General features: G+C 35.9%; 7 protein-coding genes and 4 long non-coding RNA genes across 20 annotated transcripts; 2 read left to right on the forward strand and 9 right to left on the reverse strand.

Annotated features, from left to right (window-relative positions):
• Positions 1–29044: 29044 nt before the first annotated feature.
• Positions 29045–176065, reverse strand: LOC116169644. Of its 2 annotated transcripts, XR_004145022.1 has the most exons (5): positions 175817–176065; positions 171068–171148; positions 132292–132327; positions 53341–53360; positions 29045–29087 (listed from the first exon to the last, which is right to left on the reverse strand). It is a non-coding gene; the product is annotated as an uncharacterized LOC116169644 (long non-coding RNA). The 2 variants fall into 2 exon arrangements; XR_004145021.1 differs by lacking the exon at positions 53341–53360.
• A 6136-nt stretch (positions 176066–182201) lies between these two features.
• Positions 182202–184931, forward strand: LOC116168937 (transmembrane glycoprotein NMB-like). Its single transcript, XM_031484949.1, has 7 exons — positions 182202–182380; positions 182428–182585; positions 182633–182789; positions 182839–183360; positions 183405–183701; positions 184357–184465; positions 184521–184931. Exons 1-7 carry the CDS (start codon positions 182329–182331, stop codon positions 184696–184698), a joined length of 1473 nt encoding a protein of 490 aa, XP_031340809.1. The 5' UTR covers positions 182202–182328; the 3' UTR covers positions 184699–184931.
• A 4010-nt stretch (positions 184932–188941) lies between these two features.
• LOC116168029 lies at positions 188942–193172 on the reverse strand. Of its 4 annotated transcripts, XM_031483674.1 has the most exons (6): positions 192814–192930; positions 192698–192740; positions 192233–192279; positions 192020–192180; positions 191815–191971; positions 188942–191769 (listed from the first exon to the last, which is right to left on the reverse strand). In XM_031483674.1, exons 3-6 carry the CDS (start codon positions 192276–192278, stop codon positions 189080–189082), a joined length of 3054 nt encoding a protein of 1017 aa, XP_031339534.1. In that variant the 5' UTR covers position 192279; positions 192698–192740; positions 192814–192930; the 3' UTR covers positions 188942–189079. The 4 variants fall into 4 exon arrangements, with proteins under 4 accessions (XP_031339534.1, XP_031339536.1, XP_031339535.1 ...); XM_031483676.1 differs by lacking the exons at positions 192698–192740; positions 192814–192930 and adding an exon at positions 193067–193172; XM_031483675.1 differs by lacking the exon at positions 192698–192740 and having other exon boundaries at positions 192814–192926.
• A 965-nt stretch (positions 193173–194137) lies between these two features.
• LOC116167649 lies at positions 194138–194725 on the forward strand. The gene is made up of 3 exons (XR_004144593.1): positions 194138–194420; positions 194464–194593; positions 194647–194725. It is a non-coding gene; the product is annotated as an uncharacterized LOC116167649 (long non-coding RNA).
• An 8937-nt stretch (positions 194726–203662) lies between these two features.
• On the reverse strand, positions 203663–204047 carry LOC116168139. Its single transcript, XR_004144715.1, has 3 exons — positions 203975–204047; positions 203792–203921; positions 203663–203731 (listed from the first exon to the last, which is right to left on the reverse strand). It is a non-coding gene; the product is annotated as an uncharacterized LOC116168139 (long non-coding RNA).
• A 3421-nt stretch (positions 204048–207468) lies between these two features.
• Positions 207469–207764, reverse strand: LOC116167742. The gene is made up of 2 exons (XR_004144630.1): positions 207727–207764; positions 207469–207680 (listed from the first exon to the last, which is right to left on the reverse strand). It is a non-coding gene; the product is annotated as an uncharacterized LOC116167742 (long non-coding RNA).
• A 1104-nt stretch (positions 207765–208868) lies between these two features.
• Positions 208869–214795, reverse strand: LOC116167539 (protein APCDD1-like). The gene is made up of 4 exons (XM_031482922.1): positions 214410–214795; positions 214105–214228; positions 210202–210476; positions 208869–210152 (listed from the first exon to the last, which is right to left on the reverse strand). Exons 1-4 carry the CDS (start codon positions 214609–214611, stop codon positions 209053–209055), a joined length of 1701 nt encoding a protein of 566 aa, XP_031338782.1. The 5' UTR covers positions 214612–214795; the 3' UTR covers positions 208869–209052.
• Positions 214796–220703: 5908 nt separating this feature from the next.
• On the reverse strand, positions 220704–222765 carry LOC116168605 (sodium-coupled monocarboxylate transporter 2-like). The gene is made up of 8 exons (XM_031484532.1): positions 222601–222765; positions 222279–222556; positions 222014–222233; positions 221829–221969; positions 221560–221778; positions 221245–221515; positions 221049–221200; positions 220704–220999 (listed from the first exon to the last, which is right to left on the reverse strand). Exons 1-8 carry the CDS (start codon positions 222762–222764, stop codon positions 220738–220740), a joined length of 1707 nt encoding a protein of 568 aa, XP_031340392.1. The 5' UTR covers position 222765; the 3' UTR covers positions 220704–220737.
• Positions 222766–226594: 3829 nt separating this feature from the next.
• LOC116169505 (sodium-coupled monocarboxylate transporter 2-like) lies at positions 226595–229036 on the reverse strand. 4 transcript variants are annotated; one of them, XM_031485616.1, is made up of 10 exons: positions 228975–229036; positions 228858–228918; positions 228620–228809; positions 228301–228578; positions 228035–228257; positions 227846–227986; positions 227580–227798; positions 227260–227530; positions 227056–227213; positions 226595–227005 (listed from the first exon to the last, which is right to left on the reverse strand). In XM_031485616.1, the coding sequence occupies exons 3-10, from the start codon at positions 228793–228795 to the stop codon at positions 226789–226791; spliced, it is 1683 nt and encodes a 560-aa protein (XP_031341476.1). In that variant the 5' UTR covers positions 228796–228809; positions 228858–228918; positions 228975–229036; the 3' UTR covers positions 226595–226788. The 4 variants fall into 4 exon arrangements, with proteins under 4 accessions (XP_031341476.1, XP_031341477.1, XP_031341475.1 ...); XM_031485617.1 differs by having other exon boundaries at positions 228623–228809; positions 228858–229012; XM_031485615.1 differs by having other exon boundaries at positions 228858–229012.
• Positions 229037–234697: 5661 nt separating this feature from the next.
• LOC116169872 (sodium-coupled monocarboxylate transporter 2-like) lies at positions 234698–235688 on the reverse strand. Of its 2 annotated transcripts, none has more exons than XM_031486054.1 (3): positions 235501–235688; positions 235279–235454; positions 234698–235227 (listed from the first exon to the last, which is right to left on the reverse strand). In XM_031486054.1, the coding sequence occupies exons 1-3, from the start codon at positions 235666–235668 to the stop codon at positions 234975–234977; spliced, it is 597 nt and encodes a 198-aa protein (XP_031341914.1). In that variant the 5' UTR covers positions 235669–235688; the 3' UTR covers positions 234698–234974. The 2 variants fall into 2 exon arrangements, with proteins under 2 accessions (XP_031341914.1, XP_031341915.1); XM_031486055.1 differs by having other exon boundaries at positions 234698–235216; positions 235274–235454.
• A 6332-nt stretch (positions 235689–242020) lies between these two features.
• On the reverse strand, positions 242021–244037 carry LOC116169871 (sodium-coupled monocarboxylate transporter 1-like). 2 transcript variants are annotated; one of them, XM_031486053.1, is made up of 8 exons: positions 243950–244037; positions 243627–243904; positions 243358–243580; positions 243168–243305; positions 242899–243117; positions 242579–242849; positions 242357–242532; positions 242021–242306 (listed from the first exon to the last, which is right to left on the reverse strand). In XM_031486053.1, the coding sequence occupies exons 1-8, from the start codon at positions 243985–243987 to the stop codon at positions 242069–242071; spliced, it is 1581 nt and encodes a 526-aa protein (XP_031341913.1). In that variant the 5' UTR covers positions 243988–244037; the 3' UTR covers positions 242021–242068. The 2 variants fall into 2 exon arrangements, with proteins under 2 accessions (XP_031341913.1, XP_031341911.1); XM_031486051.1 differs by having other exon boundaries at positions 243627–244031.
• Between the last annotated feature and the right edge of the window lie 3154 nt (positions 244038–247191).

A 247191-nucleotide genomic window follows, 5' to 3' on the forward strand; every position in this document is an offset into this window, starting at 1 on the left:
AAATAGAAAGACGGCCAGTTTTCATTTTACCATGGAAATGAGATAAACAATGAATAATTTTTCGTGAAAGAAAAGTCAAAATGTGTGCCTCCGAAAGTGATTCTTCGATATCCGGAACCTTGTCTGAAAATGTACTATTAGCTTACCTTATGGAAAAATCGAAGACCTTAAAAAGTTCAAGCTTATGGAGTGTGTATTCGATGCTAAAGTGCATGCTTAATATAAACGAGTGTATAAAAAAGTGTACCTGTCAGTTTGAGTTCTAATGAAAATCAAAATGTTACAGTTTCAAAGTATAACGCTTCTAACACTTTAGACTTTCTTTCAGGAGTAAGTATAAGTAACAATACGAACTGTACGATTAATATTAACATTTATCCAAAAGATTTGTAATTACCTACATGCTGATTGTCAAAATATATGTGACATTGTTTTACTTTAACGGCCGTCGCTATGACAGCGGCCGCGAAAGTGAATTTCGCGGCCGCCATGGCGAACGCGAAGTTGTTGTTTCGCGTCCAATTGCACAAAAAAATTATTGTTTTGTACCCACTATCTCCCAGTTCTTTTACACATTTAAATATTTGTATGTACACTTTACGCGTACCAAGTAGCATTTCGACATTGCCTGATATTGACTGGAAGCAACTGTATTGTGTATTTCTACTTTATGTTATTGTATAATGTATAGCACTTTATTTATTAGTGAATAGAGTTCCAGTTCCAGGGGAGGCCTACTCCTACCATCTCATTCTACTATATGCTAAAGTCATAACCGAGAATCCCATTTTATGAAATTTTCTAAAAAATTATGTATACATACACTCTTTTCTTTGGGAACAATCTTGATAGAGCGAGAAGTAAATATTACAGCAACGGATTCAGCTTCGACCTAACTAAACTAAACAACCCTTTTGGTTGACTCTGTGATCTTGACCCATTTTCAATTCAACAAAACAACGAATATATGGATTACAATAAATGTTCCAATTAAAGGGGCAAGGTCTTACTTCACGAGCTAGTTACACATCACTCAAATGCTGAAAGTTCATACTCCATATCCATATTTAAGTACCCTTACGTTTTCTCTCCTCCGCTGTGCGTTGAGTATCATCATTGAAATTTTAAACGACGGGTGCTTGACAACATTTCTTGCGAGAGTGACAACGGATACATTGAGGGAAGCTAAATGAAAGTAGATAAATCAAAGACAAATGCTAATTTAGGTTAGGAAGTAATTTATAAGTTTATGCATGTAAATAATCCAACGTGTCGTATACTTGCTATATATTATAGGATACGAGTTTCTGCTAGTTGTAGCTTTACCAAAACTTGAGTTTCTGTGTGTACTTACACGCCAAGCTCTAAGGCTGCGACCATAAATCTGCCACTCTAGGTCTCGTATAAGTTTTAGCTTTTGACTGCTTCCCGCAATCGCGATCGAGCTTTGTGCGATTCGTCTTTAGAAGTTGTCCTACCCCGAGCTTGCCTTCGCACCACAAACAACTCGTGTTTTTTAGGTGCAAAGTTATACAGACTAGGAATGGGGTAAACTAAAACGCTTTGTTTGATTCCCACCAGCACCTGTAGAGTCTATTGTAAATTCACCGTTTTCCACAAATATTGCATTTTCCCCTAGTCTAGTCGTGTATACCTAATCGAGGTAATAATATGAGGCATTTTCGAATAGACCTGATGACAATGAAGTGGTATGATTGATGTTCAATATACTTAAGTAAATTGGTACAAGCTGGATCCAAGGAGCTTATAGTATAAACTGGACACTTACATCACGTCAATATGATGTATAATGATGAATTGCACGGAAAATCTCTTAAAATTAATTTCCTTGGACATCCCAGTGATAAATAACTTCACAAGTAGGAGCAACGAAAAACGATTTCACATGCTTATTAATACGTCGAGCGCTTCAGGGTTTATATTTGATTAGAGGATGGTTACTTTATTCACTATACATTTTAGATGCAATAAGACGCGAGCATCTTCTAATCTGAACCCAGCGGATACACGAGTAGTAAATCTGGACCGTTAATCCGCCATAAACAAGCAAGCGATCAACAAGGACCGGAATAAACAACCCCGGACCTCCATTACCCTACATTATCTGTTTACGTAATAAATCCACAAAATCAGGTTTATATCTTAATCTAATTTATGTATCCACATTAGATAATGAGACTATCGGGAACGTATGTGACCCATTTTTTGTCGTATTTGCGTATTGGAAATGTCAGTTTCAGTTTAGCAGTTTGGAACGCCTTTTATTTGCAATAAAATTTAATTGCTCAAGTGCAGCATTCTTCACGTGACATTTCGTCTAATTGCATTTTTACGGCTTAACTTTTTCAGTTTATGTCATCTTATCTTCGGTATAAAGGTTCCACTATTTCGTTTTATGTCTTCGGGACTCGGGCATTGAGAATCGACAAGGAATCGAGTATGGGCGCCGTACGATGAATGGAATATCCTCGCAACATTTTACTTCGTTTCTCTGGATGTAACGCTCTGGTGTCGGTATTACAAAATAAGCCGCTTGTAACACTTTCCGGGTAAAAAGTAAGAGTGTAACTAACGCCTGTAGACATTAGCCGAATCCTTGAGACATAAATTTAAGCACAGTTTACGAAATTGCACTTGCCGTGGATAACGCGTAAGCCCAACGTATTTCTGCGTACACGCTACTGCTTTAACGCTGAACTGGTTTCCTTAACAAAGGGTAAACATTTAATGAGAGAACATCGTATAGAAAATGAAGTTTGAATTCTAATCCATTAAGATTTCCCTAAATGCGCGCACTTTGTTAATTAGATATACTTCAAGGTAGTGGTTTGCACTTTTGTACCCCTTTAAAATTTGTCTAATATAATAAAAACCAATTCCGTTTTGTGATACTTATGTCATCAAAATAATGACCACCGTGGAAGAGTGACCATTTTTTTGTTTTACAGACAGGAAACATAGACTCTATTTCAATAAACTGATGTAAATTTTGAACATTCACGGAAACAAATGAGAACCATTATGATTTCTTATAAAAAAAGGTATAGCTGCTGAAAACCGGACTCAAGTTATCAATGGGAGCTTGTATACTGCACTGAACCAAAAGGTTTTTTCCTGGAAAAATGTGTAGTAATTGACGTCCAGAAACCAATTAACGCAAAATAAATGACGAAAATAAAAAAAACTTTCCTTTAAACTTCAGGTCGCAACCTTTAGAGCTTAAGCACAAAATATTGCGGTATAGCACTGGTCAACATCTGACACTCGGGCATATTGTGTACTAAAACCGCAATTAACATTCAAAAACCATCAATAATTCAATTTACATTAACAAACCAAAAGCAAAATTTTCACTCAACCACGGATCGTCAGTACATCTCGGTGATATACAATACACTACAATACCGTTACTCAAATGTATTCAGACCATTAAAAATTTAAATCTGAAAATTTGCATACCAACATTTTTTCAAGATCCTTCGAAAGAAAATATGATCGTTTTACTTCCGATTGTAGATACCGGATGTGGATAACGACTTTGAAATAGAACACCCCTGTATTTTATTGCATTTTCGAAATCTATATGAAAATCTACGTCGTTTGATACCACATTTCGCGATACCCAGCATCAAAGGTTTTCAAGTTATTCAAGATTTTTCTTAATTTTTGACGTTCGACTGCTATTCTTTAGGACCCTGTACCTATGACTCTGTTAACGTGAATTTCAAAAACTCTTCAAAAATCAACAACAGTAACTTGATCCTACATGAAATTATTTAAATTTTGATCGCCTTTCTACAGGGTGTTGAAAACTAATGGTCAATTTTAATAACAAAAAGTTGATTTTTTCAAAAGAATCCTGCTTTATTTTTTGCAATTTCAAATGTCGAAAAATTCTAATCCATCAATATTAGATAATCTTAAACGAAAAGCATAACATATAGGTGCAATAATAATTATTACATTCCCTACACCTATCTGTTATGCTTTTCGTTTTATTTAAGATTTTCTAAAATTGTGACCGTTATGCATAATTTTCCTAGGAGGCCTTGAAGTAAACGCCTTAGCAGATCTGGTAAAAAAACCATAAGTCCTTTTTCAGTTAGACAAAAAGTGGAGTAACAAAGTAATGGCGTATCAAAGAATATCTACTAGGAATAACTTACATCGTAACTAAACGGTATATTTCGAAGAGTTACTTATACGGAATTTCAATTCTTGGTGCTTTATAATTCATTGAAAGAGAATCTTTTACAAAAATTTCGGAAAACCTCACGTAATTCAAAAATCGTTATTCTTAGTCATCATTGAATTTGAATTTATAAATAGTTGATAATGTAATGGTTTGCCGTTTGTAAAAAGTTAAATTTTTGATTTAAAAGCGGTTGGGCTACGTGAATTAAAAAGGTGAGTGTATTTAAAGGAGTGTAGTAGAAAAGTTTGTTCTTGGCGAAAACTAACAAGGAATGAACAAATTTTCCAGACGTACAATAAGCTACATCGACGAAAATATAACACCTGGGGATATGAAATAAGCTAGCGTTGTTTTTTGAAAGCCAGGGGTTATGTTTCACCTGCCAATTTTGGAGTATTTACCAATGACACTTTGTTATTTGTTTCAAAAAGAGTCAATTTTGTACGTACATGGAAGAACAACGTTTTGTGCGCTGAATGTAGTCCCTTTGCCTGAGTTTAGCTCTTTAGCTTTTTTATATTTCCTTTGTTTATATAACAAAAAAACCTAATACGAATAAAAGCGTATTAATTCTTGACAATTAATAAGAAGTAAAGGTACAAAAAGATAAGCTCCAAAAGTACTACCTATAACAGCACACAGGACGAAGAAATAGCTAGAAGAATTTACACCACGAGCTTGCGATCTTCACTCCTTTGTAACATTCACCCCTACTCGGGTCAGAATGACCGAACCACCCTTTTATTTGTAACCATCCGTTACAATAAGTGTTTTATTATGAGTTGGTAAAAACAGGGTACTAAATGAAGCAGTCACATTGACTAAAGTATGGGCACTGAATGGATTTATAACGAAACTTTAGTCAAAGAGTATATAACGTATACTCTTTGCTTTAGTTTAGTTAGGATAACAGAAATACAAAAATATCATGACGATCATCGTCATACCCAACCTCCGAGCAGAATACCATATAACAGGCGAATTGCACTTATATTTATAGGAAGAACCTATCATGAGATTACAGAGTTCTTAGGAAAAAGTTGCGTATTCCTCATCCTCAAGATCATAGCAATAGAAAGGTAAAGGGGAGTAACAAAATGTCCAGTCACTACCCACTTGATTTCCGTAGTTATAGTCCACCGATCCTATGCCAAAAAAGGCAAATATAAAAAAATAATTCTCCTTTTCATCTTCTACAAGGATTGGTGGAGAGTTAAAACAGCTCCCTTGGCAGTTGGCACAGGTAAAGGCGCAAAAAATGCCGGCTATCCCGCAGTTGGTAGTAGAACAACGGCAAAAAAATGGCTTGCAAAATTCCCTCTGGGGGCTGGCGGACTTGTGTACTTTATTGGGTGCAGGTGTTCATCTTCATCTCTTTTCCGACCCCATTTTTCTGGAGGGAGTGATTTCTCCAGCCACTGCTGAACTTGAAAATTTTACATGCTATTTTTTGCCGTTGTCCTATACTACCTACTAAGGGACTAGCTGAGGGTGCAATACAGCCGGAATATTTTGAACCATTGCCTGTGACAACTGCAAAGGGAGCTGTTGCAAAATTAAATAAAGATCAGCCATCGGTCTGAACGGATATCTCTTGATTTAAATTTGAAAACGGTCACGTAAAAGCAGTTATTTAAGAAACATTGAAAATGACCTAGCAAATGTATCAACGATTAGCACTGGCATTCCAATTAACTCCAAAACCTTTGATAAAATTATCCATGTACCTTTACATAAAAATTACTTATGTGCAAAATACAGGAGTCACTCACTATATTAGAAGGTGATCGAAAAAGTCAACCACTAACCAGTTTTCCTTAAAGAATCTTCTGGAACAAAACGTTAGTTCAAAAAAGTCCGGCTACGGGATAGGAAGGCTATTATAGGTACATGTAACCCTATTCACTTTTTACCAGCTAACAATAACAAAACGCAAAATAGTTATAGAAGATGATTACCTTTGAGAAGAAAGCAGATCGTTGAGAAATGGGAAATCACGCACCTGCACTAACGTTTCAATTAAAACTGGACACACTTCAAACTTAAATCAAGTCTTTGCAAAGCGTGACGTTCTTATCTACATTCCACATTGCGATAAATGGACAAGTTTCTAAATTCTTATTTATTGTCATTCATGCTTCATCATTTAAATTAAATTTAATAACGAAAAATAGACCGTTATGTATGCCAGAGAGAGAAACCCAGAAATACAAGGTGGTGCATCGAAAAGTTACCCCCACGTTTATTCTCTTGCAAATAAATAAATCGAAATCCGCCCGCAGAAATCTGTCGTTCCTTTTATTCTTTTCTAATTCAATTTTAAGACATGTGATATCTCCTTCAGACTTCCCCAAAACTTACAGCATTTTATGTAAATCATATTCACTCAACGCATTTACGCTATCCCTATCGTAGCCGCATTTAGTAAATGAGCCTAATCGCATAAAATTTATTACTCGAGAACAAACTCTTGCTGTGAGAAAGTTTTAATGAAATTTTTTTACTATCGCAACTCACCTTCCTTGTTTGCGTGCCGTATAAAAATTTAACTTACAAACGTGTATAACGAGATACGCCAAAATGAAAGGGTATGACTAGGTTTCCGACGAAGCCGGAAACACAACCCTGGAAAGTTTAGAAGTGGCGGCATCTGTTTAATCAGTAAACAATGCAATTTTTAATCCGGGTCGAGTATGAAGATGAAAATTATAGTTTCGCCGCAATACGGAATTACTAATACGCGCCGACCCCTTTGAGAAGTAATCAAGTATTCTAAAATACACTTTCCGAACAAGGTAGGTGCCATTGTATATGATCCACAATAGCCTCGAATTCTATTGTTCTCCACTCAACAGCATTAACTAACTCAAAGTTTGTCTTGGGTTCTTGTTTACAGCCGTCTCAGCCTGTAATTCTCATGTGCAGTGTTAATTATCCATAATTTAGTAATTCTATCCAGACGTTCTTCCCAATGGAAACCTTAAACGTTCTACCCTCTAAAGTTGGAAATTTATTAGATCTAAGTCTCGCTTGCTTTTACATTTGTATGATAACTAATTAGATTTGTGTTGTGATTTTGTTCGTTTTTGGCACGCTACACGAATCTAGAAACCGTATGTGTTGAAAATCTAAACAGATGTTCTTCTACGGAACAATTTCAATTACGTCGTTTACTATTTCTCAACAAAGAACATGAAACCACTGTTAAATTACGTAGTTTTAGCTGCAGTGAGACGTTAGCGTTACTTCAGTGTACCTAAATCACTTCTAATTCCTTTTTGTAGAGTAGGTCATACAACTACAAACAAGGTTGGTCATTTTTTCGTATTTTGTATACGATTTCTTGTGCAAAGTTGGGATAAAAGCTATTTTATTAGACAATATTTTTGTGGTTTTTCACACCACGTGCCTTGTTAACAAGTGGATTTGGCATATCATATGATTGGGCTGCCGGCAGGAAAGCAGTTAGGTTTGAAATGAACATATTGCGCCGCCAACAGGAAAACAAGTCGTTTTTTGGATGATACGGGTGCCGATATTTCTGTTTCCTACTCGATTCCCGATTCTTTTGGTGTGTGTGTGTGTGTGTGTGTGTGTGTGTGTGTGTGTAGTAAGGGTTGGCATTGGATGTTATCCGTTTGCCACAGACTTTTGTTATGTTCCCTGGTTTTATAATTAACGCGAACTAATTTTAAATGTCCATTTGAATGCTATTCATGAAATTGACCAGAGCATCAAATATGTTTTTGTTATGAGTATCAAGTAATGTCGTTATGTTTACCGGTAGAGGAATTGAATTTGTTATCAGAATTTCTTGCAGTTGTTTAATGGCGTGGATAAAATTTTTGCATGAGAAGAAGATGTGGTTTAAATCACCTATTGACAAGTTATCGCATGAACAGTAGGGCGACTCGGCTAGGCCAATTTTATTAAGGTGAGCGGGGAATTTCCCGTGGTTAAGTTTTAATCTAGTGATTGAGACCGCGTATTTTCTGGTGACATTGAAATTTGAAATATGTGGTGTCTTGCATGGTACCTTGGGGTGTATCAAGGTATAATGGTTCTTGGACTTTGTCGTAAAATCTTGCCAATGAAGATCCCAGCTTAATCTCATGTTCTTCCTTGCCGAATTCACTAGGTCGTAAAAAGGCGAAATTTTGAATAATTTAGTTCCCGATGCAGCTTCTTTGGCAAGTTCGTCTGCCTTTTCATTTCCTGCAATTCCCGAATGCCCCTTAACCCAAACCAAATACAATATTACGTTTTGAGGTTTCTAATGTAAATATGCGTTGCTTTAGTTGACACATGATCTCTGAATTACCCATTTTAAAGAAATTTAGATTATTTAGTGCAGTAAGAACGGATTTAGAGTCAGACAGAATAACCGCGTTTTGTGATATATTGACTTCTATAAGCCATTTTAACGCCCTGTCTATGGCCAACGTTTCAGCAGTGAATATGGAACATGATTCCGGAATTTTACATTTATAATGAAGATTGGTATTTGGAACGAGAAACGCCAGTCCAGCCCCGCTTGAGGATTTCGATCCATCTGTATAAATGTTCATATAGTTATTGTATCGACCCAGTATGGATCGCAGAAGTGCTTTATTGTACGCGCTACTTTCGTTGTATTTTGGGAATATAACAGTCGGTCTGAACATGATAGCGTCGAAGTCAAGATCGTAAATTGGAAGTTTGCTATATTTACTTTCTACATCTACTTCAGTATTTGTGAACGCTTCTGCCAACATAGGTCCTTTTTTGAACTTCCAGTAGTCTGAAGTTAGGTTATTAATTGCGAGTTGATATACACTTTTCATGATTGTACTGTTGAAAGAAAAGGTTTTAAGTTTAATGACTTCCTTGGAAGCTAGATAGTTGCGTCTTATATACAGTGGCGGGGCCTGAGCCTCCACTAAAATCGCTTGAACCGGCGAAGATTTCATAGCTCCAATACAGATTCTTAATGCATTATATTGAATTCTGTCGACAGCACGCAGATGACATACTGCCGCCACCCCGTACAAAGGACTACCATAATCCAATATGGAGCGAATGTATGCTCTGTAGAATTGCAGAGCAATTACAGGAGCTGCACCCCACTTGGTTTTTATGACACATTTAAGCATGTTAGTACCATAGTCACATTTGCTCTTTATATGTTCGATGTGCTTATTCCATATAAGCTTGCTATCTAGGACCATTCCTAAATATTTATAATCTTTTTTTATTGGAATGTCCAACCCGCACATCTTGACGCTAGTGCTTGTGTGTAGTCTGTGTCGGGTGAAGAGAACAAGAGCTGACTTTTCAGGTGACATGCTAAGATTGTGTTCCCCTAACCAGTTTTTAATATTTTAGCTCTTTGATGCAAACGCCATAAGAGTCCTGCACGGTATAGAAGCAGAAGTCATCAGCGTATTGTATACATTTGATCTTGGGGTCTAGTAACCTGTGAATGTCGTAAGTATAAACATTAAAAAGTATGGGGCTCAGAACCGCCCCTTGAGGTAGCCCAAGATTGACCCATCTAGGTCCATGTAAATTATTGTTTTGGTCTTTAATGTAAATTTTCCGATTTCTGAAAAGATCTCCTACATTAGCAGTCGCTCTGGAGCCGATTTTTAAACCTATCATTTTCTCTTCTAACCTGTTCAGATCAACAGAGTCATATGCCCCTTTTAGGTCAAGAAACAAGCACGCTGCGTAGTAGTTCTTTGAAAATGCACATTGAATATCAGCCACTAAATGGGCGACAGCTTCCATTGTGCCCATGCCCCTTCTGAATCCGTACTGGGTCGATGGTAATTTAGTATAATGTTCTAGATACCAATCTAGCCTCGACTTTATTATGCGTTCATATGTTTTTGATATGGATGACGTTAATGAGATGGGTCTGTATGAAGACAGTAAGTTGGGATTTTTATTAGGCTTTTGTATGAAGGTAATTACCACATCCTTAAGTTGATCTTGTATTACGCCCTTCATCCACCAATCATTATATAAGTCTAACAGCTTCTCTTTTGCAATTTGAGGGAGATTTTTTAAGATACTGTAGGTAATCATACCTTTACCGGGAGCAGTTTTTCGCGTTATGTTTAGCGCCGATTCTAGTTCCGCAAGGTTAAATTTTTTTCCATGAACTCATTTTTTTGTAGCGGGAAATTAGTCTGAACATAAACCACAGTATCAGGGGCAAAATATTTTAATAAACTGTCTATGATTTCTAATGGTATGTTTGATTTAGCACTGGCGTATTTTTTGTTAAACACTTTTTTGATGAAGGACCATATTTTAGACGAGGGGGTATTTTTGTTTAAACTGTTCAAGAAGTTTCTCCATTTTGTTTCGTTTTTTCTTTTAAATAAAAGTTTAGTTTGAGCTTCAATTTTTTTAACATTGATATAGTTTTCCCAGTTAGACGTATGGTTATATGTTTTGTATGCTGTTCTCCGTTCCGCGACTATTTGAGAGCACTCCTCGTCCCACCAATAAGGCCGTGGAGTAGTAGGTACAAATGGGGTTTTAATTTTCATGGATTTGCTGGCAGCTATTTCGATTAATGATATGAAATCCGACAAAGAAGTCGATTCGGAAGGGATTAATTGGAGTAGTAGATTGCTTAAGGTATGTTGAAATATGGACCAATCTGCGGAATTTTCGTTCCATTTGCTATACGGATTTATTAACTGAGGGATATAGTCACAATTATAGTTCATCATGATAGGGAAATGGTCAGATCCCATTCTATCCGCTAGAACGGACCACTTCACTTTACCGATAAGATTGGGAGATGCGATTGACAGATCTACAGCAGATGGGCCTTCATTTGGTCTGCTAGTTCGGGTGGGTGTACCATCATTAAGCACAATTAGATTACTATTATCCAGGGCTCGAATAAGGCTAACTCCGTTGTTTAAATCTTGGGAGGAACCCCACAGTGTGTGGTGACAATTGAAGTCTCCGCAAATTAGTACGTCCCCTGAAAATTGTGAAAATACGTTTTCCCAGTCATCAATGCCTACGTTCTGTTTTGGAGTTTTATAGATTGACGCTATAGATATTTTTGGTTGTTCTAGTGTTACAGCGCACACTTCTATATTCTGGTTAAAGTTTTTTTTAATGCTTATTTGTTTGTAAAGCAAATTGTTTGCTATAAGAATCGCTACTCCTCCCCTGCCATCAGTTCTGTTTGCCTGTGCGGAGGAAAAGCCACGCACTTTTATTATTGACGTTTTTTGCCATATTTCGGATAGAATTATTATATCAACTGGATTTTGAGAAATGTAATTTATTAAATTGGGCTTGTGTTTGTTGAATGACAGAATATTCCACTGAAGAATCCTAAGTGATCTGGTCGTTGGATTCATTATCATCTGATACTAATTGTGTCTGACATTTTATCTTTGTCTACTTCTATTATATTGGCTACGAATTCTTTAATATCGCAAACACCTGAAAGACCAGTGTTCTTGGTTCTGAAATTTTGTTGTACAAACATTGTAATTTTTTCTATAATCGACTCTTTATATTGGATAAATTCTTCTCTGTATGGATTAGGGGGAATAGGTTTTTTTTCTTTTGTTGGAAAAATTTTTTTGTATGAAACTGAAGGAGTAGGGGAGGGAGATCGTTGTTTGCGTTTCTTAACTACAGGATTATTTTGGTGGGGACGGTTTGTTTGACCGGTGGCAGATTTCCTATTAACTGTTACGCCGCCGGCGTGCTGTGGTTGAATCGCAGACAGCGTATACAGCTTCTGCGTTCCCTTAGCTTCCTTTGTAAGGGTTTCCATCTTGTACGTGTTGTAGTTTGTTTGATTACTGTTAACAGCTTGGTCGCCAGTATTGATTCACAGAGCTTCAACCGTGATAGGGATTTCTTCAACTTCATTTGGGACACCTTGGATTTTGTCGTTAACCTCGAGGTTTTTAATTGCCCATTTCCACAAAAATATCCGAGATCTTCATACTCTCACAAGAAAACCTTGAACCTGGATTCTGTCTGTAGAAGGCGGTCGGTTGCCTTTTCCAATTCCTCTGCTTCTCCTTTCAGCGGCAGGGTTACGGTATAAGTGTAGTCTATATTCCGTGTCGTTGTTTCTTGATACCTTTCCTCGCATTGGCCATTTTCCTGAGATAGGACTGCGTCCTAGGTTTGGACTTTTTCAATGTCCCAGAATTCTGTCAGCAAGCACTCATCTGCGATGGATACGGGGCTTTGCATAGGCTTCCCTGGGGACCTCTGTTTGCTCTGAACAGTGATTACAGTTTAAGGCGTCCAAATCTTGTGTTTCTTTGCAAATGGTTAGTAGAGAGACAACAAGTAGGAACAGAGGATCTATAATAATAAAATTTACATCTTCCCTTTGAGGCGCCGAACTTATTCCATATCTAAAACTAGGAACGTAGTACATCTCAGGAAAAATTCCTCAACAGACGATAACCTGAGTGGATCTTGACCCTTTGCTGCAGCCATTTCGACGCCACGATAATTCGGAATTCCATTATAACGTCAAGATGTTTGAAAAGTGACTTTCTTTTTTTTATTTTCGTCTGTGAGGTTGATCGAAGATGGGCATTGCATTTGTTGTGGTTAGATTTAATGTAAGTAGTCGTTTTTAAGATTTTTTTCTCGTATGTTTTTACGAATCTAATAAATTTAGAGTCTCATATAATTTGGGCAAGTGTGTGTGAAAACAGACGCAATTAAATTTTGTTTGGAAATGTAGTTTTTGTAGCATCTTAAAGTCGATGAAGCGAATAGTGAGGTAACTCATTTATTCGTTTCTGAGTTTTAACACAGAAGTTCTGCGTAACACATCAGTTTTGTATTTTGGTGTGGCGAACTGGTGGTTCACACAGTAACATTATGCCTGTTTTCTTCACGATTCTACTTATGGTTACGTATTTTTTTGAGATATTTTCTCCACCAACAAACAATGTCAAAAGCATTGCATCCCTACTCACTTCCTCCCAGAAAAAATAAGTTAAGTGTAGGTATTTCTTTTCGTCTAACTCTAATTGTACACCAATCACTTTCAGTTCTTTTAGAGGATTAAGCCGGTTCTTTTACAGCGGCGATTTTATATAAATCCAGATTTGATCAATCCCGCATATATTAGAATAAATTATTTTTCCATCTTACGGAGAAGGTTTCTGGGAGGAAAAAATGCGAACTATCAAGAAATGTACCCTCGAAGGATTGTGGGTGAAAGGATGGCTGTCGAAAATGTATAGGCGAAAAATGTTCCGCAACGGAATAGAACAACACAACACAACACAAGATCTAGGGAACCGCTAGCATTAACAAGTGTACACGATCGGTCTAAAAACCGCAAGTAACAAGTGGCACTTAAGCTCACAGAAAAACTATACATGAAGTAATTTACCAAACAATGTGAAACATAATCTCCAATACATAAGTCAATTAGCTAATGTAATGGTAAATGGTATTGGCCTACAGTTAAACTGTTAAGATAATTGAACATTTAGATCGTTAGCCTAAATGTATTACACCACTTTCCAAGCAAGTCCTCAAAGCGACGGGTAAACGTTTGATAATTAACACTTTAATGCATAATTCAAAGAGTTTTCCTATCACGCGTTCAGGTACCACGTGATCATTCGGTTCTCTATTAAAAGTATGACGAGTATGTTGGCACCTGTTGCCCATGATTTATGTTAGGCGGAAATAGTTTTTCATTTCTGACTGTTAAAACGTTTTCATGGCAACTAATACAACTTCTTCATGCAAACATAGCCTTTGTACCCCACAAGCAAATCGTTTCGCTGAATAATTATATGCTTATAATATACGTTTTAATTAATTTTCGAAGTTAATCTGCGCTTCAAGTTTAGTTATCATATACTAAAAGGTGTTAGCACCTAAAGGAACTCATATATGAAGTTTCAGTTATTAAGGCTTATAGTGATGTGTGAGCGTGTTTGCTGGTGCGTTGTTAATTTTGGAAGAGTCGAAGAGAGGCAGCTTGAATTGGGCTTTGTTAATGCGCCTCCAGGTATCACGCAACAGTAAACATGATCGTGTTGTAATACCGAAGCATGGAATTGCTCTCGAGCCTTTCATTTCCAATAGAACATGCATTTTAAATAATGCTTTTTGTTCGTATCAAGCGAGTTATCCCTAAAACCCTGGAATTGATGAGACCATCAACTTGATCTAGTGCACTATTGGTTCCGACGCATTTGACAACGACATTACTTTTATTACTGTACATTAGAATCGAATTTGTGGATTGAATTAACGCGATGATTCAACAAAATGTTTTAATGCGAAATTGGCAGGAGCTCTCAGTAAAAAACTAATGTTGACCGTATTTTGGCAACCTGCTCCAAAGTAAATTATGTTAATGTGGATGTGCGACGAAAATTTCCTACTATTAGTACGTTTTTGTCTAATTAATTATAATTTAAGCCGTTTAATGAAATTAAATCATAATTCCCACAACATTCAAAAGTTTAAAATATTCTGGAACTTTTCAAGTCGTTTAATCTCCGGAGTCGTTAACAGTGGGATAATAAAAACACAAAAGTTTCCACCTAAATAATGGCCATAATACGTAGTTTATCTAAAAAAGAACCTTTCCACACACTCCCGGAAACACTTAACTTCCTAACTTCCATCAGGCTCCGAGATGAAAGATCGACAAACAACGTATACAGAAAGAATAATTAATGCCGCAGGCTGAAAACATGCCCTAATTTTATCTTGTTCGTTGAAAAGTAACATGGAAAATTATAAAACCATACTCAACAAGCTTTGTATTTTTACTTAAAATTCGCAAAGGGTGTGGGTGCGATTTGTGCTTTGCATAAATATCACTGCTTTTGCTTTGACTTTTTAATTAACTTTTTAAAAGAAATTGTAAGGTTGCCAAATTCTAGCAACTTTTCAAATTTGCGAAAGTGTCGTACTTTTAAATTAATAATTTTATACAAGATACCATGTAAATGCATAAAATATAATTAAAAATTATCATATCAAAGGTGAAATAATGCTCTTTTCGACCTTTTTTTCATGTCTCGTCCACTCGTCTCTGTAGAAAATTTTATTATTCTGTCCTCGACTCGAACATTCAACGTTCTCGCTTAATTGACAGCCTAAAAATGATCCGTTGACATTTTTTATGTCAATTGGCCGATGCTCTTCTACGATCCTTTGTGTGGTGCACTTTTTTGTCTGTCAGCTGTAAAAAATGTCACAACCTCATCTAGAGAACTGTGTAGTGTTGTCATTTCACATTTTAGACCTCTACCAATATCTTTTTGAGAGCACCTTTAACAGTAGTTCGTGTTTGTCATGAGTAAAGTGATATCGATTTGAATAGATGTACTTATAACAAATTTATTTTTTCGAACCTAAGTAAACTTACGCCATGGATATGTTACGGTCAACGTAATTATTAATGGAGCGATTATTAATAATAACCGACCAATGTGAGTAATTGGGGCAATCAGGCAATAAGCATTTTTTGAACAACACCCGGAATAATTTTTTTACAAATTCATTTACTTCTCAGTTTCATAAATGAGTGTAGTTTTCCATCCCCTAAAGTTTTAAAAAGAAATGCAACCCAAATTTATCGCATTGCCGCAGTAATTAATTTTAACATAACATATGCGTAAGAATAGCTATATGCTATCTACAGGGCCCCTATTAAAGATGGAACCAAAACTCTCACACTCAAACCGCTTCCGATATTTGACACATATCGGCCTAATGCCGTTAATAACTACAATCGCCTCTTTTTGCACGCTCAGGCTTATTTTAAGCAGTGATGCTGATGCAGGTATATAATAAAATAGTCCAGTCAAATTACGGTTTGGGCTGGATGTTGTCACTTCAGTCAACGAAACCAAACGTAACATTTGTAAAAAAAACCGCTTAATCCGAAAATCATAGTCCCCCTGGCCGGAAACGGCCGGAACATATTGTTATTAACAAAAAACGAAGAAAAAACGAGAAAATGTCGTTTTTTTTCGCATTTGACTAATATCTAGTTAACTATTGCGCTGGGGGAAAGAATGAATAGAAATGAACTTGTTTAGAATAAAATTTTCCATAAGATACAGTTGATCCGGAACGCTCATTTTCAACTGTTATTGTTGTTTATGACAAAATGTAAAAAAATAATCTCAAAAATTAACAATTATATTTCGGTGTCCAGTCCGAAGATATAATTATTATTTACTATGTAGTACGCTCTCTAGATGCCAATGTCACAAGGTTTAAAGAAGAAATTCCCACTCTCCCCAGTTCCTGCTGTGCGCATACCTCTCCTATCATTATTCGTTTTCTTGTGCTAAGCAAACAAGGTTGGGTTCGCTTACTTCCTGTAAGCGACGTAAGTATTGATATCTAATTCAATTTTTTGTAGTATGGGGAAACATAAACAAAAAAGGGATCGCTCCAGCGATTCGGAGGACGACCTTTCCAAAAGGCAACTTCTAAAGCGCCTTAAGAGATTGGAACGAACGTTAGAAAGGAGGAAGCGAGATCGCCGTGGTCGATCGCGCTCTCCAGGTCCACGTTCAAGCGAAGCGGGCAGTTCTGCCGATGGTCGTCATCGACAACTATCTGTCCGCCGAGGCTCGTGTAGCTCAGGTTCAGATTTAGCTGTCCCGGAACGGGGTGTACGCCGAGATCTGCGGGATACGGGTACTCTTTGTGTAAGCGAAAGCCGGCGTCCATGGGGCCCGGTAGACGCTATTTGCGACGAAGGTCGCGACAGTTTCGGCTCCCCTTCGCCCTTGCCGTCAACGGCTCCATTGTCGCCGGAAATTTCGCCGAATGTGCGAGGAGGGGCGGGGGACAATGGTGACGTGCTAGTCATAAGTGAAGACGTTAAATTATCGGACGAGGTCCTATGATCCGGAGCGAGGCGAACTAAACACGTTTAACTTCCACCCCGCTCTTTCTTCACGATGGAATCATATTCTAAGGCACGGCCTTTCAGAACAGGAGAAATCCAAGCTCTTGGATAATTACTTGTTTACGACAAATTGTGAAGGTCTTACTCCTCCTTCGGTTAACCCCGAAATTTTGGCAGTCATGTCGCAAGCTTACATAAATAGAGACAAGTCTCGCTTGGAGCATCAAACGCATTTAAGCAGAGGGTTATCGGCCGTAGGAAAAGGACTGACGTCACTTTTAAATGAGCCGGATTCTGTTTCGCTTGAATTGAAAAGCAAGCTGTTGTCAGCGTTTTCGGATGCGGGTCGTATTCTTGCGGATCTTTTTTATAGAGAATCGCTTCGTCGTAGATTCTTAATTAATCCGATACTTAATAAACCCATTAAGGAGTTAGTTGAGCATTCAGATTTTGACACCTTCCTCTTTGGGGAGGATTTGCCAGATAAGATAAAAGCGGCAAAAGTCATTAAGAACACGGCTAGCGAATTAAAGGTTAGACCGATACAACGGTCTGTCCCCAAACAAAGGGGTGGTAAATGGATTAGAAGACCCACGAACGAAACGCATCAGCCAGCGGAAAACAGACAACGCCCTGTCCGTCGCTCGGGGGAGACGGATGCTTACAAGGGGCGCCCCAAGAGACATTTCCCGGTCAGGCGCGACCGTTATGTGATGAAACGTAGTCGAGGTGAGTCCTCCTTTTGCCGGTCGGATTGCTTTTCATTATTTACCCTGGTCACAATTAACCTCCAACCCAGTGATTTTGAGTTGGGTCAAGGGTCTTAAGTTACCTTTATTAAGGAAGCCGGTACAGCCGCATCTTCCCGAAAGACACCTTCCGCAGGTCTCTCTTAGAGAGGATAGCGATCTTCGGGAGGCTGTTAATGAGTTAATAAGACTGGGGGCCGTACAGAAATGTTACAATTCACAGGATGAATTTATTTCAAGGGTGTTCTTGGTTGCGAAACCGAACGGAAAGAAACGGTTAATTTTAAATCTGAAAGGGTTTAATTCTTTCATTGACAAACCTCATTTTAAATTAGAGGATTTTCGTACAGCCGCGAAGCTAGTTAGTGAAACCACAATAGATCTGGAAAGCGCTTATTTCGCGGTTCCGATTCACGGGGAACACAGGAAATTTTTAAGATTTTATTATAATAACTCGCTTTACGAGTTTACGTGTTTGCCATTTGGTTTGGCTTGTGCTCCGTATGTTTTTACGAAATTGATGAAACCCATCTTAGCTTTTCTACGAGGCAAGAGGGTGACAGTAGTCAACTACTTAGATGATTTTTTGATTATTGGCGAGTCCTTCGACCTTTGTAGGCGACATACGAACCTTTGTATCGATCTTTTAGAATCCCTCGGGTTCGTAATAAACTATGCGAAAAGTTGCTTGACGCCTAAAACGGCGTGTAAATTTTTAGGCTTTATTTTCGATACCTCGAAACTTCGCTTATCGCTTCCCAAGGACAAGCGTTTACATATTTATAAGTTATTGCAGATTGCAGTCCGTCCGTAGGCGCAATACTTGCAAAATTAGAATCTTTGCTCAGTTGATAGGTGTTCTAGTAGCTGCTTGCCCAGCGGTTAAATACGGCTGGAGGCAGGCATACAAAGGCGCTGGAACGGGCGAAAGTAGATGAGAGTTTTAACGCGGTGATGCGCATTCCACAGAAGTCAATTAGCTCAGACAATCTGGTGGATTTCGCACATTTTTACCGCACACAACGATTTTAAGAAAGAGGCGTTTAGAATGGAGATTTTTACGGACGCGTCGTTAACGGGCTGGGGAGCCTGTACCACGATAGATAAAGTGAGGGGGTGGTGGAATTTAACGGAACGGAAGTATCACATCAACGCGTTAGAATTATTAGCCATTTTCAATGGGATAAAAAATTTCGCCCAAGACCTCAGAGACTGTAATATTCTAGTCAGATCAGATAATACAACAGCGATAGCATGTGTAAATCGCATGGGTAGCGTGCGGTATTCAGGACTGAACAGATTGGCTCAAGAAATCTGGAGCTGGTGCGAGCAAAGAAATTTATGGGTTAGTGTGGCATATATATCGTCTAAAGACAATTGGCAAGCAGATTCTGAGTCTAGAGTTCTCCCTCCTGACACGGAGTGGAGCTTGTCTCAATTTGCTTTTGAGCATATAGTGAAAGTTTTTGGGAAACCGGAGGTTGATTTGTTTGCCTCTAAAAATAATAAGAAATGTGCGCGATATTTTTCGTGGCAACGAGATACCAAAGCGGAAGCGATTGACGCCTTTATAGTAAGTTGGCGTAAGGTTTTTTTCTACGCTTTTCCTCCATTTAGTCTTATTCTGAGATCCTTAAATAAGATTCTGGAAGATGAGGCTACCGGTATTTTTGTTGTCCCTGATTGGAGATCACAACCTTGGTATCCCCTATTCCGGAAATTGGCCATAAATGAGATAGCGTACTTGGGACCGGATAGTTCTTTACTGATTTCTCCTTTCAGCAACAGCCCCCATCCATTATCTCGGAGCCTTACCCTGGCAGTCACCGTTTTATCAGGGAAGCCTTCAAACACAGACAAGTGCCCGAAAGTTCTATCAACACGATTTTGAAGTCAGTGGCTACATCAACCGTCGCACAATATGACATCACATACAAGCTTTGGTGGGAATTTTGTCAGAGAACTCACACACATCAGTTCTCCGCAAACCAACTAAGCGTATTACAATTCCTCCAAGAATTGTTGGATTCAAAGAATTCGGGCTACGCTTCGTTCAACTGTCATAGATCAGCATTGTCCTTTATTTTAACTACAAATTTAGATCAGTGTCGTCTAGTTAAAAGATTTTTGAAAGGGGTTCTCAACTTGCGGCCACCTAGAGCAAGATACTCCCATACCTGGGACCCTCAGATTGTTTTGGATTACTTCCTGGGTGAGTCAACTATAACTTTGGAATCAGTCTCCAAGAAGCTAGTTACCCTACTAGCGCTGGTATCTGGTCAACGGATACAGACCATATCTCTAATTAAATTATCAAACATATTAGAGAATACGGATAGAATTAGGATTCCTATTCCCGACAGGATTAAGACTACGGGCGTAGGTCGTGTGCAACCTGTGTTAGAATTACCCTTTTTTGTGGACAATCCCAAGATTTGCGTCGCAACAACCTTAAAAGAATATATTTCGCTAACCAAGGGTCTCCGCCCGCCAGACGGGGATACCTTATTTGTGACTTTTAAAAAGCCACATAACGTAGCTAATAAGCAAACACTAAGTCGCTGGGTTAAGGTGAGTCTGGCAGCAGCCGGAGTTGATACGGAGATTTTTAAAGCACACTCTACCAGACATGCGTCAACCTCGGCGGCTTTTCGCCGGGGCCTTTCCTTAGAGACCATCAGAAGAACGGCAGGATGGACGGAGAAGTCTTCGGCGTTCGCCAGGTTCTACAATAGGCAGATTGATCAGCCAGACGCTTTCGCGAGGACAGTTTTAATGAATCAAAAGTGATTGCTTTTTGGTATTTGATATTTTTGTTTATTTCCCATTATGTGGAATAGAATTTCAGTTGTATTTTTCTTGGAAATTACATTGTTTTGCTTTTGCGGGTTTTGGATTGATAACACGGTGGTTTTATGGACATTCAGCTTGACCACCCGCATTAGTGTATTTGCCTTAGAGCTCTAAACATCTACATAGTAAATAATAATTATATCTTCGGACTGGACACCTCATATAATTACGATCAAACTTCACAGGTAAGTTCGATTGATCGTTGAATTTGTTATTACCAAGTAAAATACATCCGATCCTTTTGAAAATCCGTATTTAGTAACTTCTTTAGATAACAAAACAATATGACAAACTCGATCACCGTAGGTTCCATAGTAATCGATTAATTAAATGAACAAGTAAAGAAAGGAATGCCTTGTCGTTCAAACTGGGGGACTATAAGAGCGTTCCCAATTTTTAAATACATAGTTTAACCCTAAAACAATCTTTTCCAATAATTGTCCCGGTAATTTTTGAAAATCAACGGAGTGTAGAATTTTTTTAGTGGAGTAGCTTCCGACATATAACAAGAAAGTTAACTATATAATCGGCCCCTGGCTCTCGAATTAATAAAAACCATTCATGTTGGTGAAATAGAAGCATAAAAAAGTCCAGGCTTTAACCCTAGTTTACTGGCCACTAAAACTTTCAAGTTTCCGGGCGTGGGGTGGAACGAACCCCATTCTAACTGTCGCCACCTGCGCGCCGTATTTCCATGCATAACCTCAGAAAAAAAACTTATGGACATTGAAAGTGGCTGTGAGGTGCGATTCACCCCAGACCTGTAAATTAGGGTTAATAAGAAAAAGTGTTTTCACGAGAAATTTTGGTGTAGTCGATTTTTGGTAAAAAAGGAAGGTTATACACTGCCTTTTTTTGAGCCCCGAAAAAAAAATTGTCTCAGATTGACCCGGAAAAAAATTTTTCTTATAGAATGTGGCCTGTAGAATCCATAATTTCAAACAGTTCCAAGATTGGGCTACCAGTTCAAAAGTTACAGCCCTTTGAATTTTTTTTCGAAATTGGTTTCTAGTCTATAACTTTTGATTGAGAAGTCTGATCGAAAAAGTACGAATGGATTTGGATTCTACGCACCCAAATTAATAAGAAAAAGTGTTTTCCCGAGAAATTTTGGTGTAGTCGATTTTTGGTAAAAAAGGAAGGTTATACACTGCCTTTTTTTTGAGCCCCGAAAAAAAAATTGTCTCAGATCGACCCGGAAAAAAAATTTTCTTATAGAATGTGGCCTGTAGAATCCATAATTTCAAAAAGTTCCAAGATTGGGCTACTAGTTCAAAAGTTACAGCCCTTTGAATTTTTTTTCGAAATTGGTTTCTAGTCTATAACTTTTGATTGAGAAGTCTGATCGAAAAAGTACGAATTGATTTGAATTCTACGCACCCAAATTAATAAGAAAAAGTGTTTTCCCGAGAAATTTTGGTGTAGTCGATTTTTGGTAAAAAAGGAAGGTTATACACTGCCTTTTTTTAAAGCTCGAGAAAAAAATTGTCTCAGATCGACCCGGAAAAAAAAATTTCTTATAGAATGTGGCCTGTAGAATCCATAATTTCAAACAGTTCCAAGATTGGGCTACTAGTTCAAAAGTTACAGCCCTTTGAATTTTTTTTCGAAATTGGTTTCTAGTCTATAACTTTTGATTGAGAAGTCTGATCGAAAAAGTACGAATTGATTTGGATTCTACGCACCCAAATTAACCCTAGTTTACTGGCCACTAAAACTTTCAAGTTTACGGGCGTGGGGTGGAACGAACTCCACTCTAACTGTCGCCACCTGCGCGCCGTGTTTCCATGCATAATCTCAGAAAAAAAACTTATGGACATTGAAAGTGGCTGTGGGGTGCGATCCACCCCAGACCTGTAAACTTGAAAGTTTTTCTAAAAGTAGTGATAAAATAAAAACTCAAATCCTAAGAACACCAAAAACGCCAAAAACGATAGAAAAGACTAAACTTGGAAGGTACGCGAGCTCCCAGGCCAAAATATTGAAAGAAAAAAAACTTATGGACATTGAAACTGGCTGTGGGGTGCGATCCACCCCAGACCTGTAAATTAGGGTTAAAAAATCGATCGGTGCGTCCCGATTTGCAAAATCATTTTTGTTTGTTTCCAAAACTGGCTTCAAAGTCAAAAGCTGATTTCTCGTGAATCGGATTTGGACGTATTTTTTTTAATGTACGTCTTTCCGAGAGCATTCCATGCGCTTATTATTTTTTGTTATGTTGCGGGAGTTATTCCATTTGTTAACTAAGAAAATTCTTCGAATTCCGCAAAAAAATTCTCCAGTCCGTCGATTTGCAAGATCATCGGGAAATTTATTGAAAAAGATTGTTTTAGGGTTAAAATATGTATAGAAAAATTGGGAACGCTCTTGTACTCCCCCAGTTTGAAAGACAAAGCATCTCTTTTTTTACTTGTTTATTTAATTAATTAACCCGCAACATAACAAAAAATAATTACTATGAAACCTACGGTGATCGGGTTTGTCATATTGTTTTGTTATCAAAAGAAGTTACTAAATACGGATTTTCAAAAAGATCGGATGAAATTTACTTGATAATAAAAAACTGTTAATTTTAGAGATTAATTTTTCACATTTTTCCGTAAATAACAAAACAATTAAAAATGAGCATTCCGGGCCAACTGCACCTATCTTATAGAAAATTTTATTCTAAACAAGTGCATTTCTATTCATTCTTTCCCTCAGAGCAATAGTTAACGAGATATTCAAAGTGAAATGCGAAAAAACACGACATTTTCTCATTTTTCTTTGTTTTTTGTTAATAACAATATTGCTATGTGGCCCCACGTTGGGCGCCAATTAAAAATGCTGTGTGCACCGGTCCGTAGGCCAAAAAGACCGTACACAAAACACCTAAACAAACGTAGCTAGCTCAAACCTTTATCTTCCCCGGAACAGCATAGAGGAGGAATTCGACTCTTTTCTCAGTTAAAACATTAACTTCTACCAGATAGTGGGTTAGACCAAATACCTTAAATTCCAAATCGATCTTAAGAATTTTGATTAAATAAAATAGACCTTAGGCAAATATCCAAAGAAAACAGTAAATTAAAGGAAATGAAATCGTTCGAATGATATACACAGAAATTATTGTGAAATTTACAATATTCAAATTTAATTGTCACACACACAATGAAAATTATACAAGAGACACAAACAATTATTACAAAGAAATAAAAAAACTAAAATTAAAACTTAATTTTACTTACATTCGGTACATGTCCAAAACTGCTAATCCAATACGTTACACAAAAAAAAACAACAAATTTCAAACTACACAAAAAAAAACACTTAAGTCGGCGCCGGCCACCCCTTAGTGACGCACTTTACTGAAGGTCCAAACTTCCAAAACTGCCGCAACACAAACCTGCCGCAACTCGGCTTGCCACTCCGTAAAACGGAAACTCCACAAACTTCCAAAACTGGCTGGCCTCTACACAATCCAAACTGCTGCGGTAACTCGCCGAAGCGAAATAAACAATCTTCACTCAATTCAAAAACTGCCCTGACTGGCAACAAAACTGACGATTAAAACTTCACAACTCCAAAACAAACTTCAAACTACTGCAGACGTGGATCTGCTCTCAACTTGGCAAAAGGCGATTTAAATTTTCAAACAAACGTAGTTCTGCGTTGACAGTGGCAAAAAGCGATTTAAATTTTCAAACAATGAAACGTAGTTCTGCGTTGACTCTGGCAAAAAAACGATTTAAATTTCAAACAAACGTAGTTCGCTGCGTTGACAGTGGCAAAAAGCCCTTCCTCTTCTCCTTCCATTCTATTTAAGGTGGAAACCCTTCTTCCAAATTACAAATTAAAACAGCCAATGATAAGCAGTTGACAACAGAAAATTTCCCCCCTAACGTAAGTTAAACCAGAGGTAGAAATTATTTTTATAATCAATTTTTAATCGACATTAAGAGATAACACAAAATTAAAATACTAGGAAAAATAGAATTTTCTATCTTTTAAATACTATGAAAAGGCGATAAATAACATCCACCTGTCAATTAAATTAAGCGTTTACAATGATAACAGAATAAAAGCGATATAAAATTCTCAGAAATCTACGTTAAATAAAATCAAAGATGAGATTAAAATGTAAACAATACAAACCTTGACCTCTTTTTCGTAACAATAATTTCTGTTGAAGTACTTAACGAACGACACAAAACAAAAATTTAGAATTAGAAAATTAATTACATAAAAAATAGGAAACCGCCCTTGTCCATTCTACTTACGATTCCCAAAATTTCGTCCTGCTAGACAAAATATTACAGCATTTAGTTCCGACCGTTTCCGGCCAGGGGGGCTATGGTTTTCCGATTCACCGGATTTTTTACATAGGATACTCTTGGTTTCGTTGAGTGAAATTACAACATCCACTTTAAACTACTTTTAAAGCTAATTTGACTGGACTAAAATAATACAGTACGAGAACACAAGTAATTTGAAATGAATATAATTTTAAAGATATACTGCTCTCGTTCAAAACAAAAAGGATAGCAAGATCCGAGATAGACATTGAGAAATGTAAAATTGGTTCACCCTCGCTTCTTATTTGCCACCAACCTATTATCAAAAAATATGAAATACAGCGGCAAACTGATAATTAAAGAAATATATTGATTTAGCTGTACGTAATTATTTGCAGCTTTAACTTCGTTAAATGAACGTATTTACTTTGGCCGTTTTAATTATAAACCCACTTAAATTTGTAAAATAAGCGCGGATTTTAAATTCAAAGGACGTTTTTTTTTACAAATTGGATAAATCAATTACCGCTTGCAAAGCAAGACAAACACGGCATTCATCGATCGGCTTATATTTTTTGTTAATTAGTGCGATTGCCATATCACGTCAAATTTATGCATTTATCTATTTGATCATCATAGTCTCTGTTGGATTAATGTCGATAGTTGCGGATTAACGCTGTCTCACGCAAACAGAAAGCGGTAAAATACCAATTTTGTAAACGAGTCTGGATCTACTGAAAAATTAATATGGCAAACTTTACTCGTGGCACGTAAAAATAAATAATGTAACGTGGGTTAGTTTTTATTGTTATTGCTGATCGTGTACGCTTGGGTCGGTTACGGTGAAGATTTTTACTTGTCTGTTGTATGAAAACAGACTATTGCAAGATCCCAAAACATCTTCAACATTACATGTTATAAATTAGTTTCAAGTCACATAAAATAATTTGTTCGAATTGGATTCAGTGTAGTGTGTAATTAATTACAACAAATTGATATTAGACATTATTATATTATTATTATACCAGAAAAACTAACTGAATTTGACTCTTGCGCAAACCCAATTCTTTCACAAAAATAAAATGTGCTCTTGTTCTACTTTGTCCGTTCGTCTGTCTTTATCTTAAGAGAGACTATCTGATAAAGTGCATTTAGTTACCTCTCCATCGGGACGAACAAAATAGTATATTAAGTATGGAGAACGGTAAGGGATTTTTACCGTTCGAAGACAATTGTTTGGAGGAGGAGCGAAGCGACGACTCCAATTATTGTCTGAGAACGGTACCCTTAACGTTCGACGTGCTTATAACATTTTTTGCGCGATCGAAATTAAAATTATGCAACCAATATAAATATGCACTAAGAAATTAACGAGCAGAATAAATCGAAGGGATAGAAGTGATATGGTGTACATCACTAGGTAACCAGTTTATTTGTCAAAATTGAAATTAATAATTTCATAAAATTGTGCATGTGTCTGATGTAGTTTGCTACTGCACTTCCTTTATGACTTTATGAGCGAGGTATTCGCCGGTGGCCGAATGGTATGTCGAAGATTCTTTACAGAACAAGATTGTAATTGGAATGTGTTAAGAAAAACGAAAGCACATCTTCAAACACATTGATCTCTATTGCTTCAGGTTTAAATGAAGAACGTGTTCTTTCTATAGGAAACAGCACAAATTGTACGTATAATGTAACAATAATTAAAGATTAAATGTAATGTAAGACTGTTGATTTTGAACCGATTGTTTTTAAAAAGGCGTCGGTAAGTATTCTTGCTGTTCTGTTTTTAGATCGGTAAGTAATTTTGGCGTCGTCGTAGTCATAGCAACTGGTAAATTCTACGTACTGTCATGGTAAATAGTCAGAAATGACCGATCGCGCAAAAAAATTATTTTAAATCTCACTACTAAATCGTAAACCAACACGCAAATATTTTTTAATTACATGGGACCACCAAACTTGAGAATTTTCTTAGAATCTCTCCAAACTAATTCCCACTCAATCTTTGATAATTAAACACGGATTGCGGATTGATAATGAGGGCGGAAATTAATTAATTTCCATTGGTTACATTTTTTAGTTATACCAATCCCTACTAGTTTTAGGTTCGTTAATTATTTCAAAAAACTTTACTCGGTCAGCGGTTTTTACGGTAGCTTTGTCCTGAATGCTGCAGAAGAGACGGACTTCATTTCCAACAAGGACTCAAATTTTATTAGTGAAATTCCACCACAAGATTCTCGGATCGGACAAACTAACTACCTAAATTTATTTTGAGACCTGACAATTTTTAATAATATTGAAAGCTCAAGCAGAACAACCATTAACCTATCTATCACTTTTACAACAAAAATGCGAGAAACATTTACAAAAATTTAAATCCGTTTTTGGTGGTGGATATTGAAACATAGCCGTTTGTTTTGGTGTTTGGCGTACTGCCCTATTTGAGCGTTTTTGAAAATACTGGCTGTCTTGTTATGTTGAAGAAAGCTGGATAGTTTTTTACAGAATTTTCTTTACATCGTGATAAAAGTGAAGCGTGATTTCCCGTTTACGAAGAAGTTTAGTCGGAGTGCTGTGGTTATCCAGCATTTGTCGCTGAAGAGAAGCCTTTCTGTAAGGTTTTCAAGTTATCAGTTTGTTGTAACTAAGCACCTGATTTCATACTCGAAGCTTTGACCGCACCGTATATTTGTGAATTGGGGAATCGACCAGCTTTGCTGAACACCCAGTATCTCGAAGCGTCATAAATTAGGCGCTTCAATACTAAGGAGTTTCTAAATTTACTCTTTTGCCTTACCGCCGATAAGGTAAATCGATCCTTTTTTTAACCTTTCCTGTAGGAATATTTAAATTGTTTCTACAGCCGCCTAAAGATCTCTTGCTAAAGAAGAAGGGGGCACATTAACATTTGAGAATTTCCGACATGATAAGCCGTTCTAGCAGGTTTTATATTCTATGGTAAATTTAAAACGAGCATTAAAAGCCGCAAGATCAGGCACTTTGCTTTGTTATCGCTCTGCGATTGACTCGAAATTCCAGGTAACTATGGGCAGTACTGGAAATTTCAAAAAGTGAGGCTAAATACCGGTAGCTAGTTTTTATCTGTTGCAGCAAACTTCGTCCGATTAGATTGGGCCGGGTGTCATTGGAAGTGCGCTTAATTAGATTCAATTTTGATATCAATTCCAGATTTCTAGGACAGCAGCAGACCGCACAATTAATTAAAGAAGTTTTTATTTTCGAGCTTTTCGCAACGACATGCCGATCGATTTGGGATTTCCAACATTTCCCTCTCTGCAAAAGCCGAATTTTTACAAGGTAAAGCCGATGTTTAGGGGGGATCTTTTTGCTTTTGGCGTTTCACCGAATAGTAAGTAAATGTTATTTTTCGTAATCATATTTAAATCTTTTGCCTTCTGCACTTCCACCAATTACATTTCTTTGCATCCGTACCGTTTCATGTTACTTTGCAGTTACCGCACCGTATTCATTGGAATTGGCTTTTAGCGAACTTTTGCTACCGCTCTGTTCATTTGAAGGTGATCTTTTTGTTATTCATGGATATTGTTCGCTTTCCCGCATTTGTTTTTCCGCCAATTTGTGTTTTGTTGCTTTCAAGCCCACTAGAGAATTTGCCGTTATTTTGTTTTTAGTAAAATTAACAAAAGTTAGTCGCGTAGTCATTCTTGCTTGCTGGAAACCTATCATTTCAAATATTGCGAAAAACCGCATATTTAGATGCGATGACACAAAAGATACATAAAAGATCTCACCAGTTAGATGTTTTGCATTTTCGCATATGATATAACAATGTCTGGGTATAACCATCAACAATATTACTGGGAGGAGTCGCGTCTACGTTCAACTCATACAGTCATACCTCGCCTCGTACTCATCCAATATGCAAGGTCGATGCTAATTATTGTAACATTCAATTAAATGCACATGCAGATATTTAAGCGTACGCACCAAAGATTGCATATACCTAGTCAGATTTGTGCGACACTCTTACGGAATATTATGATTAAATGCGAAGAAATGGCTTACCTTTTAGGAGCGTGTAAGTTAACGAGGTTACTCCGAGTCTTCTGTAAAAAAAGAGAATGCATTAAATTTTCAAATGCTGTGTACATAAAACAGGTCTATATAAAAGACACTCAAAGCCTATCTCGAAAAGAAGGTTTTATATCCAAAAAGTGAGATCTTTTATAATGTCGAGAGAGGAGGCTTTGGCTAATAGCCTTTTTGTTTCGTCTAAAACTTCATCGTTGGTAAAATAAATAACAGGATCTCTCGTAAGTAAGTTTACGTCAATTTGTCATTTGCCGTACGAAAACATTTATCCAACGTCGCATGTATAATGCGGGCACGGAAACCGTGTCGAGCCAAAAAAGTGTAACTATAAGATCGATAAAGGAAGGGGAAATATCATGTCCTCAACTCGAGTGATAAACTACAAGAAGTTACACTCATGTTCTTCCTCACGACTCGTTAATTCCAATTTATGTAGGATGCCTGCTCTTAAAGTGAATATAGGTGATAGAATTTTTTGCATTTTTATGAGGGTAAAAACGCGAAAAAGTTTTAAGAATATAATCCAACATTTTCAAGACATTCGTAAATTCCCAGCCCACAATTGCCGGAAAATTCGGTGAATATTAATTCACGACTTTCGTGATGGTTGAACAATAGCACATGCTATCGTCCATTTTTTCGCTTCTTTTGCGTAATTCAAAGGTCGCGACATGCGACATCGAAGAGACTCCACCAGAAGAGTTTCGCGTTATCCCTTAAGTAAGCAAAGATAAAGGGCAGGATACACCCTACAACAAATAACTGACTCTAAATGATTGGGCGTTTCCGAAATACATATCCGATAGCACTTTTGTGCGACATCCCCTTCATCGTATTTCATTGTAATTACGTTAGTTCAAAATGGGGAATCTGTTGTATTTTATTATAAAAGATTCATCGAGACAATGGGCAGACTGTGGGAGGACAAAACTTTCAATGGAAGGGTAAATTATATTAGTTGCTGAGAGATTAATAGCGAGAGAAAGCAGAGTTCATATATAAATTAAATCATCGTCGTAAAAAACGGACTGAATATACGTCCCCATACAAACAAAGGGTTAAATTGACCTTCGGAGAAATTCAATTACGTTTCTCGTGAACACGACTAACCACGTAAAATAAGGGGATTACTTTATCTTTCCTTAGAGAAAAAGTTATGAAATGTGTCGTTTATATTTTAATTAAATACTAACTAGTAAGGGTAGAATGTTCGGTGTGGCATGGACACGCATTGGTTGGTTGAGGGATGGGACTTTATTTGTATACCTGTAAACTGGGTCAATTAGAGTAGAACGTTTTTCAGCATAACTGGCCCGTGGCTTACTCAATCATTCCATTGAACATTAACCGTCTATTACACGTTACTACAAAGGAACTTCCGACGGTTTAACTTCATAAACCGCACAGAATCCTCAAAGCAACATACATAACACCAATCAAAGAATTAGAAATGCCAGTAGTAGGTAAATTAAAGGCCTGGGGCTTTATTTCCCACATCACATCCCGATTACCCCAGCTTTGATAAGCATTCAATGCGCATATGTGTAAATGTAGGTACGCGTCCAGTGGCGATAGTTGATCAATTCTTATATTTGTAGGGCGGTCATTGGTGGCCTACGAAGCCGAAATCCCCGTAAGTGCATGCAATGATGGGTGCCTAAGGATCACTCACGGGATTGCCTAACCAATTTGCGGTGGTTGAGGTAGAGGAGTACGAGTATGTAAATCTATTAAATCATTCAATTCGTTTTACGGAAAATGATATATGTATGCTGCAATAAAAGTCCGGAATGAATACTAAATACGCCAGGCTTGGAAACAACTTTCTTAGTGGTGAGAAAAGATTCACTTGAGAAGATTTCTATTGAAGACAAGGCAAGAATACTCGGAAACTCAGTTTTTGAACAGGATTGAAGTTTGAAAATGCGTAAAGGTCTCGAAGTCCTAGCTAGATTTTAAGAATATTCTAAAACTCCCTTCTCTCACAGAAAAGGGGCGACGGTAATCATTTTGTTTGTAACAACTGCGGAGGACCACATGCACGTAGCCAATGTTTCTTTCTCGACAAAAATCCTAAAACTTGTAAAAAAAGGGCATATCAGCCGATGGAGATTTTCTGGATTAATTCGGAAAGGTAGGCATCATTGAAGATAGCAAGCCAGCAGATCGTCGCATGATTTAAGTTCTCACCGACGGGCCCAAATTGAAGATGGAGCTCGACACTGGCGCACCATGTGCCATAATCAGTGAGAAAACTCTCCGCACTATCAAACCTCGATTTGCATTGGAGAATTACGATGGGCAGTTTTCTAGTTATACGTGGCATAGAATCAATTACCTTGGCGACTCCCTGTACACGTAACGATTGGAAGAAAAACGCGAAGACTTAATATTTATGTTATCGAGGGTGATTTTGATATCCTTTTAGGTCGAAAGTGGATCACAAAAGCTCTGAAAGTAATGTGAAGCCCAGTTTCTATACAGAGGTAAACCTAATATTTACCACCTATATTTAGCATGACCATAGAGTGGTTATAGTATAAAAAATTACAACATTGAATACTCCATTATGCGGTTTCATTGTCAATTCACGATAACTAACACAGCGCGACCCTTTGCGTGGTACAACACTGACCACTAAACATTAGTCTTGCATTCCATAGCAATTTAAAACTCCCTTTTTATGAAAAGAGGTAGGTATAATGGCATAATTATTGCCATTTGAACTCAAAAAGGCGGCAATAATAATATAGAACAAAGCCACGAATTAAAGCTATATAATTGTTATTCAGAACGCAAACAAAGGCTCGGTTCTTTTTAGATTGCTTAAAGAGTTCAAACGTGTAACCGTTTTAAAGGGAACTCTAGCATAATGTGTTTTTAATCTTAATATTTTTAATCAAGTCAAAAGTGTTAAATATGAAAGGAAAGCGAGAGACTAACGATTAAAAGAAAGGACTCCTATTTTGTAAGGATTTTCCATTGCGAGGGTTATTGTCTTCATAAATTAATTAAAGATGGCTGATGCTTTCGAAGTACATAATGCTGTTAAACGATATGCATTCGTAGCTCTTATGTACGGAGTAAAAGCTCTAAAATGTCAAAGCTTTCAAAGTTCCTTCTTCAGAGCATTGAAAGAAAAGTTTAACAAAAAAACACGCCAAAGATGGTAATTATAAACAGGTCTTCTGTAATTAATTTCATGTAATTACCATCAGCATCAAATATCGAGAGAAGATGATTGTAGGATATCGTACGAAAGTGCATTACATTAGTTCAATTATGTAGCTAATTTCTACACTCCATCTCCATTATTCGATTGTCATTATTTTGAAGTATGACAATTAGGTGTGTACACTGTACAGGGTATCTAAGAAAAAATGGCGGCTGGAACCTTACCAATAGCACCAATCAATCACGACTATTATATGTCAACAACTGTGTTTAATATCACACAATCCACTCACTGGATAATAACTTCCTAACGCAAGCTAAAAGGATATTTCCCATTTTCGAAAGGGGGGGGGGTAAAACAGGTTCTACCATTCATGGTATTCTAATGAAAGGTCTCATCAAAATAAATTGGCTTGTACAAACTATAACTTTCCCGTGCGACTCATTTTCGAGATCAGTGAGTGACGGGGCATGGGGCGGGGTGGGGTGGGGGGGGGGTTAAAAAGTAATATTTATCTCTCATTGTATTCTAATTAAAGCTCTTAACGAAAGGAACCGTTTTCTACCAACTACTGCCCTTGTTTGTGTCCTCTTATCAAAGTGTGGGGTGGAGGCAGGGACCCGGACCCAAATGAAATATCGGTTCCAGTTCTGTTTATATTTAACCGAAAATATTTATAACGGTTCCGGTCCGGTTTCGGTTCTAAAAAGAAATAACGGTTCGGTTCTATGCATTTTTTCGGTCCATAACGGTTATTTTCGGTTCTAGTTTTTCAGAAAGTATGGCATTCAAAAAATTCATTATAACAACATGATTTGTTAATTAATAGGTGTGAAGAAAAAGTCTGGAATACCAAAACGTGACGTATCGTCAGTGTAGCTAATTTATAACGACAAGGGGAATAAAGGAGGAAGAGGGAAATATGTATTTACACTTAATTTACTACTAAAAAACAGGAAATTTTATTTTCTAAAACCTCGCCCCTCCTTTTTTATTTTTTTTAAGTAGTGGCTAAATTAGCGCTACCGCCACCCGTAATGCCTTCAATTTCGACACCTTATCAAAAATTTATAATCCACCGATGGCAATCATAGAAAGAATTAATTTCTACCAACCATAGCCCTTCTCCTCGACCTCTTATCGTGATCGGGTATATTCAAGTTGCCATCTGCACACGAATATCTAAATAAAAATATAAAAGCCATTATGTAGGTACTCATATGTGTAATGCTAGGCAATATTTAAATTTAGAAATATTGCCGCAGACGTCTTATTCAAATTAGCACGCCCAGACGGTGGATGTTTTACAAATAAAAGCAAAGTGAAACGCAATAAATTATGTATAGGGACGCTATATAAATTTGTTAAGTTGTACGCATTAAAGATTAAAGTAGTTGTAGGGGTGTGGAAACTTTGATTTTATGAGAGCAATTCGGAATAACGAGCAAAGTATAATACTAAACAAACTAGAAACATTAAATTTGGCGCTCTAGGAACTTTTATTAAAACCTATAATGTTTCGAAAGCAATTTGGGTTTGTAGTAAAAAGGATGGAAATGCATTAACGCATCAATTACTTTCAAGCGATATGAGTACGGCCGCTCACGAAGCAATTGCATTTTCCGGGACTCTTTTATTAAACTAATAAACAAGATGTAATGGAATTATCGGTCCAACTTACTGTAGGATGCGGCAATGATGAGCACTACACCGCGAGCTAACCGCAGGCTTATATCCTCGACACTTCGTGTCAAGTGTGCTTTTTTCAACGGTTTTAGATGTTAAAGGACGGAGTTGTTTAAATTAAAGAGGCGAAAAGCTGACATGTGTTGACGGTAATTGCCGCTGAGAGCGTTGCAGCGCACCAGCTCACGTTCTGCCAGCAAACGTCAAAGTTGTTGGCTTTGGCGTCCCACCATTCGATTATTATATAGACTCCTTTTTCTACATCCTCCCGTTCTATTTCAACTCCTATCGAATGAGACATCCAATTTATTACCTTAGCTTCTAAACAAGTCGCATTATCGACATTTTAAATCAATTCCGGCCTGACTTTCTCGTAAGCAACTTCGGAAGAGGAAAAATATATAAAAAGACAGCCGCTTTACACTGGCTTTTTGTTGGAATTAAATCGTTTGCCTGTAAATTCAGAAAGGAAGAAATTATATAGAGGAAAAAGTATATCTGTCTGTAATGCAATGAGCGTTGGCTGTCAGTTTTAAAGATTGAGGAGGGTTATTGCGGTGTGAAAGAAAAACACACATTAAATTTGATTGAAGATGAAAAAAACTTTATTTTTTACAAGTTCAACGTAATAAACTCCACGTTATCTTATTTTCTAACAAAAGCTTTTCAAAAGTCACTTTCTCTATTTAACAAGTTCTCCAAAAGAGAAATTTGTTTTATGATACTTGGGATTATTGGTCGACTGTTCTTAGAGAATAACGTTGCCATGTATTTAAATAGAAGTCGTATAAATTTGGGGTGAGACGTTACAATTATGCTTATAATCAAGCATGAGCTTTTACACAGATTCCTGTTCTCATAAGGTATACCTTACGATGCTAATTTTGCAAATTATGTATCGCAACTGTATGTCGTTTGTGCAATCACCGTGATTGGATTACGTAAGGTATCTTGTTGTTTTATCGAGAATCTAACGGAACGTTACGTTTAACGCTATCTACTTATGTGATTAAAACTGCAAGCGAGGCAGTCTGTGAAAATGAAGGCATTTGAGACACCGCTATAGCACAACGTAGAATCTTCTGCGAAAGTAGCCAATGAAAGCTTTAGAACGAGGAGGCTACTGAGAGTAGCATTTCTATCCCTACTATATCCCGATGCATCCGTCGAGGGATTTACCCATTCTTGTTTTCACATAACTACCGCTGCACGTCATCAACGAAAGAGGTTGAAAATGCCGAATCGATTGTAATTATTATTAGTCATTTAAGATATAATAACTTTTTATAGTACGGGTTCGCAGAGCTAAAGCATAGAACGGCAACGATACCATGTTTTATTTACAATTTTCATTTTGACAAAGGCCCTTTGACAATAACTGAGTTATAATCTTGATATATTAATTTTATATTTACTTGTCGTTCTCAGTTCAAAAAAACCTGTGCTTTTCAAAATATAAGTTGCATGTTTGTGCATTTCTATTTCCCAAAATTCCGAACACATTTACATAGTAAGGCTAAGCATTGGTGGCATGTTTTATTGAATATTTTGAATATTAGTTTTTATTTAAACAGAGTTGTTAGGTATAATACGATTTTTGTTAAATGAGAATTAAAGGAATTAAAATGAAAAAGTATGGGGAAATTGGAAAAAGTGTCACATTAAGTTGGGCAACTGCTGTGTGCAATGGCAAACGGTCACTAAGCCACCCACAAAACACCTGGCCAACTAGCTCAATTAAACTTTTATGATTTATAATTTTTCTAGGGCACGTCCGGCCTCCATCACGACGAAAATCTCGATTAATCACATAACCAATAATTTACAGATGAAACAAATTTTAATGAACAGGACTGTTTTTCTGTATCCGACCTGTTTCCGATTAACAGAACTATTTCCATCGATAAACAGAACTGAATCGAATGACCTTGAACTTAACGCATGCGCAGATCTCAAGGTCAAATTTCCTGTTTGAGCAATTTAAAAGAAAAATCAAAATCCTTTCATCAAAGAGTAGTTGTGCACACTCAAAACGAAAGGACGCATATGATTTTATAAATTCTAGACCGCTGTTAGAGGAATCTGAATTAATTTAGTTGGACAAATTTGCACCGTAAAAATAAACTATGCGCAGTTTACATCATTAATCATTATTAATTTGTGTTTAGTTCGAAAAAAATTGAATAGGTAGGCTTTTGAAAATTTGTAGTTAGCGTCTGCTCTGAAAGTTGAATTGAAATAAAATAATTATATTCGATACGAGAAAATAATGACCTCATGTCACTCGGAACGTAAACAAATCAATTAACATTAGTAAATGTTGAGTAAAAAAGTATACATGTTGGAAACTCCAAAACCAAATCCATCTAGATAAAGTTTCACTTATTTTTCCTGTAATGCAAACAAAGATAAAAATAATTATTTTAGCGATACCGGAAAAATATAATTTGTAAGTTTATCTCATAACAAACGCAAACAGAAAGTTGCGCCGACAAAGCCAGAACTCGAGCATCTCTCCTGTGATGGATAGCAACGTTCTAAGCTATGGAGAGTTGCGAAAACCTAACTTTACCCCTGGGATTTAAGGTTAAAATGTTTCGGCCTTTACAAATTGCTTTGACTTATTTACAACCGTCATTATTGTGCTTAATTACGTAATCAAAGTAACGAAACTAGAAAACTTGCACGTTTAATGAGTGTCAGAGTTGGCGTATTTGTTGAGTAATAATATACAAATGAAAATGGAGTTTTAATTAGTTTCTGTGAGGACACGTTGTTGTTTTAATAATTGCGTTACCTCGGCAAAAGTAGCGGAACTTCGCTTGCCGTAAATGTGTTCGCTTTTGTATCTTTCAAGCGGTTTGTAAAAAAAATAAAGAAGCGCCACGAACATGAAATAGAACCCTTGTTAGCGACACGTGTACGAAACAAGTGTGCTTAATTAATTGAGGTTATGTAATTTTAGCTGAAATATGTGGGACCAATATTTGAATGGCGGAATACAGAAGCAAAATGTTATGAGAAGGGATGATTATCACTTTTTATATCTTAAAGTAGGCATATAAGACTATAATTTCAGCAGACATAAAACCTATGTGATCGACAGGAGTTTCAACGACGAAATATCATAAATAGGGCGTGGTTGCGAGGATGAAGGTGGAGGTGGTCTGCGAAAGTTTTTAAGGACGTATTTTATTGGCGGAAACTGGAAAACTTCTTATGTTTTGTTATCCTAGGATCTAGAATTATTTTCATAACAACAATATTAGTGCGTAATTTGAATAGATACATAACATAATATTGGGCACGAGCCGTATTTTTGATATTTGATCACTTATCCGCACTTTACTTCAGATTATTTTCAGTTCTCCATTCGGGGGTCTTACATACGGTATATCAACGAAGGGCGAATATGTGCCTTGGAATATGTGAAATATGAATGATCTAAAAAAATTACACATCAAAATTGAACAGAGACCCATTTCTTCAATATATGTTCGCGTACCATACGTTCATTGAAGCCTTATACCAGAAAAGTACTCCGTTTTGTTTTAAATGTGCCACCCTGTTTTGCTTAGATAATCCCAATTACATAAAGCAATTCATTTTGTCAAGGTATTTATGAAAATTTAAATGCTAAGGGGCTGCACATTTTAGATTGTTCGATACCTTATAATTCTTAATGTTAAATTATATGACAAACGACAACAAATAATTCTGTATGCAATGACAATCGGCCAATTACACCACCCACAAAATACCTGTTCAGCTAACTTAAACAAAACAAAATGAAACTTTTTATGATCTCTCCTTGTAACTTCCGCCATCTGTCACAATGAAAAATTTGGGAGACACAGTATCCTCGATCAACTTCTGAAAATGTCAAAGGATTAACTACACAAATTTTCATTAAAACCTGACACAAATCTCGAACACGAGAAGAAAAGTCTCACATGTGGAATAAAGGGGCGGATGGGTTGGTATTTAACAACAAAGGGAAGTAGCTAGTTAAACGGGGTTAACTCTTTATTAAGATGCAACAAATCTACTGTAAACTCCCTTTTCATCAGGAACATCTCTCGGTAATCTACGTGTCTTTTGCGCTTGAGGGCATGTAAACAAACATCCCATTTTTCACAAAATGTATTCAAAAAAACATGTTATTAAAAAAACAATATCAATTATACTCATTGCACAGTAATTAATTTGCCGCCTTTGTCCATGATATTTGTAAAAGAAATTTTGGCATTTAGCACAGTAAATATGGCATTTCTTATCTTCCTTCCTGGGACAATAATGACAACGTCCAAAAGATCTTGTCTGTTTTTGGAGGATTGGGTTCCATTTCTTTAGGTACCACATGCCTCACAGCTTCTATTACCCTTTTTGGTACACCAACAGGGTTGTATACGGCCGAATATGACGTAATCTGTTAGAGGGAAGCTAATTGGAGGTTATGATAGTAGCGTAAGATCACAAAAATCAAATTACGCTTTAAATTCACCTAAATTTTCACGCTTGGGGACGCCAAAGGTTAAGATACACATACCGCCTGGGCCCTCTGAGTAGACCTCTCGGCCGATGGATCAACCGCCATCGATCTATCCTCTCATTGCCCTCCCTGCGAACACATCTGCAGATTAAGCTTACCCCGACCTTTTTTTGATAGCAATCAGGTCTTAACTTGTTCGTGGCTATTCGCCATTTTTAATTAAATTGCTTTAAAACAATAGGATTCTTTTCCTGAAAAATATGCTAGTTAATTGAAAATTACATGTGAACTATCCACTCAAGTAAATGTCAAGACAGTAGACAATATGAACTTTTCTTGGATAATTCAATTTTTAAATAGTGAATAAGGAAGAACAAAAAATGGTTTTGGAGAAGCCTATAGAAATATGATCTAAAATTGCGTTTGAACAAACGATTCCATGAATGTGAATCGTGCATTTCAGGATTTTGGGATAGCATTAACACTAATACAAAAACTAACGTCATTTTTGTCAAAATTAACGGATACATTATACATTGACGTAATTGCCTCAATTACCATTGCAAGCTTCACGGGCCTCATTTTGCTTTACGATTATTGTAACGTTTGGAAGTATGAGCACTAAAATACATGCAGCAAAGGTCGTTTAATGATATTCGAGATTCTTAAACAGTGTTAGCAATGTCTTAAACCAGTAATTAGAGGCGTGTTAATTAAAAACCTAGTAAATTTTGTGACACTTTTATCGCGTTGTGGTTGGCAGGCTTTCAATGCGAATAGCTGCCTAAAAATGTGAATTGGCGCGCCGTTGGTCGTAGTTGGTCCTCGCAACATATTTTGTAAATCGCCAATATATGTGTTTGCCTACCTACGTAATCTGATCACGCAAACTGAACAATAATAGCAAAAAAGGGGTTAGCTGGGTGTGTGCTGCTTAACTTAGGCGAAAGCTCGGAAACTTATTTTAAAAGTTTTATAACTTCATTGAATTCGCGCTAAAAGTGTTATGCCGCTAAGGTTTGGTTATACTCTACCTATTCAAACTTTAATTTTAACACTTTGAAGTAGATAATATGGGAGTTCGCCATAGTAAAATAAATTTTTATGGCTCAAAGTCTCATAGGGAACGTTTCTTAAGGAACTGCAAGTTCCAAACTTCAAACAACTAATCGCACTCGTTGCAATTCCGATGAAGTGAAGTGAGATGCGGAAAGTTGAGCTCATTTCCGCTTTTAGATTATCTTTGGATAGCTTTGATTGTTGATGGTGTCGGTCGGTGGATGCGGGTCGACACTTTTTACGGACAAATCGATGACTGCCCCAGGAGAACAGCTTTAGCCGCATTCGACTCGCGCATGTCCGTGCAAAGGCCGTTAATACCTCCTGGGTGGCCCCTAATCGATCCCCTTATAAAAACAAGTTGAAATATATCATACAGCGACAGACGTAATTGTTACCGCTGTCAGTTTCCTATCTTTACGTTGATTTCCTACACATGTTTATCTACATTCATTAGGAGACCAGCACGCCAACGTCAAGCCACATTACCGCCTGTCTATGTTTACTTAAAAAAAACGTGTCTATGTTTGCCGCCTACATTTTCAAAGTAACTAACGTCTATATCCCGAGGAGCAGTATCTTAATTTCTTTCAGTACCCTCACTGATCACCTACGGCTTATGTAGCGACTTCCAACTAGTTCTTCAGATGACCGAATCGAGGATTAAAAGACTTGACATGGGATCAAATACGATTCTAACTTTGATAAAGGTAACGTCACGGTATCAAGTTGAGCAATTTAAAAGTTAATTTGCAACTGCGAAAAGAGTGTCACTCTGATTGGCGGTAATTACGTGGGAATGCTTCGATCCAATTCCAACATCATTTTCCTTGATATTACGAAATAAATTGGTACACCGACTTTTTTAAATTTTGCGAGTATCTCCCTCCTTTATATATCAATTGGCCTACCTACAGACTTCGAGATTAAAAATAAATGCATCTCGACTCTCAAGCACGATGTATTTTACCGCGTTTCCCTTTGACATAAAGAGCCGCATCGGATCAAACGTTAAACACGAAATACCTACTAACAAAGGATATAAATATGTAAATTGCTCGACAAAATTTCTTCATAAATCTACTCCCTGCTAACCTCATTAGCAAATTAAGGGTAGAATATTTGAATATCGTAATTAACTAGAAGAAAGCCAATCTTGGAATTGTCCATTATAAATCGAACCGACATCGTAATTAAACTAACGAAATCAGTTGATTTTTTAAATGGCGATATTTACGAGATACTGATTTTAAATTTAATTAGTTATTCATTTTAAATAAGAAATTGTAATCACCATCACAATCGTTTGACTTTTCTAAGTTGTTGACAATTTTTCAAAACGATTGCTGGACCCACATTTCACATTTCAAAATGAAGTAGGTACATTGTTTTACTTTACTTGTTAGCCCATTTCCCAACTCATGTTGGAAGGCGCTATTATGGCCACTTTCTCCGTCCGTCCCTCTGCGGCCAGTTTTCAAGACATTTTGTTCCTTCTTTTTAAATTCAGTAGCTTATAGCACCGGCACCTCGACCAAGACAAATCATGACGATTAAAGTGCGCGTGTCAATTCTCATATTTATAGAAATATTTTTTGAAATGTTAACCACAGATGCTTCTAGTAAAGGTAACCATATCGCTTATTGTAAAAATCAGATGTGCTGATTGGATTTTTTTATAATTCAGGCGAGACAAATCCATTATTTTTTATTATTTATTATTTTATTATTCAATATTTCCAAAAATAACGTCTATTCACAAAATTTGTACATAGTGCTCATAAATTCATCTTAATATGACAAAATTAAATTTTTCATATACACATTCCCTTTTACTTGTTTATCTGTGGATTATCCGCAAAAGTGGAAGTCCTTATGTTAAAACACGTCTGCCACTGGGCGATGTCTCTACAGACTATAATTGCTTCATATTGTACTGTACAATATCTTAGCCTACATATGTTTTGGTATGGTTTCCAAGACTTACGGAACGGGTGGTTTCGCCTGCAACTCCCACATAGTCTACCAATTGATGGCTCTATCTCTGTTTCTTATCCTCAAATCTTGATAACCATACATTTTTTTATTCTACAGGTCAAAATTGTACCATTTTTTACATAAACCTTTCAATTTTAGATACAAACATGTACAAACTACCCTTATTTTCCGGGATATATGATTAAGGAGAAATCGCGATTTCATTTTAAAAAAACTTTAATTTTGAAAATTGATTAACTTGGTAGAAATTCGTGAGCACCCTGTATATATTTTTTGAACAGTTATTACATATTAGAACCCCCATTTCTTTACCATTTGTGTGAATCCGAAACCCATTGTTATTCGTTCATCTACAGTTTAGTAGATAGCAATTGGATATGATTAGAATTCAAGCCTCACTGCAACCGGAGAATTCAGATGGGTAGAAAAGAGACACAAACAGATGAAATTAATCTCAAATTTTAATATTGGAGTACCAAAAGGACATTGGTTGATTATTTTTGTGGTCGAGTGGCAGCTTAAACTCAACTAAATATTTAAATCGCCCACTATTAATCCGATTTGCACCATTCACTGCTTAGTGATGTAATAAAACCCCAGGCTATGACCTTGCACCGCAAAACAAGTAACGTAACCGGGAAATCCCGTTCACCAAAGTTATGCTTTAGTTCTGTAACCGGGGGAATCCTAAATGTGGGATGTCATAAAAAGTGGTGGAGGTACTGTCAGTATTCTACTGAGATTATGTAGCAATGGAATCGAGTCGGGTCAGATTGCTAAACCATTCTTTATAAACAGTTGGGCCAGACTAATTTCAATACATAGATTGATCTCCACAATGTACTTCTAATGTTGCAATAGTTATAATTCTTCCTACATCACTGTAAAATGTTTTAATTCTGGTTTGTTCAATTTTTAACTGCAATCTGACTTTTTTATGGACTAGGTAAATGCAAATTTAGATTCATCCACCATCCACCTGTATTTCAAGTACCTTTTTGTATTTCAAAGGCATTAATTGCCCCATAACTTCTTATGCGAAATTCTTATTTCTATACACAGTAGTTTTTTACAAGAATCTTGAAGTTAAAGTGACGTTCTCCTTAACATTCCATAAATTCCTAAAATTAATTATTCCGCTCACTAGTAGTTTTCACGAAGTCCTAAAGCTCTTTCCTAGCGGAATAGTTCGTACATAGGGTACTGGGAATTTTCTTCTATGTACATTGTATGTACATATGTATAGATGTTTGGTGGGATAGCATAAATTAATTATTTAATGTCGCATAGGCTACGGCCGTTATTTTCAGATTTACAATTGTTAAGTTTTTTACTTGGGAAGCGTCTGTCGAAACCTGTAATTAATTTTAATATTTTAATTTGTGGACTTCATACCGAAATTAGAATTGTGATGAGATATTCTTTTTAGGACTAATGTAGATTAATAGGGATTGTATTCACCCTTTGGTTAGAACGTTACGTTAGAATCTTTGTAACGTTTATTAATCAGGTTTCCGTTGAACTTTGTCTCAATTATGAGTGTTGACGTAGGTATTTCGATTGAGGTATGTAGAGATTCCACAGACAAGGGTAACGAATTCGAGCCGGACTACCGTATATGCTTTAAAATTTAAAACAAAGCACCCTTCCTTCGATACATATGCTTTATCCATTGGATCCCCGATGGTCATTTAACAATAATCCTTATAAAAGCCTCTGGTGCTTTCAAGCACGTTGTAAATACATTTCGATAAACTCGTTTTCATTGCGGTGTTACTCCATTTCGGGAACTGTAGTAGATGGTTTAAAATAGTGCCACAAAAAATAACACGGAGCAGACTGTAACTTGTAACGGCCTCATATAATTAGTGTTATGGGTATCTCACGTTTTGCGGAGATATTTTCGATCCTGTAAAAGAAAATGCTATATTGCGAACCGTAAGAATCATACATATCAATCCGATCTAAATTTTCTATCTACATCTGGTTTAGCATTCATGCAGACGCATGTCAAACCAGGATTGGATTTCGCAAAAAATAAAGCAAAGAAGAAGTATTATTTGCGCAAAAGATGGAAATACAGATGTAAATTTTCAGGTGTCAAGTTAGAAGTATGTGTTATGTATCAAGAAACAAATAGCCTGCCATGTACAACAACTAAAATAAGACAAAAGTCCTTAACGTTTAGACACGTGTTTGGTCTTTTCATGACTTGCAACAGTATAAGTTATATTTTCGATGTTTCAATTATCCTGAGCAGCAAGCGGTCTGGTATGCTATATGGCTTGCCTCATCCAGCAGATTCGTTGCTGATGACAGCGGTCGCAATTTCGTTTCTCGCTTGCCATTTGTCTCGAACCCACGCACAATATTATTACAAGGACTAAGCGTTATCGCTTTGGGATGTTGATCAATACCAATACCGACACCGTCAAAATATCCTCCCACCAAGTAATAGTAATATATAAACGTCGTTTTTACATTCCCACGTTTACGAGACACTTCCTTATCATTAAAACCCCATCAATTTTCTTCATCGTAAAATATTTTTAGACTAATTTACATGAGAACTTATTTGCTTATTACGCAAGCCAATTAATCATTGTCGGCGTTAGTTCATCGCTAAACGTTTACTATTACATGAAGTTGTCAGGTAATTGCGACAGAAAAACGAGTATCAATGCGAAAGCCTTCTAAACCCCATTTATTTGTTCAATTGCGCAAGGGTTGAAGGAAACGTATTGGCTTACCTACTTGTGGCGAAGCCGGATGTAAACTTTTCAAGAGGGATTAATTACGCTTAGAGCTTTCTGAATTACCTTCTTAGTTCAAGCCGCAAGGAAACTATTATAATATCGCAAGCGACTTTCCGATCATCGCTTCGCTGTGAAAATATTTATTTGTTTAAAGGAATATTTTCCCCCCGTTTTACATCAATATACGAGTACATTCTTAGCAATGAAAAAAATTCGGTAACTAAAACAATACTAGAAAATCACTCAAACATGTATAAGGAAAGTAGCAGAACTTCTATTACTTACTAATCGAACACTGAAAGAAAATCCAGTTTACCTTATGAGGGTTAAATGACATCTAGTTGATTTTACCAAAGTGTTGCTGTAATCACTTAAATATTAAGTAAAATTACTTAAATGATTGTTTAAAGAAACTTTTTGGATTTAGTTAAACACTATCTAGTTAATGTATCCAGAGTTTTAGTAAGATTAACAATGTATAAGGGCAACATTAACTAAAAGAAGATTTTACTTGAATATGGTAACTTTCAGCCATATGTCTTGTTATACTTACTAGACCAATTTGTTTGATTTACTTAAGTATAAGGTTAAATGTATTAAATAAGTACAGCAAAAGGAACTATAGTCGTTGGGTTAATATTTTACTTGGCATCAAGTAGAGCTGACTGAATATTTGGTAATAATAATGATAGTATTAGTTTACTTTTGTTATGGTAAAATCTACCCAAATATTTGGAAACATTAACTAAACGGTTAGTTAGTTCTAACGCTCCCACGTGTTGTGCTGAAAGTAAAGCTTCTTTGTCAGCAAATTTAAAATAGGTAGCTACTTATCCCATTCAACTGAAACTCACCAAGTTCATTCGCTTCCTTTGCTTTTTCGTGAAGGATATTGGCATTGCCATTATCAATTAGTGTTTTGATTTTACTTGTGGTAATACCTAGTTGTAGTTATGTGTTATAATAGTGACGTAAATGGTTGCTCAGAAGCATGGAGAATGGGGCAGCAGCAAGAAATTGTTAAAGGTAAGTAAGCCCAATCATGCATTTGTTTTTCTGCTGCCTAATTTTTAATTACTTTAAGTATGCAATATTTATATGCACATATTTTGCCATCAAAGTTTTATAAAAGAACTGTCTATTGTTTTTTATGTCCATACACGTAAAGTATAAAATTGATTGTCTGATGCTGGTGGAAAAGTTTTGTTACTGATACAATTTTATTGTACCTTTTACACGTTATTAATCTTAACAATTTATACTAATATAATATGTATTTTTTAATAGAAAACAATGTCACCATGAAGACTTTAGCAGTGATGACGCCATCTGATATTGCCGAAAATTTGATTAAACCAACCAGTGATCGTGCCATATTTCTCAACTTCGAAGAGGCGATGCAAATTAAAGAATCAGTTGAACCAACAGGTTAGTACCTCTGGAATTATCGAATTTTCAAGTTTATCATTTTAAATTGCGATCTAGTCGATAATCTATCGAAAGAGATCAATGCTAATGTATTTGATTTGACAACTGGTTTATGTTGCCAAGTCAACCGAGTGAGCTTGCTTTATTTTAGTATACCCTATGATTATCTTTAAATAAAAATTTGAATAAAACTCTCCTCCCCTAATTATGTAATTTTTATCTGAAGGTATGATGCAAAATCATACCGTACTTATACCAATGTGTAGAAGTTGTTCTTTCTATAACATATTGATTTGTAGTAATTGTATTTTATATGAACGTCCTGTACATATATTGTAGATGCTTCTATTGTAACACAGAATTAATATATTACAGGTTCTGGAGATGATTCAAACTTTGGCACCTTTCTTTGCCTGCCGGCGTATTAACTTCCAACAACGGCAAGAAAAGAACAAAGGAACATGGAGACCAACTAAACTGGCGACCAAGGAAGGATGTATTACTACATCTGTTGCTACAGAAAACTTGGTTAAGGAAACTGTCAATAGACGATGGGAGAAATGCAAGAATTTTGGATTTACGTTGCAGCCGTTCAACACTGCCGTAGGTCTAACTCTTAATGAAATACATAGTTATTTATACCTTTCTACTCACACATGTAGTGTTGTTTTACTGACGAGTTTTGTATTACTGACAGGTTTCCCGAAATCGTCTTTTTTAAATATAAAATTTCAATTTGCGGGACAGGAGGCAGAAGGTTTGATAGCGATTTCGGGAAGAAACTGTTGTACCTATTGCTGTCTTGCGAATGTGAATATTATTTAGGTATTGATGCTTATAGCCTTTTTTATATTTTTTGCAATAAAACCGTTTTATGTTTCAAGTCTATGAATTAGTGATTTTGACCTATCTTCTTGCAGTATCAGTAGCTACAGTAGTAGGTTAAAAGAACATGAAAGGAGGTAAAAATATACAGTATACTATGGTAGATTTTACTAATTTGTAAATTGAATTTAACTATTTAATTAGGCATTCAAGCAAATCAAGAACGCTAAAACTGCTATACAGATAGCAAACTTAACCTAACCATAATAGTATGGCTTGCCTAACTACTTGATTAGTATCAAGCAACATCCACAAGACACTGGTTGGTTTTACTTAAGATAAGTTACGTTTATACCAAACCGAATAGTACATTCTATTATTGTCTAGTTAAGTTTAACCAGACAGTTATGATTATCTTCACCCCTAATTTGCATTATTTACCAGATCTTTATAATGCTATCAACTAAATAATAACGCATCTTTAATGGTGTATTGTAAATTTTACCATATTAAGTTAAACACACTGTATGCCTTTAACTAACAACGTATAGGTAATTTTTACTATACGTTTGGATATCCCTTTTTTATCAATATTTTAGGGTTATATTAACTTTTTTCTGGTGTATTTTACCATAAATTTTTNTAAGTATAAGGTTAAATGTATTAAATAAGTACAGCAAAAGGAACTATAGTCGTTGGGTTAATATTTTACTTGGCATCAAGTAGAGCTGACTGAATATTTGGTAATAATAATGATAGTATTAGTTTACTTTTGTTATGGTAAAATCTACCCAAATATTTGGAAACATTAACTAAACGGTTAGTTAGTTCTAACGCTCCCACGTGTTGTGCTGAAAGTAAAGCTTCTTTGTCAGCAAATTTAAAATAGGTAGCTACTTATCCCATTCAACTGAAACTCACCAAGTTCATTCGCTTCCTTTGCTTTTTCGTGAAGGATATTGGCATTGCCATTATCAATTAGTGTTTTGATTTTACTTGTGGTAATACCTAGTTGTAGTTATGTGTTATAATAGTGACGTAAATGGTTGCTCAGAAGCATGGAGAATGGGGCAGCAGCAAGAAATTGTTAAAGGTAAGTAAGCCCAATCATGCATTTGTTTTTCTGCTGCCTAATTTTTAATTACTTTAAGTATGCAATATTTATATGCACATATTTTGCCATCAAAGTTTTATAAAAGAACTGTCTATTGTTTTTTATGTCCATACACGTAAAGTATAAAATTGATTGTCTGATGCTGGTGGAAAAGTTTTGTTACTGATACAATTTTATTGTACCTTTTACACGTTATTAATCTTAACAATTTATACTAATATAATATGTATTTTTTAATAGAAAACAATGTCACCATGAAGACTTTAGCAGTGATGACGCCATCTGATATTGCCGAAAATTTGATTAAACCAACCAGTGATCGTGCCATATTTCTCAACTTCGAAGAGGCGATGCAAATTAAAGAATCAGTTGAACCAACAGGTTAGTACCTCTGGAATTATCGAATTTTCAAGTTTATCATTTTAAATTGCGATCTAGTCGATAATCTATCGAAAGAGATCAATGCTAATGTATTTGATTTGACAACTGGTTTATGTTGCCAAGTCAACCGAGTGAGCTTGCTTTATTTTAGTATACCCTATGATTATCTTTAAATAAAAATTTGAATAAAACTCTCCTCCCCTAATTATGTAATTTTTATCTGAAGGTATGATGCAAAATCATACCGTACTTATACCAATGTGTAGAAGTTGTTCTTTCTACATATTGATTTGTAGTAATTGTATTTTATATGAACGTCCTGTACATATATTGTAGATGCTTCTATTGTAACACAGAATTAATATATTACAGGTTCTGGAGATGATTCAAACTTTGGCACCTTTCTTTGCCTGCCGGCGTATTAACTTCCAACAACGGCAAGAAAAGAACAAAGGAACATGGAGACCAACTAAACTGGCGACCAAGGAAGGATGTATTACTACATCTGTTGCTACAGAAAACTTGGTTAAGGAAACTGTCAATAGACGATGGGAGAAATGCAAGAATTTTGGATTTACGTTGCAGCCGTTCAACACTGCCGTAGGTCTAACTCTTAATGAAATACATAGTTATTTACACCTTTCTACTCACACATGTAGTGTTGTTTTACTGACGAGTTTTGTATTACTGACAGGTTTCCCGAAATCGTCTTTTTTAAATATAAAATTTCAATTTGCGGGACAGGAGGCAGAAGGTTTGATAGCGATTTCGGGAAGAAACTGTTGTACCTATTGCTGTCTTATAAATATGTGAATATTATTTAGGTATTGATGCTTATAGCCTTTTTTATATTTTTTGCAATAAAACCGTTTTATGTTTCAAGTCTATGAATTAGTGATTTTGACCTATCTTCTTGCAGTATCAGTAGCTACAGTAGTAGGTTAAAAGAACATGAAAGGAGGTAAAAATATACAGTATACTATGGTAGATTTTACTAATTTGTAAATTGAATTTAACTATTTAATTAGGCATTCAAGCAAATCAAGAACGCTAAAACTGCTATACAGATAGCAAACTTAACCTAACCATAATAGTATGGCTTGCCTAACTACTTGATTAGTATCAAGCAACATCCACAAGACACTGGTTGGTTTTACTTAAGATAAGTTACGTTTATACCAAACCGAATAGTACATTCTATTATTGTCTAGTTAAGTTTAACCAGACAGTTATGATTATCTTCACCCCTAATTTGCATTATTTACCAGATCTTTATAATGCTATCAACTAAATAATAACGCATCTTTAAATATATGGTGTATTGTAAATTTTACCATATTAAGTTAAACACACTGTATATGCCTTTAACTAACAACGTATAGGTAATTTTTACTATACGTTTGGATATCCCTTTTTTATCAATATTTTAGGGTTATATTAACTTTTTTCTGGTGTATTTTACCATAAATTTTTTTCAGTGAAGCATCGTTGAAGATTGTCCCATATTTTTCAAGTAGAGATCTCATTTTAAAGTTCACTGTATTTGATATGCTTGTTTTTATATACTGTTTGAAATCAGACACATTCCAATATGACAAATTTAGAAATCTTTAATTTTTTTTCATTTCACTATTTACTTAATTGTTAAAATTTTAAAATCCCCACATTTTGGGTAATTCATGATTAGCCGCCAAGTTTCTAGTAGCTGCCTAATTTTGAAATAATCAACTAATTCTATGTCCAAGAGTCAGTGACTACTAGTGGTAAGTTTCATTTGAAATATATACAGTGGGTCCTCCGATTGTTTGGTCGTCCCTTGTAAGACAAATAATTTTCGAATTGAATTTTGAGCTTCTGGGGATCAGCCCTGCTTCATTGGAAACTAATTTTTGACATAATCACGAAAAATCAAAGGTGTCTTTTAAATTATCAAAAAACGTTTTTTACATACCAATAATGCCCAATGGGACAAGATACGCACAAATGTTATTAAGAAAACATGTTTGGAATAAAAAAATCCAGTTCAAGAACAAAAAGTCATCAACTGTTGCTGAAAGTTATATTGAAGAAAGTATTACCATGAAAACTAGAGTCACTTTCGGCAACTACTATGTCTGATGCCACCTCTATCATTCCTGCAACATTTACACGTAGTCAATCACATGAGAAGAGACCCTAGAAACATTTGTGGAGAAAGAGATTACAGATTATTTTCCTGGAGTTCCAGGAAATGGTGTAGTGTTTAAGACTTTACCGACTATGTGGCTCAGTGGTAGAGCGTTGGGCTACATACTCGGAGGTCCGGTGTTCGAACCTGGGCTGACGTAAGAATTTTTCATCTGTGACAGAGATGAGAATTTCCATAGATCAATTTCGGGCATTCTGCCAACTACTCCGAATTAGGTTTTCCTGCAATTTTCCTAATTCGTAAGGTAAATGCCGGAGTAGTAACAGAACAGCTTAAGACCTTCTACAGAGGCACCTGTAGCATTCTACGGGTCACTCTGTAATTGACCTAAAGCCTGTTGAAGGCCCAGAACAAGGGGGACTAAATAAATACATAAATAAATACAGAATCTATTGTATCTATTGAATCTATTCTAAAAAAAATAGGTTACAAGTTTTAATTGTTATCAATGTCATTTCCCTTTAATAAAATGTTTGTTATGTATAAGTTGTTGCTAACGATTAATGGTTGGTAACGTATAATGGTTGCTAACCATTCATTCAAACACCCGTAACTAAGGAGTAATTTATTATTAACGAATTAACTGTTTTGTATGACAAAATTAAAAAATGATCAAACTAGAAAAATTAATGAACAAACTATTTTCCATAGTTTGAGTTGTTATTTGAAATTTGATTATGTAAGTTAAAAGTTTTTGTATGGTGCTATATATCCAAAAAACTGTACTTTATAAGAAAATGTAATAAAAAACAGTGATTGCTATTTGATTTGACCATGCAGAAATACGCCACTGACCTCAAATTTCAAGTACATTGATAGAGTTTGGATACCATAAAAAGCTTCTTTAAAAAAATTTTGTTCTGAAGATATTCAGTGTTCATTTTCGCCCTGTGGAGATATAATTATTGTTTTTGCAGTTCTTGAAATAAATATTTAAAGTGGGCCATGTGCTTGTTAAAAAGAACGTTAAGCGACATTTTTGTTTGATCAAGGGTAGGTAAATAGTATATAAAATAATTGAATCGGCTACGAATTGTACGTTTTCGCTTTGGCGCTTGTTTCTCTGCTCTGATGCTGCATTCATTTTCTTAATATTTGATTGTGGTTTTTTGGTGTTTGGTGAACACTTGACATGAAATGTGTGTCAGGCATTTAAAATATAAACTTTTGAAAAACAAACTACTTACAAAGGATTTCTGTACCTACTCTGTAAAATATATCTATTATTCATTGTGGCGAGGGGAAAACTGAAAATTCCATTACATTCTCTCGTTTTCAATTTGATTTAACCGATTGCTGCAACTAGCAACTAAATGCTGCATTGTGTTTCAATTTAAAGAATGATACAAGTGATTGAATCGTTTTTATCTATGAAGTAAATTGGTATATACGCTTAAAGAAATCCATTGCTTCAATGCGATTGTACGCCAATTATCTTACCGATTCCAATTTCTTTTGTTCATAGCTTCAATATGAGAAACGTAATTGCAACTGACAACGAGTGAATAGTAAATACTTATTTCATTTTCAATCGTAATTGGCTTCGACATTTTCAAAGATAACGAGCCCTACTCCCTCAAACTTTAAAGTGTCTTCATTTCCATGAAATCGCGTAAGCTACGCAAGAATAGACACTGGACTAAGAACTTCAGTAACAAATTACCACCATTTTACGAAATTGTTCGTTTATTTTCGTAAACTTCTCACGCACACTCTGTATATAAATAATTCCAAAGTAAAATTTGAAACATCATTGCGTGTTTAATGGAATACTGTTATCGATTCTAAACCGCGTCTAATATGAAATTGGTTCGCCTCGATTTAATAAATATAATCTCAATGCAGAGTGGGCCATTCAAAATAAATTTGAGCTTTTAAGTTTGACAGTTCGCTATTTACGAAAGTGCGTCAACTTTTGTGCAGTAGCCACTGGTTTGTTTTTCAGTTTTCTAGGTAGGTTTGATTTATTCCATTCTGTGTGTGTTTTTGGGATGACGAATTCGAATTGAAATTTGCCAATTCCATGACGTAAGTATCTATCAGAAAATTTTATTCTTTGAAGTGCACTGCTTGTAACTTAGATAATATCAACTTTTTGTACCTGACCTCCCATTTAACAACATGAAATGTCCTACACTATTTCTCGATATTCTACAGCCAGACTTTATATTTGTCTTTAAATAATGTAACGAAAGCGATTATTTTGCGACACATTTTTTTCGATTTTTCAATTGAAATATGTGGAAGAACAATGTCCAAGTTTAAAAGAAGTCAAAGTTTAAGGAACATTAAACCAAACAAACACTACTTATGTCAAGTTTGAGTTTTTTATTTTGTCGATTGTAATCCGGCGAGCTTCATTTGTCGTCTTCGTCATGTCTAGTAATAACGTCTTTGTTAAAATTGTATTTGGCGCCCCATTGTCGTGAGTTGGTGTCATTTTACACGCTAAAAAGAGGTCATATTAGGCTACATATCCTACCCTCAGAATTAAGCATGCCTTGGGAAGAGATAAGTAAAATCTGTCCTGCAGATTTTCTGAAGACGGCTCTGAAACTTCGCGAACCAATAAAAATTGACAAAGTATCTCTGTCATTACTATTCCACCTTTAAATAGGCGTTAAAAATGACTTAATATTGAGAGAAGGGATTATTTTTGGCACGAAGGATTGTTGGTTTGGTGATCGAGCGGAAAACATGAGTTTCGTATAGCGATCTTTGAACCCAAATAATTTCATTTTTGACGTTTGGGATCTCCGAGCTTAGAAGGAGCAGTTGATAAGTCAAAGCGACCACTAGTGTCCAGTTTGTACCCAGTAGTTTTCTGGAAAATTATTATTGGCCCCAGTAGAAAAGATTGATATTTGAAGTTCGATGAAAAAGTTCTGGAAACGAATGTAGCCAGTTTTCTTACGCAAACTGCTGAAGAAAGGTATAGTTGATTTATATTAGCTAAATTCATTTCTCATTTCATTTTGATTAAATGGATATCAATAGCATTACAAAACTGCAATCTCTCTTGGTCAAAAATTATGCACACTCTCTAGTGCAATATTTATTTATTTCTACTATGTACACACCAATAATCGCAACGATTGCCAATAATTCACTATCTGTCGACCATATACGAGCGTGTTCCAAATAATCAACAATAAAAATACTTACATGAGAAGCGGGTCACTTATCTGCAACAAAAGGAAAACACGAATAAAATTTAAATGAAACGATAAAACTTATTAGTTTTGTTGCTCATGTGAATTTTTATTAGTTGAAGATCGTAGTTTGAGAATATTAAATGTCAGCCTAAGTTTAACGATAAAAACTTTTCCTACATTTTATATTTTTCAACTACAACGTTTGGCTGTTGTTCAATTTAAATTTAGTCAGAGCGCACTTCTTTTATAAACCTATTAGATTAGAGAGTCCTTTGTGCAACAGAAGACAAAGCAAACGTTAGAAAATAATGCTACGCCAAAAAGCGGCCCACGCATCAATGTAGGAGTTTCAGTTTTAATAAGAAATGAAACACAAAGCATTCCGTAGTCGACACTGAAACATTCATCGAAACCTTCCTTATTCTCACGGGTGGAATCAAAGGAATACAGATTACAAATGCATGCTTAAAACTTTTTCTCGTTTAGCACCATTCTTCGGCGTACGTAAAGGGGGAATTTGTATCCGAATTGGAGCGCACGCAAGAAAGGAGCAATCTTGTTCTTGCCTCGTAATTTGATTGGAAATTGTAATTGTAGGTCATGGTTGAATATCGAGATCGAGTACTTACTCCACTATAAACTGGCTGACCCGCGTCATGTCTCTTGTTTACGAGCGGAAGTGGATACTAGCCCTGGAGCTCAGTTTCTCTCCCAAGAGACAACATGGCTACTGCTTTTTCGAGAAATAAAAATACAGATAAAACCCAAACCCGAGTGAACAGCTCTAAAGTTTTACCTCTAACGTTATTATTCTCCTTCAACCTTTGACTTATTCATCTTATTTGTATGCACCGTGTATTACAAAAGGTCATATTCTTAACATGATTTAAATTTTTCGTTTCAATTGTAATCTATAGCGAGTAAGTACGTAGTAGGATTTCGAAATCTGCACGTTGCGGCTTTGTCTGACGTAGAAAGCTCTAGAGCGCTCACGTTTAAGCTAAGTACATAAAATTAGTTGTTGTTTGAGTTGCTGAGCGTATACAGCTAGCGAGCTTTAGGTTATTCACCGCTGTTATTAAACAAGATTGTTTTTATTTTGTTTCAGTAGGCTCAAAAATCGAGATTTTCAAATAGAAAACCTTGCAATTGGGTTACGCATCACAAATGCACGAAGTGTTCTTTGACGTACTCGTTTATCAAATCGGGATTACAACGAATCCATTACGAAAATATAAAAAAATTACGGTGTCGTGTGAAATAAGCACCGTAATGTGTCTAACTTCAAGGGAATGTTTCCAATTGAAAAGTTGTAATTTAAAGGATACGTTCTTTGGATCTTCCTGCTTTATCTCTAGATTAATATTCTGACCCAAATTCAATTTTACAAATCACATAGAAATTCGATAAAGCCTAGGGAGTAGCAAAATTGGGATTGGGGGTTTTTCATCTTTTTTAGCGATTTCCAAAGCTACTATTTAGAAAGGCACCTTAAGTTATAATTTGGATTTAATGAATATCACTACAAGGAGATTAGAATGCTTGTGAACGAATTAAGATGTGCTCCCCTTAAAACCCCGCTACATTTTTAATGCAAGTTTTATTCACACGTATTTTACGTACGTAGCCTCACAAATCAACTTTTTTATTTCATCGTTCAACATTTACATACATATTACATGCTTCTTAAACTACAATAATTGTTATACCCAATCAGAAAAAAATAAGACATTTTGGGATATGCATATGTGTCGCCTCGATACATTTTAAAGAGTCTGAGTGGAAATGAGACAAAAATGGTCTTTGGTAGTGGTATCAAAATGTGCCCATATTCCATACTATGACCGAATGTCCCTTGATTACAGTGTGTGTGATTTGTGTCAGAAATAGTGTGACCGATTGATACCCAGAATGTAACCTATTTCAGTGCAGAACATGTCCGAATCCGAAGTGTTGCCAATATTTGTCTAAAACGTACCACATTTTTCCAAAATGGGTTTGGTACTGTGACTGCAAATACGATTTTGTAGCCAAATGAACACAAATAATTCCATATGTGGTGTTGGTACAGTCACACAAGTTATTAGAAAAAAGGATGGTAAATTATATGTTTATGGTTACATTTGTATTTTAGTCCAAAGCGATCATTTCTTGAAGTCTGAATATGATACTTGTACCTTGAAGACGGAATTTTGAACTTTATCTCTTTATATTTGAATACTTTGAATTCAGGATTTTTATTGGCATCTTAGCAATACGTTAAAGGGACTTTTGCATGAGTACTTGCTATTGGCATCCTCACATGTACTTTTCGTGTAAAATTAATTTATGTTAACTGAGGCTAGAGTAAAGGCACGCCGTTTTCATGAATTTGTTTTATTGCATTTGATTCGATTACCTCATTTTATCGTACACTTTGAGATGTTTTATTTGTGTATTTTTCTCTTTTTGCATTTTATTGTAGTTTATTTCATGTATGTATTTGTGTGGGCTATGCCGGGGTTTTTGTCCCGTAGAAGGTTTCCCTGGTTGCCTTGTTGTATGCATAATATATTTACTAAAAATCTAAACTAAAAAAAACAGGGGTATTAATGAAAGGAAACATGTAGCGATGGCAACTAAAAATAGTAACGACGTAACTAAAAAAACATTCATACATGTGCAACAAAAATCATAATCCTTAGCGAACAAGGCAAACAGTGTAGAAATAAAGGAAAACCCAACTAAAAAAGTATTCAAAATGAAGGTAATCTGACAAAAAACCGCTAAGAAAGAGGACATAGACTGATATCAATTAACAGAATTATCATAACACAACGGCTAATTTATGAAACAAACCTGGTTGACGTTGGTTTAAATTTATACACGATCCTTAAAGATTTTTTACGCTAGCTGTTACTATAATTGGTAAGTTTGGAGATAGGTTGCCTCTCCTTTTACGTTAATTATTTTAGTCACACTTGACCTGATCTTTTTGGTTCGTCGCTTCAACTTCCAGCTTTTGAATTTTTTAATCAGCTTAAGATAGTTACTTCTAAAATTTTTCTGGAGACGTGTAGTTGCACCGTTCCACGTTATTAACTTTCGACTTCCGTCGAAGCTTTCGGAGTAGTAAGAACTTAAGACCTTTTGTAGAGGTACCTCTAAAGAAGCATTATGCGAGTCATTCTGTAATTGGGCGAAAGTCTGTTGGGGCCCAAAACAAGAGGCACAATAAATACATAAATAAATAATAAATAATATATTCATTGTGGGGGTAGTGGTGGTTCAGCTGTGACCATTGTTTCAGGTACACGCGTGGGAGATTGTTTTACTTGACTGTCGATGGTGGTGATGGTAGTGGCTTAAAATCACCTCAGAGGCATCGACGGTGTTGAGTGTCCCTGCTCTTAAAAGAGCTTTATACGCATATAGCAATATTCTCCTCAATATTACCTTAATTTTCGAACCTTTGAACACAATCCTTGGATGAATGGATCCCTCAGGCATGTATCGTTAGCAAAAAAAAAGCCAATGACATTTTATATTACTTGGATCCGGATCTGTTACTTAACGTTGTTTACTCCATTTTTCAACTCTTGTTGGAAGGCGCTATTTGTGTCCACTTTCTCCGTCCATCCGTCCCTCCCTTAACTACGTTACTCCTACAGTTTTCCAGATATTTAGTTCGCCTTAAGGCGAAAACTTTTTTTTATTAGTGATTTTACTGATCCACATAAAAGCTCATATAACGGATGTATCACTACTTTGTTGTGGTCTCGGTTGTTGTTGAAGTTCGCTAAGAATGAGTCAATAAAGCTCTGTTACTTCTGCAATACAGGCTATTTTCATATACAAGATGCTCTAAAAACTCAGTTATTATAGTATCTACAAGTTTAAAGCCGACTGCCATTTTGTACAGTTACACAATGCCTCGGCTTCTAGATAAAGGTCGTTTTAAAAACTATCCTGTCTTTAGTGGTACGACTTACGCAATCTAAGCATCCATTACCCAAGTTACCCTCCATTTTTTTCCATTGCGTGCCAAGCTTTTAGTTAAATGATCGTAATGCGGAGTCTAATTGGTAATAATGTTTTGGGGGGACTGTCCGTATTCCATTAGCAAGTCGAGCGTGTAATTAAAGAAATTCTAATTTAAAATCGCACGGAAAGTTTTACTATCTCATTTTTAACTCCAGATGAAAGCAGCAACTATCAATTTCCTGTCGCTAATTTTCCGCACTCCGGTAATGGCACTCATTAAAATGTAAATACAAATGAGCGTTGCGAGAGACACACTTAAAATTTAATCGCGTGTCAAATGAATTGTAAATAAAGTAGGAGATTTCTACTTATTTAGGAGTAAAACCGACGCCGACGTCTTAAACCCCGATACATCTCTAACTTTAATGAGTTGCGCGTAGAACTACATATCGCTTGACAGGAAGTTGTCATTAACACATAAAATGGGACACGAAACAATTTCAAAAGTAATTAAAGATGCTTTTTGTCTGGGTATGCCCTATAAAATCAATTAACTCCATCTGCTAGCGTTTGGGGCGAAACTATGGACTTGTTTCTAGCTATGAGTGGATAAGCATCAGGAGCGCTCAGCTGTTGCAAGGATAATAGAGCCTCCGAAAGAGAATACCCATTCTATTGGGACTCCTTAGAGTCGTATAGTGATTGCGCCGTTTCCGAATGACAACACCAGATTTTATTAAAGGAAGCGGGTGAAGAATAGAAAGGCATTTCACTTTTTTGTTAAGCTCGAGCCTTCGCTTTAACTGTAGTTATTTTCAAATTCCTTTAAGGGATTTATCCTATTCAATACGGTTCTAGATGCGAAATAATTTTACTTCAAATTCCTGCTTTGACTACGACTGTTTAATGTATTGGCGCGTAGATCATAGGGGCCGTTAAAGGAAAATTTCCGCTTTGACGTATGACTATTCCTCTATGAGATTAAAATTTGTACTAGAAATAGGCAATACGATCTTTGATATTTAGTTACTTCCAGGAACTCATGCGGGAAAGATACACATTTGTCCGCATTAGTAACTTTACCGCCACTAATTAAGAGAATATTTACCTAGGGCCTTATAGTAGCTATTTAAATATAAATGTAAGTTTTAATTGTAATGTTTCAACCAGCCTACTTGTGATATAACTTCAGCAGACCGGCTGATATCGTTTGCAGCGCTGTCCCGAAGGTTAAATTCTCTTGATTGATTGAATTTCACCTACGAAAATCTCGATTGTTTTTTTGCACAAGCCATGCCAAATTCAAATAAGCCCTAGCGAAATTTAAAACAGTTCAAGAATCAAGAAATAAGTTGGTCCAGCAAGGGTAGGCAGCTACACTAAGATACGGCAAATTAATTCTGAAGAAACACTGTAAACCATCAGAATCAATTGAAGAATAGATGACAAAAGATGCAGCAAGGAAATGAGTGACTGATCTGACTAAACTGTAACGTACATAAACAGCAGAAATCGATCAAACCGTTCAATATGGAGGATAGTGATTTAGAAAGAGGCATACTTGGCAAAAAAGTAGAGCTAGCTTAGGGAGTTTCAAAGGCGAAAGTTTATTTACTGTTATGTTAAAACAATGAGATTGGCGTATGTTCAGATTTGTAAGATAATTATTTTTATTTATAATTTCCATTTATTTTGCGTAAGTAACTGACGATGGATCAAATTTTGAAGTTAGTTTCGTGTGAGAAACAGGAATACATAAAATAAATTGAAGCTTCAATCAGAAATAATTTTGTGCTTTGAGAAAAGTTACTCGTATACAACAACTAACACATATTCGCTTCAGGACACATGTCGATAAACTATGGCTTGCTATCTATCTATAACTGCACAATGTAATAAATAAATCTTAGAAATTTCAATCTGCTAGAACGATGATCAACAATGCCTTCCATTCTCTCTAATAGAAAAGGTCCTTACTGCCTACATGAATAAATGAACGTGTATACCAATATTGAAAGTTTGATACCTAAGGGATCACGTTGCAAATCCCTATAACCGTCCCTGTTATTTCAACAACAGACAATGCAATTTTCCATAATATCGCGGTTAATGTTTGAAACCCCCAAAAGGAGTTTAAGCTTCTCTCGTACGGAGTTCACCAACTTGACCCAATTTCGACACAAATAAGTGCACACCGATTCGAGGGTTCAACAAATAAATACGCCAAATCATTTGTCGAGAATCAATATTTTATAGCATGCAATATTAAACGTGAACAATGTGACAAACATATAAAGTTCAGAGGTGAAATGAGAGATTAAATTTATTGATTTCGAGATTTAATTAGTTGTGTTTTTTTATAGCTTTGGACTTATAATTGCAGCAGGGGTGGAGCGTCTCTGTCTCTATCAGTTAATGATTGAGAATTCGAATTTATTGCAAAGCCCAGTAGTGTCTAAATCCAATAGAAAATTACGGTGACACGATTGGTCCACGCCCGTTGTTTTTCACGAGGTGTTAATTTGGAAAAGGGTTTATGCATTATAAAAGTAAACACTTTGTTATATTGGACAACCAATATAATTAATAAAACCATCGCTGTTTATTGCACTACAACCGAGTTAGGACCATGGTTTATTATTTTCTTCGTGTCCACGCTAATAGAAATTTTCAATTTTAATTAGAGCTCAATCTTAGAATACTTCCGACAATTAAACCATCAAAGATAAATTGTAAAAATAAGGGGCAACAATTTAACAGTAGAAGAGAAGGCGACGTTCCTGATAGGGGAGATGCGTTGGATGAGTTACGTACGATTCCAGAACACCAGCAGCAAAATTTTGAGAAAATTGTATCATGGTTAGAAGCTCGGTATAGAGATAAATATTTGCAGCAAGACACATCAGAAGAAATTGTCCAGAGAGCTCAGCACTATAATCAGGAAAAGTAGAACGAGTCCTTCCTAATATATTCCCCAGAGACTACTATCAAAGTGTATTTGGGAAAAAGTGTACGATGCTGTTAGATACGAGTGCAAAGAAGACCATTGTAAGACCTGACCTCGTCCGAGGAAAAAAGGTACAATCGTCAAACCTGAGACTGGAAACTGGTGATCAAGATCTTGTGCTTGGAAAGCTGACTGTCGATAGATCTGAAGAATGGAGTGCCTCGAGTAGACCATAAATTCAGAGTAGAAGACGGGTTGCTACGTGTTCGCTTGTGGATGATGTCACTCTGCCGGAGTGTTACGAGAAAGTTGTCATGACTCGTATCGATGAAAGTCTCCGGGAAAACTGCTTGTGAATTATGGAACCTAATTATACCAATATGGGTCGAGGAATTTTAGTTGCCATGGTGCTAGAAAGTGCTAAACAATTAACGAATGTTCGGCTGATGAATATATTCCCAACCAAGTTAAAGAAGGGCACTGAGATTCGGATGTTACTCCAGTCGCTGCAGTCGCGCGTTGTGCGAATACAGCCAAGGGAGATGACACTTTGAAGTTTCCAGAAAGACTTCAAGTTATGCAAGTATTTGACAACAGACCTGTGGTGCTATTGAAGAAGAAAAGATGGCAACACGAGGTTTTGTGTAGATTATATGCAACTGAATAACGTGACAAAGAAACATAGTTATCCGCTGCCACGAATAGAATAGAATGTGCTAAATGGTTTTCCACCTTAGATATGATAAACGGCTACTGGCAAGTTGGTCTGGATCTTGAACATCGCGTTTAGCATACAGTTGGATTTATGGTAATCATGTCCTTTGGTTTGTGTAAGGCTCCCGAGACGTTTAAGAGATTATAGAACTTCTAAATCCACACATAATTGTCTTTAAATTTAAACACAAAATGATTATTGCGTTTCTAGTTGTATCGAAGTGGTTTGTTTTTCCTTTTAAAAGATTGATTCGTAGAATTGTTAAATGTAGGGCAATCGTTTATTTGTTATGATGATAAGTGAAATTGTGAGAATACTTAACATACCACTGCACTCAAAACTTGTTTTGTAATCCTAGGGGTCGTTCACGAAGTTCCTAAGTGCAATTTTTGTGTGGCAACCTTTTTTAATCTAATCTAATCCTCATTCATCCCACAAAGTCTAAAGCGAGCATAGTAAAAAGGGACATTGGTAAAACTAGATAAAAAGAACAAAATGATATGAACAGTATTCTTAGTCGCGATGAACAATGAGAATAAAGGTAGCCATTGAAAAACAGGAAATTGGGGATTAACACAATGATGCCATGCTAAAAAAAGTTCTTAGCGTGCAAGTAGTTTTTTTTAATTCGCCCACATTTCTATTTAAATATCGCGTGGCCGCTTTACAAATGCCTAATTAGATACAGTATAACGATTAATACAAGCACGAGCTTGTAACATTCATGGAGGATCTTGTTCCATGAATGAATTTTGTACTCGAACGAAACTCGTGCCAAGATTATAATTGCTTAAAAATAATATATATCTTTCTAAGCGGTCGTTGGCACAAGTTTTAATGAACTGCAGTCTCTGAATTAACTGTATGACTGGTACTGTTGCTGCTGTTTCATGCACCTGACCTAACACACATGCCGCCAAATGTAAATTCCGCTATGGATAACATTACCAACAAACATGCATTCGCGTAATGAGAGTTCTGCAAAATTTAATTCCGTCACATGTGAACCGAAGCGCAGAAAACATTTGATAAACATCCCCTATAATCGGTTCGGTTTTAGTTTGCCGACAATGATTCTCACCAGCTTTTATCGTGACCTTATTTCTTACGCGAGTACAGAATAACTGCAATTTATGTTCGTTGTTACTTAGACCAAAAAATTATACTTATTCAAAACACGATTCGGATTTAATTTTGAAAAATAAACTAATACAAAACGCTTTTATGCTTTATATTTTAAAGTTCCAAGCCGAAGTACACGACAATTCCATTTACATCAATGGCGATTGTATTACGGCAGAATTCTAAAATTATGATAATGTGCGATTGAAGTCTAAGTGCAAGTTTTGTTGCTTTGGCCATTCAACATTTCTGAGGCGCCACGAAATCCTTTTATACTCATTAATTTTTGCTCACATTTTTCTTTGAGCGAACATGCAGTCCAATGCAAAATTGATTTCCGTACCTACGATTACGCGCATGCAACAAAGTCATCCCCCGGAGGTATACAAAGTGCCGACGCCATTCAACCAACCATTACAAGTTTTATAAGGAAACGATCTGTCATGATGCAAATTAGGGCGCTAGTAAGTACATTTTTGGGTTAATATTTAACGTGTTGATCGTGTGAATACTAACCTCCTGTTGTACATGATAAATAGGCAGCAGTGTATTTTAATAAATCAACCCTTATGAGAATAAAACATGTTTAAGATCATTCCTGTGCACGCTTTCCCCTTATTGTCTTTTACTGCAGAAACCCCTGGTGCAAAGGAAGTGCTTCTCCGTTTATAAAATGGTGTAATTACCGTTTCAGATGTAAGAATTTGCACCTGCGTATATGAAATTCTGAACGCAACGTTGCATCTGCAACGACACGACGGTTTGTTTGAAGAAGATATTTCGGAAAGGAGAGGACTAACCTTTAAACCACTACACCAAGCTCACCGGCACTCTAAGCTACATTTTTCCAAGAAAATATCTGTAAAGTCGCTCATAAATCTTTAAAAAATTGAGCATATTTAAGAAACTTTAGAGAGGGGATAAATTTTGTTTTTTGATTTTATACGGAGGGTGATCTGATTGTGTTAATATGCAAGCTACATAGGATAGGCATTTCGTTGTATTTTAAATAGTTTGTTCTATAAGCCCCTATGGCTACGGACCTCTTTTTTACGATCGTACTCACAGTGGACCAACCTTGTGAAAGGGTATCCTTCCTGGGGACATATTGGAGATGTCTCTCTAATAATTTTGCAAATTTCCCGCTATTTAGGTTATGTTCTTCATTTATAAAACAAAGCAATACATTTCAATGCAAATATCTTCAGAACGTATGGAAAGATCGTGTAGACGAGGCCCATCTAGGGGCATGTAAAAACTTAATTCTGAATATAGCGAAAATGTTGGAAGAAGGCAGGAAGAAGGTACCTGCATTATATAGCGTAGATTGCATGCCACGCGGGCTTTAAATGTTTATGTATAAAAAGCCTCCTCCCCATTAATCATCAACGAACAAAGTAAACATCGATAAATATATCATGCTACTGCCTATGTTTCAGAGGCATAGTTTCAATAATGCAGTGGACATAAACTCTTTCCGTGACAGTTTTCGCTCAGGTGCAATCAATTCTCTTGCCAACAACAATGTGGCTATCAGAGGCTACCAAACCTATATTGTTTTTTGGTTCATGATTCTTAAACTTTCCTCCTCAGAAATACTTGAATGCTCATCAAAATTCCAAATTGTGGGAAAAAACAAACAATGAATAGCGGATAAGGTGGAAAAAGTATTGTTACCGACACTTCCCAAACCACCAATAAACAAAGTAGGTACGCAATCAAATATTTATCATTAACCCGATTCTTCGTGAAATCCTTTGTAGAAGCTTATCTTGGCAAATCAAACATCGGTTTTGAATCAAGAATGTGATGCTCTTCGTAAAAGATTGTGAAAGGTACTAAAATTCGAAATTTAGAAAAAGAATAGGCACCAGAAATGTTTTCAAATAGAAAATCTATAGATGCTTTTAAGAGTAAACGGAAATACAAGACAGTAAGAATAGTAAATGAAAATGGCTTAATAAGTGACCCACCCAGATTAAAACCCCGGACAGTCTCAATTAAACGAAAAGCACATCCTAAGCAAACAAGCAGACTTTTTCCGGAACTCCAGTTCATAGTATGGAGAACTAGAAAAGATAGAAGAGCTAAACTTACGGCCGAAAGGATACGAAAGGATTGGACGTACGCCTCTAATGTAAACCCATCCTTACATTTCCAGCGAACTGTCAACTTAAAATGTACGATAAAGCAAAAAAACCATGTAAGGCAAGAAAAGATGATTTTAAATGTGACCTGTGTGATTTTAGTACTTCCATACGTAAAAAACATAACATCACGTATTGTGAAGAAATACAGATGGCGACCGAGAGTATAGGAATTTTCACTTTTGGATACCTCGGTATAAATTCTCCCACGCCTTCATCCCTAAAAGTTGCTGGAGGTCAGCACCGTACAAAAGAATGTTATGTCAAAAAATTATAAGGAGCCGCTTATGAAGACCCATAAAGATTGGATCCTCACCTTCAAATTTTTTATCGACAAGTGCAGTTTAGGGCGGAATTCTATTCGTCCATCGATCTCCAGCATAGATCAGGATGTGGTTGCCGTGAGAAAGTCGTTTTGAGTCAGTAGAAATTATTTGAAATGGTGGACTTAGCATAACAATATCTCTTTGTATTTTATTTTCGCTTTATTTGATCCTATGAAATGTACTATAACCATAATTATTGTAAGTGTGCGTAAATGGACAAAACTATGCAATAAAATGAAGTACGGCCCGATTATTTATTTATTACGCAACAAGAGAGTGAATCTATCGGGAAAATCTCTTTGTATGCCAGCAAAAAACAACATCAAAATCGCGAACTAATAACTTTTTTAAAAGATTAAATGTAAGCGCCTAAAAAAGCTGAATTCCCGATTTCGAATTTTGATATAGCCCCCTTCAACTGAACGATAAAAATTTTCACATTTCCGTACAATAAATACAAGCAAAAGCCTGAAAATAAGTTTCAAACGACAGTTTTTATTTATTTTTGTTGAACTTCGCGAAAGGATAATGTGTTTATTATTGTTGAAACGTTATTTGTAGTCTTTCCGTCGTGAGTACTTAAAATCAAAAATTTATTTGCTTAAATGAATTCTGTTTCGCCATTCCATCGTAAGCGTCTATGTATTTAGGATGCAAGTCTTTCGGGGATCGCATGGAAAGTTTGCATGTCACAAAAATTATATGGAAGAGATTATTTGCCCAACTTAGCGACGCTGAAATTACGCCTGTTTGATCTTTGTAAACTTCATGAACTTCCATACTTAGGTTGGTTGCTAGTTTCCATCACTATTCAGTATTCTTACACTTCGCGTAGCTGCAATTGCCGCTAAATTGAAATGGCAAAAGCACACATTTAATTTACTAAAGCGATTGCGCTATTTTCTTTAGCACATACTTTAAAAGCGCAGGACGAAATGTCGAGGTAAATGTGTTTGATAAGCCATGAACTAAGTAAGTGCTTTTGGAACAAGTTTGAGAGGTTTTCTAGATTGTGAAAATAGAAAAACAAAACTCCCGTCCCGAAGCAATCGAATTACTTTGAATGAAATTTATATATAAAGTTTTCGTCGCGATGTGTGTCGCCGAAGTTCGGATAAATATTCATATTTTCCTATTTATTGATTGTAACGTAATAAATCACGTTTGAAAATTGCTGATTCAAAACGTGAATGGTAATCAACAATATATCATATCACGTGGTGTAATAGCGTTGTATTATCAGATGCATACATTAGTGGGCTAACGTGATTAATAGGTGAGAACGTAAGCAGTAGCACATATGGAATGGCCGTCATCAAAGAAATTCGTAAACACTGTACAAATATTTGTTTTTCGTACGGACAAGCAGCATGTACAACATAAACCTCCAGCACCGATTGAAGTTCCAAATTTAGAACAAAGATACCATTAGCCCTAATCCGAGCTAAGTTTGTCTCAGGAATCTTGTATCTTTATAATTTATAGAATAAGTTTAGTTGTCAACAGAACTCTAATTAAAATTAATGGACGGTCCACGGAATGGTTGGTGAAGTGAATTTTTTATGGGGCAATATCAAGATTCTCTCGCCGTCAGGCAAGCGTCAAAATAAAAAATAAAAACTGGCACTATACTTCCTACTACTAGGCATTTCTATTGGATGAAGGAGATTGCGTTTACTAGCCCCTGACAGGTTGGCTGGCAGGAGCATCCATCACCGTTGGAGATTTCCAGTTAATTTACAACACTCTGTTGGCGACATGCAAAATTAACAGTCTATTGTAGCGCGATTGACCCCATTCAACGCGATCATAAGGTTTAATGAACAAAATTTAAGTAGCATTTGTAAAAACCCCAATACAGTTTCATTTACGAAGAGGAGTATGATAACGGCGTAATATTATGTTGGAAAATGAGGATCTGTAAGACCCGAAATGAGTTTATATAAGATCACGAAATAGAAAGTTAAGGATAATAGCAAACCTTGTATGTTCGCCGAAGCGTATAATCAATATCTTTAACTTATCTAAGTTTCGTATCGTTCTGCGTTATATAATAATAAAACGGGTTTTATATGATCAGACAAGCCTACATCCTAAGCTGGTGCATTTCCATGTAAATCGTATTTGTTCCGCTTTTATATAAAATTTTGTTAATAAGCAGTGGGCGATAAATAACCCAAATTCTCTAATAACGTGGGTAAAATCGAGAGATGCCTTGAGTTAAATCCTTTTACGTATTTACAGGTTCAATCTTGATTTCTCTTGAGATTTGCCACCGTTATTTGCTAATTGACATTCTTTAAAGATGAGCATTTTTCCAGCTTATGTATATACAATCATGCTATCTCTAGAGCAGATATTTGAAGGCGCGTAGACGTCTGCTTCTATTTAAATTAAATGATTTAAAGTTACGTTATTAGGGGTTTGAGCTGGTTCTGCTTACACTTAAAAATCGATTGTAATTTGAGCGATATCGGTGTTCAAGCAGTTTAGTTCAGAGTGGCTTGCGAATGGTCTTACTCATTTTCAACCGCAAATGCTGTAAGGTATTACTACATATTTATATTTCATTATTACCAAATGGTTTTTACTCATGTATTGATATTATTCCTTCCAGTTACCTTATTATTCCTGATAATTTTCTCAGATACTTCATATCTATGACGTTTACTTTGCCTCTAGTTTAGTTTTTTTTTAGTACCTAACCAGTCTCCATAATAAACGGTCTAAAGATTAAGTCCTACTCAAATGCTCTTCACGTTCTCGTCAAGCGATCCTCAAGTTACCATGAAATTCTCCTGTCACCTGTTGTCAAAATTTCCTTTATGTTCTTCTCAATCTTGTTCAATTTCTTCTTTAGATCCTCTTAAGTTCCTCCTTAACTCTTAGCCCTTCTACCTTTAGCTCTACTAAAATTCTTCAAATTTTTCTTAAGCTTGATGCATTTTGAGGTTTCTCTCAGGGCCCTGTAAATTTTGTTTCAAGTTTCTCCCCAGTTATTTACAAGTTCACTCAAAACTCTTACAAGTGCATACCATGTTTCCTCTCATTTCTCCTTAAGCCCTTCCGGTTGATCTCAAGCTCTCTAGTTGTAATGGGTAGTGTAGGAATAGTTAATTCGGTGTCAGTACTGGCGCAACGACACGCGGCACAAATAAATACCCCCCCCTCCTCACCCCACCAAATTAGGGGAATTTTTGAGATACGACAATTAATATTTGGACGGATTCTTCCTTTTGTCTTTGCACTTCGGTGAATTATCGAAATTTTAATTGGGAAAGGATCCTGGTGTAGTCGGCGGAGGATCGCGTATCTTTTTAATGATTGTTATTAGTACCAGAATAGTTCCATCTATGATTGGATGAAGGGTTTTAGTTTCCATTCCAATTTTTTCGTAGACAATTGCTAGATTGTGGAACCTTATTACTTTTTACATTTTTAGATCTTCGGCGTAATAAAGCAATTTTTGGTTATAATGGGTACCCAGGAAGTAGGTACGAATTTAAATTTGGCGCCATTTTGTCCTGTGACGGTTGACAGCCGTGAGGTTTTAATGTTTGTCATCTGATGACCTTCCCCTTAATAGCTTGATTGCTATTATTTGGTGAGCTGTTGATTAATGTTCATTTTCATCACGAAGCAGATTAAACCAAACAACGTATCCAAGTGATAACAAATTATTACAAAAACAGTGACAGTCCCACGGAACCACTCGTGAATTGCATGTGATAGTCTGAACTAACGCTCCAAACGAATCCACAATTCGTAAGATTATTCGAAAGTTTAAGATCACGGGTGTTTCTTAATTAGATCAAGTGAGTTTTGTCAGATAGATACATCACTTCATAATTATTATTGTTCTCTTGGTAATGAACTTATTAATTACATTATGTTATGGGCCTACGCTCTTTTACTAAAAATTAATTAGTCACTGCGAAAGTATCAAAAATGGTTCTTTCTAATTTACCACAAATAAAGAGATTTAAAGGAAGTTTTTAGTTTGAACTTTTGTATCAATTGTACAGGTAGACCCTTAGAGAAGCTTCATATTTAAATAATTCCAATTACTAGTCTTAAGTCTCAAGATATCAGATTTCACCTGGATAACGATGTTGTTTTCCACTACAAAGAAGAATTCGAAATTCGTCACTACATTTGACTCGAATGACTAGTTACGATCCTAATTGTCGTATTACGATCTAGTATTTCTTACGCGTTTCAAACACGGTCGCGATTTCTGAGCGAGTCGAGTAGCTCGAATGAATAGTCGTAAAGCTCGCGTATAGCTCGAGTTGAAATTACATCTAACACTATGCTCTGGCGCGGTATTACACGTTCAATAGTAATTAAGCGGCGGTAATTAGAGCTCATTAAGGTGTTAACCGAAGTATTTTCACTTAAACTCGAAAGCGTAGAGTTTGTTTTTGCCAACTTTACCGGCGATAATACGACCTAAAAGTGCGTCGCGTTGGTAACAAAACGTTTAACAACTCTATTTGACGTGCAGCGACTCCTGCATAAATTCACTTTCATGGTAACCCACCAATCGGCACTAGACGAGGCTTAAGATTACTGAAATCCCAAACGGGAAACAATTCCAAAAACTAATTAACTGTCGCTTTGGGGAAACCTAAGCTTGGGAGTGACAAATAGAAAATGAAATTATTAAGTTATTTAGATTCATACACCCTTCATTGTTCGAGTTCGGTTGAATTCATTCCATTCCCTTTTATTTTGAAGCACGAACGAATTAGGTTTGTAGGTAACCGAAGTTCATAATCCATTTTATAATTATAATTGCTAAAAATGTTTACGGATAACGAATTGAATTTCTTGAAATGAAGGAACATAAAATTATTGGCGTGTAAAGCAAATTACTTTAATCTGTTGCAAGGGTTACGTAGCTATTACTGGACGAAATTCGCTATTACCTATATACTAATGTAAAATACTTTATTACAATATATTGCACACATGATGTTTGCTAAAAAGATTAACCAAGCAACGATCTTGTCAGATGAATGAGTAAACGTAAAGGTGAGCAAATAACTAAGATTAAAACATAATTTTCTTGTACCTAATAGAAAAACAATATTAATTACATCATTCAGTTTGAGTCCGTAGTGACAGCCTGACAGCTTACTGCGTTTATTTAAAAAAATCAAATTAGTGGACCGATGATGTATGATCACAAAAAAGTTCAATTTTAAGGGGTAACTGAATACTCAATCCATTATTGTTAAAGAATGCGTAGAAAAGCGTTTGTAAATAATAGAATTATTTGCAAGAAAGAAATTGTATAGATGGTTTTTTTTGGAGAAAATAAGTTATAAACCAAATGACCACGTTGATAAGTTAGCTCTTCGAAGAAAACATTTGATAAGTCCGTGAAAAACAATTCTTGGTCGGTTTTTCACGAACTTTCTACGAATATAACTAGGTTACGGTTGTTTGAATGAAGCTGATTTTTTACCTACTAATAATAGGTACCTACTGCCAATGACTAGGACATGTTTCTTTTTTAAATTTTTTCTCTAATTATAAGACATCTTATAATAAATAATTAAATAAAAAAATTTAAAAAATAAATAAATATATTAGAGAATTAAAACTGGTTACTCGTAAAAAAGTACATACTGTATTGGGTGGCAGTTTTTACTACGAATAAAACGATGTACGGCACACAAAAAAACAAAAGTTGGAAACTATTGGTTTTAGCAGGATGCACCCGCACACGACGCCCTAATCATACGAACACATTGCGCACATTTTCTCCATCTTGATTAGCAACGAAGAGCGGGAAAGGGAGATGGCGCCTAACGCACAGGGTACATTTTTGATACAAATGTAGTTTTGAGCTAAGTGCCATAATATTATTCAATCCTTGCTTGCAAGGAATATTGTTGGGGTCAAATGCGTCAACTGCTAATACTACTAGCATTTTGGAGAGAAATGAGTAAGTTGCATTATTTTTTTTCATCCGTGCGGAAGGCAGAAAAAGTCTGGGAATCGCGGGTGTAGTGGCAGCATTATAAAATTCCTGTTTAATGGATTTGTATAGTAGTGTAAGAGCCAATGAAAAACGATTAACATTACATTATTTTTCCGACCACCCTCGTATACATTACTCAAAACAACGTATTAGGTATGCAAAAATATAAATATATACAAGGTGTAATATTTCGAAATTTAGTCACTAGCAGTTTCACTGATTGCGTCAAATTCAAAAAAAAAGTTTCGGTATAGACTAATGGTCAAATTTACTCCAAACTTAACCAGGAACTGAAAAATGAGAATTACGTTCAAAATAACGTAGTAAAGTGAAAATATTTTAGGTCAAGGAATGCCCAATTTAATTTCGAGTCAACTCGTCGTTTGACACCTTGTGTAATTGTTGCATTTTTGAATAATGTGCCACTGGGTCGTTTCTTATTTAGCGCATTTTCCGATGGAGATGGGTAGGCATATTATGTTCACCTTGTATAGTACCCCTGTTTGTGGTAGGGTCGCAGCTTGAAGGTGCATGCTTTAAAATTTATTTTTATTTCAGTTCATAGGCGTCTTAATAATGTTTTTATTCAATGGTATTGTAGATATAGCCGCGAACTTCTGATCACGTTTCGTACGTGCATTTACCAACTTCGATATTTCAAACACAAATATTTCTAATATACACCCCTCTACTGCTTTAAATGGCGCAGGCTGAAGTAATATTTATACATAATAGTGTAAAGTTGTGTTCGCAGTAGAAGTGAAGCTTTTTATATCTTGAAAATCGTCCTTTATTTACTTACTGATGATGTTTTATCCTAGGAAAAGATAAAGAAAGAAATGTATTACCTAGCACTCCATTGCGACTTCACGTAATTTTTGAACTTTATAGATTCCAGACATCTGCAGTAGGTACATATTAAACTAAAAGCAAATGTCCCTAATTCCCTTCCTGATTTATAACTGTAATGACTCTCATGTCCAATGTTACTTACATTCGCTATCACATTTCCATGGAGTATTTTCACAAGACAAGGATAAAATTTACATACATATGGATATATTTACTTCTCCGTGTACCCATTTCAATAGGAATATTAATGCATACACTATTTATTTAGAAATGATGTTATCTGACAGAATATTTTATGTCAACACAAGCTCGAAAAACGTATTGGAGAAATGGAGATATAAAAACTTTCTTGTCGGTTGCCAGTATAACAGCTGGATCATCAACATTTTATATACCAATTCGAGCAACAATGCCCCAACACACATAACACCTTTCAAAAGGCTGTGAAATATTAAAAACGAGACTTTCATTTCGTAGACGCTTGCCACATTTCCAAACTATAAACAGATATACTTTATCAAAACGTATCGACCTCGAGGCGCCGTACTTAAATAGAAACCTTCCCAATTATTAATAATTTTTTCTCATCAAATTTTCAACGTACCAGCGATGACTTTGGATTAAGATTAAGCATTAATTATTACCCTAATGTCACTTGGCACGCACGCGGTGGATGGAAACTCCCATATAATTTATAACCGGAAGCAGCCTAAAAGACGATCGTAGGTCGCCAGATACACGCTTCCTGCCTTTCAGATAAAACGACCGACCTAAAGTAATGCATAATAAAAATCCAATATAAAATAAGTTTACTGAAAAACTTTTATGGCATCTAAATATTTTCATAGTAAATACGTTTCACGGTGGCAAACGCTATTAAACGTGCAAAATATGGGAAAGACGACACAACAATGTAAGTTGTTTAATAACAGGAATGCTTTCGGAATTGGTTTCGAAATTGAAATTACATTTTTAACGTTCCTCGAATTTTCTCCTAGTATTGAACTTGTAACGCTACTAAAACAAGTGCAAATTATACACAACTTTTGTCTGCAGATAAAGCGCATTTTTAGCGCATTTCCACAAAAATAAAAAAAAATGCGCTATTGTGGCCACTTTGTCCGTCCGTCCGTCCGTCCGTCCGTCCGTCCGTCCGCTAACTTTGCGACGCTACTAGTTTTTTATCTTAAGAGCTATTGTTCTACTTTTTTCGCTATTTGGTTCGTTATGGTGTCGAGTCTTGCACCAAGGAAGGATTTTTTTCTGTACCGCTTACAAAAAAAGTTATTGTAAAAAAAACAAAAAAAACCGTTTTTTACATGTTCCATAATTTTACACTTTTGCCGTTTATTAACGATCCTAGAGATCGTTTATAATTTTGCATTGCTATCTGTCGCCTGCCGGTTGGTCTCTCCGTCTGTTCCTTTGTATGTCTGTCCATCTATCTGTCCGTGTGAACGATAACTTTTGTTTAGAAATGTTCGATCGCTTTTACATCTCCGTTAGTTATGAACTGAATTGCATGAAATTCAATATGGGCATAGATTTAGCCATATAATACGCAATGCCAAAAGTTGAATCAAATCGATTCAAAATTCACAGTGCCCTTTTCGCATCTCGACCATTTATAAACCGAATTGCAAACTTTTTTACTTATAAAAGTATTTGAATGAAATTTGATACATAGGCACTTTGGAATAAAGGAAAATCAAACGCCAATTTCAAAATTTGGTTTTGCGCATGCGCAGTGCCAACTTTTTTATTTATGGAAGAATTTAAACGAAATTTGATACATAAGCACTTCGAATAAAGGAAAATCAAACGCCAATTTCAAAAATTTGGTTTTGCGCATGCGCAGTGCCAACTTTTTTATTTATGGAAGAATTTAAACGAAATTTGATACATAGGCACTTGGGATAAAGGAAAATCAAACGCCAATTTCAAAATTTGGTTTTGCGCATGCGCAGTGCCAACTTTTTTATTTATGGAAGAATTTAAACGAAATTTATCCATAGCCACTTGGGATAAAGGAAAATCAAACGCCAATTTCAAAATTTGGTTTTGCGCATGCGCAGTGCCAACTTTTTTATTTATGGAAGAATTTAAACGAAATGTGATACATAGGCACTTGGAATAAAGGAAAATCTAGCGCCAGTTTCAAAATTTTATTTTGCGCATGCGCCGTGCCAACTTTTTTATCTATGGAACTATTTAAGTGAAATTTGATACTTAGGCGCTTGGAACAAAGGAAAATCTTAGTTTATTAGTTAGTTATAGTAAATTAGTTTTAAAATTTAGGTTTGCGCATGCGCAGTTCCAACTTTCTTATTTAGAAAAGCATTGAAATGAAATTCTTCTCATAAACTGAAATTGAAGTAGCACGTCAACAATGGATTGCCCATGTGCAACGCTATCTTTCATATTTGTGGCCGGATTTTTACGATTTTAACAGAAGTTGCATCTTACAAATGGGAAATGAATGCAAGTGGAAATGCGCTTTATGTAAATCGTTTACGATTACTTTTTAACTTGTTTTCACTTCCGACACTCCGTTCTCGACATATTCGCACTTAAAGTATTGACTCTACCATTAGATATGCCTAGTCAAGATGTTTCAATAGCCCTTTGTGAGTACTCTTCTTCGACATTCCATTCTCGAGATATTCGCATTTTGACATTACCAATGGGTACCATACGTCCCAATCGCCCTTTGTAAGTATCCTCCCCCGACCATTTGGTCTTGAGATATTAGGAATTATATCCGATTAGGAAAAGGGGCCGAGGAGGAGGACTATGGCTGGTATAAATTAATTACTTTCGTTGAGACCTTTCATTAGAGTACCATCAAGTGTAAAACCAGTGCCGCCCCGATTTTGATAAGGGGTAAAGTTATAGTTTGCAAAAAGGAATTCATTTCGATGAGACCTTTAATTAGAATACCATGAAGGGTAGAACGTGGATTCTTACGCCGTCCCCTCCATTTTCACAGTTTTACTTGGCATCACTAACGGCATGTGTATGCAATATCTGAGACCAATTTGTTGTCGCATGTAAACGATATGCATGTTTTACTTTCAAAAACAGTAGGTATCTCAGGAAATAATTCATGGGGGATCCCCCCTTTAAGACACCGAAATTTAATGGCCGTCTGGCACACATAGGGTACCTATTGCAAAAAAATCCAGGACTCTCGGACCATTCCTCTAAAGGTAGTTCAACACGGGGGAAGTGGATCCGAACGGACAAAACGCAAACAATAGCACATTTTTTTTATTATTAAAAAATGCGCTTAGAAATGTATACAGCTATTCATTGTCTAGTTAGCACTCCATTCCAATTCGACCTACGTGACCAGATGGGTTTTATTTCCATCATCAGCTGATCATTGACTACAAAGTGAATTCATCAATTTTGCTAGACCCGAACGCATCGCTACCAATATTCAAGGTGGTTCCTAATGTATATAATGTTTATAATGTATATACATAATTCTAATGTATATCTAATTATATGCTTAATTTTTGTATAAGTAATCGCTTTGTTTATTTTGATTTGTAATTGCAAACTTATATTTCGTTTTGTTTTGTGAAAGTTTATCCCCGCTCACGGGGATAAGAGTTCGTTATCGCTGCGTGAGCCAATTAATTTTAAAGATAAGCTGATTTCGCCGATACGAAAACGCAGGCGTGCGGTTTGTCGTTCGACGACGCAGTTAAGTTGTGTTGAATAGAAGAGTAGTTAAATAGAAGAGACGGAGGATTTTGGTGTTTGTCAGTTTACCGTAGTTGAGAGTTTTGTTGAAGACAGCCGGTTTTGCTAATTGTAAAGTCTTGGTGATCGAAAAGGTGTTGCAGAAGTAAGTCAGAGAGTGTTTGAAGGGATTTTGTTCCGTCGTGTAAAGTGAATTTTACAAGTTGAGTTAATCGGAAGCGTTTTGCCTACGGTTTACAGTCGGAGTGTTTTTCGTGCGTTTATCACTTATGTTGAGGTCTTTAAAGTACCCGTTAAAAGGAGTTTGCTTTTTCACCATTAAAAAGCCAAGCTTACATCCGTAATTACAATGAACCCAGTGTCGTCTAAATCAAAGAAGTGAAGTTTCAGAAACAGCATCAGTTGGTTTTTGTGTTTGTGCGTACTGTTAATGAATATCGCAGTTACGATCGGAGATTTTGGGTTGTTAACACCTTAAGATAATTAATATTTCTTTAATTAACTGAGCCCGCATGTACTCGCTAAGTAACAATTATCGCTAAATAAACTGAATGGATATTTACTTACTAAAATAAGTTTTTCAAAAATGTTGTACTAGTTATATTTGGAGCTTTAATTTGATTCCTATTCGAGCTTGAGTAATCTCTAGTAAGTATCTATTTCACAGAGGAAACCGATTCAATTTTGTATGCAAAGGAAACCACCGATTTTAGTAAACATTGCTTTAAGAAATGTATTCAATTTTCAATTTGTCTTCTAATAGTAATTAGAATTTTGCGTGATTATTAAACACCACTAATTTGTGTTGATTGGGTTATGAAAACATTCTGTAATTATGTACAAAGTGCTTTTATTATTATTATTATTTATTTCCATGCTTCATTACAGGAATTTCCCAATTACAACGAAGCAGTTCACTTCCAAATATATACATTCACAAAACAGATAGACAGAAATAAAGAGAACTAAACCTAAATTATAAAATCGATACTAATAATTGTAATGGAAATCATAATGCAGGTGATGGAACTTAAAAAATTGATTAATGACATTATTTAACGTAACTTATTTATAATTTATAGATGATACAATTTATAATTTAAACCTAAAAAAAAATAAAAAATTATAAAAGAAAAACTATTAAAAAAAAACTATAATAATGGGCAATGAATTCATAAAAGCTACACAGTATCAATACACACTTTGAGAAAAGAAGAGTGAGAAGCAAGAAATATGTCGATATGTAACGAAACATTGTTATAGAGGCGTAACATGGCAATTAATGGCGAATGAAACATCATATTTGTGCGTGAATGAGGAATATGAAATAGAAATTTACTACGATTGAAATAAGTTGGTACTAAAAAATTAACTTGACTCAGTAAATTGATGTCGTTAACGGAACCATGGATTAACTTGAAGAGGAAAGTTAATTGAATGATTTTTCGTCTCTTATCTAGACTCTGCATCTGAAATAAATCTAGCAATCTTGTAGTAGAAACCAGTACTGGATATTGACCCTCAGTCTTAAAATACAAAAATCTCAAAAATCTGTTCTGCACCTTTTCAATATTGTTACTATGAATATCATAATACGGTGTTCAGATGATTGCCATTTGCTTATTTAAGGATGTGAATTTTTCAAACAATTTCTCTCGAAATTCCATTGTTTTTTATTACATCGAAAACCTGCGTACTTTCATAGTAAATAATAGTAAAATTACGTGTATTGTTTATTATTTGCAATATTTCATTAATACTAACAACTTTGGAATTCTCTGCCATTAAAAATGACACTATTCAAAAATCACAAAAGTGTAGAACTATGTTAGTGGCATTTTTCATACACCTCTGCCGCACTTTTGTGCATTTTGTGCACTGATTTAAAACAAGAAATTGTTGCGCAAGCACAAAATTTCTGCCGATTAGTTTTCTGATATCGAATTGCTTAAAATAATTCAAATTGCCTCTGGCAGAAATGTATTTGAAAATACTGTTTTCGTTTTGTGTACAGCTAAACAGTAATCAATAAATAATTAATAACGTAGAGCGAAGGGAAAACGGAAGCGGACACAATTTACCAAATTAAGTTGTTAAGAAAGTAACTAGAAGTAAAACTAGATCATTAATAATTTAGCGACAAACTTGTAAGGCTCATTTATTAACCACCAACGTAAAATCGACAAATAAGCTAAAATAAACAATCAATACTATCTCAAACAAAAAGGCAGGTAGGCAAGAATAATGGTCTTTATGCACAATTTTTCCTATGGCTGCCAATAACCAAGAACACATTACCTGTCGTGTTAGGTTAAATAAATGTGTGAAATAATCATAAAATCTCGTTATAGAGACGTATAATATTATTGGATTTTTTATTGTTTATGGTGCCATTTAATGCTACTTTCGCCCTTTTGTTGTACGTCATCCTAATGTTTTTCATTATCTTTGTAATTTATCAGTTAATAACGTTTTACAAAGAGAATCGTAAAATGTTTATTTGTTTATTGTTATAGAGCGAATCGAAATGGTTTAACCTAATTGCTTGCATTTTATTTCTGTTCGATATACTGTAATGTATAAAAGTATGCAACATTTTTCAATGCCCTTCAATTACTATTTCAATTTAAGTTGGCACGTGCAATTTAAGCTTACATAGGATTTGGATGCAAATAGTCGGTTTTCTGTTCTAAACCATAGAAGCAGGGATGAAATTCAAAGATTTCTAAAGCTTCGAAATTCATTTTATCAAAATAAAACTTATCATTCAAGAGATAAAAACAGTGCTAGATATTCCGTCGTGTACCAACATGGGAGCTTTCCAATCTGGAAAACCTTTCATTTTTCATCATCATTAACAGCTTACGCGGATTGTCATTTATCCTCGACCCTAGGAAATACATAAACCTGCTTGCATTCAAATAAAAGTTTAAACAAAGAGCTCAATTCGGATGGTTCTTAATGGAATATTCATAAAAATCACTCCCCTATCTTTCATGTATAACATACATAGTGAGAAAGTGAGTGAAAAATTGAAATAAGAAACAATGTTATTAAGACTTGTTCAAATCTCGAAACCCTCTATCGAAAACAATATTTCTAGACTAAAAGGAAGTAAAAATATAGAACGGAAGTACATTTATTGTATAAAATGAATACATTACCTATTCGAACACGTACTTGTGGAAATTAGGCTCAAACAATTATGCATATCGATTCCTACGAAAATCCATGTAAGTATAATTCATGTTACAAATGTTCAAAGTTACGCGAATCAGTCTCAATGTTTAGTTGCCTATAAATAACGAAAATCGGTTAAAAGGTGCACATAAACTGTAGTTCCTGAAACAGTGTAACACATGTACTATAGGTGGCGCAACAACAAATTTGTATAAGTCGCGCCCAGTTCTTCAAAATATCTGAAAATTTAACCAACTTAACTATAACAAAATTAGTTTCCATTCCGATAAAGGCAGCATCGCATAATTTAATGCAAACCTGCACGGTAGTAATTCAAAACACAATCGCCTATCACTACAAAATTAGATTGCACCCTCTATTTTCATGCATTAATTTGTCAAACATTGGTTTAACATATTTTAAAAGCATCACGTATGTACAAATTATTCATAAACCCTTTCGACGAAGAAATATTTTAAATAATCGAGTATAATGTGTAAATATTGTCAAGTGTACACCACCATAGGGCCTGTTGCCGCATAAAATGCATCCGTTAAACGAATTACCATCTGCAATTAAAGTATGCATGTATGGATACACAAGCTAATCAATATTAATCAGATCCAATTCGTTCGTTCTCATGGTTGTTTGTACAGTACGCTAAAGGGTAAACTTATTACCATATCCATCGCATAGACTGGAGAAGGATTGTATTTATTATATTTTCATGATTATGCATGTCATAGACGAGTTAATTCTAAAATGACGCACATCAATATTTTAGCCTACTCTAGTTAACAATTGCATAGCGACTGGTGTGGATATGAAATTTATCATGCACGGTCCATAATCAGAGTTAGTGAGACTGTTTTTAAAAGTCAGCAAGCTTTACTGTTGGCAAACAATAACATTATAGATTTATTTCCGTTCATTATAGAAATTGAAGGACACTGCAGCTATTGAAAGTGATTAATTTGAAGCTTTCAAAACCTTCCGGAAACTCAGCAACAATTGTCGCTGATGTAAAAGTTTGCTAGTGTAAGAGGTCATTTGATTCTTATTGAGTATTAAATACGGTTTACCCTAGTGTCAGATGTTAGAATTATCCCGTGCTATATTCATTATCGCCCTTCTGAGCTCAAAAGGCCGTTACAACCAGAATTTAAAGGTAATTTTTTTTAAATTTTTGACGACACCTTGATACAACATTTTATTACATACTAGTTTTCGATACAATTGAAGTGTAGGTACTTACTACATTTGTTTGATTGTCATTTAACAATTACAGCTCCGTTTTTCCTGCGAAAGCCTGTCTACGAGAGACAGAGGAGAGTTTTGCACGAAATAAGGGTTTCGCGTTTGAGCCATAGAAGTAGTCAGTAAGAGGTTCTGGTGTTGGAGAGTCGACCTGGTCAAAGAAAATATATGTGTTTAGTACCTATAGCGGCCTTTAGAGCCTACATTTTTTTTTGGCCTTCACAATAACCGAGCTTAAAGAGAGGAAGTTAATCCAATTCAAAGCGACGTTTAGTGTCCATTATATCCAGTGGCCATTTGGGCATGTATCATTTACCTCAGTGGGAAAACTTATGCGAAAAAGTTAAATTCCATTTGGCATTATAACCCTTGGTGAAAGTTACGAGCATATTTCGCGCACATTAGTTTGTCAAGAAAACTGCCAGTTTATCCATATTTAAAGGAATATAAAACTACGCCCTTGGAATCTTTATACGTTCCCGTGTAGTAGTAAAAAACGTATAATCGATTCCTAATTCATCAGTTAGATAAGGACATTGCCCGAATTTATAAACAAAGTGATATTCAGCAAATTCCATAAACATTTTACCGCGCAGTGCCACAAAGTGTGGATTACATAAATGTAAAAAAAAAGTACTTAACTAAATAATGTAATTGGTAAAACGTTAACGTGAAGTGAAAATTTATGGAGAACTCTTTTTGTATACAATTTTTTACTTACACAACCCCCGACTATATTTCAAAAGCGGTTGACGATTTAACTTCAAAGCTATTTATCTTTCTAGTACGTATGATTCCACATTTTAGGATTCAAAGCATTACATAAATAACACTCTTTCTCACAACAAAAAATTTTGTTAGCATGCTGGAGTATTTATAAATTTACAAAAACATACACCGCGTGACATTAAAATAACCCAGATGTGTGAAAACAATATAATACCCCCATTCGTTGTTATTACCTTATAAATGGCTACGGAATAATTCGCCGTTTTCTAGACCATTTCCCATGAAAACAAAAAGTCAGAATTAACGAAACGCATCGAAATGCTTAATGTTTGAAATATAAATTTAAGTTTAAAAAGAAGTTACATCTTGAGCGAAACGTTTAAAAATAGCTAATCGCCGTAATGAGAGTATTTTGCAAACGAACGGTCGCCTTGTCGTTCGCATTTTAGAGATTTCAATTAGTGAGACTTGTTGAACTAAGCTGAAAGGAACAAAAAAAGTGACTAAACATTAACGATTTGCGAAATCTCGGCCGACAAGTAAGTGACGAACGAAAGCAGGCTGAAGTGTGACAATTTGCCGGCCGAAAATGATGACATTAGCATTATGCGGCGCGATTTAGTGGTAAAGTCATTGTTTTTAATGCGTTCCTTGATTATGTCAATTTGTGTGTTCTGGAAATGTGCTCTCTCAATGTAACCAACGCATATGTTGCGACAACCTGGAAACTATTAGATCAAAATGACGATTTGACTGGTTTACTTCCCTTTAGTTGCCAGTTTGGTCTATCATGTGTAACATTATTTTATATTCGATAAACAGCTTTGATTAAACTAGCCATACGCACTTATAAAAAATGTCCAGCATCCAGTTAATTAGTTTGAACGCACTTTCATTAGCCATAAATAATATTTTGATATTTTTTTTGTCAAAAATATAAGTTGCCAAATTGAAGTCCTATGCATCTAGTTATAAATTGTTTCGACATATAAATAATGGTTTCGAAATTGATCAATCTGATCTTAGCCATCGACGAACCCGTCCAAGTGGCAAATTTAAGCTGTAATAAAAAAATCTCGCTATGTTCTCAAGTTAATCGTTTTACTAATCTCAACCGGACAGACAGATCGATAAACAGACAGACGGAAACTGTGATTCCAAAAGGAAGCTTTTCGCTATTGAGTCTCTGAGGTAACAGATTCACGTTTTAGAAGCCTTCAAACTTTACTGAGTAGTTTTAATTAACAAAAATAACCGTTTCTATGCATTTTACACATTCACAAGCCGTTAACAATAATCGCTTATAAAACATTTCATCTATTCTGATCTAAAACGATATTCAACTTTTAGATCGCTTGATTAAATGCACGTGTTTAATTTTCGTCTCGTCGTAAGATTATTTTGGTTACTTATAATTAATTAGAGCAGATTACGGTTTATAAACTACTAGGGTTTGTATTTTGTAAGCTGGGGCTTAATCACACTTATTACTAATTCTCTAACCTCCATGCTGCATAGCTCCTCTATCTTACTCAATTTCGAGACCAATACAACTACAGTTTCCACTTCTTGTTCTTCCTATTAGAATCTGCGATAGTGAACACCGCCCTATCGTTATAATTTACGCTTCCAAATATGTTAATTAGATAGATTGATTGCCATCTTTCAATTATCGCTTGAAACCGCTTTACATTGCGCAATCACTCTCCTAGTGCAGGAGCATACCGCAGATTCAAAATCTCAGATTCCGCACCCATTCCAAAATTACGTGTGAGGAAAATAATAATTTCCACGGCATATGTACTAAGTAGGTATTATAAATTCAGGCATAAACATTACAAGAGAATATTGTTTACGCGTACTTCAACGGAATCTATACAGAAATAAAATTAGGTATGAGAGAAGTGGGGGGAACATTAAGGGTTGAAATGTATGCAAAGTGTACTCTTCAAAAGCGCCCAGTTTTCTCTATCTCCCCGGTTTTAATCTAAAATTGAATGGTGCATAAAGTGCGGAGTGTGTGACCAATGATATTTTTCTTGCACTAATGATAAGTTGGAAGAAACGTCACCCCGTTTGTACAGATTCAATATTGTAAAACATAGTTGGTTTCTTGTGATGTAGGTTGATTAGTTCAATTGTATAATAACACAGATTCCAAACTAGCTGTCGTTGTTGGCCAAAGTAGCGGTGTACTTCAACGGGATCAAGAACTATTCCATGTTCAAAGAACCCGTAAGCCGACCTCTCTCATTACAGACCTCTTTAATTGCAGACATCTTGAAAACCGCAGGTCACATTAGGTTTCATGGATGCCACCCACGGCATCTTGATTTATCGTCGAGTTGTTAGCAGAGTCCCGAACCCTGGCGAGATTTGTTATTGGATAAAGACATTATTTGAATATGCACGAGTTAAGGCACCCTGTCGATACAAAAGTGCCAAAGCGGTGACATTACATTTGATATGGTACTGTGGCGGTGGTGGGCACCGTCCCAAAAAAATATTAGGAATAAACCCCAATAGGGGGCGTGAGGTCCGCAGGGGGACAAAATCTATTGGATCAAATTTAATATACTGAAATTGAAAACCTGAAATGCCAATTTGCACATATATCGAAATCAATAATAAAGTAAATTTAAAACATCCTCACAAAGTTTATTAATTATCCAAGTAAATGAAGTAAACGTTAGTAATAAAAACTAGTTAATATAATTGAAATGAATATTTGATCGAGCTCTTTATCAGCGCTTTAATTTAAATTTGAAAGAAAATGTACCCAAGGGCACCAAAGCAAACTTTACAAAATGGCGTATACGACTGTGCGCGGCGAGATAAGATAGTTTGTTAAGAACTTGCAACTATACTTGCGATCGCATGACTTGCACTGCTGCGATAATGCCTTAAGATGGTGATGGCGGCTAATTAGCTTGATGGCGATACGTAGGTCGAGCTGACTGCCGACCCGCTACCTGCTGTTCGGTAGTTGACAGTGGTAAAGGTGCTGACTGCACCCAATGTCTTATCGATGACAACCAATCTCGCTTATGACGATTACAGATTACGCCGGTCGCTCCAATCAGGACGCTTATGACAAGAATTCCAATTACTCCAATTATGATTCCAATTATGCCAATTTGCACATACAAGATGGATGTTTTAAATGCAAATCATTATTAATTAATATTTATTAATAATATCAGAACATTACATTTCTGGCTTTCAATGTCGTTGCATTCGAGAAAGAGACCGGTTCACGTATTTGGCCAAACGCTGGTTCCCATATCTCCAATGACATGCGCGCTTGTTTTGTAGTGCGATTATTCTGTATAAACAGGGTGTACCGTAACAGTACTGATGGCTACGTCCAGTTTGAATTTCATGCAGTTCGGTTTATAACTAACGGAGATGTCAAGAAGCCCTTCCTTATTTTTTGGCCTACATTGCATGCCAAATATCATCGTAGTCTGCCGTTCCATCCGTTCTCTTTTAAATTGATGGACATGAAGCCATCGAGCAAGCGAGCGGCCGGCCGGACGAGCGGGCTGTAGAGCGATTGGGGGGTAGCATAAGCGTCTCGCTTAACAATTCGACGCAAGAAACACGTAACGTAGTCAAGGGGTTAAGATATAAATATAAAGGCGCCACTAATATTTATCTCTTCAGTACCTAAAAATAGAAAAGAGGCCTTTGGTTGCGGAGAAAGGCAAAGAAAAGATGAATATAGTAAATATAAAATAATAGGAAGGAGATAATTTTAATACGCTCCGGAAATTTAAATCGTTAAATACTCGTATTTGATAATAAATGGACAACGTTGAATGCCAAATTGTTTGTGTGATTTCCTTCTGAATACAGGATAAAGAGGAATAAGGACAATGGAGCTATATAAAATTAACAGTTTTTCATGTGATTTCACATCACAAAAATATAATAATAACAATCGTTTTTTTTTCAGATCATTGCAGATGAATCACCAAAGGGAGAATGTCAGAGGCGATCACGGGGGTAACAGCCGAAATGTATAGCAGAATGGAGGATATAAAGAAGAAGAAGTTACGTTAGGGGTGATTAAAAGACACAAATAAAAAATATAGTTTAAAAAGTAATGAAATATAGAAGGTCCGGATATTGTATAGAGCAATGACCCGAGATTTCCAGAATACACACAAAATTCCCTAAAAAAAGGGGGCACCCAACAAGCGACAATATTAAACGCACCTACAAGATGGTGGAGACCTTGATGCAGAAGCAATCAATGTGCGGTCAGGGTCAATGAATTATTTAAATGTATCCTCAAGGATAAAATAAAGGTAAATGGATACTAGGAGAACTGGACCGTACACTGGAAAATTGTTCGGCAAAATGCGCAAGAAACTTTCCATTGATGGGCGTGTTTTTGATCACTTAGGTCCCAAAATATGGGCTCACAAAATAATAAATTCTTACGGATTCCGCGATCTCAAATTGAGGATAAACTTCAAAATAGCTATGAAAGGAAATGAGTACCATTTCCGCACTTCATTCACGCTTGACGCACGTCATCAACATGGGTAAAAATGTTGAGGGGGGGGGGGGATCAAACAGTAACGAACAGCAAACGGAAATAGAAAAAGACAGAAAAATAACATACAGTTTTCGCTTTAGGGCGAGTCAAGATTTTTCTTAGTTGAGGTGCCAGAGCTATAAGGTACCGAATGAAAAAAAGAATGAAGTAAATATCTTGAAAACTACAGGAATAGTTAAGGCCTCGTACGGACGGATACAGTCTTCCAACGCCTTCCAACATGAGTTGGAAGATGAGCTAGAAAGTGACAAATATGCCCAAACTTCCCCTTTAAATTGGTGTATTGGTGGATAATAATCTGAAAAGAACATTAAAATATATTTAATAGTTTTAAAATATCGCAAAAAAAAACAAAATTTGAAATCTGTTTTACTCCATCTGTAGGACTACTAACTTACAATTAATTAGACTCTTCACTACTACCCTACTAATTTTACCTACAAAAATATATAGTTACATTATTGTATCAAAATCCTTGATAAGTCTTTTTACCACAAGGATAACAAATTCCTGCATAAGATAATTAGAAAATATAGTGCAACTTTATAACTGTAAACAGTTCTTGCACTTTGTGTACAATTAATAATTAATCTATTGTATCTCCAGAAAGATTTCTAATTAAGAGCCCATTTTTCATGGAACCGTTAGCTCATTCACATAGGACCAGTTTAACTATAACATTGTCGTAAAAGTCCCAGTTTTAATTCTAAAACAGTAGGAGCCCAGTCTTCCTGACCATAACAATCCTTATTTGGCAAATCCGGCCGAGGGAATGACATTACAGGTGCACATGCAGTCATTCGTTGTTATTTCAAAATGAACTACATTTCGTTTTCACTTTTATACACTCACAAAATATAGGCTGGCATTAAATTGTCAATCTCGGTACGAGCATTTTAAGGGCAATAAAAATTTTGACTTGATCTTTCTTAAAAGTTCATGGTGTATAATCACCCATAAGGCGTTACGAATTTTGAACTGAAGACATAATACTGAAAGATTAATTTTAAATTCAATTACATCTAAAGTTAACCATACGACGATTTTGTTTAGTATAAGAACATTTCTTTATGAGTACGTGTTCAGGGCACTAGTTACTTTCCTAAAACAACACTCCTACTCATTAAATAATGTCTTAAAGGAATCTATAGAAGCCGAATTTGCATTTAGACAAAAACCAGAAAAAGATTTATCTCAGACTTAAAGACGATTTTCTAGTTGAATGGATGTCAGAACGAGAATCTTTTCTCAGGTAATTTATATTCACGGCGATTTGTTTTTAAATTTGATCAATGCTAACTCAAAGTGTTACGAAGACACGTCCATGTATAAAAGGATCCTAGAATAATATAAAACTAGGGCCACTAACTAGCTTTTAAGCGCTTACAATAAACAACGTGTAATTGTATAAGTTAACTAATACTAATAATAATTTTTGTCGCTTTACTGCGATGAAAATTTGTTTGTTCGTAACATTGAAAGCAAAGAATGTAACTTTTTCGCAATTTAAGGGAACTGTGGCCTGATTGTGAAAAGAGCTTATCTTTGACACTGTGATCCAAATCTAAATTTTTGTGCATTATAGAACTGTGGTCAATGATGGCACTGCGAAAGAGACAGAGACAACCCTTTCGTCAATCTGATTTCATAAAACGCAAGGTGTATAATAGCAAATTGCCTAATTGCAGAAATTCCACTTCCAGCATAAGCTGGCACAATTCACTTTCAACTTGTAATTGCAGTATTGTGGAGCGTAATAAAATACATCCTGAAACGAAACACAAATGAACACCATTTAATAAGGTTTATGAACTGGATATAAAATTGAAGGGTTCACTTAATCAGAGCGAAAATATGGCCCAGGCAACAAAACAGTTTCATTTTTGTCGAGAATAAAACACGCCTTCTCTGCAGTAATTACAAGTAAACGTGGAATTGTAACTCAAGTTCTTGGGGTATATGCGTAGTCCCACATTCTTTCTTAGGTACTTCCGAGCGCCGACTTTCAAAGGCGCTCGTGCCCCAAAGCAAAGATATAAATTTCCGAAGAGTTTTTATAGGTCGATCGGTTGATAGCAGACTGCGCCATAATCATTAGGAGGAACGAAAAACGTAACTAAAAAGGTACAAAAACAAAGCCAAAAAGGTAGTGAACACTTTTGCTTTTCATTAATGGCTATTCAATTGGGGTTTTTCGCTAATTTAAAAATGACGTAGATTTACAGTCGCATCAGGTGCTAAAGTTCTCAACAGCTCGATACCTATACAAGAGGATTTGCTAATGAGTATCGCTTATCTGAATAAACCGACGGAGCGCTTTACGCCAGGATAAAACGGATTTGCTAATTTTTCATGGACACGATTCAGCGTGCAATATGCGATCAACGAATAAAATAGCATGAATAATCAATCAGAATTTCGAACCTCCATCGCGGTTAACTGCGTGTAAAACTGTTTCGACCAAAACGCTCTCTCGGTCTGGCAATTGCAAAGCTCCATTTTCGGTCGATGTGAACGGGTAAAATTTCATAATTATTTCGTAATCTTCCGCAAAGGAGAGATCAGTTGAACTCCACCTCCCTAAATTTATGCATAAAATTCGTCTATTTGTTTTCAACTAATAACTTCGACGGAAACTAATAAAAACTCATTGCGCGAACAAAGTTTCGAGCCAGTCTCGACCAAACTTTTTTTTTTAAACTAAAATCTAATTTCACGATGTTGGAAAAATTAATTTAAATACGCCAGCAAAAACGTTAATAAAACTATTGTTCCTGAATCCTTTTTTTACTAATATTCCGCGGTTGCTTTACAAAACTACCAACTTATATGCCATGCTATATGCTGTTAGATTTTCATACAAGAGGGAAAAAAATATGCGCGTAACTTTCAATACAACAAAGGGACGTTGAAAGAAAGGCTTTTCAATCTTTGGTTTATGTACTTCGGTATAGAAAATGGCACTCGTCATGCAACAGTATATGTGATCTTTCGATATTGGCAGTGAAACGTGATTTTTATTTTGAAAGTAGGATTTTCGTTACGATTGGGTAGTCATGCCAACATAGGCGCGTTTAACGTCCATGAAAGTGTAATTAAACGAAACGTGGAAGATTTATTTGCGTGTATTACTTGCTTTATTTTAGTTTTACTGGTCCCCTGAATAAATGAGCTACTAAGGTTCCAAACTCGTCGATTTTTAAATTTCATTGGGTTATTAAAATATTGCTAAATTTATTAATAATCACATGTAAAAGGGAAATGTAAACTTATTTATTTTTTCGTCAATAAATTTTACAATAATTTTGTGTTATATGCCATGACCATAATACAAGGAACGAAACCAATTTTGAAGTCACATTTCAGAGTAAGAACACAAAACGAGGAATTTTGAGTAGCTAAGTGTGCCACCGACAAAATTGTTGTTAGGGGCTAGCCGTTGCTCAGGTAATTAAATTTTGTAAAGAATTTTAGAATTTACTTAAAAAAGTCAAAATGTTGTATCAAGAAATCCCCTGCTATTGAACTGACTATTGGAACCGATGGCTCAAGCATGCAGTAAGGGTTTCCTTATAAAGGGAATAAAAACGAACCCCCATGTTTAAATTTAATTAAAAGATTGTAAACGGGAAAAATGATATGGGGCTTTAAAATGGGCCACATGTTTCATCAATCATGTCACCATCTAGTGGCTTTAACATGTAACACAATTTCACTCTTAACTCGCCCGAGTAGTGCGCTTTAAAACCCATTTTCACTTTTTTACGTTTACAATCTATTAATTAAATTTTAAGGTCTGGGGCAGGTTTAGGGTTTTTCTTCAACCCTACTGTCGATTCTCTCCAAAACTGTAAATAATCGACTCCATATTCAAGGAAGGAAGGATTTTTTTTATAGATCTATCACTCGTCTTATTATGCAATTTAAAATTTCTAGAGATGCGCCCTTCCATTTAAATGATAAAATTTAGTGAGGGAGTTTCTTTCGAAAATTTACTTTTTATTACCACCCTGTATAAGTAAATCGGTTTAAAAGAAATGTGTGCTCGTCAATTTTTAATTTTAGAGTCGAGAGTAGAAAAATAATTTAAGCGCAAACACTCTTTTAGTGGATAAATACAGCACAAAAGCACCTCGAAGATTTGCAATGATATTATTGTAAATTGTATTTGTTTTGAGAAAATTGTCCACTACATTCTGCGAAACTTTTCTAGTGTGTGGCTTTCTCTTATCTACTCCTTATTTTTTATAATGATACAGAAATCAAAGCTACTTTTAAATTTCCCTATTAGAAGCTCCTATTTCAAATTATGAATTTTGCAATTTATTTGTTAAACTTCTTACACCACTTTGGTTAACTGCACAGATTTATTATCAAAAATGACCAACTGCGTCTTCAACAAAACAAATCGGGCTGACTGCCCGAGAAATATTTTTTCAAAACCATTCATTTGATATTAAGCCCATATTAACATTGCATTTGCGTCGACAGTAAATTGTGTAAAAAGTGTAATATTTGTTATGTTTAGATTTTAACAATAATTCAAGAAAAACTAAACTAAGACTCACATAGCAGACCTATATACATTGCATATACCATGTACATTCGACGTGGGATACTGTATATCCATAGAATGTGGAAAAGTATGTCGCAAATGTCCGATGTATGTGCATGGGGTATAAGTTTGGCAGACTTCACATAATATATAGTATATACGTTTTGGATGTCTTATGTATATACATCAGACATGCTATGTATATTGGTATACTGACAACTGGATATACCATGAATATTCCTGTAATATGCAAAAGATGTTCAATAGGATATTCTATGTATGTTGTATACATTCAGAATGGATGTTCTATAGAGATTCCTCTAACATTCGGGAAGTTTACTAGCATCTAAACATACATAAATAAATTCTTTTCACGCAGTGGAGCTTTTTGTTTATTAAGTCTCCTAGTATACAATGGAAAATGTGCATAAGAAATTATTATTGTTTTATTTAACACTGCAGTCTTGAGTCATTTTGATCGTGTTCTTGTTCAACACTATAATAGTGCGAGTTCATAACAAATAGGTTGCTAACATACCTGCCATTCTTGTCCTTATATTAATTCCCATTCAGTCTTTACATATCACTAACACATATTTGCAACGTTAGGTCATGCACACACGAAATAAAAATCATTACTTTCACTGTCTAAACTAGACAAACAAACTCATTAATAACTCGCGGAATAACACTCCCGATTTTAGAAAAATGAATTGTATTTGAAATAGTACCTACCTACTATCTTCATCGCCGTAATTCACAGAAAATGAGACGCTAACGTTTGTAACGTCGGTAATGCAGAAAACGTATGTATCAAATCCAGAACGTATATACATAACATATAATCCCATGTATATACATAACATCCAAAATGTATATTTATAGAATATCCATACTGGACATAAAATACATATCTTATGAATATACATAGTATATACATAAGATGTACAGGATATTCCCTGTACACTATGGATTTAAAATGTATATACATAAGATATCAAATGCTATGTGGGGATGATAATTTTTCCCAATGAATGAAATATTACTGATAAAATATAAGGAAGATTAAGTGTTATGTGTGACCTATTGTCCCCAACTTCGTTGGGTAAACGGTTAAACGAATTACTATGGAACCTTCAATTTTTACTTTGACAGTAGATATACGGTAATAGGGTCACATACTAGGGTTTTGGTGCTGCTCTAGGGCGATTTACTTAACAGGTGAGTGCCTTTAACTTTTTAAGTTTTATTTATTGCAATTGCAAATGTTCTCATGCGTAATTCAGACATTACAATAAAATAAGTATTCTTTTGCCAATTGGTGTTACATATTTAAGTTACCAAAAACCTCTGCTTTGATGTGGTCTATTTAAAAGGATACATACACTTCTCATAAATTAATAATGTTTGTGTCCTGTGGCCAAATGGTACTAGTTTTTCATGTCTGTGTGTCAGTATTGATTTTCCCTTTTAACATCTAAATAAGGTACAATATTTATTTGCTGCGCTACTTAATAAAACTAGAAATTGCCTTGCTTAAACACGAATACCATAAACATCCAAACGAAAATTTACTTTTGCAGCACTAGATTACAACATATTTAAATATGGCGTCTGCAAACCTGACATGTTATTATTCTGCTGTAGTTAAGAGAACATAGTTTGAAAATGATATGCTGGTTACCTTATATAACTCGAGCGTGTGTGATTAAAATGGCATCTTCATTTGTGGCGTAGGTATATAAAGAGAGTTGCATTTATAAAGATCCTTTCTGCTACATATAATATTCAGAACAGAAACATGTTCCTTAGATACCAGTTGACTTACATTATACAGCTGCATAAAAGATCAAAGGACATTTACTTTAAATAAAAATTAAATTTATACTAGAAAGCAGGTACAGTAGGTACGAAGGAAATGTATATAATTACGTACCAACACTTTGTTGTCCATTTCAAATTAAATTCTTTATTCATTCTTTAGAATAGTGTTTAAAACACAAAGAAGGTAATCTAAATATGAGAAAGCGAGAACCCGACATTGTCCGTACGATATTACATTTCTAGCGCCCATTGAACATATGCTAACAGTTTTACCCTTCTCTCTTTTGATGTCATTCGCTCAACGGAAACACTGCGGTGTAGATGGCGGAGGCATAAAAAGTAGGGTAATTATTGACTATCACCCATACGTTCCCATCAATTACGTTATGTACATTACCTTTCTGCTTTCCAACTAATTTGTATTGCAAATTTTGTGCCAAACTTGAAATTAATACAACACTAATTTATAACGATCCCTCGGGAAAGATTTTAACTCAAGTTTATGTATTAAGTACAGAAGCGAATCTGTAAAGATTACGTATTCTACACAACGTATGCGAAACTTCGTCCTATTTCGATATGAATCAAGGCAGAATGACAGCAAATGTTTTATATAGTTGGTGGTGTAGTATGGAGCAAGCATAATCTTACCCGGATCATTTCATCAAGTAAATATTAATCACAGTTACATGCGAACACAATAAGAACGTTTTAATGAAATCAATAACAGGTAATTTAAATGAACAGGGACAGCTTGATTCCATAGTATAGTTTCCATTAACCAAAATTTCAGGTTTGTGAGGGAGTTCGTTAAAGGGCCCAGAAAATGTTCCAATTTTTATAACGATCTCATTTTGGACCTTCTGTTTATTTGTAAAAAAAGCACGTCTACCTTACCAGCGGTAAAAAAAATGCCTAACTGTATTCAAAAACTGAATGAGAAGAAATTTCAATGCGTCCAGGTAAGGGCTGAAATGTGTATACTCATAACTCGGTGTTGATCATGAAATTCCGTGTGATCGGTATTGAATCTTTCATAGATCGTGCGTCCTCCAGAGTTAGTGTGCTGAATCACCATGGCGGTCAACCACGGCCTTAATGAGCTGTCGAAGCCTTATGGGAAGGAAATGGAGTGTAAATCCTCGCCTCTCATTCTAGCTATACACTACTGTGATTAGGCCTATCTTGACCTACCTTGCCGTAGTATGGTGGTCTACAGTAGACATACTGAGCTAAACAAACTGCAATAGATATTACTGGAGCAATGAAAACTACACTCACCCCCACAGCTGCCGCGGAGGTTTTTCTGGGCCTTCTCCCCCTTCAATTAGTGAATTAGGAACCACTCCTACACCATTTCAAGCTGGGGCTGTAGTTATAACCAGGTGCGCAGAGGCCATTGTGGCCAAAGGGGAATAGCCAGGCGTAATCGTGTTACGTTAGTGTGAGTGCCAAGCGGTGCCAAGCCATGAGGGGATAGCCGGAAAGAAAGAGGCTGAGCGCCTTGCTAAGGCCGGCACCAATATTGGATCGAAACCGGAGAAATACGAAGTCAGCTCAGAAAAGAGTCGAAATGTCTATAGAAATCAAGCCCTGGAGTAAGACAATCCAAGAAACTGATCAGTTTCCAGGATTCTAAAACCAAGCTCGTTGCTCGCACTCATCAGAAGTGAACTATGGTCATACATAGACTTGGGCACTGGACACTGCCCCCTGAGATATCACAACAAAATCAGGGTAGCATGAGGATAACACATCCCGCCTCTGTTCCGAGGAGGAAGAGATAGTAGAACACGTCTTCTGCTGGTGTGAGGCTGTCTGCGGACGGAGATCAAAAGACCTGCGTGGGGCATGGAAATAGCACCTCAGTAAATCAGGGAATTGAAGCCGGAGAGAATTCTCAGATTTTTTAACAAACTGTCTCTCTCAGAAGCACACTGGGGCACGCACAATAGGTCCAAGGGTTAAAGTGCGTAGGCGTGAAATAGCCCAACCCAAATAAGGAAAAAATGGTTGAAATCAAATCAAATTTTCTCTTCTCAAGGATAAAATGTCTGGATTTAATTTCAGTGACAACGTGTGATATAGTTATTGTTTACTCCTACATCCAAAATCTGTGTCCATACTATGGCAAAACTGGAGAAACGAGCGGGTTTAACAATTTTCTACTAAAAAGTGAAGCCATTTGGTCCAAATTCTATAATCCTTGTGTAAGAGTTGATAATATGAATATTCATTGGTGTTCGTATAGTTAGCGAACACATTGCATACGATTAGTTTCGGCTCCAAAATGAGCTTGTCTCCTCCACAATGATTGAGATATTAATGGTATGGGAATGTGTAGATTCAGTTTTTACCACATTATTTCATTTTTGTCTCATTATTTCGGATTTGTCCGCCCTTAGTAGGGTTAAATTGAAGCACAAATTTAAAATTTCTATTTAAAACGAAGCTAGTGTGTCCACATTCAATCAAAGGTATCCGTTTTGTGGTAAAATATGTCATAAATCGCCTCACCCTACTTGGATTGTATTTGAGAATGTAATGGCAATTTAATAAAGGATATTCTTTAGAAGACAATTGACAATATTGTCAATTTAACAGCTGTCAACTGATTTGTGCTCAGTAAGATTTGCCATGAATAGACCTACACCAGAATAATGCTTGCAAAGTGTGCAAATTTATTTTAAAGATCGAGGTTCAGGCCGGGAAATCTGTTGTGCACTACGTCCATTCCACGGCCGACGTGCACAGGAATTGGAGCTGTGTACCTCCACTGTATGGAAGATTCTCCGAAAAGATCTTGGTTTATGAGCTTACAAGATCAACCATGTGCTCGAAATAAAGCCGCGTGGCCATCGTTTGCGACACACGTTCAGTGAGTGGACCGAACACAAAATTGCTCTTGATCCTCAATTTCGCCACAAAATTGTGTTCAGCAATTAATTTCGTTTTTGGTTAAATGGGTACGCCAATAAAAAAATTACCGGATTTAGAGTGAAGAAAGTCCAGAAGCCATTGTCGAGACTCCGCCAAATCCACAAAGAGTAACTGAGTGGTGTGCTTTATGGGCTGGTGGAATCGTTGGCTCATATTTTTTCGATGATTATCTTGATCAGAACGTGACACTCAGTGGAGAGAGCTATAGGTCCATGATTACTGACTTTTTCGTTCCACAATAGAATGGAGTTAATGTGGAAGAGTTGTGGTTTCAACAAGATGAAGCTAGTCCATATGGCAGAAATCTCATTTAAACACTACTGACTTTCCAATAAACGCAATAGCATGTCATTACCATTATTTTTATGTGTTTTATTCATTTTAAAGTTCTGTACCCCTAAAAAAACACCCTTTATGAGCAACAAAATTGAATTTTATAGAAAATAAGGTGACGCATCGTGCTAATCAGTTGAACTGCGATTATTTCAAGTGAATAAATGGAACCATAGTATAAGTGCACATAGAGCTAGTAAAAGAACTCGATTTTTGGAGGGGTGAGGTGCTTTAAATTTATGCTTAAAGAAAAAAAAACAGTTCCACAGCAATTTATGTATCGCTTCTTATAGGATGATCTAAGATCACAATACGAAAGCCGGAAGTAAGCTGTGGACACAAAAAGCTTTACCAGATAAGTCTAGTTTCACTTGACCCGGGATTTCCCTCTATATTTCACCAAAAGTATAATATTGAATATTGAACGGTAAAATATTTGTAATTCCAAATCAAGTATTATTCATGGCGCATGACAAGTCCCGAAACGGTTAATAAACGGTACTTTTTAAAATTTGGTATGTTTATACTGTGAGAAACAAAGAATTTATGATAAAAGGACTATGGTAAAAGGTATCAGCGTATCAGTAACAAATAAAATGAAAAATACAGAAAAAAATTAAAACATTACAAAATATTCACGAATTGCGGTTCCGTATAATAAGACACGCCTGCAATCCCAAGTTCTTGATAGATTCGATAATTGAATCATTAATGTAGTAGTAGTTTATTTTTTCATAAACATATTTATCAAATTTTACAAGGAATTGATCAACTTTAACATACTTCGCCACCCTTACCGACTATTTATCTTTATGCCTATTTCTAAAATGAAATGTGGTTAAATTTACATAAAAAATTGTAATTGGGGTGTAAGATTAGTTCATTTTAATTAAAATAAATGTGGTAATTGCTGTGACAGTAATGTCACATTGCAATAAAGCAGTTACAAGGTAGGTATACAATAAATATTTCCAGGTCGCTTTGGCACTTTTGACAAATACCCTTTATTTAACGTAAATAGCCAAACAACAACCTTTTTCTGCGTACACATTGCACTCCCATTTGCTTCAGCCGACTAATTTTCTTTGACTGCCAGTTTTCAAGATCGTCAAATTTAGTCGGGCGAATTTATTAGGACCCACTCTATTCCGGTGTTTCCAAGAGCGAATTTACCGGGACGAGATTTCAGGGACGAATGTACCGGCCAAGCTGCAGTTAATAAGTATGTAGTATGTAAAGCGGATAATAAAACATCTTATTGCCAGGGGGAAATGACCGAATTCAAAGCAAAAATTTCGCGCATAATGATAAATAAACACAGCTGTTTTGAGAAATCGTTCGGATGTCAAAAATCTCTTTGATCTCAAAGCGAAGATTGGAAAACGGAAACGCTACAGCTAAGTAATTAATTGCGAATTGTGTTGAGAAACGTGGCATACGTTAGCTAATAGAATTAGCACAATGCCTTATTAACGTAACACCCTCGATAACCGATCTCTCTCATCAATTGTGATTTCCTCGATCACAAAAACAACCCCTCCAAGGTACGTTTGCTGAACTACAACCGTCGTAACCACACACACATATAAACTTTCCGTTATTAGGAAGGTTATAATTTAATTGTCATACATTTTAGGTTTATATCACATACAGAACCATTACTACTGTCTAGGAACTGCGTTAAATTACACTAATGTACCTTCGGGTATGCATTGTCTACGCTTTCGAGAATTATCTGTAAGTTATTAGATTAAACTTTTAAAGTAGCTTTAAGTAATTAGCTTTTGTTTGTGCTCATCGACGTCCCATAAATATACTTGTTTACTAAAACGTATGGCGAAACGCAAGGTTTCTATAAAATTTATCGATTGGCAAACGTACACGTAAAGCAGAGAAAGAAATGTGGCTCATCCACTTCATAAATAAACTGGTCGAGAAAATTCGTACAAACAGCACCGACAACGTAAAATAAATTTTGGTTTGTTTTCCTTTTTTATAATTGTAAAAACTTTAAAAGCTTGCTTTTCTAAGCTTCGGTGACGTGCGTGACTGAAATTTGGAGAAGTGGCTTAATTCTAAAAGTGGTTTGAGTAATTCAAAGTAGTAGCAACTTCGCACCAAAAAGATAGGAGGATTTTTACTACGTGCATTGGAAGGGGTGTATTTGCTATATAATTGAAATAAAAAGGTGCTGGTTATTTACGGCCTTAAAACAAATAATACGCCAAAGAAAAGGAGGGTAGTTCGATCGGCATTGAATTATTTGAGTTGGAAGACGTTAATCAACGAATGGTAGTTGTAACCGATTTCTCACTTCTGACCTCAACAATATCATGCCCTCAATTTGAACCTTCTTGTGAAAAATATCTCCTGCCAAGCGAGATCAATACAGAAAGAGATACATCGCCGATATTAATAAATCTTAACAGCTTTAAGGATAAAATCTTCATTGTGAATGTGCAGCCTCCATAACTCTTGGATTTATGCAATTTTAGAATCGAATTTACGCCATGCACCTTTTGTTATTGCTCCAAAAAAAAGAAGAAAATTTATACTCCGTTTCGTTCAGAGATCTTAAATATACAACAAAATCGAATTATATAAACATTTATCTTTGGGAGTCATATAACTTTGTATGTTTTCATAACCTTCAAAGCATTTTATATGGCACGTTCCTATTTCTGAGATGTCTTATAAAGTTGTGGTGCTCATATTTCACGTGGATACTTCCAACGTTCCCGCATTCATCCATCTTAATTCCGGTAAATAGTTAGCTTCAATTCCACACGGCCCTATTTCAATATAAGCTACCAACGTCCTAATTACAAACTAAATTGGAACAGCATTAAATTAAAATTGCATCAGCTCACGAAAATTCGATCACGATCTTAAAGTGTAATCTCAATGTTTGATATTTTATGCAAACTTTCTACAGAAAATTATTATCGTTTAAACGCTTACACGAACTTCTATCGGGAAATTGAACCGAAGAAATATTGATGAGGTGTTCTACAAATTTAGATCAGCTATATTAACGGCCCAGTAATTGGGAAAAGGCGATAACGCAGAATCGGTGGAAGCAATGCATAGTAATGAACTGAATTTGAAACGAAATAAGTGAAATGCACATAACTCCATTAAATGCTCTAGAATAACTTAGCGTTCCTCCGATTACCGGCAAAATGCTTCGAATTTACTTACAGCTAATGGTATGGACGTAGACGTTTACCTGAAACGAAAATAGATCGTTAGTGGATTACATACTGAAATTATTACATTTATATTGCTGGAGTATTCAATTTAATTTTTTATAAGAGTTTGTTGAGCATCACTTCCAGTTGCTGACGCTTAAAATTGGGTTTTATTACTCAAAGAAGAGTGAAATCCTGTTATAAAAGTTTTTAACTTTAAAAACTTGATAAGCCAAAGCAATATACGTAAACAGATTTTGTTCTTAGCCAAGCATATATTAGAGATCACTAAGAAGGAAATAAATTAAATTGAATAAACAATTGAATGCAAAGTAATATCTAAACGGAATATGTTTTGAACAATGCTTTTCTCAATATAATTACTTACCGGTTTCATACTGTGTATTCTTTGATATTTTACTTATAATCCCATCAATACGATAACATAAGGTCTGCGAGCCTTTCCGTCATCAAATCATCTATTGTAATCGATATGACCATTGAATAATTTATTCAATGATATGACCCAATGGCGAAACACCGTTGAGAAATTAATTAATAAACACCAACATTTTACAAAATCGGCTTCTAAGTTACTAGAAAGTAATCATAGAAAATATTAATAAAACACGCGGGTACTGAAGCTGACAGTTCAGCAAGGGGCAGCATTATCCAATAAAATTTTGTTGTGCCACATTCCTCTACAACTTAAGGAATACACGAAAAAGGAGCCGATGTTCCGCAGTTTGACAATGGGAAAACTTGAGAAATGGTTAAATATGATATCTAACAATCTATCTTTTTCACTATTTAACATTATATTCACAACACTACTTATCGTGGTTTTAATAATATTTAATTCTTTTTATTATTCAGAAAAAAACACAAGAGAAGACTTGCACTAAAGCTAAACTTTACTTATTTTATTATTATATTATTCTATTTGTATCCTTTGAAATAAATTGATACAGCTTTTAAGAAATACTTTCTCTTTTCCGAAAAGTAGCGCAAAAATCTTTTTCCTTGTTGTTTTCAAAAAAAGTTAAAAACACCTCGATTTGTATATAAAAATTCCCATTTGTGACGGAAGCTTAAACATTTTTGGGTCATATTTGACAGATTTATTACGTAATCGATAACTTTTTTAAATACCTCTTCCATTTTTTAGCACAAAAAGCCTCTTGATTTTGATGGAATTACGATGGAATTCGAAATTCTTTTGGAATTCATGGAGACTCTATGCGGAATGGTGATTTTTTTAACGCGCATAGCAACGGAAATTTTGTATTAAAATCGTCGATGTTCTTTTTTAATTGACGTATATTTAAACTCATTTAAAGTGTAATTTCGTGCAATTAATATCATTGTAAAAAAAATCAAAGAAATCCTCAGCACTTTTTAAGGTAGGGAGAAGCAGCGGCGCAGTCACCGAATCCGGAGCTGTATTCTGTTGAATCAAATGATGCCATAAAGGGGTGAGGCGACACAACAGCCGAAGCCAAAACTGTGTTCTCGTGTTAGGTTAAATGTTGACATCAATATCTAAATATTTCATAAAAACAAAGTCAAGGGTACAAAAATACATTTTGATTGGATCCCCTTTGCTCGCCACGGCAAGTATTTGTTCCATCACCCGGAAGAGTATCCAATCGCAGACGACGAACCTCAAACTGAAAAATAAAATCTCCCACGATAAGAAAGGATGTTGGCAGTTGATATAGTGATAGTGTATACTTTAAACGGCATCAAAATAATGTCACCATACGTTGTTATTGATTGAAAAATTAATAAAAGGTAACAAAATCCTCGAGTACGTCCGAATACGAAAAAAGTGCGTAGGCGATATTAATTCTGCTATCAATTTCAAGAAGTAATTCGTAAATTGAAAACGCTTTCGTTCGGAACAATTCCTTTAGGGAATCTTTGATTATATTGACGCTTTTAGTGTAATATATCAAACATATTAAAGTATAATTCATTTAGGACGTTATGAAATCATCTTGACTACGAATGGAATTTCATATCCTTAACGTAAAATATTTACACGGCAAAATTTAATTTGAAATTCATTTTAGGGTAATTGGAGACTTACCTAGATAAACTCTTTCATTAAGTGAAATTGAAAATGAAAGTTTCACCTCGACCTCTTTTTCAATTGCACGACTTGATGCTCAAACTAGTAACGAACCTGATATCATTAAGATTGTTAGTGTTCCTACGGTTTTAAGGGATTCGAAAATTGAATAGCTACGGGCGATTTCTAATTTATCGATGAAGAAGCTACCGCAAGTTCACGTTTACGCTTAATGTTACCATAATAGTGGCAGCTTAGTTTTAATTGTTTGGAGATTTGAATTTCGCCGCTCCTTTGAAACTTGCTGTAATTATGAAGTTTTCATCGACCTTCATGAACTCCAGAGTGTTTTGGCTGAAATTATATACCTAAACCAGAGTTTCGTTTTTAAATTCAACTAACGCACTAGCTACCGGGATACAAAGATTTCACTTCAATAATCCATACACATGCATTTTCGATAATCAAAGGGGTTTCAAAAGAATAAATTCATGGTTTATATATTAAGAAAGTTATTGAAGCGAGTACTTCTTATCGCTCGGTATAACTGCACTTTTGTACGGGAGTAAATTCATCTCAAAGGTTTGTAAACCCAACAAAACGTAAGAGTGGATAGTCTCCACGTTTGACTCTCCATCACATTTTCTTATCATATTATATGGCTACTTCATAAATGAACTTAGGCTGAACGGTTAAAGGAAGTTTATGTCGCCTAGCTCGTACTTCATGTATTTAGATGGCTCTTCATATAAAAAAAAGAAATATATGATATTTAAACCAAATAAAAGTATACTAATACCCGGCGTCTTAAAATATCAAGACTTCTTCCCGTGATTTGTCATATAGTTTTAAGTAAATGGCTAAACAAATAGATGTTTGGACAAATTATTAAATCTTGGCAAAAGGTTCAAAGTTGTTTACATTCCTAAACTCAGTGAAGCGACATTCTTTGTTTAACAAATAAAAATTCCATTAATCAAATTAAGCGCGCGACGTGATATAGGTACATTTTTACTCGAGCGCGCACACAAAAAAACAGAAGTAGTCGCTCGGCTTGAGACCACCAATGTAGTATTTTAAACTCAATTTCGGAAACCAACGAAAAGGAGAAAGCAAAAATTATTTCTAGATACTAAAAATGAAATGGGAAATTCGTCATTTGATTGTGTCTGCCTACGATTGAAAAATGTATCCGTAAAGGTCTTGTAAAACAACGCATTCGACGTCTGACGACTGTGATATGGACGATTTAGTCGTCAAGCGCAGCTTTTATTAGGAGAAGGGAGTTTATGAATTGTATATAATTCGGCAACGCAAAAAAATTAAAAATGTATTACGCCCAATAATTGTTAAATATCCCGAATCATTAATTTAAGCCTCACTTGAGCAAGCCTTTTTCCATCAAACATTTTCGTATATACAGCGCTCCTCCTTGTCGAGACAGCTTCTGTGACGAGAGAGAAAATAAGCTCTTTGTAGAAAATTTACAGCTGACCTACTACGCTCATTAATCATGGGATGAGACTATTCCAGCATAATGAAAAACCAGAGCTTTATCATCTGTTTCTCGGACCACTTACTTACAACAATACGCCCTTAAATTTAAATTTCAACTTTTATAACCGTAAATAAAATTTTACAATTATCGCATCTGCCTTTAACGTCGGACACTAGCGTTTATTATCGCGGAAGTTGGTGTTTGCTTCTCTCTAATGATTTTAATTACGACAAAAAGTATTAATTTTGGGTTTAAATAGAGTTGATTCTGTGCGACTGCTTCTAACAACAAAAATGAATCCAATATAGGTACCTAAAGCACAGGATTATGACTTCGTAAACTAGCCCTTTATTTAAACTTTACTATTAAAACACTAATATATATAATATCCTAATTACTGCAAACAGTTCTGGTTACTGCCGACCATTCTTCCGCATTTATTATAAAATTTAAACCCATTATTCATTTAGTTAGTTTTAAAAACTCAAACAGGTCAAAATGGTGTCCCCATCTGCCGGCAAGTCCACTCTCAAAATTGTTGTAAATCATCCTCATTAGTTTTCTGCTAATTCAGGTCCCTTATAGCTCTTCTCCTCTGCTCTTCTCTTTACTCCTTCGTGTTCTTCTTCTCTCTCCTTCAGGTCGTCAACCAATTTCCTTCTTCTTCTTCCTCTCTTCCTTTCTTCCTGAACAGTTCACTCGATTATTTCCTTCAACAAACAGTTCTTTCTTAATACGTATCCAATCTAGTTTCATTCACTTTATGATCATGAACATACATCTTTCCTTTACAATTCTACTTAAGCTTAAGCTTTCCTCACTATTCTCCGTCGTATCTCTAAATCTGCTGAATACCTCAACCCCATACACACACACTTTTTTGACTCCGTTATGTTATATGTACTTTCTATCTACTAATCAAATTATTTTCTTTGCACTCAATCAACTTATCTCCTCTTTCATGCTTTTCTCCGAGTCCGTATTCTCCAACCACTCTCGTACCTTCCTCCTTTCCCACACTGGCAATCTAATCTCCCATCACAATCTTACAGCATCCCTGTTTCTTCCTTAATATTTATTAATCTAATTCTTTCGTTCTGTTTCTTCATCCTTCATGTATATCTGGATGACAAGTATTGTTCTTCGTATCGCATCTACTTTCATTGCTATGATTCTATCACAGTCGTGGGAACGCTTGACTGTACTATCTCCACTATAATAGAAGGTGAAATTTTCTCCTTTTTCGACTCCGGGTCCAGTTCATCTCACTTCGCCTTGGAGAAGGATTCTAACATTCCATGTCACGAATTGAATCCTATTCCTGTCTATCATCTTGAATGCACACTTCGTATAAAATATTTCTCCTCCCGGAAATCCGATTGAGAAGATATTTTACGTCCGGTATTAACTTTAATGTGGGAAGTATCAAGTTTAATTTCGAATTTCTGCCACCGCACCGTCAACTTGGGATATCAACAGATCTTTAAGGCAGCGGTTGCCCGTTGCCTTCTACATCCTATGCCGTTGACGTTACTTGTTCATCCGCCTTTTTCAACAGATTTCTCTCTACAAGGACAAGAGGGTGGGCGTCTTCCAATCGCTCTTCCGCCATAAATCCGTTGCCACTTGATGGGAGAAAGTTATTCGGTCCCATGGTATTGCAGTCGCCTTTTACGACAGGTAGGAAATACCGCGGGCCAATTCTTCCCCTATTGTTTTCATATTTCTGTCACAGTGCTCCATAAAAATCACAGAACTGAGTACAAACTGTTCAAAAAATTATACAAGGTGCTCATGAGTTTATGTCAAATTTCTCAAATTTGAAAATGCAAAATTTTTGAAATGTAAAATAAGGAGATACATATCCCTGGCCTAAAACGAACAATTTTCACAGGGGGTGGAATTAAGTGAGCATCTGTACAGTCATTGTAACAGTTTTCACTCTCCGCCGCCTTTGATAAAAGCGAACTGAGTTATATTTTTATATTTTATTTATAGCATAGTAACCTACTATTGACTATTTTACTTAGTTTGAATGAGTAGGCTAAGTCGCTCTTTAACCGTGAGGGTAGATAAAGTGAAACAGATGATTGTGCAATCTACTAACATCAGCTTATTCTTATTTCAAATGAGACGCCGGATCACGATATAAAATGCCGTTATGACAGTGTTAACGATCGCGAGGGCAGAATCTATCTAAGTTAGGTATTTTTGACATCTAAATGAAATTTGACAGAATAGTAGGGGAGCTAGCTCGAAATCCACTAAACTAGAGTGATCAAAATTTTAACCGACTTCGGAATATTTCCTGCAGTATGGTCAAAAGCGTCGGTGATGCCCAAAATTAGATCTCTTTCAGAACTATTCCCTACGTATCGCCCGAAGCACCTTTCGCACCTCCCCTGTCCACAATTTGCAATGCCTCGCGTCAGGAACCCAATTTTGCAGAAGGCGCGATATCCAGCAAATCGCCGAAAACAGCATCTCGCTCACGGTCTCATTTTTCCAAGACAACAAACTCTCTTTCCACCATTCCATTTGTCACCGGCTCTCGCTACTCCTTTAAGTTCTAAATCACTGCTTGCCTGCTGTCCACCCAAAGCACCATCTCAACTCAGCCTTTTGGCCTGGGTCCCATGTATTTTTCCACGCTCAAATGCAGAATACCCAATCAGACACTCCCAGCGACAAACATAGGCATGGAAACCACACACAATTTCCATAACATTCCGAACATTATGAATACATTTCCCAACACGCTGCGCTGCGTGCAATATGTGTATTATAAAAGTAATTTCCCAATTAAAAACTAATCTTACAATTCACATACAGCGGCGGAACACCAAATAAAATAGAAGTAGCGTAAAATTGGAATTGAAACATTTAGTAACTATAAAATGTAATCCTGTAAATCAGTTAAGAAGTGCAATTTTGCACAAACCGCAAATTTTCTCGAGTACATTTATTGCGACAACAAAAATACAGACAGGTAAACCTCTACGAAAAAAGGATAAAATACGGCATCAGCTTTAAAATAAACCCTGTCCTTTTTTAAAAAACCAATCAGGAACAATACCGATTGCAGTAAAACTCTACGGCGAAATTAGGTTTTTATACAAAACATATTTCTGGCGTAAATTCAATTCTCGCGAACCATTAATCGTAACGCCAGATTTTAGTATAAATAAAGTCAACACTTATTTTCCTCTCGAAATTAAATCTTTAAAAGGGTGCAAATGTAATCCTTCTTAAGTAAAACTAGAGCACCATCTATTAAGGAGCTTTAAACTTTTACAAACATCATGAACTCGAATTCATACGTTTTACGTTTTCAAGAAGTTCAAAGCGTCACGTCACGCCCCTCGCATTAAAGTAATTCACGTCAACAACAGAAATGTCCAAAGCATCGAAAACAAAGAGCTAGGCACGATACCCTCGTATGAGAAACTTTTGAGATGGCATTATACATCCGCATTGTATATTTGTTCCTGAAAGTTTAAAGCCCTTTTAATAGCTCATTAAACTTTCTTACATTCAACATTCGTGTTTTACCTAACCTAAAGGTAGACAATATTTGAATAATTAGCTTTAGGCATCCAAAGTGGGGTAATCAATGCCGTGACATTTTAACAATGGATATACGCGATCACTAAATTCGCGTGTTTTCTATCTAGGTCTTCCTCGTGAATGGGAGCGGATATCGAGGAAGTTGCACACATATACATCATTAAGCTACCATTGAAAAGCTCTACTTTATTCTATACATTGTATATGTTATTCCGTGAAATTCTATACTTACTAATAAAGGTTCGCCTTCTGCATGATTTTGTGAAATATCTGGAATTAATATTTCGTATTTTGTGAGAGAGAATCTGACGGAAGTCCTGCACGGATCGTTGCAGGTTGCTACACCCTCGAGCCAAAGCTCGTCACTGCATGTTACTATTGAATTGAATTGAGCGCATATAAAAGTAGCGGTAAATTTACCAGTACATGAGGAAAAGCTCTGACGTTACACAAACGGTACACATATACTGCCTTTATGTTTGTCTGTTCTTTTGCTAGCACATGTTATTTAACAGCTACACAACCGATTTTGATGTTAAATCAAAGCGCACCATGAGTGGGACACAAAAAAGTGTATGGTGAAAACAAGACACCGTTGAGGACTTTTCAATACAAAAGTAGGTACATACTGTTTTGAGTAGAATTTTTTTATTATGAATGCAGCGGCAGACAAAACCGAAAGTCGGAACCTGGTGGTTTCAACAGGATGGTGCACCCGCGCACAACGCCCTAGTCGTGCGAGAATACCTATCGGATAAGATTTCCATTTTCCAGGAAATTTTGGAAACAACCCAATGCGTTTCTTGACCAGAATTTTATTTCACACTACCGTTGAGGAGTGCTCCATCTCAGCAAATTTTTACGAAGACGTGAAGGAAATTCTCAAAAGCCCAAACGAAGCCGTGAATTCAATCCATCCATGTGTTATGGTTGTTGGAAAAAAAGTAAAGATGACACTCGCTTTGTGGGAATTTTCGGACTGTGTAAACGTACAATCTTAGGCCTTCAGTTTACTTGGAAAAACTGTTCGTTTTGGTCCCCTCTTCCCCTCATCCTTTGAGATATTTAGTTGTTACACCCTATAAGTATTTCAAACTTTGTCAGAGGGCATTCGGGAGTTACAATTTGTAGATAAATTAGTAAAACGTATTTCAGACGATGACACACTTGTTTAATTAGAAATAAATTCCTTCGACGTTTTTTTAAATTTGTAAACTGCACAATACTTTCACTAAAAGTACCTGCAATGGTATGCGGTCACCATACCACTCAACAGACACTTACCTAGCTAGCTAAAATTACACAATTTAGTTTTCTTTCCTTATAAATTCTCTCTCAGAGGACAACTGGGTTCCGACACAACAAGAAAATCCTAACATTGACTTAAATTTGAAAACTCGAAATTCCATGTGAAAACTTCTTGCACAACACTAAACTTGTTGCCGCATTACTTAACTAACACGAGGACGATTACGTTTTTTGAATTTTTAAAATTGCATAGCCGAGTGCGCCACCGGTATCTAAATTATCGTCACAGACAATTACGCTCTCTTTCAAAACACCCCAAAACAGCCTTCTTCATTCTCCCTAGGTAAGAAAAAACCACCTCCGCAGCCATAATTGATAAAACACCTGCATCGTTTATCTCCCACGTGACATTGTTTGTCGAAAAACCAATTAATTCTTGTTGGATAACAACTTTTTTTCAACACCTGGCCAGATAAAACTTTTAAAACTCACGTAAAAATTTCGATTAAATGTTCCCTAAGTTACCCGTTTTAAATTTATCATACAAAATAAATACAACAAATAGAGTTCAATGAATTAAACAATTACGTACTACATTTACAATAATACTCTAACATTAAACAATATGTTGATAAAACCTACCAGAAACGTATTTCTTTTCAATAATTGCTTCTGAAAATTACATTTCTAGTTAAAAAACGAATGCGGGTAGACATCGATGCCATCATAGAATAATACACTAGACCCATTACATTATTGGTTATATATAGTTTAATTAGACACAGAAATTCATGATCAACATTTTGCTATTTAGCGAATGAAGATTGAAAGGGAGGCTGAGCGAGTAGAAGGAAATTTATTTCGTATAAGTCGTAATTTTTCCATGCGTATTGACTTGTTAGTTGAAAATAAATCCGCACGTTAGCATACAAAAAGGGTTCTTTATGCAACAAATGCAGTAGATTAAGAAAAACGTATTGGTTCCACCTACCTCTGACAAATTTTGACCCAACCCAAAACATCATTCTTACACGAGTTTATTAGTGCGCCTGTATGCAATTACCGTCAGTACGAAACCCTGCTTACCACCCCAACCTTTTCTTGAATATAATAATATAAGGGCGACGTACCCGCGAAACAGACAACGAATACTTCATTTAAAATGCTTCAATGGCGCTCGTTTCTGCCGTAACGTTATTCGATAAGCGAGGGGTATTACAATTTTAAGTTAATTTTAATTAGGGATTTTAAAATTTAATTGTCAGCCATAATCGTAAAGATAACGGCGTTTCCTTAAAATCCTCTTTATGATTCCTTCAGGTACGCACACAAGGTCTTGTCTTTTTTCCGTTATCGTGAGGGCTTCCGCAAATGGGAATTGATGAATCAAGAGATGTCTAGATGTAGAAAAACGTTATGATATATTGTGTGGATGTTGGAAGTGAGCTCACTCTATTACTTTTCTGTTGTAATTCGAGTTGTCGAAACACGCTGGGTTTTTCGGTAGCTTATTTTACGACACCGCCAGCTTAGTTAACTGTATTAAAGATAAATTGCAATTAATGAAAAGATTAATAGTTGGTAGCGCAGGCAGGTATATAATTTTGATTTTTCCACTAAATTTTTGTCCTAAAACCCATTAGTAAGCTAAATTTCCTTTAATTAATACATGTAGAGTATTTATACTTAGAAAAATCATGTAAATGCTTGCTCCACACGTAATTTCTCCTCTATATAATATACAGGGTGATTCCTATATACCTGCCACCGTTGGGAGCGTGTAGGTGGTGCGTAGGGGAGTATTTTGATATAGGACACTTGGGGTCGGAAATCTAAAATAAGGGTGCCAGAGCCAAATTTACCTTCTGGAATTTCGCGCCTGTAGGTAGGCAACCCAACCGGCCGGCGGTGCACACGGAGCGATCTCAGGCGGCGATGTGTGGCTGACACTTGATTCAGAATTTTGTTAAACCCACGAAATCCCGTCTGCAACGACGCGTATCAAGTGAATAAACACTATGGCAATGTCGGTTGGGTTGCCTACATACAGGCGTGAAATTCCAGAAGATAAATTTGGTTCTGGCGCCCTTATTTTAGATTTCCGACCCCAAGTGTCCTATATCAAAATACTCCCCTAGGCACCCCCTATACGCTCCCAAACGGTGGCAGGTACTATAGGAATCACCCTGTATATACACTGCAGTGTCCAAGATAAGGATTAAGAATGTCTATCATAGGATTCACGAAACCATACAAGATACGACAATGGCCAAATTAGAGAAAAGATGCGCAATTAAAGAGTTATTATCATGCTTTAAAGAAAAACAAGAAAATTCCGATTATTCCCGAAGATATGCCAGGAAACGTTAAATTTGCCGATTTCGTTTTTATTTTTTTCTGATGTTATTCGAGCAGATACAAAAAAATAAAAGACTCATTGCCACTTTTTGAGCTCTATAAGATACCATTGTGAGATTTTCAATACAACGTTTCGTTTCGGAGAAATCATCATCAGGTTTATTTTTGTATATGGCCTGTAAAACAGTAGGTACATACTCTATTAAGTAGCATTTTTTTATTACGAATGGAACGATGTACGGCACAAAAACAAAAGTTAGAAACTGTTGGTTTCAACAAGATGGTGCACCCGCGCACAACGCTTTAATCATGCGCAAATACCCATCGGGCATATTTTCCATTTTCCAGGAAATTAGTCCGATAAGTATTCCCGCACGATTATGACATTGTGTGCGGGTGCATCATCCTGGTAAAACATCAGTTTCCAACTGTTTCTTTTTTGAGTGCCGTACATCGTATTCGTAATAAAAAAATTATAATTATTGACAGACCACAAATTCGAATTTAAATCATTATTCTGCAATTTTGTAACCATAGAAACTGAAATAACCCCTTTATGGAAATTCATTGCTGTATATCTCAATTGCTAATAAACAATTTATATAAAATTATTTAGGGGTCGGACGCAAATACGAATAAATGGACAATAGCTAAACAAATACATTTTAATCAAAATTGGTCATTCTATTAATGCCCTCACGCCGCTTGCGCGTCATTAGTTAACGCAACGTTATATGAAAACAACGACCGCAAATAATTTAGAGGTTGGTTAATTCTAACTACAATTACTGAAGCTCGGACACAACCCGATATTATTGATAAAAGTTTTGGGGTGCTCATTAAGACCACCAGTGTGACCATAAATTAATTCCAATTTATAGGCGGCTATTCTAATATGGAATAATCACAAAACGTTAACCGACGGCCGTGTGCTTTTACATAATTAAATAGGGTCGGTTTTGGTAGTATTATTTTGCTTTTTCATTACGCGCAATTTATGTACCTACAATGCCCGCATTCCTCAGTGTACATAGGATGCAACTTCTGGACCTAGTGCACATATTTTTATATCGCAGGTAGACAGATGAATGTGTCATTTTTCAAGTCCGCGGTGAAACCGAGGATGATAACCACACCGAGTCTTTGAAAAGTGCATTGAACACTGGTAATGAACACTATACCTTTTCTACAAGAACGTAAATCTGTTTAAAAAAATTCATTTTGTTGATCTGTATACTTACTAAGGAGCTGTTCTAAATTATAAACCATCAAATGGATGATATATTGAATTGTTATCGCTTTAAAACTGCTCAAAAGGTCTAGTAATATTGCCAATGTGGACTAGCTTAAAAATAGAGACAGTGCGAAGGCAGAAATACCAAAGTGGTCTCTAATAATGAACCTTTGCTGCTATATGCGGAAGGCAAGCGGACGCCCTTAAAGTGTTAAACATTCCCTACAAATCGCATTTTAGTTTTGCTATGGCTTAGCATGGCCATAGTGTAAGAATAGAACTTACACTATGGCATGGCGTAAACGTTAAAGCGTTCAGAGAGATTTCACGACTATGTTAGAAGTTCACCGAGCACCAAACATACTGGTTGCATCTGCATAACACTCGACGGCAGCAACAACAATAAAGCTTCAATTATATTATACTCGTACCTGTGAGTAAAATGGATTGGAAACTATAGATATGCTTTAAAAAGGTACTTTAAGAAAAGCTGTCACAAATAAGACGGAAATAATTTAGAATAAATATTTTATATCCTCTTCGTAGGCATTTTAATCTTCCCGTAAATCATAACAGAAGATATTAATAACACTACATCCGCAACCATGTAAGTATGAAGCAACCCATAAATACAAAGAGTCTCATTTCCATTTGTATTTAGAAAGCGCGGTGTGCTTTAGTTGCGACGTTTCAGTAACTAGTAGGTCAGATAAGGGTTAGTTTCTGTAAGTGACTACCCTTGTCAACGTTAAATCTTGCGGAGTACGCTACATGCAATATTTGTACAGGCGGTTAACTGAAACCGTAGCACCAAAAGAGAAATAAGGTTAAAAAACCTAATAAAATTGCGCGATAACCGTGCTCGAGTGTATAACCATACCTTTTTATTTTTTTGCATAATAATTGCGTTGAAATCTATGACGACGTTTATTGGTCATAAAGCGTAGTAGTTTATAAAAATTAGATAACGTAACTAATTGGAGTTTTTGAACAAAATTTTGTTAAGCCAGTAACCATAAGCAATTATTTATAATTTATCACGCCGTAGCCTGGATATTAAACTTTATTTGGCACTGGTAATGAAAAATAAATATTCATGTTCATTATATTGGATATTAAAATTCATAAATTCAGAACTGCAAAACATGATATGAAAAGCATCATCAATGTTGTCATTTGGAGAATCTTTTAAGTGCTTTAACGATTAGCTAAGCGAACATTCAAACATGTTCAATTAAACGGGTTTTTCGCTTCACATTGGAAGAGCGACCGGGAAAATACAAATTATTAGCGTTTCGATATATAAACTTCCCACGCGCGGTTTTGCCTCCATCAGGACCCCCACTTTGGCAAAAGTGTGTTATTTCAACATGCCAAATTAATAATTCTCAGGTTCAATGTCGGTTTACTTTTCCAAATAGATTTTAGCCAAAAGTAACGGTTACGTTAAAACACAGCCATAACGTAATTTGCGATAGACGTAATTTTTCACTAGAAAGGATTATGAAGCCAGCCCCTTGCTTTCTAATTTAATTTTATAGGGTACCTTTTAAAATTGCACTTATTTTAGCTCGGTCCGTCACGTTGAGAGCTACTACGGTAGACCCAATTGTCCGTAGATCCCTTTCAAAGGTCCTTCTTAGTTCAAGTAATCCACAAAGATAACTTATGTAAACATATAGTGTAACGGTTACGTATCTAAAATCGAGATCTCCCGTAATCGTAATGAAAATCTCCTTCGACAAGACACGTTCCAATTTTCAAATTATCACAGTAGATATTTTCAATCGAAAATTGTTTTTTATCTTTACACAGTGAACGAGTCGTGGGCACATTCGAAACGTTTATTACAATTAATTTGTATCGCTGGCAATTATTCTGAACGTATGCATATTGAATTTTACAACGAATTTTACATCCAACACCGTTCATCGTGCGCATTTTAATATTACAGATGCGACAAATTTAGGACTTAAAGTTGAACGACTCATATGAACAGAAAATCTGACAAAAGCTCTGGATCAACAGAAAAACCCAAACCATTCCTGCAAAAACTTTGGGAAATGCTTATCGTATTTCGTAATGAAATGACCTTTGGTCGAATTCGATAGAATAAAATGGGGATGGTGAACTTATTAGTTGCGAGTTAAGAAGACGAGTAGTGTGGTTGTGACAGTTCCATTTTCCGGCGAAAGATTAGAATTGAAAATTTAAGCCGAGCTCACATACATTATTTTGGGACTGATTTTCGCCCAAGGTTTCTCAAACGTATCGTTCATACGCTTATTAATTACAATTGAAAAATCCTTTTAAACGTTTTCCACAGTTAGAAATTGAACAGATCGTGTTTTTCGGAGATGTTTCTATTTAAAGTTCCAAAAAAATACTTCTACGCGTCAAATTTCTAGAACGACACGGTCCGTATTGAAATCAAATACGAAATTTACCTTATTTATATGGCCTCTAAGTCTATCCTTTGAGCAGTACAGCTAGGTACTCTTGGATCATCCTCTAATTTAGGATTCGTGGAAATTATATATTATATTATTATAATATTATATTATTATAATTATATATTATATATTCATTGGTTAAAGTTACACCCTAGCTCGTAGCGGAAAATGCTTTCGCTGGTTGCAAACTCCTACAGAATGCACGGCGTTGCGTAGTTCAATGACAGAGTGAATTTTTTATTTCGAAGCATAATAATTTGCGCATGAAAGTATTAAATAATGCTTACTTGCAATTGTCCTTTTTTACTGTGGAAATTCAGTTTTAAAATTACAAGTGGGAAGTCGAAGGTATTACCCGTACTGCACAATATCGGTAACACCGTATGAACTAACACCCAGTGTAATTCGGTCAATTTGTGCACGAGTACTATAAGCTATTGCGAAAACCAGATTGGTCTTTGTATCAATATCGTGTAGATTTTTCTCCGGAGAAGGACAGAAAGAATGTTAAAAAACAATTTAGAAGGGCCGATTCTACTTCTGCTTTCGCAATATTACTTGATTGTTTTTCGCGATGCGTCCAAAGTGCCACATTTTATGTTCAATAGGAGACTCACGCGTACAATTTTTTCCGAACAGCAAATTCGAACAAAATGTTTAGTACTGCCCGGCACGCTAAACCAAAGCTCTGACAAAGTTTTCCATGGTATACCTAAAAATGTTTAAAAATATATACTTTTTGAATGTTTCTTCCAGTGAACCGCAAACTAGTGACACATCAACTCTGGTCACCAAAAATCCTACAATATACACTGTTCCACTATATTTACACCATAATGACCTAGAAGCTAGTGCCTTCGTACGGCCATAAATTTTATTTCTACGTGACGTAAATCCGAAATTTTGTCAGAAAATCATTTGGGCTATTGTGACCAATTAGTTTCCGCCGTCATCTTTCTTGTTAGCGATGAAAGCCACGAGTGATTAGAACAAACATTCCATGGAAATTAATGAAGTTAGTTATATATATTAGGTGGCGGTTATTTAAAAGTAACTAAATATAGTGGTGTGTGTGTGTGTGTACAGAACATCATCAGCAGTTCTCTTTGATGAAAGTATTTTCGGTTGAGTGACAGAATCATTTAAGAAAAAGGTACATAATCGTATGTTTTCTCAAGTAGAGAAATTTATTTTTAAATATAATAATTGTCATTTTTATAACACCGACGACGACATTTAATGCACCGTTACTCTTTCCGCGGTGAAGTATTTATTATATTTGAGGGGATTATAGACGTTAGTACGTCGGAGAAGCGCGGGCTTAAAATAATTCTAAAATTAAAATAGTTCCGACGAAAACAATTAGGGTGATTAAACAACGAAATCATTCGGAAAGTTTATTTAATATTGATTAAGAAAGTTTGTGGTTCTGTGGGGAATAAGGAAATTTCGCATAAAGAATTCCGTTAAGGGTAAGAATTCGTATTTTATTACGTGATAAATTTTTTTCGTTATGCATTTTAAAAACTCTCAATAAATAGTCCCGCCTTTAAAGAAGAATTTATGTCGGAAACCAATTTCACTCTTTTTATTCTTTGCTCAAATACCGTATTCGAATATTGTAATTTGGCAATCACATCTGATACATGGACGTACTGTGAGCTATTGAGTGAAAAATTGCAGAGAAATTTCGACCGACAGGATTTCGTAATATATAAACAAGAATTAAGAATCCGAATCAGGTAATAAATTAATAATAATTTTATTCGTGTAGATATTGCCGTCTGTAGTGCTGCTGGTTAGGTACAGTGTTATGCATTAAGCCAATACACCGATGTAATGAGAAATTGCAGATTTGGGCTCGACAATTTTTTCGCTTACGCATCTCAGTATGAAAGCGGTGAATAAGACCCAATCCAACAGATCTGCTCCTGGCGTTCATCACTGTGACTTGATTTTGTGCGTGCTACAAAGAAAGCTCATTATCTCCACAAGCGTCTCCAACTGTAAATGTAACCAACACACCCTACAATAAGATCAATAGCTGAATTCTAATATGTTATACATAAACAGCACACACATCAACATATAGCCAAAACATGGACCTGTGGAGGGACAGAAGAGCACCAACTTTTAAGTACTAGAGACATTACGATAAGGAACGGACAGTTAAACGGACAGACGGGCGGACAAGGTGTCCACAAGCGCATTTGTATTTCAAGAGCGACAAGAATGATAGATGGCTAGAATAAGGTGTTGAATACGATGGCGCTATGAACGTGTTTCGTGATTACTCTGACAATTGTCTCAATATACTGGCTTTCGCGAAGAGAAAATTACATTTCTATACGTTCAAAGTAACATCTCCTAGGTATTTTGGTGTACGTTCTGATATCCTCTAAGTACTCAATGTACCTCTATCCTACCCGTATAATTCAATACCCTTTTCTTACATAATGCTAACAACAATTTCAATTTTTTTCGAATCATTATTAATTTTACATTCAAATTACTCTTTGGTTCCAGAATTAAAAAGGGATCACATTACATATACAGCAAAAAGTCGTTGATGTTAGGGCCAGTGTTCCCATCTCTCGATAAACTGATTCGGTAGATAAGTACCGTGGCAACGATTGAATCGACAATCGTATCCATGGAATTTATTCGGAGAGTAAAGTTATTGAGAGGTGGAAAAACCTGGCCTTAGAGATTTTTATCGACAATAAATCAACAAAACATGTATCTCTGATTTTTTAGTATATTGTTTGGACCCATTAGGGTTGTGAAATAAGTTTAAAATACGAAAAACCGCGAAATTTTGAACCGTTTTTGGTCTATATCTCCTAAACTATGTGTGACAGTTTAGGCCTAACCGGAGCTCTGTAGGTCAATTAGTTACCGAATTACGGAACTTTGAAGATTTTTCCAAAAAGTGAAAATTTTAGTTTCAAAACCTTCTTTATTTATTTCTGCTTAACCATTTATCCTACAAGTAGAACTCATAGAATAGCAGATAATTGAATTAGCTTCAAATTAATCGTAAAGCGGGGTCTGTATAAGGCCTTGTCATTCTCTCAAAATCTCAAAAACCTACAATCATTTAATTTTTTATATTTTCACCCTTCCCTGCCGGAAGAGGGCATAGGTGGTGTCTCATGCACTAAATGCGTGGACGAATAGTTCAAATCCAGGTGGGTATTTTTTACAGAGAAGTCCTGACGATGTCGCGGCCTGCGCCTTCTCTTACTGTCCTTGTCTAATTCTCGAGAGCAAAACCAGAACAGAGATGCTCAATGAGACCAACCTTTTTTTTGCCATTCAAGAGCATCTTCTCTTCGGGGCTGTGATTATGGATGATGCGTTAAAAACAATTTCCGATGATGCTGCAGAATACCGTGGTGATCGCTGTGAAAATTTGGTGCTCTTTTCAGCACCATCTTCAGGATATCCATCAAAAACTACACATACATTTCCCAAAGTAGTTCTAATGTATAGCTTATATAGCTTGCTCGTAAGTATTGGATTCTTGCGATGCTTCACGACCTTATGGAAGAGGTATAATCCTCCATCGACGACAACAAATGTGTTTTCCAGCACACTGAAGTTCTTTCTGGCTTGAATGAAAGCAGCGTAAAAAGCAGTTTCCTCTGCGATTCGGTTCTCCCTTCCTTCTCGGCAGTGTGGCAGTTTAAGTGAGGGTCAACCACAGTGTCACTGCTAATAGATATGAGTTTGGGGAAGGTGGGGCGCTTCCAACGGGACTACGCACAATGAAGAACTGCTGCGATCCTCATGGTCACTTGCCATTATACTACCATTTCTGCACACTTTAGCTCGTTCACTAATAACATTGGTATACCTACCCACAATTTATTCAGCTTGGATTTCTGCCTTAATATAAATTTATGAAAATTGTTGCATGCAACAAAAAAGTGATTTGGTGCATTTCTGGAATGGAATGCCTAAATTGTCACACATTTGATGCTTTTCAAAAACGTTCATCGAAAGATGCATAGTTTAGGAAAAATGTCTGAAAATTTCGCGGTTTTTCGTGCGCTACCCTTTTCCTACAAATTTTGGAGAGACACTACCTTAATGGGTCCAAACAACCATACTAAAAATCATCCTGTTTTGCGAATTTAGCGATTTTTGTGTCGGTTTTGACTGGCCTAAAAGGAACGGTCCATTATTTGTGGCCTTTAAGTTAGATCAACGTTTTAAGTAAGTTTGAGTAACTATCATCGGAGGAGAAACCTCCTTTCAGTGTTACGAAACATTAGATAAGCCGATTTTAGGGTAAGAACGCTAACTTTTAACACGATTTCTAAGCGGTTTCTCTTTTAACTTAGTCAACCATCAAGGAGTGATTTCACGATGAAATTGAAGACGTCCTGTATAAAAATGAAAGTACCTGATATTCAAGTGTGTTCTTTTTTATGATGTTCTGTATTAATCTCCTATGTTCCTTAGTAGTCCGTGGTATCTTTTCATTAAAATAGAATTTTACACATTAATGACCTAAAAGCAACCAGGCCTACACAGGAAAGGGTATATGTTCGGTATAGCACGTGTCACGAGGTATGTTAGACCCCCGATACAAGCATGCTATAAGTTAATCCCTTCAGAAAATTACAAAATAATCATCATGTAGTAAATAAAAACCAAATTCGCCGATTTTGTTTTTATTTCTTTTTGATGAAATTTGAACAGATACAAACAATAAAAAACACTTTCTCATTGCCACTATCGAGCTCTACAAGATAGCGTTAAGAGAGTTTCAATGCAATGTTTCGTTTCGGAGAAATCATCATCAACTTCATTTTTTATAATGACTAATATTTGTGGTAAATTATTCGAATTACACACAAATTTTGGCTTTACTAAGGGTTCGGCATGAACATTCAGCTTACTTAGAAGTTGTTCCTCTACAGGTTTCTCTGAAGTAAAACTTTATGAATAATGTCTCCTTCTCAACGTTCCTTGGAAGGGATTTATGCGAATCTCGAAAGGTAAATCCTGGTGTAATTGCGCAGTATACACCAACTACGTGTGCATAAAATCATGAATAATTGCAAGCTTGCAAAAATATTATTAGCGAAACTAGAATGTAAAATCAAGCTTTGAAACTGCAGTGTGGATTATTGCTAAAGTTGCATCGTAATTTGCAAGACTGCTGCTTTGCTTCGTATCTTGCTGTTTATCCATAATTCTCAAAGCTGCAATAATACAACTAATTATGTAGGTACAGCATGTACCTATAGCTCCAAGGAATTGTGCATACGAGTACAGTAGTCGTTATGAAGCTCGGTGACCTAGAATCAGTTTGTATATTTCATTAGGTTCGGTAGAAGCATTTCGCACAAAACAATTTCTCATATTGTTTCAGCAAGCAAACGTTTTGAAGTGTCATTGTAATCGGTATCTACATAATTCATTTTTAAGTTGAACCTTGCTGTCAAATAATTTCAAACAAACGCCACATGCGACGAAAAAAAGGGTGCAATTAAAATTCCATCACGATTTGACATTCACCGACATAACGTACACCCTAATTTGCGACGGTTTTGTATTCAACCGGCTGTAAACGAAATCTCATTAATCTTTTCATTTAAGACATTAATCAATCCTCTCGTAGCCTTGTTTTGAGAAATCCTCCGTTAAGCGCCCCGAGAATGCTTGCAACTTTGATGATATTACTGTCGTTGGGAATCTTCAAGACTAAAGCCGCTCGCTACTTGCGGTCTGACGGGCAACAGACAACAAGCAACAATTTGAATAGCGACTCTCTCTTGTCCATAAATAAGTTAACGTTAGTTAGAAATTTTAATTAGGTTCCTGAAATAGGATGCCTCTTTAACTCCGCAAGAAAGTAACTCAATTTTTGTACAGCAAATTTTGTGGACACCCTTACCCTTGCCAGAAGGTCGCATCGGCAATAATTTCACTCACTTTCACTCAATGAAACCAAGTGTATTCTGCGTAAAAAAATCCACCAAATCCGAAAAGCATATCCCTCCTGGCCGGAAACTCCCGAAACACGACTTCAATTATCTCGTTAACTATTGCTCTGAGGCAAAAATGAAGAGAAATGAATTTGTTTACAATTTTCTAGAAGATAGAGTTGGTATGGAACGCTCATTTTCAAATGTTATTGTTTTTTATGGAAAAATATAAAAAAAGTAATCCTAAACAAATTCACTGAATTACATCGCGTTAATAGTGACGCCAAGGGCAACTATAAATGAGAATACACTTTAGTTACGTATAAATTCTTAACTTTTGTAGTCAAGATATCAATCGCAGAGCAATTCGTGACGGCATGCACAGCATAATACGGCACTTCTTTAATATGGGCACCCTCGTAACGTATAAAGAAAAATATATCCAAAAATTGCAATGCCAATATCCCATTAATCTCATTAATAAATGGGTTTCGGATTGCCATACAGGTAAAAGAAAGATAGGTAATTAAATTAAACTAAAAATAAACAGGTTAACAAATAGGATCCTATGAAAATAACTTTACCTCTGACTCCGTAATTTTTCAATACAGATCAACATCTTTAGCAAAAATCAGAATTTGTCATTTCAACGACAAAAGCAAAAGTGATATTTTCCCAATCCCAATGTTACCAACTACTACTAACGCACTAAAAGCGCATTCAATCAGTCATTCAAAGCAAGAGTACATTCAACGACACAACGGGACGTCACGGTGGTCTCTTTTCGTTCTCGTCTTAAGACGAGAAACAGACGGAAGGGCGGACAAAACCATCATATAAAAGAAATTTCTTTCGAGAAATTCCCTTAAGAACGATACTGTTAACTGCGTAATTGCTTCGTACATAGTACAAACATTTATTGACGACCTCATCTACGATATTGATTTTCTTCAAAATTTCCTTATTGCAGTTCTTCCATTCCGGATGATTTGACTATTTTTAAAGATAAACCATTAGTTTTTCTTTGAAATCTTATACTGCTAAAATTATTTTTGATGAACTTCAAACAAGTTTTTACTTTCCTTGGTAGGCACCGAGGTACACACTCAATATTTATATTTTTCGTTGCGGCGATTCAACTAGTTATCTTCATAATCCACGTGGGCGTGATTAATATAACAGCACTTCTTGTAATATAACGATACTTAACTTTATTAATAGATGAATAATTAGCCCTTAATATTTAATGGCGTACGCACGAAATGTAAGGCGACGAAGTTTTTGTAGCATTTCGATTCTATCTGATCTACAATTAGACATGTTGGGAACACACGCGATCAATTAAAGGTAAAACGATACAATAAAAAATGTATATACGTGTATTACTCATATTTACAACTTTAAAAGCTGCTTGGCGTTAAAGTTAAAAACGTTTTCTTATTTTGCGTACATATTTCCGTGTGTTTTCAACTTTGCGTAAGTTTATCATTGTTGAACATCTAATGGAAATTCTTCCTCGATTTCCGAAACACGTAACGTTTGGTTAAGGTTCATTTGACACTTTTATGGTTAAAATTCGAAACCATTTTCTGTAATTTTAACTAACATTTGGTTATCTGTTTTGACCCCAACGCAGAAATTAACCCCGAAAATATAGCTTCCTAGTATTATGCTAGTAATTCTTTATTAATCCTATTTAAAATCCCCCCCTTAACTTCTAAGTAGAGTTAACGCCCGCAATCGCGGATTGTTACTAAAAATGACGATGTCTCTCTTCTCATTAGTTAGTGTCTCTTTCACTACCAATCCTTGACGTTTTAAAGGGCGTTAATCAATACCATATCTTTCCTACGACAAGCTGACTCAAAAATTTTCACCGGGAGTTTATCTTTAAGTGGAGCTAAGAAATGTAATAGTATATCCCTCTTAAAACAAATTTAAACCTATCCCTACGCCCGCTATTTTGACGCCAAAAACAATTAAAGAACAAAAGCTCCTTGAAAACCCCTGTGCAAAATGACACATATTTCGTTGACTCCAATCATCGAGATGAATTCGTTACATTATCATCATCAAAAACTGTCATTAACCAAGTATAATTGAGTAAATAAAAGTTCATTGTTAGAGACGTTACCATAAAAAGTGCAACCGCGTTCATAAAAGATTTCTTCACTCACAAATAAAGACCAAATAAATAAATAACCAACATCGGAAGCAGAAAATTGTTATCGAAAGATTTCCATGCCGGCGGGTTTTAAGCATGCAATTATCTTAGAAACCATCTGATATCAACCCCAAATTGACGAATAAAAATTAGCAGTAAGGGTTTCCATCGTGTCCAGGAATTGTAAACGAAGGTTAGTCGTATTTATTTAGTTCGCCAAGTTTATTGGATACCTTTAAAATCCATTGGCAACAGAAATATTACTCTGTAGAATATTTGAAGGTAAAATTTTTAGTAAGGGATCAAAAAGGATTCAAATGAGTTTATTTTGTATTTTCAATGTATTTTGTCAAAGTACCTGTTGCATTCGGTGTAATTTCCTACTTCATTTTTTCCGCATCAAAAAGGAATTCCGCAATTTTTTATATTGAATGTAATGGTTTGTTTGTTACTTATTTTGTCATGTTAATAACGAAGGAAAATTTGGTTAGGGTGTATTTGCTTGTATTAGTCGAAATCAAATTTAAACAATTAAGTTATTTAAAGGGTAAAAAATGAGATGACCACTTCAAAGTAAATTTTTTTATCCAGATTGTGACAGGAATAAATATTACTAAATCAAATTTCAATGTAAAGCGGAGGTACACAATATTTGAAATTTTTTGATTTCTTTTCAATATAAACCTATGTGACCTTTTAGCGTTGAATTTTCATTCAACGCTTTTAGTGTATGTCGCTTCCAAGAAAATTATATTTCTCAAAGTTTGCGGGGTCTACTAGTTAATTACAAACCTGTGGGAAGGGGGAGTAGAACGTGCAAGATATCTAAAGATTTTTAGAGTTACAATACTAAAAAATATGTACTAGCTCGTAATTCTGATACAACTTTAAGCACCGTAGGGGGGGGGTGATAGATCAAACAGAGTACCAAATACTCATTTAACTAAAATACAATAAAAAGTAGGGCATAGCGCATTAATTTCTGTTAAAATTTAATGCTTCGTTTCAGTCCCGTATAAATCAATATTCCTAACCATTATTGTTGGGAATCAACAACGTATTAATCAAATCTAACATTTGAACGCCGGGCATACCAGGATCGAAATGAATAACTACGGAATTAAACAGTAATTGATTGAAAAACAAAAGGTGTATGATAATTACTCTCCTACTTGAAGATAGACACTTACAAGTGTACCGATTAATTTAAATTACTAAAAATAAAGGTATGTTACTGCTTGGAAAAGTTAAGGGCACTCACTTAAATAGAATTACTTCTAAATCACCCTTTTATCTTAAAATATTTTTAAATCTCCAGTAACAAAGAAGATGAGGCAACTGACAATCGTCTTTTTAAATTCAATCATTTTTAATTAGGTAACGTTAAAGGTTGTTGCCGATGTATGAGAAGCGACAAAATGTGCGATGGTCGCGCTTGGAAATAAACTTGCAAAGGAAATAGCTTCGAAAAATAAACCCCCTTTCGCACGCAAACAAGGCAATTTACTTTTCTGCTGTGAACTTCTGCAATTCGCCCCAACGAATTTCGTGGCTATATTGAAATCGACAGAATTACTCATTATGCATTTTTAAAATTGCAACGTAAGCTGTTGACGTCCATATTCCGGAAAAGTGTTCAGGATTATTCTTCCGCCGAGACATAATTCTAGATTTTATTAGTGGGAACGCTGCATCTGCAATTTACTGCGATGAAATTGGTGCTATTTCGTATCACAGTTTTTGACCTAGTTGAGTTGAACTGAACGCGGCAAGGATTTAAATATAACTAATGATGATTACTTCAATTAAACTCCAATTTCGAGTTCTCGTAAATTTCAAGGGTAACGAGAGATTTTTTAAGCTTCTATTAAATTACTTAAAAGTGTTAACAGAACCAGTCTTGTTTAAACTATTTTCTTGTGCGAAGTTTAAATTGCATTGTCTTCTTTACACAGTTTAGTAAAAATGTTTAAGTAATTTAAAACTGACAATTTTTCTTAATTCATGTCCGTACAATCGACTACAAAATTCAATACCGCACTCTAATAAAAACCCACTATTTTATTTACTTTACAAATAAAATAGCGGGGTTTCATCAGAGTTAACTTAACTTTTATCAATATATAAAATTAAACTCGACGCTGAGACCTGATTACAATAACAGGGTTGTGAGGGTTGTGAGTGAATTTATATCAGAAATTGTAAGTCTAAGAAAGCTCTCACATCAGAATTTAAGAACGCTCTTCTCTAAGATTTCGTTCATTCATTGTATAAAAGTGTGCAATTCAAGTTGTAGATGTCTTTTTTGACAATTAACTGTTCATCATGGAATTCAATTATAATTATTTAGTATTAAGAAGAAAAGTTAAAATATGTTGTTAACAAACAGACCATCAACCTTCCCCAGCTTCAGGCGTTAGCAAGTTGGTCAAAACGAATACAACGAACTTAAAGACATATGTAGATCTGAATACAAATACACAATACAGCATACAGCTTATTCAATGGAATAAATTAGTTTCACTACTGAAGTAATTATACAGTATTATTTTACCGTTAGTGTTCGTACAAGGCGGATTGCAGTGCATTGTTAAATCTAATACATTCGAAAATTGTATGGTGTACTATAAGTTTACATACACGTATCTAAGTGCACAGTAGTGATAAGTTATGTTATGGTTAAGACTTATAGGATTACGATGACCAATAAATTTAACTTAAAATGTTACATTATTTGTTGCATCGCTTTTGTACAAGTACATCCAGTCGGTCAGTTATAAAATACAGTGCTTTGTTCTGGCGTAGAATTGATTGTGTTGTCTTTTATTTATTTATTTATTATTTGTCTCCATTTACAATGCACGTTAATGTTACGTTAATTTTCGAAATGTTCAAAAACTTCAACGCACATTGAAAAGTGGGATCAATAAATATTGAACTCAAAATACTCCTAAATATAGGGTAAAGAATTCAACCATGGCTGAAAAGATAAAATCTTAGTTTAGTTTGTCCACCTGACCAAATTTTACCAATTTTAAGATTGCAAGTTTTGATGAGAGCTCAATTCGTAAATCATCATTTACATGGCAGATAGTTGCTCCTACGAAAAAACTAATAATAAATAATTTTAATAAAAATTTGTCGTAAATTCCGGCAAATCTTGACTTACTAGCTAAAAGTAATTAACTAGAAATTAACTAGATGCACTGACATTTAGAAAAAACGTCAATTTCAGCAAAAGTATGCTGCAAAACAAATAATGCTTAAATACGCACGCGTTTATGGAATCGTGCAATAAATTTACATTCACTTTAATTCGTGTATTGGTCTCATTAGACTAAAAAATAAGCATAAAATAAAATTTCTGCATCAAGGCGAATGACTACACTTCTTGAGCACTCGAGAACTTTCTAGAAAGATTTTTCTTTGCTACATAAGCAAATCGAATTGTGTTTCGAGTCAGTTCCAACATTGATGCGCTTGTGTTATGTTATAAATTGCAAGTGAGAAATAATAATTACTGTTATAAATTAATCAATTTTAAGCCAACACGCATTTCCATAAGTATATGTATGGCCAGAAGCATCTCGTTAGGACCGGCCATGCCGCATTGGAATTTAAGAGTCCAGAAGGCCAAGTGGCCATATGGTTGAAAGACTGGTAATACATTGTTACAGAACACCGCGTGGGACGAAACCTTCCTAATTCCGATGCTTTATCTAGATCTAGAAGACCATATCCTGCGGATTGTGCACACTGTTCACAACTGGAGCACAAATATGGGGAACAAGATGCACTGCATATTTATCATGCAATTTCACATAATTATATCGCTTGAAATGTAATATTTGACAAGTGTAAGTGCTTTATGTCAACCACAATACACAATACCACCCTACATGCTTTTAAGAAACGTTTTAAGGATTGGCTATTAGGAGTAGAATTGGATTTTTACTCCAAGCTAATGTGAATCTGTTTCTAGCCCTTATGTGGTTCTATATTTTTGTTTTGTTCTTTTTTTTGTATTAGCGTACATACTCGATGACTCATCACGCACGAGCCTTGGCTTATGTGATTGTTGCCAATTTTTTCATTATATCTATAACCACATATTATGCTAAATAAATACAATACAATACAATACAATAAATAATTATGATTATGATTGCGCGAGGTATTACCGTAGAGTTCAGGTTCCGGTTTGGGCGCTTAAGAAAAATTTGCCTTCAACGTCGCGACCTTGCCAGAGTGTGTTTCCTACAGGGGAAGAGGCGCTTCCTTTATGATCTCGTAACAAAAAACCGGTATTATAGTTACTAGGATTTTTGAAATGCCCTAAAGCACTTAAAGCGGCAATTATAAGTTCATCGAATATCGGATGCGCTCTTGATAGGTTAGACTGGCGCCTCGTGCCCAACATGCTGAAGGTGGTAGTTCAGGACACTGAGGTGAAAGTATTGATCTTTTGCTTTAACTGCAGAGAAACCCCGCAACCGTTTTGTAAAGCGGTGGATTGATTTTTCTTCAAGAATAGAAAATGCACGAGAGAGTCGTCGTGCAAGTACTTCCACCAAGGTCGCGTTGTAAAACAAGAGTTGCCTGGGCTGTGTCTCCGCTACAACGGTCGTTCACGTTGCGAGACACAACATTTTTAAGGGGGGGGGGGGCAGTGTAGGGAGTATTCTGGAAATCCCGATAGACATAGAGGTGCCATGAAAGATTAGTCATCGACGATAAGAAGGCGGATGTGGCGCATTCTTTCCGGGATATATGATGTGTTTGAGCACTAGAGAACGTTCTACACAAATTTTCTCGAATTACGTCCATTTCGAAAAATGAACAACCAAACCCATCCTGTTTCAAGGAGTTCAATGGTTCAAAAAAATGAGCGTCTACCCTGTATTCATTGAAAATCCAATAGAATGATAAGGAGTCATTTAACATTCCTTTGGATTTACAGCGTAGCTGTAGATCATGCACGGCTAGAGTTTTGTATTTAATGAATCAATAAAACAACAACATTTAACATTGGAAATGTTTATGGTTTCATAGGTATATCGTACATGGGTGTACAGTTGCGAGTTTTTCATTCAAGCAGAAAAGGCAACGGTTTCGCATCAAGTGACGATCGTACCGTATTGTTTCGTTTAGAGGTTTAAATAGTTTTTATTTTCCTAGAAACAACTTTCAGCGAAATCCTGTTTTAATTCAGCAACATTTATATTACATTGGGACGCTAATAAAATCTTCCAAATGCTTGGTTTATACCGCTTTGAAACTGATTTCACATTAACTTCAGCATTTACGGTGAAATTAAAAGCATACACATATAAATTCCCCTTTAATTGTTTGTTTACAATTTTAAAAAAATTGGAATTTAAAGCCCACATCCTATTTTGCAAAACTTTTTATTACACGCCCAAATAAAAATAAAATCCTTTTCATACATGATTTCACATTTAATTACAATGCCCTTTCCTTCATTTTCCTTTAATGAAATTATCCAACAGCCAAGATAAAAATTAAACCAATTACATGTTCGGTAATTAATGTAACTAAATTATACGTGCGGGATTTCCTCTTTTAAATTCGGAATAACAATTTATTTCATTTTAAAAGTTCGAAATTGCTGTGCAGTTAGGTTAGTTTTATGTTGCGTTGGAAATTCAACACCCTCGCGCTTGAAAGTTCCTTTTTAATTAGGAGTAAACATTTATTACCATCGTCGCATATCAGCGCGATAAAGCTAGGGATAAGGAGCGCGTTTTTTCCGAATGGAAGACAAAGTGACCTAATTTGCAAAATAGATTAGAAATTTAGATTATTATCTGCGCGGCGTGACGCTATTCTAAATCGAGGGATTTTTAAGGAACCAATTAAGTTGTAAGGTCTCCGGGTGGCTTTCTAAAGGCGAGATAACGAAAGGACTGTAAGATATCCAGTGGGTGGAAGGTTGACGATTCGATAACAGGACGATGCGAAACAATAATACCATGAAGTGTGGATTAAAGTGGTTCCGAAGTACATGGCCTAAACCGCTCATCCCCAAAGTCCCTTGCGATCCCGAATATCCCTGATATTTATCTGTTATATATCGCTAACGTCCGAGTTTAGTGTAGCTTTCTGGAACAGGGCTAAGTTGATTTTCGGGACTTAGCGGTAATTTCGGGTTTGTTCCAATTTAAAAGCTATAATGGATTGACTTGGACATGAAAAAGACGGCGATCTCTGTTTTCGGTTGACTTATCAGTCCCGAGTAAAATCGAATAATTAAGCCATGTACGATTGGCGCATCATTCTTTACTAATTTGTTTAGTGCACTTAATTTGCTATGGGAGGGCTTAATATTAATTCTTTTAATGCCAACCAGTTTCTAAGGACAAAGCTGCCGTTATTCGATGGAAGGATTGCAACAAAAAGCACACGTGTTTTTCGCTTTCCACTTAGTACTGTAACAATCAACGCTGTAACATACACATAGTAAGGTCCCTGTCAGATGACGGTATGTATTTCCATTTGTATATGTAGATATTGCCCATTGTGAATATCACTTGGTCTTTAAGTTAGAATTATAGGAAGGTTAAGTAAGTACATAACTCTTTGGAGGGCGACCGTTTGCACTACTTGTGTGAAATTTAGCACTTTCAATGCTCGTAATGTAATATCCCATTTCCTCGTTACTACATCAGTAATTGCGCCCCAAAGACTGTAGAAGACACCGCTGAAAACTCTTATTCCACACTCCCGGATACGCTTATACAGTTCAAAAGAGCCTAAAACACTCGACAAGACTATTATGGATTTCGAGACTATTGAAGACTCGTGTAAAGTCTAGATTCTTGAAGCCTTTTGCCCGGTATTAAAAGACGGAAGTTTTTAGAGCCTCTTGGTAATTCTTAAAAGTCATTGAAGACTATGTCATGTAACAAAACATCTCAAGTTCTTGAAAACCTTTTTTTCGTGAACGTTTAAACACTCTTGACTGTATACGCTCTAAAATCCTAAAGAACATCTTAAAATGCTCTTGAAAAACTAATTTTTCACTTGCTTGTTTGTTGCGGACCTTGTTACGAGAACCCATAAACACTCCTAAGAGATCTCATCTTGCAAAATATTCTCAAGAGCGCCTTGATTAAATGCTATTTAAGGACTTCTTAAAAGATCTCAATTGGTTCGTAAAAACTCTAATGCTCATCGTTGAAATTTTCGTGCTTGAAATCCCCTTGAAGTCTTTGTAGGTTCTAACAGATTATAGAACACTTTACAAATTCCAACAACGCCGTTACCCAAAACTCTAAAACATCTTGAGACTGAAATCGTCCATTTTCTGTTGTTTTTATTATTTATTTTTAAATTACAACGATATACACTGTGCCCAAGATAAGGATGTCTACCTGGATGTCTACTAGGGGGATCTCGGAAACCATAGAAACAGAGATGGTTAAGTTAAGGAAACGTTGCACAATAAAATTGAAGATCATGCTGTAAAAAAATCAAAAATTTTTTTGTTTTGTTTAATAATACGGTCACCTCAATATCTCTTTAATTTGGCGAAATACGAAAAATTTGTTAAATATAATTTTATATGTGACATTACGATCTATCTGATTGCATATTCAAACTTCCGGCGTCACTTCCGGTTTAGCCGGAAATCGATGCAACTTTTGTTTTTCAAATGCAACGCCTATGTTTTAAGATAGCATGACAGACACCATGAAATAAAATTTTGTTGATATACAAAAAAACCTTCAGGGTTATATGACATTACTTTCAAGTAATTTGTGAACTGCAGTATCTATTCGGTATCTTTGCCATCTCAGATAAATAATGATTGAGTTTAAAACCCAAATATTGTTGAAGACCACCACTTCCTGATGAAGCGGCCGGTCAATTAAGTACCGTTCCTCGTGTAGAAGCAGATTACAAGTAGAACAAGGTCCCTCAGGCATTATTCAACTAATTATTCACTGAGCCCTGCGGCTTGGAAGGTTTTCTTTTGATTGCTTTCAGGTTTTACTAATTTTTTTGGTAATTGATTGATTGATTGATTAATACTAAGAAAAGTAGTTTGTTCTAACTGCCGTTTTCGGGTGTAACGACTTGCTATTAACACCCCTATAGAAGCCTACCCAGAGTGTCGAAATTTGTGCTGTAAGAAGTGTAACCGGCTAGCATAACATCCTATTAATACGCTGAAACAGTTTGTTTTTTTAACAAACGTTGAACGGCACAACATAAAGGTGGTAATTTTACAAATTACAATGTGTTTGTAAGCCTTCAGCTTAAAAATTAGGTTGACTCCCACCAGGATAACATTATAGTCATTCATTTTTCCGACGACGTCTTTCGAAATTACTCCGACGATAAGCACTCGCATATTTTGCCGTTCTCACCGTGTGAGTGAGATCCATTTAAAAAGAGCGCAGAGTAAAATAAAAAAGGAATTTATTAATTTATGCCGACATTTGGATAATAAGGTAGAGAGAAATTCGGCGAGGAAACGCTTGCAGTCAGCAAAAACGTAAGCTACTTATCCGTCAAATAAAATGGGCCACTTTTATTATATTGTTTACTCGAGTCTCGGGGGCGTACAGCTTGAAAATTTGTACTTGACAGGTAAAATTCATTTATTAGCGAAATTGGAATTACGCAATTATGAGCACGCGCGTGCTTAATGGTAGTACCAATTGAAATAATTGCGGCACTTAAATTGTCTATATATTTAGATGGTCCTCCATATCACTTATGGCCCTTTAATTAACATGTACTTTAATACGTTTTAGTGGGAGGTTTTAAGTTTTAATTAACGTTAACCCTATGCTGTTAAAAATAGCTTTTGACGTTTTATTACCGAAAATGAAACGTTCAAAGTAATTTAGACGCTTGCATCTTATGGTTATATATTACTATTTTGATTTTACGAAATCTGGCAGTTAACTTAAATACATTTTCCTTTCATCTTCGGCTTGGTACGTTAATAAATGCAAAGTGCGGTCTACTCATCACGTTTATGAGCTGAATTGCCAAGGCGTAAAAGTCGGCGATCAAATGCCAAAAGAAATTATGCATGAAATTGTCAAAGGAGAGTCCGCAATTTAGAAGTGTAGTAAAAGTAAGAAAAAAAATGTTAATAATTTACACTTTCGCTGTAAAACGTTTAACCGCAGATAAAGCAAGATGTCTCATCGCATGTATTTGAATTCAAAATGAGGGTAGAGAAATGGATAATGTTTAAACTTGGGCAGTCGGGCAAGTTATTGAAATATTTATGTTCCCCGTTTTTACGGGCACTGCCGACCGAGATGAACAATTATCATATAATATTTCAAATCATTTGTAGTCTTCATTATGTAGGAAATGCTTCGTCAATATGCTCAAATTAGCAAAACAAATACAAAGGAACCAGAAATGATAATTGGAAGAATGAAATTAGTTTTAGAAAAACCAAAATTCTAATTGACATCCTTCAAAAAGATCAAAAGACAAAAACGACAAAGATTCGATAGTTTGTGTGGTGATTTCCACTATTTCAGTGTTTACAGAAAAAAATCCTGTGGTACTGGAGTAAAATATAACACCAATATTTAGGGAGAAATTAAAAAATTATCCACGCCTGATACAAAAGCCCATTTCCTCAGTTCAAGAAGCTAGCAATAGCTTAGACTGGTCTTAATTTAGGTTATAAGGTTGCATACATATATAATAGACAAAAGGCAAATGAGGGAGCGATGGCTGCTAAATGAATGCAAGAAGATAGAAGAGTTCGATCGAATAGGAAGGCACGACATCGTGTTCAACAACAGAAGAAACATGGTGTGGGATAAAGGAAAAACTCAAAGTAAGATAGCTATTGGCATCGAAAGCGAGGACGGATAACCAAGTACTGAATACATTAAAAGAAAATTTGGAAACGTTATACAAAGGAAATGAGAAACCTGAACGAATAAACATACAGGAAGAATCGAAAGTATCAGACAAAGGTAAGGGTGGGAATATTTTCATGTCAGAAATAAAGGCGGCTAAAGAGATGTGAAGAATGGTAAGGCTGATGGGATAGACGGGATACCAGTAGAGTTAATAAAGAGTTTAAAGAAGATTCAGAGGAAGAAGCAATGTGGAAACTGAAATTTGTGTAATGAGATTTACGAGAATGGAATCTCGCTCAAAGACTTTCTTAGAACCGTTTGATACTACTTCAGAAAAAGAAGGGAACTAAGAAATGCGAGGAACACAGAACCATCAGTACACAAAACCATCGGGGTTACAGCTTATACTGCTAGGATTTTGTTGCGGGTGTTGGATAGGAGGTTGACGAGGATAATGGAAAGCGCAGGGATGCAATTGCAGTAGTTAAAAGAATTTGAGAAAAATATATAGAACAAGGAAAAACTGTAGGTCTGTGTCTAGTAGATCTGGGAAAGGCATTCGATTGTATAAAATACGAAAAACATGACTAAATGGTTTGGAATGGGAAGAGAAGTTAGGCAGGGATGTTGTCTATAATCAACTTTATTCAGAGGGTGGCTGGAGGGTGTTAACAGGAAAATGGAGTGATAAGGTTAGAATTGAGGAAGTATGAAGAAGAGCAGTGGATGAAAGACAACTGTCAAGCAATATTAGAAATAGACACTGGGCCACGTGTTGAGGGGGGGTAATGGAATGTTGAAAGATGTATTGGAGGGATCGTTGGAGGCGGAAGGTGGAGGGAAGCGGGGAAGAAGAAAAGGCAAATGGATTGATGCTTTAAAGAAGGGAACCGGATATGTGGGGATGTAGAGAGAGAATTGTAATTTCCGGAATTATACCAATGAATATTAAAATTAAACGAAAGGTTTAAAATTAGAACATGAAAAAGAGCAAAATTTTAATCTTGGAGAATAAGAGAATACTAGAAGCCCCCAAATTAAAGAAAATTCTTGGAAAGCAAAAAGCATCCAAGGACCGAAAACGAATAAAATTGGATTTAAACATTTCTGACTTAAATACTTTTGAGAAGTATACCTACGTCACACACCGTTTATAGTTCGTGTCATTCCTTTAACCATCTGTCTGTATCATTATAATGCCATCACTCGCGTGAGAAACGTTCTATCGTTCGCAACCTTATGTTATATAAAATTAATCGTTATCGTCTATCGATATAAATGGCGGTAACTCCCCAACACTAAGGATACTTCGTTTTAACGATCTATATGGAAAATTGATGTGAACCTAGTACAGGCCATAACCAATCAGTAAACACCTAATATAAAAATAAGAATTACTAACGTATCATAGATATCTTAAATCTATATTTAGATTTAAGAACAATTTCGGTCCATTCATCCGATCCAAAATTATATAGGCCTGCTGAATTTTGCAACCTTTGCTAATGAAAATTTGTAATAAAGAAGATGAGGATATACCCAAGTATCAGGAATATCAGTCGTTTAATACCCTTCTCGAATATAAAATTCATCAGATATAGGGCGTTCGCCTTAAATTTAACTTTATTTTCAATTTGACAACATTTCAACCGTAATAATTAAAATGTTATTAATATCTACTTCAGAATCTGTTCTAAATTGCGGCACCCCTAGAAATTCATAACGGAAGCGTTTTCCTAAAACAACTACGACACAAAAGAGAGTACCACGTTGTGTAAACTTGAAACAAGAAGTAATTACAATTCGATATGACATGATGAATTGAATGGTGAAAGTTTAAAAGTAGATAAGTGCCTTAAGGGAAATAATTAAGGTCTACCTTTCGTAGTGTGTTTGCCACTAATCTCGAAGTGTCACGAGACTGCTTCCAACTAGCATAAAACAACTTATTTTATTGCCGGGCAAACTTTGATATTTTATTTTATAAAACTTTAAATGGGTTAGGAACTTTGTAGGGAATGACACAGGGAAAATTTTAATAGATGCTCACGTGTAAAGTAGGTACCAGTATAATTTTGCGTCAGATATAAATTTCGTTCATCGACCATTAAAAATCAATACCGTAACGTTGTCATTCTAAATTCAACAGTCAGCAGGCTAAACAAATAAATTGATAAGTAAAAAACGTGTTTAATTACTTACCTACCTATGGCGTTGCCTTGCAGAGAAGTGCGAAATTAACCTGAAACGTAAAGGAAATTAATTACTAGCCAATCTTAAAATAAATTTTCTTCGGAAGAAGTGTTTTTCGCTACTTCCTCGATCAAATTGTTTTTTAATTAAATTTAAGTTGTAAATAAGTCTTTCAAGTTTTCAAACTCCACAAAAATGAGTCCAGGAAATTTATGTTCAGGATTAATTTCGAAAAAGTTGCGATTCCGTAATTATATTATTTATTGCCTTCATTCGTGCAGTCAATTTTTTATAAATTGTGTATTATGGTAATAAACTTGTGCAGCGGTATGTTACACTGTCTAATACGTAGTTCCCTGGTGGCACGACATTCGTTATTAATTTCGTGACGGGAAAAGCGTTGGTAAATTACACTTTTACGTAAGTACCTCCTAATTTATAGGCTTTCTATCGTGCGTTTGAGGGATTGAATATTTATGGGAGGAATTATGTAGATCATTTACACTGAATCCATGTGGTAATACCAAATCGTTTGATGGAAGCTCTTCAAATGGGAGTGCCAATAAATTTATAATCAGATTTCGCCGAATAACCAAAACCCAATTCACTTTCATTTTTCCCAATAGCATGTCAATGATCATTTCGTCGACTATAACTAAAATACGGACTATCAGTTCGTTAAACGTATATAATATAACATTGAAAAAAGTATTTTACTGCATACCATTCAAAATGGGGGTAAATGCGCAAATTAAAACAGAATTGAAGAAAAACCGCGTTTGACTGTTTGTTTTTGAAAATCTAAATCAAGGGGGACTATGATATTCAATGGCACAGAAAAAATTATGTTTGAGTTCGTTTTTCAGGAAGGCTGTCTTTCCCCCAAACCAATCAACGCAGATTATAAATAACTTAAACAAAAATAAAGAAAAGGTAGGAAACCTCGTGTATATTGGGTAATGGGACTATAGAAATCATAAACAGAACTAAATTGCAGAGGAAGGACTAGTACTTACTTTTGTTTTTAGTTTGTACGTTTCTTTATAACAAATACTTTGCATTTAAATTCGTTAACGATTTTTATAGTTCTCAAACTTCGTTAATTCTTCCTGAGATTCATTGAACTTCCTCTTCAAAAATAAACGGAAACACAATTTGAAAAGAAAACATTTCCGCCCTATAGTAATTGTGTGAATTGCGCAGTATCCCTTAAAAGATAAACGCAATATCACTACTGAGGCTTTTTTTTAATCATTCCTCTCTTGTGAGAAGCATTTCAATTCCGTCTATGTGCCTTTTTCAATTCAATACCGATCAACGTTGTATATTTGTTTTCAGATTTTGAAGGGCAGCAGAAAAACGTTGCCTAGTAAACAATTAAAAGTTCTAAGGGCCGAAATATCCACTTCCTAATAAATTTATTTGCCAAATTAATTTCTTAGCAACAATTAGGTCAATAATTGTATCCATGGACTTTACTCGACGAATAACTTTATTAAAATGTGAATATCTCGGTTCAAAAAAAAAACGTCTAAAAATCTCCGTCCACAACTCGCATAGTTGTCTTAGGGATGGACACGACCTCGAGTTAAATTCGACTCGGCTCGAAATCTCGACTCGATAACGACCCGAACTTTCGAGGCGAGCATTGAGCCGGCTTATTACTTTTTGGAGTCGAGTCGAGCTGCTCGTTTCGGGCTTTCTTGCTGATCGAACAGCTCGACTAAGTTTATTGAAGAATTTAAACATTCAATTTTCCTATATGTGTAATATGATACGATACCGCACAAAATGTTATATCGTCTCCACTTGCGCTTTTAGCGCAATGGGACACACCTTTCTTATGGATCTAAAAACCGATCTGCGAGTAGCATTCAGTGAAACGCATCCTCATAAGAATATCAACCATAAAAGTATTTCATAGAATTGGTACTTAAGTTACAGAACACGGGATCAGTATATAATAAAGAAGTTACACAGCCGAGAACTTTGGATGAAGTGTGTTCGACCAATTTTGCTGCAACACCAGCACTTCGATCGGTGGCTTCAAGAATCTATCTACCGGGTCAGTTCCAGTGGTGTAGCTAGGCCTTTTTAGGGAGGGCTGCAGCCCCCCCAATTCTGTATCCAGCCCCCCTTTATATATTTCAATAGCTCAAGCACGAAATTATGTATATCCAGAAATTGAGTATTTGGTATGGGTACTCCAACCTCAAGAATAGATATCTTGTAACAATGTCTCATTAAAACCATCTATTAACATTAATTATGGAGGCATACGTCGATAATTTAAATTTTTGAAGTACAGGCGTCTAGATGTCGCGTAATTAATATTCAATATTTCAGTTGATTAATGATACAAGAAAGTTCATCTCGAACGCAACCCGCCTACCTTAATATTCATATAAAATTTATGATCATTATTTTCAAATTGAGAATTTTGCTTGCGCTACCGTTTGCAAACGATATGTTTCTTTAAAAATAAATTCTGTCAACAGAGGTTTTCCCAACGGTAGTTCAAAGTAACTGAAACTCCCGTATACAATCTTGAAACCCAATAAAATATTCAGCTAGTTCAAATCACACCCACATTTAACCTACGTCAACGACAGCCTTGTAGTAACATATTGTCCTATTTTAGTTCTAACTAATACTAAATTCTGGGAAGCATTTAGATAGTAGACAATACAGTTGTTATCAAGTAAAGGCGCAGGGGGAGTAGAACCAGTTTCAATTTGAGCTAAAATGGTTGCACTTCCATATTCATATATTTCTGGTATGTTCCCACTTTCCCAGGAAAGAGTTTCTAGACTACAGTAACTCCAAGTTTAAGATCTGAATGTTATTAATTACCTACTAGGTTTCTCTGAACGTTTGTTTGTTGGTACGTCAACAAGAAACGGTAGCAGCTATACGCAGAAATGTTATGCAATGTTTTTATTTACAAATAACATTTCCCTTTCACATGGTATTACAGTAAACACAGTGTTCCTTATCCCCTTTGCCCTTCAGCGATTTTTCCTTTTACAAAAACTAAAGTAAACTATTTCCATAAACCGAAGGGTGTGGAACTCAGTGTTTCACCGTTTTATTAATGATCTAAAATAAGTTCCGCGTTGTTTGCATAGCAATTTGACTAACTCAATGTTAAAGTAAACATCTCTCTAATTATTGGATGTTATTAATAGTTCGCGTATAAGCTTCATTTTTACAGCCCCTTACGAAAACACTCCTTTACTGGAATAAATTACGCGCGTGTCTCAAAAATGAAGGTAATGGAATGTATTCAATAATACGTATGGCTCTATATTTATAGCTTGGCGGAAGTTTCTGTTACTTTTGCCACCTTTGTTTGTAGCGCGCTTTCAACCTAACCTTAATAGCGGGAGTCATGCTTGACAGAATGTGCATTGTTGGAACGACGGAGTATATTGATGACCGTTCATTATGGGGACTTTCCTTGAGGTGACATTCAGTAATTGTGTTTGCTTAACAATGACCGAAAAGCTGCAGGAAGTAACTTTTAGAGGGAAGTATGTAAATTAATGCAAAGTATTTTGTGATTCTCTAGAATTGGTCGCAAACACTTCGACTACTCCAATTAAAACTTTTTCCTGGCACTATTGTCATCTATTTCCATTTTTAACTCATTGTTTGTCTTAATTAATGTCCGGAAATAAGTTATCGGAGTTTTTCTAATGAACCGGTAACTAGGAAAAGTAGTCTAAAGCTAGACGTTTCTGGTTCTTGTTCTTGTTTCCGATTTGATTTTCTCGTACGCGAAAATATGAGTTGGTTAGGGATGGTATGGAGTGGTGCTGTGTTTATCGCATCCGCACAATCGCAGATCGCTTTGGTAGAAGACGCGATGAGTTCATACAGAGTATTTTTTCTGAGAGTGAAATACAAGTCTCCTGGTTTTACTTCTGCTTTTGAGCGACTCTCAAATGTCATCGTGGGACGTTTCTTGTTTTACACTAATAGTAGTGCTTACAATTGTCAGTCGATTTCTGAATTGATTCTTCCTTTACAACCAGATAGATCCATTATCAAGCACGGAATTTTTAACTTAAGCCATTGTAAAGAATGACGAACGCATAAATTGTGCCCATTTTGTAATCCTTTGCCTATTCTGTGGTTTTGTGTGGAACGAATTAATAATAAATTAATAATTTTTGTTAGTACGTGTAATCTGTTAATAAATATACAATTATGGCGAAATTCGATCATGATCGCAAAGCTTACTTCTTAGCATTATGTTGTCAAATCCAGAAATTTTATACAACCATTAATCTTGACGCACAAAAGGCCCGTGCCGGGGTACAGCGATCTTAATTAACCATGAAAAAAGAATTCGATAGAAAATGTTGGAGTAATACAAGTTTTATATTTCACATAAAGCTATCCACAAAGACAACAATAAATATGCAGGAATATGCATATGAACGGAAACATAGTATTTGAACACTATAGTTGTGCTAAATATTCTATTAGTCCTAGGTATCACATCTAAAATAAAAGTACTTACCGCACATACCTAAGTGCGTAATTTGACGTTATTACACGAAAAGAGCTAAGTACTACTACTGAAGCTATTTCTACGATATTTTGTTTCTTGTAGTAATCATGTCACTTTCCTACTACATTAATGCCAAGGGACAAATCATTAGAAAAATAAAGTGAATGCGTATAATATTGATTAGCATTATATCACTAATTAATGGATGATTTGAACACATTTAGTAACAATCACCTTATTTTATATAATCAGTTTCCACATACTCCTAAATTGAACTTCCCTGTTTGAAAATTACTTCTAAAACATGAAGCGTATGTTTACAAATGTATTGGAGTTGTTTATGGGTAGATATGTATGGTTTTAATATCAACCGCACATGTTTTTGACGTAGCAAAGAGTAACAAAATACTGGTTATATTAGTACGTAGCGGTCACTTCTTCTAAATACATACATAAAATCAGAGAAATGCGTGTTAAGTAACACAAAAAGTAAATTTTGGTAATTTTTACTATTCGATATGAATACATCATGTGTAATGAAGAATGTAATGCAAATTAAAGGGCCTTATAATTACAGTTCTTTCTATATACAGTTTCTGAGATACGGAGGACCACTATAGACATTTTAGAAACGATAACAGATACAAATTTAGTTACATAAATAAAAGAATTGTCGCGGAATCGTAGGTCTAACAAGCGTTTTTTTAATAATTTGAAAAAATTGGATTTTTTAATTTTATGAACTAGTTTTTGCTGTAAATTAGACCTATGTTGTTTCGTCTTTGCAGAACCATGTTTTTATACGTAAGTAGTTTTCTTGAGATAACGTAATATTACATTTTTCAACTTACTAAATGTATGAATTCTCGGGCAGCAACAGCTGGGCTTACGGTGTGCGATAGGTTGACGCGCAGGTATGCTTTAAATTTGGGAATTAATTTCCAGCTTACGCTATTCTGAGAAAACGTACAAATTCTATTTCTATTTTCAAAATCACACTGAGTAAAGATAAGTAATAAATTCGAAGGCGTTGGCGAATTTAAATTAATAATAAATTTTTTCTATTTCGGTGTCACAATTCGGCCGAAAACAGTTGTACAAAGACAGTGATTACACAGGTCAACAAAAAAATAATTTTTTTTGCGTATGGGATTTACATAACATATTCTGCCTATAATAAGCAAAAATAAATAAAAAGTGCAATTAGACGTCGAAAATATTTGCTTTTACAAAAGTTATAGCGATCTGATTGAAAGCTTTCAGGGGCGAAAATTAAAGCTGGAATCTTTGTTTTCCCTCAATTAAAAAGAAAAATGGAGGGTGATATTTTCCCGCGGTTACTTAGCAAAGAGGGAAAAAAATCCTGGAACATTTTTAAGGCAATAGTCCATGGTTTTCCGTTCAGTGTTTCCTTGGAAACCATAGAGCTAAAAATTATGACGAGCTGAGGGATTTTGGCTTTGCATCATCGGGTATAGAATGTCTCTAAAGATGCACAGGTTACAGTCTCATTTAGATTAATTTAAGGATAATATGGGAGCTTATTCGGAACCCTTCGCGTCGCCACACGTGCCACAAGATAGTCGTATTACAATAGGTCGCATTGTAACACTTGTCTTTCAATATACTATTGTGGTGGTGTATAAGTCGCTTTTAGGGGTAAGGTGTCATGGGTGTTTTGTCTGTCTAGTTGCCTTTTACAGAACAGCTCTATAAAATGAAGTACAAGCTATAATTATTATTAAGCGGTATAGAGCAAAGGTTTATCAGGGAGTCAATGGTGTTCGTCTGTCCGTGAACCTTGTAACTGCCAAACGCTTGGGTCGATTCGGTTCAAACTTCGCACAGTTGACGTATATACCTTCTAGGACCCACTGCAAATTACGCCCAGACCAAAAACCCCTATTCATTAACCGCCCGAACAAAACCCCCGGGTGACAATAAACCCCGGATAGATAACCCCTGGACAGTAAACCCCCGAACAATTGATACCTATGCTTATGCACACCAGAAAAATAACCTAAACCTCGTTTCCAACAGTGCCAAACAAAGAGTGCTCAGATAGGACTACCATGAAACAATAACCAATCACAAATACCGATTATCGTCAAGAAACCAATAATAGCATCCCAAAGGGCCAAATATAACTTTTCTGTTTGACTGCCGATATGTGAATATAAAGCAGCATCGTTGTACCTAGCGCTCCAGTTACAAGCGAAGACAATAAATTAGTTGATCTATATCCAGAAAATTGATGCGTTAGATTTTGCCCCTCACGTTAATTGATTAATATAATACTGCATTCAAACGTTATGAAAAGCTGCAACAAGTTTCCAAAAGTCATCCGTCACAATGAAAAAATCACAGTTCATTGTTTAGAAGGGAAAGAACGCCGAAATATAAGCAGCAAAAGAATAAGGCCGGCATAAAACTTAATTAGGGAAGTAATTTCTGGATTTGATATCTTTTTCTTGTGCCGTACGAAAAAGAAGTAAATAATACCCATAATTAGCTAAAAACTAGAAAAATAACCCAGTTTATTGTTTTAATTCGCCTAATGTATTATAAGATTTATCGGATATCGCGTGACGTATATGAAATGTTTTGTTTTCATAAACATTTTTATTAAAATTGATGTTAAAAAATATTCGAAGTCGAGTGAATATTTATGAGAATAAGAAGGTTGAGTTGTGTTGTAAGTTAATATAGTTTAATGTGGTGGATGCACGAAATCTATTTATGAATGTTCGGCCTACACGTACACGAATTAAAAAGTTATGTAGTGGTGCTTGGGCCGATTTTTAGGCACGCTAATTAGTTTACGTGGAAGTTAAAAATTTGTACGTTGAAATTATTTAAGCGAGCTCCTATTTGTGAAAAACGTGTAAAATTTCGATTTTATGGCGCTATAAAAAATGTTAGGTATTAACCCGTTTTTATTGTTGCCTGCTTCGTGTAGCCAAAGGGGGTTGTAGGTTCCCTTTAAAATATTGAGCATGGGGATTACAATGGAATATAGAAGGTAGGTAAACAGATAAGAAACTGGTGCATGTGTACCATCTTTGTTGTGTGAAGGATAATCCTAATCCTATTTTGTGGATATGATTGCCTACAGTTTCACAGCCCCACCAGTAATTATATTCCTGTTTGTATGCATGTACAACCGATATAATTCAACACAGAGCGCTGGATGGAGGTGGTATTTCTGTTCATTGCGGTTGCATTAAGCTCGTATAATACAACTTCTAACAAAATCCGCAATTTTAACGTTTCCATTTGTTGCAAGGGGATGTATTTTACAAACTGCGAATTTATTTCCGAATAGTTTTACAACTGTTTCCGCATACATTTAAAAACGAATAAAAACGAAATTTTGATATACGATAAGCTGCCGTGTAACTTGTGGTACGTTTAAAATTATACAGGTTTTTCGTATCGTACTCGGTAATCTAAACATTTGCCATGACCAAAAAGCTTTTACAAGAACAAAAATAATTTCAGCAATAAATTTTCCGTCATCTAAATCCCAAAAATGAAAACTGCCAGTTACACGGGCGGTTTAACAAAATTACTTCACTTAATTAGTTAAGAAATATGAAAATTGATCAACAGGTACATTTTTGGCGCAATATTAAATGTGGGATTGTCACGGACGGCGGCATTACCGCAGTGTTTCTATAATACCGTTCGTAACAAAAGAGACTTATGAATCAAGTCCACAATGTGCTGCGCTTCTGCACGGGAAATTTTAGATTTTTGTCGAGGCTTTGTTTTGCGCCGACTTTCGCCTGCCATTTTACAAACTGTTAGAGAGCCTAGCGGAAGTCAACGACGCTTTGATTTATACGAAAAGTTGACAAATTTATTGAAATGCACGACTTGTACACATTTGTCTAAAAAAAAACTGAAATATAATTTATGACGGTGATTGGGTAAACTGTTTCCTTCAAATTCTTATTTGTAATCTTCATTTAATTATAATGCTCCGCTCTAACTTTTTCAATTTTTTTTATAGATTGATAGACGATTTTCATAATTGAACACGTCGGTCGTTCCGCAGTCGTGGCCTGATTTACGTCATACATTATGGATATCTTTATGTCAAGAGCAGGCTTAAATTTGTCTCCTTCTCGTTTCTTTCCCGAATATAAAATATATTCATTCCCCTTCAAGTTTGTTCTATCATTTTGAGTGATGAGTTTGATTCAAATTAATTCTGCAACTACTGTGATTTTGACTACGGGGCGCAAGGAGGTTGATAATATGTATATTTAACGTAAATATGCAGTTGATTCCAAGGAAAATATTGGAATGAAGAAGAAAACAAGTAGATATAAATTGTGCACAACTCTGGTGCCGATAAGAATCCTTAGAAGTATTTAGTATGGGATGCCTTTGAGCTTTTAAAGTCCTTGAAGAGCTTTAAAGTCCTCCATGAACCTGCCTCGAGGCATATCTTTTAAATGGTTTAGAGCATTGAAGAGGTCATTATTATTAAGACTCTTAAAGAGATCTTTAAAGGTCTTTAAAAAATTTTAATAATCCTTAGAAGTATTTAGTATTCGAAATCTTCCAATGGCGTTTAGTGCTTGTCAGGTTCTATGATTATTAGAGCACCTTTTCAGTTTTTAACCTATATCTCAGAAGGGAAGCGTGAGAATAGAAAGAATAAAGATATGAATTTTATCAAAAATGTTTTTTATTGCGATCTATTGAGGCCAAGCCCTTAATTAACTTGGGAATTCGTTTGCTATATCTTCATTTTACTCACAAATTGACGTTTGCAAAAGCATTCACCAGAAACCCCCACCTTACCGATCTTGTAAGAGTGTTCAAAAACCCAGAAAGCATTGCAGCAGGAGCGGGGAGTTTCCTGGGCAACATGTACAGCTACACAGTAAGGACTGAACCCTCGATAAACCGCCTGAGGTACATTAATTATAAGAAGGCTGCTTTTAAGACCTCATGACAGTTTCAAAAGTCATATTTGAAGTATCATTACTTAGCAACTTTAAAGCACGTGTGTTTTAAAGGCTTTTTTTCGCACGCATTTGAGTGCTTAAAACGGAGATTGTAATTCAGGTATAATAAAAAAAAATTTGCTAGGGTAAGTAAATTGAACACATCAATAATCATAGCATTGGAAAGCCTCGAGGCAAATAATTGCAATTTTACACTTGCTTACTAGAAAAAAGCTCACTTTGTCTCATAATCACAACAATAATGGTTAACAATTCGCACAAATACAAATGAGACTAGAATTAACAACTAACGAAGTTGGAAATTTGGATATTAATGCTTGTTTCGGTTATACAACACCTAATAATTGTTTTAAGTGGCTGTGCGTGTTGAGACTTGTTTTGTTCGATTTAACAAAGGAATTTTTTTCTAACGATTAATTGGAAACGAACAATATTGCTCCTTTTACGGGGCTTACCTCATTCACTGTCAGCATTTCAATTACAATTTACACGCGTTTGGCGGTAAAGGAGTATACTTTGTTTGCGTTCAGATTTACGAAGACATTTATTAGTAAGATACACAAGCAGTCGCCTCGCAAAATTAAACGCATTAATCGAAACGGCGTCCCGTAAAAATTAATTAAAAATAGAAGTTTGGGAAAATTTACATTGACACGTAAAACCAGAATTCGAAACAGGCGCGTTTTAAATTAGTACACCTGGGAGCTTATTGCTAACTTTTCCGTGGTTTAATTGCTTTTTTTCTCGTTTCTAAGAGCCACGAGTGCGTTCTTTCTGTTCCCGTCGTTCTTGCGCTAATTTGTACTTATCCTCTAATCTACAAAATACGTATCCGTAGCTCCATGAGGATCTCAAAAGATAGTCACTTCAATTTCAGAAGGGTCATTCAAAATCACCTCCTCCCCGTTCTGTCATAAGGTTCTCAATCAGTTATAAAGTATTGCACTAAATACAGTGTTTCAAAAAAAATTCTACCCCCTAAATCACTTCCCCGGAAATTAAAAATTGGCCACTCCAAGTTTGTACTACATCAGTCTTACATTTTCTCGTATTTTGTATCTAAAGTTGTGTTTTGAGACGCAATGGACTTCAACTCTTTTGAATATGAAAGTGAAGCAGACAAGAATGGGCTACTTTTATGGCAGAGCCAGAAGAACTTTCCTGTAGAAGGGCAAATTTTGAACTTTAATCCCAAATAAGACTTCATTTCCACGTGTATATTAGCTATTAGTTATGCTTTCTTCAAAATCCTTTACCATTACGCAAAATGTGAAAATATCGTTTTTGAAAGAGTATGAAATTCCCCATTAGGTAGTCCAAATTAAAATACAATTTTATTTTGCAAATTTTAACCGAAGTTATTATAGATAGATCCTATTGGAATCACCATTATCTGGTGGAAAATACTACTCTGAATTTGCAAATTTTTATTGAATTGATTCCAGTTTTTTATAAGTACATAACGTTTGCAGACTATAAGCTGTTCCTCAAAAAGGACATTTGTCTTTACGTATAAAACGCATATACCTATAGTGTCAAAAAGAAGCTAGCTAAAATTATACGATTTGTACGAAGTGACTCTACGATCACAGTTTTAATGTATCAGAGCCGAAATTCCAAATTAAGAATTGGGATTTCGGGTTAAAAGTCAAAATATGGAAAATATTAGTGCCCTCTTAAACTCTTCGTTACTAGACAACGTAGAAAACTTGGCATAGCTTGAAATAATTAACACTTTGCAAGTATTTTACATAAAATATTAGTTGGCGTCGTTTTCGCATATACCTACATAAAGTGGCGTATCAAATATACCTACCAACTTTCTATAAAGATTCCGTAACTAATGCCAAAGTTTCGGCTGTGCATCATGAAAATTACAGATCTGCTTTACGGAAGTTTAGCAGCTACATAACCCCCTTCAAAGGCTTTAGTTACAAGCAAAATGGTTCATATCGGTATCCGGTCGATTTACAATTCCGCGTATAATGTTGCTATTATTATTATCTAAAACTTATAAGGTTCTCAAGGATTTTGATTTACATTTACGTTGGAAAATTTAAAATATCTACTATAAAGACGGTGTAATTACCATGTGTTCGCTCACTTTAAATTTGTATTTTTTCACTTCTTTGACACTACGTTTAGCCGCTGATAACTAAACAAGATGGCGTATCTAATTGTGTCCGTAGAAATATTTTAATTACATTGGACAATCCGATAGCTCTCGCCGTTTGGAAGACGAGAGTAAATTAATATAGTATGATTTCCTTGGTAACCTGCTGGTTTCTCTCCGATAACAGGACGATGAGGATAAATAAACTGTCATACAGCTAAGAAATTGATCGAATTTGAAGCAGTTGTGCAATTATTCTATTTAACGTCATAGGTTGCGATAATGTAGAACGGAACTGTTTTTCTTATCCTGGGACGTATGTTCGTTGGAAGGTTAATATATTTACTCGGCGTTGTTAAACTGTCTAATGCGGATAGCTCGTTGCAGAAATTTACAAAAGAACAATCGCATAGTCGGTAATTTGTAGGAAAACTATTCAAAATATTAAATATGTGCATTAAAAATAATCTTAAAAAACAGTTGGATTTTTACTATTTTAATCATATTTATGAATTCGTTTTATTCATCCAACTGAAAAGCTCATTTCCAATTCAAATTGGCAAAAGATTTGTACTGTGGATTTACGATTATGGTTCCGCTAAACGGTATAAACAGGAATTATTTATAATATCGTAAAAAATGATGTAACAACCCCTAACATTTTAATATGCTGCATTTGATCATAAACCACGTGCCCTACTTCGGCAAGAAAGTAAGGTTGGGAATGCAATTACGGTGTAACACTACCAAATATTGCGGTTTCCTTTCAGCATTTATAGGTAGAGCCACCATGAGCCAGTAACGTAAAGCTCCATTTGAATTGAAAGCTCTTAGAGGTGAGCACTTCATATTCGCTGAATTTAGTTTTGAGCCCAAAATATTGTTGAAACTTGATAAGTAGCTTATTTATAACGAGTCTCACGAAGAGATTTGTTATAGCAATAAGTGGAGTGAAACTTTTTCACGTAGGTAATAATATGTTTCAACCAAAAACAAATAATTGCGAAACCAGCGATAAAATGAAAAGATAATAATGTACACTGCTCGTTAAAAGACTCCGAATTTAAAGTCCCCGTTGTTTTTATAGGATGTAATTTAGTATAATGGAAACCGGCTAATACGTCTAAAGTCTGCTTAAGTGAGCTTTAGAATATTGCTTCCATCCAAGCAAGTGTATTAACGGAACGTGCGTAATTATTGAAAACAATATTGCTAGATCTTTTCCTTTTGGACCTATTTACGTCGCTTATTTGTAAAGAAATAGAGATTCATGGTGTAACTAAAGCAAATAAAAGGATTTTGTTTGTTTCGTCCTGTGATTGGAAACTTTAGCATCGGCAATTGCGTGCTTATGTCCCGTATGCGAAAGTCGAAGCTATCCGGATTTGGAGGGCTGATTACTATGATCATGATTGCTCCTATAACATCTCCACGGAAGATTGATCCCATTAGACAGAGAACAGTTTTAGTCGCTTGCGTAGACTTTCTAGAAAATAACTAGATTAGCAAAGCAAAAGGTCGAGAATTCGAAAATTTGGCTTGCATTCAGAATGTATCTGATGCAGCTTCACAAATAACTTACTGAACAGCATTTCAATGAAGAAGTTCCTATTGTTCTTTACATTGGCTAACAACCAGTATGCCGAATACCTAATGGTAAAATGTGACTATTTTTATTAGTGGAGGTAGAATTGTTGAAATATAGTGTCACATATCCTATCCCCACAAACGCATCTAAATTCGTTGGCCATTGTGGTGAATGCTCTGCTTATCTCTTAGTCATATGCGAATCTACTTTCTAATGGACATTGGGATTATGTTGTAGCGTTATGTAGCCTTCCTTATGAAACGAGTTTCATGGAAACCTGGCGTTCAGTTTAATGGACAACCCATAAAAAGTGTAAGTAGCTTGATTATAGTGAGATAGATATAATGCCTGCTACATACGATATTTGCTTATAAATAAAAATTCACAAAATGTTTTACTACTCGTACAACGTCACAATCGAAAAGATACGGGAAGAGGTTTTGTGATTTTTAATTACACTTTGATAGGTATGTAAACTACATAATGTATGATCAGTTTATAGCGTCATTAAATTCCACATCTAAGAAGTGTAGGTACACTAACTTTTAGAGGCGATGGCGTAGGATATTGGCTGACTTCCTTTGACATTTTATTTAACTGCTTCAAGCTCAATTTTTATGACGTCATGGACTTCATTAAATAAGGCAAATTTTAAACACATTATTTAGGCATATGATATCTAATGATGACGCGTATCAATTATTTATGTTATTTTCAAAAATACATTTGATAAAATCAACTTTGGTATCAAAATCTACTTTTTGACGCACCCTGTACACAGGAATAAATTATGATAGACGTGTGGGGGTATTTTTTAAATCCCAACACCTGATTTTTAAAATACGCGAATGCGTTTTTAGTAAAGATAGGAGGATGACACAGCCTACAGGATGGAGGGACGCCCCACGCTGCTCAAATTCTTGGTGGGAAGGAATAATTTTTTTGTATAATTTTTTGAGTTCTCATGGAAAGATATTAAGATTTCCGAACTCAATTATTGTTAGACACCACCAGATGATGACATAAGTAAGGCACCACATATAGGATGGATCGGTTCCAATGATTACTACATAATTTTGTTCAAAAATTTATATTTAAAATTCATTTCAGCGCATTTCGCTATCAAGGAACAACCAACATCGAAGGATTAAAAAGCGACGTAGTGCTACAAGCGATTAACCCTGTGGTAACTTTTCTGACATTTTTTGGAAATTTTATACTACAAGTAGAAGTAGAAACAAAGTAAAGCTTACAAAGGTTATTTGGACCTATTACCCCGCACGCAGACGGTCGACAATTAAAATAAGACATCTTAAAATTGCTTACAGTTTTTTTTCTTAATAATCCACATAGTTTGGTGGCAAACGATTAGCAATGCTTTATGCTAGGTGCACTTAACTTACACACACCCACTGACATCAGAACTTCACTTTGCTTTATAATACAGAATTAGATGACAAACAACACTTGCTTGATAAAGAAGATGACACATTTTCGGGGGCTGTTCGGACGGTAGAAACTTTTAATAGAAAGATAACCTTAACGATATGCCTAGCTGTCCTACAACTTCTTCCTTTTTCAACTCGATGAACCTATTTCGGTAATCAGACAGCACAGGTGTTAAAACTTCTTACACCACCTTAACTTTCTTCTGGAAAAACTTATAAAAATGAATAACTGCGTCTTTAACAGAACCATGGTTGAGTGCCCGAGAATTAGGTCTTCAACAATCGCGATACCAGCAACCTCGTTTTTTTTGGGTTGTCTTCAATATTTAAGAAAACCACCACTTCCACCTTAAAATAAACTGGGTTACTTAGATTTTACCAAACAAAAAATTTCCTTATCGCAAACGACATTAGCCTTTTATAAAGTACACAAGCTTAGTCAGATGTGTCTTGGCTAAATTGAATAATGTACAAATGCGATCAAATGAAAACAAAAACTGTAAAAAAATTGTAAAAGGAGAAACAAATGCGGAAACACACATTCAATTAAAATAACTCAACTTTGTGTTTATTAGAAAAAAACCAATATTTAGCTAATAAATTTCAAATAATCTCATATACAGGATGTGCCGTCATTATTGTTATGTTTAGACCACAATAACGCCACAAAAAGACATTATTTACACCAAAGTTTGGTATTTAAAATTGATTTCCAGTCTTGAGTTTATTGTATTCCGTTCGTGCTTGCTAAATACTGTTAGGTTGTAACAAGTTTGTCAACTATAAGTGACCAGAATGTGACATTAAAGTATTATTTCTTCCCCCTTAAGTACCATTTAGGCTATTCGGCGTTGAGTTATGACATAATTCTTCGTGTTTTTATATTACAAACGAGACCAATTCGCATTATCTACATTACATTCGCTTACAATGACTTACATCGAATGTAAGGATGCAAATAGAAAATGAATTGGTGTAAACGGTGGTTGTAAAAATCATAATTGCCTTCTTTTTTAAACGGCAATTGTCAATAACCGCACCAATTCGGGATCTGGTGTAAAGTATCTGCAATATTATATACCCAGTGCAAATTCAGCTAATTTTTTTAATTCACTACATTATTGCGACTTGTGACATGTCAAGTTTTTATTGTTTATACACGGTGTCGTTTGTGTAAATACAAGGAAGGGTTGTTAAATAAAATAAATGGATTTGCAAGAGTAATACCGAATAATTTATTATCATGCATTTTCATTATATGAAGGTGGCAATTCTATAGTAGATGGTTACCATACTAGTACGAGAACGATCAAAATTTTAACAGGAGTTCAACTTTGACCTGTCCTAGTATGCTAAAATCGATCGTCTGCCGCCTCAGGTCCTATGACTTAAGGCGCTGCGGTACTTCTTGCGGTACCAATTTTAAAATGGTTGTTTTTTGAGAAAATAAGTTATACACCAAATGAAAACGTTGATAATAGCTCTTAAAAAAATATTTCAAAAATCGCGAACATTTGATAACTCCGTAAAAAAACAATTATTAGTCGGTTTTTCACGAACTTTCTACGGATATAACTAGGTAACGGTTGAATGAATGAAGCTGATTTTTTTACAGGTAAGTACTGCCAATGACTTGACAGTGTTTCTTTTTTAATTTTTTTCTCTAATTATAAGATTAGCTTATTATTATAACAAGATAGGAAAAATCGCCACGTTAGTATAACACGCTAGGGGATGGCGCGCAGATGTCGCCGATCCCACATCATTTAGCCCCCTTTCTAAAGTTGTTAATTACACGGCCCCGATAGGTAAATGTGTACTCCTCTCCTCTTTCTACAGGCGCTCTTTTACGGGCGGGCATTTGCTGCCACCCAGCCAGCCGGCCGGCCAAAGTGTGATTAACTAAAAACTAGGTCAATTTAAACGAAAATACTCATCCAGAAACTAAGTGTTACTGTATGAAATATTCTACAGTCTATTTAGCTCAATGACAAAATAAATTCTATCAAATGTCACCATTTCAAAATTCTATCTAGCGCTACATTCCATATAAAATACACAAAACGTAGTTTGGTGAACGAATTTGCCTACTCATCCGAATAAACATAGATGAATAACTCGAGCGAAGTTTTTGCACAAATCGTCATACGTGTGGATTTGGAAGTTTAATGTAATACGAGTAAAATGTGAAATATTTGGAGGGCTGATTTATCCTTGACATCCTGTGAGTAAATTGTGCGATATCAAGTATCTCTAGACACTTCCAGCGTGTAATTTGACAAGATTTCATGAGTGAGTTTCATTTTACAAGGAAAAGCCTTCGGTAAGATCTACGCGCTCGCTTGCGGAGGGATCCTATGTGGGTTGCTTTTTTAATTAATTTTCATGGTGATATACTAAACCATCAAAACTAATTTAGGATTGTAATTGGAATACGCATCGGTATTTAATAAATGTTAGTCTACAGAATGAGACGTTCCCTAATTTCGTTCTCCAATTTACATAATATCGACATCAAATCCACTTTGAAAACATTTCCATGTTTTCTATGGTATGCATTCCGACGAAAACAATTTCACCTACTTTACGCTTGCACGTTCCACCTGATTTATTATAAAACTTTATCTATCAAAGTTCGCGGATTTAAAAATAGTGCCTTTTGGTAAGAAACCTCCAAGGTTCAATTACTTTTTTCCATTTACATAAATACAAAATCCAACCTGCGGAAACATTTACCAGTTCCAACTTGATGTAAATCGCGGAAAGTTATTACATAAAAAGTTGACGGAAAAAGTTTCAATCTTATTTAAAATGAAATTTCAGACGGTACAAGCTTAAGAACTCTGCAAACAATTAAAATTTTTACAAGTAGTTAAGTTTCTTAAAATTGGAGATTTGTTTCAATTTCTTCCGAATTTTGAACAATGTGGAACTGCATCCGTGTATAAGCGGCAGAAGGGAAAAACTCGGACCGCCATTGTTTGTTTACTGGTTTTGTCATTAAGAGACTTTTAAATAGCTCACGATTTATTATCTTTGTTCCTCTCTATTTCCGCTTCGTTAACCGCACTTCTCGGAGTAAGTGCAATAAATTAATTTTATGCTCCCAAAGATTTTTTTATAAATATTTATAAAACGTTTTTTTTAATATCCTCAAAATAGAGGAAACTAATAAATTGAAAGCGTGCTTTTACAGCTGCAAGGAAATCTGGTAATTTAAGTTCGGGAGTCTTAGTAGGTACTGTAATTTTACAGGAAAATTAACAGAAGTCGCTCAAAGGAAACGCTTGAAAAACAACGAACATTTTAAAAACACCAGCGATTGATCATCTACATATACCAACTAAATGGACCGCGATTTTTTTTCATTTCATTAATTAGCGAACAAGTTCGATCCCTGTACGCGTGTATTTACAGCAAGCTCATATGTAGGGCTTGTTTACAGCAATTATGTCGGCGCTCATGTGATATAATTACCTGTCGAAACGTGAACACTACTATGTAATTAGTGGAAATGTTGTTAGCCCTACATTGTCTCCAATTAGCGGAAAGTGTCAATACAAAGTTGAAAAATTGATAATTACACAAAGATCGAGGGCGTGTAAATGTGGATCGCAAAGTAAAGACCAACTTTCCTTGTTAATACTTTAATAAATCCTAACTTTTCTTTGTTAGCTCGTGATTAGTTTGCTCGTCTCCAATTAGTGTTACTTTTACACACGTTAAACTTGGAATCACTCCATACGGTCCGAATCAAGGTATTCTAGCCTGAGCGGATAGCCGTTTTCATTTTTAATGTACCGCATTGAGTGCTGTTGACATTTGCCGAAAATCTGTAACTTATGTTTCTCGAGGAAAACACAAGAGTTTTTCAAGCCAATCAACGTTAATGAAAAATAAAGAACAATTGAATGATTAATTCAACGGTTTAACTTTGTATACAACGCACCTAAATTAATAATTTACTTTAAACAAAATTGTTAATATTCCTTCACTATAATATATTTAGAATACCAAGTGCTCAAATTTAGTACCTCGCTGACGCAATTTATCAGATGACTTCATTGTACATAAACTGGTGTGTACGTTTTAAAATTTCTTAGTAATAAATAGCCGATTTTTTTTTAAAATGCAACAGTACTATTTTTGCGATTTCGTGGAATTTGTTATGATAAATAAAGGGTTCTGAAGATGGATTAAATGATCAGAGTTAGGGTTATCGACCAGACTTGAATGTTATAAAAAAATTTGTTGTGTTTGTGTCACGGACGTGATTGATCGGCTTGAAACAGAAATCGTGCTATACTTAGTACTGGTGTCGTCAAAATGTCCGCAAATTCAAACACCCCTAAGTGGTAAATTGCAAATCTACGCAATGTTCATAAATATTTCTCCAAGAAATTTCACACCGTTCCAATAACACCTTTAATCCAATATAAAAATATTCATTTGGTTTTTTTTGCAAAATGGCCCTCAGCAGCTGCTATAACTTCGTCAGTGTTCCTAAATTTTGTCCCCCTTAGTATTTTTTGAGATTCCGAATCAAAAAATAGATATGGACTATAAGGTGGATGTTTAATTTCTTCGAAGCCACCATCAGCTACCGCGGCTTTTGAAAGTCTGGACTGGAGATTCAATGGCGCATTGTCGTGGAGCAGCAAACATGCGTCAGTTTCCCGCATGTTCAGGTCGAGTTTTTAATGGTTTAATGGTTTTTAATGGTCAATTCCAATAACAATTTAATGTAACCTCTGATACTTTTGTAACTGAGAATACTTATCAATGAGAAGACTTTTCCCGTGTGGGCACTAGGTATATGTGCAATGACACTGTTGTATGGTAAAATGGCGAAATCAAATCTAATATAATTATTTTATGATAATGAAGAAGTACTTAGAGAGTAATACAAAATATGTAATCAACGAATCAGTTATTTTGTATCGCCACAAAATTTTTCAATGCGGTATAACGTGATTTAAAATTTAGTCAATGGCCAGATCAACTGAAAAGAGACACCCATTCAAAAGTAGTCACTTGTAAAAACTTCCCTCGTTTAAAGCAATATTAATGTCTGTTGTACGGCGTCTAATTAAGATGCGCCTCACTTTAACGACGTTCTGCTTTTAAGAGATAGAGTTTTCATCGATATCCACGGTGGTGGCCTATCCGGAAATTGCCATTGACGTTTTCGGGTCAAACTCGTAAAACAAACAAGTAATATTTCAAATTCTATTTAGAAATTCTGCAGACGCACTTCTATCCTAAACACCAAAGGCGTTGTGGTTTTCGTTAACAGTTCTGCTTGCACAAAACTTCGTTGACATAACAGAACATCTAAAAATGGCTGTGCGAGTAATGAAAGATTTTACGGCGTAACAATACATTATTTTAGGTAAGTAATTAGGATAGCTCTCGATAACGTCTACGTTTTCTACGTTAAAAGTGTTCATCCTTTAATTTACTATCGGATCAGCGATACAGTAAAATAAAAAACTATGCAACAAGGCAGAAGTATATTTTTAAACTTTATCAAATGATACGGCTGTCATAAGTACAACTTTATATAATAAAGGTTGTGTTTATGATACTGTTTGCTTGGTCATATATATCTCCAGTTTGTAGTTTAAAAATTTAGAGCATATTGCCAACGAGAATCATACACAAAAGAGATATAAGCAACGTTCGTATCCTTTATTACCTTTTAATGGTTCTCGGAGGGATAATATTGAGCAGTATCCTGGGAAATACCAGTATACAATAAAAGGTATCCACCTAACTTAAAATTGTAATTTTAGTTCATGAAACGTAAGGCGATACCAAAATAGTGACAAACTTTCTAGATCAGTAAAAAGGTTTATTACAGTTCACGCAACACAACTTGTTGTTGTATTGTTGTATTTTATGTGTCAATTACAATAATTACTAGTATAGATTTTAGAAAATTACCAATAACGGTCACCATTATCACGTAGGCATATCGATAAAAAGGCACGTTCGCGTAAACTCGTTTCGTCCTTAAGGATTTTAGATATTACATTTCCATTAAATTGATTTCGCTAGCATTTGCCGCCTTTAGCGATAACAGTGAGATTTTTCCAGTGACCCCAATCCAAATACAACTAGCAGGTGAAATTATCCATGAAGAAACTGTTGTTTAGAAGGTGCCGCTAAGTTCTGAAATGTGCAAAGTCGGAAAATAATTCTTTTGAATCCTAGGAAAAGTAATTTTAGTGCGGATGAAACAGCCAATGACAAAATAAAACAATCCTGTAAGAATATTCCGACGAAAATTTAGTGGCTATTGTGTATAGAGGCAAATTATATACAGGGTCGCTATTAAAGATGGAAGCAAAGCTCTCATGCTCAAACCGTTTGAGATATCTAGACATGAAAATTAGAACGCTTCCATTTTAGATTATTTCACGTTTTCAAAGGTTAAAAAAAATTTTTTTAGTGCGACCACCATCTTCAGTTATTTTAAATGACAACATAGGTCATAAGTCATGAGATAGCTACGTCATTAGAAAGCGTATCTTTTTCTCTGTCTTACTATCTTGTGCAATTGGCAATTGAGGTATACTACCTTAAACGTGTCTAGTGTTAAATTAGAAAATAATGCGAAAAATTAGACAAAGCCTTTAAACTTTAAATTTAGAAAGCAGAACGTCAAAAATTAACAAAAAAGCAATGAGCGGGAGTTTAATAAGTGCAAAAAACGCAGTACATATGGTTTGCTTCCTTACAACTATTGTATTACGTGCAAATAAATTTTAAATTTGTGAAATATGGACCATTTGACCAAGTTTCTTCTCCATTATTTACCATTACCATTCATGATTAAGGTAGTGAGAAAAAAAAATAAGCTTTCTAATGACGTATCACATGACCTAGGTTGCGATTTAACAACATTCAAAATGACGGTCGCACTCAAATAGTTATTTATATACCTAATAAGATTAGGAAGTTCCATTGCGCGCATTGAGGCTGAAGGTATTTTGACGAGGCGAAGCCGAGTAAAAATAAGTGGGCACCTACTCTTCGTTGTTATATACACTAGTACTTCGTGCTTCGTCCAAAAATTATGGGTTGTACAAAAATATGTGAAATAATTTCAACTAAAAAAAATTTTTTTTACCTTAGGAAACGTGAAATAATCTAAAATGGAAGCGTTCTAATTTTCATGTCTATATCTCAAACGGTTTGAGCGTGAGAGCTACGATTCCGTCGTAGTATAAAGTTCTCCATAGTACTTTGTTATGTGATTACGTTGAGAAATTAATTAATTAAAAGAAAAACTAGGTTTTTTATTATGAATACGGAATAGTTTCTATGGGCGATCGATTTCGGGTGTTATTTTACCCATCTGGTGAATATATTGTAAGCGAAGTTAAGAATCTTTTTTAAAAAGTTGAGAATTCTTAAAAGAATTTATACATATTTAATTTGAAAAGATGCATGGTTGGTGTATTTGTTGGTTATTGAGTGTTCTCAACTTTTTAAAAAAGATTCTCAAAAAAAAAGATTCTCAACTTCGCTTACAATATGTTCACCAGTATTTTTTTATAAACATGATTTGCTAAATTATTGGATCTCTTGATGTCTAATCAACAACCCTCTTTTTAAATGTTCACTGTTAATTCTGAATTTCCCTGTAAACAACAACCAGACGCACGGCCTGATGATGGGTAAAATAACACCCGAAATCTATCGCCTATAGAAACTATTCATAATATATAAAATATAAAAATCCTAGTTTGTCTTTTAATTAATTAATTTCTCAACGTAAGCTACGATTCCATCTTCAATAGCGACCGTGTATAAGGACGAATTTCCCAAAAAAACACAAGGTCCATAATATATATTAGCGAGCTGCATCTTAAGTACCATTTTTAATTTTTTCTTCTCAGGAACCGTAAGAGATAAAAGGAAGGTGCTGGCGACTTTACCACGCTTTTGGTAAAGCTGTAAAGGTACAAAAAATTCCAACTCTTAAAATTACGAATACGAAACTAAATTTTGAAAATTCTCTAAAAATAAAATTCCTACCGCAATCCTTGATAGATTTAAAAACAATTTACACAATACACCCTGTAGTAAGACGTATTATGAATCCATAACTTGCTGCTGTATAGCATATAGTATATTTCCAATTGATTTTTTGGTTTGGCTATAAAAAAAATAATGCAAAATCAAATGTGCAACAACTTTTCCTCTGTAACAGTTTGTCATATCTCTTAATAGTAGCCGAGATATCCGCTGTGACATTTAAAATCAAACGGTCTGCATATGTTTCAAGGCAATAATTAGTGTCTATTTCCATTTACTATTTTGTATGAGATTCAGCAAATGATTCATATACCCTAATTTCAAGTTAGTTATAATTGCCACCTGATTTCGCAGAAATGTTTCATTTTTGAGATAATAGTTTCTGTTGACTGGTTAATTACCTAACTTTTTACGCATTTATTCACCCCTTTCATCAAGCGTTTATTGGTCAGTATTACACACTACGTGATTTACAATGAATCGAAATCGCGAATAACCTATATAGTCCGTCAGCTGGCTGCCAAAAAAGGCGATGATAGTGTAACGTATGCCCTTTTGCATTTTGGTAACCATGTTACTGCTCATTAATGATCAAGTGAAATACTTCCCCGTAGTGCATATGGCAGAAAAATTCATTGTTTAACCTGAAGCACTAAAAACTAGACAAATGGGCCTATTTTGGTAGCCAGCTGACGGACAACCTATCACTTTTTAATTTGATAGTTTTTAATTTGACAGTTGGTAAGATTGAAAACTATTCAGGCTGAAAATTACAATCATCGGATATCAATGGCAAATTTGCTTCTATTTTATTTCGAACTAAAATGTAATTTTGAAGTGACTGATCCTTTTTTGGTTAAATTTAAACGTTTAAAATTATGACTTCTGCCAGATCAATTTAGTTTCTTGCTTTCTGAGTAAATAGTGCTCGAAATAGTGTCAAAGCATTCCTTTTGAGAAATGAGGAATTTGCTTTATACTTGCATATGGAATTTTAGTCCATAACAATAGTGATGAAACTCGATATATTTCATTTTTAACATGAATACCCTCATTTTTCGTGTATCAATTCAACACGTGACCTTTAGAAAGAATATTGTTTTTGGAAATAATTACCTTCCACACTAGAACGATGACAGACTATAAAATTTAAGTATTTGAAAAATGAGTGGTAAGAAAATCTATTTTCGTCTCTGAGAACAGCCCGTAATTACAAATAAGACACAGGACTAATGGGTTCAACTTACTTTTTACTAACAATCAATAAGAAAAATAGAAAAAATTATTTACCTCATTGCCTTTTTCATTTTTTTCAATAGTTGTCGAAAGAGCAGAGCGTTGGGAAACTACGAACCACTAACACACAACACACCCGCGCAAATGAAACACGCGTTCATTACCTGCTTTGATAGAGCATTTGCAACATGTGACGTTCATATCTACATTCCATTGTGCGATAAATCTCAATACAAATTTTAAATTCCTGTTTATTGCATTTCTTGACTCATCGTTTGAACCAATTGAATATCTGAAATACAGACAGTTAATTTAGGTTTTTGGGTACAATCATTATTAAATCGAGTAAAAGCTGTCTACTCATATTGAATTGAAAGAAATTGCAATTTTGTCACATGCGACCGTCGATTTTCATTAATGTATTACCCATTTTCATTTGCAATTCGCATGTATTGGTGACTACAAAATTGTTTAAAAAACGGAAGAGAACTGTAACGTATACCAATGTTTTGGAGATCTTATTGTTAGCCTTGGTGCTATGAAGATGCTGAATTTCTTATTAATGTAGTTCAATAGATTGGGAAATATACCTACAATAATTTTTCTCACGAATTAGAAAAACAATTGGGTTTCAATAAAGTAACCTTTTTTGATGGAAACAGGTGGAAATGATTACCAAAAAGGCAAAATCTACGATGGTTAGGATAATAAGGAAATACAGATCGTAAAAAAGTCATACACAGTTCAGATGAATATGTTCGAAATGCCCTTTTCAACGTTCGTAATCCGCTTATTAGTTCATTCAACATAACGCCTAAATACTGCCCGCCATAAGTACCTGAACACCTAATGTACTTTTCATCAATTTTGAGGAAATTTTCGGGAAATATTGTTAGTTAGTATTATAGTATTAATTTCGAAATAAAAAACATGATACAATTACAACAAATTCGAACAACACTAATAATGTGTAGATCATTCAATCGATTCTTGCACAATCAGCTACTCGACTGGGCATTCTGAAAATGAGTGATTATAGCCCAGTCATCTAAAACATTGTAGCGAGACGAGGACGAGACCTCGACGAAATTTATTTTCCATAGTATTTTTAATGTAAGCTTATTAATATTTTATGTAATTATAACCAAATAATGACTAAATATGGCTGAAAATACAACTAACATGAAAATTGTGAAAAACAAAGGAATCTGTGTAGTTTTAGTTGATTTGAATCACTAAAACCTAATGCAACTTTCTAACTCAGTAAGGGCAAAATAATAGAAACTCTAGAAAATTTAAATAAACAATCAATTGATGTTAATGACTAAAGGGTTAAGACCACTGCATCTGAATAAGCAACGAACTTCACTTGAATTACAAATACGTTACATTTCACGTTTCGTGCTACTCAATTGGTCATTAAACAGTATTCAATTAAAGTTGACTTTTAAATCCATTAAAAAATTAAGTTGTGACCATTGATTTTACTTTAATATCCTGCATGTTAAGGTTAACGAGTTTCGCATTAATACTTTAAAAAACGATTAGAATTACAGCGAGCACAAGCGCGCCCCCATTTATATTCAACGTTAAGGGTAATTTCGCTGAATGACAAATGATGTATATTAATAAGTCGCTCGTGCCGTACGTCACACACGTATGGATTTAGACTTTTTGCAACGCTTAGAAATTCGTACCGCCATATAGGGACAAGTTCTCTGCCTTTTATTGCCGCACGACTTGCTGCGGTACAGATACCAGAACATTCAATGGAATTCTGCATACACATTTTTCACGTTTCTAAAAGCTAGCGTGGGGCGAAAAGGAAACAAAGAAACTTTCTAAATTAATTAGCAGTCTGTCAGTTATTATTGGATCTACCCAAGGAAAATGATTTTCTATTGACAAGCAGAATGATTAATGTTTAGTTAAACGCGAATTACTACCCTGTTCAATAAACTTCCCTCAAAGAAATTGAATTTTATTTTACCCCAAGAGTTTCATGATATCCGAGTGTAACTGTGTCACCGTAATGCTAATTATTACATTGCGCAAGGATTGCCACGTGTGAGTATCCGAAGGGAAGTAAAATCAATTTTACCCACATTTTTGGATTCCTGCACGAAGGAATCCCCTGCGACATTTTCCTAATGTATTCCAGCATATCTCAGCGTTGCTATCTGGCACTGGGCTAAGCATTATTCAAATGATGTGAATGTTTTCCTCTCTACCTATCTAATTAATCAAAGCTCGTTGGTAAAAGGGAGGGTCAACAAGCGGGTTCGAATTCTGCAATCACAATTTTGTTATCAGGAAATTTCAATAGAATTTATTGGATTCGCCTAATCTCATGTGCAAACACAATTTGTGGTGTGGCGTACTACGAGTATAGTTCTTTGAATGCCTTGTGAATAAATCGTTGTGCTTGTGAATTCGTAGCTGTATATTGTTTTGAAGGAAATAACCGCAATAGTGAGATTTTGTTGAATCCTGGGATAACACAAAAACGCGCAGTCCTCAAATTTTCAACCGCGGCTCTTGCACACCGTTTCGTTTCAAATATAGTCTGCATTTCCACAAAGAAACCTAGAGGGTCGAAGTTGTTTCCTCTACTATTCGTTGTTAAAAAACTATTGCTTCGAGTTAACAACACACATCCAAATAAATGGATGAACGAGTATGTACTCAGTTAAGGTACGAAACGTGAATGGGAGTAGAAATATAGAGAAATTGATTCTGAAATGGTGTTTACGGATGAAAACAGTATATGTATTAACGAAGAAGAATCGATTTCATAATGCAATAATTTCCTTAAGAAGTGTATACTACTATCTTTTCGTGATAAGAAACAGCATCTACGGTTCCTAGCAATTAATTCCTTCAATATTACGATGCGCATAATTTCTAGTGATCTTGCATGACACAAACTTTAGAAGCCCTTTTAGACAACTAGTATTTGCATTAATTTATGCATAATTCCAAAATACCAATTAGACCCTTTTCACACTAAACAGTAATACCATTTCTTATTGGTCAAATATAATGGAGCCCCTAAAGAGCATCTAAAAAAGCGGCAAAGCACCTCGGTGTGACCCTAAGGGTTAGACTGTGGGCGGCGAACTGTCTATCATCTTGGCGCAATAGGGTGTGGTGCTGGGATTGGCATATTCTGCAGCGTTGAAACGAATAGCATCTGGAGCCTTTGGATTGGCGCGAGAAAGCATTTCTATTGATTGGAATATTCTTTTAAGGAATCCATTAACTCCTGCAGGAATGGTGTTTTGTTTGGCGTTTTTAAGGGCTGCTTGAATAAGTTACTTGATTATGCGTCCCATATGTCTGTGCTATTATTCGGGTTACTATTGGACCCCAGGACATGGTTTTGGTTCCTTGATTGCAATCATTTTATGGCCTCTGCCGATTCTTGTTCAATTTTGGGAAAATCTAAAATTTTGTCAGTTAGTCTTCCTACCATTAGCTTTTCGTTATTGTATCGGTTTTTAAAAAAGCTCCACGCCGATTTTGTCTCGAAGGGCCATGTTCAATGTCGGTATGAGAATGAGTGGGATTGGGATTAGAATGTAAGGTGGTAAACCGTCACTTTTTATATTTAAGACCTAACTTTAATTTTGGATTCCATTGCTCTGTTTCAACAATAAAAATAAAGGTGTTGATTACCCTTCAAATCAACGGAACTTCTGTTATCCAACTCGTGTTAATGAAATACAAGTTGAATGCAACAGATGTATTTTTCGATGTTTACCATCCCAACTTGTTTCCATAATGTCATCATGCTGTTTAAATTTTTTTAAGGTGGTAACGAAACCACCCAATGGTATGTAATGAGGTTTGAATCATTTTTATTAATTTTCTGGAAACCCTATGGTTAGGGGTTGCAAATTTAAGTTTAGACTTACATGCTTTATACCTAAGATAGATATCCCCAATTTGAACAAAATCTGTCGAGCCGTATGTCGGAAAATTGCCAACGTACGGGCGCACTATATACATACAGGCGGAAAAAAATTTTATTCTCTAAAAGTGGCTTGAAATGATCTAAACTAAAACATCGACATTTGATGAAATTTTGACATATTCAAAAAACGGCGACCGCAATAGCAATTTCTAAAAAGCTAAAACAAGCGATAACATAATCCTTATGCAAATAAATCGTTACTATAAATAGAAAAATGATCCAAAGGGTGAGAGGGTGTGCATATAAAAAAATAATTTTAAACAAGGGACTACGATAATGGAACATATCGCCCCGTGAGAAGCAATAGATACAGGCACACGTAGCATAGAAATTAACCTAAACACGAGCTCTTTCTATTAATAGTACAGTCAAATTAGATCAAATTTCCACGAATAGCGGAAGTAATTGAAAGAAAGCTGAAAATTGGTATAGAGGTACATTAGGGCTTGTATTCGAACATACTAAAAGTCGGGGCCGAAACTCCTAGAGCTCGAGCCGCCATCATGGAAAAAAGTTACTCCAAATCACTTTTTCGCTGATATCTCGGTAATCGTGCATTCTAGCAAGTAAAGTTTTATATAAAAAAAGAAAGATAATAAAATTTTTTATAAAAAAGATGGTATGCATTTTTTTTGTATTTTCGATATTTACGTCGATATTCCACATTGAATATAGAGCATACTCTTTTTTCAGATGTAGGTGCATTACTTTCAGCGCTCGCGTGCTTTAAACATGAATATGTTTAAAAAATTGATTTAGTTGACATTTTAGGGCCTGTTGGCCAGTGAAGAGAAGGCCAGTAGTGAACCCTTGTACAGCTTTATATAGGGTGGTGCCTAGCAAGACGCAGCATAGGGATTTCAATGGTAATTTCTTTATAGTAAATTACTAGCTCCCCTAATTATTTTCGAGCAAAAATTTAAATACGTTTTTTTAGAGAAAAAAATACTGCATCTGTTCATACTATTACCAAAGAGTACGCGGTACCCCTCTTTGCTATTACTTATAATTTTCCGTTTTTCAAAATCGTAAACATCGACAAAATAAAAAATTACATTTTTATAAATCAGTGATGCTTGGGAATCTTTTAACAAACTACAAGCGCATCGCATCTAAGTTATCGTTGTTTGACGTCCAACGATTTTTATATTTAATTCTGTAATCTTGTACCTACCTACTGCTTGAAATCGGCCAATTGGGTTACTTAACACTAAATACACACGTTACTTGGCGGGCATTATTTCCAGCATAAAACAACTTTAACTTTAACATTTCTCGTCAGTTAAATACATGATAAACAATTTTATGATTAACTAATTTATAAACAAGTATAAATTTAATAAACGTCAAAGGCAAATAATGAAACGTGATCGCTGATTTTTTAGGTAATTCCAAGGCATCTGTTTTATTGAAAAATGAACCTTTTTAATTTGTTAATTTCTACGGTTTTGAAAAACGGAAAATTATAAGTAATCGTATGAACAGATGCAGTATTTTTTTCTCTAAAAAAACTTCTTTAGACTTTTGCTCTAAAATAATTAGGGGAGCTGCTAGTAATTGACTATAAAGAAATTACCATTGACATCCATGTGCTGCGTTGCGCTAGGCACCACCCTGTATAAGGAATCAAATGTAATGAATTTACGCCAACTTTACTGTAACAAAATCCTCCAGTTCAGAAAAACATCCAAAATTACTGCCCAACATGCACTCTCATTATACACGCCAGGAAGACCATAATAATAAACTTTTTCCAAGGTCTGAAAAACAATCGGTAAACGATGTGCTCAGTACATTGCTCCAAGGCTTTATTCCATTCTACCGCGCGAAATGAAAAAGATATCTACCTATACCGCTTTCACGAAAAAAGTTCAGCTGTGGATACTAGAACAGCGCTATGTACTATTTCGCGAATTGTTAATGGAATTGTTTAGTTTAGTTTATTACTTTTAGTATTTTTTTTATGAAATGAAGTCAAGTTTGGATTTATATTTTTTTATTATGTATTATTTCCTTCTCTTAGGTGGTCAACAGGCCTTAACAATGTCAGTCAATTTTTTAAACATATATGTTTAAAGCACGCGTGCGCTGAAAGTAATGCACCTGCATCTGAAAAAAGATGCTCTATATTCAATGTGGAATATCGACGTAAATAACGAAAATACAAAAAAAGTGCGTACCATCTTTTTTATACAAAATTTTCTTATCTTTCTTTTTTCATATAAAACTTTACTTGCTAGAATGCACGGTTATACCGAGATATCAGCGAAATAGTATATTAAGATACAAGTGTATAATCAAGTCTTTAAAGCACGCGCAACGAGTTTAAGGGCACGACGCAAAGCGGAGTGCCTTTAACGTTGCAAGTGCTTTAAAGACCAATTATACACGTGTATCTTATAGTATTTTTTATTATACCTGCAGTATAATTTAAAAATAGGAAATACAATGAAGTCATATTGACGTTATACTCGAATACATGTCTAATTAAGTGGGCTGGGTGTTCGTAATTTCACGATTGCCATGGAAATGTCACTTGACGTTTGCTTATAAAAATCATCGTCTTTGTGAATTAAACGATTTCCATTGAAAAAGATAATACACCGTTCATTAAATCGCTTGTAAAATCTACACAAACGTTGGTAGGTGTAAAAACCAACTCCAGTAAAGCCTATTATAAAGAATATGAAAAGTTGTTTCCATGGGTGAATAGGAAGTTACTTACGAATACAGTCTTAAATGAATCGATAATGCTGGCATACATGAAGGAAATGTCAAAGGTATTTAAATCTTCTATATTTTGGTGCATTCATTCAAAACTTCCAAGCAATGTTGCGATTAAAAAGTGGAACAGATTTGGAAGCATACTCTAAATTACGTGCGTTTGTGAAAGCTTCAACCAAAGGATGGGTACAAAAGCCAAAGAAATGTTCTGCATTTACAGAAAGCGACCTAAGAAGATTTTTTATTTCATCCAGATGACAGTTTCAAAAGTCATACTTGAAGTATCGTTACTTAGCAACTTTAAAGCACGTGTGTTTTAAAGGCCGTTTTTCGCACGCATTTGAGTGTTTAAAACGGAGATTGTGATTCAGGTATAATAAAAAAGTGATTTGGAGCACCTTTTTTCCAAGATGGCGGCTCGAGCCATTGGAGTTTTGGTCCCGACTTTTAGTATGTTCGAATACAAGCCCTAATCTACCTCTATACCAATTTTCAGCTTTCTTTCAATTATTTCCGCTATTTTTCCTAATTTGACTGGCCTATAATGTGCGTACAGCTTGAATTTACGACATTATTATTGTTATCTAAAGAGCAAATTGCGTAAAGCTGTATTTAAAGATGTATCCCATTGTAGCCTGAAGAACTAATTAATGTAAAAATCGATTCTATGGCTTTTAGATACTAGTTTATGGTGAGAATACAAAAAGTAAAACAAAAACACCAACAACCACATTATTTTAATAAGCTCTACGCATTTCATTAGCAAAGTTGTCATCATTAGCGAACGACTGAAAGACAAAGTAGAAATCTGGCTCTATTTATACTAATTACAAGAGAAAGTGTAAGTTTACGAGCTTGGTCTATAGGAATTCCTTCAAAATTTACGCATAAGGAACGTTTGTTTTTACAAATACTAGACATCCATAACAATTTAACTCGCTCTAACTGTAAGTTTCCTTATCTACCTACGGGTCGATTTGGAGACATTCGCGGAGTGCGGTTTTGTGGTCCATCCAAGATGTACCTCAACAAAACCCAATTTATACGAAAAACCATGTATTTCCAAAGGAGCCCACTCCGAACTAGTCCCTACTGTTGTCTAAAAAAGTAGCTCAATGGTAAAGCGTTGGGCTACATAGCCAGGAAGTCGAGTGGGCTGGAGAAGAATGTTTTATCTGTGACAAAGATGCGAATTTCCTGAGATCAGTTTCGAGCATTCTGCCGGCTCCTCCGAATTAGGCTTTCCTGCAGTTTTCCTAATTCGTAAGGTGAATACCGGAGTAGTATCAATGGTAGTATAGACCTTCTGCAGAGAGCACCTAATAATATATTTATTGAACACATACATACTATGAGGCGTGCTCAATGGCTTTATGATCGGCAGTGCCGTTTTTCACATATCCCCTTTTAATAAGCATTATACGGGTCACTCTGTAATTGGGCGTTGTCTGTTGAGGGCCCAGAACAAGAAAGGGATAATAAATAAATAAATAAAGATTGAATGGGTAGTCATAAACAGTATCAATTATTACCCGACTTTTAAACTAGAACTGATCAGTATTATGATCTTTGAGTAGAAATAGGGGCAAAACTCGCCCCAATTTCACTCAGGATCTAATCGCGCCCTTAAAATCGCATCAATTTTAATCAAATACTATGAAAACGTTGTAAATTAATCAAGCTTCCGAATAATAATTTTAAAAAAAACTTTGCCGACATTTACAAATTTCTCATTATGACATTTCCTCTTACATGTTCGCCTAGGTACCCTACACAAAACACTTCGTTCATTCATCAAATTCTGACTCGTTCACGATAAACATCAACTACTGAAAGGTTAGTAGCAGTTTCTACGGAATAAGGAAAGCTTACCGTTTCGTTATTTGAAGTTTTCATTGTTTCGCGCGGCTATATGCAAAATTTGTTTCCATGTCGTTCACACTTTCGTAGAGCACATGTGATTACTAGCCCGGTTTTCCGTCTTGTAATTAAATTAAGTAAAAGAACCGTTGTATAATTTTTGTTATCGTTTATCGTTTATTAGTTACGGTTTTTCCAAGATTAGTTCTATCACGCGATTTCTTAAACATTGCACGTCTACTATCGATTAACCTTATATTGGGGCGCTACATGCTTGGAATAGTTGCCTTTTACCTTTTCGCTTCTCATTTCCATGACTTCATATTTGATACCATCCTAGCTATCTATTAGATTATTAATACTTATAAGTAACTTATAAGGTATAAGCTCATTTACGTTTCAATCGTTCTATATGCGGTGGCGTCGTAAGGATATTATCAAATTAATATAAAATCATCTAAATATATGCGAGGGTCGCAATGCGATTTTTGAAGAGGCATTTAGTTTTCGCATGACAAAAGGTAAGATCAGTAGCAGTACCATTTCTAATTCACCGTTGAGTGCGATATTACGCGACGCGGTTGATCACTGATGAAAGTTGGCCGACTTCTTTGACCAGTTTCATTTCAAGGATGTTTATAATCCTTGGTTTCACCTGAGTAAAATACGGCAAAATCGTCCATATAGGGACATACGTTTACAACTATTATCAATTTATTTAAAGTTGTGCCATTAATTTAACTACAAATAATGTGCACCTTCGGGGACTCCATTTTCAATGACTTTCTTAGAAAGAAAAGATTTTGTTACTAACGGTAGGTTTCCCTCAAGTTTATGTTATAAAGGTCTTTTGCATAAATACCGTATCTCCAATTCATACGATGTCGAAACTACCAGATGTTTTCTTCTTGGAATGTTTCCAGGAAAGCATCAATAGGATCAGATGGTTAGTGGTGAATAGATTTTTCCTGAATCCAGCTTGAAATTGAACTAGGGTGTAACATTGCAAACCGTTGTTAATAATTCTTTCTCAAGATTAACTACTATTTCCCATGTAAAGAAAAATTCCAAAGATGACTCGACGGTCACTCATTATTTATCGCTATGTATGTACCGTCTTTTAAATATTGACGGAGAACCTATCACTAGAAAGGGGTCGTTTCACTGGGGCATTTTACACCTGCTGGGAACTGCAAATAAGTACTAATGTAAATTGGGTTGTCTGAATCTATTGATGAAAATGCTCGTAATATCGTTCCAACTCCACTTTTCTTCATCATCATACAACAAATACAAAATAAAGTTTGAATTAATATCTCTTGATCACGTTGCAATTTAATTAATTATCTAACTATCTTTTTTGATATTTGGAATTAATACAACCCCTGATACATTTTCTCATTGAAAAGATCAATGGCACCATCAATACTAAGCCTCGCTTCGAACTTAAAATATATGGTAACAATTATTAAGACGATGGTTGCTATGGCAATACTTAATTTTGACGGTGCCATTGGCCATTACACACCCCTGAAGGGTAAATAAAATTAAATCCACACAAAAGAATGGAATCAATAAACTTCAAATTCCACTTCACAATTAGTGAGAAAAAATCACCAAAATCTTTTGTTTGGGTTCGCTTATCATTCATAAAAAATATCCAAATCGGTTCACGGAATTAACTTTCGTGGGTCAACCTCTTCAGGATTGTTAAATTGACTTCCCTCCAATTTACAGTCGATTATCTCCTTTTGAAAGGTAGCAGCAATTCGGAAAATTAGATGGTGGAACGCCTTGTGCAATACAATTGAACGTTTTGTACCGCCCGGAAAATTTGACTGCTGGTTGAAGGTGAACTTGAAAAAGGGTTGACGACTCCAATCAGGGACAAACTGGGCTTCAGGTTTCTCAAAATTTAGTAATTGAAATTTTATTTATTCAATGGAATAATTTACCAATTTTCCGCAGTATGGAAATGTCAATTTCCCTTGTCCACTTAACAGTTTTAACACCTAGCAAAAGTACTAATTAATCGTCCTTAAACTTTTTACTGATTGTCGATTAATTGGAACCTTATTATCGCCCCGTATAAACAAGATAAGCCCACACATTTGGTTAATAAACTTGTATTTATAGCAATAAACACTCCAAATGTAAACGCAACACTGTGGCGTTTTGTAATATACATCCCCGGATGTGGACAAAAGGAAAACTGTTAGCGTATTGTTTAGGAAATACAACTTCAGTGAATTCCGTCCGTTGGCCCGTGCATCTGTGGGTTTGAGATCTCAGCACTCGGATCTCGTAGAAGGCTGCGGTTCTTTTATTTAACGGGTGTCATACGTAGGGTGCGCGAATTGAAAGAAGATTGTCAATTAACGATATTGTAACTACAGACCCTTTTTATAGAAGTAAATCTAGTAGACATACTATGAAATGGATTTTTATGAAATTTTGATATTATACTCTGTTAAAACAAATGGAAATTATGAAACAAACACCAATCGGAAGTGCGGCGATTTTATTACTTGCTTTTGTTTGTAACAACGAGAAAAAAATCTCATTACTTTATTCAATTACTCAAAATTTGCATGTACAGCTGAAGAGGTCGAAAAATACCGCGGCGAATAAAACACAATGTTCTGCTTTAACTCAAAGTATGTTTTTCTCATTGATAGGAGAATTGAATTTATAAAAAAAGACGATCTCGGCGAAAATGTAATACAAAAAAGGGCCTCGTACTTCAATATATCCTTGCCAATAGTGTGTCATTTTCCTGACTTTTATGTAACTATTTCTTTGTATACCTATATTTAACTGACAGATTGACAATTATAGTATGACCCATACGCATACTTGGGTATGACTCACTTTTAAAATTGAGTGGCGAAGATAGTCCACGGTTAGTCGGCGTTTTGTGATAATAAGTACCGGTAGATGTCACCAATTCTACCCATTGTACTCCTAATATAACGCTCACAATTTTCTCTGGATACTAGGTATTCAGAAGATTGGGGGCTTGAAGTGGTGGTTCGAATAGCCGAGGCAGAATTCTGTAATGAGACAAAATAAGAGCGGAGACTGCTTAATACATATTATTATATTTGGCTTCAATACAACATTAATAGTATTTTATAATCATTTTTATTAACACGCCTGGGTCGTGGCTCTGCGCACCTCCTTGCGTTGATTACTATAACGAAGACGCAGAACAGTGCGACACAGCGGCTTGTCGGGTGATAGTTAACCTCCTTTAGCAATAAGAATGATAATTAAAACGTAACAATATCCTACTGGGTTAATCATCTAGGAATCTTAGTGCTCATACAATATCTGATTATTGTGTGCAATATAAGGCCAGCCACACACAGAATCAGACACGGTCATCTTTCAACGTCATGATGTAATCGGAGGCTAGTTGTGCAGTTGTGGACAGCCGCGTTTTTAACTTGCTCCACTTATTTAAGCGATTCGCGCCTCCACTCTATTAATCCGCCTCGTTTATGACCTATTATTACCTACTTACACCTATGTGTATTCAGCTTGTATCATTATAGAACACTCAGTGAATACTTGATCCACTTCGTGTGTTTATTATTTCACAAGTACATCATTACCGATTCTTCAACAAGTAAACTTAATTACTTGATACATATTTTAAGAACAAACTGTAAACGTATTTGTGACTGTACTTGACATAATCTGAAACTGAGGACACAAAGGATCTGAGACACATGGCATAAAACCTTCCCTTGTAACACTGAAATGACAAAGAGATTTTAAATTGGTATTAAATAGTGTAAATGTGAGGTCCCTCCATCGTAATTCCTTTCGTTCCTAATTTAGCTCATCTGTAGGCAATCAAAAAAAAAACTTCCCACTATTATTTCCATTGGTCACATTCAACCACTGATACCGATAACATGTTTGTCTGATTAATATCTGGAAAAGTGTACAGTTTACACTTTACACACCTGAACTGGAGGGAATTGCTAATTTCGATTGCGTTGTAAATTTTCAAACCGAATGAAGCACACAAATATTAGATAATTGCCCAATAATGTGGATTTATATCGCGATTAAAGATGGTTTGTATTTTAAGGTTGTGAAATGGAACACAAATGATGTCTTATACGTTGGAAGGCTTAGCGCGCTACGAGCGTAGAGTTAATGTAATAGCTATTGTCTAGGAGTAACATCGAAATATAATTTGTCGTCCTTAGTAGCCATCTAATTACGTATTCATGGAAAGGCTGATAAAGGGTTGGGAGCTAATCCCAAAACAGATTCAACTTCGTCATTTGTATGTGCCAGCAGTTTCAAAGTATATCGGTATTAGGGGGTATATTAAACATGCAGCGAATTCACGTCTCACGATATTACCCTAAATACGTAACGACTTCTCATGATATTTATAGTAACGACAAGTAATTTACCTACTAATGTGCCCACTTGTCGTTAAAAAGTTATAATTGCAGGGACTGCTATAAACACGGGGCGTACTACGTAATTTAAAACTTAAAGAGATGTCGGCGATTAGAACGTGTTGACCCAAATTTAAAAAGGAAAATGAGCATCATATATTTCAATGCAATTGTATAAGGGAGAAGAATGCGAAACTCAATTCGACCAAACATTTCCATATTTCCATTCGTTGCGTTTTAAATGTGAGAAAAGTTATGGGGAGTGTCACATACACGAATGCCATTTGTGTAATAGGAGACTCGTGACGAAAAATTGTCAAACTCGCTTCGGGAACTTTTATTTTCCTCCCTCTAGCCTCTTATAAAAAAGTTAAAAACTCTCAAACATTATTTATTTAATTAAATTAGGAAAATTTTAAGGTAATTCTCTCTTAGTAAATTTTAAACGTTTAAGCTTTTAAATACGGCAATAAAACAAAACTTCTTTACTCCAAAAGCTGCTCGCGAGGAAAACGAGAACATTAAATTGAAATATTTGCTAAAGACCTATTTACAACATTGCATATTTATTTACTTTTGCGCGACCTTTCTCTGTTTGTTTGTTGTAAGTGCTTCATCATTTTAGTATTTCGAGTATAATTTACATAAAAGTGTGTCTTGATGTTACATATATGGATATAAATTAAAATATACCATTTTTAAGTACTTTGTAAACTGGGGTAGTAACTTAATTAGGCCTTTTTTTAATATTGCACCACATATTAGATAAGAACTGACAATCAATAAGGGTGAATTCTATCGATTTCTGGAGAGGGTACACCGCCAAAAGTGCGAAAAATTTACGTTTTTTGCTCTTTTGATATCTATCTATAATGGAAAAATTGGACATTCTGACAATTGTTTAGTTAAAATCCCTTTATACAATGTGGCAATTTAAATGCAATGAGTCACCTATTTTTACGTGTCAGCGATATTAAAAATACCGGAAACAGTTTTGAAAGCATAAAATCTGACCGTACAAGTGCAATGTAACCTATCCCTGGCCGGGGAATTGCGTGCAAAAAGATAATGTTCATGTGTCTCATTTTAATTGTTATCTCCGGTTATTGCGATAAGAGTTCTGTTAACGCTACGTAAAGCTAATTAAGTTTGAAGATAAGCATGTTTCGCCGATAAGTAAACACGGGGGTTTAGTTTCCTTCGATGACCCATGAATTTTAATAAGGAAGAAAAGTTAGAAAATGAGGTTTGGATGTATGTAGAGGAAGTTACAGAGACAAAAATGAAGACGCGCAAATTTTGGAACGTTTGGCGTCCCAAATAATAGATTTTGGACCCTTACCGCCCAATCCGATTTTGATATATTTAGTTACATCTGTAAGCTGTAATGTTACAGGCGTTATGGGATTATCCAAAATACGAAACCCCTGCAAAGTTTACCAATGTTTCTTAAATCGGGAGTTTAAATAGTATTTCAAATTTTGAACACATTGTGCCTTTTCCCTTCCAGGTTTTTATATTCAAATCGATATATAAAGAAAACAAGTTAGTTCCCCATTTCGAAATTGAGCAAAGAAATAACCGTAACCGTTTCTCTCCTTTAAAACGTAGCAGAGGACAAGTACGAAATTACGTACTCATATAAAATTGCGTACATGTTAGGGCCATAGAAAAAATAGTAACTCTTTTATTACCGCCATAAATCAATTTGAGTATCAATACCAAAAAGGGAACTTTACTAATATAAGGTTATGTAAATGGTAGGAACCGTTCGTGCTCGTAAATTTGAATTAATGTAATTCTAAATAGAATATGGTGGTCGCAAAAAAAACTACTCCAGACATTTATAGATCTTTAAAAGTTTACAACTTACCTTTTCGGGAAAACTGCCGGAGGGATGAAACGCACGAAAGACTGACAAAGGCAAATAGTTGTAGCACGAATGTAGGTAAGCCTGAAATTGAAAAAGTATATATTCTAAATGGAATTAAAGTAAAGGAGAAACAAATCTATTTTCTCAATTTGGAAAGCTCTACAAATAATCAAGTGCGTAATTAGATATTTACGTAACCGGTTATGAAATGGCAGATTCGTAACTCAAACACAAAAGGTTTTCATCCAACGCGTTTACTAATTGTTCGACTGTGGTAATTATACCGAAATCAGTTTCGAAAAATGCCACTTTATACGGAATTTGCATATATGATTAATCCTATTCCTATACATGATTTAGAAGATTTAAGCAAATATCACGTAGATACCACTTACTAATTGTTACAAAATGTAAGTGCTGAAGACCCAGTAATGAGTATTAATGTAATTGAGCACTGCTATATTGTGGATTCAGGTGTGAAAAGGAAACCTGGAATGGTTTTTAAAGCTCAGATGGAATAACTAATCTTAGATTTTTAGTGCATGCGATAGTAATTTACGGTCTTTATTGTAATCTTACGCTATTTTTATTTATAATTATACAGAATAAAGTAACATAACGATCTAAGAGGCGAAATTAGAGAATAAGTAAGGAAATAAATGGTACTTATTGAAATTCCCGTTTCTTCATATGCTAAATGATACTGATGTTTTAGGTAATCAGTCGACACAGGTGGGTTAGATGACACAAATAATAACGTAATGGTTCGAATTGATATAGTTACTAGTTAAAATGATTCTAAGCTAAAAATTTAATTTACGAACTTAAGCGTGCCCCTTTCATTTACTGCAGGGCTATTATTTTTTACGAGGTGTCATAAAACGTCTGGTGTTTTTGACGGTATTACACTAACAAACAATAGGTATATCGTTCCCAACATTTGTACTTGCAGCAGAATAATAATCCACGCCCAATAAAGAATTACATACCTAATTGTCAGTGTAGTATCGCTCATTTTAAAAAAAACCGGATTGCACCCCTTGTCACCTTCCTCTTGTAACGAAGTTCTTATTGAAGTTCTTACCCGAAGTTATGACCACACCGTATATTTGTGGCGTCGACCGGCTTTGCCAAACACCCGGTATCTAGAAGCCTTTTAATTTGGGCGCTTCATTACTAAGTAGTTTCTAAATTATTTGCTCTAGGAGACGAAGAGTGAGCGTTGTGTGTTTTCATTTTGTTTAATGTGTTTGTCGCTCCTTTTTGCAACCGTTCCTGTAAGAATATTTAAATTGTTTTACAGCGGCCGAAAACTCTCTTGCCAGGGAAGAAGAGAGAGAATCAATGTAGTTAAGCTTTAGTTCGTTAATTACTAATTTTAGTTTGCTAATGGTACACAAAAATGCAGGATTGACACCGGCAAGGTCGTGCAGTTTAAGGAAAATATCAAAGTGATAAACGATTGCGCCCCTTGACCTCACATTCCAAGGAACAAAAGGACATTGCTGGACTGCCGAATTTGGAGATTTCGTTCCGACTATTTAGATAAGTATAATTAACCGTAGTAAGGTAAATGGGCTACAGATAACAACCGCCGATGAAGTCGAGATTACATCCGTTAGGTGCGATCTTAAAAAACTTGAAGTTTAACATAGGTTCCATATTTTTCCGATGTCGAGCAAGGCATAAATAATTAAAAACATTTACGCTATGAAATAGTATCTTTACTTTTTCATCTTCGCATCTTCTCCGGTTGAGTTTACACCCAAGGCTTCCGAGACCGGCCCGCCAGACCGTTACTATCACCGACCTCGACCAGGCGCGAGACCGTACACTTGGTAGCACCCGAGTCCGCCCGTCCGCCGTCTTTTCGTTCCGCCGACAGACCCCGGTTGCTGCCGACTATTATTTTTTAGCTCTGACTAATAGGCGATACGAATTCGCCGTGAACGACTATAAAAAATAGTAGGTATGAAATACAATAGTTATAGTACTGAAGAGTTTTATGGAAATATAGTATAAACGGTGTCCTAAAATGCACTCAAAAAGTAATTTTAGTAGGAAACAGGTTTTCAAGTAATGATGGCCATTTTATAATTGATTCATAAAATATACACGATAGGATTGTGTATGGAATAGCATATTGGCCTCCACGGCTCTGATAGAACATGTGAACTATTTTGATGAAAGTTTTCATAACCGTTTGCTATAAATGTGCCTTAATTCCATTGCCTCGTCTTGCTCCCAGAATTCCCATGAGGGTGAGGTGATCCACTTACTGACCTCTTCCTGCACCTCTGCGTCCGATATGAAACGGTGAACTTTCAATTGTTTCTGCATTAGTCCAGGCAAACTCGTCCTCTGTAATATGTCTGTTTTCCTTTACAGCCTCATCCATGTAAGTAGTGTACTCCGCAATCTTCACATTGGATTGTTCTGGTCGAGCATTTCATCCCAGAAACATGCCGACCACATTGTGACTGTAATATAGCTGAAACTGTTGTCACCAGCCATTCTGCGATGAATCTCGATCGGTTTCACCCCTTCAGCTGTCGAAAAACGCACACCTGGATTTTCCTCCTTTTACCCTGTACCCATCTCATCAAGTTCCACCAGAATTTAAATTGTTAATTATCAGTGAGCAAACGCCTCGGCAAACGCATTAAAATGACATTTGACATAGGAAATTATGACAGTCTGAGAGGATTCAACAGTCTTAGAGCAGGCATATTGTTTTGATTATTTAGCTAAGATCTTTCCAGGTTTTTTTCAACCGGCCAGGAGTCGTTAGATGACCTTTTGGAGTGTTCTTGCTAATTTTTTGATAGCCTTTAAGTGTCTTTAAAACATATTCGGTGCCCTTCGTAACCCTTACCAGAGTCTTTAAAAGCACATGCACTTCCATGAGTCACCAAATAATTTAGTAATTGCTTAAGTCATTTAATCGTAATTTCGACGTAAAAAATCTGGTCAGATGTTTTTGTAAAAAGGCGTTATCAGGCAAATTAATTGTTTACTAACAATGCCACGTGCAAGATAACGAATGCAGGTGTTTATCAAAATGGGTGACGAATATCGTACTGATCACTGGAGCTTTAAATACGAAGAATTGGAAATAAATGAGGCTGTTCTGCGGATCGATTGAAAAAGCGTATGTCATTGTTGTTTTGAGAAAGGAGAAGGCAATAATGGTAAGCTGAGCTAGCTAGGTAGGTGTCTGTTGGGTGGTATTTTGACCGCGTACCATTACACACAGTAATTCTTTTAAAATATTCTCTCTGTATATCATGTCACTGAGTACATTTTGCGTTCCTCGTCATCCTAATCACTTAAAGATTTTGTAATACTACATTTCATTGGATAGGATTATTAGAAATATTGTTGTTATCTGTCTTGCAATGGACAGCTGTTTTTCTACGTTTGGTGATAAATAACTACTCATACGTTGTTGCAAAAGGTGTCATCTCTGCCAAGCAGAATTTCACAGTGGATGGATGTAATTTTTTATTTTAAAGTTTAAATGAGGCCTATTGAATCACTTTTCCCGTAGACCTCCCGCATTTTAGCTTAGACGCCGCGCCGTCTTCAATTAGAGAGATAATAAAATTTCCGTAAGAGCGGTTGAATAACATAAAATTGGCACACTCTCCGATGTTAACAATACCACCTACGCGGAAATGCGAAGAAACGAATCAGGCAACCGTGAATTTCTCTCGGCGTCTAATTAGAAATTATCCAGGAAAAGTAACAGCTCCAGGGTGTTTATTTACCTTACCTTGTTAATCAGATCTAAAATTGGACATAAGTACAAACTTAGCCGCCTAACTGATCATTAGAGAAGAAGTGCCATTAGAAAAAATCTCGCTTCTCTCAGTTATTCAATACCCTATACAAAAGTAGCATGAATCGTTTAGGCAAAACGCGTTTACAAAATTAATTTAATACGACATTAATTGCACTCGTAGTTTGCGATGTAACCTCTATTTTGTAGCATTATTTGTAGCTTCAGCACTCGAGGAAATACTGCTGCATAATTCATACTAAAACTGCTTTTGAGGTGTCGACAATGCTACAAGAAAATCCCTAGGGATTATCTCTTTTTGTGTCCGAAACTTGTAGACGGAATTGTTTCATTTTGCATTAAGACAGAGTCCAAGAAACTATTTAGACCTGTTGACATTAAATCGATGCAACTCTTTTCGGAACCATTATGAATAAAAACACGTTCCTAACGGCACCCCTAAAAAGTTTTTCCGCCGTAATGAATATGAAATTTTTAAATTCCGCATGTTAAAGTCTCATTAATTATAATGAAACTTTGATACTTTACCCAAATTTCTTAATGTGTTAAATTGAGGTTAGTCAATATTTACCGAGCGTAAACAACTGGGAAATGTTAACAAAAACTTTTCCAAAATCCTCGTTTCCCGCAATGGGAAGCCCAGTAAAACTTACCTTCCCGAATGTAAAAAGAAAGCTTATCATTTGGAAGCAGTTTATATAAACAGAAAATAAGAAAGGTGGCGTGGAGGAGAGAATTTGCACATTTGCGGCGAAATGAAATTCGCTATTTATGCGACTGTCGTGGTTAGATATTCTACCTCTGTAAATATAAATTAACGTTCATAATTAACATTAACCTCAAGGGATCTACAGAAATAATGTAAATCTAAATTGAACACGCACGCATCTGTGTGATCTGATTTGAAAAGTTGGATTTTAGGCGCTAGTGAACATACACATTCTTACCGAAAGTGTAAGAATAAAAGCTCCTGTTCCAAAAGAAAGGTAATTGTTCCGAAGACGTATATTCACAAACACCGTTTTGAAAGTATTATAATAATTAATTCGGTCGAAAACTGGGCTTGCACCTGAAATTTAATCAAATTGAAAACTCGCCCATCGAGTTTTTGACATTGCATAATATGTAAAATGTTTTTTGCAAAAAACCCGCGCGTCTACGATCTTTCGCAAGTGTTCAACGTTCCAACAGATAGAAAGTTGGCGGTGGACTGAGCGACGCTCTTTACGCCGCATATAGGTACGACGGCACCGACGCGCACGACTGTCCGATATTATTAAGTATGCGTAGCAGGCTCGGTGGTAACAAAAAGCTAACAAATTTTAGTAATTATTTGTTGTCTCAAAAATTATTTTCAAGAATAATCTGATGATGCCACTTCATGGATATTAATTTTACTTTCTACGTTGGAGCGGTACAAAAACAGCGTTTCCGTATTTAATTTTAGCAAACATAATTTAATTTTCATCCAAAAAGAATTAAGCATCTCATTGCTACGGTTATCACTTTGTTATTTTTGAATTTATAACTTGTTTGTTGGAAAAATTACTAATTTTGTTAAAGGAGCCTTACGTTTTAGTGCTTTAATTAGAAATAAATTGTTGAATCTTAGCGGATTTCACTTAGATGGCGTATCTTGTAAATAATTGCCGCGCTTATTTTGGGTTATATGAAGCGGAGCCGCCTCCGGCATCGAAGGCCAGTTTGTAATAAAAATTGTTAAATTAGTATTGGTATCGTATAATGTAGGGTGTAAATTACGCGCGCGTACGCTACGCTATTTACACTCTCGGTTTAAAAAATGCGATTACTTCGTTGAAGGGTTTTATTTTATGAAAACATATTTTCAATTTTTGGAATTTCATAAGAACATTCTAGCAATATTGGAATTTAAATCATCCGATTCGCAAAACCCTCATATCATAGGGTTGGTTTAACAAGATCGAGAAAGCGCATCAGGCCCGTCTTAGTTTAAACAAAATAAACTACCGTTCTTTCGGCTGCTACATTAAAAGCACGCAACCCTCCTCGTGTTTATTAATAAAATTACTTATAATTTAATTCCTTTTTTTGGGATACCTACTAGCTAGCTTCCTCAATAATGAGTTGGATTTTGACCTAATTCTCCAATGATGTCCATTACACATTCAGCCTGTAACCATGATCCAGTGAGTGCACTTCATGGGTTGATGTGCGCTTATTTAATAGTTATGATGTATACCTATATTCGCCGACCAACCGAATAATACCTAATCCAATTAAAGGTCACCTATTGATTCAGTGCTCTTATGTAACGTACACCACAATACCTAAATAATGAAAGAAAAATTCAATTGGCATACTAAATAAAAATAACGATCCCACTATTCCGCGAAAAACAGGTGAATTATAAAAGTCGGTTTGTTCACTAGATACACAATACAAGATCAAATTTACTCCGTTATATCGACTAGCGAAGAATGTTTACAACTTCAGAATAACTTAAATAGCTTAAGTAATTGATGCAATGCTAATTCATTATCACTGAACATCTCTAAGTGTAAAATAATATCATACACGCGTAAAATGAGCCCAATCCTGTTCAATTACACTGTCAGAGGTGTCAATCTACTCCGTACGTCATCAATAAAAGATCTAGGCGTAACATTTGATAGCAAATTCACATTTAATGAGCATATAAAAGTAGTGTGTCGATCAGCTAATCAAACTTTGGGATTCCTGATGCGCAACTGTAAGCAAATATCAGATCAGTCAGCTCTTCGGTCCCTTTACTGTAGCTTAGCGACGGGTTATGTTAAGGCACATTTAACAACACTAGTGCTGCAAAAATTTCTTAACAGCACTTCTTTTTATTGGCCAACAATGAAGTATAGAACATAATTCATGGAACACATTAACTATACCTACTAAAAAGGTGTATTTTCTTCGGTTTTAGACTTACTCGCACTTATCTCTCACACGCTCGCACTCGCTGGGATTTACTATACTACCTAAATTTTGTAACTTCTAACACGTCTGCCACTATTAAAGCTACACTTAATATCGTCTGCCAGGTTTAGGGAATGCAATACCGGGATCACGGGATCCCGAAATACCGGGATCTCGCAGCATTTTTGCGGGATTATTTTACTTTGTTAATGAAACGCATAACGGAGAAGTTATTTTTTAAATAATTGTTTCGTTTTAAATAATTTTTTCGTTAAAAATGTACTATGATTTTTGAGGCACTCTTCTAACCTTTTTGTGCTTTACATTACAGATGGTGTTTTTTTGAGTTCTAAGTTAGGCTGAAGGTACTTTTTTTGTTAAACATTGTGATAATTAGCGATTTATTTTAATACAGAAGTTTTGCGGGATCCCGCAAATACCGGGATTGAGATTTTGCTGCGGGATTGCATTCCCTAGCAGTGTATAACCTTCCTTTTTTACCAAAAATCGACTACACCAAAATTCTCGGGAAAACACTTTTTCTTATTAATTTGGGTGCGTAGAATCCAAATCAATTCGTACTTTTTCGATCAGACTTCTCAATCAAAAGTTATAGACTAGAAACCAATTTCAAAAAAAAATTCAAAGGGCTGTAACTTTTGAACTAGTAGCCCAATCTTGGAACTGTTTGAAATTATGGATTCTACAGGCCACATTCTATAAGAACTTTTTTTTCCGGGTCGATCTGGAACATTTTTTTTTTCGGAGCTCAAAAAAAGGCAGTGTATAACCTTCCTTTTTTACCAAAAATCGACCGCACCAAAATTTCTCGGGAAAACACTTTTTATTATTAATTTTGGTGCGCAGGATCCAAATCAATTCGTACTTTTTCGATCAGACTTCTCAATCAAAGGTTATGGACTAGAAACCAATTTCGAAAGAAAATTCAAAATACACCCTTAAAAAGAGACACTGAAACAAAAGACTTAGGGGTTCTGTTCAATAACATGCTAACATTTAGCTTACACATTGATACAATTGTTAGGCAATCTTTTAAAACCTTAGGTTTTTTTATTATACGCATTGGATCAGATTTTGCAAGTTTGTCAACTATTATACTACTTTTTTCTACATTTGTACGAAGCAAGCTTGAATATGGTGTACTAGTATGGAATCCAGCATTTAAAAAAACACGAAAAATACCTAGAACGTATACAACGTCCTCTTTTAAAATATCTAGCTGCTAGAAAGATTCAATCTTTTACCGTCGAGTAGCAGACGTAAAACAATAAGTGTGTCGTTCTTGTACAAATAATTATGAAATGAAATTGATTGTGTCACATTACACAATTATTTAAATTTCTCTGTGCCTCGTTCTTCCTCCAGGCATTTCTTAACTTTCAAATTACCCTATTGCAGAACAAATCTCTTACAAAATTCCCAAATTTATCCAATGTGTCATAATTATAACTCGGTATGCGATACTGTTGATATTTTTAACACTAATTTAAAATTCCTTATAAGTATGATCCAGTAATTTTTGTCTTTTTTTTTGCTTTTGCCATTGCACTAATACAATTTCTTTAATTTACTAATATTGTATTTTGATTTATGACTTTATTTTGTTTATTGTATAGCTCTGTTAACAATTTTCTTTCGCTTTAGTTATTAATCTATCATTATAATAATTTTTGTTCAATTTTTGGTAATTTTTTTAATTTCTGTGCGGCTTTTATTGAACAATATTTAAGTTTGTCCTGTATTTAGACTAGATAGTCTGTTTGGACAATAAATTATTATTATTATTATTGTTATTACTCAGGTGCAAAATGTTAGGAATCATTTTTATGAAAGATCACTACTTCGCTAACCATAGAAGCTATTTTGAGCATGTAATTTAATTTTTATTATATACAGGGTGGTGACTTGCGTAACGCATCATAGGGATTTCAATGTAAAATTCATATCATTTTATTTTATTTTATTTTATTATACCTCTCTTGTTTTGGGCCCTCAACAGGCATGCGCCCAATTACAGAGTGACCCGCACAATGCTATTTAGAGGTGCCTCTGCAGAAGGTCATGCGATTATTTGCTCCCCAAATTATTTTAGAGCCAAAAAGTATTAAGGTTTTTTGTAGAAAAAAATTGTTTACGTCAATCACCTGTATTAGTTTTCAATTTTTTGTATAATAAAGGCGGAAAATTGGAAAAATAAAACCCCCATCTTTTTCAATAATCTGTGATGCCATGGAATTTTATAATACAAAACTACGCCAATATCCGTCATGCCATGGAATGTCTGCTATAAAATAAATCAAATTCTATCAGAAAGTATTATATTTAGAACAGCGAATTCAACATAAAGAAAGACCAAATTACTAAAAACGGTTACCTAATATAACAATTTACAATACATGTTCGAATAAGTCACCATTAACTGCAATACAGTAACCAAGTCGATCATAAAATCCATGTCGAAGTGATGCTAATTGATAACTGGATATCTTTTTGTTTTAGAAAATTCCATGGCAAAGGCAGCCCAAAGGTAAGCATCAGTGGAAACAGATTTTTTGCAAAAACCAAAATACATTCCTATCCCTAAACTAAGAAGAATTGACCCATAAAGTATAGAATGATCGATTAACCCGAACGCCATGGCTTTATGTTAGTATGTAACATTCATGCGACTGCAATAATTGTGTTAATTTCGTTGGATTGTGGATATTGTAAGCAAATAATTAATTGTTTTCTATTTCGATATTAAATCGAACTCTTTAAGTAACGCAATTGTTATCGGTTTGTTAATGAGCCTCATTAACGCACCTATTGGTATTAAAGAGGAAAACTTAAATTCACTTCTTTATTAATTGAAATTGGGTTTCATTTGCTTTCAAATTTGATGTTACGTTTTGATATACGAAACCTATAAATGTAAGGATGTTGAACAGGTTTCACTATTTCATGGGGTTGTTTCTTAGTCGTTTTACCTACCTTAAATTCCACTTTCTTATGCGAATTTTATAATGAATGTTTTTTAACTAATTTCCCTGCCAGCATGAAATGAAATTAAATCAATTATTCAAAGAAATATATGAAGAAAGTGCTACTTTCCATTTTTACTAGACATTTATTAGGATTTCCTGGTCAAGAAATAATAACAAATCCAAAATATATTTAAAAAAATCATAATCAATCCAACTCTACTATTTACAAACTTCCTCTTTAAGATTAGCTTGGTGAAACCTCTCCAAATTTAACTCTCTTTTCCAATTTTTAAATCCATGATCACGTTTTCTAAACCTTTCTAATTTTTTTTTACATTGTAGCAATAAAATAACTGTTCATAATAACTTTAACTCCCACTACGAAAAAAATTCCTACTTGGGTACCGTTAACAATAAATAACCTCTTCAGAAAGAAGTTAACATTACATAAACAGAAAATAAATTTCCAAAGGAATGACTTAAAAAAACTTTCCCTCCTTGGCAATAGATCCTTATGACCCATGTACATAAAATGAAGTGTTTGCAAAAATTCATTTATTTCATACTGTAACGCAAATTTAAATACTTGGCGTATTTATTTCAACTAAATAACAATAAATTTATAACACTGACTAAAACGCAAGCAAACAACGATTGTTCCACAGCGCTTCGGAATAGTCTAGAATAAACGCGCCATTTTCCCCGGAAGGATTGCATCACATCCGCCTTCGTTCTTTATCGCTGATGACTAATCTTTCATGGCGCCTCAATATCTATCGGAGTTTCTGGAATGTTGCCCCATTCTTAAAACTGTTGAGTTGATGTGAGCATGTGACTCAAATGCCCACCATATTACATGGGGGCGGAGCACTAACGTCAACCCCTAGGGGCAAGGCATTACTTGAATACCTGACAAGTGCTAATCCATTTAGAGATTCTCAATCAGGGCAGCGATCCACGTTCGTAACTACCCGAAGTCACACTGATTGATCTCAGTCTGGCATCTCTGGCCACATAACGAACTGGCAACTCACTCCAGACATCAACTGTGGAAGGGAGCCAATCCAAAAGGGTTATCGCAGTCCCAAAGTCACATATATCCCCGTCCCCCTTTACAAACATCTCCTTTGGAGAAAACTTAGGGAGCACTCTTTGGGGGGGATCCTGCCGTCTTAACAACCCTATTGTGGTCTCACTTGAAGACTGCCAAGGCCAAGCCGCTCTTTAACCATCGAGGGTGACCTGGGCGGTGAAATAGTTCTCAGCATACAAATCACCAGAATTCGACGCTAAATAATACCAGCCCCCAAGCATTCGAACTATATGTGTATGAATTTTGAGAGTCTTGTATAAGTATCGTTTTCTATAACAAGTTATAGCTTTGCTGGCGATCACTCCCGAAATGTACCGATTGACTCATATGTGACGTACAACTGTCAAAAAGTGAAATTTGTTACATTTTTTTGTAGATAATTTTCAATTTCTTCTGTAGATAAGGCAAATGGAAAGTAGATTACCCTCACATTTTGCTCATTGTTAATAAAATGTACATAAAGTTGAATGTCCTATTCCTTTTCTTCGTAAAATTAAGGCTAGGTAAACACCATTTAGTTAAGGCGCATTGTTTATATTTTTAGTTGCAGTGTTTGCCTCATATCATGTTAAACTAACCAGTGACAGCCCCACTGTACGTGGGGGCACGGTTCATTTTGTCGCAAGGTTGTATGAAGACGGCGCGCCTGCCAGTGGAAGGTTTAAATACATATGGAGGGATAATAGCATCTTATCACACAGTGCCGTGGTACGTAACGTTTTTAATAATCGGTTATTGCTATTAAGTCCTTGCAGCACGAGTCTGACTTTAACGTTGACAGATGGAGTGTGACCTACCCGGCAAATCACACATACCCGCCTGGTCCGTATGAGGTGCAAGTTACCGTGGAGAAGTTTTACGTATTGTTTTACATTGAGAAGACCTCACAACGTTTGATGTTTGAACTTACCGGTAGAGTAGAATATTGTCAATTATCAGCACCTACTGTGCTTCTTTTTAGAGCAATTAAATGGGAAGCTGTTGCTAATCCAAGATGGTAAAGTGCGTCACGGAAAATTCGTCTCTAATTCTTCACCAGTTGTACATAAGGTTGTGTTGACGGAGTCGGACGAGGAGTATATAAACTCGACAGCTACAAGCATTCTTACGTATTGGTTTGTGGACTGTGTTTATTACGGGTTTACTAACAACTTTACCTATACATTTCAATATCCCGATATTGAAAAGAAGCATCAGATTGAAGCATTAGTTGTTGCCGGTTTCGAACCCATTACAACTCCTGCACCTCCAACCACCACAACACCTGCTCCTAATGTAACCCTTCCACCTACCACCCCTGCTCCTGCACAGACTAATATTTCCACAACTCTTCAACCGGCAAAGGTGAAACGATCCGTCCTTAATCTTCCTGTACCTAGTGCATCAAATGTTTCATTCCCCTTTGTTTGTCAGAGTAACGGAAGTGTAGTCCCAGATCAAAGTAAAACCTACGGATTATTCACGAGAAAATTCATGTCAAAAGGTAGTATTACAGCGGCAAACAAAAAATAATCGCCCGATTTACAGCCCCAATTTTCAATGTCACCATTACCGGAAATTACTGGATTTCGAAAGGTAAAGTGCTTGATCTCATCGTGAAGTGCCAGGGCTCTGCGCCGTTCCACTACTGCAGGCACATATTCGAAGGTGTCTACAACATTACGGGGAACGAGACATGTGAAGTGCCGCCTCCTGATTCGTCGGATCAGTGCATGTTTTCGATCAGACGCTACTTCCCCAAACAGCACAAATACACCATTGTCATTGTGATTTATAATGACGTCGGGAAAACTGTATCTCCTGTTACAGTTACTGTTTACGAAGGTATGCCACTGTACCAGCATCAAGTTGGGTGGTTTATCCATGAATTAGGTGCATTTTTTTAGTCTAAAACAACTTTTAATGCACAATCATATCAGGGGTTGTAAAATGGGGTTGACATTTTTCCTGATGATTATGTTTACAGGGCCTATGAGCTACACTGTAACTGAAAGTAAAGTGTAACCTGTTAAACTCGGCCTTACCTGTAACATTTACATATTACAGCCTGGGTTGTAATTTTTGTGATCAATTAGGGTTGTAGCAAATATTTTGTCTCAATTGGTTATTGTAGGATGCACATGCTTCCTTATAATGTCGTGAAGTTTTTGGAAAAATAGAAAAAAAAATCCTATTTGGATCTTAACTAACAACTGCCTTTAAATTATGTTGTACAGAAAATATTTTTGTTTCCTTGATTAATTTGGCTTGTAAAGTCCACAAACGATCTCATAACTACATACAAAAGTGTTCGTTTTTACAAGACAATTTTCTTTAGTCAGGACTGTAATTTTTGCAGTACCTAAACTATCCGGCTCGAAGGACCAAATGTAGTGTTAGGTTTGTAAATTCTAACACACCTTCTTGGAGTCTATTACCAACTTGATGCGAGTTGTTGCTGTTAAAACAACGACGCGGTGGATTAACCTTTTGCTTTCAGAGGCCAAGCAAGCTCAGCTTTCAGTGATAGTAGTTCCTGTCGCCTCCAGCCTTGTTGCTGTCGTTCTAATTGTGTTCGGCGTCGCGTATTACGTACAAAATCGCTCGAGGTAACTAGCTTCTCACCTTTATAATTGCAACTAACACTTTATTTTTTACTGACAGGTTCATAGTAGAAGTGGCCGATTTTAACTTTGGCAATCAAAGTAGCGATCTTGAATATAAGACTTTTAGGGAACGACTGTACGACTCCATATCCAACGCATTTCTAAGAGCGCCTACTCCCAGTTCGTCAGAGCCCACACTCTGGCCTCCCGGTCGCAAGTACGGAAGTTTAACGTAAATTTCTCTCTACAAGGCTGTTATGGTGTGATTTATCTTAGGTTATTTTTTACTTATGTCATAATTTTTGTGTGAATACTCCCGTCGATTAGTTAGTAGGATGACAGTGCGAGGTGTGATAAATTTAATTGAAATTGTTGATTATTTGAGTAAGTTTTTATTCTATTTTAATATATTACCAATATATTTATATGAATTGATATTTAATTTACCAAAATATATGATATGGTTTTATTTATTTTATTGATTGTGAGATTGGTCTTCAAACGATTGTATCTTGTATGGTATCGATTGTAGTGCCTATTTTCGCTGATGTATACTAGCAAGCAGATACTCTATGCCTTTAATAAGATTGTTGAAATATATTGAATTTAAATTACAGTTACAAAATTTATTTCTTGCAGTATTAGAAAATGGGGTATCAAAAAGATGCTTCTATAATAAGCTATCTTTACTTAGAGTAGTAGTGAATAGTGATGCTGCAGAGACGAGACTTGGTCTCCTCGCATTTTTGAGACGAGACAGAAATTTAGTCTCGTGGCGAAACGAGGCTAACTTTGAGTCCTGAAATTCTGTTTTTTTTTTGTATTTGTAGCTTTTTTTAGCGCAATTTTAAATTTAATGAAGGAAAACCCAGCGGTGACTGTGACGGCGGCGATAGTCTGCGGAACGGGAGTTCGAGCGCCACCAGAAGTTTTCGGTCTCTTGCTCCTGGACAAGATGCGATCGGCGATAGTAGAGATGCAATGTATGTACGGGACCAGGAAGTGACGTCACAGCGAATTGTAGACGTGGATGTAGACACGTGTGGCCCAATGGTATTGTGCCTGTGCGCCATGTTGTGACGTCATTCATTCGTGTGGGTGTGTTAGAAGTTAGAACACGTAATGGGATGGTTGTATGCACTGAACTATAATTATACTGGAATGCGCGATCAGAGAGAGAGAGAGTGCCACAAGGGGGATCTCTGTCCCAGTTACGCGCATGCATAGAGCATGTTTTGAATTTATATTAATGATTCAGTTACCCAATGAGTGACAGTGACAGAAATATAAATAACAATCAAAAGTTATGGACTAGAAACCAATTACTAAAGAAAATTCAAAGTGCTGTAACTTTTGAACTAATAGCCCAATGTTGGAACTGTTTGAAATTATGGATTCTACAGGCCACATTCTATAAGAAAAATTTTTTCCGGGTCGATCTGAGACAATGTCTTTTTTCGGGGCTCAAAAAAAGGCAGTGTATAACCTTCCTTTTTTACTAAAAATCGACTGCACCAAACATTCTCGGGAAAACACTTTTTCTTATTAATATTGGTGCGAGAATCCAAAACAATTCGTACTTTTTCGATCGGACTTCTCAATCAAAAGTTATGGACTAGAAACCAATTTCGAAAGAAAATTCAAAGGGCTGTAACTTTTGAACTAGTAGCCCAATTTTGGAACTGTTTGAAATTATGGATTCTACAGGCCACATTCTATAAGAAAATTTTTTTTCCGGGTCGATCTGAGACAATTTTTTTTTCGGGGCTCAAAAAAAGGCAGTGTATAACCTTCCTTTTTTACCAAAAATCGACTGCACCAAAATTTCTCGGGAAAACACATTTTCCTATTAATTTTGGTGCGTAGAATCCAAAACAATTCGTACTTTTTCGATCGGACTTCTCAATCAAAAGTTATGGAAGAATCCAATTTCGAAAGAAACTTTTGAACTAGTAGCCCAATCTTGGAACTGTTTGAAATTATGGATTCTACGGGTCACATCCTATAAGAAAATTTTTTCCCGGGTCGATCTGAGACAATTTTTTTTTCGGAGTTCAAAAAAAGGCAGTGTACAACCTTCCTTTTTTACCAAAAATCGACTGCACCAAAATTTCTCGGGAAAACACTTTTTCTTATTAATTTTGGTGCGTAGAATCCAAAACAATTCGTACTTTTTCGATCGGACTTCTCAATCAAAAGTTATGGACTAGAAACCAATTTCGAAAGAAAATTCAAAAGGACTGTAACGTTTGAACTAGTAGCCCAATCTTGGAACTGTTTGAAATTATGGATTCTACAGGCCACATTCTATAAGAAAATTTTTTTCCGGGTCGATCTGAGACAATTTCTTTTTTCGAGGCTCAAAAAAGGCAGTGTATAACCTTCCTTTTTTTACCAAAAATCGACTGCACCAAAATTTCTCGGGAAAACACTATTTCTTATTAATTTTGGTGCGTAGAATCCAAAACAATTCGTACTTTTTCGATCGGACTTCTCAATCAAAAGTTATGGACTAGAAACCAATTTCGAAAGAAAATTCAAAAGGACTAACGTTTGAACTAGTAGCCCAATCTTGGAACTGTTTGAAATTATGGATTCTACAGGCCACATTCTATAAGAAAATTTTTTTCCCGGGTCGATCTGAGACAATTTTTTCTTCGGGCCTCAAAAAAAGGCAGTGTATAACCTTCCTTTTTTACCAAAAATCGACTGCACCAAAATTTCTCGGGAAAACACTTTTTCTTATTAATTTTGGTGCGTAGAATCCAAAACAGTTCGTACTTTTTCGATCAGACTTCTCAATCAAAAGTTATAGACTAGAAACCAATTTCGAAAGAAAATTCAAAGGGCTGTAACTTTTGAACTAGTAGCCCAATCTTGGAACTGTTTGAAATTATGGATTCTACAGGCCACATTCTATAAGAAAATTTTTTTCCCGGTCGATCTGAGACAATTTTTTTTTCGGGGCTCAAAAAAGGCAGTGTATAACCTTCCTTTTTTACCAAAAATCGACTGCACCAAAATTTCTCGGGAAAACACATTTTCTTATTAATTTTGGTGCGTAGAATCCAAAACAATTCGTACTTTTTCGATCGGACTTCTCAATCAAAAGTTATGGAAGAATCCAATTTCGAAAGAAACTTTTGAACTAGTAGCCCAATCTTGGAACTGTTTGAAATTATGGATTCTACGGGTCACATCCTATAGGAAAATTTTTTCCCGGGTCGATCTGAGACAATTTTTTTTTCGGAGTTCAAAAAAAGGCAGTGTACAACCTTCCTATTTTACCAAAAATCGACTGCACCAAAATTTCTCGGGAACACACTTTTTCTTATTAATTTTGGTGCGTAGATTCCAAAACAATTCGTACTTTTTCGATCGGACTTCTCAATCAAAAGTTATGGACTAGAAACCAATTTCGAAAGAAAATTCAAAAGGACTGTAACGTTTGTACTAGTAGCCCAATCTTGGAACTGTTTGAAATTATGGATTCTACAGGCCACATTCTATAAGAAAATTTTTTTCCGGGTCGATCTGAGACAATTTCTTTTTTCGGGGCTCAAAAAAGGCAGTGTATAACCTTCCTTTTTTACCAAAAATCGACTGCACCAAAATTTCTCGGGAAAACACTTTTTCTTATTAATTTTGGTGCGTAGAATCAAAACAATTCGTACTTTTTCGATCGGACTTCTCAATCAAAAGTTATGGACTAGAATCCAATTTCGAAAGAAACTTTTGAACTAGTAGCCCAATCTTGGAACTGTTTGAAATTATGGATTCTACAGGCCACATTCTATAAGAAAAATTTTTTCCGGGTCGATCTGAGACAATGTCTTTTTTCGGGGCTCAAAAAAAGGCAGTGTATAACCTTCCTTTTTTACTAAAAATCGACTGCACCAAACATTCTCGGGAAAACACTTTTTCTTATTAATATTGGTGCGAGAATCCAAAACAATTCGTACTTTTTCGATCGGACTTCTCAATCAAAAGTTATGGACTAGAAACCAATTTCGAAAGAAAATTCAAAAGGACTGTAACTTTTGAACTAGTAGCCCAATCTTGGAACTGTTTGAAATTATGGATTCTACGGGCCACATTCTATAAGAAAATTTTTTGAGTGTTACCAACTTTTAGTTAGTGAGAAATTCATACTTAAATTCAATCTGCATTTATAGATACCATTTACAGAGCTTATAATCTCTAATAAATGCATTAATCATCAAAATGGAAGAATTCTTTTTCGACCAACCAATTTGTAACATTTCACAATTGATCCTGATTCCTGATTGTAATTGATTTAGTCACACTAGTTAATTTATAAAATAATAATAATAAATTTATAAAAAGGCGAAGATGGTAATTTAGGAAAAAAAAACAAAAGAAGAAATAATCGCATCAGCAAAGAATACTTAATAATTATTAGTTACTCTTTGGCATCAGCTTAATTTGTTATCAAATTCTGACTCAATAAAACAGTGATTACATTTTATGACTGTGTACAACCCTTTACTGTAACGAAACATGAATATTACAATTACATGGCAATAAAGTACGAGTACCTACCTACAAGAATATTAACAACTACCCCACACACTGACCCAAAAAACTTAGCCACTACTAGAACCTGATGATAAAAGGATATCTTAACTTAAACTGACTGGGTTTCTCAGGAACAACCTCCGCATCATCCTTCTTCTTAACACTTCGTTTACTCAAACTTAGCGACGGAATCTTCTTGTTTTCTTCCTCGATTTTCGCCAAAACCTCCGCCTGCTGCACCGGATCATCGACACTATCCAAAGTGAGCGTCTCCATCGCTTGCAATTCGTCCGTCTTGTTATTGATCGCCTCCATTATCTTCGTAAAATTGGCTGCGATCTTGTCGGCTATCAGGGACATATTTTTGTTTCTCTCGTTCAGCTTGTCGGTAACCAGCGTCTGAACCGCGGGATTCATTATGCCCGCCATCGGGTTGGTCGCAAACGCCGACTTGCTCGCCATTCGGTTTTTGATCAGGTCGGATATTAGGGTCAGGTCGAAGGTGGGACTCGGGCCCATCGCTTTGGTCAGCAGCGGTACTTTTTTGGGCGCGGTTTCCGGTTGAGGATCGGTTAGGTTGGCGAAACGTTCTTGAATTTTCGTTATTATCGCCGTGAAATTTGAGTCGAGTTGGGCGTATTTGTTCATTAGCATTTGGTTGACGAAGTCGAATTTGGCGGAGACGATCGATTTTATTGCCGGTATTGTAATGTTGCTCGTGATACCGGCGACGCTATCTTTTATGGTGTTTATGCGAGTCTGGAAGTCATTTAGAGCGGTTGTGAAGTTTGATTCGATGCCGTACGGTAGTAGCAAAAGCGGCACTTTTTTATTTTCTTCGTCGATGCTGGCTTGTACTATCTCCTTGTCGACAGGATCCGTTATGTCTTCTACAGCGGAATCCTCCAACGTCTGCAAAGCTGCAATCTTTGCACGTATTAGCGCCATAGCTGTGGCCATATTGGCGCCGATCATATTTGTCTTGGCTTGAATCATTTGGTTCCTAGCCGCCATTTGGTCGAGAAGGGCATTTTGCATCGTCGGGTCTGTTGCGGCCGGCGACAGCATACCAAAAGGCACCGTTTTCATCGCCATTTTCTGCGCTATAAAATCGGGAAGTTGAGGCATGAACATGCCAGGAGCAAAGGATAACCTTGGAACTTTTTTTGCTGGTTCATCAGTTGGCTCGTCTCCGCTTTCTGTGGCCATTTCGTCTAAAAGCGACGTGAAATTGTCCTTGATTTCGTTGTATTTTGATACCAACTTGTAATTGACCAGACCCATTTTCGCCTGCAGCATTGATAACAAAAACGGGTTGGTTATATTTGCCGTGGCAAGATCGACAACCTTGGTCATGTTGGCGATTCTGTCGTTAAGCTTGTCTAAAGCTTTGGTAAAGTTGGCTTCGATCACATTCGGAAGCAGCAACGATGGGATTCGCTTGTTGTGTTCGTCGATCGTATCCAGCACGTCTTCCTTCTCGGACGCTGAGGTATCATCCACGATTTTTTTCTCGGAATCTTTTAAAGCTGCAATTTTGTTTCGCACTTCCGTTAGAGACGCAGTCAAGCTATCATCTACTGCTTTAGCTTTTTCGCCCTTATCAGAAGCTCTAACTGAGGTGTCCTTAATGCTGTACAGCGGTGGATTGTCTACCTTCTTTACCTCTGCAGTAATTTTCGCGTGCGCATCTTCTACTTTCTTTGTAAACTTTGACTTGGCATCTGCTGACTTGAGCAACGTGGGAATTTCCTGGTTGTGTTCGTTGAGCTTGTTCAGTATAATTTCCCTGAGAATAGGATCATCGACACTAGCTATCGCCTCCCACTCGGCCACCTCCAGTTCCTGAATTTTGCCACTCAATTCCTCGAGTGGAGTAGGATACTGCGCTTCTAGGACATCGTCCAGGAGAGTGGGAACCTTTTCATTTTGGGTATCAAGTTTCACGCGAACCTTCTCTTTCAACACCGGGTCGTCGACAGCGGTCAAGGTTTCAGCCTCTATGTCTTTCAGCTCGGCCATCCTCTGGTGGATGGTGTTTAAGGCCTCCGTAAGCTGAGCGTCGAGTTCTTTGCCTTTAGATTCCAACGCCTTGTTTTCCGCCTCAATTTCCTTTAGAGCTTCCTCTCTTTTCTCGGCGTCTTTAATATTGAGCAATACGAGCTTTTGGGATTTTTTAATTTCTTTAATTCTGTCGTGCACAGCGTCCAGCGCGTCGGAAAACCTGGCGGCGACGTCATCGGCATTTGATAAATAGGGAACTCTCTTATTCTCTTCTTTGATCCTACCCACCACCGCTTCTTTAACCGTGGGTTCTTGTATACTATTTACCACTGCGTCCTCGGCCTCTTTCAGCTCATCAATTTTTTTGTTATGCTTTTCCAATGGCTCTGCGAATGAATCTTGCATGAAGGGAATGTGCGAATTGATGTAATTGATTCTCTTGGAGACGAGCGACTTGACACTAGGATTCCAAATATGATCCAACTCTCTTTGCTGGGAGTCAAGGATTCGTTGACGCTTGTAATTCATGACGTCATTAAAGTGAGTGTCTTCTCGTTTCTCTTCATGTTTCGGTTCTTCGTCTGACGTGGACATGAACGGAATTCTGTCGTTTATCAAATCAATTCTGTTGGAAACTATCGATTTGACTCGTGGATCCTTAATATTGTCCAAGGCTCGTGCCTGGGAGTTAAGGATTTTCTCGCGCTTGTAGTCCATCCACGACTGCGATACTATGGGATGGGGTTTCTTCTCTTCTTTGGACGCTATAACAGCGGTTGGAGAAACGGGGTTACTCTTAGAAGATTTACCTTTAATTTCGAATCTTATTTGTAGCCTCGCAACGGCGACGTAGTCTCCATTGTATTTTTTATGTATCGTAACCGTTGTGACGTACTTTCCCGGTAAGGGAGTATCCTCTTGGGAGTAGGATACCGACCAAACGTCTACTGGGGAGTCACTTTCGTGCTAAAACCAATACAAATTAGTGCAAGTTTTCGGGCTGGAGACACTTACGCTTGCCGAATGATGAGCGAACGTGTTATCTTCCCAATCGAATCTAAAGGATCCAACTGCTGGATCTTTCTTTTCGAACAATCTAGCAATGAAGTTGATTCTGCCACCAACTACAGTAGGGCCGTCATGTTTCAACTTGATGGAGAAGTCTCTAGAGTGGGCTAGAAATTGGTGTCGCGTTAGTGCTGTATTCAGAACTAGTGCTAAGCTTACCTAGAACCGTGGCCGCCAAAACGGCGATAATGAAGACAACCTTCATCCTGTAAAATAAACATTAAGTAAAAAATAACGGTTCGCGAGGGCTCGGTGGAGGAGGAATAAATTACCCTAGGTTTGACAAAAACCAGTGGAATGTAATCCTGATCTGGTGGATTATCCTAGTTATGCGCACCAATGGTTAATTGTACTACATCATTTGGTTTTCAAAATAATCAGCATTACGTAAATTGTACATTTTCACAACTGCAATCTCTTTACTGAGATAAACGTGCTGCTAACATCGCGATTTACGTGTCATTAGATCATACTAATAGGATTGTTCTCAACGTCAACTTGTTCCGAAGAACCAGAAATATTTACAAGGCCTGTCTAATATCTAACTTCATATTTATATGTCAAAAAACCGAACCCTTTTGCAAAGACGTGTAAAGGTTCCCATTGCAGTTTTTTTAATCATACCTGGTTATCCTTATGAAGAGTGGCGCTGAGGAGTCACACAACACTAACAAATGGGTTAAATTTGTAATAAACGCAGACCGGCAATTAATTATTATTTCATTTCTATTGATACTTACACGATAATGGTTTCTTTCCACAATTAAACTTAACTTGTGCAACCACCGAGAGAAATAACACGATTATCTTCCTCGGTTAGAGCCTGACATATTAATCATAATTACGTTGATAATCTATTGAACTTTCCGTTCTTGAGCAAATAGTTAAACACTTTTTATTAACTTAGTAATTAAAATGAACCATCACCATTAAATCATTTTAATGCTCACACATGACCGAAAAATGTGTCCTAAAGGGCGAAGCTAAACTTACCTGAACTGCCTATTTATAGTGCTATCAAACCTGAACCTAAAAAAATAATTGCAGATTAGAGTTATTTGCCTTGCAGGGGCATCATGTGAGAGTTACTCATCGAAATAAACTTGCAAAATAGCTTACGAAAGGGGTCATGACTATCACTAGACTATTTTACTTCATTGGCTCGAAAAGGATTGAAAACTAAACTTTTGGTATTGCAACTTTGTAATAATGATCATGGAATTGAGCCATTTTATCTTTATAGCTTTAAAGAAGTGGGCTATAGTACAATTAGGGAGTGTATTGATCGACTAAAAAATAGCTGTAGCAAAGATCCTTATGAGATTACTGTAAAAATTGTCAAGGCAATGAAGGATGTTATACTATATCAATTGACAAAGTTAATTAATAAATGTATTATTGTGAGTGGTACGTTTCCCTCCGTATTAAAAATTTCTAAAGTCGTACCAATTTTTAAAAGAGGCTGCTTGTCTGATCCTAATAACTATAGAGCTATTTCTTTGACACCCGTGTTTAGCAAAATTTTTGAATCTGTTTTAAAACTTCAAATAGAAAGTTATTTCGAGGATCATCATATAATTAGTCAATCGCAATTTGGGTTTAGAAAAGGAAAGTCTACTGCTCTGGCTGTGAGTAATTTAGCACGAACAATTATGAAAGGATTTGAAAATAAAAAATACATTAGTTTAGCAAGTCTTGATTTTACCAAAGCATTTGACTGCGTATCACACAAAATGTTAATAGATAAACTACGAAATTATGACTTTGGAAACAAAAGTGCACAGTTAATCCACTCTTATTTATCAAATAGACAACAGTATGTAATTTACGATAATTGTGTTTCATAATTAAAGCATGGTGTGTCACATAATTTTTTTTCTGCATTTAGACACTCTAAAGGCTGAAGAAAATGTGATTTTCCTCTCTAGTGAAGAAAGTAAAAAACAATTGCTGCGCCGTTAATCTTAATAATGACATTTAAAATTAAAACATACTCGACACTTGTATCTAGATTGCCATTGTCAAACTTAATTATTGCATAAGATAATTTTTTAATTTTGATTGTAGTTTTAGAAAAAATAGTTTCCCAAAACTTAAAAAGTGTACAGGTACCAAAACAAACCACATAAGCATTATAGTATCTCCAAACCATTGCTAGTAATTAAATTTACGTTAGATAACAAATAGATATTTAATAAATTAACGTACATTATAAGATAGGAGTGTCACTAGATTGGTAATGGGGAAATAATAGCACAGATCACACGTATAAAAGTACCACCTGTCTTAATAATGGTATTCAGTTGATCCCAAGCAACAGAAGTAAAAAATGAAAGCCGCATTTCTGGTAAGATCATCTTTATTAACGTAATTTCAATTTCCCTTTCTAGATTACCTTTATATTGGCTATTTTCGCTTTGGCCGTAGCGAATCCATCACCAAATCCTAACCCAATGCCTAGACCAAGACCTCAATACTGGAACTACGGTTATGGAATGGGAATGCCATACTACGGTTTAGGTATATACTCACTAATGACATCTAAGGACGTAGGTAATTCGCTTTCTTTGTAGGTTATGGTCATGGATACTACTTCTAACCGAAACTGTCATACGTTATATAATCTTTGCACCCTAATAAACCAGGTTTAAATAATTCAGCGTTTGTATTATTAATAAATTACACAATTAATAGTATGCAATCAATTCTTCACCCTAGGAAACCAACTATGAAGTATCCCTCGACCCAATCATCCAGCAACTACTCTAAAAGGTAGAGCTAGGACATACTATGTCGTTACATAAGTTAATCGTCTCACAAATAGTACATTAAGTGTATAATCATTTACTTCATTTAATTGCAAATAGTCTAGTAGCAATCTAGATCCAATGGAGCCGGACAAGAGTACAACTTTTAATTTTTCCTCAAAAATTAATCAAACGGTGATGGAAACTCCTCTGAAGAAGGTAATCGTTGTCTTCCTTACGAAAGACCATGTGCCCGGAAGTATTTTTGCTCGAACTTCAGTAGGCGCTATTTTTGAGTGTCGTCTCCTTCACTCACATATTTTGTCTGGAGTATTTTGAATCTTGTAAATCTGTACTTTTTGGGTACTTTGAACCAATTAAAATCTCAAAATTATCTCGAAATTTTCAAATACTCTCAGGGAATTCGAGACAAAAGCGAGATTAGTGAAAAGAGTTTACAATGCTTGAAAGGCACAGCTCGCTTGTCCTAAGCGTATTTGAAAATGTATAACGTGAGGTTAGTTCGGCGCTGTAAAACTCAAACCCCGCCGCATAAACGGCCAGCTAGCTCAGATTCTTAATTAAAAGAAGGGCTCGAGATGAGAATCTTCCACAGCGGTTTGTTCGTTTGGGCAGATTCTTAATTAAAAGAAGGGCTCGAGATGAGAATCTTCCACAGCGGTTTGTTCGTTTGGGCATATAACATAAGTTTTTGATCTTTGGTAGTTACTAGAAATGATTAGTTGAGCGCCACCCAATTTTGCACAAATTCTGACCTCTCCTGTATAGAAATTGGGAAAACACAAGAGAGCCAAATAATAAATTCACTACGAGCAATTCTGATTTATTAATCCTGGCAAAACGGTGCAGGATCGGCAAATAAAATGTATCTTCAATACGACAATAACAAATACTTTAAATGACAAAAATAATCCCCAAATAAATTCATGAACACTTCCCTAATAATTACGTTACCAGACCCCTACAACAATGATCGAGCAAAAATGTAGTTAAAATTTCAATGGATTCAAAGATTGAATTAAGTTAGCCCGAATAACAACTCATATAGGCAACACTGGGTACAAGTAAATTAAAAATCTTACCTTGAATAACACATACGCTGTCTTCTCCGAAAAAGAGCTCTCCTTCGAAGTTCCAGTTCTGTAACACAAAAACAAACCCCAAGCTACAACGCTCGGAACGATTATATGAGCCGGAAGGGCCAAAAATAGCTTACTCGTAGCCGGCTCGTTTACCCATACGTTAAATACAGGTGCGTTGCTCTTGAAGAGAGCCACGACCTCAAACACTAGACGTGAACAAAATACAAAGCTCCAATCATAAATCGTCGGAAGGTTACACTAGATTAACGGTATTGAAGCAAATAAAAAAGGTTGTGTAAAAGATCGTATCTTCCGAAAATTCCACAATCAGCTGGTCGCTCCCGGTATCGTTTAGGTGTCAGCGCTTATCTACTCGGTGGTACGCCGGATAGCTGCCGGCAATCAACAGGTGTTCGTACTCCGGAATATTCGCAAGATGCAAATTCATTTACTATCCCAAAATTATGCCAGGTCAATGTCCTCCGCACACAAGAATGTGCAAGGATATACTATAAACTATACCATACAAGGATTCGTCTGTACAAGGATTGACCGGTACAAGAATTCATCTACTACATGGACCCCCTAAAAGTAATGAAGATGTAACACTCCCTTAACGAGATTTTTAATAACATACCTGAAATCGTCAGGAGGGTAATGAAAAATACTTAAATCAATGAAATATGGAAATTATCCAACCTCAAATTGTGAATCTGAAAGAATTTTAGATAACATAACGTAAAAGAAAGCCAACGCCATTTCACTTACATGTAGGTAGGGCGATGAACTTCAACCAGATATAGCCTCGCAATGGAGAAAACGGCTTCTGAGTTACACTACTCGACAACGCCAATGAAAAGGTAAAATTGCCAGAGATTTCACGTGAATGATGGCAAATATTACCCACTGGTTTAAGAAGAATTCACAATGCCACGCTCTACAACAAGTACAACCTCGTTGGCTTTAAAACGGAAATGAAGTGAAAAAATAACGCGATTCTGCGCGAGGAAAGAAACACGCGTACAAGTGACGCCATCTCACCTATATCCTACCTAACCTAGCAAGCGGTAATTTTTGAAATTTGAATATGAATAAACTAAACTGTTACAAATGTTCTAATGGGCTATTATACATTGAAAAGGGTGAAAATTCGGTGTTAAAATGGACCTTTGAATGGAATAATAAAGCAAACGATGACGTAAGTTGGCGAACTAATAATTTACTTAAAGTATTCTGTGGCGGTCGTTTCGGGAGAATCCCATCATCGGGCCCAACGTCAAATTCGTTCATGAAATGGGTTGTTCTTACCATCTAAATACAGCTGGATTGATGTACTATACCGATGTTCCAGGTGGTACAAACGTTACAGACGTTACGGATGTTACAGACCGTACAGTCGATACAGATGGTTTTTTCAAGAAAAATGAACCTGAAAATTGGCTGATATTGAATCCTTCTGGTAATGGCTATTACTTCAAGTGGAAAATTTTTCTTGACTACAAAATAATGGGCTCGATTTCGATGTTTCTTTTCCTTGTAAGTGAAAATATACGTCGAAGGATATGCTTTGCGTACAGACAGCTTCATGAACTTTATTACTGTTCAGAGCTGAGCAGAATACTTTCAAAAAGTATTTGAATACTAAATAGTAAATAGTTTACACAAATCAAAGGTATTTAAATACTTTTACGTCCAGCACAAGCGAATACTAGATACAGATACATTGAAAAGTATTCAAATACTTTAAAATGTATTCGAATACTTTCAAAAGTGTTCTAATACTATCAAAGGCATTCGAATACTATAAAAAGTATTCGAATATAGTAAAAAGTATTCAAATACTTGTCACTCAAATACATAAAAAATTTAAAATAGTATACTAGATAAAATGCTTAATACTACTTAAAAAATCAAGTTATACTTTGTATGGGGTTAGCTTTTTTTATATTTCTATTGTTATATACAAATTTAAGGGGAGTAAAAGCGTATTATTATTATTATATTATTATATAGGAGGTACCTACCAGGACCTTTCTTATACCAGTTATATCCTTAAGAATACGCGTACCAGTTTTTAAAGCGTCGTGCACATGATACGTACGCCTTTCTGAAATTAATCCTAGCGATTTTGGAACAGATCCATTTTTGACCATCTGTTTGACCGTGTGCATGATAACTTGTTTAAAAACGTGCGATCGCTTTGAAAATTGGTACACATGGTCTCAAGGATATAAGAAAGGTCCCTATTGTTTTTAAGTTACGTAGACTATCGAGTTCGGTATTCAGATGTATCGGATTTTTATATTTGATTTTATGACAATGGAAACTTTCCCTAAACATTTCTAAAATGTTCTCAAATATTTGAATAACTTAAAAGTACTGCCTTTTTTTGAGGCCGGAAAAAAAATTGTCTGAGATCGACCGGGAAAAAACATTTTCTTATAGAATTTGGCCCGTAGAATCCATAATTTCATACAGTTCCAAGATTGTGCTACTAGATCAAAAGTTACAGCCCTTTTAAATTTTCTTTCGAAATTGGTTTCTAGTCCATAACTTTTGACTGAGAAGTCTAATCGAAAAAGTACGAATCGTCTGGATTCTAAGCATCAAAATTAATAAGCAAAACTGTTTTCCCGAGAAATTTTGGAGTAGTCGATTTTTGGTAAAAAAAAGGAAGCTTAAGTATTCAAATACTATGCGAAGTATTCGAATACTTTACGAAGTATCCAAATACTAAATATTTCCATAAAAGTATTTAATTACAAAGTATTTGAATACTTTAAAGGATTTGAATACTAAAAAGTATTTACAAAATCGAATACTGCCCAGGTCTGTTACTGTTTAATATAATTGTAAAAAAATATCAGTAAGCATCAATTTGTGGTTATAATTACGTCTCTAACAATGAGACCGTTTGAAATAAGTTTATCGTAACACTGTCGCTTATTAAATCTCTCACGGTTTAGTTAATTCGCCATGAATCCGACGACGTATTTCTTTATCGCGATATAAAAAATGCGTTCGATCGCAGCACTTTTATTTTTGTATTCATTGTGTGACATTGAAGGATTTTGAGTTAGTCTTAAGATTTGCGATTGCGATCTCTCTCCCTGTTAAAATTGTCCACTCTAAATGATCCCGTCTTTAATTACCGAGTACATTTTTTAATGCACACAATGGTGGATTAACTTGTAATGACGACGTTTAAATGTTTATTTGGTTAGTGCTCTTATTTCAAAATAAGGTGAATAAAAAATTTCCACGATGAGCTTATCTTCATGATTAATTAAAGGTAAAGGTTTAGGTAGGATTGTTTAATGTTTATAGTCACAGAATTAGCCCTGCGTCGGGCGCAATGCATCTCACAGATTATTAGCTGACACATTTGCTCATATTTCGGTGGAAAAACGGCAGTGGGACTTGGGCTGTAATCTATCTTCTTTTCACGCGTTCCTGGCAGAAACGAACAAAATACGCCTATAGACGCATTGGCAACCACTGCCTAGAAATGACACATATTTCGTTGACTCCAATCATCCATATAAATTCTTCGTAAATTTTAATCTCAATTACCAAACTCCTTATCTTTGCAAGGCTGTATTTCCAGTACTATACAACTCAAAGTATAGCACACTTAGTCTATCGTAATGAAGTGTGGTTCATTTTTGGGGAAGAATTTTAAATTTTGGTCTTGTCCGGATCTATCTGCAGTTTTGGATTTATATGTGGACTTTAATAAAATGCTGGATTTCTGCTATTTGAAGTTAAATTAAGTAAATGGCTATACACTAGTTGCACTTTTTATGAGACGATTGTAGCTCAAACAGTAGTGGAATTGGAAGGCAGTACAATAGTGTTGTATTATTCAGATCGTCCCAAAAACCAAGTACCCCTCATATCCCTTAATCAAGCACTACCTATGTTTATACAGTCACACAGCACCTTTTTTCCACATGTAACAAATGACACGAAAAGGAAATCTTATAAATCAATACCCACACCTTATTTAAGAGTAACCAGTCATGTAATAAATGACAATAGATTTTTAAAGACGTACGGCGTTGCTAAATAATTTGGTCGAGAGGTACTTCATACTTAGTTGGTTTTTTTTTTCAGAATGAAGCATTCATGCATACTTCTATTTCTGTAATTTATTAATAACATAAACGCTAAATTGTTTAAACCTGATTTATTTGTGGTGCAAAGATTATACAAAATGACAGTTTCGATTAGAAGTAGTATCCATGACCATAACCTACAAAGAAAGCGAATTACCTACGTCCTTAGATGTCATTAGTGAATCTATACCTAAACCGTAGTATGGCATTCCCATTCCGTAACCGTAGTTCCAATATTGGGGTTTTGCTCTAGGCATTGGGTTCGGATTTGGTGATGGATTAGCTACGGCCAAACCGAAAATAGCCAATACAAAGGTAATCTAGAAAGGGATATTGATATTACGTTAATAAAGATGATCTTACCAGAAATGCGGCTTTCATTTTTACTTCTGTTGCTTGGGATCAACTGAATACCTTTATTAAGACAGGTGGTCCTTTTATACGTGTGAACTGTGCTATTATTTCCATATTACAAATCAAGTTACACTCCTATATCTTTCAATTTACGTTAATGTGTCTAATATCTGTTTATCTAACGTAAACTTAATTACCTATACCAACATCGGTTTGAAGATACCACTATAATGCATGCGTAAGTTGTTTTGCTATGGATTCTTTCGTTGTTTACCGGGATGGTCTTAGAACCAAGAGTTACAGAGGAAAATAATTTATTCTTGTACTCTGTTTGAATGGGTAATTATTTTTTTAACTCTTTCTTGGTGTGTTGTAGTGCCGCTATTATGGGAAATGGGAATTATAAAAAAAATATGTACAAAATGAATAGGTCTTTACATATTTAAATTAATATAGGTTGCTGTATTTTCTATACAAAAGAATGTGCCAAATTCTTGACAGAATATCTTCCTAGCTCAATCCAAAAATAGCGCTTTTAGAAGAGAGTGTACAAAAAATGATAAGTGTAGGGAAACATGTTTCCCGCGAAAGCTTATTATTTTCAGATGCAGAATAAGAATATTCAATACAAAGTATATAATTTGAAATAATTAAGTGGAGGAGTTATGTGAAATGTGTAATGGGCCTCTCCATATGAAGAAGATTTTAGTAATGATTTATCCCTGCTAGTTTCCGCAATAATCGACAGCTCGCATATAAATTAATTAAATATCATTGATTGAAATATAAGATTACCGGAACTGGTAGTCCAAAAGAAATGACCCCATACACTCTCGGCTACACCCCAATTCGTCTCGTGTATGCAGTTAAACCCCCATAAATCATTCCTAAAACTGGTATATATTCTATGCAAAAAATGCTTACTTGAAAACTATCGTAACCGTAAAGGTAGTAACGAATATAACCCGCATTTATTTTTGTTTATTCAGAATTCCATTGGTATACTTGTACAAAAACGAAGTTTACCCCTTAAATTAATAATTCTAAGTAGATCGCGGTAGTTGATAATTTTTCATGATACGCTGATTCCTAAATACTCAATGTTGTTGTGACTTATGGCGCTTTTTTTAACTTTTGTTTGTGTTTACTAATAATTCACGGTGCTAAAAACTCATATATTAAACAAATCTTTTCACAGTATTATATCCTTTATGCTTAATGTACACTGCCAAAGTTTTATCGAAATCAAAATAACCGTTTTACTGAAAGAAATATTTTTATTCTTTACCTTTACCACTTTTTTTCTAAATTTTTTTGGTATAAAACCTAGCATAATTTTTGTAGGTTATACCGTTGAGTGAAAAGTAATGTTATGCACAGAAAAATAAGGTCTGTCGAATAACTTAATAAAAAATGTACTCGTAAGTTGCTATTTGAAAAAAAAAGTTCCGTAAGTACAATATACTTATCCAAAATTTGCTCTCTTGCACGTTACTATTATATAAGTGTCAGCTCTTATTCTTTTTTCGTTTACCATAAAATGACATTCTTATGGATCAATTTAGATTAATTACCAAATATCTCTTCGTTGTCTAAACCTACATTTAATTACCATCTGTGATATGGGATATCATAACCGTTGTAAGTACTTAATTAGTTAATTAGCCCTCATTTTATTCTTAATTGGCAGTTATCCATAATTTACAAAAGGACTCAGATAATATACCTCTGAGTGCCATAAAAATTTTGTGTGATTTAATTACTTAGGTATCTTTGTGGCTAATTATGCAAGTTTGGAGCACTGAAAAATAGAACAAATATAGAAATCGGCTAGTTAGCACCTGAATGGGTAGGTAATCCCTATTCATATGGCCCCAGTGATTGACTCCAAATATTTTCACTTCCATGGAGCTTAGCAGAGTCGAAATGAATGTGGTCCAGTCATTGGCAATCAACGTTTGTGTAGACATCCCCCCCCCCCCCCGTGGGGAACTTTGAGAGGAAGGGTCAAAGGAAATATGTGCAAATTTTCATAGCGTCACTCAAACGTGGGAAATTTATCTCAATTTAGGACCTAAGCACTCAGATCAGATAGAGACCAACCTACCTTTTCAGCCATTACTTAATCTCGTGAAATACGTTTTCCCAAACAGAAAAAAATTTCTTGATTCCTGGAACACAATGGACCATTTTCTCATTTAATAGCAAGGCATTCTACGTTTTTCAATTTTTCCCTTCTCGTGGTGGAGCATCATTTTTAACCAATTCTACTACCATCCTCTTGCAATGCACATTTCTTGCTACCAGAGCAATCGCCACGAGCCAATTTTTTAAAATTTGCTTCCGTGCCCAGTTGATCACTTATATTGTGTTTGAATTTTTCTTTAAATAGTATTAATTTTTATTAACCCTTAAACGTAAAATGACTCAGGTCGAAAACAATTGCTTTAGATATTTGACTCTCAACACAACATGTTGGACTTTTAACACAACATGTAAGGAGTGGATGTACATAAATAATTGCGGCCTACACCCGACTGGACTCCCTGAATAGTGAATGAGTTAAAAAATTAAACAAACGAGCTTCTGAGAATGGCATTGCGTATTATGTGGCTAAAGCTATGCTCATTTCGAATTTCATCGTAATCGGTTTATTCGTTTTCGTGATATCGTGCTAGCGGACAGACGAACAGACATTGCAAAATTAACCCTAGTTTACTGGCCACTAAAACTTTCAAGTTTACGGGCGTGGGGTTGAACGAACCCCAGATAGGAAAGACTAAACCTGAAAGGTATTCTAGCTCCCAGGCCAAAATATTGAAATAAAAAAAACTAATGGACATTGAAAGTTGCTGTGGGGTGCGATCCACCCCAGACCTGTAAACTTGAAAGTTTTTCTAAAAGTAGTGGTAAAATAAAAACTCAAATCCTAAGAACGCCAAAAACGCCAAAAACGATAGAAAAGACTAAACTTGGAAGGTACTCGAGCTCCCAACCCAAAATATTGAAAGAAAAAAAACTTATGGACATTGAAAGTGGCTGTGGGGTGCGATCCACCCCAGACCTGTAAATTAGGGTTAAGAACACGCTAGGAGCTATACGGAGTAGGTAACGTATGTAACGCTCTACCGAAACTGTCCGGGTCGCACGCTCAAATTACATACTCTACTGCAAATTTGGTATTGGTTGCTTGGGCGTCAAAGGTAGGATATGGGGTTGGCCCATCAAAGATGATTTATGAGGTATGCAAGAAAGAACAAAACAACAATTAGAAAACAAAGTTTATTTCCGGTGAAAAACGAGGTAATATTTTCGCTTAGAAGTAATATCCATACCCTACAATAAATACGGATTACCTACATTATCAGTTCCTAACATTTCATGAAGTGGTATTACCTAATCCATAGTAAGGCATTCCAATTCCGTAACCGTAATTCCAGTATTGAGGTCTTGGTTTGGGCATTGGGTTCGGATTTGCCGATGGATTAGCCGCGGCTAAAGCGAAGAGAGCCAATACCAAAGTGATCTGCAATTCCATAGTAAGGTATATTAAAATAAAGGTATTAAAACCAATTTTACCAAAAATGCAGCGTTCATGTTGACTTTTGTTGCTAATAATCAACTGAATACTTTTGCTCAGACACCTCGTCATTATATAGGTAGATGCTAAGTGTGTATTGATTACCTATTTTATCAATGGAGAATGGGATTTCTATCTTTCAATGTTAGCATAATTTATTTCTTATCTAACGTAAATTTAATTACCAATTATTGAAATGGTGGTATAGAGATACCGTAACGATATTGGTTTTTAAAAGATGTATGATTGATACATTTGCTTACTACTGATATTCTTTTAATCAATGTTAACCTTCCATATTTCAGAGTTAGAAAATAATCCGCTGGATATAGACATTAGACAACACTAGTTGATGCCTTTGTTTGATGTGTTATATCCGACTTCCCGCGCAGCTATTAATAGTTAGGTACTTTTCTGGGCCTAAATGATGGAAATAATTACTACAATCGATTAAATGATACCCCTTTCTCAGTCCAAACCCAGACCAAACCCACGATCAGCAACAGAGGTAAAATATATTATTGATACTCCCCAAACAATGAGAAGTTTCATTTTTACAAAACTTCCCCGCTAATTTTTAGGAGCGCGGTTGGTTGGATGTGGGTTCCTTTGCTTGTGGATTCGCTGGGTAGGAGGTTTCTACCTGCAGCCTAAAGCCCGTAAGGGTAGGCGGGCGGAGTTTCTCTCCACAAGTTTAACTGTAGGTAGCTACCTGAAGCAATACAGAAAAAAATCAATTAAAATGACAGCAATTTAGCTGATGAACGACCACTGAAAACCATAGTTTCTAAGAATAACAAAACGTAGCTTATCAGAAAAAAGTTCATGCGGTAATTCTGAATGATCACGGTGACATTGAATTCCTGTGAAGCGAATAAACAACTTCTCTACCCAAAAATAAGATTAAATAGCCGTTTTGATCCTGTAGGTGCAAAAAATAATTAAATATCTATAGATTTAAGCAGATTTAAGCATGTATTTTTTTATAAACGACAATAAACTGTGTGGATTTAGATTCTGGACGTGCCTCGTAATAATTAAGCAGCATTAATTTACGTTGGGGCTACTTTGACATATTTTACAGAGTTTTGATGACATAACTTTCTTTAGTTATCCGAATAAACAAATTCCTTTGTCTCTCTAAACCAACTGCTACCTTGGCATCATTTGATATAAAAAAAATAATTATTTGCAGTCAAATAATAATAATAATAATAATAATAATCTTTATTCCAACCTAGATACAAAACTGCAAACACAACAAAAAATTAAAAATTATATAAAGTATAAATTAAAGCAGTGTGAAAATAAACGAAAACTTACCTTAAAGATAATGTACTAGGTAAAATAATACTACACCAGTAAGAGTAATGAGAATAAAATTACTCTGAACACTGGGAGGAAAAGCAAATCCCAAGATCATGCTACAAACGCCATACACACGTACAGACATCTAAATAGAGATCAACAGATATAACTATTAAACTTTAATGAACATATTTTCAGCTAAATAAAATGTACCTACGCAACGTATCGCTAGTGAAGCATTGGTGGAAATGAAGATGTATAACATAAACCAAGCAAAATTAATCAAACTGTAAAATTAACTTAAAATAAGATAGAGATAACATGTTTTCCAACTCAGTAGTCGTTAAAAAAATAATTACACAATTTTGGTCCGAGGAACAAGAATGTTTTTTGAAAAAACGATTTAGTGACTTTAGGTAGACGCAGCAGTTTCTTAGAATATTGTCGAGTATTGTGAATTCCAGTCCCCAGATCAACTGTTATTCCAAAGCCACTACTCATCTGATAAAATAGATCAAGAACTTTGAATACATATAGATAACGTAGATAACGAAGGGGTAGCACACGAAGAGAAAGAAATAAGGGAAAGGAAGAAAAATACCTGCTTTTACCGTAAATCAATCTTATGTAACGTTTCTGCAGTATTTGAATACATCTAAGATAGGAGATATACGTACCACCCCAAAAGGCTATGCCATAAGATAATTTAGAGTGAACAAGCGCAAAATATACTTGCTTCAGTATTGCTACGCCACAAACAGATTTTAAATGGTAAAATGTCCTGAGTGAGATTAGTAAAAGTTGTTTTATCCTCTGTATATGACTCTTCCATGTTAATCCACTATCAAGGCAAACACCTAAGTATTTAATAGAATTTGTTACTTTTAGTCTAGGACAGTGACACTTAGTACTACTTAAGCAAGATATATTATGAAAGATAAGTGGGTTAAGAAAATTTGCACTGTTGTCAATCCCAAAATTAATAACCATTGTTTTCTCGGTGTTTAGAGATAACCGATTGTATGTAAACCACAATTGGAGCTTCCTAACGTCCGATTGAATTGTTTTATGCAGTTCTTCGATATTATTATTTGAGTATACAAAAGCAGTATCATCCGCAAAAGCTGTAACAGAACCTTCGAGTTTACCAGAGAGAAGGTCGTTAGCAAAGATCAGAAATAGGATCGGGCCCAGGACAGAGCCTTGAGGCACCCCCACTTTAATCAAATGCTCAGAACTATTCGATTGTCCGATTTTAACGTATTGCTTCCTGTTTGATAAATAGCTGCGAAACCATTGCAGTGGAATGCCTCTAATCCCAATCCGTTCAAGTTTCTCCAACAAGAGTGTATGATCCACGGTGTCAAATGCTTTGCGAATGTCGAGGAAAACTCCATTGACACTATGCCCAAGGTTTAGGTTTTCATAGATTTCTTTCAAGAAATTACAGAGTGCCATTTCTGTGTTACGACCTTTCCTAAAACCAAATTGCGCCCTATGTAGAAAATTACTCATAGATAAGAAAGTTAAAAGTCGTTTCTTAACTATTTTCTCAAGAATTTTAGAGAGAGTGCTCAACAAAGAAATAGATAATTATGTTGGTGACAAAGTGGCCCTATGCTCGGTGCTATTTTGTACGGGAGACTAAATTAGAACGATTTAAGGGCTTGTTTGGCACCAGAAATTTTTGTTGCTATTTCGTAATATATGTTAGGGGTAAAACATTAATAAATACCGCTGTTTAGCAAACAGGGGTTTATTTATTAGCGTCTAAAATATAGTAAAAGCATTGAATAATAAATCTATTATTCAATGGTAAAAGTAAATAAAAAGTAACTGAATAGCAGGTGCAAAACTTCCGCCCCAGTTTGATTCTCTGAATTTTCTAGTGGAATGGCGACTGCCTGGTTTTCTGGTCAGTTTCTTGCATCTCATCTTTTATGATGCATTCTATATTGATTAAAGCCCCTATATTTTCTCATAAATGGTTCTTTTGTTAACACAGAGTTTGTAAAAGATGAAACCTATACATTCTATTTATCTTAACATTAAAGGGATCTAAAACGCTTCATTACGGTTCAGATCGACAACCAAGACCCCATCAGAAATCGTATACCTCCTAAATCTAAGCTGGTTGTTTTATTTCTTTGGCATAAAAGATGGGGGATGTGAAAAACGAGACAAATGTACGAAAACATAATTTATTTCCCGCATAAAGATATTATCAACTGATGTCTTGGTTTAGAAGTAATATCCATAACCTAATCCATGACCATAGTAAGGCATTCCAATTCCGTAACCGTAGTTCCAGTATTGAGGTCTTGGTTGAGGCATTGGGTTAGGACTTGGTGACGGATTGGCGACGGCCAAAGCAAAGATAGCCAATACAAAGGTAATCTGCGAAAAAAATATTAAAATTAACATATAAGAAAGGGGAGCTTACCAAAAATGCAGCGTTCATTTTTACTTCTGTTGCCTGGGATCAACTGAATGCCTATACTTGAGCACTTTTCCTTTATATAGGTGCAAAATGTATTATTTTCCTATTATCGACCAAACGACACTTTTATCTCTTAGTTTATGCTTGTTTATCTTTGTCTAACGCAAATTTAATTACCAACCGTGGAGATACCCATAATACGTGTACGTATACGGTTTTCTTTAATTTGCCATACCATTTGCAGAAACCAGTGCGGTTAGAACAAGGATCAAATGAGACCGGCCGGCAGTGAGATCGTTGATATTTTTACTAAGCGCACTGTTGCGTTTTTGGAGACAAATACGTAGGTACCCTACACAATGCAGGTTTGGTAACATTCTTTGAAATTTTATTTGGTTGTTATAACAGTGGAAACTTTGGAAGTTGTCATTTTCTCATACTTTCCCATCAATCAGGATAATTTAAATTGAAAATTTCGGATAAAGGAACTAGTCTAAAGTTTTAGAGCCATGGTTTCATGCGAGCACCGATAAAAATCCCTCAATGGTTTATGTAGCTTCTTCTTCAATAAATATAAATTCAGACATTTTCTACACGCATTTTTATCTGTATTTCTATTTTTTTACTTAAATAACTAAAGAACGTTTATGGGATGTCCAGTGGTGTAGTGGGGCGGGAACGCTTGGAAACAGCGTTTCCACTCTAATTTTTTTAAGAATATCATCCTTTTATTGCAACCAATTTCACATTATGAAATGAAAATTAAAAGCAATGTATCCACTGCAATTTTTGATTACATACTCTCTTTAAGATCGTTGAGAATTTCGAACACCACCTTATAAAGTGGGGGGGAGGGGGAGGCAATTCTTCTAAACGAGGCTGCGGAGCTGTTTTCTAATTTCGTCCATAATTTAATTTTGCGCCATGAACGGGGGAGGAGGCATTAGTCTATCCAAAACCCTTACGGTAAATGCAGAAGACAAAAGTTGTCCCAATGTGAATAATGCACCTAAAAAAGTGTTTCAAACAATACATTTTGCAATCGAATTGCTTGTTTCAATAGAAATAGGAATTCCAAAATTTTTGTTTCACTGAACCCCCTTTACGGAATTTTATGGAAGCCTCTTTCAAAATATTCAATCGACTTTATTTACAATAAATAGATAAACATAAACTTTTTACACGGGTAGGTTAACTACGTTGAAAATTATTCACTGGAAGTCTTGTCCTCTTCTCCTTAAACTTAAAGCAATAAATTATATCTACACGCCTAGGTTTAGATCTTATTTACAATTACTCGAATTCTATCACAATTAGCAGGAAATTATTTTAAAAGTTCAGCGTTACAAAGACTAGAACAACTTGAATGTAGGTGGCAAATGTTCGCGGTTGGCCTGAATCTTCATAGTCGCTGTTGAATAAATGCTGAGAATGTGCTTCGCCGCATCGCACCAGAGGCACTTGAAAGGCCGTGGGCCGCTTCAGCGGTGTGTCCCTGGGACTGTTTTCCGTATCGGCCTGGCCTAGGAATAACAACCACAAGCCCTGGTAGCTCATTTCCATTTTGACGATGTCGTACTGCACTGATGGTATTATAATCCCCAACTGTTCGCAACCGCCGGTCTCGGCCAGCTCCTGCCCAACGCCGATTTTCCATCTCAGTTTACCGCAATTCTCCCACGGCATGTACTCGATTAAGCCCTGATCGTAAATTACCAAAGGCGCCTTCTCAATTTTAAATTCGATATTCGACGCTTCCTTCAGAGGGTTCTCGCCGTCGTTCATTTCGAATGTTCCCGATGCGGTAACGGTAAATTTACGCAACGTGCAAAACGGATCCACATAGAACCGGTGCTCGCCCATCCACCTGAGGTCTTCGTTATGAAACGTAAAGTGCCTCGTCAGGTAAAGGCCCATAGGTCTAACTTCGCAGCGCTCCGAAACCCATTCCCCGCCGATATATGCAGGAAGACGAGGCTTTTCAATGAGATGAGGCGGCGATCTTTCGTTTGATGCCAAATTTGAGCAGATGCTGCAAGTGTATTTCACAAAGAATTTTCGCCCTTTCAACACCTCTTTGTTTCCTTTGCTGGTTTTCACTAGAGGAATTTGGAAACCGGTAGGCATGTAGTGCTCCATTAAGTTTTTGCGTGAGGGAATATCGCCAAGTAGCAACTCCCAGTGCATTTCGTTACCGTTACCGTGCTGGTTTGGACGTAACTGGACCTTTATTAGGTTAAGCTCGTTGAAGGACCAACGAAGATCGCCCAAGCAGGTTATGGCACCAGACGAATTTTGTAGGTAGTGTTGAGTGTTGGGGAGGGTTTCTTGAATGCGCTCAAATTCCAGTTGCTGCAGATGATGTCGGTCTTTAGGGTTGGTGAATACGAGGTGTTCCTCGTATCTTCTCCATGTTTTCCAGTATTGGCCTGTAAGTGGAGGAAAATCAGTATGTTACGTGCACGAATTTGAACTAACCTGGGCAATGATTCGAGACTATGCCGTCTAATTCTTTCGCGGCTACGGCATCCTGAGGGATTACTGTGATATTCGAGGGCTTACTGTAGCCGGTCAAGGCGTCGTGATGCAAGAATGAGTCCCTTTTGGTTTTTAATAGCCCGATGGCTACTATGGACAGTTTGGGCGACGAGCATGAGTTATCCCAGTAGTGGTGTTGGATTAATTTGTAGTTGCCGTTTTCTTCAAATGTGTAGTGTCGAAGGACGTATTCTGGACCTGGTCTGGTTTCACAACTGAAACAAACGTTAAAATTTGATTAATTTCGTATGGAATGTTGCAGAGGGTGCCATTTGTAACTACGAAATCGCTCAATTTACAGTGCACAAAAAAATAATGCAGCTGATCAAGTCAATTAAAACATTTCTTTGCCAATCAGAAACAATAAAAGAGATCTCACGAAAATCATTTTTTAAATAAAATAGCAAAACGCGGGTTGAAAAGGTACAGACAACATTCCTTTATATTTCGTGCATTTATAACATTAGTTTCCTGTAATATCCCGAAAACAACCAGAAATATTGCAATATTTTGAGTAATGTGATGGGGTAGTTGGTTTTCATTATCTAATTTGTTTTATGAAAGAGTAATTACATTAAAACCGCACGTGAAATGCCAAATTTGTTCAAATAAGATCCTCCTCGCTGCAGATTATGGGATGTATAGAGAATATTAAAATGCAAGAGAAGTCATTCCACATTCTCACCTACTAGTAATAATCGTTTAGTTTTTGTGTGGTCTCTAATTTAATTAAACAACCGTCATTTGTATGCGACGTGTAATTCTGTCCTCGAAAGCTAAGGAAATAAGACCTTAAAACAAAGGCTATAGTGCATTTCGTGAAATCTTAAAGTTGCTTTGTATATTTAAAACTAAAACGTGACACTTTCTCTCATTTCTTATAATTTTAGGTATGAAATTTTGTGCCTTTTTTCTGTGCGTCTCTACAATTGGGTGAAATTCATAGAAACTATCCATATAAAAAGTCGACTGCACCAAAATTTCTCGGGAAAACACTTCTTCTTATTAATTTTGGTGCGTAGAATCCAAAACAATTCGTACTTTTTCGATCGGACTTCTCAATCAAAAGTTATGGACTAGAAACCAATTTCGAAGGAAAATTCAAAGGGCTGTAACTTTTGAACTAGTAGCCCAATCTTGGAACTGTTTGAAATTATGGATTCTACAGGCCACATTCTATAAGAAATTTTTTTTTCCGGGTCGATCTGAGACAATTTTTTTTTCGGGGCTCAAAAAAAGGCAGTGTATAACCTTCCTTTTTTACCAAAAATCGACAGCACCAAAATTTCTCGGGAAAACACTTTTTCTTATTAATTTTGGTGCGTAGAATCCAAAACAATTCGTACTTTTTCGATCAGACTTCTCAATCAAAAGTTAAAGACTAGAAACCAATTTCGAAAGAAAATTCAAAGGGCTGTAACTTTTGAACTAGTAGCCCAATCTTGGAACTGTTTGAAATTATGGATTCTACAGGCCACATTGTATAAGAAAATTTTTTTTCCGGGTCGATCTGAGAGAATTTTTTTTCGGGGCTCAAAAAAGGCAGTGTACAACCTTCCTTTTTTACCAAAAATCGACTGCACCAAAATTTCCCGGGAAAACACTTTTTCTTATTAATTTTGGTGCGTAGAATCCAAAACAATTCGTACTTTTTCGATCAGACTTCTCAATCAAAGTTATAGACTAGAAACCAATTTCGAAAGAAAATTCAAAGGGCTGTAACTTTTGAACTAGTAGCCCAATCTTGGAACTGTTTGAAATTATGGATTCTAAAGGCCACATTCTATAAGAAAACTTTTTTCCGGGTCGATCTGAGACAATTTTTTTTCGGGCCTCAAAAAAAGGCAGTGTATAACCTTCCTTTTTTACCAAAAATCGACTGCACCAAAATTTCTCGGAAAAACACTTTTTCTTATTAATTTTGGTGCGTAGAATCCAAAACAATTCGTACTTTTTCGATCGGACTTCTCAATCAAAAGTTATGGACCAGAAACCAATTTCGAAAGAAAATTCAAACGGCTGTAACTTTTGAACTAGTAGCCCAATCTTGGAACTGTTTGAAATTATGGATTCAACAGGCCACATTCTATAAGAAAAATTTTTTTCCGGGTCGATCTGAGACAATTTTTTTTCGGGGCTCAAAAAAGGGCACCTTCCTTTTTTACAAAAAATCGACTGCATCAAAATTTCTCGGGAAGACACTTTTTCTTATTAATTTTGGTGCGTAGAATCCAAAACAATTCGCACTTTTTCGATCGGGCTTCTCAATCAAAAGTTATGGACTAGAAACCAATTTCGAAAGAAAATTAAAAGGGCTGTAACTTTTGAACTAGTAGCCCAATCTTGGAACTGTTTGAAATTATGAATTCTACAGGCCACATTCAATAAGAAAATTTTTTTCCGGGTCGATCTGAGACAATTTTTTTTCGAGGCTCAAAAAAAGGCAGTGGGACCTTCCTTTTTTACCAAAAATCGACTGCATCGTCAAAATCTGAAAAGAAAACGAAAATTCCTCGGTTTTTAGTATATTTGACTATGTTGCGTTCGCCGCTCGAGGTCGAAAACATTGGGTTAACAACATAAGCAATCCCACAAAAAATCAGAACTACCGGAATTGACGCATGGTCTGATGTATATAGTTACTGGACTATATGCAATCAAGTAAGTAATCAATGCATTGGGTAAAAAGTGTATTAAGTCAAGCCCGAGGTCAAACCTAAGTTAATATCAATAGTGATGGCTTTTTAGTTGAGCGAAAATACGAAAATTCACTGGGAGCCTTTAACTGTCCCAAAATTATTAGCTCATTTCTTCATTCAGACATTAATTTTTAGGTGTGGTAATTATAATCACTCAAATAAGTATTGGTACTACAGAATACACGAAAAAGGTGCAGTTTCCTACAAAGTAACCTTAATGAAAGCGCATTTGATCACGAATTCATATATAAATCCAACCCGTAGCAGAAACTACCCCCTTTTTTGGCTTTGTAAATTAAAGCGACTTGCTTACTCAAGTATGCTGAATTATTTGCTCGTTAACACCACTTAATGTTAACTTATTAATCACCCTTGTCTCTATAAATGAAAGACATTTGATGTTAGAAGATGGAACCATGCCAACTGCTATCAATACTGAAGATAATTTCGTACAAACCTTAAGCTAAAATGCTTAATCCAGGCGAGTACGGTAGAAGTTGTGGGGTGCAAAACAAATTCGCAAATTTTAATTAGGCAACATCTAATTTAATGTACCCTCATAATTAAAAGGAATCGAATACCCAACGATGTTATAACCGTATTTAATCTTATAGATGAATCAGAACCTCTTCGTTATTTCTTAGTCCAGAGGCAATAAATATTGTCATCGTGAATGGTTTATTTTATTTGCTCTTTTAGTAGCGGTTCACCACATATAAGAGGAACGCGGGCAGAATGCTAAAGAATTTTGTATGCTCAGCTTTGGATTTACATACAAAGTTGTGAATATCTTTTGTTTAACAACAGCCGAAAATTATTACCGCCTAGGTAACGTTTTCTTATCTTATCTTCTGTGTAAGTTGGAGACGTGCTGCAGGTAAGCCGGGTAGTTTATAGACATGTTCGCGACGCGTTCAATAAACAAAAAATAAATTAATTTTGTATTCATAACCGTTTCGGGCACCTGCAGTGTTCTACCTGTTAAGCCATACCCTAACAGTTTCAGAATAGAGCTTAGCACTCCGCACGCATTTTTCTATGTCAAAGCTTTAATACAACTGACAATGGCCCGCATTGTCCACTTTGAACAATGGACCAGTTGCACTTTACGAATTACACGCAGAGCGCGAAAAGAAAACCTTACCTTTCGGACAGCCAAACTCCACTTAAAGTTTTCACCGAAGTTTCCACAATTGTATTTCGATCTTGATTGGCAGCTTTCGCCAGTAACTTCGCACATTGACGTGCCTCCCCATTAACGAAGGAACCTATAAAATAACGATATTAATAGCTTTCCCTATTTTTAGTGGACAGAAACGACTATGACAAATGTGAAATTGTACACTGCTAAGAGACACCCTCTACTGCCTTTCCGGCATAAATCACTCTTAAACACCCAACATCCTGCATTCGCACGTAAACTCATTAAGAAACGAAGAAAATACTTACAAACGGAAAGAACGATTAAAAGCCTCATAATGGGTCCAATTTCACATTTCACACACTTCGAAATCTCACGAGGAACTCGCACGTGTGTCTCGTGCATAGGCTGAAAGCGGAATGGCATGGTAGGCGAAGTTATGTTCCTTTTTCGATTTTGGGATCTCGACAGGGGGCAAACCGTCACTAAATTAAATCTCGGACCTGTCATCCCTCACTCGATTGTTTGGAGAAGGCAAGTTAGAACCCAATTCAATTTAAAACAAACATTCCGGGCTACCACATTTTTGTTCCTTTTTCTCGACCGTTTAGGACTTTTTAATTTAAGCGAGAAGCTTTTCGGGGAGCACTACGGAATTGCGCCGCTACTACTAACTTGAAATTGATTTATTTATTACATGATTGCTTTATGAGCACTAAAGTTAATGCAGGTGGTCTGCAAAACGTTCATTTCTGAGGAGATTTATGGGGGATTGCATCTCGTTTTCTATTTAAGGCTAAATATTTTATGACCGTAACGACGACGGTACAAAGTAGACCATTTTTATGCATGTCAAATCGAGCATTCCGTTGACTAATAAAGAAGGCAGTCGAACCTTTTTCAATCAACCGTCAGTTTATAATTTGTTAATTAAGTGGCAAGGCGTTACCTTGTTCGTCATCCGAACAAACACGTTTTTTAGAAAACGTCAGTTTTTTGTACTTTATTAAGTTATTGACGATAATAACAGCTTAGTTTAAATTTAATAGTAGGCACACCAAATTTTCCGCCCTTTTGATTTATTTGTTTTTATTTGTTGATAATTATGTTTGCAGAACAAGTTTTTCTGTCGCTCTATAAGTAACCACGCATTAGAATGAGAAGCTTTATTTTTTTTAGTTTTTGGACATGTGGGACACGTGCACTGTACATGAAAAACTTGCGATAAGAGAAAGCTTTCCTAGTTGTGTATATAGATCGCAATGATTAAAAATAAATTATCATCTGTATACCGCTAATACATAAGTGTAATGTACCTACTACCTACTTCAATGATCGCTATTAGATAATAAATTACGGATTAAGGAAAGATGCACTAATTTTAAGAGGTAATTATAAACCCATATTGCCAGCTGATCATGTATAATTATCAAATAAATTGTTAACTGAATAAGTAAGAAAAGTGAGTGTGGTATATTAATCCCATTGATTCCATTATACTGGTGTCAGAAGTCAGAAGTGGATAGGCTAAGTTAATATTTGTATTTTCTTGTAATACGTATAGCCCTAGGAGTGGATAACTTATGCCATATTTCAATTTGTGTGTTTGTAACTCACATAATTTTGGTAATATGATTGGATGATTAATTAATTTAGTCTCGCAGATAGGTCTTGAATTAAGGTAATATAACGGGTTACTGTTGTAGCAAATTGTGTATACTTCTCCTAGTTCTAGACAGAAATTTAAATTTTCTAGAGGGAAGTAAAGGTTACGTTTGTCTTTGATAGCTAAATATTGAAAGGAGGGTAGGATAAATGGATAATTTTGGGTGTTAGGATTTAGAATAGGTAAAGGGATTAAATTATATAAATAGTACTTTTCTGGGTTAATTAGTGGGATCGTGATTAAATATTCAATTTGATTATGCGTAAAGAAAGTTTCAATGTTAGTGATTTTTAAAAACTTATGATCTTCTTTATTACTAAGATGAAATGGGTAGATTAAAGAGTGGCAAAATTCGTTAATTAGTTGATTTGGAGAGATTACTGAAGGGTGTATAGAATTTGATTTGGCAAATAGAACGGTGTTACAGTTTTATGTTAAGCTGATTTTGAACCTCGTTGATGAGTAATGATAATATTTCAAAATATTCGTTAATTTCTAATTTGATTGCTGTAGTATTTGGCTGTTGAAAGTAAATTTTCATAGTTGTCATTTAGTATAATATTCACATTACCTATTATTGAAAGTTTCGATGGTACTACGTGTTATTTGAATTTGTTCGTTACTCAGATGCAATAGATCTGCGTTATTATTGTTCTATTTTATTAACGGATTCATGCAAGTATTTAGAATCGTCTTCGTCCAATGTTCCAAAAACGGTTCTGAACATATTTCCAATTGCATTAAACCATTCTCTTTTTGTTCGTTTATTATTGATGATTGTTTTTAGATCGTTTTCTGTATCTTTAAGCATAGATATATTAATTGATCCAGCAATTTTAGAGGGACTTGACAATATTCGTTAGTTTGATTAAAATGTCCCCTTCATTTGTTTGTATGATTCTCCTATATCTCTCAATTGTTGATTAACAGGTTCTAAGTTGAAGTATGTGATTAAATTCCAATGAGATTCAATAAAATGGATTGTTTGTGTTCATGGTAGATTCCTGAGAATGCCTGACGAAATCGTGAACTTGGAGGTTATCCATAAACTGAAACAATGACATTTCAATAGTTTAATAGTTATTTATTATACAAGACGATAAAGGGATATTTTAACCATTTAGTGAAAAATGTTTCTTTTTCACGAGATGGTTAGTTTCCCTTTATCGTCGTGTATAATAAAAAAACTTTATTTTATAGCTGAATACATATAAATCATTGTAAAGTTTCTGACAAGTAAATTCTGAAGTTAATTTAAAGACGTCAAAAATGGCAAACTTAGGTTCAGCTGTCGCGATGGTTTTCATAGGAAACAGAATTGTCATAATATGTTCTGGACCTCATTTTATATCGTGCATTTGCCACAAGAATGACAGATGTCGTTAGAATGCACAATCATGTGTTTCACTTTATATGCCTTTACGGTTAAAGAACGGTTTAGTTTACTCATTCAAACCTATTAACCGGTCAATTTAACATAATGCTATAAAATAAAATTAATAAAAATGTATGTTTATGAGGAACTTGCGAGTTTTAATTATTATCGTGTACTTTTATCCTTACCTTATTTTACTAAAATAGTGCAGTGCAGTGGGTTGACTTCCACAATTTCGTAAGGTCCTAAATAATTTGGGTTGAGTTTTTGTGCTCTACCGTGTTTTCATTGTTCGTTTAATATGTTTATTTTGAAATTTGTATTTTTAAAAATAAAGCGCATCATTGTTCTAGCTTTGTTCTATTGCAAGTGTTCAAAAGGAGAATACAATTTGGACATACTAATTGAGGATATTTATTTATTTACTTATTTGTTTACCCAAAAACCATACAGAATAAAAATTCCAATTACATGGCACTGGGACTCTGAACAAACATTAGGACTTAAGATCTAATTTTATTTATTATTGAATTTAGGGGATCGCGAAAAAAGTCGATATCATTATAACTGAGGACAACTTATTTAAAGTGATCAAGATCTTAATAAGTGGGGAAGTTGTGTTGTTAACTGCAAAAATAGTATTATTTTGCCTTAGCTTAACAAATGGTACCTTAAGCTTAATTTCTTGAAGTAATTCGGAAGCGTTTAACAAATTGTGTAAAGTTTTGAAGACAAAAATGGAGGCCTTTTAGCAATTGATTGTTGAGTTAGATTAAACAGTTGTATATTTCTTCATAAGTTATAGAATTATAATAATGTTCTTTAGTAATAATGTAGTATGTTTTGATTTTTTTCTGGGATTTTGATTATAGTTGCATTGCATCTCCAGAATCTTCTAGGTTGTTTTAATTTGGTTAATGATATCTTTTTGAAGAAGTTCTTTGAATTCTAAATCTTGCGAGATGAGTAATGCGATGTTGTCCCGATAGTTGATTAGATTAGAATTAATTTCTTTTACGTTATCATTATAAGTTACAGTGGATTTTAGTTTATCTAAAAATTCTGTAGGAGAAGAATCATTAATATTTGTACCGGAGAATGTTGTACTGGGAGTGGATTTCTACTTTTGGCTATATAAATAGAGCCGGAAGGGAGGCCGGGAGTGTTTACTCCAAACGATCGCAAGTAAATAATTCTTTTTCGATCGTGGAATAATTACTTTTAATTTAATTACCTTCGTCTATTCAATTTTCAATTCAATTAAACAAACCCTAGAATAGTTATATGTATAACAAGGCTGCGAAATGATTTTGTGCAATCGCAATATTTATAAATAAAAATAAACAATGTCTCAAAATTTCAATTTTAATTTCTAAATCCCTTCTGTCACTTGTGGCCTGCCATGGGAAAGTGTACGTAATAAATAGCTTTGCAATGGCTTTCCATTAATAAATCTACAAAATGGTCCAATTTTACTTATACGTTGTATAAGGCGAGCCAGAGAGGCCGCGAAGGGCTTATTTCGCAGCCGACTGCACAAAAAATCATTTTTTCTGCACTGCGTCCACACAGTTAGCCCCGCCATTTAAAAAAAGCGCAATGAACCTTTTTAAATGGTACTAGTGTTGTTCTAAATTGTTCTGATCCAATTTGAATATGTAGTGACTTGGAAAATCAATTTTCTTGATTTGAAACGCAGGAGTCAATTTGACTTGTAGCCCTCGTTATGTAAGGTACAAAATTCAGTACTACTTTCACAAGTTGTGCTCGGTGCATATTGGATTGTGCCGGTAAAATATTCTAAAATAGTACTACGGTAGTTTCTGCACTAAAACCTCGGGAGATAACTTGACTCCTAGCAAATTCTTTTTACCTTTTTAGTGACAGAATATAATGTACTAGAAAGGCAAAAATAAAAAAATTAAAAAACTTTTTTTTAAATTGTTTACAGATATAAAATCATCAGTGATAGTAATACATTGTGCTCGATGCCTACTGAATTGTGTCGATCAAATTTTCGAAGATGGTCTTACGATACCGTTATATCGTTAATAAAGACCATTGTCCCGAAAATTTCATCAAAATAGATCAAAGTACTGAGTACACTGGGTTTTCGTGCATTATTGGCGGCCAATATGCATTCTTTCAAACTTTGAAGTTTGAAGGCCCCACTAAATGATTTGGCTTATTGATTTTCTCGCTCTTTAAATATTAAATTTAAAGGTGTAAAAATTTCGAAATGCCTCAATAACATTTTTTGAAAAAAAAATCGTATCTTTAAAAATATAAGGGCTGATTTAGCCCTGCTGTCCCATGCCTGCAATTCTGTGTTCGGATATATTGGAGAAGTATTGGACAAGTTTTCAGCGTGCCTCAAATACCTACCCAAAAATTCCTACCAGCTTTCGGACTAATATACTCTTCCATGATTATTTCTGTTCTCTGGAGCCAATTATACTCTCGTCCCCCGGGATCTTTAGGATATAGTATGAACAATATCTAATGCTAATTAATTGTGCTCGATGTATAACGGGTTGTGGTTGTGGTGGCAACTTGACTCGCATATTGAAACTTTCGGCATAACTTCCGGTTAGACCATTAGAAATCGATATAAATTTTTGTTTTTCAAATGTAATGCCTTTGAAAGGATCAATCAATCTGCAGTAGAACATCATCAAATACGCATTTGGTTCATATACAAAAAAAATGAAGAAATTCCTGATTCAGTAATTGGAAAGCTTGTGAAATCTAGCATGCCGTGTGCCGTCAGGATGCGTGGTATCTGTTGTGTTACACAGAAAAGACCTACATCAACCTGTTCAGTGTTTCGTTTTGAAGATTTACTTTTGCGCGATTTGATCTCCCCATATAGCACAACAGGCACCGCACATCCTGACAGCACACGGCATACTAGGTGTCATACGTTTTTTTAAATATTGAATCACGAATTTTTCAATTTTTTGTAAATCAACCATATGTATAATTGTATATTTACACCCTGTATACTACAAACGACTCGCTCAAATTTGAAAAATAAACCGCACATGTGTAGAAAATTAAGAGAACCCTCTCCAATAATGTGTCACTCGACCCAACGGCCAACTTAAATTACCGAAGGGATTGCAACCCTTCTTAGGGGGTTGGCAGCAAGGGTGTAAATTTTGAAGTAAAAGACGTCCCTCTTCCAATCCAAATCGACGTGTTAAGTTTCCTTTAAAAACTATTTCCTTACGAGTTAGTAAGTCTGTTTCGTTTTCTCCGGGCCACCCTGTATAACACACTAACTAAATAGCGCACTATAAAAAGGTCCACTGGTGATACGCCTTGACGCCCTTCGGTGGCGACGGTTCAGTGCGCCAGGCCTCCTGGCGTGTTGGAGATCTTGGATGCAGCCGACCAGTCTCAGCCGTCTGCTAGGGGTGACTTTTCCATGTCAACCCATGCTGCTTCCCTTCGACCCAGAGGCGTCTCGCACTGCAGTCAATGGGGTTGTCGCAGTCCCTTCCTAACTGTCGGTAACAGCACTCCCCCCTCCCCTTACCTTGAGGCGAGAAACTACTAGACATTTAAAACTTTAATCAATAAACTAAAAGTATCACATGGAGCCTTCAAAACTAAAAGTATCCCTTCCGCCGTCCTTTCCAACAACGTATTGAGCAGATGTGCCATTTGGACAGTACTTTCTCACGAAACGCAATGAAATAGGGCTTATAAGGTCGGGATGCACACATTTTTCTGTTTTAGTAAAATAGCTCACTCCAATTCCCACTAAAACAACCGTTGCGGCACTTATAACAGCATTGTAAAAAAATGATAGTCGGAAAAGCACGAATGGTTGTGGAGATGGTTCGCTTGGTCTGCAAAATGGTAAAATCACACCATTATCAGTAACGTAAGTACTCTTACAATGGGCGGGTGATATTAACGGGGATGGTACACCCTTCAACCGAAAACGATTTTGAAGAGCTCGCAATGGAACCATTCAAGGAATACCATTGGTTCATAGATGCTATGACAGCGGTAACTAGAAAGCTGATCACTGTACCACAAAACGCACCCTAAAATGCCCTCGTAAATAAACCTTCGCCATGAGATCGCTTACCTTTGCGTTGGCCGCAGGAAATAGAATTCCAAGAGAATAAAGTCCGAACAGAAGTCCAAATAGTGCTCCAACGGAAGCATTTGAGAAAGGCAGTATAGCACCCATCTTGTCAAGGAATAGTGCTGCAATTGTACTCACGGTTCCACATATTACAACTATCGCTCTTAGTATAAAATATTCTTTCTGTTTCACAACATCCTCCGGGAAGAGTGGAAGTACAAAGTCCCCATAAATCATTGCGGATAACGCGTTGAGTGATGATGATAGTGAACTGAAATTTAGCTGTTGCTGGTTATACTTCGAAGTCATACGCACCTTAATGACGCGCTAAACAATCCAGCCATGAATATTCCAGGTAGTCCCGGAAGTACTTTTGCATCGTTGACTACGAAGAACGGCACGATCTGGTCAAAACGTTCCACTTCACCAGCAGTGACCGGATCGCAGTCCGAATATCTGGCGTATATGGCTATTCCAGTCAGAATACTAACAATATAGAAAGTGACAGAACTACAGCACAGTAGACCCACCGTTCTGTAAATAAACGTTCAGGTTAAGGGGGAATTTCAGCCCTGGAAAGGCACATTTTTATGCTCGACTGGTTCGAGAGTGAGAGATATTTTTGTACGGCTCCAGGATGGAAGCTACTGTAATAGATCCATATCACCAAAAAGCCAACGTGGTACTGCCAAAAACCATCTCTTATCGTTGGGTCTATGCTAAAACTGATATAGAGGTTGTACGAGCCCTTCCTATGACCTCGCTTTACTTAAAATCTAAACGTCCTCCCTGCGACGCTTTCTCGTAAACTGAAGAAACTCCTCCCGCTAGTCCCACTCCTAGTATAAGCACAGCAAGTACTGAAGTGGCCATGCAACCAAACTGAAAGGTGTCTGTCCACACGACCGCCTTAAATCCGCCAACCGCAGTGTAAAAGATACAAATGATGCACGTTACCACAATAACCACGCGAGGGTCTATCGCCACACCTACAAATTCGTTACATTTTGGTTTACTTCAAATTGAAGATACACCTTGTGAAAGCGCTATCGCTGGAATATAAGCAATAATTGCGTTATATAATAGAAATTGCAAGATAGAGATGAAAGACGCAGTCCTCCTGAGACTTGTGTCAAACCTCAACTCGAGGTACTCAAACACGCTCGGCACCTTTAGCTTCATAATTACAGGTAAGTACACGTAAGAAGCCAACAGGCAAGCGCAAATAATTGTCGAACACGCCCACACCGAATTTGCGCCGTAAACGTAGATGTCGGCGGGAAGTCCCATTACAGTTACCCCCGATATATGACTGCAAAAGACATTCATAACTGAACGTTTCCCTTATTGTCTCACCTAGTGACTATGGACAAACTGATTGGAATAATTTTCATTTTTCTGTCGCCTAGAAGGTATTCGTCTGCGGTTTTGGAATTTTTCCAAAAACCGAAGTAGATGCCGATGCACGTACTGAGAAGTATCGAGCCGCCAAAGAAGACAAAGTCGATCAGCGTTAGCATGGTTATACTAAACCCATAAACGGTCTATGTCGTACAAAGTTTATAGCCGCACGTGCCTCGAGCGGCTATTGTTTTTGTTTAATTAGGCGTATCCTATCATGCAGGTCGACAGATAAATGTTGCACAAATACGTAACCCATTTGTTCATAAGTGGCATTTTGTAAGGCCTCATTCTAACATAAAAACTATATATGATCATATAACTCAGTTCAACCACTCGTTACAAACGTTCCCTGCGATAACAGCTGTTTAGGTTTACTAAGGGTAGGGTCAGGAGCTGGGAATGCTATGGGGCCTCGTTAGCCGCTCGGATTGGCTTTCCTCCACGTATCAAACCAATATCAAGAAGAGTAGACAGACGGTAGTATTTCGGAAAGGCGAGGGAGGGAACCCAGCAAACACACTTTGCGTTTGAAATCGGCTTTTAAAGCGCTTTGAAAGGATAATTCGGTATTGATAGTATGGTATACGTTTTTGTGTAGACCGATTTTATACCTACGTTTAAAATACGTTTTATTAATATATATAAACCATTCACGTTCTACGACATTCATCTCGAAATACAACTTCAGTCTAAAGTTACCGTATCCAGGACCCTCAGATACCTTCTGGACTGCAGAAGATCCCGCTAATTAACAAAGTATTCCATGCACTTTATGTAAGAGACTTCGAAATGTTATTTTTCACCAATGAGAAATGAGGTGAGTTGTTTTTTGAAATGGCTACTTTTGAGCATTTTGTATTAAATTAAGATCAGATTTAAATTATTAAAATCTCGGATTGTTAATTTTTGTATGTTGTTGATATTGCTCCAGATTTTTTACCCTCTCTGAACAATGATTCGGAATTTTCTTCGACTCGGTCCTTTTGTCCAACGAGTTAAGGGAACACGGATTTAAACCCATTCTGTCTAAATTTGTAGGAACTCTTTCGGCCTTTTTGATTCATTTTTCACTTTTGATCAATTCAATCAACGCCCGAAATTGAAATAGAATTCGAGCTTTGGTCATTTTAAATAGCCCAATCTTAAGATTGAGCAAATAAAACGACCATTGGCCGTTTTCGGGTTTTGCGCCAAACATATACAACATACATGGAATATCCTACTGAACATCTTTGCATGTTATAGGAATATTCATGGTATATGAAGCATGACTAATGCATATACATGAACATACATAAGACATAGTATATGTATTATGTGAAGTCTGCCAAACGTATATCCCTTGCACATTTTCAACATACTTTTCTACATTCTATGGATATACCCATAGAGGATGTGTATGTTATATTCATTGTATATAGTTCTGCTATGTGGGGAACTGCAGTGCCAACCAACAAAAGTAACATGATACAACCACCCCGCTCCAGAGGCGAATTCCCACCGACAACCCGAGGTCCGAACTGATGTTTACATCAACCTGGTAGGACCACTTTCGGTATCGCAACGAAAAAGGTACTGTACCACTAGAAAACATCGAAGTTGGCACCGTTGCCCAAGCGTTCCTAACACACTCAGTACGGACAGCATGGAAAGAAGGCATGAATTGTGTTTATTCGAACCCATTGTGCGACCCGGCTAGTTTTTTCAATATTAGATTTTTATTTATTTATTTTTTATTAATCTTCTCAAACCAACAGTACTAATTCCATATTAAGGTTTGAGGACATATGCAAATGTTAACAAAAAAAAAATTATGAGTATCTATCATCAACTTAACTAATTACTTAACACAAACTTAATTTAAATGTCGATAAGGACAGGCCAAACAGCTGCAGATTTTCATTTCGAGATCTTTGAAATCCATTGTAAGTAATCATCATGCGTAGAACAGGGGAATTAATATGGGCAATTGAACGTACATGCGGGATTTTGAAAAAAATTAAATTTGCTCTTGTTCTAGGATTTTATGGCATAATGGGAAGTCATGTAATTGGACCGGTAATCTTCGTTGGATCTTTAACTGCTCACCATGATTTACAAATTCTCCAATAAACTTCCTTAAAGGATTTTTCCCGACAACGTATGTTTCGAAGAAAGGGTTGGTATATGCTACCTACCAACAAGCTGGCTGCTCAGGTCACAATTCACGAATTATGTACAGTACATTAAATTATAAAAGTAAGTACTTAATTAAAAAATAAAAGTAAAGTGGAAGTAGCTACCACTACAATAATAATGATAATCACTAAACTAAACTGTCTTGAAGTGTGTTTCACTAATAATGGCCAGTATTTTAAACATTTGGTGTAATTATTTTCATTGTTTTGTTGCCTCGAATAGATTTTGTTTTGTTTTTTTTTATTCGTCACAGACTACTTGATTAAAATACAAAAACCGTTAATATAATTGGTATCTTATTTTCAATCTTATGTTATAATAGCTCGTTGAAAAGAGAATTAAAAAATCTATCAAGTAATCTAAAAATCCAATATGGCGCCCATTTAACTTTAGGAAGTTGGTAAATGTTCCTCAAAAGTGGCCATCTTAATTTTTTTTTGACTTCAATTCTAAATTAAGCGTATCAAAGACAGTCACTTTTATATAAAACTTTTTTTTATATCTCTTATACTTTCGATGATATAAGACATTCAAGGAAATGACCAATTTTAGTTTTTTTGAATTTACGTCGAACCTATGCGACATTTTGAATTTCCATAAGGGAATTTTAAATAAGCATCCAAAACTGCAAAACATTGCCCATTTAACCAATTCTCTATCTTTAATAATAACAAAGTTACCCATGTAATCCCACGCGATCTGGGACACACTGTAGGTATATGACAAATTTCGCTTTATTTTCCTGCGTCGTATTAATTCCTCATTTATATCGCGTTGGATTAATTTACATATAATTCCTGGTGGCGGCTGATTTAATTTTTGCGACCCTAAACGGTGACAAGCATCGATGCTGTTACCTGAAATGGTGATTCCAAGCGCTTGACCGACTTGGAGAACAATGTCTTTACAGTTTTCATGCTTTAAGGTAGGAATCCCCTGTATTTCCAAAGTGTTTCGACGATTATATTGGACCGTGGCGTCTAACTGAATTTTCAATGCTTCAACCTCCCGTTCCAATCTTAGATTGTTGGTTTTTATGTCTTCAATTCTCTCGACATTTTGGTCAATACGGCCGTTGATTTTGACTAACTCCAGTGAATTTTCGTCCAACTTAGCATGACAAGATTGAGAGATGCATTTATTTGTTGTTCGGTAATTTTGTGGGATGCTTCAATCTGGAGCAACTTTTTCATTAAATCCGCATTGGATGGTTCGTAAGCGCTCTCCTGGCTAAAATTAGCTTGCTTCATCATGGTGCAATCCAATTATCCAGATCAATTAATACGATATCCGATTCCTTTGGAAATTTGTTTTTTGTTAATGAAAATTTGTGTAGTCCATTCTTTGGAATTTTCGGAAATTGATCGAGGCATAGTCTAATTAATTCTCCCAAATTATTAAAGTTAACATTGAGATTTTTCAAAAGCCGGACGTATACGAGGAAAATAATTACAATTCTTAATTTAAAGGTTGTTTTGAGCTAGCTGTGGGACAGGTCTTTTGTGGGTGGCGCATGACCGCATGCCAATATTCCCTAATATTCTATTATTAGATTCTACTTACTGACGTTCTCCCCCTTCAAAGTGTCCTGACATTTCCCTGAAATTATATCACCTTTTCGCATTATATGGTTTTATCTCGGATCGTCCACAGATTTCTTTGGATTTTCTCTCTATCTCTATATATGAAAAAATACCCCAACATTTCTGGAAAAGACGTTATTCTCTTAGCTTAACAAGAAAGGATAAAGATAAAAATATCGTCCAAGTAATGTTTGTAAAGTGTATTATTAAATAAATTAAATGCGGTTGATGACGTCTATGTTTACAATATTAAAACCATGATAATTCGGGGAATCCTCAGTACCTATATCTACTGGGTAATGTTGAAATGATATTTATGCTAAACATATTTTTGTGGGATTGATGAATTGTGCAAATAAATTAGTAATCTAGGGGAAATTTAGATAGGAACGTAAACTGGACGTAGGAACTTATGAATAATTGGGCTAAAAATGTAGGGATTTTTAATACTATCTTTTTCTTTCCGCGTAATCCAACTGACTACTAATCCGATAATGACTGTAATTAGCGTTCCAATGAAGTAATAATAGTGGAACGAGATTTTTGCCAGGGAAAATGCTTCTTCGTGCTCCACTGATCGCAACTCGTTAGCGGAACTGGAAACAGGAATTGTGTAATAAACTTAGGGATACGTGGAAATGCATACCTGTTTGTGTTGATGCTAAGAAAGGAGTAGATATCGCAGCCGTACGTCCTCATTTCTTTGGTGTTGTACACAAGGGATTTATTCCAAATGTCAACCTGATGCTGAACAATGATTGACGACATCACCAGTACCGAAACTAAAGCACCAGTGAGGGCCCCCTGAAAAATTTAGGTCAGTTTTACAGTAACCATTGCGTGACCTCACCTTTTTATTGGCCACTGGGAATAAAACCCCGAGTGTAAATAGGCCAAGTACCGGTCCTCCAGTTATACCGTACGCGCATTGGAAGAGCTCAAGCAGAGAACCAAGCCTGCCAATTATCTGCACTGCGGCCACGCTAATCATTGATGTTGCAATTATAATACTGATAATAATATAGTTGGCATCCTTTTTGGAGAATTCACGCGTTCTACATGGGGCAATAATGTCATCGAAGGTGTCTGTGGCAATTTTACTTAAAGCTACGGACATGGTGCTGAAATTGAACTACAGACGATATTCTAAGCCCGTACAGATTCGCATACTTTAAAGCCGTACTGAACAGACCCGCTATAAACAGACCGCTCAGACCAGGACATTTGGAGGCAACCTCCAAGACGAAGTAGGGGAGTATTTCGCTGGCATGCGTCATGTACCCCATGGAAAGCGGATCGCAGTAGAAGTACTTGGCAAACATGATCAGCCCAGAGAAGCAACTCACCAGCTTTGCCAGTATCGCTAATACTACAAAGATCACCAGTACCCTAGAAAGCAGGTCTAGCAACTTTGAACCACTAGTGCCAATACCAACCTCCTTGCATCACTGATCGACGAAAACGAAACAAAGCGTTGTACACCCGATGGGTTAACAGCAACAAACCCCAGCCAAGAGAAGGTGTTACCAATAATAACCGACCAAAACGTACACCGAATCATTGGATTTAGGTCCATACTGCAACACTGAAACGTGGATCTTCACCCAGATTTGCACAAAACTCACTTAAAGAACTCCAAGCGATTGCCCTCCATCGATTTCTGCCACACTCTCGAAACTCCTCCCACAGACACAATACCCATAAAGAGAACAATGACCAACGCAAAGACCGTTATCGCTAGCTGAAAGGCGTTGAGCCATTCTGTAGTTCCCATTCTCACAATCGTTGCGTACGAAACGCAAATTAAAAACATCACTGACGCAATGACGTTCAAGTTCACCCCGGAAACTAAATCACAAGATAAATTATCTTCACAGATCAGCTCACTTACCTTGAGTTAAAGCCAGAGACGGCACGTAGATGATTAATGGTAAAGATAAGCAGAGACCAATACTGTTGAAAATTGATGCAACCCTTCGAGTTCCTTCATCAAATCGTATCGCAAGGTAATCTACGGGATTCTTCAATTGCAACTCGTAAAATACTGGCAGGTAGACGTAATTGTTGATAATACCCATGATCATGATGGAGAAGACCATCATAGATATTTGGGTACCGTGAGTGTATACCTCCGAAGGAAATCCCAGCAGAGATAGACCTGAAACCGTACTGAATATGATGTTAGGGTGAAATGTTGAAGATGTCCTCACTACCTAGCAACTAGGCAAAGTGCCACCGGTAGTACTCTGGCCTTGGTGTCGTCCTTAAAGTACTCACTTCCGGTTGCGCGTTTGAAAGATCGAAGCGAAATGCCCGCGATGCAACTAAAACCGAACATCACCGTGAAAACTGCGTAATCAATGTAAGAAAAGTATAGGATTTCCATTTTGCGCCCCTAAACTAAAAAAAACACATTGACCGGTTGTACAAACTGAGAAAGATACATACGCTTTGAGGAAAGTCGTGGAATCCTTTGACCACTGGAGTACGCTTCCCCAACGCGTTTAGGCTATCGTTGTTTATTTAAATATTTGTAAACAACGATTGCGTGAGTAATGAACTTACCGGATAAACCCGTCTGTTGATATCTGCTCGAATTGCAGATGTAATGTAGTTGAGCAACCCATTGGTGGCGCCAGAGACGAGTTCACTGTTGATGGAAAAAAACCCCTCGCAATGCAGTATCGTCCCTGATCTTATTTATTTAAAGTCATCCAATAGTGTATGAACCTATTTTTCCTATTTATTGATATAAGATACTATCAATAACATGCGTAAAACAAAAATATGCAGAACTTTGCACAATCGTCTCAAATGAAAGTTTCCATGCGCCACATTTCAAGGATTACTTGGATGTGTTGTTGTTGAGGCTGTGGTTAGTTTTACCAATTAAGGGTTTTCAGGAAAGAGAAATTCATTACCTATACATGCAAATTGGTACATAAACACTTTCCCTTCTTTTTCATGTCGCTTTCCGTGGTGGCGGTAAAGTTTTCATTTGTCGCATTCCAACAGTCATATTCTTTTCAGAAATGAAATACATAACAATAAGAAAAAAACTTTTATCAGGAGAGTATTTCTAGTACGTTCTGGATTTATCAAGATCAGGTTCAGGGGATTTATTGCTGATCGGGATCTTTTTAATGGTGGGATATTTCATGCAACTTTTTACATTAACAAATCTCTACATTTTTAGAATATCTCTACAAATTTATAATAATAAGCATAACTATATTAAGCCGTCAGATTTACATGAGCACAAAACTAGAACAAACACTCAACTTCGTTTACCAAGGTACATAGTACTCAATTACAACATTTTCCAATATACCAGGGCCTTAAAATATTCAATAAGTTGCCGTCACATATTACAAATTTACAGTTTATGAATAAATTCAAAAGCAAACTTAAATCGTGGCTAAAACAAAATGAGTTTTATTCACTGGATGAGTTTTTTTCAAGTACAACCGGTTAATATAATTCCTTATTTTTTATTTTTGTGTAATTATTTCCATTTAGTCCATTTAATATTCTATTTTGAAGCTTATTTATATATGTATATATTACGTACTCGAGCTTTTTTTTCCTCTACGCCTTATATGACTTGGCTGTTTTGCATATTAATTTTTATTTATGTTTGTAATTAATATACTACTTGTAAAACAGTTGAGGAATAAATATTATTATTATTATTATTATGTATAATAAAATTGTTCTTGGAGTATTGACTTCAGTTAGGTACATGAGGTGAGGATAGGCTATGTCAATTATCATAAGTTAAATGTTATCGGTAATTATATTGATACAGTTAGGGAGTTTGGCAATTTTTGTAGTTGTTCGATGTTTGGAGTTTGGCGATGCAAAGGAAACGTCTCGTGGTAATGCGACCGCTAGGCTGTGGTTAGTTAGTTTACGGTGGCTGTGGTGAAGATTCGTACTGCTATATCTGTAAGCAACCTGGACATATCTCGACGACCTGCTTAAACAAGCCTGAAACCCACTGAACTAACTCCATCAGCCAACTACGCTCCATTCCAAATTGAAATAGGCAAAACCACTACTGGAAATGGCTATCAGCTCCTTTCATCAACAATCGATCAATTATCATTCGATCCTAAAAATAAACGCCAGCTATCAGAAACCGCTACAGATACGTCTCCGGAGATTATCGACCCAACAACCAACAAAATGGAAGAAAAGTTTAAAAAACTCCCACAAACCAAGGAAAAGAGTAAGCACCGAAGAAATACCAACACCTAATACTCGTGGACAAGGCAAAACAACGCAACCAATTTAAAAACTTTATGAATGAAATGGGACTCCCTGAAAACAGAAAGAAAACATGTCAACGATGTTGAAGGATTATTAGAAACATTCAAAGATTTCTACAACCCCCTCGAACACCAAAAAATAAAGTACAGATTTACTAGGATTATCACCAATTTACGTAAACAACTAGGAAATGAAGACCTATCCAAAGATTTAGTCTCTGAGAGTCCACGTACTAAAATATGATAACTTTTCTGCAATGTAATACAATGGATAAGAGTTGAAACAAATAATATCAAAAGAAAACCCAATAGCCATTGCCATACAAGAGTCACATCTAACCCCAAACAATGCTACCCCCTTAAACGTTACGTAGATATACGACTAGACTACTATCTGGGACTCAAGGCTTCAGGAGGTGTACACCTTTATATAAAGGAACCTTTTTTTCTCAATAAAATTAATCTAGTAACAAACCTGCAAGCAGCGGCGTGCGAAATCATCCTCACAGATAAGCAAAGAAAACTAAGTATATGCAATCTATACATTTTATACCCCTTCTCTCACAACCAAGTGGAACCTAAAAACAGCAAATTGGAAAGGATACGAAAACTTCATCTCACAACAACTATCAGAAAACCAACCAAAGGAATACAATAAAACAAAAAAATTACCCTGGTGGAATCGTGTGCTATTCTTATCGGTCAAAGAAGAAAAGCACTAAGAACTTTCAGGAAACATAAAAGTACTGAAAATCTCATAAAATACGAAAGAATAAAGGTAAGCTTTCTAATCAACCGAATGTTTAGAGTACGACCAAATGGCGAAATCTTGGGCAAGGACACCCAAATGAATGGCATACCCCAAGGATCAGTGTTAAGCTGCATACTTTTCAATCTGGCAATCAAACAGCGTCGCCGAAGAAATCCCGCCACAAATGAAAGACTTCCTATATGCAAACGTCCTAACCATCTACCGAAGAACAGATGACTCAAAATTCAACCAAAAACTACTACAACGGACCTTATTTTCTCTTGAGGGAATCTTTGACAGAAAACTGACATGGCACGGACATATAAAAAAACCAGTTGCCACATTTTTGACAGAGCAGCTTCCTATAATAGTTCAAAGCCAATAAAAAATAACGTTTTTGACAGTCTTAATTCTTTATGCCTAATATAAGCTGCCAAAAGTTATATTAATTTGCTGTATGTGGTTTTATTATTAAACACTAAATTGTTCAAACTTCAACAGGAAAATTTTTCTTGACCTCTTACAGAATTCAATGTAATTTGGATGTTATATCTTAAACGATTATTAGTTACGGTCCATTTCTTTATTGGTACATAATTGAAAATAGCTTTGTTTTGGATTCCTTCTATTGTTTTGTGCATCTTTTTCCTAACACACGACGATTCAACGCATTTTCTTTCTGCGATCTTGACGCAATTACCATCAAGCATGCGAAAAATTGTTTAACGATCTTTTAAAGTGTGCCCTAAGTCCCAAATCACAAAACTTGCATCCTTTTCGTGGGCTCTTTTTTTAAGAAAAGATTCTGCAATTAATTCCCGTTTGTCAAAAAAAAGAGCACACGATTGCGATTTGGGGCTTAGAGCTTTTTTGAGTTTTTTAACTTTGACATTATCACCTGGTTTCAAGTGTTTTGCACTTTTGTTGTGATTTCGTTTAAAATATTCCTGTCTGGCTTTAAAGTTTTTTATGTGTTTTTATGTGAGCAAAATTCAATTTGTCTAACACGCTGTTTGGTCTTAACAGTACCAAAATGAAGTTCGTGAAGAAGACGTAAAATATAGGATCTAAGTTTATCAGGGACTATTAAACGGTGGTTTATATTTATATTGATATTTATCAAACCATTTCCACAGATAATTCTGCTTGAAACTAATAATATTTTCTGGCAAGTAATTTAACACTTATTTATATTTAAGTAAGTTTATTCTCATTCTTTGCAAACGCCAATTTTTTTATTCATTAGAGTTACCAAAAGTTTGCGATCTATGTTTACTTTTATTTCGCGACCATAAATGAAGGTATGAAACTTTTTCACAGCAAAAATAACGGCGAGAAGCTCCTTCTTTATTTGGGCACAATTTTTCTCACTAGAACTTAAGCTACCAGAAGTAAATGAAATTGGTTTGTCGCCTTGAAGAAGACAGCACCCCAACCATCTTTGGATGCATCGGCTTGAATGGTGATTGATTTATATCCGTCAGTTAGCTAACACCGGGGTATTAGATAACTATGTTTTTCATTTTACCTAGCACAATTGAGTGTGCAGTTAACCATTTAAATTCAACTTTTTTCTTTAATAATTCCCGCAATCAGCTAAGTATAAACTGTCGCAAATCATTTATCATTCCTAAAATACTCCGAAAAGATAAGACCAAAATAATTAACAGAGGGCTGCTTAAATTGAACCTTGCTAGGCCTCCATTTGCAATAGCTCCTACGATCACCGAATTTAAAATTCGATCATGTTCCTCAGAGGAATCGGCAGCTATCAATAGATCATCAATGTACACTTCAACAGTGGCCGTCCTTGAAGTTTCCAAAGATTTTTTCGTTAATGGCATAAAATATTCTGCAGCCCTATTAAGCCCAAAAGGCAAACAATTAATTAACAATCAAAGTGTGTAGCATAGATCACTAGACTTTTCCTTAAGTTCTAGATGCTAGAAACCTTCCTTTAAATGGAGCACTGTAAAACACTTTTTACCTTTAAGGACTTTTTTATTCTGATTTCTGACCCCAATACTGTTGATGGCGAACTCCAACTCATCAGGTTGCTCGTCCTGTTCTTGTAGCACCTTCACATTTATTACTCGACATGAAATTGTAAAATGATTTAACTGTCCACATTTATTGCAATTTTTGCCAAAGGCAGAATATTCACGAACTCCATGAACAATCTGGCATCTTCCGCATTGAAACTCTTTCTTCACACCACTGGTTTTGGAAACAGACATAATTTCCGTTTGACCTTTTCTTAATGACCTCAACTTCGGCTAAAACCTCTTCGAACTTTCTAGCCTGAGATTTTGAAATTTCGACGGCCTTCGACAAATCAAGATCCACCACCTGTAACAATCTTTCCTGTATGACCTCGTCATAAATCCCTAAAACAACTTTGTCCCGAACGATCTCATCACTTAATAATCCAAATTCAAAGGACTTCAGATAACTTATTGAACTGATCGAATCCGTCTCCTTCTTGGTGTACTATAAAACTTAAAAGGCTCAAACACGATATCTTTATTGGGACTACAATGGTCATCGAAAGCTTTGAGTACCGCTGGAAATAACACCCCGTCAATTTCGGACAACGTAAATGTATTGTACATTTCCACAGCATCTTCACCGATTATAATTAATAGAATATGTCTGCTTTAGTTTCATTGTCGTTTGCTGACTTATCGGAAGCTTTCAGATAAATTTCAAGTCCAATCCAAGTCAAGTATTTGGAAGCAGTTTACTGACCTTTGCTCTGAAAAAAGTCATGAATTCGATAGGGAAAACATATCTGTGGAGGAATTGGCAACGATTATGGAAGATTATAGATTTAATATGCACAAGAAAAATTTGGAAGGTTGTAGGAGACTGTTGTCAAAGTGTTGTAGAATTCTACTGCCAAACAATTGAAGGAATATTTTTAAGAAAAGTACAAACACAAATTTGGACCCTTTTCGGATGTGGAGTTGGCAAATGCTAGGTCTGCACGAAAGGCCAAACGTCGACAGTTACAAAAAAAAAACCTTCAAAAAGGCGGGCAAGTGCATCAGCTTTATCAGTATCGGAATTGAAAAAAATAATTGAACTTTGGGAAGGTGCTGCAAAACAAATTTTTTCAAATTGCTGCTCATGGACTAGCTTGAAGAGGTGGAGAAGGGATTGCAGCATGTGTGGAATATTTAGAAGAAACTGATCACGAAGGGAAAGTTACTAGGGGGTACGAATATAATTTAGGGTGACAAACCAACATCAAATTAATGCTAAACTACGGTATACTATTTATTCTGTATTCTATTTCGTTGTTTGTTTCTTATAGTAATCACGAGACAGGTATGTATAAAGTATCTGTGCCATTGTGGCGTATTAGACCGGAAGCGAAAATTGGGTTCACACTGGTCACCCGCAAATGTTCAATAAGTTGTTAGATATACTTTAGTATACGAAGTATTTTATAAATTAATTAATTTGTTTAAACTAAACAAGTGAAGTGAGAACATGGCAGTTTGCAACGAAACTGATTAAATTCTGGTGTGCCCATAGTCACTAATCATCCCCAGATACCACGTTTTTAACAGTTTCTTTAAGAGGTCCAATTTCTTGGTCTTGTGCCTCCTGTACTGGTCTACAGTATTTGCGTACAATGGGCGTGAGAAGTTTTGGATTAATCACTTGGTTATCTTCCGTTTTAGTTACCCAACTGACCACAGCTCCGATTACTATCGTGGTCATTGCTCCTATTAGCTCGAAGTACTGAAACGAAACTCGAAACAACCAAAACGAAGTTTCTGGTGAAGGCCTAAAAAAATCAAAAAAATTTCTTGCATCGTGTCAAAGAAAAATACTCAACGGTTGAGGTGTTGCCGTAACATTCAAAGTGAAATTGCTGAAGGTGGTGGTGTTACATCCGTATGTATGCAACGATTTTGGGGTATGGTGAATGAATCCGTTTCGGACGTAGATGCTGTTATTTACCACTATCACCCCCATCAATAAAACCGATGCGATTGCGCCAAGAAACGCGCCCTAAAATTACTTTATTTCGAGTTACTGTGAACTGTACTGATATTACCTTAGAATTGGCAAAAGGAAGCAGTACGCCCAAAGTAAATACCCCGAACATGGTTCCACCGGTAGTACCCCTAACGTAGTAGCTTAGCTCAAAGACCGTGCCACCATTTTCCAGTAAATATATAAAAGCTATTGACAACAGCCCAAAAATTACAACTAGCAGCTTCATAATAAAGCTAGGGGCTTTTCTTAAAACCTTTTCGCTAATAATCCATGGAGCGATATCGTTGTAAACTATTCCGGACAGCGTATTTAGTAACGTCGAATATATGCTGAAAATACTTCGCTAATCAATCATTGTTAGTATTTAATTACCTTAAAGATGATCCAAAGAACGCCGCTAAAAATAAACCATTAAATCCCGGAATGGACGTAGTGAGTTCGGTTATGAAGTACGGAAGGACTTGGTCTGCCTTTTTAATCGCTCCAATTGACTTCGGATCGCAATCAAAATATTTTGCGTACATAACCAACCCTAGTGTCATGCACAAGACTTTCGCTAAAGTATAAATCGTCGAATATGAAGCGATTAAGCTACAAGTTCATTCGGATTTCCACAATTGTCATTAAGCCTAACTCACCGAGGTATTAATCGCCTAGGTATTGTAGAATATCTCTGAACCTCGTGAGGCGACGTGCAAAGAGTTACGCATGAGGTAGCCGTGGATCCCAGCAAAATCGTCCAAAAGCTCACTCTAACGGTCGGGTCAGGGTTGAAACTATGAAAGAATAGAGAGCGTCAATGTTTTTGATAGTTATAGGTAAGCGTACTCAAAAATTTTTAGCCTGTCACCATCGCTTGCACGATGGATAACTTCGCTAACGCTTCCGGTTGATACAATTCCCATTACTATAAGCGCAATTACAAGAGTAATGGTAATGGATAACTGCACCACATCGCTCCATGTGACTCCTTTAATTCCTCCCAGGCTGGTATAGAGCATACATACACATGTCATGACCGAGGCAATTATATATAGGTTAACGCCCGTTGCTAAAATACGGTTTTGTGTTTTCTTTCAAATTTCGCATCGAATTACCTTGGCTAAATGTAAGCGAAGGAGTGTACATACACAAAGGAAGAACGCACATATACGTCCCTACTGCGATCAACATGATCAACTTCCTTAAAAAACCATTAAACCTCATTTCCAAGTACTCGAAGATGCTGGTCATCTTCAAGTTGCTAAAGACAGGCACGTACAAGAAATAGTTAGCTAAACTCGCGAGTGCTATCGAAAAAGTCATTAGTATAACTTGACTTCCATGGAGATACACCTCGGTCGCTAACCCTACGATTGAATGGCTGGACAGTGCACTAAAATTTAAAGGTAGAATATCGTCGACCACCACCTTAAGGTATACCTTGCGGTTAAACTTATACTTACCGCAAACCATTTCATGTTTTTCCCACCGAAGAGGTAGTCCTCGATTGTCTTCTGTCTTGAAAATAATCCGAAATATAAACCTACAATGCAACTTATCGCGGTAACGATCGTGAATATTGCATAGTCGATCCATGTGAAGCCGTTCGTCGCCATTTTAAGCTAACTGAAACTCGATTAACACGTTTGAATCTATTGGACTAAATTAGTTTACCTACTTTAAGAATCTTGCATATTCGTTTTGATTTGCATAAGTTAACATACATATTATTCGAAAATGCGTAACAAGGATTTCACAGAAAGAACCAGACAACATCATGCAAATTTGGTATAATTATGTTCTTGGCCACTTTACTACTGAAAGACTCACGAAGGATGTTGTTCTGGTAGCTTATTCTGCCTTTGAGTGATCAAGTTTAATATGGGCATTTTTTTAGTATGTGACGTATTTTTAAAACATGTTTAAAAGGAATACTAGCAGATACTTCATTGTTAATGAATGTTAGGACGTTTGTCAAAAAATATTTCTGCCTTCTGAAAGTGTCCGCCAAACTCCCTGGGAATTTCCATGTACTGGGAAGGGAGCGTTGCGTAACTACTTACCGCATACATATTTGAACAAGTTGTCACTAAAACAAAATTAACTTGAATGAATCAAGCGGAACCTGAAGAACGCGCATTCGAGAGTAAAATACCACCTTGCTTGGGAGAAGCTATAAAAACAATTTGAACATTTAAAAAAAGCCCATGGAAAATGCTTGTCTTTGCTGTAACATTATACTTTCAAAAATAAGAAGAAAGAGTGCATTGTGCACATTTCTAATTTTCCTTCGGATTTATAAAAAGAAATACTTTTACTTTCCCGGAAACTACTCAGTTTCTTGAATTGTTCTAGTTTAGGGGCAGAATCCCTCTCTTTTCTGAGCTGTCTTCTTATCACCCTCCAGCCTAGACTTTCTGATGCCCCACAGTAGAGTTCCGGTTCAATCTGGGGATGGTTGGTCCTGGCCCTATCAAGGCAATCAGCCTCCTAGTTACCTCATGGCTTGCCACCCACACAAACTAACACGATTACGCCTGGCTATTTCTTCCAGTTTTGTGTGGCATTCCACGAACAGTTTATTGTGGTCAGGGATAAGGCTGATAGAGCCTTGAAAATTGTCTGATGGTCCAAGCAAATGTAAATGCGCCCTTTGACCACAATTCCCCCTGCGCACCTATTTATAGCTATATCCTGGACTGGAAATACTGTAGGAGTGGTTCTTAAGACTATTAAGAGAGCGTAGTTCGGCGCTCTTATGCCTATTCCCCACCTCTTCCTTCGAGTTGGAGCCATCTGTGTGCCAGCATAAAGCTCCACCATGTGGTCTGAGATATGTACTCAGGAATGTTTAATTGTTGTACAATCTGCAATATGATTGCTCACCTCTAAGTGAAGAGGCCCAGCGAGACCTCCATGGCAGCTGTGGGTGTAGTGCTCATTGCTCTAGTAAAACTCGGACACGTTGGAGCATGTTTAGTTGAGTCTGGGGGCTACTTTTTCTTCAGCTTTGGACCACCATACCACTGCAAGGGCTTTTATGCAACGTCTTGTGCACTGGTCGGTATCTTTGTCTTTTACTGCTTCATCAATGGATTCCTATGAGGCGCAGTTGAATGCCCCCCCCCCCATTTTCCAGGAAATAGACTAAGGTCGATTCTTTTAGCGTGTTTTTCCCAATCTTAGCTATCTAGTTGAGGTTATAAAGAATGGTTTCCGTAGAGCGTCCCTTTTGGTATGCACGTTGATTGGAGTGAAGGGTTTCTTTCATTTAAGACTCTTCCCTTGTAACCTCTCCCTGAAAGTGGGCGAGGCTTTGAGAGGTCCTTTTCTACTCTCCCCATCGTTTTAAAGATGAAAGGTAGGTTCCTGAGACTCTTACGCGCCTTAGGAATAAAAACCACATCTACAATTTGTTGGCAGAACGGGAAGTTGGAGGCCTCCTGATGTCCTGTGGTCAACAGAGCCCGGGAAGCGGGTTCGCATCAGGAGCTCTATAGCTGAGCCAGTGTGTTCCCCCACTGGTTTTCTTCTCTTGTAAGAGTATCTTCCGTAAGCGAGAGGCTATGGGAATTTCTTCTATCGTCTCATAGATCTCTCCCATAACGCTCCTTTTCCTTCGAAGTCGCCTTATCATACTCAGTGAGGAACGTTCTATATTCATCTCAGCAACCATTGCGCTTGGCTTTGTTAAAAACTCTTCTGGTGGTTTCCTGAGCTTCCCTAGCTCATTATTCCACCAAAGATTGTTTTTATTTGCTTTAGCCCGCTTCAGCAAACAACTCTCCTCAAAACAGAAGAGAAGAGCATCAGTGAGCAGTGTGGCAAGTCTTGATCCATTACCCCCCTGCAGAATCCTCCGGTGTTGCTTTTCAATAGTTCCACGTACAGTGCCCAATTTGTTGTACGAGGATCTCAGTATGAATGTTCGGTTAGTTTCTAAATCTTTATACTATGTGGTCCGATAAAGAGGGCGCGTCAGAGACCCTCCATCCCATTATTCTTAATGCTAGAAAGGAAGAGCAAAAGGTAATAGCCAGGACTTCTTTCCTGTTCCTGGTTACAAGTGTGTCCGTGCTGACCAAGTGGAGGTGGTGTGAGGAAGTAGCCTTTTTGCCTTGCAGTATCTGCTCAGCCTCCGTACCTTCGTGGCGGAGGCACTGCTGGCTCGTTCTCACCCGAAGCATACACTATTTTGGAAACACCGGAGCTCATTGGCGCGTCGACCACCACAGACACCAGGTGTCTCTTGTTATGAACTCTAAAGGAGGGAAGGCTGTTACGAAGGCCTTTACGAAAACCGCTGCCCTGGGGCAATTGTTCCCTCTTTCGTTTCTGAAAAATTAGGATAGCCCTTCATAAGAGAGTTAATTACCCATGGTTCCTGTATAAGGGGCCATCTAAATATTCTTTGGTGAACGTTGTGCACAGTGCGCTGGCTCCTTTCGCCCTTTGTAGGTTCACCTGTATAAATTCCACGTCGGTGCCTTACACTTGAGCAGAAACCTTTCCTTTGGCTTTAGTTGCCACACGACCAGGTCTGTCTCGTTGGGGCAGTTCAGCTTTTCCCGACTTCCATTGAAGTCAACTAGGTGAGACCTGCTTTGAGTGTTCCACGTTCCACCAGAGGCTTTTTGGGGTTTTCGCATTAATGCCTGAATTTTGGTTATGTAACCATTTTAAAATGTGGTCTGGTCGACTCTTCTGCCTCTCCCTGAAAGTGAGCGAGACTTTGAGTGATCCTTTTCTTCCGGAAGTTCAAGTTGAGCTCCTTACCACAGTTTGACAGTTGCACCGTGGTTTTTCAACCACTGGACTGTCTCCACGTCCATACAGGAGAGCATTAGCCAACCATGTTTGGTAACCATTCGTAGAAACAAGTCTTTCTCTCCCCTTCACCGTCAAATATCGCTTCGATTATGTTGGCTTTTAATAATTTCAACTTATCATAGAGGATGATATCCAGATTATGGTCTGTCGAGATGATCCCTACTTTGATGCGCTGTAAAGCTTCCCACCTATCTCCTTAGAAAGAGAAATTGAGATGATTGACCGGGTTTTTTTAGGGCATTATCTGATTCTCTGCTCCTTTCCTTACTATTCGCTCCTTGAGCTTGCTGACCCTCCTGAGGCTTTTGTTGGATCTTGTTTGACTTTGCAGCCATGACTCCAGCCTCCTTTGAGTTGTGTCCTGCAGCTATTAGTTTTTTGAACCGTTTGCTCCACAAAGTTTTATTTGTGGGGTGGGCTTAAAATTTCATGGTCTCCACAGTTGTGTTTAATTCACTTGTCTCCCCCTGAGGCTACTGAGGCTCTATTACCCGAAGCTTCGGAGTCAAGTGTACCCTCCGAGGGAGGGATGATGACACTGTCTAGTCTGATCAGTGGTGGTTAAAAGTAGCGACTCTTCCGTGGTTTTTAGGGGAAAAAATTACTATTATGTTATGGTTTTGTCCGTCTGTCAATCTTTTCCTCATGAACTAGCTCGAGAACGAAAAGAGACGGCGATCTCAAACCTTCGCCAATCGATTTCTACGAGTTCAAGGATCAGTGCTATTGAATATGAGCCGGATTTCCGAATACGGCCCAATTCCGCTACTGAAAATCGTATGCGATTCTTCTATTACAAAAACATATCAAAGTGATTCGGTCCGAGCTCTATGAATTATTTTCTAGACATCTGGTCTAGGATTTAGCCAGTGCGCCTGCTTGTTTTTCGTCTCGCTATATGAAAGCTTGTGAGTGACCTTAATCTTCTGAATCTTTGACTCTTCGTTATATACAGGACACGTTTTAGATATGGCGCTTTGGATCCCTGGCAATTGGGCCACTCGAACGTCCAAGCCGACCTTTTTCTATAAGTACACCTTTCTGTATATTTACAGATGGCTGAGACGTGACCAAAACGCTGACAATTAAAACATTTGTTATATAAGGGCCAATCTTCAAAGGAAAAATGCCGGCAGGATCGTTTTGGGTAAATACGGGGTATTAAAGGAGAGCAGAGAGGCTAGCTCCTTGGCTTTGCAAGTTCTCTTTTATTTCTTCCAGAGTACAGCTCAAAATCTATAAAACGTTTAACTTCCAACACCCTGGGTTTTCCCATTTCACACGAAGGGTCGACATTTTTTTAGTTTCTATGTAAACTACCAATTTTGTAAAAATTATGATTTGACGTTCGGTTCGCTCTACATGAAAACTTACTATATTCTCCGGTCCCTTGAAAATGTTAATTTAAAATGGTTAGTTCAATTTGTAAATCCAAAAGCTAAAATAAAAGACCAAACCCTCCAGAATCGTTCCAAAAAATGACAAAGGTCCAGTGTTGATCCTGGAATAATGGACCTTTAGTAATAACGGCCTGATGAACCTAAAGTTCTCGATATCCGGCTACACAGCTTCTTCGTCGAAATTCAATTTAAAAATTTCTTAACGTCATGATTTCTGGTATATCCTCATGTTTGAAGATACAAACAAACAATGGCAATTAATGTAACTGTACTGGTAATGAATTGGTTTGAACGACAATGGAAAACTTTTTTATTATGTTATTGTCAAAATAATCATTTGTTTAAAGTTATAATGAAAAAGTGTAATTGAAAACAAGACAGTTTGCAGCGGAATTTAAATCTTGTGTCACATCCTCATCCGTGTTTAACAGTTTCATTAATGGGTCCAATTTCATGATCCTGTGCCTCTTCTACTGGTCTACAGTATTTGCGTACAATGGGCGTGAGAAGTTTTGGATGAATCGCTTGGTTATCTTTCGTTTTAGTTGCCCAACTGACCGCAGCTCCGACTACTATCGTGGTCATTGCTCCCATGAACTCAAAGTACTGAAACGAAACTCGGAACAACCAAAACGAAGCTTCTGGTGAAGACCTAAAAAAATCAAAATGTCCTCTTGCGTTGTGTCAAAGAAAATACTCAACGGTTGAGGTGTTGCCGTAACATTCAAAGTGAAATTGCTGAAGGTGGTGGTGTTACATCCGTATGTATGCAACGATTTTGGGCTATGGTGAATGAATCCGTTTCGGACGTAGATGCTGTTGTTTACCACTATCACCCCCATCAATAAAACCGATGCGATTGCGCCAAGAGACGCACCCTAAAATTACTTTATTTCGAGGTACTGCGAACTGTATTGATATTACCTGAGAATTGGCAAAAGGAAGCAGTACCCCCAAAGTAAATACCCCGAACATGGTCCCACCGGTAGCTCCCCTAACGTAGTAGTTTAGCTCGAAGACCGTACCGCCATTTTCCAGTAAACATATGAAAGCTATTGACAACAACCCAAAGAATACAACAAATAGCTTCATAATCAAGCTAGGGGCTCTTCTTAAAAGCTTTTCGCTAATAATCCATGGAACAATGTCGCTGTAAACTATTCCAGACAGTGTATTTAGTAACGTCGAATATATGCTGAAAGTAGGTTGGTATATCTAATCGACCATTGTTAGGTCTTAATTACCTTAAAGATGATCCAAAGAACGCCGCTAAAAATAAACCATTAAATCCCGGAATGGACGCTGTTAGATCGGTTATGAAGTAAGGAAGGATTTGGTCCGCCTTTTTAATTGCTCCAATTGACTTCGGATCGCAATCAAAATATTTTGCGTACATAACCAACCCTAGCGTCATGCACAACACTTTCGCTAAAGTATAAATCGTTGAATATGAGGCGATTAGGCTGCAAGTTCTTTCGGATTTCCACAATTTTCATTAAGGGTAGTAACTCACCGAGGTATTAATTGCTTTGGTATTGTGAAGTATCTCTGAACCTCGTGAGGCGACGTGCAAAGAGTTACGCATGAGGTAACTGTGGATCCCAGTAAAATGGTCCAAAAGCTCACTCTTACAGTCGGGTTAGGGTTGAAACTATGAAAAAATAGAGAGCGTCAATGTTTTTGATGGTTATAGGCAAGCGTACTCAAAGATGTTTAGCCTGTCACCATCGCTTGCACGATGGATAACTTCGCTAACGCTTCCGGTTGATACAATTCCCATTACTATTAGCGCAATTACAAGAGTAATGGTAATGGATAACTGCACCACATCACTCCAGGTGACCCCTTTAATTCCGCCAAGGCTGGTATAGAACACACATACACATGTCATTACCGAGGCAATTAGATACAGGTTAACGCCCGTCGCTAAAACATGATTTTGCGTCTTCTTTTAAATTCCGCGCCGAATTACCTTGGCTGAATGTAAGTGAAGGAGTGTACATGCACATAGGAAGTATGCACGCATACGTTGCTACTGTGATCAGCATCAGCAGCTTTCTCAAAAAACCATTAAACCTCATTTCCAAGTACTCGAAGATGCTGGTCATGTTCAAGTTGCTAAAGACAGGCACGTACAAGAAATAGTTAGCTAAACTCGCGAGTGCTATCGAAATGGTCATTAATATAACTTGACTTCCATGGAGATACACTTCGGTCGCTAATCCTACGACAGAATGGCTCGACAGTGCACTAAAATTTGAAGGTAGAATATTGTCGATCCCCATCTTAAGGTACCTTGCCGTTAAACTTACACTTACCGCTAACCATTTCATGTTTTTTCCACCGAAGAGATAGTCGTCGATTGTTTTCTGTCTTGAGAACAATCCGTGGTATAAACCTACAATGCAGCTTATCGCGATGACGATCACGAATATGGTACAGTCGATCCATGTGAAGCCGTTCGTCGCCATCTTGAGCTAAGTGAAACTCGATTAACACGTTTGAATCTATTGGACTAATTATTGTGTGATTTTGTGTGACAGATGGTCGCTTTAGGCCTAGAATTTACAATGTTTCCATTATTTGACACGTTACATAGTGAAAGAGAACGGAACAAAAATGCAATAGAATAAAGCGCTTTAAGATAAGAAACGAGTATGCAAGCACAGTGTTGCCGGTTCCAAAGATCGTTTTTAGAGAGCATGGAAGACGGCTTTTCTCGTATACCTTTGCGTATATAAAAAAAATGTAGCCGAATGAGAATGCGATTCTTTGCTGAACTTTCAAGGTGTAAATCGAGCGCGGCATTTTATATCGCGTAACATTTATTTTCGACCAAAAGTTTCAAGACGAGCTCATGTGATCTAGGGTTACAGAAGATTTCACAATCATACGTGACATTTTTTATTCCTTATCGTCGCATAACCCGAATACTGTGCTGCCAATTCAACGAAATTATTATTATGTGACTTTAAATTCTTTGCAATTTGCCATTACAAGTAAAGTGATATGCAGTAGCGTCTTTAGGCAAAAAAGGAACTACTGCAAGTATCGATTCATAATGACAAGTATGTAATAGCGACGTATTTTGCTCGAGTTTTCAATGGACACGGTGGAACTGTGATATTTGTAAAGAAGGACATTCAGTTCGAAGTAATTGCGGGAATAAGAGATCTATCGGTCGAAATGCATTTTGAAATATGCGGTATAAGACTACTGGATCACTCTGCAACAGTAATTTCAATGTATAGACCTGATCGGGACAATAGTATCTTTATCGAAAACATTGAGAAAGCGTTGGAAATTGTACAAAATCATAGACTAATTTTGTGTGGTGACTTTAACATCCATTTTTTACATGATTCTTGCTTGTTGAAAAAAATGCTTAATATATTTCGAACATACGACTTACACCCAACCATTACAACTCCAACTAGAATAACAGCAACTACAAGTACTTGTATCGATAATATTGTCACCAATTTTCAAGATAACATGTAGGTATCATATTTTTAATTTACCTATTGATTTTTCTGATCACAACATGCAAATAATATTATTAAAAAAATGTAAAAAGAGTCGAAGATTATTTAAATTAGGGCCTCATATTACTAAAAAAATATTAATTCACTTACCAACAACTTAGAACGTGTCAATTGGAATTCGTTGTATAGCGAAAAAAATGTGGATAATTTCGTATCAACATTTTTTTAATTTCATTAAACCCATCTTTGAGAAGTGTTTCCCCCTTAGAAAGCGTTACAATACCGAGAATAAAAAAAGCTGGGTAACTAAGGGAATTTGTACATCGAGCAAAATAAAGCGTAGGCTCTATAAAACTGAGGAACCGAATTTAATTGCACACTATAGACGATATGCCAAAGTGTTTAAAAAATTAATTATTAACGCCAAAAGGATGCACTCTAACAGAATAATAATGAAATCTAAAAATAAAATAAAAACTACTTGGCAATTAATAAATCAAAATTTAAACAGGCTAGCCTCGCCACCAAACATTATTTCTTTAAGTCACGATGGCAAAGATATAGCTACGCCTGTAGAAATCGCTAATGTCTTCAATGACTACTTTGTTTCTATAGCTGAGAAAAATATAAATAAAATTCCAACATCTTACGAAATCCCTAAAGTAATACCAACCCCACAACATTCTTTTTTTCTATTTCCCGTTACAATCAATGAATTATATAACGTAGTACATAATTTGAACAATACTAATGCATGCGGTGAAGACAATATACCAATTAGTTTTTATAAAGAAGCGCTACATTACATGCAGAAACCCCTGATTTACTTAATAAATTTAATTTTTACGACAGGGGAGTTTCCAAAACACGGTAAAATTGCGAAAATCAAACCATTGCATAAAAGTAAAACAAACAAGTTAAAAAGTAATCGTAAACGATTTACATAAAGCGCATTTCCACTTGCATTCATTTCCCATTTGTAAGATGCAACTTCTGTTAAAATCGTAAAAATCCGCCCACAAATATGAAAGATAGCGTTGCACATGGGCAATCCATTGTTGACGTGCTACTTCAATTTCAGTTTGAGAAGAATTTCATTTCAATGCTTTTCTAAATAAGAAAGTTGGAACTGCGCATGCGCAAACCTAAATTTTAAAACTAATGTTAGATTTTCCTTTGTTCCAAGCGCCTAAGTACCAAATTTCACTTAAATAGTTCCATAGATAAAAAAGTTGGCACGGCGCATGCGCAAAACCAAATTTTGAAATTGGCGTTTGATTTTCCTTTATTCGAAGTGCCTATGTATCAAATTTCATTCAAATACTTTTATAAGTAAAAAAGTTTGCAATTCGATTTATAAATGGTCGAGATGCGAAAAGGGCACTGTGAATTTTGAATCGATTCGATTCAACTTTTGGCATTGCGTATTATATGGTTAAAGCTATGCCCATATTGAATTTCATGCAATTCAGTTCATAACTAACGGAGATGTAAAAGCGATCGAACATTTTTAAACAAAGTTATCGTTCACACGGACAGATAGATGGACAGACAGACAAAGGAACAGACGGAGAGACCAACCGGCAGGCGACAGATAGCAATGAAAAATTATAAACGATCTCTAGGATCGTTAATAAACGGCAAAAGTGTAAAATTATGGAACATGTAAAAAACGGTTTTTTGTTTTTTTACAATAACTTTTTGTAAGCGGTACAGAAAAAATTCCTTCCTTGGTGCAAGACTCGACACCATAACGAACCAAATAGCGAAAAAAGTAGAACAATAGCTCTTAAGATAAAAAAACTAGTAGCGTCGCAAAGTTAGCGGACGGACGGACGGACGGACAAAGTGGCCACAATAGCGCATTTTTTTTTATTTTTGTGGAAATGCGCTAAAAAGGATGTATGTAATTACAGACCGATATCGATACTTAACACCTTGTCAAAAATAGTCGAATCACTATTAAAGAACAGATTGATTTCGTACTTCGAATCTCACCATTTATTTAATAATTCTCAACACGGGTACAGAGCTGGAAAATCGACGAACACG

Source organism: Photinus pyralis, unplaced genomic scaffold (genome assembly GCF_008802855.1).
Source record: "Photinus pyralis isolate 1611_PpyrPB1 unplaced genomic scaffold, Ppyr1.3 Ppyr1.4_LG4, whole genome shotgun sequence".
NCBI classification, from domain to species: Eukaryota; Metazoa; Arthropoda; class Insecta; order Coleoptera; family Lampyridae; genus Photinus; species Photinus pyralis.

Bases quoted from the DNA above. Each gene is read 5' to 3' on its own strand.
- LOC116168029 (XM_031483676.1), bottom strand. From the start codon at position 192,278: ATGAAGGTTGTCTTCATTATCGCCGTTTTGGCGGCCACGGTTCTAG. The intron at 191,972-192,019 runs GTAAGTGTCTCC...TATTGGTTTTAG, and splicing joins TCGCTCATCATTCGGCAAGC to CACGAAAGTGACTCCCCAGT. The intron at 191,770-191,814 runs GTAAATCTTCTA...CCGCTGTTATAG, and splicing joins AATAAGATTCGAAATTAAAG to CGTCCAAAGAAGAGAAGAAA.
- LOC116168937 (XM_031484949.1), top strand. From the start codon at position 182,329: ATGTACATAAAGTTGAATGTCCTATTCCTTTTCTTCGTAAAATTAAGG. The intron at 182,381-182,427 runs GTAAACACCATT...TTTTAGTTGCAG, and splicing joins CTTCGTAAAATTAAGGCTAG to TGTTTGCCTCATATCATGTT. The intron at 182,586-182,632 runs GTACGTAACGTT...AAGTCCTTGCAG, and splicing joins TCTTATCACACAGTGCCGTG to CACGAGTCTGACTTTAACGT.
- LOC116169871 (XM_031486051.1), bottom strand. From the start codon at position 243,987: ATGAAATGGTTAGCGGTAAGTGTAAGTTTAACGGCAAGGTACCTTAAG. The intron at 243,581-243,626 runs GTAATTCGGCGC...ATCATGTTTTAG, and splicing joins TTCACTTACATTCAGCCAAG to CGACGGGCGTTAACCTGTAT. The intron at 242,307-242,356 runs GTTGAGTATTTT...TGATTTTTTTAG, and splicing joins GTTACGGCAACACCTCAACC to GTCTTCACCAGAAGCTTCGT.
- LOC116168605 (XM_031484532.1), bottom strand. From the start codon at position 222,764: ATGCTAACGCTGATCGACTTTGTCTTCTTTGGCGGCTCGATACTTCTC. The intron at 222,557-222,600 runs GTGAGACAATAA...TGTCTTTTGCAG, and splicing joins AGTTTGTCCATAGTCACTAG to TCATATATCGGGGGTAACTG. The intron at 221,970-222,013 runs GTAAAGCGAGGT...CCTCTATATCAG, and splicing joins GGAGGACGTTTAGATTTTAA to TTTTAGCATAGACCCAACGA.
- LOC116167539 (XM_031482922.1), bottom strand. From the start codon at position 214,611: ATGACAGGTCCGAGATTTAATTTAGTGACGGTTTGCCCCCTGTCGAGA. The intron at 214,229-214,409 runs GTAAGTATTTTC...GTTATTTTATAG, and splicing joins TTTAATCGTTCTTTCCGTTT to GTTCCTTCGTTAATGGGGAG. The intron at 210,477-214,104 runs GTAAGGTTTTCT...CGTTTGTTTCAG, and splicing joins GGAGTTTGGCTGTCCGAAAG to TTGTGAAACCAGACCAGGTC.
- LOC116169872 (XM_031486054.1), bottom strand. From the start codon at position 235,668: ATGAAGCTGCTAGTTGTAATTTTTGGGCTGTTGTCAATAGCTTTTATA. The intron at 235,455-235,500 runs GTAATATCAGTA...AAGTAATTTTAG, and splicing joins TTCCTTTTGCCAATTCTAAG to GGCGCGTTTCTTGGCGCAAT. The intron at 235,228-235,278 runs GTTGAGTATTTT...TGATTTTTTTAG, and splicing joins GTTACGGCAACACCTCAACC to GCCTTCACCAGAAACTTCGT.
- LOC116169505 (XM_031485616.1), bottom strand. From the start codon at position 228,795: ATGGAAATCCTATACTTTTCTTACATTGATTACGCAGTTTTCACGGTG. The intron at 228,258-228,300 runs GTAAGTGAGCTG...CTTGTGATTTAG, and splicing joins GTCTCTGGCTTTAACTCAAG to TTTCCGGGGTGAACTTGAAC. The intron at 227,987-228,034 runs GTGAGTTTTGTG...TCAGTGTTGCAG, and splicing joins AATCGCTTGGAGTTCTTTAA to TATGGACCTAAATCCAATGA.